At 35.9% G+C, this 288,358-nt stretch overlaps 1 protein-coding gene and 1 pseudogene across 4 annotated transcripts; both read right to left on the bottom strand.

The window, feature by feature from the left end:
- Positions 1–63,998: 63,998 nt before the first annotated feature.
- GABRA2 (gamma-aminobutyric acid type A receptor subunit alpha2) lies at positions 63,999–174,625 on the bottom strand. 4 transcript variants are annotated; one of them, XM_064486960.1, is made up of 11 exons: positions 174,188–174,625; positions 173,120–173,208; positions 171,028–171,197; positions 170,385–170,500; positions 128,400–128,467; positions 108,525–108,745; positions 106,579–106,661; positions 101,374–101,517; positions 100,145–100,297; positions 77,404–77,606; positions 63,999–66,224 (listed from the first exon to the last, which is right to left on the bottom strand). In XM_064486960.1, the coding sequence occupies exons 5-11, from the start codon at positions 128,400–128,402 to the stop codon at positions 65,928–65,930; spliced, it is 1,104 nt and encodes a 367-aa protein (XP_064343030.1). In that variant the 5' UTR covers positions 128,403–128,467; positions 170,385–170,500; positions 171,028–171,197; positions 173,120–173,208; positions 174,188–174,625; the 3' UTR covers positions 63,999–65,927. The 4 variants fall into 4 exon arrangements, with proteins under 4 accessions (XP_064343030.1, XP_064343025.1, XP_010978637.2 ...); XM_064486955.1 differs by lacking the exon at positions 174,188–174,625 and adding an exon at positions 173,745–174,171; XM_010980335.3 differs by lacking the exon at positions 171,028–171,197 and having other exon boundaries at positions 174,188–174,245.
- Positions 152,311–152,426, bottom strand: LOC116149141 (U6 spliceosomal RNA; annotated as a pseudogene).
- Positions 174,626–288,358: the final 113,733 nt, after the last annotated feature.

Below are 288,358 nucleotides of genomic sequence, written 5' to 3'. Positions count from 1 at the left end.
TTCATTCTCTTGGTTAGATGCTCAGGGTGAGGATTGCTGGGTTGTATCTTTTACTATATTATATTATATACACAGAAGCTTCTTATGTATTATACATGAACTGCTAAACTGTTCTCCAAAGTGACTTCACCATTTGTTTTCCTGGAAGTAGTGTGCAACAGTTGCTGTGCATTCTTGTCAACATTAGGCATTGCCATTTTTCAGCCATGCTGATTAACATGTGTGTAATGAAATCTCATTTTGGTCTTTAACGATGTTGAACCTTTTGGATATGCTTGTTTGCCATCCATCTCTCTCTTAAAGAGTCTATTCAAAATTGTTTTCCATTTCTAATGTATTATTGTTATTATCATTATTACTGTTGTTGAATTATAAGGATTTATATTAGTTTTTTAATGGATATATGGTTTGTAAATATTTTCTCCAAGTCTGTAGTTTGTCTTTTTATTTTCTTTAGTGTCTTTTAAAAATCAAATATTTTTAATTTTGAGAAGTACAAGTATCAATGTGGTTTTCTTTTATGGTCTGTGATTTTATGATCTATCTAAGAGCTCTTTTCTTAATCCAAGCTCAGAAAGATCTTCTCTTATGACTGTTTCTAAAAGTTTAAGTCTACAATCCAATTTGTGTTGATTTTTGAGTATTGAGCAAAGTATGCATTGGTCTCCTTTTTTTAATGTAGATATCCAGCTGGTGCATTGCCATTTGTTGAAAAGACTATTCTTTCTCCGTTTTATTACCTTGTCAACTTTTGTTGAAAACTAATTGCTAGTATATATGTAAGCCTATTTCTGGACTCTCTATTCAGAGCCAATGATCCTTATGCTAATACCATACTGTCTGGAATACAGTACATTTGTTATAAGTCTTGAAATCAGATATTAGGAGTTCTACTTCATTCTTTGTTTTCAAAATGGTTTTGACTATTTTAGATTCTTTACATGTCCATAAATATTTTAAAATAAACTTATTAATCTATAAAAAAGAAGTACACTGCTAGGATTGTGTTTGAAATTACTTTGGATCCACAAATCTATTTGGGAATCACTGACATTTTAATATTGAGTCTTCCAAATAATTTTTCATTTATTTAGGTCTTCTTTGATTTCTCTCATTGATGTTTTAGTTTTCATTATATTCATTTTATTCATACTTTATTAGATTTTTCCCTAAGTGCTTCCCCTTTTTTATCCTATTGTAAATCATATTTTTTTTTATTTTCAGCTGTTTACTGTAAGTATATAGAAATACAAAATTTGATTTTTATTTCCCATCTATTTAGATTTTATATTTTTAAATCTTGAATATATTATGTTAAATTTTTTCTGTAGATGTCATTTTCATCCTATTTTAAATAGTAATTTTAAAATTTAAATTTAATTTTTTGATGACTGATATAAATTGAAATGGTTTTAGTAAATCAGCTTCTATCCTGCAATTCTACTGAATACATTAATTGATACTAGAGAAATTTTGTAAATTCTTTTGGGTTTCCTATGTAGATAATTATATCAAAGTATGAATTAGTTTTAATTATTCTTTCCCATTTCTATACCTTTAATTTTTTCTTGCTTCATTTCACTGGTTAGGACATTCATTATGACATTGACTCATAATGGTAAGAGAGGACATCACTGTCTTTCTCTCGATCTTAGCAGAAATGTGTCAACATTATATGTGATATTAGCTGCACTGGGGAATGGGACGTAGTAAATGCCTTTAACCAGGTTGAGAAAGTTCCTTTTTATTCCTCCTTTGCTGACAATTTTTAGCATAAATGCCAAATTATTTTTGGGAAAGGAAAGGAATGGAGTGTTCCTAAAAGCCTCTGGAACACTCCATTCCTTCCTAAAAGCCTCTGGAGAGAGTGCAGCCTTGCCAACTCCATGATTTACACCCACTTGTACTGAGTTCAAACTTTTAGCCTCCAGAAGTGTGAGAGAATAAATTTCTGTTATTTTAATCCACCAAATTTGTAGTAATTTGTTGTAGCAGCCAGAGGAAACTAATACAGTGTTCTTGAGGGTTATTATTTCGTAGTGTTTTCCTTCCTCATAAAATGAGTTGGAAATTCTCAACCTTGTCCTATAGCCTAGAAGAATATGTATAACTGGTACCATTTCTTCCTTTAATGTTTGTTAGTAATTTGCCAGTGAAGTTATCTAGGCTGGAGTTCTCTTTGTTGGGAAGTTTTTAACTACAAACTCAATTATTTTAATAAATATGTAGTCAACTCTGTTATTTATTTCTTTTTGAGTGAATATTGTAAGTTTTTATATTTTAAGAAAATTGTACTAATTTACTGGCTTAAAATTGTTCATAATTTTGACTTATTATCCTTTTAATCTAGGTTTTCAAACTGTAGTCTGAGGGCCAGCTCTGGCCCACTGACTGTTTCTCTATGCCCCACAAGGTAAAAAATGTTTTTTACATTTTTAAATGGTTGCAGAAACAAACAAACAAACAAACAAACAAACAAACAGTACTAGGCTACAGAGGCTGTATTGTGGCATGGAAATTCCAATATTTACTAGTGGTAATTTTAAAGAAAAAAATTGCCAAAATTTAGCCTGTAGAATCTAGAGATGCCACTTTTTTCATTCCTGATTTTGATAATTTGTGTTTTTTTTTTTCTCTTGATTTTCTGATCACTCAGGCTGAAGATTGTCCGTTGTATTGATATGTTCAAAGAACCACCTTTTTGCTTCATTGGTGTTCTTTGGTGTTTTTCTGTTTTTAATTTAAATTATTCCTGTTTTTATTTTTATTATTTTATTTCTTTTCCTTCTTTTTTTACTTTTAATCTATGTACACCTTTATACATAGTTTCTTTATAGGTCATATGTAGTTCAGTCTTATTTTTTATCCAATCTGATAAACCCTTCATTTTATTTGAGATATTTAGACCATTTTAGTTTAATCAAATCTTGGATTTGATGAGTTTTAAATCTATCATATTGGTAGTTGTCTTCTGTTTGTTCCATCTGTTCTTTTCTCTCTTTTCATCCTTTTTTATGTCTTTTTGTATTAATTGAGTATTTTTATGATTTCATTTATTTTCACTACTACTTATACCTCTTTTTGAAGTTATTTAGTCAATTTTTAGCTTGAAATAATTTCAGACTTACAGAAAAGAATAATTAAAAAAAGAGCACCCTCCTGTGATAGTCCCAAAGGTAAAGATTTTTCCACACCTTTGATCATTTTGTTTCCATATATACATATTCTGCTTCGTAATATTGTTATCAATCATCATCATTATTATTAAACCATTTAAGGGTAAGTTTAGACAAGATACCTCTCAGCTCTAAATAATTTTGTGTGTGTTTCCTAGGATCAATGATCCAAATCAGGAATTAAAACTTGTTACAATACTATTATCTAATTTATAGACGTTAATCAAACTTTGACATTTGAATAATATTGTTTATAGCCCATCTGTCTTTGTGTATTTTACCCTTGATATTTTTTAAGAGAGTAGACAAGTTATTTTGTAGAATGTTTCTCTGGAGTTTTCTGACATTTCCTCACGTTAGATTTCGGTTATACAATTTTAGCAAGAACACAAACAAAAAAATATATCCTTCTCCATGCATCATACCAGGAGGCACAAGTCATATTTTTTTTCACCCTTTTTTCCCACAAGCCCATTCCCCACCTTTGGCGACCACCAGTGTGTTCCCTGTATCTATGAACTTGGTTTTGCTTTCTGTTTTTTTAGATTCCACATTAAAGTGAGATCATAGAGTATTTATCTTTCTCTGTCTCACTTATTTAACTTAGTATAATACCATCTAGGTCCATCCATGTTGTCAGAATGGAAAGATTTTATTCTTTTTTTGTTGCTGAGTAATATACTCACAACATACCACAATTTCTTTATTCATTCATCTATCAGTGAATACTTAGGTCATTTTCATATCTTGGCTACTGCAAATAATGCTGCAATGAATATGGGGTGCAGATGTCTTTTTGAGTTACTGTTTGCATTCCTTTGTATAAGTTGAACTGCTGGATAGTTCTGTTTTAAACTTTTTTTAGAAACCTCCGTTCTCTTTTCCAGAGTGGCTTCACCAGTTCATATTCTCATCAAAATTATATGAGGGTTCCCTTTTTGCACATCTTCACTGACACTTGCTATTTGTTTGTTTGTAATAGCCATTCTAACAAGTGTGAGGTGATTTCTCACTGAGATTTTGATTTGCACTTCCTTGAAGATGAATGGTGTAGAGCATCTTTTCATGCATCTGTTGGCCATCTGCATGTCTTCTTTGGAAAAATGTCTGTTTAGATTTTCTGCCTATTTTTTAACCCAATTGTTTGTTTGTTTTTTGTTGTTGTTGCTATTGAGTTATATGTGTTATTTATATATTTAGGATATTAGCTCCTTCTCAGATACATGATCTGCAAATTTCTCTCCTATTCACTGGGTTGCCTTTTCATTTTGTTGATGGTTCTCTTTGCTGTAAAGAAGCTTTATAGTTTGATGTAGTTCCTCTTGCTTATTTTTGCTCTTGGTGTCAGATTATAAAAATCATTGCCAAGACCTATACAGAGAAGCTTACTGTTTATGTTTTATTCTAGGAGTTTTTATGCTTTCAGGTTTTACATTTAAGTCTTTAATCCAATTTGAATGTATGTTACTTATATTTCTTTTTCTTGTAGTTGCCATAGGGCTTACAATATGCATCTTTAACATCAGATTTTATATTCAAATAATATTATACCAATTCACAAAGAGTTTAAGAAAATTATAACAGTATAAATCAATTATGTATTCCCACCCATTGCACTATTATTCTCATAATTTTACTTTCATATATGTTGTAAGTCTTATATTATATTAATACATTTTTGCTTTGGAGAATGAAATATGTTCTAGATATTAAGAATAAGAAAATATGTAGTTTCTAGTTGCGTCTCTTTTTGTGTGTATGTTATTTCCCATATTACTTTTTCTTTGCCTAGATTCAAATTTCTATCTGGTATCATATTTCTTAACATGGTTTGAAAAATTTCTTAAAATAGTCTGCTGGCAATAAAAAATGTTCTTTATTTCATCTTAGTTTTTTGCAAGATATATTCTTTGGGCATACAATTCTGCCTTGAGTGTTTTTACTTTTCTCCATTATTTAAAGATGTAATCCTTTTATATTCTGGCTTGCATAATTTCTGATCAATAAGATTTTTTTTTCTTTGTATGTAATGTTCTCTTTTTTTTCCTGATTGTGCTAAAATTTTTTGAAATATTTTTTCACCAACATTTTGACTATGATGTATCTAAGTGGGTAATTTTTGTTAGTTTGTTTCTCTTTGTGTGTGTGTATATATATATATATATATGTATATATATACTGATTAAGAGTCTGTGGACATCTTGGCAATTACCTCTTCAAATATTACTTCTGTACCCCGATTTTCTTTTCTCCTTCTGGGACTCCAATTATCCATATACTTGACTGTTCCATATTGTTTCTTTGTTCTTGAATTCCCTCTTTTTTCTTCTTTCTTTCTTCTTTTATGTCCAACCTACTAATAAATCCATCAAAGGAATTATTTATCTCATGACATTTTTTAAAATTCTAGTATTCTTATTTTGCTTTCTTATGCTGTCCATCTTTTTGCTAAAATTGCCTCACATGTGTATGTTACCTACCTTTTCCAGTAGATCCTGTAACATACTAATTTTATGTAAATGTCTCTATCTCATAATCCAAGACCAGGACCATCCCCAAGTCTGATTTTGTCGATTGCTTTATCTCTTGACAATAATTTTAATTTTTTTGTCTTACATTTTTAGATGTCATAATTTTCTTGAGTAAGTGTCAGGAATAATAAAGACTAAAGTAAATAGTATTTTTGCTGGAAAATGGTCATGCCTCTTTTGCCATGCTGTCAGTGTAGGGGGGTAAGCTAATTTAGTTTGCAGTTGAACTCTATTTGGGTTTTGTTATTGTTATTATTACCTTCAGAGATATTATGATTGTTAATTTTCTCTGTCAGTTTGCCTGGGCTAAGGGATACCAAGACAGCTTGTAAAACATTTTTTCTGGGTGTGTCCATGAGAATATTTTCAGAAGATATTAGCATGTGAATAGGGAGACTGAGTAAAGAAGATTGCCCTCACAAATGCATCATTCAATCTGTTAAAGCTCTGATTAGAACAAAGAGACAGAGGAAGGGAGAATCTGCTTGTTGTGCTTAAGCAGGGATATCTAACTTCTCCTGCCCTAGAACATCGATGCTTCTGGTTCTTGGGCTTTTGGACTCAGGCTGGAACTCATACCACTGGCCTCATGGTTCTCAGTTGTTTCCTGGGCCTCCAGCTTAGTGATGGCTGATCATGGGACTTTTTAGCCTCCATAATAATGTGAGAAAATCCCTTACAGTAAATCCTTTTCTATGCATCTGTTTGTATACACCCTTTTAGTTCTAATTCTCTAAAGAACCCTGACTGATACAGATGCATATTCTTCAAATTATTTTAGTAATGGGCTGTCCTTACCTTGTGTGTAAAGTGGGGAATAGAGTACCAGCTTTTTTTAGTGGCCTTGCTTCTCTTTCAATGTTAGTAATTTCTGCATACCTGCACCACAGATAAGATCTTTCTACATGCCCTTGCCCTTCCTTAAGTGCCAGACAATTGCTGCTTCTTACTTGGTGCTTGAATCTTGTGAAATGCAGGGATAATAGTTGCTATTGCCATGGTCCATCTTCAGTCATAGACTAATCTTGTGTTACCAGACTTTCTCTGCATTTATTCTGTTCCTCCTCATGTCAGCCAAGCCTTTCCTTATGTCTTTGGTTGGTCTTGGGTAAAAGCCTCTAGAATATTCTAAATAAAAAGTAGTTCAAATTAGGTATAATATTATTCTAAGATATTTGTATATGCAAAATAAAAAATAAAATTGAGAAATATTTCAGTATGTAACATTAATAATAACTGACATTAAGTGAATAGTTACTTTTTAGTAGGGTCTATGTTAGGTTTTGTTGAATATATTTAGTATTTCATTTAATACCTAGAAGAAATCTTCCACTCTAATATGATTATATTTATTTTATAGATAGAGTAATGAAAACTCAGAGAAGTTAAATAAGTTGCCCAGGGTTACAGAGCTACTAAATGGCAGAGCTGGTGTTTAAATCCCAGATCTTCCTAAGTCTAAAACCCTGCTGCTTTCCACTATACTTCAAAAGAATTTAAGTAGCTGCTTAAAGCTAACTTCATATTTGCTTCGTTTAAGTAACACGATGCTAGCAGAACATCAAAGAAGGAAATTGCAAATTGGATACCATTGGTAAAAAAAATTGATTCCTTTAATCATAAAAGAAACTTGGGACTTGAATACCTGAAATAACTAAGATGACTTTTTCTACCTAAATTTAAAGATATCCTCTCCATGTTTTTCTTGTCGTTCTAATTTATTAGACACATGGGTTTATTGACAGTACTTTATGATTATAAACTAAACTCATGGCATCAGAATCTATTAATGAAGAAGTCATTCTCACAAACATCAGCTCAAGTGGCTTTGTTATAGCCTCTCACTAAAGAGATCATAGGCTTCCTCAAAGACAAGACTAAATAATCATGATGTAATAGAAACACAAATGAGAGAACTTTAACGCTGTTTCATCTTGATATGTGAAACATGTGGATATTTTCTGAATATTAGAATTAAGATTCTGGTACCCAGAATGAACAAAATCAGGAATAAAGGCCCTTTCTCAAATACCCCTGCCTTAACAGGCCTTAATTCTATTTGGGTGTACCTCATAGTAGTATTTACTTCCGTATTCTGAAATCTATGTTTTCTGTTGTCTGTTAAGTACGCTGAGATTTTGGAGGGAAAGCATTCACATATTATCCATCTTCATGGCTCTAGTGCTTAATATATGCATGGGATACAGGAGGGGCATAATGTTTATTGAAATAAACTGAATTAAATAGAACGGATAAAGACTAACATAAAGCGAAGCAATGTGTCACGGCATAAAAAGGACTGGCACATGTATTAGGAAATGGTCTAAAATGGTGACTTAGGCATTAATCAAAGGATATTTTAAGGACTGTGTTCCTTCATCTAACAATGCAGAGCTTGAAGTATATCCAATTGTTTTTAAACATTTGGGTTTTGTTTTGCTTTGGTATTGGTTTGATTTATAGAGTCCTGTTCTCAGATAAAAACTTACCACAAATCCCAATATACAAAAAAGCTAAAAGTAGACCTGAACTGGATAATCATGGGCACAGGTCATGGATCCCTGCCTACTTCTTCCACTGTTGTTTATTCTATTTCTATACCATCCAACAAGAGCAATCCTTAATCAGTTCCCTAAATAAGAGTTGCAAAAAGGTCAGTTTGAAAACCAGCATTCTACTATATGATCTTTAAGCAAGGATGTGTGTATATGTAAATAATAAAATATATAAGTATATATAATATATAATTAAAAAATAACATATAATAAACTATATAAATAAATGAATAGAAATATATAAATATAAATAAATAAAAATATAAAAATAAAATAAAATAGATAACAACAATAAAACAGGATACAAGATTAACATACAGAAATCAGTTGCATTTCTCTACACTAACAATGAAATATCAGAAAAGGATAGTAAAAAAAAAAAATCCCTTCTAAAATCACATCATAAACGTAAAATACCTATCCTTCCCTTTCTAGATATCATCAATATGGCAGACCTGTAAGAATAACAGAAGTAAAAATTAGCCTAAAACTAAAAGGGAGAATCTAAAGCTAAAGATGAGCAAGTCTGAAAGACAAGGAGCGAGAACATGATAATGGTAATGTAGAGACTGGGAGCCACTGGGGTGAGACCCGTGCCTGAGAAAGATCTATGAAAGGTAATTCATAGAAGTTGTGAATGTTTAGGCTGAGAAACAAGAAACATTTGAAAACATATAAAATATTAATGTTTTTATATTATAAAAGCTAGATACAAATATGTAGTATATTATATACACATTATATATAATATACATTCTATATATAAATTCTCTACATTTTTGTATACATATACATTATATATATATATGACTGAACACTTACCCTGTATTGAAAAAGAGAGAAAGTCTTCCCATTAAGAATCTGTTTTAAAAAGAGAGAGAGAGCAAGAAAGGGGGAGAGAGAGAAAGAAATAAAAGCAAGAATGAAAAATTTCAGAGAATAAGATCCAAATATAATACAAATATTTATATCACAAAAGCAACAACTTTGTGGGTCAGGGTTTTGGCAGTCAGTCTTCCCCATACCACGTGGCATTAATTTAGCACACATTGTTAAGTAATGATTCTACCATTTGTATATGTGGGAACGTCAATAAACTTTTCCCAGGTGGTATTTACACCCCCGTAGTGACCAGTAGTCTCTGTGGATCAGATTATTTCTGTGTTTTAAGGGCAAGTGGAAGAATTTAAAGCTACATTTCCTTTGAAAATTTTGCACATTATCAGCATACACTTGTTGCTGAAGCTACCCATATATTTTAATATTTTTTAATCAAAGATGAGTTGTGACAATAGCAAACCTGGAGCTCTTTTATAGTAAAATATTGTTCTTTCCATCTTTAAAAGAAGTCAGAGTTGTCATCAAGCACAGTGAGCAGTGTTTTTTGAGCAATCAGCTTGCTGCCTGTTTCTTTAGTCTTCTATGACAAGACTTGATGCCTGATTGGGCACCTGCCATTGTTTGGTACACAAGTCACCGTCTCTAGATTGGAGGTATGGCATGAAAAACCATTTACAGTTGAACAAAAAGATATGGCAGTCTAACCTTAGGAGTTTTGTGGACTGAATGAGACTGAAGGAAGTGTGAGTAGAGGAGGTCTGCTGTACAGTATAGAAATTTAATCTGGTGTGGTGAGGTAAAGCAAGGGGAAAAGTTAGGTTTTCAAATACTAGGAAGAGCAGAGATTCGATCTAGGAACTCTAAAGATGTAACAGCCCCATGAATGAAGACTGTTTCTAGGATGGATGAAATTTGTTTTCTCTGTGTACTGGGCAAGGGAGAATCTGACCCTTTAGCTGATCATCACCAAGATTCACCAGAGGTGAATTGCCTTATCATCTCTCTCTGAAAGCATTTACTATTGTGTTGGATTTAATTGTAAGCTCTTATTTATTTATTTATTTTTTTAGAAATTAATTTGTTTTTGTTATTTCTCTAAAAGTCTCAAAATCAGATATATCTTTCTGGTTCCAAGTATTTTACAAATATTAATCTGGAATTATAACTTCTTAAAGGTGATCTGGAAGAAAAGAGTATGAGCCCATTTGTAGGATTTACCTTTTAATCTCAAGTATTTAAGCAATTGGATAGTTAGTCTTTGTAAACTGACATAACTATCTTCTTTCCACTGGCCTCTGAGATTCTTAGAGAAGTAGATAGAGTGACTATCTGCTCATAAAACATCTGGGATTTTATAATCCTTTACTCTGCTGTTTTTCTGCTCCCAACTGTGTGCCAGAGAATGAGAAAGGCATGATCCCCCTCAGTGTGTGATTTTAACTCCACAACACTGGCAAAAGTTTGGCTTGAAATTCTGTGCATTTTCCTTGAATTTTATGAATTCTCCTTGTCTTTTTCAATATTTGTTTTTGTATCTAATTTTACAACTCATCTCCTATTGTTTCATTAACATATAGGCTCTGCTTACTCACTGACAAACACAATTTTTCACCACTTTATCTTTTGTTTGCTCTGACAGAGCAAACATTCTTCTTTTTTAACCACATTTCTCTTCTAAAAGATACTTTTGATATCTTTTTTATTTCCATCCTTCTTGAGATAATGTTATCATACTAAAATAAAAGTCACCCTGCTTGGATAATGATTTATAAATGCCAAAACCTGAAGGCTAGGCATTGGAAAGGAAAGATGAATTATCTTATTTAAGTAGTTTTCTCAAAAAGGGATCTTGAAGACTGCTAAAAGTTTCTGCAGATTAGGGAATATAATTTTTTTTAATTCTCAGAAGATTTGTATTTAGTAAGCTTGTTTCTCATGTTTGAGGGTAATTCTCGTATTCTCATATAAATTCTTGCCAATGTGCCAATTTTCAATGATTTTTTTTCAAAAATTTAGTAAAGTATCAGTTTTTAGAATCACATTGATAAACGTACCCTTTAAATGTCATAGATATTTTGGAAGGAAATACAACATGCTTACTTTCCCTAAGTTTAAAATTTAGTTTCAGAAATAACATGTGGACACAGTACAAAGGAATTCATAATACTATGCAATAAATAATAAGTACCAAATGAGGTTTATGGGATAAAAGTGATTCAGGAGTTTAGTGATGGAACAAATTCTTCAAGATGGAATTTAATCAGTATTTGGAAAGACAAGCCCTTGCTGAAATACTGGTCAACAACTGCCTGCTCTAGTAAGGTAGGGATATGTGGTTCATCTTACTTGGATATAGAAGATGAAAGAGATTTGAAGATAGTCTTAGGATTGCTGACTCTGGTATTACTATGCTTGCTTTGTTTTATTTGTACAAAGTAGAGACAGGAGGTTTACTCTAGTGACTTAATGCAGAATTAATGGAAGGAAGGAGGACTGGATGTAGTTAAGTCAGGGAAAAGTTCCTGTGGTCATTTCTGTGAAATGATAAAGATGAAATTTAAAGTGGTGGCAGGAGGAATAGCGGCAGAAATTTGTCAGACTTTGGATATTACCTGGATATAAATGGTCATTTTCATCATGAGAAAGTGTATACTATGGAAATACATTAAACCCAATCAGGTTTAGTTGCTTCTTTCTATCATTTTTATGTCACATACTATTCTGAACATTAAAATATATAAAATTGTTAGCAAAGCCTCTTTTACAAATCCAGAAAGTCAGACCTCAGAGAATAAATGGGCATTTCCAGAAGAGTAACAGCTCTCTCTGATCATAGTGTATGGCACTTTATTAGGCACTCAGTGAATGTGTGTTAAACATCATATGTATAAGCATGTAGATATGAGGAAACATGGCCTATAGGATATATCAGCACTGACAAATCAATCATTTAATGGCACATATAAACATATGATTCAGGATTTATATTAACTTGTAAGTGATCAATACACACAAACCCTTTAGTATGGCTATTTTATACTAGAGAAAGTAATCACTGATAATTTGGGGCTTTAAGCTTTGATTAAAAACTCTGAAAGAAAGAGCTGAGTGAGTTTTTATTAATGCAATAACCTGGGAACTCAGTATTATAAGTTTGCATGACTAATACTGATTTTAGTCAAATTCTAAACTCCTGTTTAAGATAAAGTCGTTAATGGCCTTGCTAGTTAAAAGACAAAGGAAAAAAAAATTGTCTATGGAGTGCCTACTGGGCCCCTATACTGTACTAGACATACAATTATTGTCAGATTTCTTCTCTCACTGACCATGAACGAGATTTTAATTAGCATAGTCATATATCACAATGATTGATTATTTATTCCTAGCCACCATAGCACCTGTAGCATATGTGTTTAGTATTTTTGGATAAAACTATTAATTATTTTAATGTGTGACTTTCTCTATACTTTCAAATATGCCTAAATACTATTTGTATATAGAAACAATGTTTTTCCAAATTATAGTGTACCAGTCATAAGAGACTAAATTATATTTCAGAAACAAACAAAAACAGAATTAACAGGTACATTTCTCAGGTGTGTTCCAGGTGCAGTAAAGGTCAGCAGAGGAGCTCTACTCAGTGTAGTCAGAGACCTGGACTGACAAGGACTCCACCTTGTCTCGTCCTGAAGGTTACTGTAGCAGGAGGAACAAAATATGATTAATCATGCAGTGGATTTTAAAGCTTCCAGTCAGAAAAAACACACACCCATTAGTCAAATCAAGTCACACAGCCACCTCAAACTTGCAAGGAGATTTACATTAATTTATCCACATCTATTTACACAAAAACTAAAATTTTTATATTTTCTGGCTAGAAATGTAATAGTACAGAGTCTGTAATCAGGCTAAGCAGCACTCTTTATCTAATGGACTTGTCTCTCTGAACAATTTGTAATATTTTCATTACTGGAAAATAAAATGAATTGGATTCCACTTTTTGGCCCAGTATTTAGCAAAAAAGGACCTGAAGTCTTTTTCAGATGAACACAAATCACAATGAAGTAGTTGAATTATTTATAAAGAATGAGTTCTGAAAATGATATATTAAGATATTTTCAAATGCCTTACTAAATAATCCCCAAATGGTCAATGTCAAGAAGCCTAAGTTTTAGGGGAACATCTTTTATATGACTTGATAAATACTTCCTCCAAGTACACTTGAATTTCAAGTCATCATTTTTATGGATTTGTTTAACTACCATTTATGTACTGACCTCATTTTCTCAACAACCTAAAGCCTCTGAACACTCATTCTTTTCCAAAAGTAATTTTATTCAAAGTCAGTTGGGAAAGGTTAGCACAATCAAAACGAATATACTACTTTAAATTTTGTATCTCCTTAGCTCTCTGATTCACTGTGTCTATCTTTTAAGCTCTTGTCCCTTTGACATCCCTAGACACAAATTCAAATAACTTGGAAAATATATTACGCTGTAATTTGTGTGAAGTCTAAAGAAATGCCAGGGTTTTCATGGAAATGAATAAAAGTTCTGAATTAGTGAAGTAGCTAAAATTTGGAAACACAAATGTCTTTTTCTAAGTCATTGAGAAGAAAGCTAGACAAATCAATTATTATATACAGAAATCCATTATTATATATGAGAGGGAAGGAGAGGGAAAGAGAGAGCAGAGAAAGTTTTGCTTTTTAAATCACCTTATGACCTTGTAGTATTATACAAAGCTAAATATTAATTCATTCTAAGATTTTATTTAATCTGCATGTTAAATATAAGACCCTTAATAAGAGGAAAAGAAGGTGGATCTATGGTGCTTCTATGATCTTTTAGACGTGCTGATAGGCATATGGACAAGTGGGTAAGGGGTAAAATAGGTGATAGATACGTGCATATATACACACATTAGTTTTATAGTATGAATATGTCTATATAAATCCATACATACATACTTTGGGTGAGGTACATTCTAACTTTGCTTTTATTTTCTCATTCATAAAACTAAGATAATAATACCCACCTTCCTGACTTATTCTGAGGGTTAAATAAGGTAATTACTAAAAGCATATAAGTACTCCCCTCCTTCCTTGTCATTAAATGTCTCATTTTACCGTCATTCTTCATTCATTCATTTAACATTGTATTTTATTTTTTATCACATGCCAGTTTCCAGGTACTGTGGAGGCTCAGGGGAGTCCTTGCAGAATAAACCACATACAAGGTAGCTCCTTGTGGAATTTATATTCTACTGACTCCATTATACCTAAAGAGAAAAAAAAATGCTTGGAAGACTTTTGATTTTATGGTTTTCACCTCATCCTTCTGATAACTAATTTTTTGAAGGTAATGTCTGAATAAATGACCCTTTCTCTGTTAGTCAATGAAATAAGTACCATATTTACCCTCTGCCTCTCAGACTTTTATAGGTATAACCCTATTTCAATATTGAGTAATGACCAAAGATCCAATGGAGTTGTGATTTAAAAAAATTTAGACAAGGAAAGTCTCTTTTTTGTCCATGGGTTTGTCTTCATATTGTTCAATGCAACCAGTTTTCTGTTGATTATTATTGCTCTCATGTGGACATGGTTTCCTGCTTACTTTGGTTCTTTACGTCCTAAAAGCCAACGTGATGCATAGAAGTCAAATAGCAGAACACAATTCATTGTTGTATTTACAGGAAGAAATTAAGTTTCCAAATATTCCAGAAAAAGATAATTTATATTTTCAATGCACAATTTGAACTAAGGAACCAGAATAGATGTCTGAGAACAGAAGCTACAATAGGGACCAGTTTGCAGCTCTATTTGTCATTTCTTTCCTCTGCTTTAACTCAATGTCTCGTCATCAATATTGTGAAAATAGTTGTATTTTTTTTTTGGTTTGATTTTTTCCAGTTTTATTGAGAAATAATTGACACTGTACAAGTTTAAAGTCTGTAAGCTAATGATTTGACTTACATACATCATGAAATGATTACTACAGTAAGTTTAGTGAACATTCATCATTTCATATAAAAAAAGAAATAGAAAAAAATCTACTTTTCCTTGTGACAACTATTATGATTTACTCTTTTAACAATTTTCTAATGTAACATATAGCAGTGTTTATTATATTTATCATACTGTACATTACTACGTCCCTAGTACTTATTTTCTTTTATCTGGAAATTTTTACCTTTTGACCCACCTTCATCCAATCCCCCCTCCTCCCACCCCTGCCCTTGATAACCATAAATCTGGGTTTGTTTGTTTTTTTTGAGTTTCTTTGTTTTTGAAGTATAATTGACCCCCAACACTATGTTAGTTCCTGGTGCACCATGTAGCTGTATTTTAAATAGGATAAGGTTGAACACTGTATACAAGGTTTGTAAAAGCCAACAACATGAAGGATTTCTCTAGAGATCTGATGATGTTCTCCTCTTCTTATTGCAATAAAGGTCACTAGTCCAGCTGTTCATATTGAAGATTATCTAGTAAATCCTAATCTTAACCTTCCTTAGGGCAGTAATTTGAATTTTTTTAATATTCTTTCAAAATATTACTAACAAAATTATTTCAAAGCAGGATGTTCTAATCTTCAGTCATCTTGATAATAACTTAGACATTTATTGTATCCTGGATTTTTTATAGTCACCTATTCAGACAAAGATAATTTTGTACTTCCTCTCTTGTCATCTTCGCAAGAGGCAGAAATCAAGCAGTATAATTTTCAGACAAGAAAACCAATGTTTATAGAACCCAATCATTAAATAACTATGGTTAGTTAAAGGTTAAATTTAAAGAAAATCTCAGGTTAGGGGACCCTCCCTTGGAAGAGTCAGTCAATTAGTATAGATGAAGAGTTTATTCTTCTCATGCACAGTTATCACTTGCTGTCTGGAGCTCTCATTTACAAATGAAAAACAATGATTGTTAATCTCCAGGAGGGATATCAGTTGACTCTGGCTCTTGTTAATTTCCTCTCCTACTCGTCCTCGTTGCCAGGAGATCATTATGCTTCTGATTCCTCATGCTCATCTGGCAGTTCCATGCTTTCACGCCTTTGCTCATAGCCTTAGCTATGTCTTCTCAGAGTACTCTCTCTTCGTGGAATTAACAGCATTTCCTCCTTCAACTCTCAGCTCAAATGTCTTTTTTTTCTAGGAAATATTTCCAGAATTCCAAAGGTGCTTCTTCAAAGTACCCATAGCACCTTGTGGATTTCACTATCAGAGTATGAATCTTTTTAAAAGTGAATCGCATGTCAATATTCTTGTTTTAACCACTATGTTATAATTGACTCAGAGGCAGATTCTGTGTCTCATTCATTGTTGCATCAATGAATTTATGCAATAAATTTATTGCTCAGCAAGGCACTAAATAAGTGTTAATATGACTGTCTGTTTTGGTGTAAGGATGTTCTACCCAATACATTTATTCAGATAGTCTGCAATACATAATTGCTGAATACTACTAGTTGCCAGGTACTATGTTGAATAAAAAAGCACACACTTTATAGACAAATAAAATAGTTCAAAAACGCTATGATAGGATAAATTTAAGGCACAATTACAGCACATAAGAGATATTTTGGAATTCAGGAAAGGCTTTCACAAGAGGGTAATACTGAAGCTAAGGTCTAAACTGTAGTACAATTCACTATCCTTTTTCTGAAATCCTGGAGCCAGATGCATTTCTGACTTCAGAATTTTTCACATTTTAGAAAGATAAGATGGTACATATTTAGTATATTATGTAACATCTCTAATGAGATTTGGGGCAGTACTCCAGTATTCAAAACATTTCTATTTCTGTGTAGAAATGTAAATATACACTGTAATTTATAAATAACATTATAGTGTCACTTTAGTTCAAATCAGGTCTTGTATCCAAGTAAGTCCACGTCAGGCTAGGGTTGATTTTCTTGCCAAATAAATTCTAAAATCCTTTTTGTTTCTCAAGCTTTTTGATTTTTGTAATGGGAAAGAGATAATTTTGGACCTAAAATAAGAGCAAACATTTCCTGGGTTCTAATTTTTTGCCAGGCACCACTGCTTTATATGTTCATTATTAAATCATTGTTACAGCCCTGTAATGGTTGTACTATTTTATGAGGCAGAGAGGTTAAGTTCACAGAGAGACTCAAAGTCACACTGATTGAATCAGATTTGAAAGAAGGCAGTCTGGTGCCAGAGTCCATGCCTTTAACCATACACTGAAATGTAAGTTATGTAAATGAAGGGATTTGACAATGGAGAAGCAGGAAGGGGGACATTAATGCAGAGAGAAACTAGGGCAGAGCACACTCCAAACCAACATGCCCAAGATACAGCACAACAGGCTTTCTTTCTAAGGCAGGTAACAGTATCTTGTAATTTACTTGGCTTTGAATAAGCAAAAAGGCATATAGGGGTGTTAAGGGATAAGGTGCAAAAGTCAATGGACTCTGTTCTGAACATTTTACATTTAGGTGCTTATGCATTGTTATTCCAAGGGAGATGTTCCTCCGCCATTCGATAAGTCTGTAGCTTGGCAAGCAGTATATGGTGGATATGTAGGTATGAAACTTAATAAAGGAGTGGTAATTAAGCTTTGTGGTTGAGTAATACCCAGGTAAAAATATGGTCAGAGAGAGGCAGAGAGAGAGGGAGAGAGAGGGAGAAACAAGAAGAGAAAGAGAAAGAGAGAAAGAGGAAATAGGAAAAATAATAAAGTCTTCAGGAAACAGTTGTGTAAAAGGAGACCAGAGGACTTAAGAATAATACAAAAAAGGGAAGATGAGGAACCAGAAGGTTATGATATTCTAGAAGCCTGAGAACTACAACATGGTACAATAAAAATAAGAGTTAATTTAGTAAATATTAAATAAAATCCCAAGTACATAATATGGAGGTGTAGATATATCTTCTTTCTTAATTTAAAAAAAATTGGTCAAAAACACTAAAATTGCAGAATGACTAGAAAGTACTAACAATTAAGACATTAAGAAGTAAAACTATATGATAAGGCTAAAGAATACAGTAAAAATCTGTAGAAAAACATTCCTAGTTTTTATCAAAAAGTAATATTATATTGGGATTGTGAAATATCCTAAAGCTGATTTTATGGTGATGGATGCACAATATGGTAAAATCAATAATTGTTAACTTTTTATACTTGAAATGTGTGAATTTTATAAAGTATAGCTTAATAAAATTATTAAAGATTATTACTATGATGAAGTAATAATACAGTTATTATCAATTAACATTATATGAGTTAAACATCTAACTCAAGAAATTGAAAATTAAATCCCAGTCTATCTCTTCCCACTCCCCACCCACTTGGCAACCACAAGTCTGTATTCTATGTCTATGAGTCTATTTCTGTTCTGTATTTATGCTTTGTTTGTTTGTTTGTTTTTGATTTTTTTTTAGATTCCATATCTGAGCGATCTCATATGGTATTTTTCTTTCTCTTTCTGGCTTACTTCACTTAGAATGACATTCTCCAGGAGCATCCATGTTGCTGCAAATGGCGTTATGTTGTCAGTTTTTATGGCTGAGTAGTATTCCATTGTATAAATATACCACCTCTTCTTTATCCAGTCACCTGTTGATGGACATTTAGGCTGTTTCCATGTCTTGGCAATTGTAAATAATGCTGCTATGAACATTGAGGTGCAGGTGTCATCCTGAAGTAGGATTCCTTCTGGATATAAGCCCAGGAGCAGGATTCCTGGGTCATATGGTAAGTCTATTCCTAGTCTTTTGAGGAATCTCCATACTGTTTTCCACGGTGGCTGCACCAAACTGCATTCCCACCAGCAGTGTAGGAGGGTTCCCCTTTCTCCACAGCCTCTCCAGCATTTGCCATTTGTGGACTTTTGAATGATGGCCATTCTGACTGGTGTGAGGTGATACCTCATTGTAGTTTTGATCTGCATTTCTCTGATAATTAGTGATACTGAGCATTTTTTCATGTGTCTATTGATCATTTGTATGTCTTCCTGGAATTTCAAAATTGTAGAATAGATAAACAGGATTATACTGTATAGCACAGGGAAATATATACAAGATCTTATGGTAGCTCACAGAGAAAGGAATGTGACAATGAGTGTATATATGTTCATGTATAATTGAAAAGTTGTGCTCTACACTGGAATTTGACACAACATTGTAAAATGATTATAAATCAATAAAAAATGTTAAAAAAATTGAAATTAAAAAATAACACAAAACCAGAAAAAAGTTAAATATAAGCATAAGTTAAGCAATTAAATACATAAAATCAGTAAACATAAGTTAATATCAAGAGATATTCCTTTTAAAAGAATAAAATAAATAAATATAAAATAGAATTTAAATTCATAATATTATAAAAGTAAACAAGTCTGTAAGGATGGAGAATCTTTTTTTAGAATTATGAATCTGGTCAGCTTTTTTCTTATAGATTTTAAAACCTGATATGAAAGAAAAAAAATTAGAAAAATGTAACTTCCAAATTTACCCCTATAAATTAAAAAAAAAAAAAAACCTGAGAGACCCATTGTCATGAAAGTAACAGAGAAAATTTAACCTTGAAAAAACTCTAGACCTTGCTACTCAAAGTGTGTCCTCAGGACCAGCATTACTTGGGAGCTCATTAGAGGTGGAGAATCTTGCATCCAAGTCTACATTTTTTAAATCAGTCTGCATTCCGACAAAATCCTCAATGATTCATATTCACCATGAAGTTCAATACACATTGTTCTAGAGTTGAGAAAAGTTCAGAGGTGAACTTTTTCAAACATTCCAGAAACAGATCGTTCTAGAGTCATTAAAGCGTTTTAAAGTATAAAGAGATAAAGAAAGCTTCTAAATCATGGAGTTCTACGGAAAGTTATTTTAAAAACAGCATAACATTTAGTTGAAAATAGGTAAAAAGTTGACCAAAAGATTCTAATCTCTCTGATATATTCTGATGTAAAAATGCAATATATTATTATTAGGCTATAGCAGCAGTTTAAAATTAATACACCACAAGCAAGAGAAGTTTAATAACATTAGAAAATATTCACTATAATAATATGATGGAATAAACATATAATCAACTTTATGGAATTTTAAAATATAGTTGATAAAGTACAATATCAAATTCCGCTTTAAGTGCTTCTTAAAATAGTTTAGATGGTTATTTATTTGGTATCGTAATATACAAATTTCAATCTAATTTCTAGCTTAATGCTTTATTTCTGACAAATAGCACCCATGGTAAAATAACAAAGAATATTCACTATTATTATCATTATTTACTCTTTTTGGTTGCACTTTTCAGTGTCATTTGTCAAAAGCAAAATGTAGGAGGAATAAAACTGAAAAAGAAAGAGGAAAAAAATCAACATTTCCACTTGGTTGGTTATATACTTGGAAAATTCAAAATAATTAATTAAAAACTATTAAAATGAAATAAGGTATTTAAATAATGATTCTTGACACCAAGTTATTTTGCAAAAAACAATGAAAGTAAACAACTAAAAAGTATAAGGAAAGAAAGTATACATACCTCTTATAAAATCGCACATGAAAATAAAGTTCAAGACATCTGCTGAACCAAATGTATAAATAGCCCTAAAATCAAAACTACTAAAGGACATAAGAGTTAGCTAAAGCAAATCCATTTTCATCAATAAAATATGTAATATTATTATAGTGTAAAGTATTCCTAATTAATATGTCATATTATGGTCCTATTAAAATTACCAATATTATTTGTATTTAGGAAAGCTGTTTCTGAAATATATATATATGTAATAAACATTTGGAAATATCCAAGAAAAGTTTGAATAAAATAAACAAATTGACAGTATTTCTCCAAGGAGTAGACACATGTAAAAGAACACAGAAATAAAAAGTATTTTGTTTTGGATCAGGAAAAAAAAAATAGATAGATCCATTCAATAGAATGAAAGTTTTAGCAAGAGAATGAACTGTTCACAGTATTTATTATGTGATAAAGGTAGCATTTATAGTCAGTAGGTCAAAAACGGATTACTCCATAAATAGCACTAGGACAGCTAGCAAGATCTCTAAATAACATAAAACAAACAAAAAAAGCAACAACAAAAATTTAGATGTATCAAAGAATTCATATACAAAATGAAGAAAGAAAAAAATAAAGAAGGAAATAAAACTGTAAAAGCACTTGGAAAAACACACTAACAATAGATGTTGTTCTCATAGTATTAGGATGGGGAAAGCTCTGTTAAACAAGGCACACATCCAAAAGATAGAAAGAAGCAGACTGATAAAATTGAGTTTACTGGACAATACATCTATAGAAAAGCCATCCTAAACAGACTCAAATGTGAATATTACACTGAGGAATCTGCAGCAAACAGAATTATAGATGGTCCCCAAGATTTCCAGGCTCTGATAACCACACAGTTTTATAATGCCTCCCCCTTAAGTGTGTGTAGAATTTATGACTTGCTTCTAACCAATAGAACGTAGCAAAGGAGAATGAATTTTACTTGTGTAATTAAGATCCTAGATGATTGACTTTGAGTTAATTGAAAGGGAGATAAGCCTGTCCTGATCTAAAAGGTGAACCTCTTTTAAAAAGATACAGACTCTCCCTGGAAAATGAGACACAAAGCAGCAGAAATTCTCATTCTCAACTTGAAGAACTAAACTCTCAGGTTGTGAGAGGACCTGTAAAAGGGCCGTGTGGCAGGGGACAATGGGTTTCCTCCAGGACCTGAGACTGACTGTGAAAACTTTACTTTGGGAAACAGGATGGAGACTCTGGGCTATAATTATAAACTCTTTCAACCTGTTTAAAGTGTTAATCATTATGTACATTACTTTCATAACGGATTCTAAGAAAGCATATTTGAAGAGGGAAGTAACTAGAGTCAGTGCATATGGACAACAGTGTGAGGAGACTATTTGTGAAAACAAGACATTAGATAAGGCAGGAACAAGATAGATATGAGAAGTTGAGGATTTCCTTTGTAATGAGATATGTAAATGCTGTTAGAAAAAATACAGAAGTAAAGAAAGAGAATTTGAAAATAAAAGAAAGTAAGTAATGGTAGAATGAGAGTCCCAAGAATGAAGAAAGTAGTAGATATGATACAGTTGACCCTTCAACAACTTGAGGATGAGGTATGCCAACCCTCCTCACAGTCAAAACTCCACTTATAACTCTTGGCTCTGCCAAAATTTGGCTACTAATAAGCCTACCATTGACCAGAAGCCTTACCAGTAACAAATAGCTGATTAACACGTATTTTGTATGTTATATTATATACTGTATTCTTATAATAAAGTAAACTAGAGAAAATATTATTAAGAAATCATAAGAAAGAGAAAATACATTTACAATCCTGTACTATCTTTATCAACACTGTAAGTTTACATCATCTGTTTACAAGATGAATGATCTGTCACTACCTGTATCAATATTGTCTTATATGATACAAGACACTGTAGATGTTATACATACTGCCAACACCAGACGTCAAAAATGAAAAGATAATGTGAAAAAGAAAATTGTATTTATTTACAGGTATAACAATTCATGCGTTAATAATGAAGAAGCAGCAATATGATTACTTTGTGGTTGCCTAGTGTAATGAATACGATGGCTTCACAGTAGCCTAGCCCATCCACGAATAGATTTGTGTATGTTTTATGGTAGTAAATAGTAAACTAGACTAGTATCTATGTATATTCTGTGCATTCATAACACAACTAACTTTTTCTTAATTTTTTCAATATTACTAGGCTACTTGGTTCATCTGTAAGGTTTTTCAAATTGTTGCAAATCTCCAAAAAAGTTTCCAATATAGTTATTGAACAAAATCCACGCAGTTCAAAGGTCAACTGTAATTCAATGCTTCATTATTTGACAATCAGTCTTACTAATAAGGAGAAATTCACAAGACCTGGACAGCTTAGACCAATGGCACACTAAACCATCAGAAGACAACATTTTTAAGCTATTTTTCAACATTTTTCTGCATGCCTTTTTCCTCCTAGCAATTTGGAATTAATTTCTTCCCAGAAATCACAGCACGGAGCCAGAAAGTAGCCTGGAGAGTATGCAGTCCTGTGATTTTCTATGCTGTGTTGAGGAAGGAGGCAAAGAGAGCCCCAGCTTAGACACTGATTCTCAAGTGAGAAGAAAGGTTAGAGGGCAGACTAACAGAGTATAGTTGTGGGGAAGTGCTCAGCAAGAGAGAAAATATTTCAGAGCTGTCACATTTTTAATCTAATTTTATCCTTAAACATCCCTGAGGCAAGTAAGCTAGGGCCTATTGTATTTATATTTCAAAGAAGACCTGAGATGCCAGAAGGTTAAGTGACCTTGCTGTATGGCATTTTCTGTACATATTTTGGTGATTTCTATTTATAACACCACGTGAAAATGAGGAGGCTTCAATGGTTTTCCTAATGATCAAAACACCTTTTGATTGTTCTTGAGAGCTTAAAGTGTTTTATACTCTCTAAACTTCCTTCTCCCTTACCTTTAGGTACCATTTTGGTTTCTGATTCAAAGATTTCTTGACAGTAGTTATCTCTAAAGGAAGGGATTATAAATGATTTTTTAAAATTTTTCTCTTCTTAATTTTACTACAATAAGCGTGTATGAGAACTATAACACCCAAATTATAATTGTTGTACATTTTCAAAATTTATCTTAATTCATTTTAAGAGAGTCCCTGACTAGACAACCGTGTTTAATTTATCCTTAAAAATATAAAACGCAGCGTGAAATAACATTTTAAGAGAAAAGTATATTTCTACTGAAGACCAGAGTAACATTTAAAACCAGAGAGGAAGTTGCTTAGAGCACTTGTTACAAACATGGGCTTTGAAACCAGACTGTTTGGGTTTATATTCAAGCTCTGTGAGCCATTAAAAAAAAAAAACTCAATAAAAATTTGCTGCTGATAACAATTAGGCAAAATGTTTAAAGTGCACAAATTTTTTTAAACTTTTTTTTATTGAGTTATAGTCATTTTACAATGTTGTGTCAAATTCCAGTGTAGAGCACAATTTTTCGGTTATACATGAACATACATATATTCATTGTCACATTTTTTTTTCACTGTGAGCTAAAGTGCACAAATTTTAGCATCAGTACAACTTGTAATGAAAAACTGGCCTTGTCATTATTGAATTTGTGATTTTTTTAGAGTACTGAACCTCAGTGTTATTACGTGTAAGGAGGAATAGAGCACTTTTGTTTACAACATTTATTGAACCGATAATGATTGCTATTCATTATTAATTAGGTTGTCAATAACTATAAAATTTTATTATTGCTATCTTTAATAATTGCAAAGCCTAATTATTTTATGTAACACAATGATGATCATATAGAATTAATTATTTTGCACATTATACTGACTGGGTGACTCTCTGAACCAGCATTATCAAAATCATTTAGAGCTGTCTGAGATATAAACACAGTTCTACCAGGATCAATTAGATATTAGAGAGAGGGCAGTTCCCATTGTGAGCCACCATAGAAAGATGGTAAGTGGCTTAGAAGTTTATTTAGCTTTAATGAGAAGATCTTTCATCCAAAGGGTATTCCAGGGGAAATGTGGCGTTCATTGATCAATTTCAAAACTACTCTACATATGAAGATGGACAAATATCAGCTTCTCTAACCCAGTTATCTACCTACCTTCTTTTGCTTTCAACATATATTGACTGTATACTTACCATATGCCAATCATCGTTCTTGGGTCTGGAAACACATCAATAAATGAGCAAGACAGACAAGTTGTCAAACTTAGAATACAAGGAGGAGATAAAAAACAAATAAGTAAATAAGATCATTTCAGGTAGTTTAAATACCATGAGGGGAAAACAAAACAAAAATAAATAAACAATCAAATAATCAAAAAACATAAAGTGATTTGATAGAGAGTGACTCAGGGGCAGGGATGAAAAGCAAAACATTACATAGGAAGGTCAGGAAAGACCTCTTTAACACAATGACACTGGAGATGAGATCTATATAACAAAAAGGAAAATGCTTGGGGGGGTCTCACTATAAACGTAGAAACCCTCTGATTAGAAATAAGTGCTATTATATTTGGCATATGTCTTATTAGCATTTGTTTGGATCAGATTGCTGACAATGATTTTTAACATACCCTTTGCATTAATTTCCTAGGCTGCCAAAACAAAGTACCACAAACTGGGTGTCTTATGTCAATAGAAAAATTTTCCCTCAGATTTTGGAGGGTAGAAGTCTGAAATCAAGGTGTTGGTGGGGCCATGCTCCCTTGAAGTGTCTTGAGGGTGGGGGATCCTCTCTTGCCTCTTCTGGCTCCTTGTAGCCCTAGACATCCATTGCCTGATAGCACCATAACTCCGAGCTGCCTCAGACTTTACATGGCTGTCTTCATCCTGTGCCCGCTTCTTCATATGCCTCTCTCCTCTTCTTATAAGGATGTTAGTCTATTGGATTAAGGGCCCACCTCATTTCCTTATGACCTCATCTTAACTGATTACATCTGCAAGGACTCTTCTCCAAATAAGGTCGCTCTCTGAAAACCTGAGGGTTAGCACTTCAGATATCTTTTTGAGGAACACAGTTCAACGCATAACACTTTTATAATATCTTAAAGTAGATTATATTCCTATTTACATACTTCTAAAGTATAATTCAGGTACTCATTAGGATAGTGAAGGGGACAATTATAATATTTAGGGGTTTTATTTTTAGATCAAAAATATATTTTGTACTAAAATAGACCAGAAAACTCTAGACTATATTAGTGTATGGATATTTTGATTTTCTATTTTCCTGAATTACATAGATATAGAGTTTGTTTTCTTTTGGACTCTCCAGACTACAGACTTTTGTTAATAGAATGGATGGACTCAAACAAAACCAAAATAAGGCTAACTTCTGTCACTGATAGTATAAAATTAGATATTGATCAGATTAAGGAATAAAAAGCCTAGACAACTTTCTTCAGCCAAATCAAAGGATGTCAAGGCAAGTGAAAATAATTTGAGAGTATTTTTAGATCTGTGGAAGTAAGAGAAGCAAGTGATAAGGCTGTTCATTTAGCATAAACTGGTGAGTCAGCGTCTTCAGGTCAGGCACAATTTCTGTTCTGTATTTCCTTTGTAACTTCGTTGAGACGCTTCCATCTAACTGCTATAGAATATGAATATCACAATAAACATGCCACTTTGTTTTTATCAGGATATGCATGTGCAAACAAAATGGAGGATCAAGGGCATTCATACATTCACTCTCAATTATTCATTAAAACCCATTAAGCATAGAGTATTATACTAGGTTTAGGAGGTGATTCCAAAATGAAGGAACTTTTCTAGACCTTAAAGATCTCAGAAACAAATTGAGCACAATTTTAAGCTTGTAACTATATAATTTCAGAACTCTATAAATTTGTTTATTTTATCCCATTTTATACCCCCCAAAAGGGTGTATGGAAATCTTAAAATACATATTGTGTAGCAACATTTTTGAAAATTGTCTTTGGAAAAATAATCTAAAATGTTAGCATTCAGCAACATTTTAATGTATCACTAATATTCACGTATTAAATATTTCATAGATATTTTTTGTTACGGACTCTAAAGGCATAAATTATCAAATGTCCCTTCCACTAAAAGTATATCCATGTGTATTTTTTCATTTCTAGAACAAATAGTAGACCTGGAAGTTATCATATTTTAAAATTAATTAGTACTTAGTATTAGAATATTTATTAAAATAAAACAACTTAACAGTAATTTTAGCTTTGGCAAACATTCATTACTGACTAATTGACAAGCCTGTTTCTCAAAACTCATCAATATTATTATTTTTACCTATTTTTCAAATAATATCCATACATCTAGAATGTAGAATATCTATGCATATGAATATGTGTGTATATGCATTTCTTTAATGTAAGCTTTTTATGAAGTAGAATATACAACCAGGAAAGCACAAATCATAAGTATACAGCTCAGTAAATTTTTACAACTATACACACCTATATAATCAGTAGCCAAGCCAAGGAGATTATCAGAATCCAAGAAAACTTCCTCATATCCTTTTAATTTATAACCTCACAGGTGTAAATACTCTTAAAATAATGGGTTAGTTTAATCAGTTTCTTTTAACTAATGTAACCCTATGTATTTATTTATAGTAGTGGGTGTAATTTTGCTTGTTCTCAATCTATATATACTGCTATGGATATATTTTGTATATATTTTGTATATATTTACTAGATATATACTATATATATAAAAAACGATACTATACTACAATTATTTTATACACTCCACTTGATGCGTATTTGAGTATTGAACATATGAGACTTAGCTCTCACAGCTCTTATTTTAAAGTGTTTTTTTAAAAAGTTAAAAACATATATTTAATGAATACTCTTAAAAACTATGAAAACCTCATGTATGACTTAAAATATATGCAGTGAAATCAAATTTATTGCAATTAGTGGAATGAATCTTGACAAATCAATATTTTGACATGTGGAGATCAGAGCTCTGTTTTTCAATCTTCTATTTCAGACTTTTAACAAATAATTGTAAAACTTCTCCAAGGAATTCAATTTAGAAATTGTTCGACAGTTAAAGGGCTTATTCTGACATCTTATTCAGAGAAGCTATATTATTCACGATATGTGAGGAATTAGCTTTCTTTGCCCTGAGGGATTGTAAAGAATCATGCATCATGATTAAAGAGAAATTGAACAGTTAAATCCTTAAATACATGTGTCAAGGAATAAGACTACTCCTCTGCATTAGCCAGACTATTTGGCTTGCTGCCAATGATCCTCAATCAGATGGAGACTTCTGACAAGACGCGCTGCCTCTGAATTAGAAGGTCTATATTATAGCTCATGATGAAAACATAAATGTCAGTTGAAATGGCCCAAGTCTTTCAGACTGCTGGTATTACTTTTCCTTTATAATTCAAATAAAATTAGTATCTCTTCATCCACTCATTTGGACACCCAAGACACTTCTTTTATCTTCAAGATGCCTGGCTGCCTGCTGCAGACTAAGTGGAGGAATTGTTTTTCTTCTCATCACCTGTGGCCCCACTTGTCTCTCCTTTTAGGCCAAGTTGGGCCCATCAAAGTATTTTGCTTAAACCCAAGTTTATTTAACTTAAAATAACACTTTCCGTTAGTCCTGCAAACCGGTTGGATCAGTCATAATTTTAAGTTGTCATTTTTCTTTTTTGCTTTCTTTCTCCATTGCATTGCTTTTTTGTAATCTGCTATATTAAGCAAATGAAAAATCTGTAATACAGTTTAAATTCTGTCATCAATATATTTATTGCTTTCTTTAAGGTTTGTTTAAGACCTATCTTTCAGCCCCAGGATTGAGTAATTTCTGTGGAGATTTAACTCTGGGCAAATTTCAAAGAGCCACAAACTCCTAGAATTGTTTGCAAAATATTGTAGTAAATGTATTATTAAAGAGACCCGTGATCCGGACATAACTTACTGGGATTGAATCTCAGTTTTGCTGCTCATTAGCTGATGACCTTTGGCAGATTACTTAAACTTTCTTCCTTACCTGTGAAATGGAAATAATAATGAGATCTGTTTGATGGAGTTGTTGTAACTTGATTGATGTAAGGTACTCCTGCATGGCACAAAATTAGTGCCACATATGTATTGATAATTAATATTATAAATATTATCAAATGGTTCTGAAATACCATTATCTGTGAAATACCAAAGTAAAAGAAAATCAGAGTAATGTGGTCTTGGAACCAGGAAAGTTTTGACTCCTACCGCCTTTACATCTATCAGACTTTAGTCTACTATGTAAGGCTTTGGGGCTTCAATTCCTAATCTGTAAAATGTGCACATTATTCCTACTTTGAACTGTTGTTCCATGGATCCAATGATGTAATTAGAGGCATGTTCCAGCAAATACACACAAACGTCCCCCAAAATACATTTCCCCCAAAATACATTTCCCTCACTTATTCTATTTGTTTTGATATCTGAGTAGGACTTGTTTTTTATAGCCTACAGTCACTTGGCAAGGGTAAAATAACCAATGTTCAAGGTGTTAGTAGATTAGAGGTAGAGAGACAAAATGAATCATCCCACCTAAACATGTCACATTTTATTTTATACTCCTGCTCAGCAAAGCAACAGAAAAGCACACAGTGTGGGATCTTTCAAAGAATGAAAACTATTGCACAAATAAAACATGACACATTTTATTCCTGACATTTTCTCTACCACAGCAAGATTTATCTTTATATTCAACCAAAAAGATGGCTGTAACTCAGGCTGGTAAGACTTACAAACATTGTGAGATGAGTTTAAAAGAGAAGTCAAGCAATAACTTATAATCACAAGGATTAAATTTATTTTATTTTAGAAAAATACAGTTGAAAATATTATTTAATCTTCCAAATGTTTTCTTTGCTGATGGTAGCAATGATTGTAAAAGTATTATTTAGAGAGAGCCAAAGAATGATCAAAATTCAAAGAAGCATAGTATTTACCTGTTTCACAATAAGATTTTTTGATTAAAAGTACATTGCTAAATATTTCAAAGAATTTGTATATCTAATCATTTGTTAACTACTTATGCTAATGGAAAAGAGGAAAATTTATACCAAATTTTATATAAAACCTCATTTGAATATTCATTTTTTGCAAGAGAAGAGACAACCAAGTATTCACAAATACACATTTTTAATGTATATCAGAGAAATACAACTGAAAAATCAGTCTCTGTTCTTTTTTAAAATACAAATAAATGAATGAGTAGATATAGCTGAGAACCACAGCACTATTTTTCCCTTTTAATTTCCAAAATTATAGCTAGTGCCATTTCTGAATGAGAAACAAGAGCAGGAATAAATTTTAGACTCTCAAGTTTCTAAAGATTTTGAATAATGAGAAATCTTTATGTCTATTTAACGTCTATACAATACATCGTTTTTTCTTGAAGTGTTTACCTTCAAATGTAATTGTTTAGATATTTTGAGATTGAAACTCATCTGAGATTAAAATGCAGGAATCTGCATGTCTTGATTCTAATGTTACACGGCTCCAAACCAATTTATAATTTCAGGCTAATGGGATGTTTGTGTTCTAAAATTGTTCTAGATCTAGGTTCTTTGGGGTTGAACCCAACATATAAATTCCATTTTCTGTCTGTCTTCCTGAGACTAGCAAAATTAGCATATTTGAATAATATAGTTCTAGAAACAGTCCATCCATGTAGGGGAAAAGGTCACTGAAACACTGGGAATGTGGAATAACTTTACTCTCCTAAGATTTTTTCTATTGACCATACGTCCACTTAGTGACCACTCTTGGTCTGTTGTGGGTTTTGGGGATTTTTTTGCATGTTTATGTCCCTTTTATAAATGACAACGTTCTTCCATGTTAGGGCTTAAGAATTCAATTCTCTCACTAATATATTTTCTCCTGATGTCATCCACATTCATTGCTTCAGGGAACACCAATTTCCTGATTATTTCCAAATCTCTATCTACAACGAAGATCATTGTAAATTCCTTTGGACCTACATGCCTCAAACTCAGTAAGATCAAACTCATTATCTTTCCCTTCCCACCTATACCCCACTCCAGTGTCCTTGCCTCTCAAAGCCCCTTTTTAAAATTTTAATTTACTCTTACTGAAGTATAGTCAGTTTACTATGTTGTGTCAATTTCTGGTGTACAGCACAACACTTTAGTCATATATGAACATACACATATTTGTTTTGATATTCTTTTTCAACATAAGTTACTACAAGATACTGAATGTAGTTCCCTGTGCTATACAGTATGAACTTGTTGTTTATCTATTTTATATATAGTAGTCAGTATCTGCAAATCTCAACCAGGTTCTCCACCATCCTCCCCAAAGTCAGTGGGATGAAGGCAGAGTCAGGCAGTTCCATACACAATCTGCCTTATAGGACTATTCTGGTGACAACGTGATTAAAGTGACTGCTTATATTTATTGTAAGTTGAATATAGCTAAAGAACAAACATCTTTCTGCAAACTGAATTATGTTTTATCATAAAGGAAGATTTTAATAAACAAGAGTCATCATTTTTTCAACACCCCAAGTAATACCACTCATATGATTATTTAAAGTGAATCGACTATCATTAAGGCTGAATTAATTGAGGAGAAAAATTACATATATATAAATATATGCAGAGATATTAAGTTCTACCTATTATTTGCCAAGTTGCCTGGGTTTATAGTCCATCCTCAATATTTACTAGCTCTATGAATGTAGAAAGTAACTTAATGCATTTGAATTTGTGTTCTTGCTTGAAAAAAAGTGATAAAAACAGTATCTATCTCAAAAGGCTATTAAGATAATTAAAAAGGTTAATACACAAGAACTGTTGTTGTAATGGTATCTGGTACAAAGCAGTCATTTAATAAATGTTGTTATTATTGGTAGTAGTATTGGTAGTTGTTTTAAGATAAGTAAAATCCTGGGAAAAAAAGCAATTTAGAACATTCAGTATCTCTTATAAATTAAGAAAAAACAGCATCCTTGGACAAAAGATTTCTTGATCAAAAATAATTATACAAGTGGTCCCTTTCACAAAATGCCTTTAATATTATAAATGAGGATAATTCTCACTGTTAAGTAGTTTTTATTTCTAGGAATAGTAGAATTTCATCCAGCTTTATATCTTGATCACAATCATTCATCATCTCCAATACTTACACTTTTTTTTATTGTACAAAGTGTGTGGTATTAGATTTGAAAGACACTTTCTCCCACCATGACAATAATAGTGGTACCTCTGAGAAATATTAGCTTCAAATAGAATGGTTATAAAATCAGAAGTCCACTCTTATTTAATATAAAAATGATTTCTGACAAGCCAGCTAAGCTTCAAGAGCAATTCATAAAAACCTGTTCATTTATACAATACAAATTCCAAGCCCTCGATTTTAAATTCTAACTTTTCATTGATTTATGAACTATTTATTATGAAACATAATTATGATTATTCTTACCACCCCCTGACAGTAACCTCATCTCCTACCAACTCACCCTTTTCTTTACATGAGTAACCTCAACTGCTTCCTCACTTTTCCACTGCTGTTTATTCTGTGAGGAGTGCTGTTAACCCTGCAAAGTTTCTTCTTATTCTTTTTGTCTTCTGTTCAGTACCACTTTATAGAATATAGATTTTTTTTGGTGGGTTGTAGCTCAGTGGTAGAGTGCATGCTTAGCATGCACAAGGTCCTGGGTACAATCCCTAATACCTCCGTTAAAAAATAAAAAAAGAGGAAAAAAGTAGTTTTGACCAAATTTTAGGAAGTAGTTTCATCCTCCCATCTTTAATATATTTTCCTATTCTTTATCTCTGTCTTCTGTTTCTTTCATTCCATTTAAATCACAATGTAAACAGTTTTTTTTTGTGAGTTTTAGCTTTTCTTTTTGTAAAGAAGTTAAACTTCACAAAAGAAAGCATAATTTCTGTCTCATTCATCCCTTTATCTCTGGAACCTAACATTTGAGCAAATGTCTAGTATGTGTTCAATAAAACCTTGGAAAATGGACAATATAACACATATTCTAATGTGATTTCTCATGAATACAAGAAAAGGAGGCATGGCTGTACATAAAAAGCTGAAGGTGGATGGCTTTTCCCCTGTTATGATGTCCCTGAAAGACATCATAAATGTTTGTCAACATGAAATTAGTCCCAAATTAATTCAATGGTTATATAGAGATAAGCCAGCCATGACACAGATATACATTTGTGAACATTAATTTGATTCTTCAATAAGACAATTGTCTCTAAGTATAAAAGCAGTAAATGGGCATGCAATTAAGATTAGTAGATTTAACCACATGTAAATGAAAATGAAAACTTTTGTGTATGTAAAGTAATGTGAAAGAAAAAATTTTAAAGCAATATAAACCAGGGAAAAATATTTACAATGCAAGTGGCAGCAAAAGGTCAATTTTTGTTATAAATTATAATTATAAACATATAATTATATTATAATTTATATTACATATAATAGAAATCATATTAAAAATTTCTAAATTATAAGTTTAATTTCAAATTAGTAAGAACAATGTAATTATGTCTAAGATGAGTAAGTAATGGGCCAGAATTATATTTAATATATAAAATAGCCAGCAATAATTGAGTTTTTGCCACGTACGGTGTTAGAGAACTGTGCTCTATGCTTTACACATTGCCTCATTTAATTCTTCCAATAATCCCATGAGGATGGATATTATTAACCCTATCTTGTAGGGGCGGAATCTGAGGCACAGAGAGGCTAATTAATTTACTCAACATTAGACACTTAAGCAGTAGAACACAGATTCAAACCAAGAACTGTCTGAATCTGAGTTACCCCGGTTGACTGACAATTCTAAAATAGGGAATTTTATAAAGGAAAAAATATAACTTAACAAATACTTACAGAATGCCCCACTTGTTCCCCTATTACTTTGGCATACTCACTTGTAAATCCACAGCCTAGTTAAATTCGGCCCTCCACCTACTCTACTCCTGATCTTGTGCAGCTGAACACATTTCTGTCAGAATACAAACATGGTGAAATTTCTCCCATCATTAAAAAAAAGCACCTTTCTTCTTCTGTTAGTAGTTGTCCCACTTATTGGTGCTTTTTTCCAAAACAAAACTCTGAAGATAGTCCTTATGTCCAACTTCTTCTTTAATGTATTTCCTTCCTAAATTTACTCATCTGGTTCTGACTTTTCCACTCTTCAGAAACTACTCTTATTCAAGTTGACCATGACCTTCACGTGGCTAAGTTCACTGGTAAACTTCCAGTTATCATTTTAGACCAATCTGTAGCATTTAACAGAGACAAATACGCCTCTTCTAGATACACTTGGCTTTCAGGATACACCACACTCTTGATTTTCCTACTGCCCCAACATTGTTTCTTCTAATAATCTTTTGTTGTGTGTTTTTCTTCTCTTCAATCACTTAATGGTTGAATGCCCCAAGGTTTAGTTGGACCTTTATCTTTTCTGTATAAATTTAGTGCCTTGGGTATCCCATCTAGTCTCATCATTACATGCTAGATATTTCCAGTCTAGACTGCTCACCTGGACACCAGATTATATATAATCTCATTACCTTTACTGAGACATCTCATGGCTTTCCAAACTCAACATATCTACAACTCAGAAAAACAGTGATTCTCTCTTTAATTTTCGTATCAGGTGAAAGAAACTACATCCTTCAGTTACTCAGATAAAAAAAAATCTTGAGGTCATATTAATTCCATTCTTCTAAAATTTTTAAAATTCTATTTATTATGGTAAGAATACTTAACATAAGAATTACTCTGAGTGAATTTGTTCAGTGTATTTATTGTTGACTTATAGGTAAAATGTTGTGCAGCCAATGTCTAGAGCTTGCACATCGTTCTTAACTGAAAATGTATGCCCAGTTACTAGTGACTTCCCATTTCCCTCTTCTCTCAGCCCCTAGAAACCATCGTTCCACTCTTTGATTCTATTTTTGATACTTCATCTAACTGAAATCATGCAGTATTTATTTTCTGTGACTAGCTTATTTCACTTGTCTTGACATCTACAGGTTTATCCAGATTGTTACATACTGCACAATGCCCTTCTTTTTTAAGGATGAATAATATTCTATTGTATGTATATACCACATTTTCTTCATTCATCTGTTGATGGACATCTACATCTTGGCTATTGTAAATAGTGCTGCAAAGGCCAAAGAAATGTTAATATACTTTTTGAAAACTTGATTTTGATTCTTTTGGATAAACATTCAGAAAGAAGTGGGATTGCTGGATCATATGGTACTTAACTGTATTTCTCTTAAACTTCCCATTCAACCTATCATGAAATCTACTTTGGCTACTACTTCAAATATATCCTGAGATTTGAGACCTGTGAATGTATAATTTTCATTAAATTTGGAAACTTGTCAGTCGTTATGTCTTTACATTTTTTTCAGACCCTCTCTGCTTGAATTTATCCCACTTCTGCTCTTTCAGTTTTTAAATTCTTTTTCCTTTGTGTGATTTATTTTGCATAGCTTCTACTGCTGTGTCTTTAATTTCACTAAGCTTTTCTTCTTCCATGCCTAATTAAACCCTATTATATATTAATGCCATAAATCCCATCCAGTGTATCTTTGATTGGAGTTTTTACATCTAGAAGTTTGATTTGGATCTTATTTGTATCATCTGTGTCCCTGCCTAACTATTTGACAGTATGTAACATGGTTATAATGTCCCGTTCTGCTGATCTAAAATTCATGTCAGTTTTCACTGGTTGATTATTCTCTCCATTGTAGGCTGTGTTCTATTGCCTTGAGTAATATTTGATTGAATACAAAACATTATGCATTTGTTAACCAAAATTTCAGAATCAAAGACCTGATCAAAATAAAGAGGCATTTATTAGAGGTTTGTTAGGACTACAGCCTGGGAGCCACAGATTCAGGAAGTACTTGAATTGTGTTCTGCTGGACTACAAAATGAAGAAAGCTTATGAAGGCAAAAACCACAAGGCCACAGTTAGGTACATGAGATGTTTATAAAGAATTCTAATTGGAGCTGGCAGGAAGTAAGAATTCTTGTTAAGCAAGAATTGATAGGGGTTCCAAATGTTTGCATAGTTATAATGGGGAACAATCTTGAGACCACAAGGTCACAGCTAGCCGATGTTTTAAAAATGATTGTTAGTGTCCTTGCATATGGTACAGTTCACAGAAAGTTCAAATTCTCAGTGGTATAGGGACATGTCTGAGACCAGGTCTTCCATGGCCACCCAACTCCATTTTGTATGCCTGAACCATGATTACTCCATTATGATTTCAAACTGTCTCAAATTTTACCTTGAGAGTGCTGGATATTTTTGCATCCCTATAAATCTTAAGCTTTGTTCTGGGATGTAGTTAATTTACTTGAAAACAGTTTGATTATTTCAGGTCTCACTTCTATGATTTTTTAGGTGGGTTCTAAGCAAGGATCAGTCTATGGCTAATTATCTGTGAGTACTGAGGCAAGACCTTTTTGACTTCTCTATTCAATGCTCTGTGAATTATGAGTTTCTCTAGTCCAGCTCTTGAGAAAAGGCATCGAGAACATCCCTGTGTGAGAGCTGGGAAGTGTTCCCTCTGTCTGGATAGTTCTTTCCCTAAACTTGAGTAGATTCGTCATATATTTGCTCTGATGGGTAACTTTCAGAACACTCCAGATTACCTTTTGCTGATTTGCAGAGTTATCTCCCTCTGTGTACCCTAGGAACCATAGCTGACTTGGCTTCTCTGGAATCTCAGTTCTTTCTCCTCAATTCACAGAATCCTCCAGGCTCACCTTTAGTTGTCACTCCTACACTATGGCCTCTAAACTTTCTCAAAGCTATAGGGCTCACCTCATTTATTTCCTGTCTCTCAGAAATTACTGTCCTCCATTGTCTGTCTAATGTATTAAAAAATGTTGCTTTATGTATTTTGTCTATTTGTTTTAGACCTTTCGGATGTGGGAGCAAATCAACATCCCAGTTATTCCAGTTTCAGCAGAAGTGGAAGTTACTCTGTGACTTCTGTAAAAAGAGAAAATGAAAAGAGGAGTATAATATTTTAAAATATAGCCACATAGCACGTATATGTGTTTCTTAATACAATATTAACTTGCACATTTTTTGAACTAAGTACTTCATATAACTTTGTTTTCATATTTACTCTTACAATGTTTATATTATTTAAATTTTGCTGAACTGTATCAAAAAAATTACATTCCTTTGAATAAGTTATAATAAATTAGAAAAATAGTTTCATTTCTCTTACTTTTATTGGCTAGACCAATTACATTTATTTCTTAGGGGTAGAAAGAAAATATATTATCTTTTACAATCTGAGATATTTATGTAGAAATAGTTTTTGAGATAATTAAAATTAACTTTTCATCAAGAAATGGTTCTTGTCACCAAATCCTTATATCTAATATTGAATGACACTTGGGCAATTTATCAAAATCATGCCCAATTTAAATTAGTTTGTAAAACCCCAGTTGACAGAGATATGGACAAATATGAACAAGGATGATTAATTTTCAATCAGCAACAATACTCCAGTGTCTTGCTTCATTTGTCAGACTACTAACTCAGAAAAAATTAAAAATGACTTAAGGTAATTTTCTTATTCTTATGTAAGACTGTCTGAAAAATTATAAAAGGATTAAACCATACATGAAATACAGACACTACAAGAAAATGAAAGTTAATAGATACATTTTGATTGGTGTTGTAAAGACAAATCAGTATTTTATGAATGAAAAATAAAGTGCTTTCTGAAGATTCAATGGGAGGTCCACTCAACTTGGAAGTGGAAAATCTGTTTGGGCTCAGCATGTGTTTGAGCTTTGCTGAATTACCTAAACACTGAGCTGAAATATCCTCATCTACAAAATCCACAACATTGTTTCTACAAATTTGCTGTGAAGATTAAATGAGGCGATGTATTTTGCAGAGCTTTATACATGCACACTGGTATAATCATTTTGTATTATTAAATCATTTAATATCTACATTGTAATATATAAGATTAATTAAATAAACCATGAGTCAGAGCAGCCTGGAAGTCTAACTTCTTAGTGAAAGATTCACTTTATATTGTTTCCCCAGTTAAAAACAATTCTTTATAATATGGAAATTCAAATGTCATTTCATTCTCATTGTCAACGAGTATTAAACAACACATGTTGTTCCAGTTTTAAACTGTCATTTACAGTTTAATAAATAACCAACCAATTTTCACTATTCAGCATTGTACATGGAGGTTATTTATGCTATATATATATAATATGTACCCTATAAACTCTCATATATTTAAGTTACTGAATATTTCTAGATGTTAAAACTATAAACTTTGCTCAAATAGAAATAAGACCTTAAAAAAGAAATCATTTACACACAAAAGAAATCATTTACAAACAAAAGACAACCAAAACAATATGAGACGAAGTTCCCTGGGGAATGATAGGCTAGGAAATGTGAAGGGAATCTTAATATAACTAGATCCTACTCAAAACATTATTTTAATGAATGTCTGGACTCCTACAAAAGAAAAAAACAAACAAAAAAATCCCTGTGGAATAGCTCTCCTACTTGAAAAGCAAATGCAGATAAACAAAAACCAGTAAGCTAAAAGGTGAATGAAGCAGCTGGGAAGAAATACTAGTATCAACTCAGAGACTGAACCTTGAATCTTAGTTAAAGTGCTGTGTATCCTATATTTAGCCTCTTTAAAAGGGCCAAAGTTATCTCAGGAAAGTAGTACACTTGGAGGCCTGCAGGAGCAAATGCAGATTTTTTCTGGAAAAAAAGAAACCCAATGTGGGTTCTCTGGATTCCCACAGATTGAAGTGCAAATTATTTTACTCATAAACGAAGATCATCAAACATATAAGACAACATGGAACTATTCGAGTCAGAGAAACTAATTGAAGAAACATTCTTAATTAATTTAGATCTCCTATAACACTTCATATAATAGAACATAAAAAAATAATAAAAGTAATTATATAGAAAACATTTTTAAAGTAAAAGATAAAAATACAGAAAAAAGTAGGGAACTGTTAAGTATAAAAAATTCCCAGAGGAATATAAAATTAAAAGAAGGAAATTAAAAAAATATAACCCATAAATATTGATACAAAAATGTTAATAGAGGAGTTAAACATATTAGATATAGTTGGAAAAAAAATATAGTGAACAGAAAGATCTAAGGAAATAATCCAGAATGCAGCACAGAAAGGCAAAAGAGGAAATTATGAGGGAAAAAAATGAATCAATATAAAGAATAGAGTGTGGTATTTTAAGTATATCTAATCAAACTATTAGAAAGGAGATTAGAGAAAATAGGAGAAATCTAATACTTGAAGAGATGATAACTGAGTATACCCTAGTGACAAACCCACAGACATAGAAAGCATAAGATATTCTAAACAGGGTGAAAAAAAAAAACTGTATAAACCAGAGAACATTAAATACGAAGATATGATCCTAAAAGAAGTAAGAAGTATTGAAATCAAACTTCTTACCAGAAACAGTGTAAGCCAGAGAACATAGCAAAGGTTATAAAATATTTGAGAAAAATATACCTTAAGAGTAAAGGTGATATATTTTGGAGAGAGTTCCTACTGACAGAAATATATGAAAAGACTTTCTACAAAATGTAGAAAAAGAGGAAATGAATTTGGAGAAGATGTGAGAGCACAGAAAGGATAGGGATCCACTAAAAGAATAAAAATATGAATGAAAAAGTAAGAATAGAAAAAGAATGCATAAGAAAATAGAAAGTATAACCTCTAAATGTATAAAAAGGAAAAAGTAGAATTTAAAAGAAGAAAACTTCAGGTATTAAAAAAAAGGGTAGAAAAGAAAAATGTTACAGGAAGAGAGGGATAAATAGGAGTCAAAAGAATACAAAAATAGAAATAAATCCAAATATATTTTTTAGAACTGTCAATAAGCAAAAATGGAATACGTTTAATATTTAAGAAGAATTTTCAAAACTGATTAAAAATATCCAGCTACATGTTTGTAAAAAACAGCTTATTTAAAACATAAGGATAATTTAAAGACATAAAGTAAAAAAACAAAGAAAAAAAATTGATTCAGGAAAAATATTTACCAAATGAAAATTATATTAAATTCAGGCAACATATTTTAAGATAATCTTCATTAGGAGTAAATAAGATCACTACCAAGCTTAAGATGCTTATTTCACCAAGAAGATAATTGTGAATCCATATGCCTCTAATAAAACAGCCTCAATTATAGAGAGCAAAAATTGATAAAACTAAAGGAAAAAATTATAAACACACAGTCATAATTTTCTCAGATGAAGTAGAGAAAATTTTTTATAAATATTTATACATTTTGAACAACACAATTTTGTTTGAAAAGTTTGAAATCCCCTCCCAGTATTTAAACAATAAACATTCTCCATACACTCATAAAGCAAGTATCAATAGTCAGAAAGAAATCTGTAATCAACATAATACACTTTAACTCAACTTGTTAGAAATCAACAGTAAAAGATAAATAAAAATTCCCGATTATTTTGTAAACTTTTTAAAAGTACACTTCTTAGTAACTATGAGTAAAGAAAGAAATCACCCTAAAGGAAATTTAAAATTAGTTATAGTGGAATAATGAAACTATTACACAGGAAATTTGTAAAATGAAGTAAAAATAATATTTTGAAGGTAATATATGACCACCAGTATTTATATTAGAAGAACAGAAAACTTCAAAATTAAAAAGTCCAATGTTTAAATGAAGAAGGTAGCAAAAGAATAAAACATAAGAATTGCTGGGGGAAAAAAAATAAAGGTAATAACAGAAATAAACAAAAAAAAGAAACTTAGTGGTCCCTCCCTGCCAGTAGTTGTGGAACCTGTGGATATAGACGTATGCATATGAAGAGAGATCATCTCCAAAGCCAAAAGCTTTGTTCGTTCTTATAAAATATTAATAAAATTAGAAAACTTCCAGTTAGATTTCTATCGTATTAGAATCCTTACTATTGGCTAGGCACTTGGTGGCCTAGAATAATTATTACACTTTTCAGCATCTCTGGTAGCTAGTTTTGCCCATGTGATTAAGTTTTGAGCAATTAGATGAAAGCAGCATCCTCCTTATAAGACAGTTGGCACATGCCACATTCCCTTTTCCTTTCTCCGTATTGCCTTCCTTCTGGCTGGATGGAAACATGATGGGTGGGGTTAAAGGAGCCATCTTAGTCCATGAAGTGCTTTTGGGAGTGGAGGCAGAGAAACGGTGAAAAGGCTAGGGGACAAATCCCTGGAGACTTTAGGAGCAAAGCCCTTAATTCAGTCCTGATCTGCCTGCCTTCAGACCTAAACAGAAGTAAATTAATGTATTTTTGTCTTGTCACTGTTGTTTTTAGTCACCACTTACTTGCTGACAAAGAATTTTGCAGGAGGAAAAGACTCTCCAATAGATACCTTCTATTTTTCAATTAAAAATGAGGTGAATCATCAAATGGGAATGAATTCGGTTGAGGGGATGAAGTTGAAGATCTGATCAGAGAGGAGAAATAAAATAATCATTTCATAAAGGAAGCATGTCAGAGAACAAGCTGGTATTGACAGAGAATTATCAGTGACCTTTGGTGGTGACACTGATTTAAATTGTACCAATTTGCCAAGTAGTGTAGCTTTTCTCCAGCATGTTTCAAATGTTTGTGTTGAAGTACAGAGAAGGCTGATATTTCAAAACAACCAAATATGGATTTTGCCAGGAAAGTATTAAGGAGAGAAAATGTGGCAAAACATTGAGGGTCTTTGCCAAGTATTTATTATAATAAAAGGAGCATAGGACCTAGATCAGCACAAAAGGAAAAATAAGTAAGGAAATTGTGAGGTCAGTAGACTGTGGATCTTAATGAAGGTCAAGAATTTTGTAGATACACAGGCAGGGATATGGACATTTTGAAGTTCATTATCTGAGAGTGAAACGATTTCATTCAAGATATTCTAACTTCTCTCCAACTGCTCAGTTCAAAGATCTTTTTTTCCCCCCTTGGAATTGCTAAAAACAAAAGATAGGACAAACTGTCTTATGCAGTTAAAAATAAAAGCAGTATTGTTTAATGAGAAAAATTTAAAACTTTCCCAAAAAAAAAGAAATAAAATGATCTCCAGAGAAACCCACTCCCAATGGCTGTATCTATCTATCTATCTATCTATCTATCTATCTATCTATCTATCTAGTCTTCTTGAGGTATAGAACCACTTTTGCCTAAAGAATCATCTGAGAAATTAATACAGACATGCATGATGCTAATAAAAATATAAGCATTCCCATTATCCAAACTTTCATTAAGTGAACTCACAAACCTAACAGAACTGAGTATATTTTTTTCATAGATTCTTGTGAAGGAAACTATATCCTTTACTATCTAAACACTTACTACCTGAACTCTCCTTGATATTTGAAATGGGGAGTCACATATGTCTTCATAGTAGGGGAATCCATTTAGGTATATATGTTACATTTTTCTTTTGATCTTCAATCTAATTTTTCATTCCAAGTGTTTTGTACTATGTTATTAATAAACTTTGTAAAATATTTTAATATTATCCTCCAGAGCTTTTCTTTACCTCTCCATTTACTGTATCTGATATATTCAGTGATATCCTGCTGGCTTCAGTCTTAAGCTTTCTGCCTCCTCAAACGTTTTTAAGCCATTTCTCTTTGGTTCTTCGTTTGGCTATTTTTTTAAAAGGTAGTCTTAAAAAAATTAAAAATACATAGAAAATCTATTTTTCTGAAGTGTTTTCATGAAAAATGGCTTGTAAGATTTCAAACAGTTGCGTATGTCAGAAGTCATTTTCAAAGAGTGATCTTTAATGTGCAGAGGTGGTCAGGCTTGGCTGATATTGCTACTATTAATGGATATCTATGGCTCTTTTGTATTTCCCAGGTGGGGTTCATTAGCATTGCCAAGTGATTTAAATTATTATGAACATAATTTCAGATGGTTGAAAGTCTACAGACAAAGGAAGATCATAAATTGTAATACATGATTATAGGAGTTAATTTCATTCCAAGTGGAATTAGGATTCTTGAAACAGACATAAGCTTTAACCTCCTTGTTATTTGCATTAAAAAGAGAAGCAAAAAAAAAAAAAAAGCCACATCAGTATAATGTATAGAGCATGAAGAATTATGGACTTTGAGAATTTATTAAAGGCATGATTTAAAATGAGCTACAGAAATCACAGGCATCCATAGGCTATTAGTCTCAGACACAATGGACAGAACCTAAAAGATAAACTGTAGCCAGACACCAAATGAATATACTTCATATCAATAGGCATTGTTCTATGCTTTTTAAACATAATGACATTTAATTTAAAGTTCTAATATAACACAAAGACAAAACTAACTCTGGGAAGGATAAAAATAATTCACAGAAGAAGCTACAGGCAAAGCTGTGTCTTTTTAAAATTTATTTATTTATTTATTTATTTTTAGATGAAGTCCTGGGTTCAGTCCCCATGCATACTAAGCATGTGCTCTAGCACTTGAGCTATGTCTCCCCTATCCCTCCCCAGGCTGTGTCTTGAGTTCTGAAAGTGTTTTCAACAGGCAGAGATGAGTGGAAGATGGAACACATGGCAAGGAGATGGGGAATCACATAAAAAGTCACAAAGAAGGAACATACAACCCATTTGGGGGTCAAGAAATCCTCCACTGCAGATAGAGGATAAAGTGCTTTAAGGAAAGAGAAAATAAAATAGCAAAAAAAAAAAAAAAAAAATAGGGTCTGTAATTCAGGATGTGTTCATATTATTATAAAGGACCTTCTATGCTTAGTTTGGATTTTTCTCATTGTGGAATGGTTAGCTATTAAGCAGTACCTTGAAGTGATCAGATTTGGATTTTAGAAAGAAACCTCTGCTGGTGAGATGGAGGCTGAGTCGGAATAGAGAGAGACAAGGCAAGGGATTTGTTCAAGAGGCAAAGTAAAGGAGACAGAGGCCCAAGTGAGGGGAGTGGCATTAGGGGTGAAGGAAAGGGAAAGGGTCCAAGGGACACTTCAAAGAAAGAAGAGACAAGAACTGATGAAGGACTGAACATGAGAGTGGGGTAGGGGGAATAGAAACAACAGTGAGTATAAGCATTCTCTTTTGACCAGTAGTGTGGGCATGGCCTCCCAGATGGGCAGAACCTTAGATAGCTTTCTGAGCAGGCGGCTCTGCACTGAGGCATTTGTGTAGTGGTGAGTATCGGAACTTTCATGCATGTGAAGGTGTTAATGCATATGTTTTTGCAGAGGCTTCCAGATGCCATTTTCTTAGAAATGACTTCTTATCAGGAAACAAAATGAAACAGAATAAAATTAATTGGCAGAGAGGGTGAGTTTCTCTTTACATTCACTAGCAAATCTTGGCAGTCAATCATATATTGCTTGGACAAGTGTCTTCTGTTAAATGGAGACACTGACTACAAATATGGAGCTCTTCAATATATATGAAAAAATATATATGACTTTCCCCTAAATTCTACCACTATTACTAACAAATTTCTTTTTCTAAAACACTTACCTAGATATAAAATGTTGGGGAGTGGTGGCATAAATTATACAGACCACATCTTCCAGAGACTACCAAGGTACAAAACTTTATGAAAGAACAATGACCTTCTCAAATGTTTCTTCTCAGTGAGTTCAGCATCATTACCCGGCATTTATTAGAGACCATACTATATATGGATGTTTTGGGGTTGATTTGTAATGCAAGGAGCCTCATGCATTCCATATCAAAGTTTATTGATCTAATATAAGGTTGCCCGAGCAATTATTGCCACCTTCTTCACAGAATCCCAGGTGAGTTCATTATTTTATGATCTTCATCCATCACAAGAACTCTGGAAGTTACCAAAGTGATAGTGTTACAGAGTTATGCAAATATTCTTTGAGAAAGATGTTTAATGGGTGAATCATGTACCTCAAGGGAACCACAAATGCTCTTAGCTTATTAGTCATTTCTTTATGAGCAACTGTGTCTCTGTAACTTAAAAAAATGATTTTTATTGTGTATCAGAAATTTTTTCTCTTTATCCTGCAAGATGATATTAATGAATGTAAAACACAAAATTAGATCATCATATTTGCATTTGCTCCCAGGTTTCCTTAACCTCCCTATATCTATGCAAATAAATCTTGAGAGTCTACTAAAAAAATTCTCTAAGAATAAAAATGTTTTGATGACATCATTATATTTTAAAACAGCTTCCAAGGTGCAGCTAAATGAGTGAGTCCTATTATACGTGAGCACTTTGTTAAACTTTTATTAAAGAGGAAGTTGCAGCAAAGATTGTATCTTAATCAGGATCTTGAGCAAACCAGTAAAAACTTGGATATTTTATATATTGAAACTATTCAATAAAGAATCTAGTACAATGTGTGGTTGTAAGAGCCTAATATACTATGATGTGACTGAGTTTTAACTTGAAGTATTTATCCTGATGTTTTCTGTATATCTCTTCTCAAAGGTATTTTCCCTCATCCCCTTTATATAGGTTTTAGATATTCACTTCATAAGCAATCACACAGACTATAACTGGACAGAAGTACATGTGTCCAAGCAAAATGGCCCAACTTCAGGAAATAATCAGTATTGCATAATAACAGAGCTGGTGCTGAGGTCCCTTTCTTTACCCCTTCCTGGTTGTGTGACACTGGAAAGTTACTTAACTCCAGTGTGCTCCAGGCATCCTGCTGGTTAATGGGCACAATATTAGTACCTGCCTTATATATTTTATGATAATTAAATGAGTGGATTTATGGAAACGTCTTTGCATAGTGGCTGCCAAAGTAAATCTGGAGCAGTACATGTTAACTGTCATTGATAAGAACTGTACGATGGAGAAAGGAAGAGAAAACGGGATAGCTTAAAAAGCAAATGAAGAAATGGATACATCTGGATCCTCGCAGACCACATGAGGAGGATAATGAAAGGGAAGACTCTCTCCATCAAGGCTACCTGAGAGCAGAATGAGAAGGAGACTCAGGGCCAGTTGCTTGAGGAATTTATTACCAAACCAGAGCCTGGACATTTGTGGATTGCCAAACATGTGATGATGAAGGCACCCCGAAACACTTCTGGCCATGTGTATGGTAACCTGGTAGAGGATCAAGGCATACTGGGTCAGCTTCACCCTGTGATCAAGGTCGGACTGGAAGTGAGCAGATAGAGATTTCTCTATGAGCATATGCTAGGTCAGCATTAGACACTTCACCTGTTACACATGGTTCTGATTTGCAGGGTCTGACACAGATCTCCACTTTTTCATTGAATATCAACACATTTATACACAATAATAAATAAATAAGTAAATAAATAAATTTTATCACAGTAGAAAGGGTCTAAAACCTATTACTAGTCTTTACAAAGCATTTTCACTAATTACAAGGATGATGATACTTTATTTTAATATAAAACATTGACCATTTATGCAGTTCTGTCACTTGAGAGTAGAAGCAAGACCTGTCTTTTACTACTGATGTCTCCTCTGCATTCAAAATAGAAAACCCATACTTACATTATCAGTCTGTTTAGCAACTCTCCAGAAAGTTGATTGGAAACTGAGAAAGCTTGGAAGCTCCATGCCCTTTCCTCATACCTTGCCCTACAAATCTCTTCCATCTGGCTGTTCCTGAGTTATATTCTTTCATAATAAACTAATTATCTAGTAAGTAAAATGTTTCTCTGAGTCCTATGAGCTGTCCTAGCAAATTAATCAAACCTGAGGACAGAGTTTTGGGAATCTCTGATTTATAGCCCGTTGGTCAGAGCATATGTAAAGCCTAGACTCGTGAATGACTTCTGAAGTCCCAGGTGGGGGTCATTGGAAATGCCTATCTATAGCTGGTCTGTCAAAAGTATAGGTGACAACCAGAGCTTATGGTTGGTACTTGAAGTGGGGGGTGGGCGCTGTAAGGAGGGGAGGTCTTATAAGACTGAACCCTTAACCTGTGGAATCTAAAACTATCTCTGGGTAGTGTCAGAATTGAGTTGAATTGCAGGACAGCTGGCTAGTGTACCAAGCATTGTTTAGGATGTGTGTGGGGAAACCCCCCACTGCCTAACACACACTTTGGAACTGGTGCCAAAGCACCCAATTTAGTAAGAAATCAGAACAACAGAATATGCTAAATTGAATATTAAACTAAATTAAGCTTACTTTGCCTGACGCAACCATCTGACAATAGACATGATTTTGCCCATACTCAGGGACAAGGATATTCTTCAGTGTTTGCTAAGTCTCTCTCTTTTGGGGTAGAGTTAGGATGGGTACTGCAGATGTTTCCTTCTAAGGATCTACTTTGGTTAGACTTTCGTGAATAACCAACAACACTTCTATTTAAATTTACTATTTAGAAATGTTAAAACTTGTAATCAATTTCTATCCATATGACCTGGAAGATATCTTGCCCTTTAAATATGACATTGAAACTTCTTGTTTGACTCTAGGGTTTAGTTCTCAGAAAATGTAATTCTTTGATTTCCAGTATCAAAGAGGTGGGGGTGCATATCTATTGAGCCTCTAAAGTTTTTATTTCATGCAAAAAAATCTGGACCTAAAATATAATATTAAGTCAGAAAGTCATCTGATTAGTAAAATGTCTTTCAGGATGCCAGATGTGAGTTTACCATGGAGTTCTCAGAATAGCCAAAGAGTAGTAATTGCAGTCGCATAAAAAGTGAAAACACATGCAGCTGTGATCGGCTTGCTCAGAAGCTCAACAAGACAAATCTCATTTTTCTTGACTTTCAGTCTGTCATTGTTACACCACAAATAACTTCTCTGTCTCTGTATGATAGCTTTAAATATGCATACCCATTCATCCCATTATTCTTAACCTACGTGAACAGCTGGATTCATTACATACACAGAACATTCTTTTTTCTCTACTGAGAATGAGATGAGAGAATAATTTAAAACGCTTACAATCATATTTGAATGAAACGGCAAATAAGCAAGATGCGGGTGCCTTTCTGGGCCTTCTGTTCCGGCAGCTACTTGTCTCCTGGTAGACAGAATGCTGTGGGCTTCTTAATGAAGCCCAAGAGTTCTGTATTCCTTGCCCTATAATTTTCTGGACAGAGTGAGCTGTTGTCCCTGCCAAGAAAGAACTACACACTTCATTATCTTTTCAATAGACCTGAAAATTATTTGTTTAAAAATCTTTCCCACTGTCACATTTAAAGGTGTTTGCAAAGGTGATTGTTATAGATTTCCCTATAATTAGAATTTCAGAATCGCCTCACGTTCATTCTCTCCTATATTTCAATAAGAAACTGAAGTTTAAAAATCACCTGCCTCCCATGGCTTGGTTTCTTTCCTAAGAGTTGTCCCTTCTTAGTTCATCAATATTTTGCTTCACAAACTGCTCCCTTCTCATGCATTCATTATTCCCTTTTATTCTCTTGAGAGCACTTCACAATGAATCTTCTCAGGGACAGATTGCACCATGCCCTTAATTTCTCTCTTCACTACCCACAAAATCATCACATAACAGCAATGGAAATTTATCTAGTATGTACAGCATTTCATTTCTGATGTCTTTTTTAGCTTGAAGAATGCTATCATTCTGGGACCCTTTTTTGGCCACTTTTGCCCAATGTACATTTCTAAGGCATTTCATAACTCAATTCTCCAAACATTTCTACATTTTCAATAGTTTTATAGAGCGTCAGTTGTGGTCTGTATGCAGGCTGTTTTGCATTTTTTAAAGAACTCTAGCTGAGAGTTCTCAATCCCCTCTTTATTTTAGATCTACTTAATTGCTAATGAGCAAAACCAATGTGAAATACTGTTGATTTCTGACATTATCATATTTTAATATCCAGTCCATTAGTTTCTTCTCACCAAATAGATTGCATTGCCCATGTTTATCATCCTTTCCTAGTCTTTCCAAAATGTGGCAGATAAAATTTCTTGTCCCTGCCTTAAAGAATTGACATACATCATCTCAAATCACTTTCTTTTTCATAACAGTTTACGTGGAAGAGCTCAGAAGGTAGTGCCAAACCCACCTACCTGCACTGGGAGTAGCAGGAAGGCATCAGGAACTAAGTAGAGATCTAAGTAGCAGATCTTTTTCTGCTGCTTACTAGCTATTTAATTAAAAAAAAAAAAAGACCTGTTTGCATGTAATTGTGATTTTTTAACACTGCGGTTTATTTTCAGATGATTGTATGTATACCCTATGAGAAATCAGTGCTTTGTTGAGAGTTTGGTGGAATAGTTCTCAACATTCACTCCACCGTACTCTGAGGGAGCCAGGTTGGCATCTTTGTTTTTCAGACTCTTACGCAGCTAATCTAGATTTGATTTAGATTCAACCAAACAGATAAACTTACAGAAGAATTGAAAAGTGAAAACCAAAACATCAAGGGCACCTCTTGCTTCTGCTGTTTATTCTAGTGAAGCACAGTCTAGGAGATTTGGGGGTTTTTTAATAGTAATACTAGCAGTAGTCCCACTCTTCTGTCTCCATAGACCCTGAAAGGAGGCATCAGATATTTTCCTGATAATGATAAAGATAATGGTAATTACTAATAATGACAGTTACATAGCTGATTGTGGCAGTGGTGTTAGTTTTGGCATCTGTGGCTCCCTGATTCTAGGGGAGGTAACACCTCCCTTGGTAGCTGTTTTGCAGCACATCTTTGAGAGACTTTCCTAACCTAGAGCTTCCTTCTGCAGTCTTCCAATGAGTCTCTGTGCAATTCATATGCTACAAGAAATACATTCTTGGCTTTTTTTGGTATACATCTTAACAATGATTGATGAAATAACTGGTGACAAGAGTGCTTGAAAGTAATAGATTCTTAAGGAAATGAGAATTTGGAGTTGATTAGGTGCCTTGGCTCAGTTTTAAGTTGCCAATTTTCCTACTAACATGAGCTGGGCTATGGGTAGTCTATGACATGCAATGTTAAATGGGTTACTTGAATTATGAGAGATAGTGAATGAGATTGGTTGAAATCATAGACTTTAGAGATTTATGACTTATGTTTGAATTCAGGTTCTACCATATAATATCTGTGTGGTCTTTGGCAGGTTATTATTTATCTGTCTCACTTTCCTCATCTGTATTATAGTCCTAACTTATAGCTTTGTTATGAAGATAAATATATATATTTAAAGTGCCTAGAAAGATGTCTGGCAGGGAGTGCATTTTTATTATTTGTAAGTTTCATCATTACTATTATTATTGTAATAATTGTTATTAGTCAAAAACTATGAAGTCTAGGATTTTACCCTACAAGCTAATAAGTTAGCCAGCCACAGTTTTCTGAATACTGGCAGGAGACATGAAATTCCGGGGTCAGAGACAAAAGACAGTTTTTTACTCAAAATTGTAGTAATAGCCAGCATATCATCATGTTTGGATACATTTCCTGAGCCCCAATTCCTACAGAGCAACAAAAAGAGATTCAAGAGACACCTGCACACACAATAGGTTTCATTTTAAGAGAGGAACTTCAAGTTTAGGGAATGTCAATCTTTTGTAATGGGCAATAAACCTGCATGATTTTGCCCCAAAGAAAGACATTATTTATCATATCAGACTGTAAACAACTTGACTTTGCAACTGTCTTTATCTGCCAAGGTGGTTTGTTATGTAAACATATTTGTAAAGATAGTCTGTGACAAAGGCAGCCATTGCCTTTGCTGACAAAAGGTGCAGAAATGAAATGTAAGGGACTCATGGAGAATTGTTTCACAAAGATATGCCTCTTGAGCTACAAATTCTTGGCTTCTGTTGATTTTTCCTGTGAGTCTGTGCCACTTTATTTATTCTCCTAATAAATCTGGCTGATAAAGGATTGGATTATATCTGATCAGTTTGTCTCACACAGCTTTTGACTAGGGCTATCATCAACCCTACTCCAAGAAGCAGGGCAAAGCAAACCTGCAGTCCTGAAAACAACCGTGGTCTCCCAGGTCCTCAAACCCAACCAGCTGAACAAATCCCATAAACCATTGAGGCCTACCTTTAAGAAGCCTAGGAAATTTTCTCTAAGTTTTTGTGCAAACCTTTCCCTTTGTCCTGAGCCATTAATCTATGTAGAATGGAATGTATTAACAATTGCACAGAGTCTGGCCTGGCCCTCAAGGAGGAAAATATAGGACTGTTACATCATCCTTAACAGCCCAGGCCAGTGAGTTGAGGATGACCTGAATGTCTTTATTGGTCAAGGTAATGTCATTGATCATTTCAGGTAAAGTCAGGAAACACACTTCCTACCACCATTTCTAATTAAATGACTCCCATTATAAGGATAAACTGCCCTCAGGACAGATATAAATAATGAGTCAGTTATCTCTCCAAGAAGCCCCTCTGAACAATCAAGGATAACCTCATTTTGGAAAAAGCTTTATAATCTGAGGGCTAAATGATCTACTGACAATGTTTCCTTAAATACTTGAAGGCCTCTAAAGTACAATTCACCATGTTTTTTGGAGGAAAGCAAGTTAGTGCCTGGTATCCATAGAAGAATTATAGTCCTGGAGCATACTTGGTTCTCTTGGAAAGAAAGTGTTATTTGTAATTGTCAGGGCCCTCCAACTGGGACCTATATAAGTTGAGAGGCATGACTTGATAGTGCTTCCAATATGGCTGAGAACAACAACAACAACAACAAAAAAGTGAAACGGTTAGAAAAGGAGGAAGGTTATAATCATCTTGAAGCATAGTTTCATCATTAGTTGGAAAACAATAGAAGTATTTACTCATGATTTTTTTCTTACCCTGTTGTATATAGATTTTTTTCTTCTTTTCTCTCTTCCTTTTGCCCATATCTCACATAGCCTATGGTTGTAGAGCTAGGCTTTATATCATTATAGAATGTCAACACAGAAGTGACTGTACTAATGAATACTGAGACTGAATGCTTCCCAGAGACTGAATGCTTTTTTTCTTTTTTCCTTTAGGAGAGCTGTTGAAAATATTTCTGCTGTTCAGTGATGGTTTCATTATGTATGATATTAGCTTATTGTTTTCTCTATTGTGTTTTATTTTTTTTTAAATAAATTTAAGTGTGGAAAGAAGGCTATTTATGGAAACAGAGCAGTCAAATGGTAAACTGACAGTAGGATGACTTCTTATATTTTGGACGTTTGAAAGATAAATGTTATATAGCTCAAGTTATGGCGATTCATGTTTGACCAATCAGGTGCAATTCTGTGAGATCTGAAAGACAGGTGCAATCTGAAGACTGTGCTTCTATTGTTTCAGCTGTTTCTGCTGGTAAGCAGAGTGCTAACGTGGTTGATTTTACTGTGGCAGCAATAGCAGACATCCCAGTCAGTCACTAACCTCATAGATGCTAAGAGGCAGGACTCAGCATGAATTTTCTGGTAAAGACCATATGTAGCACAATGTGTTTCTGGACCAAGCAACATCATACTAGTTTCCTGCCTGGGGGTCTTCTTGATTGTAGTTATGGTCTTAACAGATTTTGGGCCAGTGATTTTTCATCATAGGAGAGGTAATAGCCTTGCTGGCCTGGTCCTACAGTGAAGATATTGAGAATTTTCCTGTAAATTCATCCCATATTCTATTTTATTAACCTTACCACAATTCTGTAAGCTGTTTTTTAAAACTCTGTAACAAACAGTTTCCTGCTTAAAATAGTGGGGCTGTTTTCTTCAACTGAAATCTGATTAATATAGTATATTTACTCCATAAAATAATTATGTATATTTTTATTTATGAATAAGACACCTTTAATGCCCTGTAAACTATTAGCACAGCTCATACAAGATGAATACCCTTCATGTTCCTGTATATTTTCTTCTAAAATTATCTGCAGTAATTCTAATTCCTTTTAAAATCAAAATCAATCCATTTAAATTTTATTACTTTGAGTAATCATCCATTTCAGGCACTGGATTTTTTAAATAGTTTCATGCTTCAGAAATGGGCACAATGTTTATAGAGATACTTGCAGTTTTTCCATGAGTAGTTAATTACAATTTTTTTTTAATAACAAATACTATCACAATGACCACAACTGCATCCTGATGTGTGCAATCTTAAGATGCTTTCTAGGCACTTATCTCTGTAATTAGTTGATTCTTTTTTGTTATTCAATTGAGTAATAGAAGGCACAACTATCACAGACAATGATAGAAGATTGAATGTTGCTGCATCATCAAGATGAAGTCCTTGCCCTTTAAGCTTTAAGTAGAATCTGGCTGAAGTCAACTTCCAGAATTTCTTTTGAAAGACTTATTCAGTCAAGAAATCTGTTAATATTTATTGAACATTTATTACATTCAGATAACTGAAGTCTGCAATAGAGAGCATAGGAAAAGCAATGCCAAAACGTCGTTTTTAAACAGTGACATTCACTTGCCCATGCTGTTTTATATAACTGAGGCTACATGCAAAAAATTAATCAAACAAAATCCTCAGGGAAAAGATCTGAGGGCATCCACTTGACTGTTGCTATGGGTTCCTTCCCTAGTTCTCTGCTTCAGATCCTGGAGTTTGATCCTGGAGGTTCCTGGTGGGCTAACACATGATTTTTGTAAAATCTTAGTAAACATGTAAATAATTTACATTCATTCTTTTCAAGGCAAGAGAATTATAGAATCATTGTGTATTTTTCTTTATTGACATATAGTTGATTTACAATATTGTCTTAGTTTCAGGTGTGTGGCAAAGTAATTCAGATACATGTATATATATAAGAATAGATATGTATTTTTTCTTATTCTTTTCCATTATAGGTTGTTACTGGATATTGAATATACTTCCCTGTGCTATACAGTAGGTCCTTGTTGTTTATCTGTTTTATATATAATAGTGAGTATCTGTTAATCTCATACTCCCAGTTTAACCTTCCCCCAGCTTTGGGAACCATATGCTTGTTTTCTATGTCTGTAACTTTGTTTCTGTTTTGTAAATAAGTTCACTTGTACGATTTTTTAAATTCCACATTTTAGTAATATCACATTTGCCTTTCTCTGTCTGACTTCACTTAGTATGATAATCTCCAGGTCCAGCCATGTTGCTGCAAATGTCATTATTTCATTCTTTTAATGGCTGAGTAATATTCGATTGTATACATATACCACATTCTCTTTGTCCATTCATCTGTCAATGGACACTTAGGTTGCTTCTATCATCTTGGCTATTGTAAATAGTGCTGCTATTAACATTGGGGTACATGTATCTTTTCAAATTAGAGTTTTCATCTTTTCTGGATAGATGCTCAGGGATGGGATTACTGGATCATATAGTAACCCTATTTTTGTTTTTTTTCCATACTGTTTTCCATAGTGGATGCATCAATTTACATTCCCATTAACAGTGCAAGGTATTCGCTTTTCTCCACACCCTCTCCAGCATTTATTATTTATATACTTTTTGATGGTGGCCACTCTGATCAGTGTGAGATGATAACTCATTGTAGTTTTGATTTGCATTTCCCTAATAATTAGCCATGTTGAGGACTTTTTCATGTGCCTGTTGACCATCTGTATGTCTTCTTTGGAGAATAGTACCACTGTGTAATTTAATGGAAAGACCATGACATTTGAAAAATTACAAATGTGATTTTAGGCAAATTATTTAGCCTTAGCCCCCCAAAAATTATCTAGAAAGCAACATAGAGAATTAAAGACATGGAAAACATAAAAGAGAGGGTAAGGAACATGGAGGATAGAGTGGAAATATCTAACATATATATAATGGGCACTCCAGAGAGAGGGGAAATTAAATAGAGGAGAAAGAATGTCATTTAAAGCAATAATAACTGAAAAACTAATAAAAGAAACAACACACAGGTTCAACAATTCTCACTGAAATCCAATCAAAAGCTTTGAAAAAGATGAGTATAATCTCTGCCAGTAAAAATATTATGGACTAATGGAGAAAACAAATATTGAGTAATTGTGGGCAACATAGGAGCCCAGTGATGAGCACAGGGGCATGCAGTCAGACACAGGTTTTTCACAAAGGTTATTTGGAGCTTCATGCAGTGTCCAGGTCAGTGGAAAGGGTGTGCAAATAGTACTAGCTTCCCTATAGAAAGAAACAGACATCCAATAGGACTTCTCTCCTCCAATATAATTAATGCCTTTTGTGGGATAGCTGAGAGAGGCAAACAAGAAATGGTGTGGAGACTAACTTTGCCCAATATAGGTTATCAAGTGTTATCAAAGTTTGTCTATGCTTTGCTCAAATCAAATAATAAATTATAAATTGTTGTTTAATGTTTCAGTTCTATTGTTACTGTAATATTATCTATAATTCCAAATTTAAAGTAGTGAGGTTCAATATTATAGAAATTACAATAATGAAGCTCTAATAACACATCATTAATAGCGACATCCTATATAAATAGAACATTCTTTTGAGCAGAAAGTGAAATTATGAAATCATTCTTTCAGAAATTAGTATTGTACTATCTTGAAATATGCTAATCAAATCAAGTTAAACTTATATTAAATAAGTAGAATATGATCACTATTCCTGCATTAAACTTTCTTATATGGTATAAAAAGTACCCTAATTATAACATTTGAAGAAAGAAGCAGTAATATATCAAACCCATATTTAGCTATAAAATTTATATTGAGTGTAAATGACAAGTCCTAATTTTTGAAAACAGAAGTTTTCAAATCTTGATTGCTACTTCTCTTTACTCAAATTCCAAAACTAATTATTTAATCACTGTCTTCTGCTAATCTCTAAAATAAAAAATATGTTCTCCTTTCATAACTTTATTTCATGTTATCTATTTTACCCAATATTACTGTTACCCATACTCATTATGAGCATAATGGTAATGAAGACAGGAAGATACTCTACTTCTATTCTGGTCATCAATAGGAACTTCATTCCCATCATTTACAACAAATGTTCCAGTTCCACTCCAGTTCTGCCCATCTCTTCACCCTCTTGTTTTGGTCTTGTTCTTGCAGTTTGAATCTGTTGATTGTAATTGTCCTGGAATATTATTTGCTGGAATAATTTCTGTTTGACATTAATCTTCAGTCTCTTCCCAGTCATGGATCACTTTGGTTAGGAAACAGAGAAAGTAAAACCTCTAACTCCATAGGAAGTTCTTTGAAACGTCAGTTCCTCCTTTACTGAATCTGTTACAACAAAGGTGACATGAAAATTTTGTCTTACATATGGAATCTTAAAAAAATAAAATGCAGTTTATAAGGCTGAACTCATAGTAATAGAGAATAGGATTGGTGTTACCAAAGATTGGGGCATGGTGGAAAAGGGGAGATAAAACAAATAGAGTGATGGTTGCCAGAGGCTGGGAGGAGGGGGTCATGGGGAGTTATTGTTTAATGGGGGCAGAATTTCAGTTTTGCAAGAGGAAAGGAGTTTTGGAGACGGATGGTGGTGATAATTGCACAACAATATGAATATACTTAATACCACTCAACTGTATACTTAAAAATGGTTAAGATAATAAATTTTGTCATGTATATTTTATTGCAATAAAAAATGGGGAAGAGGGACACTTCTGGAATATTCCTCTCTTACCTTTTATGATGGAAACATAACTTGTTTTCACTTTTCTATATAAAAAGCACTTTTTCTATCAGAATATAAATTATAATAAATTCCTAGGTGGTAAAATGAAATTGTCCCCTAGGAGGACCCCACTTATCAATCATGACCCATTTACCTGAGCCACCAGGCAAATCACCTCCATACTTACTGAAACATTGTGCTAATGGGGCAATTGCAAATGTATTAAAGTAGATGGCCTATCACCCCAATGTAATCTAGGCTTGAGTACCTTTGGTAATAGAGCTGTATATAACAAAATATATGAAATACATGTTTTCTCTCTCCTGCATATTAGTCTGTATTTTTATGTTATGTACACTATGCAGACCATTAAACATTAACAGTTTAGTTACGAATTATATCATCCTTAAGTAGTTGACTTCCATCAATTAGAAAACCCAATGATTTATGTGAGTATGGAGAATGATAGTCCTTTTCCACTTTCTTCCATTATTTTTAAATTTTTTTTTCATTTTTGGATTTTTTCAAAGTAAAAAAAATCTTATTTAAGCATAATAGCCGATGTTTTGAGGTATATGCTGGGCTTTTCCCCCTTCAATGGGCACTGCCTTTCTCCCTGCAGAGAGCTACACCCAGAAGTTGTGCTTATCTTTTTCACACTAGGTTTTATAGCTGATTAGGCCAAACTGCTCCTATCAAATGATTTTACTCAAGAGTTTAAACTGAGCTACGCAGGCAGTGAATCTAGTTATTACAGAGCATTGGTAAAGTCCACAGCCCAGCTCTACCTCCCCTGAGTTCAGGGGCTTTGTGGCTCACTATGAGACATCTTATATCCCTTCCCTGAGTTCCTTTTGTGCTCAGACTAGTTGGAAGTTGCCTTTGTGCTTAGTCAAAGAAATTGTGACCTTCAGTAAACAAGATATGACTTTCAGTAAAATAGTTCCTTAACAGCACTACCTAAAGCTCCCTAAAGTAGTGAAAAAGTTCAATATAATTACTGGATAGGATACCAGCTTATAGAAAAGAGGAATGCAATGATCAGTATGAGGTAAAGTTTTTAAAAAATTAGAGAATTATAAATATTTTTCTCCTCTGGTATAAATACAGTTGTCTGGAATGGATTGGACTTTGAGATAAGCCTTAGGGTGACCCCTTCTACACACTCGTGAAATCTCCTTTAAGCTGGTTAAGAGGACAGGCGTAATGACTTTTAAGTAGTGATACACTCTTTGATATTTCCATTTATCTGGCATTCCATATGTATTTTAGTTAGAAAGTAAAACAACTTTCAGTGAGTGCAAGAACAATTCAAAACTGATCTGCTTCAATCATTGGTTTACAATTGTTTTCATTATTCTACATCTTAAGACATGATTTAGAAATTCTCCATTAATAGAAGAGATGTTATACTATTTCAAGCCATTAGTGGTGCAAATTTTCTAGGTAAATGAATCCTAAATAATTAAGCCCCAAAATGTTCACTGCAGTTATTGATGGAGAAAGTTCATAATTTTTTAAAGTTTCCCTGATTTCTTAAACCAAGAACATTGGACATAATTCAACATTTTTTCACAGAGCAGCTGAGGGACTTAGTGCTATTTTTACTACTTGAATCTGGTTTTTCATTTTTCTAGTTCTCTCTCTGTACCTGAGAATCTCTGATACAGATAATATTGATAATTAGAGAGTTAATTAATATTGACTACAGACCTGAAAATATAAAGCCTTCTCCATTTGGCAGTGCAACAGTCTTCAAGGACTACCATTATTTGAGTCTTACTGCTTTCTCAGCAGTTGCCTTGGCTTTGCAATTTAAAGGTAAGGCAAAACTTTTAACTCCATAGAAAATCCCTTGAAGCCACAGTTCCTCCCATTCTGAATTCTTTAGAGCAAAATGACATAAATGCTTCAATTTATACCACACTTTCATTTACATGAATTCGACAAAGCCTGGACTATAAATTGACACTGGAGAAACTAGCTGAGTAGAGTTGAAGAATGTAGTTCTGTGCTGGCTGTAATTGAACTGATATGAGAATTTGAAACTGTAAACAACTCACCTCATTATTTAAATTGAATATACTTTACTTCAGGGAAATAGCAAAAAAAGTTATAATAAGTATTTTTTAAAATATTTTATTAAAAAGCATAGGCTGAAAATGACAATGAGAATATAACTTTATATGTATATATATATGTGTGTATATATATATATATACTCACATTGTTCATAATTAACTACAGGTCTGTGGGTACAAATTGAGAGTAAGAGTAATTTTAATTAATTGATTAGATAGTGAAATTTCAAGAATGAATACTTGGCTATATAAGTTTTGATGCAACTTAAATTCACTATATTATGTACAAAACTAACTTGTTCATTTAAATTTTTATTTAATTTTTTTTCTTTTTTTCTTTACTAATATAGACTAAACTAAAAGCTATAGACAAGCAAGCAGAAGTCTCTAAAAAAGAAACAGGTTAGAAGGAGTCCATGAACATGATAGGTTTATAAAATGAAAACATGACACATGGCTGGAGGGTAGACCCATGGCTTAGGCAGATTAAAAACTTTCTCATAACCCCTCATTCACATAAGATTCCAACGAGGGTAGGACCAATGATTTTTAAAAGTCCTCAGGTAATTTTGTAGTGTGGCAAGCGTTGAGAAATACTGTATGAGAACTTGCCATGTTGTTAAAAATTGCTTTGCTATTATACCTTTTTGACATTTAAAAGCATTTAATTTCAGTGATATTAGCAATAATAGCAATAATCAAGAGGAACTCATTTAAACAATATTGCCTTAAATTAAAAGAATAGATCCAACAAGAAAACTGCAAGATTTCTGGTTTACAAATAGAATGATGAACTTGAGTCTAGCTAAAGAAAAGAAAATCTTATTTATTGTATTTGACAGTTTCATGTAAACGTGACACTTTGTACCATAGAGGGTAGCTAATTTTCTGGGTAAGCCACTATACTTTCCCTAGCACCACTTTCTTAAAGTGTTAAAGAGATCAACATCAGCAATTCATGGTACCCTCCCTAAAATTTCTAGGTGGGTTTGTACTTTTCCTATTATGCTGTAACTTTTTTACTTTAAAAAAATTCAAAAAACTAATAACATTTAAAATCACTATTACAAAATATTTGTGTTATATCCCAATATAAAAAAGCCATATTTGCAGTGAATTCAGTTCTTGTAAGCAAACATGTAGTGAATGGTTAGAGTACAAAAAACACAATTTTCAGATCAAATATATTTAAATTAATTTTAATAAGTACAAAAAGATAATGTTTAGCATTAATTTGCATGTGATTATTTAAGGAATTTTTAAACAGCAAGCACACTGACACGTTCAATAAAGGTCAAATTATCTTACATAAAAAATAATGACTTTTCTCAGTTACAACAAGGTCACAAATTACAAATATTATTAGCTCTCGAATGATTTTCTCAAACCAGAAAACCTACCATACAAGCACACTGTCACCCAGAAAATTTCAAATTAATGACTATTCAAAATTGAGTGTTGGAACTTTATCATACATTCTCTCTGCATGTACTTTTATTATTAATGTGTAGCAAGGGAAAATGATTTCATTGCTTTTTGTTTTTTAGTTTTCTAATTTAGCAACAAATATGAAGCTTTCTTAAGTTTCCATGCACATCACCTCTAAATATTTCGTGAAAGGTCACATTCTTCAGTTTGGCCCACCTCAAAACCTGAATTTATATCTGCACAGAAGAACTTTAAAAAATTAGGATACCAATAAACTTGAAATCAATTACAGTGCAGGCACCCCAAATCAATAATTGAGGATTTATCTATGGATGGTAAAATTTCATTCATGAAAACTGTAGCTCAAGTTCAATTTCATTTAGACCTTTCTAATCATATATTAAATTTCTTCACATAGCATGCTGGATTTAAAATACAGCCAACTGCTTCAAATAGTGTTTTGAATATTTAAAAATATATAATTGAGAACAAATCTCTAAGCCATTATCTCTAAAGTAATTCTGGGTCTAAGGCCTTTGTTTTGCTTTCTTAATCAGATCAATTTTGTTGGAAGCACTCTAATTTATCCAATAATACAGGCTTTCATTTGGCAACATGTTGTGGTAAACTAAGTCTTCTAAAACAAAACATGAAAAACTGAAAGCTTTTTACACCAACTAAGCTAATTTAACACTTACAGTCCCAACACTGGCATTTATATAGTATCAGTTTACATTTCTTTCTATAGACAATAATTTGCAAAAAACTGATGAAATCAGTACATGATCTTTGAAGTCCAATAGTCTTAAATGTTATGAAAACAACAGTATGGCAAAGAAAAACAAAACCTCTCTAATCCCTAACACAGCTGTCAAAATTTAAGAAAAAGAAAAGAAGAAAAATAAAGAAGGAAGTGCTCATTATTCTGTGTCCTTAATCAACTTTAAGCCTTTTAAATATATTATTATACCTATGGACCAAAAAAGAAAAATATAGTGTATTCCCAGAAACTAAATTAATTCCCAGTAACCAATGTTAATGAGTAGCTAGTTTCACAAAAATGATTGTTGTTTGCTATATAATTCAGAAAAATACTAAACTAACTGGTGGTGAATATAAAATGACTTGGTATTTGCAAAGGATCAATGGGATATTAAATCTAGTGGAGGCTTTAACAAATCTCCATTGAGAAAGTTGGAGTTCAAAGACTTTCCTATCTTACCTTATAAGCAGAACTGTGATATCATTTTGAATTTAATGGCTCAAAAGAGCCAACTAGAAGTACAACAGAAAAATGGGTACACCTTTTTAAGAAGGATATCTCTAACCATATAGAGCTCAAGACTAAACTCCAACAGATAACTTCGTTATGGACCTATTGGGAAAAAAAAAAAGCTATTCTACTAAGTTAATAACTACTTTAATAAGAGCTACGTTTGGAATTGAAATCATTAATAAAATTAACTGTTTGGATTTCATAAATTTGTCAAAATTTCTCATACCTGGGAAATAAACACACAGACATACACATACCCCTCCTTCTAATCAAAGCTAAGACCTCATTAAAGGTTCTTCGAGAATATTACCATAAACATAAATCTGGTCATTCTTCCCTACTGGCAATATTGACTGATGTTACGCATTAACTTCAACATACAGTGATTTGAAGTGGGGTATATAATTATATATGTTAAAAATATTCTTTATACAAACAGGACAAAGTAGGTCATTTCACCTAAATAAGGTTGAAAACAGTGGTCTAAATATGTTGGATCATTAAGAATTTTCAAGAAAATGATTCAAAATTCTTATCAGAAATAGATTTTGATTATTACCTTTCCCAAATGCCTGTTACATGAACTTAATCTATCTTAATATTTTAATCATGATGCTTACCTTGATAGAATCATGACTGTTAAATATCTCTGAATATACCTATGCATATGCAATTGCTCACCTTTCTTAGGAGTTAAAAAGGGAAAATGCTTCATTAGGTTTAATTAGCAACAAACTCATTTTTCAAGTGGGTTTTACTCTTTGATCTTTCCCCTGTTTTCGAGGTCTTAAATTTGTCTTTGAATTTGATGAAAATATGAGCACATAAACTAGTGGAAAAAATATGCATCTTGCACATAAATGTTGATAATACAAGATGTGGATATTAAGAATTTTATTAAACACTGAATTTCATTTTTTAACGCATGAATTCAATAGAGAAAAATATCATAATTTGTCTTGACCACACTGTCATGAGAAATTTTGATACACTGTCTCTGGTTCCCAAGCATGCAAGTGTTAAAATAACCACACCCTTCCTCAGTTTTAATTTTATACTTCTGGATACTTTGGACTGAAAAAAGATAAGCCCAAGGTGCCTTTAAGCCCTAAATTAAAAGGAAAATAAGTACACTACACGGTAGCCATGGGTCAGCTCAAGATTCCCTTGAACTTTCAATCTTTTTATATGAAAAAAAAATCTGGGAATTGCTTCAAAAATATGCAGATGGGCATAGGAATGCCAGAAGACTAATAACAGGAACAGCCTGTGTAATAACCAATGAATACGGCCCCAGATTTCAAAATACGTAATAAACATTCTGACAATTCATAAGGTCTGAAGATACCCAGTATGGAGCCATTTGAAAAAAAAAATTCTTAATAGATGTTGAAGAACCATGACTTTGCAGGAGGTGACCTGAGCTACTTCCCTTGTCCTCCCATTGGAGTGATGACAGGCCACACCGAAGTTCAACATCCTTAGAATCCTTGGAGCTTTGGTGCCTTTCCAGAATCTATGATATCATGGCAGAGCTCAGCGACTTCAACCAACAATATGAAAAGAGCCACATCATAAAACATTACATATATACATACCAAAATTATGAGTGAAATAATAGCTTTTGTGTTCTTTTAAAATTAACTATGAACTATTCAAGAACAAAAATTGGAAACGTGGCTCAAGGGGATCACTTATCCAAACCTGAGATAAATTCGAAATAGAGAGATCCCTGAAAAGATTGCTAAACATTAAGTTTGGCACTTAAAAACTCACTGAAGTTTAAAAAATTATTAAATGATTATATTACTACAGTTTTTATACTCAAACCAATGAGGACATAAATAGGTGAAAAGAGCAAAACAGCCAGCATCTTAGCACACTTGTAGTCTCATAACTCATTAAACAGCTCTCAGCGCTAAATTAATTCATATATTACATTTGGTCTTTGATTTTCAGTCTTTGTAAGAATGAGGTGCACTTGGATTTTCAACTAAATTCTGCCGGTGTGATGTGAGTGATATTAACACCATCCCTATGGCCTGGTGAATACTAGGAAATAAAAAATATTTGTGGAGTAAGCATTAGCTTAGCCGGAGCAGTAGCTATACAATGATGAGATTATATCTTCATATATGTACATGTATTTATCTACATTTTGTACATACCATAACTCTTTATGTCAACGTACAGCTGCATACAATTGGCATACATATTATGGGCCAAAGAGACCATTGCTAGTTGATTAAAAATGTTTCCTGAAAAATTAACCTTATTTTAATAAGTCCATGTCACTTTTATTTTGTGTTTTTAAAATGATTTATGAAAGGGAGAAAAATGTAAAGACTCTGGTTCTGTAGTATTAATCCTATCCCATGAAGCATCTTCCCTCCCTCCAGCAAGATCAAAGGCTCCTTTTGATTTATCCAAACGTTAAAAGATTAAGAAGTGTGTAAAAAAAATACACCAAAGTTAGAGAAACAATAGCAAATCCTGATCTACATGATAGGCAAATCTCAGCTATCAGCATGTCCTTAGGCTCAATAAGATTTAAACAACCGAAACTAAAAATAAACATAACTAAGTTTTCTGGTCAATCTACCTTAAATTTGAATAAAACTGGTACCACCAATGTAGGTGCAGCTTTCTGCCAAAGGGATGGATGAGTCTTTTCTGTGGTCCTACAGAAACTTCTATTTACAACTATTTTTACATATGTACATATTTATAAATTTATAATGTATAGTCACATATTAAGAGGGCAATGCAGAACTTATAAGAACAATATTTTTAAACCGTTTAATAATACTAACCATACATTTTTATTGCTTGACTTCAAGCATTGTGTACTGTTTGGACTACTGCACCCTTCTGTAAACCACCCAGAAGAGCTATGTTGTATTTAAATGTGTAAGAAAATAAGATATCTCCCATTCTAGTATATGAATCAAATGCACTTTTAAAAACTATTTAGATGTCCAAGAAGGTGTTATTGAAAGGGAAGTAAATAAATACATTTATTGGCTCATGTTGCAAGTTTATTTTATTAAGGGTTATGGATTTCCTTTTGTGAGGGAATTTTTAATATCAAAGCTGTCTTCATGGCAAATTCTGCTCATAAGATGCATTTGTGACCTTGGTATTAATACAATCATGCAAAGCACATAATAGAATCACACTGAAACAAGGAAAATGAAAAAAAAATTTAAATGAGGCAAAGGAATAGCAGTTTTTGTTGTGATTTTGCTTATTTCCATAGGATAATCCTTTTACTGATTTTATGAACATACCTATTTATGCACTATACTGAAATACTGTACAAAACTGCAAGAAATGCCACTATTTGACTACTTATGTTTCTACAAAAACACCATCAGAAAGGTGTATCTATTAGTAAAAGTCAACTAATAACTGCTAATGTATATGTGAGTCGAAGGATTTTAAGTTTGCCAAAAATGTTGCATCTAGGCATAAGACACAATTGTTAACTTCTATTAACATATTTCAGGGAGATAGAGAGTATTTTTTAAATGTTAAAAGAAAAATGAATTTTATCCATTAATAATTAGTAATTATATAAAATTGAAAATTTTGGTTTCTAATTTAGCTACGTTTGTGTATGTGTCCTAATTTAGCTAATTGTGTGTGTGTGTGTGTTCTTGTGAGTGTGTGTGTGTTTGTGTGTGAGAGAGAGAGAAGTGTTTGTGCATGTGAACTAATCCTCAATCTGTTAGTGATGCTTTAAAGTTTCAGGTTAAAAATGTTCAACTCTTACCAAAACCTCTTCTGGTATACAAAGCTGTAAATTTGAGTCAGCGGAATTTAAAGTTGCAATTTACAAAAGCAGATTTACATTAATTCTTATCTGAAAGAGCTGCTTTCAAGACAGAAAAATGTGCCAATTAACTGCCCTTTCCTTTATAATGAGTGGCTTCTGAGTCCTGATGAAAAGAAGCCTTAAGGCAGAATTTGCAGTAAACAGGAAAGGAGAGAATCGTATAAGTGCTCGTCTATATTCTGTGACACCTATGAATTCTCATCAGTGGGAGTTCTTGGCACACTTTTCTAATCCAATATGAATTTTGCTCCACAGCAGCCAAACTGGATACTTGTTCCAGTCTCCAGCACCAAGAAAATTTAGCTGATCAATTTCAATGCAACACATACCTGGAAAGAGTAAGACATATTTATTGTCCTTTTTTTTTTAATTTAAGGTAGTTTCCAATGATTAAAATAATCTGTAGGATTTCAATTATTACTTTCAAATAAATTCTGATGCTAAAAACGTGATGACCATGACATTCCGATAGTTATTAAAGTCTAGACATAATGAACATCCTGTTAGGGTGACTGATAATTATTTGAATTTGTCATGCTGTAATATGTACATGGTTATAGATACTATACAGAGTAATTAGAAGCTGATTTCAAATCTCTAGTTTTTCTTCTGATGTGTGCTAAGCTTCCAATTATACTAGCAGGGCTTCTGAGCACTCAGGAAGGGAACTGATGTTGCAGATATGAGGTTCTGTTATTTAGAGGGCTTTGTCTTGGAAAGACAATGTTATCTTACATTATAGTTAAGCAACAGTAGAAAATACTCCTATTTAAGACCTAAATCAAAAGGGTCCAGAAATTGTGGTATAGGATCTCCATTCTCATTGCTATTAGAAGAAGAGGAAATAAATCAGGTCATCTGAAATGCACTTTAAACCAATTGCTAGGGTTAAATCTTTAAAAAAAAGGCAATGGCTCTTTGGGCGTGGGGTGCTTTCTGCCTGCAGTTCCACGAGTTTCGCAAATGCATGTCTCCATTAGAGGTCTATGAGCTAGATAGCTATATACATACTGTACATGTTGGTTCACAAATTAGCAGTTATTAGTCAGACTGTACATGGCAAAACAAACCAGGTTTAATGTTGCTGTACATCCCAAAGTCAACCTGTGTCTAAATTCAAGGACTGACCCCTAATACAGGTTCTCTGTTTAAATACGTAGCCCAGTAAACTAAATTAAATGTACCAAACAAAACTGGGAAAACTATTCTAGACATTCTGTCAATTTTGCTAACGCTGTTGAAGGTTTTCTTGGCTTCCGCTGGCTTGTTTTCCGGCTTCTTGCTGGGTTCAGGCGTGGTTGCACTCTTGGAGATGGTGGAGAGAACTGGGTCTTTTGAAAGGTTCGGGGCATAATTGGCAACAGCCACCGCATAAGCATTGTTTTGTATCATGACAGAGGCTTTTTCTTTTTTCTATTGAAAAATACAAGAATTAAGAGAATGTGGGTTCAGACTGCTTCTTAACATGTTCCAAACTCCAGTTCAAATTCTGAAGAAAAGTATCTTGATAAACATCATTATCCATTAGAAGGCAGGAATTTAGGGAAATAAATAAAAGTTTATTGAGTCCTAAAACCACGAGGGTGAGGAAATGCCCAGAGTAAAATAAATGACACCATTTTCCTGGAGAACTATTTGTTGTTTACATGGAAATCTGATAGCAAAATACCTGAATAAATGATATGACATTTTTGACTCTTACAATAGGCACTCAAGTATTTGTTGAATGAACAAATGAAAGGTAGAAATAGTTTAGCAAGAAGAATGATCATCTATAATGAATGACCTCAAATTTCAAATAAAAAATAATGTCTTTAACTTGATAACAAGATTTCTCCCCTTCATGGCAAAGCCATACAGTCATGCTTTACTCAGATGGTGGGAATTTGTACCCATATATAGAGGACAGTGTAATAGATAGTAAAAACATAGAAGAAAGATGAAACACAAACTTTTAGCTTTTTGCCTAGCTCACGCACAACCTGTTTCTCCTTATGATCCCCAGCTGAGTTCTCACTCACTCTCGTCTGGGTCAGTTTTCTCCCGCCTGGACCAAGCAGGCTTCCTTTGTGCCCTCCAACTCGGCTTGACCTCACCAATCATTAGACAAACTATAGCCACAGGGATTATTTTAAGACATAAATTGGATCACATCACTCCTCTGCTTAAATCTCTTAAATACTATCTCATGAAACCTAGAATAAAATCAACACTTCTTGCCATGGTGTCTTTTTTTTTGTTCATTATGTACGAGTCCCACTGAAATAACTTGTATTCAGAGTACTTCTTTGTTTGGCGACTGTGGTCATGCTACTTCCTCATCTGGAATGCCTTCTGTCCATCCCGTTTTCCATGTGAGCAATCTCCTCTCAAATTTTAGTCTTGGTTAAAATGTCATTTCCTCTGAAAGGCCTTCTTAAACACTCTATCCAATGTTGTACTGGCTCCCCATCTACACTTGTTCGTAGCACCCAGTTTAATCTCATCACAGCATTTTTCAAAATGAGGAAATTCTTTAATTGTGTGATTATCAGTCAGATAATCGTCCTTTCTTATTGGAATGGAAGTTCAGTGAAGGCTGGTGCTATTTCTGTCTTGTTCACCATCAAAACTCTCATGATTCCTTCTATGAGGGAGGCATGTAATATGTGGCCAATTAATGAAACCTGAAAATATTTATTCAATAATAGTATTTAATAAAAACTGAAAAGGCATTTACCTGCAGTTCTGTACTAATATAAATACACTGCTAGCTATCTAAATGCAAACAAAATTGAGCCTGCAATGAATTATCCAAAATAGTGAACTGTGTAAATCAGTATTAGAGAACCAATTGGCCTAGAACAGAATTTCGAGGATCAGTATTTTGATTAAGAATTCCCAAAATATTCAAGTAAAATGAGATACGAAAGCCCAGGAGGCCCTGAGGACAGGCCAGGGTTTCCTGTCCTTCATGGGCATTGGGTTTCTCCCTCACCGAGGAGGCAAACTTCCAGACCTGGCTGGAGCATAAAAGGAAAAGGGGTGAGGGATTACCAGTTGTAACTTTATGAAATCGATGAAACAGCTTTCATTCAGGAATGACGCATGGAGTCTCCAGTTATAAACAAGGGTAATCCTCGAGGGTCCAACTGGTAGCAGATGACAGCTAACACTTTTTGAGCACTAGGATGTGTCAGGTGGAGTGTTAGGCCTAACGGTGTCACTGATGACAAGCTTCACTGCTGGATAAGAAGTAAGTTCTGTTATTAACCCCATGTTACAGAATCAGAAGTGGAAGCTAAAGAGCTTTTGTGACATGACCAGGTCTCTTGTCTACTAAGTGGCTGAAAAAACATCAAACTCAAAATGTGTGTGACCTCCAAACCTCTGTTTTTAACAGCACGGTATGGGACTTTATCTCTGAGGAAGCTGTATGAAACCTGGGAGTGCTTTTTCTTAAAATATTCCAATTAAAGTTTTAATCACTAGGTTAACCTTCTAGAAGGACTCTAACCCATAAAGTCCTAAAATATAGTATTTATATTATTCTTATTTCAATTATACCTAAACATCATTTAAAATGATAACAAATTGCCCTTATACAGAATTTGGACCCTGGGATATTCCTTAACCTCTCCCTGCTTCAGCTTCTAGCTTTAAAAAGGGAGATAATTATACCTAAGCCATAAACTAATGCCTAAAATAATTATACCTAAGCCATAAACATAATACTTAAACTGCTGTGAGAATCAAATGAACTAATGTATATTTGAGCTACCTTGAAAAACATAGCCCCATAGTGAAGAGTAGTAGGTTTTAACTTTTTTAGAAGCTAGACAATGACTACTGGCTTATAAAATGCATAGATAATATACTTTATATCTTTGGAAGAAGACATAGACATTGCATGAAGCAGCTTAAGGACGATTTTGTGGAAGAAGAACATATAAGTTGGGGCAGGCATTATGGAGTAAGGTTTAGACATTTATGCAAAGAAACATAAAATGTAAAATATCCTTTAGGAGGAGGAGTCTACAGATAAAAACTCTGTATTAACTCTTACCAACATCCTTCCCACCTCCCCCCTGAATACCCTTCAATTGTACATACATACTGAGGTGATATTAAAAATATTTAACAAACTCTAGAGCAGAGGCACTAACAAATGAGAACAGATACTCTGACCAGTCTGAACGGACATCAGCTATAAATACCCAAAAGGGCTGTGCCAGTGTAGCAGCCAAACATCAGTCCTGTGTAATTGTACTTATTTTTGTTTGTTTTGTTTTGTTTTGTTTTGTTTTGTTTTGTTTTGTTTTGTTTTGTGTTACCCAATCAGTATTGGAAACCATAATAAGTAGTGATAAAAGTATTCTACTAAATGTTTGTAACTTTATTGACTTAGCTACAGCGAACAAAATTTCACCTTACTTTTTCTTTGCTGTTCAAATTATGGCTTCAATTTCTGAATATCAGAGGCAGACTTAGTACTTGATAAGATGATGGCTTTGGCTTCAAGATGTTCCCTTGGAGCTTGGAAACTTGAGTATTTTCAAAATCAGTAGTAAGGAAAGTGTAACAGCCATGACTACTATCTTTAGTCAAAACCCAGTGGTGGGCACCTATAATTTCTTCCCAATGTATTGAATGAAGGGAGGGCACCTCCATGGGGCTAAACCTTCTCAATTCCTAGCCATAGCCCAGCAAAGCCTTTCTGGCTCAGAATCTTACAAAATCTCATTTTAAAAGATAAAATAACTCCCCCTTCATCCACTTGAAAATAATTACCACAAATCTACAGTAAAGCAAATTGTTCCTATCTATTTAAAATTAAAATCATGTGTATAGAGAAAAAATACTGTTAAATTCATAGTTGACTTCTAAGAATTTGTAGCTTAATTCTAAGATCTTCTAAATCAGAGTATATACAGGCAACATATTCTATTACTGTTCTTTGTAAGACATAGATCTGCTAGTAATACTACCAAAAATTTCCATACTCTAGGCCATTACTAGAAGATATTACTTTGCCCTATTCATTACTTACTTCTATCAAAAAGAATGAAGTTGATAGTGACTTACTTCTATCAAAAAGAATAAAGTCTTCTTTGAATACCATGAAAACCTCTGATCAAGCCAGCAGGCTGCATACTTGGACCACATGATTTTTATCCCACTTGACCAATTTTACTTTATTTAATGTAACCCCTGGCTTACACTCAGTTCCTCAGAACCTTGAAGAGGAATAGTGTAAGGAAGTTTATTGCTGTGTTAACTGTTCAAACCATTACTCGTTTATATTGCTAGATATTTCAGTCATCCATGTATTGGTAGCAAAAGTCGTAAGAGTCACTTAAAATGAACAGAAACTAGCAATGCCAGCCTAAATCTGTCTACCCTCCTGTCTTCCTTAACCTGTGAATGATACCACAGTTGATCCAGGAACTAACTGATAACCAACCCACATCGGTCACCTAGTTGGATCCATTTTATACAAAATCACATCTACTGAGACATCAGTTCCCACTGCAGTAAGCACCCCTTCCATATGCTTCCATTACCCCCTTGTGCTTGTCTCTACAGTGTCATGTAGACTTTTTTCCACTTCTTTTTTTCCTTCTACTTTACTGTAAGCTCCTAGCATAGTTCCTGGCATGGCACAGGCTCAAAAAATGTTTACTTCATCACAGATGAGTGACATCTACTAGAATGATTGCTAAGATAATATGTATTAATGTATATAGCACATATAAGCATACAGTCTATTTTATAGAATAACAATAAGTATTCATTTGATTAATAGAAACGAATCCCAACAGTGTGTTCCAAAATTCTATTATGGACTTATCCTGAAAATCCTCAATTTTACCATCTATAGATGGAGGAAACTGGGAAATCATGAAATAAGCTCAACTGAAAAATAGTGCTGTGGAACTTCCACACGTTCGTGGGAGCTGTTTTACTTGTGATTGGGACTCATATAAGTGGGAAGCAGGAAAACATGACTATACAATAAAACAGTAAGAGATTTATTTTTATAAATGATCTGGGGAGAAAAACTAAATTGTGCTGCTATAGGATCTATTAATTCTGTTAATTATGCGGAATGAAAAGGAAATAGAACTCATATGAATTAAACTTTCTATCTTTAAATGACTTTTACAAGATCCAGAATAGTCTGAGTTTGTTATTTTATTAGAGTGTCCAAATATATATTTAAAATTTCAAGTCTGGAAAATTCTTGATTAAGAAATCAAAATGTCTTACACCATCGTGGCAAGGCAATCCTGGCTTCCTTAGAACATTAGATAAAATAATGTGTTAACAAACTGAGCAAATGCTCTAGCTAAAATAGAGACAGACACCTAGTAGTGAAGTGACTTGTATATAAAAAAAAATAATAATCACATGTTTTCAGAGTTGGAAAGAATCTCAAGAGATTGTCTCTTTGAAGAAGGAAATGGAGCTCTCATAAATATAACAGACTTTGGGAAAACCCCAGGTTTCCAAAGTGGCAAATCTATGCTTTTTCTACATATCATGTTGCTTTTTTACAGTTATTGTGGTTATTAGAAAAACCATTACTTGTAAAACAGCAACATGCCCCCTGGTCAGATAATGTTACTGTTAACTGTCTGCTAACCATCCTGACTGAGAAAAGTGATACTTACAGAAGATTGTTTGAAGGTTATACAGTCCATCCACTTCTCTAAGTACTCTAAAGTCTTTCCTTGGATTAAATTGGGCCATGAGAAAGCTATATACTTGGACCATATTAGCTTAGCTCCTTGAAGAATTGCCTTCACTGAGTTGTATATTAATGTAATGCCTTCAGCATTTATTGAAGGGGACTACAAGAAACATCAATATAAAATTCATTACTGCGTTCATTGGGAAAATGTTGACATTACTTGCAACAGTACCCAGCTTTCTCTAATATAAAACCTGTATGATATAGTTTAAAAATAAGAATTTAATGTAGGAAAAAATTTATTTTTTCCTGAAGAAATGTATACTTCCATTTTTTGGTTAAAGAAAAATGTGCCCCCCGCCCCTGCCATGAATTACACTCATAGCCAAGAAGCTCAGAATTTGAGTCTCAGATCCACTAGCTGTGGACTTCAGTTAATGTTCTGGCCCAAATGGTGAACATATTTGCAGTCTATTTTCCTTCATCCTGATTCTCTACTTCTATTTCTATTTTATTTTATAATAATTTAAGTACATGCATGCATTCTTTTGGTAAACTGCCTGAAATGCTTTGGGAACAAGGCAAGATGTTTAAAGATGCAAATAAATGAATAAAAACACTTGAAATGTGATGTTTTCTATGAATTGCATGGAGTGAATCACAAAACAATGGTACATTTCATGTTAGTTTAGATATTATGTTGCTATGTCTGTGTTTTAAGAAATTTAATATATAGTGTATTTCCAGAGAATATGCTTGTCTTGGCCAGTGTAGAACCACTGACTCAGATTTAGAAATAAAAACAATCTTGAGATGAAAGTTTTTTTTTTAATTCAAATAAACTATGTGCTAAATGTTATGATAGGGATTGGCAGAGAAATAATGAATAGGACAAAACTATTATCTTCTTAGCTCATGTTTCAAACAGATTTGTTTACAATAAAAGTATAATTTCATGAGGTTGCATAAAAGGAATTTATGCCAGGTACTGTAGAAACATAATGGGGTGGGGGTGGCAATTAGATTCAATTGGATAGATCTTAAGGAATAAGTAGTTAGGGAAGGAAGGAGAGGGCAATTTAGCAGGAGAAATCAGCACATCTAATGTCATGGAGATGTGTAGAGGCATAGATATTTTGGGATGTTTGTAACGGCTCAAGGAAGAATATGAGCATGGACTTCAGATCTGTGTTCAATCTTGGATTCACCATTTGTTAAATGTGTGATCCTGAGCAAGTAACTTTCCTTGACCAATCTTCTATTTCCTCATTCTAACATAGAGATGCTCCTAGGCACATAGTAGTAAGTGTATAATAGATAATATTTTTCTTATTATTCATCATGTAAACAAACATATGATAAAGATATATATTTAGACCATATTAGCTGAGCTGCTTGAAGAATTGCTTTCAACAATTCATTCAAGAGCTAAAAAAATTAAATGATCAGATTTCTGTTTTAGAAAGATGACTGCATTACTGTAGAAGATGGATTAAAGGGAGACATAATTAGAGATAATGAGGAATAAAAAGTCTCAATGAGAAATGGCAAGGGCATGGTCTACGACATAAGTAGGAGAATGGACACCACTGGATGACTAGTGAGATCTTAAGGGACACTTCCAAGTTGGTATGTGAGATTAGGTTTTGCCATGAACTGAGATATAGATTTTAAAAAACAGGCATGGATAGGGAGGAAATATTAAATCAGTTTAGGATATTTTATGTTTGTTTATTTTTTTGTTTCACCTTTTGTAAAAGCTATGTAAAGCTTGTAATGTTATATTCATGTAGAAATGCCCAGGGAATAGGTTGGATCTATTAATCTAGAAGTTAAAAGACAGGTATGGGGTATAGTTGTAGATAATAACTGTGGAAGGTAAGATAAAGGCATGGGCTGTAGATTTGGTTATACTTCATTAATTCATACCATATTTATTGATCAATTACTATATGCAAGGCCCTGTGCAAAGGACAAAGGATTTATTAAAATAAACATGGTCATTATTATTATATCAATGAAGGAGTTGAGACATAAAAAGGCAATTACAAACTGTGATAAAGGATCAAATGCAGAGGGTATTATACACAGCTACAGAGTGACCAAATCATTCCAGGTTGAGGGGAGCAAGTGTTCAGAAATTTCCTGAGGGTTGCTATGTGTGTTGAGGATGAGTAGGGCTTGTCTAGTTGGAGACAATAAATGATGGACAGCGTGCTAGTGTTGCTGACATTACTAGAAATATCATCAGTAAAATTGTAAAAGTGAGATTCACGTAGTGAAGAGTAAAATAAAATAAGATAAAATATGATAAATTTGAATGCCTGTCTCTTTGGGGATAAACAAGAGTGGATGCTAGGGAGACCAGATCTACTCTGAACTCAGGTAAAGAATTTCAAAGAATAGAATGAATAGTAGCAGCTGTCACGATTTGAGGAAGGAAGTTGATACTCTAAGGCCTGTTTTAAGGTCTGAAAGAAGAAAAAAAAAATTGGAGACTTGGGCCTGAAATGGAGTTCTGGAGCATAACCACAGTCAATGGTTATGTGGGGATCCTTTACAAAAAATGGAAAATTATTATCTGATCTGAAAATGTGGAGGTTACTGGTGTCCTTCAGACTCAGGACAATAAATGGAAAGGGAATCTGATTACAGTGGATTGAGAATTAAATTGAAAGTGAGAACAAAGACGTTGTAAGCAATGCTTTCAAAAAGCTTAAATGCAGAAAAAGAGGGCTGGATCTGATGATGGCACAGTAGGTGATACAGTATCTGGAGAGGGTCTGGTTTTGCTTTTATGGTAAAATAAGTATATTAAGCATCTTCAGAAACTTGAAGGAGGTGTTTGAAAAGGAGAAGATGGCTTAAAAGACATAAGAAGAAAACAATAACTGATGGCTCAAGGTTGAAAAAGGAACAAAGGGATCAAGAGCTGGATTGGAAGAATTAGTCTTGAGCAAGTGGAAGAACACTGGGTAAGAGAGAAGGTTCCAGAAGAACTTGGGAAGTTGTATAAACAGATTCTCTCATATATGAAAGGGAATAAAAATTTGAACTTGGATTATTTGACTCAGCACTACATTTTTAGAATGATAAAGCTGTAAGTGGAGTAAGCCAGGGAGAGAATATGATGTTGCTTAAATGTGGAGTCTAAAAAAAGGACACAGTGAACTTATCTACAAAACAGAGGCAGACTCACAGACATCGGAACAGACTTTCGGTTGCCAGCGGTAAAGAGGGAGGGAAGGGATAAATTGGGAATTTAAAAATTGTTTTAACTTAAAAAAAATGATAAAATTTTGTTGTCTAATTTCACACCTGAGGCTAAAAGTAGTGTGCAAACTTGTGCAAGATCTCAGAGCAAGGTAGGCTTTGTTTTCTAATAAAGGGCTCAAATGTGGCTTGAGTATGATGTGAGTGGATTTATTTGTTTATCTGCGAAACTTAACTCTAAAGGTCATCACAGCACGATCTACACGTAAACTGTATGTTAAATACACATATCTTTTTTTCAAACATACAATAATAATATAAATCTCTGAGTGATTATTTTTATGAGACAGACTAATACTTGCCAGTTAATAAACCTTTAGGAACTTTTTATATGCTCTTTGGATTGCCAGATAATTTAAGTGCATTTAATCAAATTTAGTAACTTCAAAAAAGAGGACTTCTATCAGTCTGGTTAAACTGAAAGGATGCTAGTTTGGCCTATCAATAAAAACTTTGTATTTCAGGAAAATTACTGTTTTCCCCTTAAAATTTAAATGTAAGGAAAACTAAAGCAGAAGTAAATAGCATTGAAATACTTTCAGGCAGATGCACTAGCTTGGGGCACCCTACTAGATTTTCTTTTAGTCTAAGGACCTGATTCTTTCCAAGGAAATTTTAGGAGACACCTCCCAAAATTCATTTGAATTATGAAAATGTATTGAATACCCACTGATAAATTTACCATTGCAAAGTTTACCAAGTTGCAATTTACCATTGCAAAGTTTTAAAACAACTTTCCACGAAGACAAAAAGTCTTCTCATTGGTATTGCATTGCCAGATTTAATATCAGAAACTCTTTTATTATTTTATTCAATAAAACTGTCTGCAGTGTCTACTAAGGACCTGGCACTGTGCTTGGTACTCTAGCTATGGACAAGTGATTAACAACAAGCAATGTGCCTGATGTAATGTCTCCTTTGATTTAACCACTGAACTTGAACCACTTAGAACTGAAATAATAGAAACTTTGTTAGTTGTTTTACTTCAAATTAGGTTGGAGCATAAAGAATTTCGACCTGGATTTATTTTCACTGTGTGGGATCGGATATGTGGGTAGACTTAAATCCAGCATTAGTTGGGAGTAGGCTATTAGCTGATTTTCAAATGAATTATCAAGCATGTGTTTTTTGCATTGATAGGTACTTCTGTTTTCCAAGTTCAGGTATAATATTTGATATGCCAAATCACAATGTTGACTTAAATGGCAGCCTCATAGAATTAAAAATAACATATCAATATATTTCTATATGGGACATTTACACCACAAACCACTATTTATCTTTTATGACATATTTACAAAGCATTTTATCTTCAAAAAATGTTAGTATGAAAGTACATGTGTAACTGACATAAGTAAAGGAAGTAATTGCTTATATAGAAATGAAAAAGCAGTATACTATATGGGGAATGAAAACATAAGTCAACAGTAAAATGTAATGGAGATGGTGAAATAACCTAGAAAACTAACTATAGAAAATTAATCAGATTTCCTTTAATATTTACTCATTGGTTATTAGTATGCAAAACATAGCCTACAAAATGAAATAAACCAGCACTCTTATTAAAACTTCTACAGTTTACAAAATTAAGGAAAAAGAGCAAGACTTTTAAATTATAGCATCAATTGTTTGTATACTTAAACTGCAATATGGTCATAGAAATGAGGAAAAATATTTATATTCAAATAATTGAAAAAGAAAGAAAATCAGCAAGTATGTTATTCCAAATATAACGGAAGAAATATTTAGGTAGATACGCTATTAAAAAGAAGCCCTCCAAGTAGAACATTTTACTACTATTAAGAATACTTTCTATCTCATTGTGATACAGCCAAAGCCTCCACTTAAGGCAGATGAATAATAATCTATAGAATAAGAAAGGAAACAGCTGTTGTATCAAAGCACAAAACTCCTACTTCCTTCAGTACCTGAAACCTAAAAAAGGACACCAATAATTCCCAAAATGTTAATCTTACAAACAAAAGGTTTTCCCCTATAGACTACACAAGCAACTTAAAACATCTAGCATTCCAGTATCTATGTTCTTATTCCATACAACATGGGAGAGATTGCAGTGCTGCCTGATGTTTTGTATCAGGCAACAAAGAAAAGAGTAGGAGGAACGTAACTTAGCCCACTGATAGGGCCTGAAATTCTGTAACAAGTAAAGTTAATACCTTCTTTCTTTTGCAAATCCTTTTTACTATAAAGCAATGTGATGCTTCAGAGCATGAACTTCATGGTCAGGCAGATCTGGGTTCATATATACTGATTGACTAGTTGTGTGAGCTTGAGCAAGTAAATAAATTCACTTAGCCACAGCTTCTTCATCAGAAACAAATGAGAATTAAAAAGAGACCCTAGTTAGAAAGTTGTAACAATTACATGAGAGAGCATATGTAAAAATCTCAGTACAGTGCTGACACACAGTCAGAGCTCAGAAGGTGCTAGCAAGTGGTTTTAACGGAAGTAATACTGCTTCAAGCACTCCTAAAGGATTTCATGCAAGAGCACACTTTAAGAGAAGTCTGTATGATTCATTTTACATATATAACTTATGGTTGAATTTTTTGGAACTTTATCTGTAACAGGCCAAATCTGTTGGGGGATTCTCTTAATCACAGGGAGAAGGAAGTTCTCACTTACCTTGTCATTTACTACACTCTTCCCATCCCAAGCCCATCCTCTTTTGGTGAAGTAATTAACAGTTGCAAATTCAATTAGGGCAGAGAACACAAATGCATAACACACAGCAATAAACCAGTCCATGGCAGTTGCATAAGCCACTTTGGGGAGAGAATTCCGAGCACTGATGCTTAGTGTTGTCATCGTTAGAACAGTTGTTACTCCTGCAGAAAGATGGGAACCACAAACATCAACAAATACCAGCAGGACAGCATTGGAAATACTCTTTTTTCCCAAAGCTACTTTCACTGCCACCTCTAGCCACTAAAATAAACAAACAAACAAACAAAAATGTTCTGGAAGAAAATAGTGCAAAATTAACTATAATAAATGGTTATTATAATTCTTGAAGGGATGACTCTGAAATGCTTTTTTTTTTTTTTGTATAAATTCCTTTTTTTCTCAAGTATTGTTGAGGTTAGAAAGCCTGGTGAAACTCAAGTTGAATTTACAGTGAGGGAAGCTGGTCCTTGATATTGACCCATCGTCTATTAACATTAATTTTTTAAAAATCCTACATAAAGCTTCGCATTAATCTGTTTACCATTTATTGAATCATGCTAAGCAGTGGATCAATTATCCACAGTAATGATCACAATGGAACTACAATTAAGAAAGTCTTCATTCTAAGTATAGTTACCTAAGTATGAAATTAATTCTGAATTGCCTAGTATTAGTATTAAGACAGTGTCTTTCACAATGTAGCTTAGAATCTATAGAAAATAAAGCAAACAACTAAACCTCAAACCGTAAAAAAACATGAATCACTGTTTTTAAGGAATATTTTATACCTCTGTTGGTTTAAAAAATAATCTCGTTCCTTTCATTATAAAGCTTTTCTGCCTATGGTCAGGGAATCACAACGGTTAAGTGACAAGAACCAACAATTCAGGAGGTATTTACAACATCAGCAGTCAAAACGTCTACAATTACCTGTTTTACCAGAGATCCAATAGAGGATTAATTATGTACATAGGGGATACATTAAATTGAAAGAGAATTAAATGTTGAAGAAATGTTCATTCATATATCGAAATTTTTATGTTTTATTTTTTACTTTCCCTTAGGATAAATAAAACAGCTTTTTTCTCATCCACAGTAGAGTTAGCAATTCAAAATACCAATAATTCTGTTTAATCATGAGTGAATGCATCTGGGAATATGATGGTAGTAATAAGAATGAAAGGTAGAAAAATAAATTTAACTCACCTGCTGCTGAGTCGAATTTAAAAAACACATTTACAGAAATACTGTGTTTGCATGCATCAAGCTGTGAAAGGTTTTAGATTGCGAAGATGTTTTCTTTTGAGAATTTGGTACAGGAGAATAATTAAATAGAATACAAGACAGATACACCCACATACATACCCACAAACCACAACCATATCCTCCTGTAAACACACACACACATATATGTATCAATGCAAGTGACATATCAATATATGAAAATATATTTAACTTCATCAGCATTCAAGGAAAAAAAGCAATAGTAAGATGCATTTTTAAAACAATATTACCAGCAAAATGTTAGCAAAACTTCAAAAGATTGATACTATTCCGGTGTTGAGGTGAATATGGAGCGATGGACATCCTCTTTGATAGGAATTACGAATCGGTGCACATCTAAGAAACTATTGCCTAATCCAAGGTCATAAAGATTTAGAGTTATATTTTCTTGAATTTCATAATTTTAGTTCTTACATTTAGGCTTTTGGTCCATTTTGAGGTGACTTTTGTGCAAGGTAGATGTCCAAATTCATTCTTTTGCATGTGGATAGCCAGTAGTCCCAGCACCATTTGTTGAAAAGACTTTTCTTTCCCCATTAAATGATCTTAGCATTGTTGATGAAATCATTTGACCACACAAATATGAGTTTATTTCTGGACTTTCCATTCCATTCCATGAATCTACATGCCTGTCCTTATGCAAATTTCACACTGTTTTGATGACTTACAGATTTAGAATAAGTGTTGAAATCGGAAAGTGTGACCCCTTCAACTATGTTATTCTTTTTCAAGACTGTTTTGGCCATTCAGGGTCCCTTACACTTCCCTATGATTTTATGGCTAGTCTGCTCATTTTTTCAAGAAAAGTTATTGCAATTTTCATAGATATTGGCTTGTTTGGGGTAGTTTTGCCATCTTAACTATACTAAGTCTTCCAATCCCCAAACATGGGCTACCTATCTATTTCAATTATGTATACATATATAATCACCATTTATTTAGTGTTTCTTTAATTTCTTTCAACAATATTTTGTAGTTTTCAACGTACAAGTCTTTCATCTTTAAACATATTATTTATAGGCATTTTATTCATTTGGATGTTATATAAACAGAAATATCTTCTTAATTTCCTTTTCAGATTGTTCATTGCTAGTGTATAGAAACAAAACCGATTTTTTACGTTGATCTTGTACCCTGAGACTTTGTTGAACACATTAGCTCAAATAGTTTGCGTGTAGTTTACTCAGAATTTCCTGTATATAAGAAAGTGATCTGCAAATAGTGTTTTACTTCTTTCTTTCCAAATTGAATGCCTTTTATTTATTTTTCTTGCCTAACTGCTCTGTCTAAAGTTTGCAGTATGATGTTGAATAGAACTGGTGAAATCAGACATCCTTATCTTGTTCCTGATGGTAGGGCAAAAGCTTTTAATCTTTCATCTCTAAGTATGATGTTAGCTGTGGGCTTTTCTTAAATCTGCTTTATTGAGCTGAAAAAGCCCTTTTCTGGTGTTAGTTTGCTGACTATTTTTATCATGAAAGATGTTTTATTTTGTTTTTCAGAGTCTATTGAGATAATTGTGTTTTTTCATGTTCCATAAATATGTTGGAATTACATTGACTGCTTTTTGTATGTTGAACCAATCTTGCATTCCTCAGGTAAATGTCACTTGGTCATGTTTTGTAATCCTTTTCATATGTTTGTGGCTAGCTTCAGTTCGTTAGTATCTTGTTGAGAATATTTGCATCTATACTCTTAAGGGATATTGATCTGCAGGTTTGTTTTTTTTTCCCTTGTGATTTCTTTGGTTTTGTTATCTTGGCAAAGCTCCACAGGATGAATCAAGAAGTTCCCTCATCTATTTTTTCAAAGAGTTTGAGAAAGAATTTTGTTAATTCTTCTGTCAGTATTTGGTAGAATTTGCCAGAAAAGCCATCTAGCCTTAGGCTTTTATTGATTTTTTTTTTTTTTTTTTTTTTTTTTGCTTGCTCACTTCAGGGCTTATTATAGATTTATTCACACTCAAATCAGTTTTGGTAACTTTTCGAGGAATTAGTCCCAGTTATCTAATTTTTTGGCATACAATTGTTCATAGATTCCCTTATAATCTTTCTTATGTCTAAATGTCAGTAATTATGTCCCTTCTCATTTCATGATTTTAAAATTTTGAGTCTTCTCTCTTTTTTTCTTGATCAGTCTAGCTAAAATCTTGACAATTTTGTTGACATTTTCAAAAACCAACTTATGGTTGGTTTTCTCTATTATTTCTATTCTTTGTACCATTTATCTCTGTTCTAATTTTTATTAATCCCCTTCTTCTTGCTCTAGGTTGTTATTCATTTATTTGTTTGTTTGTTTGTTTTTAAAGTAGAAGGTGAGGTTGCTAATCTGAGACCTGTATAAGGTATCCTATAAGGATACAATATAAGATAATAGTTACTTATGGAAATTAACATTGAAGGAATTTCTTTTCTTTTTTTCCTTTGCAGTGAACCTGCTTTGCATTTGCAATAAGAAAAAATAAAAAATTTTAATTTAAACAAAAGATTGTTAATGACATTTAATCATTTCCAATTCAAGTGTGAATTCTTGGGAATGACTAATAGACACCTTAATGCCAACTTAAAGAAAATCAACAAAAAATGCATATTCAAATTCTGGCAAACTATAAATTTAACTATGATTCTAAGTCTATTCTACTAACTGAAAACTAGACTTGGGTCTAATCATTCAAGTCAATAAAATGTGATAGTAATTTCAATCGGAATCTACTATGAGGCTCTCTTTCACCATATTCAAATCTTCCGTATAACTGAATTTTATTTTCTTTCATCTGATTGTGGAAACTTGACAATAATATTGTTAACACTAACTGTAAGTTCCTTCCTCCATCCCTCCTTTCCTTCCTTTCTTGTTTTTACTGGAAGGATAAGATGCTTATACGCCAGCTGTTCCACCTGCTAGTACAGCCTAGCCTGGTCCCACAACACAGTAGACAGAAGAGTGAGGCATTAAGTAAAGAACTGCACTTACATAGAAAACTCACAAACCTTCCACGTGCCCGTCTTCCAGCACCAGGCATTTTCCTATACCTAGTAGGGCCTCCATAATGAATGTTCCCACAGCATTTCTATAACAGACTGTATCTTTCCTCATCACCTCTGTTACCACCAAAACTCAATGCTTCTTTGGGAGGCTTAAGTTCCTTTTTCAGTAAAATAAAATGCAAATATTTTAAAGTGCTTTCAGCACTAAAATTCTGCTCATAGATGTGAAAAATATGTGAGCATTCCCCATACACAGACAATAGCTAACATGTAGCTATTTTATTTTCTGATTTTATTCTATGTAATATTTCTCATTTCTGGGTGTAGGTGCCAAAAACCTCAACACAGAGTAGCTGAGAAAACGCTGTCAAAGTAAAGAAATGCTATGTGTTGAGTGAAAATGTGCACTGAAGGAGAAAATCAGATCAGGGGAAGTGATTTCAGCACAGAGACTCAGACTGTGGGCTCCACAGCCAGATGCCTGGATTCTAATTTTGTGACCTTGGGGAAATTCCCTAGTCTCTTTGTTCCACAGTTTACTCATTTGTAAAGTGGGGACTAGGAATAGTGTTTTTCCATAGTGTTGTTATAGCAACCAAGTGAGTTACAGCATATAAAGCAGTACCTCTATTATAAAAAGATACCTCAGTGCATGTGCAAAAATAGTGTCACGTGAAAGCAAAGTCAGGACATATTTAAATCAGAAAAATAAAATAAAACCCTTCTTTAGACCTTTATCCCCATCAAATGCTCGAGTGTGAGTGTTTGTGGTTGAAGTGTGAAGTGGAAGTTAGGAAGGAGAGTTCTCCGAAGCTAAACTGGCGCAAATACTGCAATAAACAGAAATGTAAAATTGTTTGACACCACCTGCTGGTTACTGATAGAAATGGCAGAAACAGCAGACATTCTGGTAACAAAATGTTGGATTCCCACCTCCCCTCTTCAGCCCAATGGACAAAGCAATGATCCCCTTTCCAAAAAAAAAAAAAAAAAAAAGACAATAATAACATTTACAAGACAGTATAAGTGCCCTATGAAAGGTTGCAATTTTATTTTATTTTACAGTATTTTAAAGACTGAAATTTTAACTCATAACAGTACTACATTTGAATGATAAAAACATTGAAACTTATATGTGTTAGAAGCAGAAATTAGGACTTGGATAACATTATCTTTGCCATAAAACCTAATTATCCCCAACCTCACTAATTTAAACTTTGTAAATTTAGAAAGTATTGATTAGGATCTAGACAAAAAAAAAGTTTGAAAGCTTCTTCATAGTGTAGACAACACTGTGAAGGATTACAAAAGTTTCTTCTTGCTTACCTGAATGTATCACGGATTTAACAAATTCAAAATGCATATCCCTTTCCCCAAACCCTTTTCATCCTGATGCCCCTCTCTCAGTGAAAAGCCTTTGCAATCTAAATGAAGCCATTTCAAATTTCAGGTGGAAGTTGCAGTTAGCATGAGTATTTTCAGTCTGGGTGACATATTGTTTCCTCTGCCTAGAATTTTTTCCTCGTCACTTATCCCTCATTTTAATTTAGCGAATTCCTATTCCTCCTCTTAATAAATCACTGAGTACCCACTAAGTGCCAGGTACATTTTGTAGGCATGAGGAACACACTGATAACAAAACAGCAAAGATTCCCGCCCCCAAAGAGTGCACATTGGACTAATGCTGCAGTACCCACAGCTCAGCTTCTTCTTGCTGCAGGATTTCGTCTCTAAAGGCACCTGTGACATGGTCCTCTGCATGCCTTTATTAAATCACATTCTTGTGATTTGAACTGTCTGTGGGTTTACACGCCTGTATGCCCCCAATAAACTACATGGATTAGAGTCTGTCTTCTTCTCCCCAAAATGTAAAAGGTTACATAACAGAGAAGAGGAGGTCATTAAATAGGTTATTTTTAAATGAATCAATAAATATTAATTGAAACTACTCTTCCGATGATCTGTCACTGATAAGCATTAATTTATTAGGATAATTGCAAGAAATCTATCCCTTCTTTTATAAAGCAAGCAGGCATTTTGTTCCCTTTTGTGCTGGGCACTGTGGGAAGGTGAGCCAAACCAAATCATTCTCTAGGAGATACGGTTTTCAAAAGAGTACAAAGTCCCCTAAGGTCACAACTGGGCAAGGTCCATGATGAACTGTCATCGGGTGACCTACATGGACTGGGAAGTTGGGTTAGGCTTCCCCAAGGAAATATGGGGAAATTTAAAAGGGTCGCCAGACAAGGGAAGCTAACACTAGACTGAGGAAAGAACATCCACAGAAGCCCAGGGGGTTGGGGAAACACGGCACTGCGAGGGGGGTGGGGGGGCGGCGGAAAGAAGCCCGCAAAGTAGGGGAGGGCAGAAGTGGAGGGTTTCATAAAGATGAGGCCAGGGGGAAGGTGAGAGCCAGACCATCCAGGGCCTATTTGATGGTGTTAAGATGATAAACGTATTTTCAAGTGCAATGGGAAAGCTTTGCAGGTTCGTCTCCAGCAGGTTAGTGGCATGGTCAGTATCTCTTGTTTGAAAGATGACCCTGGCTGTTGTTCCTCTGTAGTTAAAGTGGTTGTTTTTAACTTCTCTAGTTTTTTCCAATGTTTTCTCTCTGCCTTTGGTTTACTGCAGTTTGAATATAAGACTGGGTGCATTTTTTTTGTTTGTTCGTCTTGTTTGTGTTTAGCCTTGGGATTCTCTGAGCTTTCTGGACCTGCAGTTTGGTCATTAATATTTGGAAAGTTTCAGCCATGATTATGTCAAATATATTTTTCTGCTCTGTTCCTACTTTCTTATGCTAATATTCCAATTATGAGTTGTTATACCTATTGAAATTGTAGCCCAGTTCCTGGATGTTTTATTCTGCTTTGTTGTTGTTTATTCAGTTTTCTCCCCCTACTTGAATTTCAGTTTGGGAAGTTTCTAATGATCTACGTACAAGCTAACTGAATCATGAGCCCGCTTAAAGGCAGTCTCAATTTCTATTATTGTGGCTTTTAATTTCTGTCATTCCTTTTGATTCTTAGAGTTTCCATCTCTCTGATTATATAAATAATCTCTTCTTGCATGTGGTTTACTTTTTCGTTTAGATCCATTAACACATTAATCATTTTATTTTATTTTATTTTATTCTATTTTATTTTATTTTTTGAAGGGATAATTGTTGGGAATTTTCTTCTTTATTTTATTGAAGGATAGTCAGTTACAGTGTGACACTTTCTGGTGTACAGCATAATGTCCCAGTCCTGCATACCTATATATATATATTCATTTTTATATTCTTTTTCATTAAAGGTTATTAAAAGATATTAAATATAGTTCCCTGTGCTATACAGAAGAAATTTGTTTTTTAATCTATTTTTATATATAATGGTTAATATTTGCAAATCTCAAACTCCAAATTTAACCCTTCCCACCCCCTTTCCCCTGGTAACCCTAAGACTGTTTACTATCTCTGCGAGTCTGTTTCTGTTTTGTAGATGAGTTCATTAGTGCCCTGTTTTTTTTTTTTTTTTTTTAGATTCCACATATGAGTGATATCATATGGCATTTTTGTCTCTTTCTGGCTTACTTTGCTTAGAATGATGATCTCCAGGTCTATCCATGTTGCTGCAAATGGCATTATTTTATTCTTTTTTTTATCACTCAGTAGTATTTCATTGTATACATATACCACAAGTTCTTTCTCCAGGCATCTGTTATTTTAAATTCCTTGTCTAGTAATTCTGACATCCCTGTCATGTCTGAGTCTGATTCTGTTGGCTTTTTCTCTTCTGACTGTGTTTTCTTTGTTTTCTGTTTTTCCTTTTGGCATGCCTTCTGATTTTTTTCTGTAAGTTTTATTAGGATATAATTGACATGCATCACTGATAATTTTTTGGTGAAAGCTGACCATATTGATTTGGATAATAGGAACTGAGATAAATATACTGTTACGGTAGGATTTATGTTAATCTGGTTAAAGGTTGGCTGTGTTTAATGTTTGCTGTCATTGTAGGTGCCACAGGGTTCAAGGTATTTTTTTGCGTGTTCTTGCTCTGGCTTCCCCGACTTTCCTAGCTATTCCTCCTGGGGAGTCTGTGTCTTCAGCTCTTTGTGCTGTAAGATGCTGCTATTCTACCAGAGTCCTACTGGTGTGATAGTAAGGTATGTAGTAAGGAGACTGCTCTGTAATCTTCTGATTAAATCAATCTTTTAGGCAGCCTGTGTCTTAACTGTAACTTTGTAAGTATTTCTCCACTGGTACGGCTTTATTCCCCACTCTCCCTACTCCTTTCAGTGGCTGTAGCATATCTAGTCTACTTCCTTGATGCTCAGATCTCAGTTGATAATTTTTCATTTCCTGAGCCCCTGTTAGGTGAGAGAGTAAGACTTAGAGGGGTTGCAGCAGGAGAAAGGCCCTTCCATCAGCTGGGGTGAGGCTCTGGCTGAGTCCCTTCCCCTGGACATGGGCCTTGGTTATGGAGAAGGCTCTGAGTATCTTTCAAAAAGTTCTTCTTCCTTGCTCCTTCCTCTGCCATTGGCAGGAAGGGATATTTCTCAGAGCTTTATCTTGAGAACCTGGCAGGATTCCCAGAGGAGAAGCCCCTGAGTATGTGGGTCTCCCCCAGCAGACTGTTTCTCACTCGCACCCAGGTATACACTCAATCTCCAGAAGTTCATCAAAATGACCACGTAAGTGCCTCTGCCAGTGTGTGATGCTTCAGCGGCAACTCTCCCAGGTCAAAACTAAACAAAAACCCTTAGCTGTGTCTCTCTGCATGTGCCTGCCTCTTCACAATTTGGAATGACAGTTTGCTTGTCACCTCAATTCTCATACGAATGCCATAAAAGCCCTTAATTTTCATTTGTTCAGCTTTTTCTTATTGTAAGCATGGGAGTGACAGCTTGCAAGCTCTTCACATGTCAGTGCTGAAACCTGAAGCTCAGTGCCTTGATTTTAACCATGATTTTTTGTAACTTCCCATGTTATTAGTCATATGTCTATTTTTTTAAATTATTCTGGGTTTCTGGTTGTGTTCTGGGTAGTTGAGTTTGACAGATAATCAAACAAGCTAGGTAATATTTAGCAAGGGAATGAATCAATATAATATAGGCAACCTTCTGGAAGTAGACAATGAACTAGCAGCAGATGACTGATAGTCAACAAGGCAAATTCATAAATCTCTGAATTTGGCCAGCACAATTAAATTTGAAACACAGATGCTCTAACAGTTCACTCTGTTCTGCTAGCTAAATCTTAAAACAAGAATTTTGAAAACATATTTTAAAATTGAAAATGCATTATAACATCAGAGTATTGTTATATCACTGTATCTACATCATTTAAAAAAACTTACAAAAAATAGGAAAATTCAAGAAATCAACCAAATCATATGTACCTGATTTATTCAGTGCTTGCTTAATATTTTCCCCCAGTAACTGGCTTCATTATACTTTTGGCAAAAAATATTACTTGTAAAATCTGGCCAATTATTTAATACTTTCATTGCAAGCATAAGCAAAATCATATTGTAAGACTGAAAATAAGAAGAAAATTCATACAGTAATGATACTGACCCTAATTTAATATACACACTAGTTGTTAAATTGGTAAGATATTAAAAACCTTCATGGATATCGACTGAAATTTATTTGCAATCAGTGTAAATATGAAAGTACATATACATATATGTGTATGAATATTCATGAACTCTGGGGAATCCGTGCTGGAGCCTCCAGCTATGAAGATCAGTTAATGCTCTAAATCAGTGTTGAGTGCCCCTTCTATGTTCTCAGAGAGCACCTGAGTATTCCTAGAACATAGCATATCATAATATATGCAATTGTTTACCTTCCCATCTCCTCAAACAGCGTGTAACCTCCTGAGGGTGGGGATCACATCTTTCTTGTTCACTTTGTATCACTTTGTATCTCTAAGGTCTAGCAGAGTGCCTGGCACATGTTTTCTAACTGAATGAATGAATAAATATAGTTTTGAGGCAAATACACCTATTTGTGTAGATACAGACACAGAAATGAGTGAGTATGTTTGTGTGTGTTTGGGGTTAAATACATAAATACACAAAAATAGTCTGATGCTAGCTATTTTTTTTTTTTCCAGAATTCAATGACTAGGGAGATGGGTAAGTTGGAAGATTTGGAATTAGAGAGATGCATGATCATTGAAACAGTTTTAAGTAAATAGTCCATGTCCACAATAAGTCTTCAAAATATTATATGTGTAACATTTCATTTGTGTATGTATATTATAGTATGTAGGATAGGATATGGTATGTATAGTGCATATATAATGTATATGCAGTATACAGTGTGTATATAATGTGTATATATAGTGTATATATATTTAGTGCATTGTGTATATGTTTAGTATATAATGTATATATAGTATATATGTCTCTGTATAACATATATTGTTGCATGTTCACTATATAAGTACATAAAATTACATACATATAACAATGCTATAGTTAAGTCTTAGGAAAGATATTTAGCTAAGCACCAACTAAAGACTATTCTCTGGAGTGAGCAGGTAGGAAAGCAGACAAGGTACAGTGAAAGTCGCCCCCCATCCTCTTTCTCGTTTAACAGTTGTAGTGTAAGACGTCCAAGGGTATGACTGCTGTGGTATTAGACACCTAGACTTCCTCTTTCTTACTTCTCTGCTGTTTCAGAGGTAATGTCCACATCTTTGAGGTTGAGGAGGACTTGCCACTGTTTGGCCTGCATTCCAGCAGACAAGAGGGGAGAGAGGAGGAGAGGCATGTCCACTCGCCTTGAGGGCACAACCTGAGGACTGTATGCCTAACCTTTACTCCTACGTCTTTGAGAACTTAGTCACATGACCACATCTGGCAGTAAAGGAGGCAGGGGAGTGTAGTCTGGACATGTGCACAGCTACAATCAAGACTTGTAATGTTCTCTAAGTTATCAGGAAATAACTAGTCATCTCTGACGGAGGCCTGGGATGGTCCAGGCACAGGCTACGGGCATTGTTTGAAAACTTGGGAAAGGAAGAAAGGAGTGTTTCACATTCACCCTCTAATAGGCCAAACTACCTAATATAACAAAACAACACACATACATGCATTGGCCTCCCGCAGGTCATTCCAATGTGCTTACCACGCACACGCAGCTTCCAGATAGTCCCAAGCCGCACTTCCCGAGTATGGTCCCACCTAAATAGAGGCTCTGGAGCTACTGCTATTCATTACATTCTGTCTTCTGACCACTCTTTAGCTCTCTTTGTAGGCCGTTCTTTATCGCTCTTTATCACTCATCCCTTAATTGTTTGGGATCCACAAGGTAACACGTCACTCTTGTCCTCTTCTTACTTTACTGTTCTCTCTGGACAATATAATTTACTCTGGTTTCCTAACCTGCTGCCATATGATAAAACTCTTTAAGGATGTGTCTTATGAGCTCCAGTGCCAAATAACTCACCCTGACCATCTTCTGGATATCTCTCATGGACTCACTACAAATTTATTTGAGCCTCCTATATGACATTAATTTTTAATTAAAAAAATCTACCCAGTGTACTGAGTGCCTGACACTTTGTGAGACATGAGTATACAAAAAAACCCAGCAATTACGTGCTCAGGGAGAATATAACCTGCTGGAAGATGCAGATAATGGACAGGCAAATCAAACAGACGGCAGAATAAGTGCTGGAGAATGTAGGGGGTGCTCTGACACTACCTAAAAGCACCTATCCAAGATCTGGGGGTCAGAGAAGGCTTCCTAAGAGGAAATTTGAAGAATCTGAGGAATATATTCAATAAACTAAAAAACACATTCCCAGTGTAGCAAAAGATAGACTCACAATGGGTTGGGCTGGGGAGGCCTCCTGAAGGCCTCATAGTCATGGGAAGGGTTTCAGTCAATGGCTACAATGTAAAGTCAGGGAAAGCTTCATGCAGGAGGGGGTTCTATAACTAGGTCTGAGTTTTAGAAAGGTTACTTTGCCGCACTGTGTAGGATGGAATGAAGAAAGCAAGACGAAGGACAGAGAGACGGGAGGAAGTTTTTATAGTAATCCCACAGAAGATGAGTCCCACGGAAATCTCAGATCTCTATTCACAATAGAACAGAATTTAATTCACAATTGAATTTCTGGTTTAAACCAAAACCTGTCTCGCATAATTCTCTATTGTAGGGAATGACATTAGATTCATCTAGTCCCTCAGTTAGAAATCTAGGCATACGCGGCAGTGGCTCCATGTCTCTCCCCTTCCGTTCACCACGTCCTGCATATTCTCCCTCCTCTGCAGCTCTCACGTCTATGAGCCCCTTCTCCACCAGCAGTCATTGTCCTATTCAGGCTTCCATTATTTCTCACCCGGATGATGTCAGTTGTCTCTTAACTAGTCACCCTCCATCGCTCGTACCATTTCAGTCTATACAATATTCCCCATAACAGTCTTCCCCGAACTCAAATGCATCCATTTTACTCCCTCACTAAAATACCCTTTAAGCAGTTTCCATGGCTTCAGCACGGGATGTAAGGCTGTTCATGAACTGGTCTCTGTCTAACCATCTTTACAAACATGAGTCCCCTACCTGAGATACCCAATCTGTAATCTATTGTTCTTCAGATGCTCCATGTTGCTTTTGATAATTGTGTGCTCTCTGCTAAGAATGTGGCCTTTTTATTATGCTAATTTGCAAGGCTTGACTTGATTCTTCTTCCCTTGGGGCTTCTCTGACTTCCTCAGATTTCACTGCTCCCTTCTTTTTGCCCTTACCTAATTTTGGAATATTTTTCTCCCAGAACCTATGATCCTTTATTTCATATTTATTTACATGTCCCTCTCACTTCTCAACACTCTGAGCAGCTTGTAGGTACGTGGCTCATCATGTTTTTTTAAAAATGCTGCCCCCTAACTCCAATTCTGGCAAGAGTAAATGCTTATTTTCTGTTGGTTCACCGAATGAGATAATTAATTTTAAAAACTGTGAATGGTAACACCGGGGGACTATATTTACAAATTCTTTAAGGAGGAACATACAGGTTAAGAAGCATGTAAGCTTCAGAACGAAACAGAGATTTAATCACAACATCGTAATATAAATGGGCCATAGAAGAGTATACACTGCAGCCTTTCGCACATAAATCGCATATTCTTACATTACTCCAGAGAGGATTAAAAAGTATCACTTTGGAGCATCTACTATATGCCACATCTCATTATAAGAACTTTTCATGAATTAAATTTGTTTGATTCTCATAATGGCCTTATGAGTTAGGCATTATTATCATCCTCATTTACAGTTGAGGAAACGGAGGTGAAGTGAGGCTGAGAACCTTAGTGAAGATCATTCTGTTAGCAAGTCGTAGAGGTGGGATACAAACCCAGGCAGTCTGCCTCAGAAGTCCACACTGTTCATTAAAATTGCACTGCCTGATCTATAAATGGGTTCCCCTTTCAAAGCCAGTGGTACGTCTACATTGTGTATTTGTCAGTATCATGAATCTAATCATTGCATTTTGCTAGGTCGACCCCTGAGATCTTTATAAACTTTAAAGTTATATCGTGCATTAAAAGTGCATGAAGTGTTTAGATTGCTCAGCAGTGGCCATCCGTAGAGACAAGGTGCACTAAACTCAGGCACAGATTTGGATTCTGCTCTTGTCACAGTAGCTATGTGAACTCGCTAAGCTTCAGCACTTCCCCACATCTGCAAAATGAAAATGATGTTTGTAGGGGAGGTCATGGGGAGTACAGGCCTACTTGCCTGGTACACAGAATTCCCCAACAAATGTTAAATCATCCTCCTGTGTCTCTCTTTCCCTCCCCCGCCCTCTCCCTCCCTCCTCCTCTCTTTCTCAGCCTCACTGACCTTACCTCTAAAATGGGAATTATAATACACATTTTATATACTTGAACATTAAATGATATACGCAAATGTCCCATTTGGAACCTGTCAAATAAAGAGTGCTAAGGCTTCCCTCCTGTTTCGGAGTTCATTAGGCCCCCACTGTGTAGATAAAGCAGCTAAGAATCAAGGATGCAAGAGCCCCATCTAGTGGTGATTTAAGAAAAAAAAAATCAAAAGGTACCTAGGGATTATACTGCTTAAATGGTTGCCTAGAAAGCCTTGGGCTATTTTATTTTAGTTATTCATTTCCTTCCTTGAGAAATAATTTAATGTAGCTCACAAGGAACGTGAAAGGAAAGCGTTGAACTGGATTCTCTGTTCTTCCCACTTTTCCAAGAATGTCCAAAATCTTCCCAGAATGGATCCACAGATTTCTGTTCTTGTTAAATTCATTATCTTCATTGCTGAACTACTCTGTTCCTAGATTTCTAAAAGGATATGATTCAGCTCCTTAATTAGGCATAATTTGGTAGCCTAATGCTATCAAATGGATTCAGCAGTGTCATTACGACTTAAGACCAGTCTCCCAAGAACTACCCATCCATCGTAATCTACCACAGTTGAGAGGTGACGTCCAAGAAACCTAGCATGGTTCACAACTAATCTCAAATGATATCAAGAATGAGGTGGAAGTTCTGGTTAAGGAAAGGTTCGATCTAAAAACGAGCGAAGACGGCCTTCCAAGGATATCACCCTGGGATCCCTGCATCTCTGCTCCATTACCCAAGAGAGTTCAACCTACTGTAACTGCCAGACGTCACAGTAACTGTTACGGACTGCACAGCGGTGTTCCCCCCAGATTCATTTGTTGAAATCTACTTCCTGATGTGATGGGGGTGAGGCCTTTCAGAGATAATCTGGTCATGACGCCGAAGCCCTCAGTAACGGGATAGAAGAGACCAGAGAGTTAGCTCACTCTCCTGCCGCGTGACGATATGAGGAAGTCAGCAACCTGCAATGAAGAGGGTTCTCACCAGAACCTACCATGCTGGCATCCTAACTCCAAACCTTCAGCCTCTAAAACTGTGAGAAATAAATTCCTGTTGTCTGTTAGACCCCCAGTCTATAGTACTTTGTTAAAATAGTTTAAACTAAAATAGTAATATTCTTATTTTGTAAGTTTAGAAGAAAATAATATAATCAGTATGACAAGGAATATATTCAGATGACAATAAGGCAATAAAGAACAGGAGACCACAGAAAACACTGTCTTATGTAAACTCCCCACTGTTATCAAATCCTTTTGCTATTTCAGTCTTATAATTGTATTGTCATAAAATGCAGGGTGACTGTGCAAATGTTAATAGTTTTGGTGATTTCGTATAGCTCCCTGAGGTGATTTAACTGGGGAGATATTATGTTATTTGTGATAAATAATGCCTTATTAAATTATTCTTATCAGATAAGTCATCCGAGTAGAAATCATTTCCTTGAAAGACTATGACATATTTGAAAATAAATACCTTTAATTTTTGTGAGTTTAAAAACTAAAGATAAATACGCACTCACACTTTTGCTATAGTGAAGCTAAATATTTAATGACCTAGACCTGTCTAAATAGTAAAATAGAGTAGCAAAGGCCATTATTTTCCATTTTATTTCAAAGCTTAAGTGAAGAAAGTGAAAACTAAAAAAAAAAAAAAAAAAAATCAAAACAAAACAACAGTAACAAGAAAAAATCCTTTTGAAACACCTAAAACCTTCTTTATATATTCTATAAGATTATGAAGACTTCACAGGTGAGTTCCAAGACAAAATGTATAATAGAGAGATGGTTTTACAGAATGCAGTCAAAAGCAGTAATAAATTCTCTACCTCGGATTAAAAAGAAGTTTCAAATGACTAAGGTGAACCTACTATAAATAACTATACTTTTAAAAACTTGGATTAACTAGGTTAATTTTATTTATAAGTGCAGAACATAATACTGGACAGGAGTGACCTTTGAAAGGTCATTTGATGCATAGGTCACTATACCACAATCTGATAGTGTCAACTTCTGGGCAGGAAACAGGGCAAGAAATCTGAAAGACTTCAGTAAGTAGCTGCTGGCCAACAGGTAACTATTGTTCAAACCTGAACATTCACCTCAGGTTCTGATCTATGTTTAGTAAGCCTGACTCTCACACAGAAATTACCCATGTTTGAAGAAGTCACCCAGTATATTTCTGACTGCAGGCTCGAAAAGGAAAAAAAAAAAGGTCAAAGCAGTTTGATGGCATTAATGGTGCAGTAGAAAAAGTGAAAGCATTAGAGTCAGAGAGCTGTAAGGTCAAATTCTTTCTTTGTTACTGACCTGCTGTCTGGCAACGGAGTAGTCTCTTACCACTGCCGGGTTTCAAAGTTCTTATTTGAAAAGGGGGGATAATTACTTTCCTAACCAGGGATTTTTTTTCCCAGAATTAAATGATTAAATAATGATTATTTGATTAAAATGATAAATGGATCTAACAAGTATATGACCCATTGAGGTGCTCAAAAATGCCATTTTAAGCCTATAATGAAAAAGAATATGAAAAGGAATATATAATATAGCTGAATCACTATGCTGTACACCGGAAATTAACACATTATAAACCAACTCTACTTCAATTTAAAAAAAGCTATTTTCAGATATTTTCTCATCACTGCAATCACATAGATTTCAGTATAGGAAATGGCATTGGTTGGATAATCTGCTCTCATAACTTAAATGGTCATAACTATATTGAAAGGATATTTGCATGTCCTGAAAAAAGTCTAAAACAAAAATTCACTGACAAAATAACAGCATAATTTGTAATTCTCTTCCTATGCCTTTGCTAATAATCCAGTCTCATCAATCAAGCTTAAGCAGACCACCTGTATTCCTGAAGCAACTTCTAAACCTGCCCCTAGACTAGAACCAGCGAGGCTTCCTAATCTTCTTGCCGTGGCTTATTAATGTATTTTGCCTCAGTCACTCTCCTAACTGGCAGTGGCTGGCAGGGCTGAGGCTCTGAGGGCGGGCGGGAGGGCGGCTGGTGGGCTGGCAGCCTGCTGACTAGCACGTGCTGCCTTGTGCCAGAGTCAGTTCCGGGATGCCAGGTATGCCGCCCGTCAGCACTCCGCAGCCATGCCTTGTGGAAGACGGATTTGGAACGAGTTTGGCAGAGGCTGTTTTTGCCCTGCACGGGCTTTCTGTTCGTTCGTTTCATATCCCACTACTGCCCAGGCATTCGACTCCTGCGGCCGCTTTCTCCCTACTTTCCAATTAAAGCCATCCATATCCCCTTCTGAGGCTGTACCAATTCTTCAGCCTAGACAAGCTGAAGCTATATCCAGCTGACTTTCTTTCTCTTTTTTAAAACTTCTTTTAGCTTTATTGGGGTATAATTGGCAAAGAAAATTGTAATATATTTAAAGTGTACAGTGTGATGAATTGATACACATTATGAAAGGATCCCCACCATAGAGTTACTTAGCGCACGCATCATCTCACATATTTGTGTGTTTTTTTTTTCTGAGGGGGGGTGAAAAGGCAAGTTCTGTTCTCTTAGTAAATTTCAATTACACAATACAATGTTATCAACTATAGTCACCATGTTATTAGATCATCAGACCTTATTTGTCTATTAACTGAGAGTTTATAGCTTTTACCAGCCTCTCCCTATTTCCCCTACCCCAGCGCCTGGCAACCACCATTCTGTCCTCTGTTTTCTATGAGCTCCACTTTCTCTTAGCTTTGATTTTTCGCCCTGTTCTTATGGAATGCCCTTTCCTACCTTGGCATGCCTTGACTCATAGACCACTTGAATTCGTGGAACATTCTACAGTATTCTTGGTTATCAGAAAATACCTAAACTTGCTATTTGTTGAATATATAAAACAATAAAAGCATACATTTACTTTAGGATTTAAGAAAACCTGCACACATATTGTTTTAGGAATCCCTATGAAGTAGATAGCATAAGTTTTATATCAAATTACAGCAGAAAAAAAAATCTAGAGTTTAGAGAGATTACACACGCACTTAATGCAGAAGTAAAATCAGGACCTGATACATGCTGTCTTCATCCTGGTGCATTATTCTTTCAAATATGTAGCTAAGCACTCAAAAGTGTTAGCTGCTTTAAAGGAAAAAATATATATATATTCATTATATCAGATCATGATTATCTCTTTACTAACTACAATAACCTCCTTATGAAGGGACTTTCTGCCCAGTAGATGACTGTTTTGTCAAAAGTTAATGTGGAATGTTCTTATCTGCCAGTTTTCCAATCACCAGTAGTATGTGTTTCATAAATGCAGCAAAGTCTCTAATATCAAAGGGGTGCACATTCTAATTTCAACTCCTCTGCCAATGTCTTGTTTGCTCTGTTTTCTTATTCTATTCACGGCATGAAGCCAGATCTCAAAGGTTGGGAAATTTGACATCTGTCTTCCAGGGCGTATTAATTTCATAACTGTAATAGTTTTTTTGTTTTGTTTTACTTGTGGGGGAGGTTACCCACCACAGAAAGCCTCAGAAGCAGGAGGAGGGCAGATGATTTAATAATCTCTAATCAGTTTATAGACCATCTCCTTGTGGTGGATTCAGGGAGAAAAGCTTGGAGAGGGTAGACACTATTTTGGTAACTGCTATTTATCAGTTAGATGAAGTCCAAACTCAGAAGGAGGCAGAAAACAGTGAAGGATGGAGTGAGAATAAGGAGGCTGGGCAGGTTTCAAGTCTTACTCCAGACAGGACATAGGATTTTTATCTTTTACTTGCACAAGGATATACATACACACTCACAAGGAATTACGTTCACTACAAGTCTGACACAGAATAACTTGTAGAGATAGTAGTAAAATGCTTTTACCAACTAACAGCTCATATGCATGAAATTATGACTTCTGGATCCTTAAACCTGTATTATAAATCATGTGCATAAAATTTACAGGTTCGAATATAGCCTGAATTTTTAACTTATAGATGTTATTTTTGTAATCAATCTTTAAAAACGTGTACATTTGTTATAGTTGAAACTAGTAACCTTGCTACTAAGATATTCTGTAGATTTAAAGTTAAATATTCATCTGTTTCTCTCTCCTCTATACTGAGGTAGTTTTCTATTGGCTTCTTTTAACATATGCATCCATGGGATTTATGCTATGAATCTCTATTTTTATTTGCCACAATGCAGTATTTTATTTTCCTTACATTTGTTAAACAAATACTGCATTATTTAATTTATCTGATTTGCTCTATATTTATATATAAATTTAGATCTTTCTGGAAGATCCATTCTGCCCAATCATTTCCTTTCTGTTTTTAGTTATGATGTAATTTTCCCTAAAACCTTTGTTTTCTGCATTATTTGTGCTCTGAAAAATGTATAACTCTATTTTTCAAGCCATTTGAATGGAAATTTTCTCTTATTTTTGGTCACATCAAAATTTTTTTTTGTCTTTGATTTAATTATTTGCAAATTTTGAAAGAGACATCTGAGAAGATTCCTAAATCCTGGGAAATCCTTGACGTGCTCATTCAATGCTATTATTTTTTCAACTCTTGACTTTTAAAAGTTATTATAAAGGAGATGAAATTCACATAATATACATTTAATCATTTTAAAATGTGCAATTCAGTGGCATTTATGCATTCACAAAGTTCTGCAATCACCTCTCCCTAGTTTCAAGACGTTTTCATCACTTTAGAAGAACACCCTGTTCTTACATAGTCACTCCCCAGTTCCCTCTGCCTCCACCCCCTGGCAATCACTAAACTGCTTACTGTCTTTATGGATTTGTCTATTCTGGATAACGCATATGAAAGAAATCATAAAATATGTGACCTTCGCATCTGCCTTCTTTCACTTAGCATGATGTTTTCGAGATTCATCCCTGTTGTACCATGTTAACAGTACCTAATCCTTCCTGTGGATGAATGATGCTGTACTGTAAGTATATACCATATTTTGGTTATCCATTCATCTACAGAAGGGAGTCTGGGTTGTTTCCATTCTTTTGACTACTAGGAATGATGCTACTATAAACCCCTGTGTACAACCTTCCCTGTGAACTTACGTTTTTATTAATCTTAGGTAATGCCTGGACATAGAATTGGTGGACCTCATTGTAATCCTGTATATAACTTTTTGTGGAGTAGCTGAACTGCATTCCTACCAGCAGTATAGGAGGGTTTCTACTTCTCCACAACCTCACCAACACTCACGTCCTTTTGTTTTGTTTTTTTGTTTTATTATCATAGCCATCCTAATGTGTGTAAAATGGATTTAAATGTGGTTTTGATTCGCATTTCCTTAATGTCCAATGATGTACATCATTTCTTGTGCTTGTTTGACATTTGTATATTTCTTTAGAAAAAACAAAAAGTCCATTCAAGTTCTTTACCCATTTTTAAATCAGTTTTATTTTTTGGTGTTTTTGTTTTTTAGTTGTAAGAGTTCATTCATTATTCAGGATATTAAACTGTTATCAGATAAGTGATTATCAAATATTTTCTCCCACGTGTAAGTCGTCTTTTCACATTCTTGATGATGTACTTTGAGACACAAAAGGTTTTAACTTTAATGAAATTCAGTTTATCTATTTTTTTCTTTGTTACTCATGCTCTTGATGTTAAATCTAAGAATCTACTGCTAGATATGAAATCATAAATATTTACCCTATGTTTTCTTCTAATAGTTTTATAGTTTTAGATTTTAGACTAAATTTGTGTATCTGTTTAGTTAATTGTTTAATCTGGAGTGAGGTAGGGGTCCAACGTCATTCCTTTGCATGTGGTGGTGGTCATCCAGCTGTCCCAGCACCATCTGGTGAAGAGACTAATATTTCCCAGCAGAATAGTCTTAGCACCCTTGTTGAAAATCCACAGGCCATAGGTGTTTGTGCTTGCTTATGGACTCTCAGTTCTATTCCATTGGTCTATATGTCTATCCCTGTGGCACTGTCACACTATTTTGATTAACGTAGCTTTGTACTAGATTTTGAAGCTAGGAAACGTGAGTCCAGCAACTTTTTTAAAAAAATATGGTTTCAGTCATTTGGAGCCCCTTGCAATTTTATGTGAATTTGAGGATCAACTTTGTCATTTCTGAAAAAAAAAGTCACTGGACTTTTGAAAGGTATTGAATTGAATCTATAGATTTCTCGGGGGATTATTCTCATCTTAACAGCACTGTCTTCCAATACATAAATATGAGATGTCTTTCCATTTTAATTAGGTCATAGTTTCTTTCAGCAATGCTTTGTGATTCTCAGTAGACAAGTCTTTCACATACTAGGTTAAATTTGTGCCTAGGTATTTTATTCTTTTGGATGTTATTATAATGGAATAATTTTCTTAATTTCTTTCTGAATTATTCATTGAGAATCAAACTGATTTTTTCTCCACTGTTAATAAGAATAGCTAACAGTTATATAGTGCATATTAAATGCCAGGCACTGTTCTCAGAGCTTCACACATGTCTATGGCCTCAAAACACTATGGTCTATGTGTTGTGTTAACATGGCCTACAAGGCCCGTCTCATTTAGGCCTCAAACTAAACTTCAATTGTATGTACACCCACTGACACTGAAACAGCTCACTGTCACCGAATACATTATGTTTTTTCATCCCTTCATATCATTGCAAAATTAATCCCATTTGGCTTGGATTCTTGTTCCATCTCATCTGCCTGGGACACTACTACTCATCCTTCAAGACTTAAGTCAAATGTTAGCTCAGTTTTTTAATCAGTTCTCTACATGAGGATCCATGCTGTTGTCTTTTTTAACGACTTGTATATGCCTCTTTTATAATGCCTTCATTTTGTGTTGACACTATCTTTCCTGCTTCTTCTGGTACCTTCCACCATACAGAGCTAGTTGAATGCAGGGACTATATTTTATATGTTTTTGCAGATTTAGGGCCTGATATAGTAACCGACAGAGTAGATTCTCAATAAAACTTTCCTAAATGAATGAGTGGATGAAATACACGAAGGTCATCTACTTTGTCACAAATGTGCTCAGCCTAGTTCATTATCCAAAAAGCAGTAACCAAATTTCCCTGCATGGTCTAAATCAAGAAAATTAACTTTGTTATTAAACACACTACTGTTAGCAAATGAGGAGTCTCTTTTTTTCTCTCTTTCCCTTCCTCTCTTTCTTTCTTTCACTTAAAGTACTAAGATCTTTGTTCATCTAAAAACCAAACAAAAAATAAAATAAAAAACATAGAAAGGCTAGAAATGTGGTACTATTATACTCTACATTAAAAAAAATATGAGAATACTAAAAATGTTCTTCTTTCACTAACATGGAAACAAATGTTGACAAGCAAAATGATTTAACAGAAAGAAGACAATGCATTTCAGAGTATCTGAGTATTGTTTTTATCCCTTGTTCAGAGTCTGACACTGACTATGTATTTTACCTCCCTGAGCCTCAGTTTCCTCACCTACGAGGTGAAGCCAGTACTCCCGGCCCCACACACCACAAACTATTGGGATGAGGGTCAAGAAAGATAACGCGTTTGAAAGTGCGCAATGGAACAAAACGTGCTGTATAGCAAAGGGCGTAGTTACTCACTCACCAAACACAGTTCTTGCAGGCACAGATTCTCTGTTAAGCCAGAATGACACTTGGGAGAGAATGACAGTCATGATGCAAGGCAGATATGTCTGAATCACAAAATACCCAATTTTTCTTTTCAAGTGGAAATGAGCTGTCATTACAGTATATTCACCTAGAAGAAAAATTTAAGAAGCTTAGGAAACTGCAGCAGTCAATAGTTGGAACGTTTTGGAAATGGAAAGGATTAGAGAAAGAACAGTCCCTGATTTTAAAAAGGAAAGAGTTTATCCTATATGTGACACGGAAAGTATATAACATTTAAATGCCCCCCTTAGTGTAGCAAGAATATTTAAAAGAAAAATTTAATATGACCAAGAAGCTTGAACTGTGTGTGTGCACGGTATGGCCTTCGTTTTTCTCTCCAGGTCATGCTTACTGGCCAAGGGCGTAGAGGATTCATGAATGCTCTCTGCTCTCTGACGGTAGATTATTTTACTTGCTCGGGTCCCTCGGACCTTCTGGTACCAACCTCAAGCCTCTGTTTTGATTGTTTTCAGTCCACTCCTCTCCCACACTTTAAAGTGCTGATTTCTGCCCACATCTCCAAGACTGATCTTCTGGCCGAGATTTTACACTTTTGATCCTGTCACCAATTCTGAACGTCTCAGTGCTATATGTCTGTTCTAATTCACCATGGTCAGTTCTATCTGAGCCTCCTAGCTACTTTCCTTTCTGCTCTCTGGGTTTACATCTGGCAGATGTGAGGTCATTAGTTCATTCATATGGCTGCTTCTCCTTAAATGAGTGTGCCCATGGGAAAGGACTTTAGCTTTCCCACACAGGCCAGGAGTAATTATCCATAAATCAAGAGTTGAATAGTCGTGACTTATCCAGAATAAGGGAGAAAGAATTAGAAGGTGAGGGAAATTGTAACACTGTTTCAAAGTAAAATTGGCTTCTCTGGAAAGACACATTTTTTGAGTTGGTTGCATATTTTAGACCGGTGTTTTTTGAAACTTGAATGCACACCTTGGAATCTCCTTGAAATCTTGTTAAAATGCAGGTCTTGACTTAGTAAGGGGTCAGGCCTGAGATTCTGAATTTCTAAAAAGCTCCCAAGCACAATCTGTACTGCTAGCTCTTAGACATCAAGAGGAAAAGGTTTTAAGCTAACCGACACATTTCCAATGACTTTAACCCATTTAATATTCTTAGGAACTAGCTTTTCTTTAGACTCATTTTACTTACCTGTACTAGATTTAATTGTCTCCTTCCCAATTGATTGGCCCAGCAGATCATATTGATTTAACCTGGAGCCATCAGGAGCAACTTGTACTGAATCAGATGCATTGTATGTCCAAATATAAGTGACCTCTGAGGTTGTATATGCATCTGTAGGAAATGAGGGGGAAAAAAAACTATTACAGTAATTTTAATAAGAACCACCAATAACATAAAACATCAAAGATGTTTTCATAGGGTTGTATTTCATAGAATTACTGTTTACTATAAAAAATTGGTATTTACAGATCATATTTTGGGAGGTAAAAAAGTGTCTTTGAAATTTACAACTTCAGTACAAAGGCTGTGAAGCAGACCAAGAGAGACAATCATAACCATAAGAGTATTTTCATTGCAATCCTGAGAGATGAAGAATGAATTTCTCTTTGGAGTCTGCAAAAATCACTGGGTCCTGGGATGCACAGTCCCAAGGTAGTAGATGAAGGCGTTGTAATAAACAGATTGTGAACGCCCAAAGCCCATTTAACTATTTCATTTAGAACAGCAATCACTGATGAAATAACAGTCATAATCCAAAATGTCACTACTCTCTGGACATAAAAGTAACTTTTGTCCACGTGGGAAAATAATAATGGCCTATATTGTATTTATTATTTCTGTAGTTAATTTTGTAGATTTTTCTTCAACACCTTCACCCAGTTAAGAATTAAATGACTTAGCTGTCATGACACAATGCATTTCATTAGAAGAATGAAAACTAATTTTGCAGAATCTGTAAAATAACTGAGAATGCTATAGTTTCATAAACACTTTTTGAAACCTGTTCATTATAAAATTAATTAATGCACACAGATCTCACTGGACTATACTTTCATAGCACCCTAATTAAGCTATGGATTGGAAGGAGGAGACGAAACACGTACAGACCAGGTATAACGTTCTGATTTATTTGGCCAAGGATGCAGAACTTAGCAGAATCGAGATGACTCTGGAGCTGGAGAGTGGGCAGCATGTCCGTCTCAGCACTTCTCTGGCCCTGGCATTTCCCTTGCGCCTGTGTGTCCTGAGGGGGAACAGCTGACCTCTCCACACAGGCAGAGTCTCTCCACAGTTGAATAAATAGACAATTGCTGCTATACTACTGACCTTTTGAAGACCTTCTGTGCACTTTTGCTCATGGGAATGCTTAGAAATACGAGTTACTCCTGGTCCTGGAGCAAAACTCAGCATCACAGTCACATTTTCAACTGAGGGAAAGAACCAGCTGTTTCTGGCAATATCTCTACCTCTAGCTCTATAGGATGTTGGGAAGCTCATTCACCTGCTTTCTGTAAATTTTCTAGATTAATATGATTGTTCTGGGATGGTCCTGGTACTTTCCTTGATCCAAAGTCTGTGATCACAAATCCATTTGCACTTAAGCGTTAATAACAATAAAGTGAACTTCTATGTGCTTGTGTCTTATTCACTGTGTGGTCTTTTAATGGCATACTACAATGTTGCCTGGTTTTCTGGATATCACTACTAAATGTTAATATCAGTGAAATACATGTATTCACCTACATCCAAAAGTAAACTATATTACATGAAATAACTTTTGAAATAGGATGCTAGATATATATATATATGTACATATGTCATTATAGGTATGAATATGTGTATATATATATATTTTAATAGTAGATATATTCATATAACTTGCATATGAATGAATTTCAGTTGCCCTAAGGTCTAAGTTTTTATGAATTAATTTAAATGAGTTAACCACTGATGATTCTGCTGTTATGAATAAATAACATTAGTCATGTGTGTGACAAGCAATCCATTTGCAGATCATCAAGTGACTTGTTTTGTTTTCCCCATAAGTACGTATCATGGCTTCACTAAAATTTCAAATGACACAGAATTGAATACATCACAAAGACGTCACATGCACCACTTTGTATCAGAAGGCCTCATGATACTCAGTAATGAGTAATAAATCTTAATAAATTATTACGTTTTATTTAAAAGTAAACATAATGATTCCACTTTTGAATTTTGATGTTTACCTTTAAACCTAAAAAGGGAAAATGATACTCCACAAATGTGGCTTTTTTAAGAAACTCGTAAGAGATTGATGGGCAGGGACTCATGTCGATACTTCTCACACCCGGCACAATGCCGGCCACAAAGAAAACTTTCTCAGATCACTCTTGCTAAATCAATAAACTCACATTTTAATATATTTTAATTCTACCATTTACTGCTATGGAAGATGGAAATTAGGATAGGACCCCAAGAATATGTTAAAGAAAGTGATTGCTCCTTCCCATGTTTTTCATAAAAAAACAATTATTTCATTTGTTAGACAGGAATATTTTTCTTAGATTTGGAGTCTGATGAGAGAAGAGATAGTAGAACGTTATACAGTGCAGATCAAAGGCACTTCCTGGTCCATCAACACACAGATAAATTAGGAGACCACTGCAATGTTTTCAGTAAAGAATAAAAGGGGAGAAAAATAAATTTCATTATAAATTCCGTATCTGTATTAGATTTTCATTAAATAATTTAATTTTGCTAAATAACCCATTTTGAGTCCTAATCTGCATTAAACAAATGCATATTGTTTCTTCATATTTGATAACCCCCCCAAAATCCCCAAATCATTTTTAATTATTAATTTTTATCCAAAAAGAAAATTTACAATTTCTTTTGGGATAATGCCCAGAATACTCTTAGATTTCCATTCAGGAAGTTTAAAATCAAATTGAACAGTGAAGAATTATATAAAGACATGAGGCAACAAGAATAAAGCAATACAAAACTGAATTCAAACTTGTAAATTAGTAGAAAAGATGCTTTTTTTATTTGAGAAAAATGATAATGTTCCAGAAATCCCATTATTTGTGGGGAGACAAGGGAGTTTTTTGAACAAGAGAGGAATAAATGACTAGAAGGAAAAGTCATGGCTGCTTTTGCCAAAATTTGTTTTGCCAACATTTTAAGTTTTGGGTTGGCTTGTTGTCCATACTTTCAACCTTTATAGATCAAATACCTATTATTGGCAAGGAAAAAGAAAAGCATAAATAAATGATTTATTCAATGTGTCAGAAAGTAAACATGGAGAAAACTAAATAAAACCAATTACTTCAACAAAAAATGCCTAATAAACTTTGTTGCCTGTATCACTTCTAGATACAGAAGACAGTATTTTCAGGGGTACAATATTACACTGCTCTGAAGATGCACTTTAGTAAGGGATTTTAAATTGTATTTAAGTATTTTAGGTGTATTTATTTCATATTTAGAATTGAGACATCACATCGTTTATATTTGGTTTCTTAATGGCACTAACTTGTGCACCGAAAAATGCCTTTCCTTCTTAGACCATTACTGCATCTTGAATAAATCCTTCCTTTGGTACCAAGGCTTTCCAGTTTCTATTTAATACCATTTATGCAATGCAAATGAGTTTTTTCTCTGCTGCATCTGCTGGAGTTTTTCCAGCCTCATGTTTACTTTTTATAACATGATTGACTATCTTAAATAATTTTTGAAGAAATGCCAGTATTGAAGTGATAGTTTCCATGACAATAAAAGACGGCTTTGTAGTTAAACAAAGGGAAGAGTCTCAAAGAAAACTGAGAGCTGATACCTTTTGTAAGAATAAACAGAACAAACAAGACTGAACTTCTCATTCCACAAAACTATGATCATCAAAATAATTAGAGAGCTCTGCATTCAAATTAGCCATCATTCCTCCCTCTTCTTTCACATGATGCAGAAGGCACACATCCAGTTATACATATTTTTAATCAGGTGAGAGAACTGCATTTCTATTCAAGAGAATGAAAAGTGAAAAGCTGCCCAGAATGGACAAAGATAGGGGTGCTAAAAAGAGCTGGGTTTCTGAAATGTCAGGCTATTGGACACGCTCACAAAGAGAGAGGCTGCTTAGCTGTGCCCGTGAATTTATCCTGAACCTGCCCTGAATGCCGTGTGGGCCTAGGGAGATGCTTTGACCTTCCCTCTTCTCAATTATTCTGGGAGAGCGAATGCTTCTGCTTGACATATAAGGTCCAATCTCAGTGACCTACAGAGGTTGCCAAATGCACAGAGCCTTTTCTGAAATACTTTATTGTACACAGAAAGTGCCCACGTGTAGCAATCCACCTACGTCATCTCCTTCAAATTTATTTTAGAAAAAAAATTCCTTCCATTTAGTTAGAAAGTAGAAAGAAAACAGAGACCCAGTTTCTGTGCCTGACATTTGCAACAGGATGATCGCTACTTTAGTAAACAATGGAATCTATCCTTTACATTTCATTCTTCTTTTGTTTGCTTGTTTAAAACAGATTTTATTTCAGATAAGCAGCGGCAGAGATAGTCTAATTTAGTTTGATAGCTGTCCATAGGCTCTTCAATCGTTCTTTTTAAATCTAGCTTTATTAAGATATAATTGACATATAACATTGTGTAAGTTTAAGGTGTACTATATGTGGATTTGATGCACTCATATATTGCAAAATGATTACGACCATAGTGTTAGCCAATACCTCCAGCACATCAAATAATTATTCTTTGCATATTTCTCACCATGCTTAATTTTTTTAGATTTTTTTATTGAAGGATAATCGATTTATAATGTGTTAATTTCCAGTGTACAGCATAGTGATTCATTTATAAATACATATAATATATTCCTTTTCATATTCTCTTTCACTATAGGCCATTATAAGGGATTGAATATAGTTCCCTGTGCTATACAGTAGGACCTTGTTGCTCATCTATTTTATTTATAGTAGTTTGCATCTGCTAATCCCAAACTCCCAGTTGATCCCTCCCCACCCCCTACATTTCATTCTTAGTTGGAAAAAAATTTATTTATTTTGCATTTTTAATGTGCTAGTACTTGAAAAGAAAAAAGGTAAATGACATAGTCCTGACCTTCAAGGAGCTCCCAGTCTACTTTTTCAATGTATAAAAACAGGTTGTTCTTTATTAGCAGTAACTAAAAACAATAATTAAAATATAATTATATTTGAGAGTAAAACAGGGCTAGCCAGTGGATTACTTGAGGGAAATCAGTATTTCTTTTATTTCTGCATCTTATTGGACAAGTATTAAGCATCCCATCATATAAGAAGAAACTATACAATTAAGTAGTGCTGCTGACTAGCCCTGATTTTATTGACCCAAAACATGTACCTTCATCCCCATACTTACAGCTGCCAAATTTCAGAGGACATGAGTGAGCATCCATTGGAAAATCCTCCAAGTGCATTGGACATTCAGCTTGAACCGTAAGCCTAGAAGTCAAAATTCCACTCTTTGTTTAGGTAAATTGGCAAGTCAAGATAAATCACTCCTTATTGTTGTCAACAGAATTAATGATGAGATAGGACCTTCATTGTAGCATTGTATTAGGCTAATTCACATTTAAATATGCTTTTGTTCTTTCACATTTAGGTGATCCTTCAGAAGGCATTAGCTCAAGTAACAATGCTTATTTAAAAATATACTTTACTTAAGCATTTTGTACTCTGTGGTTAGTCAAGAAGTTATATACGTGCTTTTGAAGGTTATTTTCCTATTAACTTCAATATTAACATTTCATAGAAATCTCAATGAAAAAAATCTATATCATAAAAAGAATTTTATTTCCCCCCAGCATCCCATCAACAACCATATAGCAAAACTGATACAAGAATTCAATACTGGCTCAGAGGAGGCCCCTTCAAAAATACATAAATTTTGAATGAGTATCATATACTGTATAGAGATACATATATATAAATATAAATACAGACATAGATATGTATATAAATTTATCTCTTATAAATAGCTTGTTGAGACTAGACTACTGGTCAAATTATAGACACAAGTTATGAATATTAAGAGTAATCAGCAAATTTTTTATAAAGTTATTAATTATTCCATTTTTACACAGAGGTAAAGTAGATAAAGTAGGTATTAAATTGAATTTACAGAAGAGTCTTATGGTGAGGAAAACAAATGTGACAAACCATTTAATTACAGCTTATGTACTTCTAAGAGAGTATTTTAAGAAGAATCCGATGCAATATTTTTCCAAACTCTGTGTGTTCTCAGCCTACATTTTGTTTCAACCCCAAATTTCCAATCATTGTCAATCCACAGGAATGATCAACACGTAAAATCAATGAGGGTGCTGCATCTGGATTGCAATATTCAGAGAGAGTGAGGCAGAAGGAATAGCTAACACTCCCATTTTGGGCAATGGTCACTTAGCAATGAGTCTTCAAGACTGTTTTCTTTAAAGATCAGGACTGTATTATTACCCTTTCTTAAATAACTTTCACAGCTGGAACCCACAATTTAATATTGCATATGAAATAATAACACATTAAATGCCTGGAATACAAATCTGTCTACGTATAATGCTGACAAACGTTACCTATGCTTTAAAACCTTTATCAAACACTTACATTTTAGATTATATATTATTTTATTAGATTTGTGATTGTTTTCTTTGTAACATACTATAAGTAATTTATTTTAAAAGATTAATTCATGAGAAAAGTTAAAATGGACTAGCTGTTAGAGTCAGCAACTGTGTATTTCTTTGGATGAGTTTTTTAGGGTTGAATCATATGAACTTGATGTTACATGGCACTTTTTGACTTACAAAATGGCAATTTCATATGGTTCAATCTAATACGTATGCTTATGGTACCAATTTACTTGCAACCAATATTAAACAAAAACTACATCCCTGCGTTTTAAAAGTTTTTTTTTCCACTAGAGTAAATATTAAATTAAATAAAACTTGCTTAAAATTATTTAAATTTGATGGGATATTTGATGAGATATTAAAAATAAAGTTATATACTGGTATAAAGAAAATTTTGTCATATTAAAATTATACTTAACTAAAATGTAGCATGAAAAGTAAATTGCCAAAAAAATCAATTCTTAATAGTTAAGGCAATTTTTAGGTTTTAACACACTAAGATGAGACTCAAACTCCTCGTAAGTACTATTTTCTATTTTTATTTTTTTGATACACAAGCATTTAGAAAGCATACTATGTGTACCTCAATAATTCATTATGAAAATGTTGACAAGTAGGAGGGCTGGTTGGTTACAACATAGATTCCTCAGTATTTAACATATCAAACCTAAAAACATACCTCATTGTGTACAGCAGAGTCCCATCATCCTGGATTCGAAGAAGCTTATTTGGCATTGTCATATTATGAGCTACCGATTTTTTCCCATTGTGGAAGAAGGTATCTGGAGTCCAGATTTTGCTGGCCATTAAATTGTTAAGTCGAAGGATGTTCATAGGACCTTTAAATTTTAACCGTTCATCTTTCCATTTTTGTCGAAAGAAAACATCTATTGTATATTCCTGAAATATAAAATAGAATTCTTTTGAAAATAATAAATGCTTAAAATTATGATATAGTTTAAAATTATAATTTAAATAGTATAATATAGTTTAAAATTGTAATATAATTTTCAATTATAATGTAAGTAGTTTAAAATAGTTTAAAATATTTAATATAAATAGCTTGAGAAAGCCATTTCAAGAGGAGTGAATTTTGAAAGATTATTCCTTCATCTTACAAATAAACATTGCCACTTACAATGGGGTAAAGCATACGTACTTATAGAATTAGTCACATATTAATATGAAAAGAAAATAATAAAGTTACTTAATCTGGACTCATTCAGTGGCACAAGGTCTTAGTCAAAGTGCTTTACTGCATCCTATAGATCCTATAGTTTAGAACTACTTGGAGAGGGGGCATGCTTGGTCAGTGTCTGGGTGGATTGTCCTAAGGCATTCATCTCAAGAAAGAATAAGCAAGGAACCTGATTCTCAGCAAAAAGAAAAAAAAAAGAAAGAAAGAAAGGAAAAGAAAAGAAAAGAAAACAGAAAAAAAGAAAGAAAGACAACTATTAATTAAACACACTATCAGATCTATATGAGTCATCATTCATTGCCAAAGAAGTTGTAAAATACCTTATTTCTTTTTAAATCTGAAAACAATGGTGAGATATCATATTGTTAAAAAGTATGTATTAGGGAATGCTGATTTCAATAAAGCTTTTTTATAAAATGTGTTGTAATAAAATACTTTGACAAGGTATTAGAATACTTAAAATATGAGTATTTTGCAAATAAACTCTCTCAGGTTAAGGGCACTTTTAAATAGTCATATAGACCAGCTAGTGATCAATTTCCCTATTATCATCCTCCAATACTTGAAGTTAGTTTCATCAATATCTCTCTTTCTCATCCTCTTTTACTCATCCCCCCCTTCCCCTCTCTTTTCTTTCCCCCTCTATCTTAAGATAAGAGAATGTATACATTTTAGATGAAATACATGATTCACAATTTTGATGAATACTGACAGCCTACTGAATGTTAATTTTTTTGTCAGTGTATGTTTGTGCAAACACTTCCATGATAAATAACTAAAATCAGTGACACACCTGAGATTGAAAATTCAGAAATTGTCCTTTGAGCACAAAGTCCCAGTCATTACGTTTGAAAATAAACACTTCAGCAATTGACAATTTCACTCAACTAAAATTGTGTGTGTATAAAAGGACATTATAAAGCCCACGTAGTTATGAAAATATCAGGTCATGTGTACAAACCTTACTCAGGTAAATGATTCCCAGTAATCCCTCAAAAATTGAATGGATGAGGACAATAAACATTAGTCACGGGTGATGGCTTAAGTCAGGAAGTGGATAGTAAGAGAAAATTTCATAATCTAACCCACTGTGGTTTAGTCATTTTTTAAGTTTAATTCTATATAAATGCAACTCAATTTTTTAAAAAACTAGATTAAGAGATGAGTTTTTGCTATCTGATAAGTTTTTATGCTAGTGTTTCTTTCCAACCGGTGGTTCCCTCAAATCCAGGTCTGATGTGAACACATAGGACATTTACCTGTCTAGGCAAATTAAATACATTTTACAACTTTTCATAGAACTTCAAATTTGATTTTTTCATTTCTGCAAAATTATGGGATCTTTTATCTGTTTCCGAATCTATTGCTGTAACAAGCATTTGCTACAGACCCACCACATAGGAGATACTCAAGGTTTATAAACCTTAAGTTTTAGGTGAGCTCTTTTTAAAAAGCGTTTTCAGGAACACTGTTTTTAAGCATCCACAGTGTCCCTAGAGAGGGCTTGGCCAACCTATCCAAGGCAACCTGTGCCTTTCCGCCCACTCCCTGCAACCAGGCACATTCATGTTATGCCCTGAACAATTCCAACAGTCCCCATCCGTTGCATTCCTCAGATAAAGCAAGTTCCCCACCTGCCTGAGTCAAGAACTCTACTGATAAGCATGCTTCTGGTCCCCTCAACAGTTGGGAGATATGCAGTCAGCTGTCTGTGTATCTTTGTTACTCGTAAAGCTTTCCATTACTACAAAGTCATATACTGAAATTACACTTTTCTTCTTCTGCCTCCCAACTAGCCAACAGGTCTTCAGAAAAGGCACCATGGCTTTCATCTGTGCATTGTCTTATTTTTGTCTTCAGACACATAAGAGAGTAAAAAGAACACTGCAAATACATGGTAGCCATCACCAACAAGAAGCGTAAACATAATTCACGTGTTTTCTCTCCTGTGTGTCCCTCCTCAAGCACATTTTCCTGCTCTGTGAGGAAACAGTCATCTTGAATTCAGTGTTTCTCATTCCCACATAAAGGCTTACATATTTACTATATAAATATATGTGTTCTGTGTCACATTTTTAACATTTATATAAATGAGATCATACTGTGTATACTTTTCTGAAACCACTTTTTTCAGTTACGTTGTTGAGATTTATTCATAGCAATACATCTAGTCCTTTGCTTCATTTTCATTGATACCTAGCATTACCTCCTAAGAATATTTTACAGTATGCCTCCTTTTTCCATGCTTTTAAATATTTTTTTTCCTTGTCACTATTGCTAGCAATACTGCTATGAACACTATTACACAATGCTTTTAGGACAAAAGTATAAGAGTTACCCTAGACCAGAGGTCAGCAAACATTTTCCATCAGGGGCCACTTAGTGTTTTAGACTTTGAGGGCCGTGTGGTCAGTATCACAACTACTCAACTCTGCTGTTGTAGTGTGCAAGCCCCCACAGGCAACATTTAAATGAGTCAGAGTGGCTATATTCCAATAAATCTTTGTTTACAAGAAAAGGCAGCCAACAGGATTTGGCCCATGGATCGTGGTATACCCACCACTGCTTCAGAGTGCTGACAAGTGGGGTTACTAAAATTTATTATATGTGCAATCAATAACAACATATTGCCAAACTGAAATTGTAAGAGGAGTGTACATTACAATGATAAGGAGATACTGTCAAATTGAAATCCTAAGAGGTGTGCACATTTATATCTCCACTAGTAGAGTATGAACTTTCTCTTTCTCTACAACTTGGTGTAGACAGACTGTTTCATTTTAGCCATTGTGATTGGTTTGAAATGGTTATAGTGCTGCCACTTGGATTTTTCTATTAAACCAGTGAAATTTAACATATTTTCATATGTTGGTTTATTAAATACTCTAGTTTTCTCTTGTATGGATTGTCTATTCATGTGATTTGCTCAATTTCCTTTTAGATTGTCTTTTTCTTATTGAATTATAGAAATTTTTTATATTTTCTATTTACGAATAGTTTAGAAAATACAGAACTCAAAAAGAGTTATAATAAATAGCACAAAGGTATACAAAATATCATAAATATATCCCTCTATGTTTCTTTTAAAGATGTCAAAGTTCTGCTTTTAACGTTTAGGTCCTGGAATTATTGTGTATCATATGAAATACAGATCAATTGAACCATTTTTTTTCAAATGGAAAAACAACTTTCTGGTACCATTTATTGATTGGTCCATCTTTCCCCACAGTTCAGCAATGACATTTCTCTCATGTATTTAGTGTCCACATCAGCATAGATCTGTTTGTGACGTCTCTTTTCTATTGTCTACACCTGCATCAATTCCAAAGCCATGATTTCTACAGCTATATAATAATTATAATTAATAGTGTTTTTATTATTGTTCAGTTGAAGATGTTTCATACTTTCTACTATGACTTTTCTTTTTCTCTATGTGGGAGACATTGTTTTTATTTTCCAAATACATTGGTTTCTTTAATTAATATTTTCATCATTGGTGTTTAATTTTACTCCATTTGTAATAAGAGACTGTGCTCTGAAGATGCTAATAATTTCCAATTTATTGAAAATATCTTAAGAAAATTTTTTGTTGAATCTGATCATTTCCTTATTTTAATGGGAAGGTAATTCAGTCCATGTACATTTAATGTGATTACAAATATACTGGACATGTCCCAGGTTATAGTGTTTTTAGCAGTGATAATTAAAAGGATGAGGCTAGCAGGGTAACTTGTATAGATGTTCCATAATTAACTGATTAAAATGAATAAGAAAATAACTCTAGAAAATTAAGGAAGAAGAATCATAAAAGAGCAAACACACACACACACACACACACAATGAGTAGAGGGAGAGAAAAAAATCAAACTAAGAGAAAAGAAAAATTAGAAGCATATAGAGATTAACAGTGTCAAATAGCACTGAAAGATCTTGAAAGTTTAGTAGAAAGGAAGCCAAAATGCGATGGGTTGAGGAGTACACAGAGTATGCAAACAGAAGGAAAATAAAGTACTCTTTCCCACTCCTAAATTTGTAAGTGTCTTTAAGGGAAATCAGAGTTAAACCAGTAAAATCTAGATACTAGCTTATATCATTAAGCTATTGCCATGTAAAAAAAAAAAAAAATCACCTAAAATGCACTAGCTTAAAAAAGCAGACAATTATTATTAGCTCATGAGACTGGAGATCAGCTGATCTCACCTGGGCTCAGTTGATCTCAGCTGTTCTTGCTTTTGTATCTGTGGGTTAGCTGGCCATTAGCTAATCTGAGCTAATATAGTGTACGGGCCACTGGGGCAACTCAGCTCTGTTCCAAGTGTCTCTCAGCCTCCTACTCCAGGAACCACTGGTCTACCATGGGCTTATCTTTCTCATGCTGGCAGAAGTATACACAATAACAAGCCCTAATGCACAAGCCCATTTAAGTCATTGCTTGTGTAATGTCTGTTAACATCCCATTGGCCAAAGCAAGTCACACCATTGAGTTGAGTGACAAGTACTACTGTAGGTCACCTCACTGTCAGTGGGAGGGCATTACAAAGTTAAGTGAGAAAAGAAGATGTGGATATAGAAAGGGGTGAAGATTGGGTGCCATCATTGCAGCTTACCACACTAGCCCTCTGTGAGAGGAAAAAAAGATTCTTGTGAATGAACAAAGAGTTTGAGAACATCTGAAACTTCTCTTCATCATATGACTCCAATGAAAGTTATATGAGTCTGATATCAAGGTGTAATCAACTGTATTGTACCTAAATTAAATGAAAGCTTGTGCACAGAAGCAGGATACTCAGCTTAGAGCAGTGACTTACAAAGTGAAATATGTACATCCATTTGGATGTAGGAACAAGATACTAGAATCTATTTTATATAAAATTATTATCTAAATATAAGAAGTAAATGAGGCTTTGTGAGTAAATAACATATGGATCGCTGTATGTATATATGGCGCTCTCACTGTGTCCTATGGGAAGAGAAGCAGCCACCCAGAGACGGTCAAGGGACACTGAGTTTACGCACTTGCAGCACACTGCGATTTGTACTCGGGTGACTTTTTAAGTCATAATATCTAGTTTTGATTAAACTAACTCAAGTGAAAATAGACAACTGACTTAAAAATTGCTAAATAACACCATGGATTGAAGAAACCACCAATAATTCCACAAACGCAAGTGAACAATAAGAAAAGAGGATATCACTTCTATGCCTCATATGAGTTCTTCATTAGCCCACATAAAGAATGATGAACTTAACTCTAAAATTAAGTGTACAAAAGCAAATTCGTAATTTTCAATAAGGATATTAAAATATGAGTTTACACCCACTGCATTTCATGGTGAGCTTCACCTTAAATACTGGCTATTGATGGCATAAGGACATTGCAAAAAGTAAGTTGTTTTAACAACCAGACATCCAGAACATGAAGGCGAACATCTAAAATTGGTGGATGTTTTTTTTAAAAATTGGCATAATGGTTCAGTAACTCACAGCCAATGATGCACTTCTCAAATTTGAACTTACATGTCTTTTACATCTATAGCAGTCATTAAGACAAGTGTTAGAATAATATGAATTTAGAATCAGACTGTTGATTGCTATATTATAAAATATTTAAGAAAGATATTTAAAAATAATAAAGTGCATTTAAACATATTAATTGCTAAAATAATCTCATGAATAGAAATCTTAAGTGGGAGTGAAAATAAATCTATTTTGTTAATGATGTAAAAATTATACCTGAAAATAATGTTTTTTAACTTATTCAAATTTCTGCTTTTGTGCTTCTCCTAGAATACTTCAATATATTAGTACAAAAGCATGTAGATATAGACATAGAAATACATAAGTAAATACAGTTAATTTAGTTAATTCACAAGTTTTGTGGTTTTGCTTTTGAGATTAAAACAGAGGAAAAGGAGACATTTCAATCAAATATTTATTGTACATCCAGTAAATTACAATAGAATTTCCAAATAGATTATTTGCATTTGATTCCTTTAAATGCATATATAATGCACATTCTCAGTCTTTGAAAAAAATATCCTTGAAAGGTTTCTTAAACCTCAAGTTTGACATGAGTATATACTGATATAGTAATCATTTGATTTGTGTGTTGCAAGAAACTTGCCAGAGAAGCACAGAATAATGCAACATCTTCACACAAACAAGATTTAGACCCATTAACTGAGGTTTTAGAAGAAATAAATGATACCAACATCAACTACAAAATTGCTCAGAGGACACACAAACAACTAAAAAGAAACAAAAAAAATTCATAAGGACATCAGCACATAGCTATCCTCAGGCCTGTGTACAGGACACCTGAGAATGCTGGGTGACCCAAGAGTTGAAGAATCCAGAAACTTCAAGTTTAAAAAAGTATTTACAGGAAATTTGATCTAACTTCTCCTTTTTGTAGATGGGATTATAAATAATTTTAGTGACTGCCCAGTTTCCAAGCTTGTGAGGGGCAGAACCCATACAAGCATGCAGTTCCCAGCCCAGTGTCTTTACTATTGAGTACTATTACTGTCTTTACACTGAGTACTATGTCCAAAAAATGTATTGTGAAGAAGGAAATCGTTCTCTATTGCCCAGTTTATAGTAAAACATACTTTCAAGGACACAGTAACTTAGTGAAGGCAGCATATTTTTTAGTACCTGGCTACATTAATTATAAGTCAATGCTTGTAGCCCATTTCTGAAGAATTCTATCTACTCACTAAAACATAACCAAACTGCAGGACTGCTCTTGAAGTGACTCCTCATTTGCGTTGATTTACTGGGTATATTTTAAAGTACCAAAATTTATTTCATTATACCCTTTTACTGTTAAAGGCTAGTCTCCTCTGAGTAAGTTCCAATTAGTGTGCTTCTTCTATAATGAAGAAAAATGTGGTTTATGAAGCAGGTGTATAGCAATGAAAGAAATAACACCCTTAGACTATACAAGACTGGTTAAGCTCCAATACCTTCAGTTGGTTTTCAAAGGGGTGTAACCATGAATTTAGCCCAGTATTAGCATTGCAAAAATTGCAAAAAAGTGAGACGCTTAAGAACAGATTGGCAGTGTCAATAAACCCAATTAGTACAGATCATAAAACCTCATTATGCAAAGAAGCTCACACAGACTGCAGACCACCATGGCTACTGCATGTTCAGACCATTGTGCAGGCAAGATGTCTGGGCTTTCTCTTTGGAACTAGATTCCTAACAAGTTTAAAAAAAAATTAAAAACTGATACTAAAGATTCAGATTCTAACAGTAGATTATTAAAATATATCTAATCAAAGTACCAAAATGATTAATAGTTATATGTTAATTGCAATTCACTTTGATATAACTTACTACTTGAAATTCATAATAACCTTATTAAATATGAGAAGTATTCCCATTTCACAGGTGAATACTTTAAAAGCCATATTCATTTAAAAAAAGAGAGAGAAAGCCAAAATTTGAACTGTAACCTTATGCTTCCTAACACCATGTTCTTTTCATTGTACCATACATAAAAACAATTCTTGGAGGTAGGACATCAGAGTGAAATTTCCTTCTTTTATAGATTAAAAATAGGTACTAGTCATGTATTATGGAAAGTCACAGGGAGAATTTAGTCGCAGGCTGAGCCTGGAGTTTTGGAATCTCTGTTCAAGTCTTCTTTCCACATTTAAACAGACTCAACAACAAGACTGAAGGATAACAACAATATTAATAAGTTGAGTAATATGAAACAGATGTTAAGAGCATGAGCTTTCAAGTTAGGTAGACCGGGGTACTTGGCCTTGAACAGGTTCTTTAGTCTCTCTTTATTTCAGTTGACTTATCTGTAAAATGGTGATAATAATACAACTTATTTCTTAAAAGAATGAAGCAGAAGGGATAACACTTGTAAAGTTCTTAGAAACAGTTTGGACATCAAAGAAGGCAGCCTGTATAAATCATCTTCCAAGTATCCTTCTCGCCCATTCCCTATACTCAGGAAAAGGGGGGCCTGGCAAAGGAGTGACACCCAGCAGCAAAAATTCACCAAGTGCCAGGGACAGGGGTTAGTAGGATGCCGCAAGCGGTCCATGAAAGAGTATGCCACCTGTGCTGTTGGTGTTTCAGACAATAAGGAGGTCATTGAGAAGAAATCACAAGAGTGCCCATGATTGGTCCTGTGTTTATCCCCCAGGCATACAAATGTCATTGATTGTGCAGAGGGAACCACTAACAGATAAAACTAAGTAAGACGATATCCCCCCCTTTTCTAATCTCCCCTTCCCTTGTCTCTACTCCAGAAGACCCAGAGAGAAGAGAGGAAGAGTAGATCACTGCCCATCACCTACTGTGCACCCCTTACCTGTGACCATAGCTGAGAAAAGGAGAGAAGATCTAAATGGCATAAGAGATTGATGTTTAAATTGCACTGGACTGGGTTCTTGGATATTTAAAATTGAACAGAAAGCCAGAAGATGCACCCCAGATATTGTCAGGATGTGGGGAAAGAAGATCCAAAGAATGAGTTTGATCAGTTGAATTTCTAAAGCCCTTGGGATGAAGTTCAGATGCTTTCTCACAGCCTCCAAAGCCCTGCAGTGACCTCTCCCTCCATTACCTCTCTAGTCTCAGGTTCAGCAATTCTTTGTATACTCTGTCTACAGCAATACAGATCCTGTGGGGCGTCCGCTGTGTCACACTCCGTCTTACTAGCCCAACTCATTGATCTCTGCTGCAGTCTCACTTTCCTGCATTTGGCCAACTTTTATTCCACACTGAGAACAGGGACAACGACCTCCTTCCTCAATGCATCACCAGTATCTAACTGGCTGGAACATAGGAAATGAACGATAATTAGTCCATGAATAAGTGAGTGTGAGGAGTCACTGGAAGTTAAATGTAGTGACAAAGATTCTGGACAATAACAGCTCAAATGGTACACGAGGCAAAAGGCACCAGCAGAGGCAGGTGGTAGAAAAGCTCTCATATACCTTACGTCAGTCCCCTGCGTGCAATACCCTAATCCTTAAATTCACAAGTGTGGAGGGCGTACATTTGTGTGTGTGTACTTCTGTATAAATGCATTAAACTAATCACAGTAGGCGTTTCTTGCCTATAATAGTTATGTTTTAAAATATATTGACACATACAAAAAAAAAAAGCGGTTTTCTACACTATGACCTGTGACAACCGAGATCGACCACGTTTTGAGTTTCACTAGGGATGCTTTCATGGCGCTGTTGGGCAGTTGGCTATAAGGCTTTCATGATCTGGTTCTAAGTTTTCTCTAGCCTCTTCTCCCCCCCAGTATCTAAAAGTACTCTAGGCTCCAGTCATGTTGAACTTTTACATTTTTTCTAAATTCAACAAATTCTTTCAGTTTGTGCTGTTTGGGTTTTTTTTTTTAACTTTGTTTTATTGATTTATAATCATTTTACAATGTTGTGTCAAATTCCAATGTAGAGCACAATTTTTCAATTATACATGAACATATATATATGTTCATTGTCACAGTCCTTTCTCTGTGAGCTACCATAAGATCTTGTATATATTTCCCTGTGCTATACAGTATAATCTTGTTTATCTATTCTACAATTTTGAAATCCCGGTCTATCTCTTCCCACTCCCCACCCCCTTATTCTTCGTGTTTTACTCTTTCCGTTACGTCGCTGGCCAATCCTTGTTTGTCCTCCTCCACCATCTTCTTTTCCTAGAAACCTTCTCAGATAGATATGTTCTACCCACATCCCCCTGCTACCATATTAATCCACAAATACTTCAATAAAAACGTGATCACACTGTTTTAAAATGGATGCTTTTTTCCCTTAGCTGTCCCCCATTACACTGTGAGCACCACGCAAGCAGCCCTGGTTATACTTAAGTATTTACAGAGTATGCGCTTAGCAAATCTTGTGAAAAAAGAACAAACACAACTCATGCCTCCTAGTAGCTCAGACTGCAGTAAAGAAGAAAGACATGTGAAGATTTCCCTAGTGCGCGAAGTCATAGAAACGTGTGAACGCCATGTGGTGGGGCACGGGAACAAGGAACACTGACTCTACTTAGAGCAGCCGAGAAAAACATCAGGGGAGATGAAATTTGAGTTTGGCTTTGAATAAATGAAAGATCTCCAGTTGGCAAAGTAGGAGGGAAGCATAACAAGAACAGGGAAAAACATTTGCAAGGCCAGAGACTTGTAAAAGATAAAGGCATGTTCGGAGAACAGTGAGAAGTTCAATGCAATCTTTAAAAATAAAAGCCTCTCTGATAGCTATGATGCCTACAGCTACTGCCCTCTGTCGTGTCTCCACTCCACAACCCCGCTGCCTAAACAGGTTGCCTCCACCCTTTCTCCATTTCCTCACCTCCCACATGCCTCAGCCCACTGCAATCTGGTTGCTTTTACCACAATCAACAAATATCTCCTTGTTCTTAATCTAATGACACATTCAAATTCTTTTCTTGGCTTTACCACAGTATATGACGCTATTGTTCTCTCCCTACTTTTGCAATGCTCTCCTGCATTGGCATGAAAACCACATTCTCCTGGTGTTGTTAATCTTGGGAAAATGCTCATCATGGGACCTGAGACCTTCTGTGTCTGACAATAATCTACATGTAATGGTATCTCCTGGAGAACGTGTGGGAGTAACACCAGTGGACAGTGTCTATTATTCCTCATCAAGGCACACACGTTCTGTGTCGTTCTCCCAAGAAGACATGTCTCACCCTTGTAACCTAGGGAAAGAACATGCAACTTCTGCAATTTTTTATTTTAAAAATCACTTCATGTTCAGCATGGTGGTTTGTTATTTAGTTTATACAAAAGAATGGAGGAATGATAAGGAATGCTTCTCTCCCAAGGCAGCCAAGTGAGCTATGACTGGATGTACCTTAGTTCCTACAACCCTCCCTCTTGCATAAAGGTTAAGAAGTGGAGTCAAATTGGTCAAACTACACTTACCTGCACTCTTCTGGAATGATTACCCAACTCCCTAAGTGAGGTTTTACTGTGAGCAAAACCTATGGGTTCATCCCATTACCAAATGAACCATACTCCTTCAGTATACAGAATCCTACCTGGATAGAGGGCCATTACTGATACAGATACCTGACTGTTGGACATCACTGCATCTGATAAGGAAAGAAAGGCAGTGGTCTCTGATGTTTGTTGTTAAGGTTCGGGGAAGGGAATGCCTTTCATTTTGACAGACACCCATGGTTGCTCCTTCTCAGTCTCCTCTGCAATCTTTTTTTCATCTTCTTCTATTCTAGAGTTTCTAGAAAAGCATAATTACCATTTCACTTTAGTTTCCTCCCTTGAACGAATTCATGTACGCCCATAGTTTCAACTACCAAAGGATGCACTCTAAGCCCTTCTCTTGAGCTCCAGATCTATGACTGATACCTCGCATCTCCAACTAAATCTCTCTCAAAGCCCCCAACTCAATACATCCAAAGCATAAATTCTCATCCCCTAGACACCAAATCAAAAGCAAACAAAACTTTTCTTTCTGTGTTCCATATCCCAGTGACTAGCACCACCATCCACCCAATGCCCCCAAGCATTCATCCTATACTTCTCTTTCAGCCCCTTCCTCCAACAGATCACCACATCTTGTCAATTCCACCACACAGAGATCTTTTAAATCTTTTCAGTTCTTTCCAACTTCAGTCCCATCACCCTGGCCATCATTTCTTGCCTGGCATACAGCAGCTTTCAAACCAGCTTTTCCTTCCCTCAGTCTCTAATGCAAATGATTGGATTGCAGAAAATCTGACTCTTCACATATCTTTTATATTACCCCCAACCCACCCCACCAATCATATGATGGCTTTTGGCTGCCCTCAGAAAAAGTCAAATGCTTTAATTAGTAAAAGACAGACTGTCACACCCCTCAATTAGGATTAGGATTCCACAGATCTTAGAAGAAACCTAGGAAATAACTTTTTAAATAAATAATACTGATTCCAACACAAGTGTCTGTGAATCTCATTTTGAGGAACATTTTTAAAAACTCTAGGAGGGTGCTGAAAAATATTGGCTGAATGTTCCCTAAACCTAGTTCCTATCCTTCCAAAATATCAATAACCTTCCAGTAGTCAGCTTCTGCATTCTGGCCTTAAAGTGAGGAAACATTATTACTCTACCTTTGATATACAGTATTCGCCATGTTTGTATGACTATTTACAAATGGCAACTTGTGATAAAGGTAAACAACTTAAACACAGTGTCAATTTTCAACCAAATATCAATATCTAATAATTTTCTGAACTTCCCTATGATGTTCACTATTGAACTACATAATATCCCAATAGCTTCTGGGGTGTCTAAGAGATAATGTACTCTGCATAAGATAGACAAGTATTAACCAAGGAGATTGGTATGAACAACAAACCAAGGTCACCACTTTCCTGACTGACTGCTTTTTAATAGCTTAACTGTAAACTCTAGGTCACAAATCTTGAGATGACTTCAGCATTTCCATTGTTCAAGTTCTAACCCTAATACTTAGCAGTGCAAGAGATAACCATTTGGGCTGAGGTTCGTAGTCTAGGTTTCAGTGCAATAATTGGTGGCTATACCACGTATGCCCGAAGAATATGCACACACAGTGAAAATATTTACTGCTATTGGAAAAGACCCTCTATAAACCAAAGAGAAGAGGAAAAAAATGCAGAAGAGTTAGAAATTGCTTAAATGCTACTACCAGCCTTGTCAATCGTCAGCTACCAGTACATTTCCAAATTTACCTTCTTACTTATGAACTTTTTCAAAGTTGAAATTAAAAAAATTCAACTTAATTGCAAACACTGTAATTAGAATCTTTAATTATAATTTAGATCTGCAACTTTCTTTGGACAATTATTCTGGTTAATGATTCTGAGACAGTAGTTTGTGTGTGTGTTTGTGTGTTTGTTCTTTTGGTTCTTAATTCTTTTTGCTATGCTGCTTTTTCCTCTCAGGCTAATGTCACAACAAATCTACATCACTGACCTGAACAGGAGGACTTCGGAGTTTAGATCTTGCTACTGAGTATGCACATTGCATAGAAATAGGACTGTATCAGCTAAGCTACCAACAGTAAAATTAAATTTATTCTTTACTGTTTTCCCATTAACAAATAACTTCCATAAGACATGAATTAGATATCTTCATATCCACTTTATGTACAGGTAGAAATAATATGGGTATATTTTCCCTTCGCATCATAATAAATTCTTTCTCTTTAAAGTAACACATATAAGTTTCATTTCTTGACCTGGCCATTGATACTAACATCATTCAAACTTTCCTCATTATTTTTCTTGCTTTACAACAAAAGTAATATCAAGGTTGAAAATCACTCCATCTGAGCATCGTGAAGACCAACTCATTTCTCTTCACAAAATGTACCCGTTTTGAAATTGAGCTCTGTCTCCCCTAATAGATTTACAATGAGAAAGTGTGTGTGTCTGTGTTACAGTGTATTTAGGTTAGTCAGCTTACACTTTCTTCTCTAGATTTGGACAAATATCAAACACTACCTGTTGAGTGATCAAACTGTCTCTTGACTCTCCCTCAGAATCGTCCCCACATCACACATTATTATGTATACCTATTTCTAGTGCATTGACTTTCAGCTCCAAGTCCATCCCCTTTCCCCTTCTTTGTGATACAGGAGAAGGGCTCTGTAAACATGGCTCCTTCACCAGCTCACACAAGGTTAGGGTTTGTCTTTAGAGGGTGCTGGAGGTATACTCCCATGTCACAGCCAGCGAAGGGGGCTTTTCTCTCTGGTTCACTGCCACGTCCGGTGCACTGTCATTCTTCAGTGCAGCTTCAAGGACTGCTGTGCTGTGAGTTTTCAGCCACCAGGAAGGATATGCCTCTGGACCAGTTTCAGCACATACCCTCACAGCAGCATGTTCCTATAGCAACAGCATCCACTCTAGTGAGCTCTAAATCGTGGTCTTGAGGGGAAGGACTTCCTTCCAAGTTCTAAGTTCCTTCCTTGTTCATGATGCTTCACCCCAGAAGCAGATGCTGCCTTTCGCATTTACTAAATCTATACTGCTTAGAGTTTTCTTTTACTTTTTTATTTAACCATCTTGTACCAGCTAATAATTCATATTAGATTTTCCCTCTTTTACTTAACTGTTACGGATCCTTTCCTCTGACCAGACTTTGATGACAAAGTAAGTATGTGTCCGGTTGGTGGTATTGCAATTAACTAGACTCTCCCAAACCAAGTATTGGTAAGACTGGGTAAATAAGGTGCATAAAGATGGAAATAAAGTAGCAAATCTGACATGACATGACCAAAGAGAACTCTATAAGACTGTGTTGCATTGGGTGATTCAAGGAAAATGTGTATTAGGAGAAATATCTAGGGCCATCAAACATTTCAAGAGCCCATGGAGATATTAAATGTACATTGCATTTTAGGGACTATCTCAATGTGCAAATGCATGTGCCCACACACATACATACACATAATCCAAAATACATAAAGAAAGCTAAAAGTTCAAAATAATTGATTTTTAAAAATTTAAACATTGCCAAATTCCATTCCATTCAATTCAATTCAACCTATATAGTTTGGAATGTAAGTGCATTTTAAGGTTTACTATAATGTGTGGTAGTGTCCCCTAAAATAAGAAAGCCTATCTTGAGCCTGTTAAAAATTTTAAAGTAGTTGGGCTAAATTCACTAAAGAGACCAAAGATCCGAATTTAATTCAGAGACAAGAGAATTTAAATTTGTTCTGTTGCTAATGACTGCACACCTAACATCAGCTACCAGCTTTTTATTTTTATTTATGTATTTTTGCACATATCTTATAAATATTGTTTATTCTTAAGAATGACAGCAGCAGACAGGACCACAAGCACACAACTGCTAGGCGCCTGAATGCCTAATTGTGACTTCACTCAGACATGGTACTGCCCCAGTTCTGGAACACACTGTCCTTAACCTTGAGTGTTCAACTTCACCCGTCAGCATCCCCTGCTCTGAGTTTCATCTTGACATCAGTGGATTCCTTATGTTGACTACTAAGCTTTAATTCTTGCAGGAGAATTATAATGCTTTTCCCCGTTTTTTCCTTACTTGATTTCCCCCAGAATTTAGGTTTTTTTAAAATATATAAACCCCAACAAATGCCTGGAAAAAACTTCCTACATGGAAATACTAACTAAATGATCACACTTGGGATTCCCCCATCTAGTTAATTAACATATCCATCTCCTCATATTTATATATTTATTTTGTTTGTTTTTGGCAAGAACATTTAAGTTCTACTTGCTTAGTGAGTTTCAGTTATACAGTAGTGCTGCCAGCTACAGTCACTATGCTTGACATTAGATCCTCAGACTTCATTCTTCTTGTAGCTGAGAGTTTAGACCCTTTCACCAATCTCTCCCTGATTTTCCCACCCTCCAGCTGCTGGCAACCATTTAGCTACTCTCTGTTTATGTGAGCTTCACTTTTTTTTCTTCCATATGTAAATGATACAATGCAGTATTTGTCTTTCTCTGTCCGGTTTAGTCACTTAACATAATGCCCTCAAGGTCCATCCATGTTGTCAAAAATTGCCAGGATTTTGCTCTTTCTCATGTGATATATATATCACACCATTTTTCCATACCTTGGCTATTGTAAATAATGGTGCAATAAACATATGAGTGCAGATATCTCTTGGAGATCTTCTTTTCATTACAGAAGTGGATTATTGAATAATATGGTAGTTTTTAATTTTTTTTTAATTTTTCATTTTTTGAGAAACTTCCATACTGTTCTTGGTAGTGATTATACCAATTTACATGCCCACTAACAGTGCACAAAGGTCTCCTTTTCTCTACATCATTGACAACATTTATCTCTAATCTTTTAAAAATTATTTTATTGAAGTACAGTTGATGTACAATATTATATAAGTTTCAGTTGTACAACATAGTTAGTCACCGTTTCATAGTTATTACAAAATGTTGTCTATAGTCCCTGTGATGTGTTGTACAATATATTCTTATAGCTTATGTATTTTACACATAGTAGTTGGTTTTTCTTAATCCTGTACCCCTATATTGTCCCCCTACTTTCCCTCTCCCCATTGGTAATCACTAATTTGTTCTCTATATCTGTGAGTTTGCTTCTTTTTTGTTATATTCTCTAATTTGTTTTATTTTTTTGGATTTCACATATAAGTGGATAAGTGATATCAAACAGTATATCTCATCCTTCTGATGATGGCTGTTCCAGCAGGTGGGAGGTGCTATCTCATTGTGGTTTCCATTTCCATTTCCTTGATGATTATTGATGCTGAATACATTTTCATGTACCTGTTGGCCATTTGTATGTTTTCTCTGAAGAAATGTCTATTTAGTTTTTCTTCCTTTTTGAAATTGGATGGTGGCATTTGGTTTAGTTTTGTTTTGTTTTTTTACTTTTGCATTATGCCAGTTCTTTATATATGTTGGATATTAACCCTTTATCAGATATATAATTTGCAAATATTTTCCCTCATTCTGTAGTTTGCTTTTTCATTTTGTTGATAGCTTCTTTTGCTGTGCTGAAGTTTTCAGTTTGATATAGTCAGTCCTACTTATTTATTTTTGCTTTTGGTGTCAAATTTTTAAAAATCATCACCAAGACCAATGTCAGAGAGTTTATCCACTATGTTTCCATCTATGAGTTTCATGGTTTTAGGTGTTACACTCAAGTCTTCAATCCATTTTGAGTTGAAGCTACCAGCTTTCTACATGTGTCCATAATCCCAAAGTACGGTCAGAACAAAGAGGGGAGGATTAGTCCAATCCATCACCACCACTGGAAAAAAAGTCCCTTCATACATTTCACCAAAAATATATGACTGTCTAGAACCCCCTAAATAACAAACATTTGTATGTCTAGAAAAAGTATCTATGTATATATGTTTACTTTTGATGTTTTGAGGTAAAATAATTCACTTTGCAAAACAGACAAACTTTAACATAGTACCTGTTAACACTAATAGTTACAACGTAAAATCTACAACATTGCAAACTTTGATGATTTGAGGTCCTATATCATTTACTTTTATGTTTTGGCTGGTAATAAAACACCAAAGTTAACCATATAAGAACCAAATGTTATGTGATATTCTGCTAATCTTCAAATGTAGTGCCAGACAAAATTTTGACTCTCTGCACTTGATTCCGCATCGAGGTGATGTGTCTCACTGTGTCTCTCCAATATACGGGAGCATTTACTAAGACAAGCTGCACAGAAATCTTACCTTTACCGCCAACCAATAATGTTTTGGGTACACACTCTTACTACAAATATGTCTCTGTCATATTTTCAAGTTTCTGTACACTACAATTAACCTCTTGAAAGAGGATGATTAATATTTCAGGTCACAATGTAACATAATGCAAGGGGGAGGGTTATGTTGAAAAGTGGAATTTTCCTGTCATTGCAGAATTGTGACTAAGGCCTGAGGTTGAGGGGGAAAAAACAGCACTTAAGTTTTCACATTCTAATTAGAAAGAACTTTAAAGACCTGTAGACTTTGCTATCAACCACTTCCCTAAAGTTGGGGGTCATCACCCCTCTTCCACTTTACATCTTCAACCATCCAAGTTAATATACAAAAGAACTGTGAGGTCAGAGAAGTGGCTCTGGTGGAAGAAAAACAGACTTTTTTAATGATGAAACCGGCATATCTTCTCCCAATGTAAAGAGCTCCTAATAAATTGGATAATTATGGGAAAGTAAATTGGTGCAGCCACTATGGAAAATAATATAGAGATTCCTTTAAAAACTAAAAATAGAACTATCATATGATCCAACAATCCCACTCTTCGGTATATATGTGGAAAAAAGTGAAAACCTTAGTTTGAAAAGATACACACACCTCAGTGTTCATAGCAGCACTATTTACAATAGCCAAGACATGGAAAGGATACAAGTGCCCATAAATAGAAAATTGGTTTAAGAAGATGTGAGATACACACACACACACACACACACACACATAATGGAATAGTACTTAGCCATAAAAAGAATGAAATAATGCCATTTGCATCAATATAGATGAACTTGAAAAATTTTATACTTAGTGAAGTCAGACAGAGAAAGGCAAATACCATATGATATCACTCATATGTGGAATTTAAGAAATAATGCAAATATACAAAATAAAAACAGGCTCACAGACATAGAAAACAAACTTTTGGTTACCAGGGGGAAGCAGGGGGATAGAAGGATAAATTAGGAGTATGGGATTAACAGATACAGACTACTATACATAAAATTGATAAACAACAAGTATTACGATATAGCACAGAGAACTATATTCAATATACTTTAATAACCTATAATGGAAAATAATCTGAAGACAAAATAACTGAATCGCTATGCTGTATACTTGAAACAAACACAATATTGTAAATCAACTATACTTCAGTAAAAAAAAAAAAGAAATTGGCTAACGTTGCTTATGAGCATCTGAAAAAAAGGAAAACCTTTAGTTTTTGTGTGTTTCTCCAGGCAGAAAACCTCCACACCTGTCACCCTTCCCCTTGAGGTATCAGAGAAAGGGAAGACACTGGAGAGAGATGACACTGATGGAGGACAACCAGGCAAGAAAGGGACAGGGCATCTCCTCTAATTCTCACTCCCTGACCATAAGGAAGGTGGATGAAAAATAATTTCTACAAAAAAGTGTCTAACAGATCACTATAGGGACAGGAGAAGTGGAAGACTGATTATTACAATTCCTATGCTTAATCAAGAATTTATCTATGTTGTATCTAGTCCACCAATTTTGAACCCAACAGACCAATTTCCCTCTTCCATTGATCTCATTTTAAAGAAAAATAAAGACCAGTTCCATAGAATTCAAGAACATTAAGATTCTAGTTTTCTTTAGATTCATTTATACATCCCTACTATGTGTAAGGATTGTCTGTACTGTATTTGTGTACCTAGTATGAACAAAAAAAACCTTACTCAGTGCCAATAGAAGGTTTCCATTTATAACACTGACCATGACCACAATCTGTAGGAAGCAGTTATCTATAAAACTGTACAGACATATGGAAGTCAAGAAGGTGCCTTAATCTTTGAAAATGGCTCTCAACAATATCATTATTTTTACTTGAACAATTGTTTGTCACACTGTGATAGAATGTTTTGAAAATGATATAAAATATAAAAGGTTAATCTGAACACTCAGGTTAGAATGGCACACCACAGATAAAAGCAGATTAAGATCCTTACATCTCCATGTATGGGGGTAGACTAAACAGGCAGGAGACAGACACATAATCTATAACACTAAAAATACTTGTTTATTCTAAATTAGTTCCCCCCCCCCCGCCCACACACACTTCCCATAATATTAATGAAAAACTCACCATATCTGTATCTGAGACAGGGCCAAAACTGGTCACGTAGATGTTAGTGAAGACTTCAGTAATACTGTCTGATGTGAGAAAGAGAGATTGAACATAGATATTATATAGTGAGAACCACAGTCGGGAGAAGGGGTCAAGTACATGGCATGTTTGGGAAGTTCTGTGATATATGGAAATATTGCTTTCACTGTCTTTTCAATGCTCACAACCAACAAAAATAGCTTTATTGCTTAATTTCTTCCTAGGTTCTCACAATCCTAAATGTTAAATGCCTAGAAGGATTATGACATTCTTATTTGGAAACTACACCTGACCAGAGCATTTTGTTTTGCACACACTGCTCAGAAGAAATAGTTCCCCAGAAGCTATCTTAAGTGAGCTGGATTACAATAAATTGACCCCAGTACATAATATAAAGTATGATTAGTATGATTACTGTTTGATACAGTCCTAAATTTGACTTTTAAAACAAATATTTCAGATGGTATTTCATAATGGTAGGGATTTAGTTTGTAGATTGTAAATAAGCGTATCTTCTCAATAAAGCCCAAAACATTATTAATTATCATAAATAAACATAATTCACATTAAATATAAAAAGCTTTATCATTCAGTGACATGAAAATAAAAGCAAGTAGCATTCAATAATCACAAGGATTATTTCCATACAAGCTTGCCTTTAAATGTAATCAAGAAAGCTCGAAATTCTGAGATTAAACTGAATTACATTAGAAAGTTATGTAATTTATAAACTGTAACACAATTAACTGGATTGCTCTATTAACCAGGTGATTTAGATCTTTGATTTTCAATAAGCCAAATGACAATAGGAGAAAAGTTCAAAGAAAAGAAAAATTTAAATACAGCCCTTTCCATACTCTTACAAGGGAAAAAATACAGCATTAATTTCTATCATCATGAACTAACTGAATGCTTCAATGACTAAGTGTCAAATGTATAATTCTACACAAACAACATCATGAACTATTTTTAATATTATGCTGTACATGAATTTGCAACCATGAAAGAGAACATAAACTAAACCTGGGACATCGTATCCACTAAGGCAAAAATAAAAAGTAAAAGAATTTTGAAATAACAGAGTAGACTTGTTTGAAATAACAGAGTCACAGAGCTTACTCTTCAAAGGACTTGAAATATAATAATCTGTGTCACAAACCTATGAGATAGGCTCTCTGTCATCATCCCCATATCTGTGTGCACTGATGTAGGGAAAGGTGAGAAAATGTGCTTCATGACCCACACTCTACAGACTAGATAGAGCCAGGTTTTAGGACCCAAGCAACCTGACTCCAGAGTCCTCAGGATAAACAAAACATTATATCTCAGTCCAGAATAAATGTGAAATGAAAGTGTTTTCTTATTAACTACATATTTCTATTCACCACAATACTCTGTGTCAAAAGCATAGTTACAGTGTCCTAAATAAATATACTCACTTAACTTTGTTATTTTATACACTATTTTATTCCAAAGTTGGTATTCATGAAATTTTGTTATAAAACTTATTTGAAACTCATTTATAAAGTTAGTTCTCAGCTGCCACCTGCCCTCGAACACCTGCACCAGGTCTGCTTGATGGCTGTACAACTGGTCCCATCACATAGGTCCCTGTGCTCAGAAAAACCCCGTGCCTGGTCTACTGATCTGTTTTTACTTTCTCAAAATTATTAATTGTGTTTGAATAAAGGATACTGTATCTTCATCTTGGGCTGGACCTCACAAATTATGTAGCTGGTCCTGGATTGGAATTACCTGTGTTTTTCTCTCGCACCAAATTAATCATGCTACCACATTAATTCAGTAAACACCTGAATAAAACTTAGTCATCATAGATATGGATTTAAAATTTTGCCAGAGAAGAGAAATTAAAATGGTAAAGTAGTCTTCACCCAAAAGGAGGCAAATGAAATTATTCTCCTTAGTCTGGAGTTATAACAGAGAAGAGAGATGATGAAAACACGTGAATATATTCCTGGTAAGGATCTGAAGACTATCCTCTTACACACCAAATGGCAAGCAAAGAGCAATAGGGAATATCATCATTACCTAGTGGCTGCAGGGACGTGCCAAGTAAGAATCTAAAGAGAGAAAAATAAGATTACCCTAGTAGCTGTAAGTGGTAAGAGCAACACCTGAAGATGCAGAACACAGACATGCACAGTTAAAGAACTGGTTTCATGGTTTATTGGCTGCATAAACATACTTAAAGAACGTATGCATTGAGAGGGATATTCTCCTGCTGTGCATATACAGGAAAAGAAAAATGACCCCCGCCCCAACACTGAATGAACTCCTAAAAAGGAAATTAGGCAGGAAGGAGAACCCAGAGAGGTAGTGGAATCAAAAGGAGAGGAAAATGGAGTGTCCCCAAAACTAGAGTGTTACAAAAGCAGTTTACACCCCTCTGAAGAAGTGAGTCACGGACTGTCACTGAGGCTGAGAGGGCAAGCCATCTGAGAGGTCTGGAATAGTTGCTGAATTCAGAGATCTGGGAGCCATCAGTGAAACAAAAAATGTGTTCAGAAGCCAGCGTGGAGGAAGAGAAGGAGAGAAGAGGAAAAGGCCAGAGTGATTTTAAACAAGACTTGAGGAGTTTGACTGAAAAGGGGAAGAGGGCTCCAGCCACAGGGGAAGGTAGGGAAAAAGAGACAATTTTTTGGTTGCTTGTTTAAGGGGGAAGATAGTTAAGGATCGCAACGCCGATGGGAGGGGTGAAGGGAGAGAGGCAGAAGCTGAATATTCAGGTGAGAGAAGATCGATGACAGAGGAATATTCCTGAGTCAGCAGGTAGTGCAGTCAGTAAAGGAGACTGAAGATACTTACACGGAGGAGAGCAGAAGGAGGGGATAGCTTTAAATACGTCAGGGTGACAAGACAGAGTGTTGAAACAATGGAAGTAGGTGTTCAGGTTTATTGGCAAGAAAGTTAAGAAGGTTCTCAGAGAGGAGAGAAATGCTGAGTTACGTGTAGAATATCTATGCATCTTTCTTATTATAATCGATGACGATTCCAAATGAAAACTTTGACCATTTAAATCATTATATCGACGACATATAAAATAGTGCATATCCATAGACCACCATGGCATCTGCTGCTAGTTCTCTGTCTGTATTCCCTGGGCAATCGTGATTCCTCTACACATTGTGGCATTCTGCGGCATGCACCTATGATTCTCTGCCCGGGGGCTTTTCCTGGCTGTGCAGGGAAGACCTGAAGTGCAGAGAAGCCTGTGCACAGACTATGGGAATTGGGGAAAATACAACTCAGCTTTCTCTCCCTCTCACTGGAGACAACTCTAAGGCATGTTCTACACCCTTTCCCAGATGACCTCAGTGGGACTGAACCCCAGCTGTCCTCAGCAGTACACTGCTCATTGTGGTACCCTGCTTTGGCTGTCCATCCTCCCCTCCCTGTATCACTTTGCCCCTCACCTCCGCCAGGGCCTCCTGATATCACATCCCAAGTGACTGCGTATCTTAGAGTCTGCTTCTGAGAGAAAGCAAATCAACTACAAACATCCTTACTTACCCTAAGAAAAGGAAATGATAATAAATAAGGACTCAGGAAAGGTTCAATTATATTCAAAGATATTAATTAATTGGAGCTAACCATCCAAGCAAGAAGCTAGACTGTCTTTACCCCTGTAATTTACACATTAGTAGTAATGCTAATAAGAGCGTGAACTCACAATATGGAGAGTAAAATCAAACCGTCGATGATATCCCTGCAAGAAGATAAGGATGCTAATAATTTTGCTCACCATGTATCATAAGTAGAGTGTCATGCACACATTTTAAAACAAGTTAGTCATTGCTGTGTTTTGCTTTACTCTCTCAGCGATAACAAAGACATTTTGTTTCCTGGGATGATTCCCATAAAACCTACATGTGCCATTTGTCATCAGTCAGTTTCATTAAAGTCAACAAATACTTAAGTGACTTGTGTGGATATGACAGTGTTTCCTACTAAGAGTTGAAAACTTTGAATTTGATAATTTGTCACCATTCTACCACAAAGAAGTTGCTGCTCCTCAGTCTGTATCTTTCACCCACTAGACACTCAAACACATGTTTGATAAATATAGTTCCCCCAAAATCAGGAAGAATTAAGAAAAATAATAAAACCAGTGTGAACTGTGTTTTCCTACCATCATTTTTCATTATAGTTCTAATCTTTTGGTCTTTGATGACATGAAACATATACTGAATATATGAAATTTCCTCTCAAGGTAAGATTCCTTGATGTATTTTTTTTTTATTTTGAATCTTTATATATTGTTTGTTCTTGTAGTTGTATTTATTTACTTTGATTTTTCCTACTAATTAAAATACATTGACTTAAGAAGTATAGCCCATTTTGGGAATCCCAAACAAGGGTCATGAAACTTGTACTTTTATGGATAGGATACAAAGTCCTCAAAGGATAAACTAAATATATCTCATCATGTCAGTCACTGATTATGGGCTACAAATGAATAGGACTTTGAAATCACTGCAGAGTCTGTTCCCAAAAGGGTTTCAGATTGTTCTGGCCTTAGAACCATCATCAGGTAGAAGATTTGTCATGCCTTCTCTCTCTCTGAAATGTCTTTCTTCAATATCTAATGATCAGCCTTCTCTGGTGAGGAAGCTGAAGACACACCTCTCTCCCCAAAGCACTGGTAAAGGCAATCAAATAGGAAAAAGAAGAGGAGACTGAATGCACATTGATTCCCCTGGATTTAGTGAAATCATTTGGTTCAATTAACAAATAGCTACTAAGGGTTTACTAAGTACAGTCCAGAGACATCCCCTGCCTGACAGACAAGGGAGAGAATGTTTCCAAAGGGAAGCTGTGTGGTACCAGGAGCGATTTATGTTCCTCAAGGTAATGTTTCATCAAGCGACTGCGCCATGCTCAGTTTAGGACTCTGGCAAGGGAAGGAGTGAAGATGTTCTCAAAGATCTCACTTCTACTATTACAAGTAAGATTCTCTTGTGAGGAGATTCCAGTGACCCCATCCTGTTTCAAGTTGTTAAAGATAGCACCCAGAGCACATGGGACATGCTAGAACACTGAGAGTTCAAAGTTCAGTCTGGGCACAGGCTATTACAAATTTAGTATTACTGGGTCCCTTAAAAACTTGGAACTTATTACATCACCAGCCTGAAATCCTATGTTGTTCTCTGAGTTCTGTTAGAAACCAGCCTAACAACTAAGTTATGAGAATTTAAAACTAAATCTATGCTGCTGATAAAAATTTACATTTTGCTCCCCAAATATATATTAATTTAAAAAAAGGATTCTCATGTTCAATATATAATAAGGACAAGCTTTTCCCTTTTTAAGATAACGAATTATTCTATAAATCAACATAATTTGAGGATTTTAGAACACTGAGAAATACAATTCATATGTATCACTAATACTGAGGGATTGAAAAATCCCACTGTTCATTTAATCATAAGAAAAAGTGCATAAGTTAAAAAGTATGCTAATTAACTTTTCTTTTATGACCTTTTTGCCATCCCCACAGAACACTGCTGTCAACAGTGATGTTTCTGTTTAATTTGCAAAGTAAGTTTTCAATTCTTTCCTTACTATTTTATAGAAGGAAAGCATTTAAATGTAAGAGAAGTAAAGACTTTAAAAATACAATTTCAAAAGCTTGTATAGGCCATGGCTTCAAACATTCAAAATTCTGCCTCCTCTATTTCTAGTCTTAGTAAGAGACACCATCATTTTGTCAGTTGTCAAGCTTTTAATAGACTCAGTCTGAACGTCTTACTCATACCCTGCATTTTAATTGATCAGGGGGTTCTGTTGATTGTATTTCCTTCATTTCTCAACTTTTCCTTTCTTCTCCATCCTCACTGGTAATGCCCCCTGAAGTGGTCTCTTTTAGTTTTCCTGCCTCTGTGTGATACCCTCTATGACACTGCTAACTGTAAATCAGGTTATGTCTTTTCTCTGATCATTTTTTTTTCTTCAATGACTATCCTCTGCCTAAAGATCGAGTTTGAAGATCACAGCATGGCACATCAGACCCTTCATGATCTTTGTCTCGTTTCCATCCCGATCCAATGCTGTTCGACACTGTTATAGCCATAACATACTCCATATAAAATGTCCTCTCCTGTAATCCTTGTTCTTGAAAAAATAAGCTCGGATGACAATTCCTCTTTGAAGTTGTCCTTGCCACCTGGGGTGTTTGATTAGACTTCCTGTTGGTTCCAGAAATTTTTACTTCTCCAAATGAAATAAATTATGCTGTAACTTCTAATGCATGAGGAGCTGTTAAACGGCTGTGTGTTGCCTCACTCTCCTCATCACTCAACAGCCCCCCAGCACGTTTTTCTATGGGAGTAACGGAGAATCACAAATTACCACAGAATGATAATCATAGTGGATGATGATCAAAGATAAATACGAAATAAACTATTATCTTTATACCTATAGATAATCTGAAATAAATTACATGTAGGAAAAGTATTATGACAGCAAACTGCCGAATGACATTCATCACATATGGAAAACATTTTAAGGTAAAGTTTTAGATTTAGATGCTAAAAGCCTAAGATCATTTCCCTTTTGTTTCAAACAGAGTTCTGTTCTCCCATTCAACAATTCAACGTTTCTTATCTACAACATTCTGAAGTTAAATGTGTGAAAAGCCTTGTTGGCACCATTACAGACCCTTGCTATCTTTCCCTGAATCTCCTGGATCAGCTTCAAAAAGAAACTCTGTACTTATAAAATGGAGCTTATTGATATTCTAATTTGATGACAGTATCCATTTCTTCTTAAAAATAAATTTGACCTAAAGTATTATAAAAGGAAAAAAGAAATCACCTAAAGTAATTAACTTTATCACCCATCACTGGTTACTGTTTCCTGACAGTCTGTGCATTGGAGAATGTTATGATTACTCTACACCTAACATGTAATTAGGGACTTTTAGAAACTTATGCATCAACCCTTAAATGCTTGTCCTAGCTGTTGAATTCCCATTGTGTGATAATAAAAGAAACTTATCCCCTACTAAGCATTTAGTACTTGCATGGACTAGGTTAACTTTCTATATATTTTCAAGATCATCTTGTGAACTGTGCATAATTATATTCATTTTATCTCATCCAAATTCAGCAGTTACTAATAAGAGAGCTGTACTGAAACATTTTTCTCATGTAAAAATCCCATGCTTATTACTATCCCAATAATAAAATGTCATTCAAAAACAACCAATGAAATGGATTTTTCACTTAGTTTAAGACTGTTTGGTATCTTGAGTAGTGCCAGTATAATCAAACCAGATATAGAGATATATATACACATATACATACATACATATATATATATATATATATATATATATATATTTATTACACACTTGTCATTTAATAACTTAACCAATCTCAAGTTATATATTCGAGATATAATAATATAGAAATAATGATAAAGGAAACGACAGTACATTTAAATATTAGTGCTAGTTTTGCAAAACATGTTATTTAAACTTTAAGATGAAAAGTTTATATGCACATGTATGTGACACACATACATATCATACATATACATACAAACTTTCCATTATATCATATATATGATGTATTATGTATATGACACATATTAATATGTATACACATCTACATATATATACATGGTATGTGTGTATATATGTGTTATATACCGGTGTGTCTATATTATAATATGTGATATATATATATGTATATATTTGTGTGTGTATACACATACCAATAAATAAATTTTGGTGTTGAACTGCCCCATATGTAAGTCAAAAGCCTGTATCACTCTGTCTTAAGTCTGGAACTTCTTAAGAAGGCTACATGAAAAAAGATACTGCAAAATGGATAAATAAATTTTCTTCCTTTCCTTCTTTTTTCTTCCTGTTTTTCTTCCTTCAAAAAAAACATAATTGAGTGACTGATTGTTACACTATGTAATACACTCAGGTAAAAGCATAGTATGTAGCCATCATGGTCTTTGAGGAAAGAGAAACAAGTAATTATTGTCCATGAAGTGTGTGTAAATGATAAAAATAATCAAACATGCTAAGTTGTGGTGTGAGAGGCTAGGAGGTGGCTGATGGTCAGAAGAGAGGTGACCCTGAACTCAAACCGAGGAGTAAGAGAAGGCTTCTCAAGCCATCCTTTTATTTATAAAATGTGCTTCTTTTTAAAATTGTTTCCTTTTGCTCTCAGAACCTTTCCCTTCTACCATTTCAACTCATTTTGTGAGAACAGGCAGATAGCTAGATATGAACAGAGAAAGGGGACACAGGCCAAATGGCAGGAACTGGGCAAAAAGGAGGGGCACGGGGCCAAATGCAGGAAACCATACATCATGTAAATAACAGGGGTCCTTGGGCAGACAAAGCAGGAACCTCTGGACTGATAAGCAATCACACATTTTGGTGTGACAAGTGGCCTGGAAGCTGACAAAGAAATGTGGGAAAGGACAGGAATTTCCACTGTCCAAATGTAACCTTTTGCTCATTATGCCCTCATTTCAATAAAATTAGCCTTGCAGATTAGAAGTACCCATCATGCATTGATGCCATGACACTTCCAATAAGACTAAATAAGGACAAAAATCTCTCCTCCCTTCGGGAAGGTGGAGCTGGGATGAAAATCAGGGAATATGACCTCAAACCCCTCCCTCCCCAGTGAATATTCTGCCCGTTCATTTTACACCCTATGTAACCAACTTGCCAAAGAAACTCGGGGCCGCCGCTCCCCTGAGCCTGCCCGCTCTCCCCTTGAGACTGTGCTATCCATCCCTTAATAAGTCCTCACTTTACTTTCTTAACCTCCATGTCTCATCTCTGAATTCTTTCTGTGATGAGACAAGAACTTAATCACCAGCAACAATTTTATTACATGGTCCCATAGGTGAGAGCTAAAAAAAAAAAAAGAGAGCTATTAACTGTAATGAATATAAATTCTTATGATAGGCCCTTTTGATGCAATTTTAGGAAACCTAGACTTTTAATTAGGGAGGAAAAACTTAAGAAAGTAGATTACAATATAGGGTTTGGACCTCAAAGTAAGTGCAGAAACATAGCAGAAGAACTTAACGGAAAAAAGTCACTAGACACAAGAGACAAATGAAAGGTTGGGGAAAAACAAAGACAACTATGAAACTAAAGGGATGATAGAATCTGCTGGTGGCATTTCAAAATAGTTTGGGATGCTACACCTCAGTCTGAATACTCATTTTAATTTAATTCAAGTTCCCAAACTCAGCATTCTTTATGATTCATTACATTATTTTACTTTGTTCTAGATGTATCCCTGAACCCTAAATATGTCTATATATTTTTCAAAACAATAAAATATTTTATTTTAGACATTTGCTACTAAAGGAAAAATAGAAATATAAGAAATATTTTTTACAAACACAATTTTTAGAGTCAGAATATTTGAAAAGATATATATATATGGGTAATAACACAAGACTTATGCATGAAAAACTGACCTTTCAAGGAGAGTGATTACAGACCATATTTGAAGTAAAAAGTTAAATTTACTCTTTACTAGTCTGTAGCATACCTTTAATTTCTCAGCTCTGATCATATGTCTTATGTATTTCCATGTAAATATTCATGTTGCTTTATTCATTTTATGATTTGCATTTAAATTTTATACTTTTTCCTTCTAGGCTCTAATACACTGTTATAAACAGTTGATCTTTCCCCTGTCCTAAATTCAGTTTCTAGCGCCACTTCCTATAAAGGTATTTGTTATATAAACTTGTCTGTTGATACATTTGGGGTTTTACCAGAAAATGATTCCCACTTTGTCCATCCTTACTTGTTCCTGCCGTTCCTGGGAGACTGTTAAACTGCTGTTTCAGCTCGCCAGGCAGTTTTAAAAGGCAGCTGTGGTACAACTCTAGCTAACAGATCAAAGAGATTCACACCATGTTTGCCATCATTGAGCTCAGAATATGGGACTCTAAGCCTCTTGCTCTAAGGGCAGAGAATCATTGACAAATGAGCCTTTATACCTCATGCAAGAAAAACATATCCAGTTTATAGTCACAGGGACAGTTAGAGCTAAATCAAGGTATCCCATTTGTGCCCTGATCCTCCTCACCCACAGCTCTCCTGTTTGAAAGGAACTGACTCCACATTTCTGAAATATAATTACAACTGTTGGGTCTCGGTAGTTTGTTTATATTGTGACTCACCGATTATGATGGAAAAACAGAAATAGTAAGTAAGCTATATAATTTATTTTTCCATTAGTCCTCCCAGAAATAACGTTTGCTTCTTTTCTCAGTGTGAAGTTTTTATGAATCCCATCTGTAAATGTTCACAAGAATGTAAACCTAATGCAGAAATGAAATACATCATTTCCAGAAAGAACTGTGGCAGTTCTTTTAGTTCCTAAGAATCTTATCACTACATAAACGTAAAGAGGATAACAGGGATCCCTTTCAGCCCATGGGAAAAAAAAATTAAACAGACTTCTTAAGACTTACTGAGTCCTGTAATTTCATCCATTGTCCCTTTCCATTGACTGCACGGTACTTGTCTCTATGTGGCCAGAGGACAATGAAGCCAGATCACTGTTAAGACTCATAACAAGGGAGACCACTTTCTGCAGTCAAGAAGGCTGTGGGCCTCCATATTGATTTTGGAGAATGGCCGAGGGAAAAGTGCCTGGATTAGAAATTTAATGGGGGATGAATGGGCAGGGCCAGACCTGGATCGAGCTGTAAAGTGAAGAGTTTTTCTCTGAAAGGTCATATTATCTTTTCATGCTTCACTGTCTTCCCTGACCAGCAGAGCTGTCCCCATACCCCTCAAAGGCTCAACAGTCGCTCACTCAGCATCAACTGGGCACGTATTGTTTTCACAGTGCCATAGAGGATATACAGAAGCACAAATGAGTTCATTGTTCTTTTTTAACTGTGTAAAACAAGAAACTGCAAATTGTAAAATAACAATAATGGTTACATTTACTGCATTTCTTGCTGATGCTTAAGCCCAAACCTTGTAATTATCTTTGACTTTTCTTTTTCACACCCATATCCAATCACTCAGGAAACCTGTTGGTTCTATCCAAAATCCAGCCACCTGTCAAGATTGCTACTGCTACCACCTTGGTCCCGGCTGCCCCCATCTTTCCTCTGGATAACCACAGTGCCCTCGTAACTGGTCTCCCAGCTTCCATCTCTGCCCTCAGACAGTCTACTTTCATTACATCACACAGCGTGGGTCTTATAAAACATGAGAAAATGGAATCATGCCATGCCTCCTCTTGGAACTCAAACTGAACTCCCCCTCTCACACAGAGTAAAAGCCAAAGCTCATATAACGGCCAACAAAGCTCTAAGTGATGTAAGCCAACCTCTCCATTACATACCTAGCTTTATCTCCCTCCATCAGTTTGGCCTCTTTGCCCTAGGCAGACTCCTACCTTAAAACTTTGGAATTGACTGCAGCCCTCCACATCCTAGAATACTCTTTTCCCAGCCATCCATTTAGGTGACACCTTCAACCTTTTTTTAAATCTGCATGGAAATGTCAACATCTCAATGAGGCCAATATTGACAACCTTATATAATTGGAAATGCTCATCTTGCCTTCAGTTTTCCTGCTACTCATCTCCCTGCTGTATTTATATTTATTTTTATTTTCTCCACAGCATTCATCACTCATACTACATAATGGACTTTACTGTGTGTATTTATTTCTGCTCCATTCACAAAGATGTAAACTGAGGGGCAGGAATCTGTTTCATTCACTCATATAATCCAATGAATTAGAACAATTGCTCACACATACTTGACACTCAACAGACACCTGTAAAATAAATGAACACATTCATGAAAGAATGAATAGAAATAACTTTTATGTAGCATGTACCACATGCCAGTGCTTTGCTAAGTACTTTGCATATATTATCTTATCTCCTCTCATGAAACTCTGAGCTAGCTATTACTCCAAATGCAGAAGCTGACATTTAGGAAATGTTATTACTTGTCCAAGGTTACACAACCGTAAGTGGCAGAGTCAGAACTGAAGCTCATCTCCAACTCTAAAACGTGGTATGCTGACCACTGTGACATGTTGAAGTAGGCTATTGTTTCACGGCAAGGTTCTGCAAAATCCTAAGTTCTGTTATGTAGGAAAAGATTTAGGACTGGGGAGCAGAAAGTAATTGTCAAGAGCTATGCTACTTCAGAGTTTAACCCTAATTTAGAAAGATAATTATACCCAGGCCTCCCTACAAGGAAGGTTGGAATCTAAGATACAAGTGGTCCCAGGTCTGACATAGATGGGGCCAGACCAGATGACAGATCAAATCTGAGAGAAGATAACCTGCCAAAGAGCACCCACTGGCACCAAGAGTGAGGGACGTGAAAAGGTCCTGGTGCTTCTTCAAGATGGGACCGATGGGATCTTCTTTTCAAAATAAGATACTGGCTCATAATTTCTCTAGAAAAAGGCAAGGAAAACAGAGGGAACATGTGTGAATTTTAATTTTTTTTTCCTTTCACTTTATTTCATCATATCCTGATTCTCAATTCTTCCCTGAGAATTACTCCTGAATTTCTTTAACACTTGACCTTCAGTTAGTACAACACCCGAACCATATGGTAAATTCAGCATTTTAAACTAAAGTAGGTGACTTTTTAAAAATCATTCAAACTGCTTGTTTGGAATAATGCAAAGCAAACAACCGGCTGCTCCTCGGCCGGTCTCAGTGCTTCCTCTCGAACTCAGCTCCATGTGGTCTCAGGAAGAACAATGCCAGGTCCCATCTAGTGGGTCCTTTTTGGAACATTATCTTGTTTCGAATTTGATCTGTCATCTGGTCTGGCCCCATCTATGTCAGACCTGCGGCCACTTGTATCTTGGATTCCAAAATTCCTTGGGGGGAGGCCTGGTTATAATGATACACTAAATTCATGTTATATACACCTTACAGGCAGCCATGAACTGAGCAGACTCTCAATATGCACATTCTGATAAAAATATCCTAGGCTACTCCCTTCCCAGGCACCCTGCGCCCACACCAACCCTTTGCTTTCTTTCTCATTTGCCTGGTGAGTCATATCAGTGCTGGCAATTTATATTAACGGCTTCAATCTCAGTGTCTTGCTTTATTTTTTGCCAGTATTCTCTTAACCTGAATAGTCCTTCTAACTGCAACTGCTCACTTCTCACGGTATAAACATGGAGGAACGTACAGCCGTCAACAGAGTTCTGGCATTTCAGTGCGCTAAACAGTATTTTTTTAGACCTAAACATCCATCATGCTTTAAAAATACACCACCAGACTGTCTTCCTAAATGGGCCCTTAAACAGTGGTGGTCCCTCCCTTTGCAAGCTCAGTGAAGAGATAATATATCCTTTGGGGTCAGGCTATGCTCCGTTTTTCCCCCCAGTAGCTCTTTTAACTGCAAATAACTTCTTAAATGGATTCTCAAATTTATTTTTTAAATCAGAGTTATTATTTAATTAAAACAAAAGAAGAATGTTTACGGATACAAAGCATTCACTTTAGCATTTCCTGCAGGATAGCTCATTTAAATATGTAGGATTCCTACACCCCCATTGCCAAAGATGCCTCCTGGGCACAAGAGCTTTCAAATAATCAAGACTACACTAGGCACTGCACTCCCAGAGCATCACTGGAAGAAAATACAGTATGATCTAATATGCTGTATGTTTTCCTGCCTTGTTTTTTAATTATTTATATTTTTTCTGCATTCCTTTAAAATGACTGGGTCAGTGAGAATGGCACTTCAGTTCTAAGACACCTTTAGGCTCTTTCTAAAGACACATTTCATCAGCTCATTAGGTCACTGGAATTAAATGTGGTTACAACATTTCTATTTACATTCCTCATCCGTCGTTCTCATAAGGGCGATGTATGTGTTACCTATTCCAAGAGTCAAGAGCGTTCATCTCCATCTTCACTGAACCTGCTGAAATGTGACATCTCTTGCTTCACATCAGGTGCCACGGTCCCATCCTTGTTAATTGTTAGTTGGATCACAGGCACCGTGTACCCGCCCACATCACTCCTCAGAAAAGAACACCACTTCTTTAGCTGTTCATCCTTTCAACTCCTAAAACTGATTTCTTCAACCAGTGCTCTGCTGTGCTCTTTAGGAAACCTTAATAATTCTGGAGTTCTCTGAACATCAAAATCAGCCTTCTTTGGCTCTACTTGGAATCTCATCTCCTAAGACTTCTGATTGTATCCTCCCATTCAGTTCCTGTCTGTGGATTTGCTAAAGTCAATCTACTTGTCAGTTTTCAGATTTTCTTGAAATCTCCCTTTCAATAAACAACCTGCCTGCCTCTGCCTCCCCACACCCTTGCCCGGGCATGAAACAGCCTGGCAATTATCTGGGCGGGTAAGACAAAGTTGCTGAGCAGGAAGTGGCCACTGCTTTTCAGCTTCCCAGATGCAGGGTATCTAAAAGCTTTTCTCCTTGGTGCTTCCCAAGCAATCACAGCATTCTATCTGAGTAAGTGTGCCTTTGAGAAATCTCGAGTCTGCATACCAAAATCACTTCTGAGACTCACATAAGCCCTGGTCTGCAGAAATTGTCACAGGACAATCAGGAACAAATTTAATGGTTTCAGAACGAGCACATTCCTTTTTCCTAGGGAGGCAAAAGGAACTGTGACCCCGAGGTGGTTTGATCTAGTATTTAGGGGAACCCCTATTCCCCAACCCTCACATTTTCACAGCCCTTTCTCTTTCCTGAGGGAACAATATTGATATAACACTTCCATCCCCATTTACTACTCATGTACCACTGCCCCCTCAAAAGAGAAATAACTTTTGTGACAACTGAGGTTGAGAGAAGGAACTGAATTTGTTCAGCTCTGCCACACTCTTTGGTTTAAGACCCACCTGCCCCAGGAGGTCTGTGTCCTGTGTTCTTCTTGTTTCCTGTGATGAGCACACAGCGTCTGGCGTAAGCTTGTCATCTAGAGACAGAGCTAAAATGTCTGTTGGGGTCCCATACACGTGAAACAGTGACCAGGAACACGGATGTCTATCTGCCAGCCCAAATACTCCCCGGGGCGAAATATTAGAATGCCTGGCCATGACCACACATCTAAGCCACAGTCCCCAATACTAGTCTGGTCAGAAATAAAACTGATATTCTGACGTCCATATGTCTGCTTCCCAGGTCTAGATTTTATTTGAGTTGGGATTTTAGGAGAGGAATAAAGAAGTCTTATGACTGGCCTCATAGACCCTCAACGACTAAAGAAAAGCAATTGCACATGCTTGTCACCCAAAATGTTGAGTTTCAGTTGATTAAGGCTGTGTGAAGTTTAAAGACCTCAGTTTGAATCTGAATTCTGTAATTTCCTATTTGTAAATATCGGGCAAGTTATTTAATCTCTCAGTGCCTAGGTTTCCTCAACTATGCATTCAACTAATATTTAATGAGCACATACTCTGTGCCAGGTTCCAATCTAGGATCTGAGGACACGCAGTGTGCTTACACACAAACAGCATAAAACGTCTACATGTATGGAGCTTTTATTCTGTAAAATTGAAAGAGTTCTACAAGATAAGGTCAGTATAAGGGTTACATGGGTTAATATATAAGATGCACTGACTGTGGTACCTGGAGCAGAGTAAGCACTCCGTCGGGATGATGATGATGATGATGGTGATGATGCTGCTGCTGCTGCTGCTGCTCTTTGCATCATTTAGGGAAACAATGCCATCTCTGAGTAAATCGTGCTATTGATGCATTTCTTCCTTCTCTGTGATTGTTGCTGAGCTTCATTCAAGATGTGCCATGATGCAATGATGATTCTTACATGAAAAGATTTCATAAATTCTGATTTCTAAGCTCCGCCCTCAAACTCTACACTCAGCTCCTTACAGGATACTGCTAATTAATATGCTATGCTGTATCAGGAGGGATTTTTTTCTGACATTGAAAGTACAGGGCTTTCATTTTCTGCGTGTGTTTGGTTTTGCAGCATTCAAGCAAAATGTGCTCGGCATGTCATGCTTTAACTGGATTGTGGTAGGCAATACTAAAAAAATTATTTTCTTATGGTCTTCTTTGTCGCAGTAGGACACTGCTAAACAAATACATCTAAGACGTTAATGAGGATGCTGAGAAAACAGAATTGGCATTTCTTTAAGAATATTCTAATCACTTTTCAGCTACACACATTGACTAGTTAGGGATTCCAAGCTCACATGTTTGCTGGGTTATTTCTAGTACAGCAGTGGTTCCCCCAGCACCCTCCTGCCCTCAGGTCCATGCACAGCCACTGTCTCCAGGGCAACTGACGTAGATCCATTCTCAGATAGAACTCCCCTCGCACACTTCTAACAGAATCCTTCAATCTCCACGTCACACCAGTTATGAGGACCTTATGTACTAGCTTGGTTACTTGTTAGACTTTGCCCATCTGAATCCCTATCTACCCATCTGTAACAGGTCCATTCATCTCAGCCACATTAATGTTCTCCACGTAAGGACTGATGAATTGTTTTCACAGCTAATGGATAACTGTCAAACACACCTTTTCTTCCATTCCTTCCATTCCTTCCATTCCTCCTTTTCATCCATTCATTCAACCATCAAAACACATGTCTGTTATTTACAAATGTTATCATCTGCAATAGCATCTTCATTTTGAAATGAAATGAAAACCTGGAGAACTTAAATATTATAGTGTACATGGGGTCATAAAGATAACACGTAATAGAAGCATGAACTAAAATACTTTCCTCCTGACCCAAAGTCTATCAATCTACAGACACTGGTCTGGAGAAGTTTACCAAAAATTATCTATTTATGTTGTAAAGTCCACCAAAAGTCACTCACTGCAAATTTAACAAGATATTCTGAAACAAATCCTTATGGGACCTGACATTCTCCAACACATTCTCTCCACTTACATTGTAAAATTGAATGCAAATCACTCACTCCAAATTTAAGGAGATATTGTTCAACTAAATCTTTTTGGGCCTTAACATTCTCTGACAATTTAGGGCCCATCTTCAATTGTAGTGTCATGATATCCCTGACATTCACTCTGTGGGACCCTAGAAAAGGCCCTGACAGCCCCGTCAAAGATCAGATAATTGACAAGTGTCATATCTTTCTTTACACAGTAATGCGTTACTGAAACAACACATCTACAATTGCCTGTTTCTAATATATATATAATTTCTTAAAACTTTGAGTCATACTGAAGTTGTGTTTTTAATATACTTTTTAAATTATTTTTATTGACGTGTACATATATATAAATACATCAAGAAATATTTTAAAAACTTTTGGTGAGCTCTAATTGTTCAGAACTTTTTTTTTTCCAAAAATAATTGCTTTCAACATGGACAGACTCCTCAGTGATTTCTATTTTTGTTTACAATACAATGATAAATGACAGCATGAAAGATCTTGGGGAGCAATGGGAGCTCCACTCACATCCCTGAAAGGAAGGGGCAGAAAGAAGAAAGTTGACAGGTGACTAGAAGATTCCCCTCTCCCACCCTGCTGGTTCTGGGAGCAACAAAACTAGATAAGATGCCTTCAGGTTCCTTGGGAATCTGATTTGTTCAGGAAATCCAAAAATGATAAAGACAACATTCCTTAAAGCTTTCAAGCTTCAAGAAACTTAATTTAAAAAAAAAAAAAAAACTGCTCTGCATGATACAGGTAAACTTATACTCTACCCAATGAGAAAAGCACTATTTGGAAACAGAACTAGATTCAAAAATAAGTAGATGAAATCATTATAACAAAACCATTAAAAGCTGCCAAGTAAAAGATTCAGGATGGTCTCTAAACTTTTAATGATTGGTTGTAAGCATCTGCCACATGGTTGCTGGTCATGTTTAAGCCAAGAGAAATTCAAGTCTTAGCAGACTTACAGGCAGTAAAGCAATGCTTTGCAAAAGGACAACAGATGATAAAGTTAAACTGATTTTTTCCAACTATTAAACATTTATTGAGTGATAATCTGTGCAAGATGTTGTGCTAAGTGCTGTGTGGATTAAGCAATCAAAATGATTTAGTTCCTATATTTAAGAAATTCATAATCTCCTCAGGAAGAGGCATGTACAAAAGTAACAGTAATTCAGATCTTCCCTATGGAAGTAAAACTGAGCAGTTTGTGCCCATCTGCCTAAGTCAAAAACCTTTGAGACAGCTTTGATCTTACTTCTTCTCTCACCAGTCTAACATGCTGTTTTTCCACTACCTGCAAGACATACCAAAAACAGATGTTTTTGAAAAATGAGTAAAGCTGCAATAGGTAAGACAGATGAAAGGGGATGGATAATGAATGCAGGGAGTGAAAGGATAAAGTATTTCAACAAGACAGAGGAGGGAGTGAAGGGGGAGTTTTAAACATTAGTGGTGACGGCTAACCAGGAAGCATTATTGGACAGAGCTAAAAGACATTTCCACCCGCGGAGGCAGAGTTGGTATGAGGTCTCCAAGCTCAGAAGACTTTAGAAATACACACACACACAATGGCAGCTGAATCCCTGAGGACAAATGAGAACACCGTCAAGAATGAAAACGGAGGCAAAAAATATCTCCATGCATTAAAGAAGAGAGAGGTCATCAGAGAGAAAACAGGCAAAAACACTAATACCAACTAAGAAATATGACAAGATAATGGCCTATTTGAGACTATATAAGGACTTATAACTAATTTAAGGAACAATTTAGCAAAGGAAGGCTTAAAGAAAAAAATTAACTGTATTTTATAGAATTTAGTCTAATGTGTAATAGTCAAGCCTTTCAGCAATAAAGTTAATATTCTGAGACAATTTCATAAGACATTTAATAAAGATGCAAGAACATTAACAACACTAAAAATGGTTTTTAAAGACATTTATTCAATATAGGCAAGGGTGATAAAAAAATAAAATAAAATGTTATGAATGTATCAATAATGCACTTTAAAAGTCAGTCATTTTAGAATATATAATTTTATTTATATTAATGGCAACTTTGAGCCATAACTGACATCTAAAGTGCATTGTTGGATATAATTCAACTTTTCCATAACAATTTTAAGGGGAAAGTACATTCTCACATAATGGTTTGAAAGTATAACACCCACAGCTGGTAATCATGTCACATAAAAACTGAAACCAAATTTCTTTATCTCTTGCTAAGGGTTCATAAATAAGACTTTTTTTGACCAAGTGTCACATTCATGTTATATCTCATCCTGTAGATGGCCTGTTAATCACCTCTATAAAATGTTTATTGCTGCACAATTAAGAGCAAGTTAGATGCCAAAACTTGGAATCAGAGAAATCTAAGTTCAAATCTGAGTTGCACAGTAGTAATTTTGTGATCCTGTGCACATCACTTAAATTGTATGTGCTGCAATATTCTCACAGATGGGGCTCATAATGCCGATCTGACAGTGTGCTTGTAAGAATTAAATGACACCAGACAGAATGGCTACCATCAAAAAGTCCACAAACAATAAATGCTGGAGAAGGTGTGGAGAAGAGGAAGCCCTCCTACACTGTTGGTGGGAATGTAGTTCGGTGCCACCACTATGGAAAACAGCATGGAGATTCATTAAAAACTAAAAATAGACTTGCCATGTGATCCAGCGATCCCACTCCTGGGCATATATCTGGAGGGAACTTTAATTCGAAAGGATACATGCACACCAATGTTCATAGCAGCACTATTTACAATAACCAAGACATGGAAACAATGAAAATGTCCATCAACAGATGACTGGAAAAAGAAGTATAATGGAATACTACTCAGCCATAAGAAAAATTAAATAACGCCATTTGCTGCAACCTGGATGGAACTGGAGATCGCCATTCTAAGTGAAGTAAGCCAGAAAGAGAAAGAAAAATACCATATGCTATCACTTATATGTTAATCTAAACAAAGACATAAATGAACTTATTTACAAAACTGAAACAGACTGACAGCCATAGAAGACAAACTTATGGTTACCAGTGGGGAAAGGGGTGGGAAGGATGAAATGGAGAGTTCAAGATTTCCAGATATTAACTGCTATATATAAAATAGATAAACAGTAAGTTTATACTGTACAGCACAGGGAACTATAGTCAATATTTTGTAGTAACCTACAATGAAAAAGAATATGAAAATGAATATATATATGTATATGTGTGACTGAAACTTTATGCTACATACCAGAACCTGACACAACATTGTAAACAGACTATATACTTCAGTAAAAAAAAAAAAAAAGTATTAAATGAAATTATGCCTGTAGAGTACAGTGCGCTTGGCATAGACAAAACACTAAAAAAAAGATATGTTTAGTTAGTAGCAGCAATTGTATTAGTTTTATAATGTGCAACAAATTATTACAAACTTAAGCACTTGAAACAACATCCCTTTAGGAAGCACAGCTTGGCACAACTGGGTCCTCTGCTCAGGGTCTGAGGCTGAAATCAAGGTGTCTGCTGGGCTGGGTTCCCTTCTGGAGACTCTGGGTAAGGCTGAGCTTCCAAGCTCATTCAAATCGTTGACCAAATTCAGCTTCTCACACTGTATAATATAGCACACTGTATAGGGTCCCGATTTCCTTGCTGGCTGCCACAGCTCATCTCCTAGAGGCTGTCAACACTCCCTGCTACATGGTCCTCTCCAGCAACGGAGAATCTCCTTCACATCAAGTGCCTTTCATGTTTCAAATCTCGCTGACTACTCCATCTCAGATCCTTAGAACCAGATTTAAAGGGTTCATCTGATTATGTCAGGCCCTCCTGAGTAACTTAAAGGCAAAGTGCCGCAAAGCAAAACCTAACCACGGGACTGATGCATTCACAGTCCCAGGGATTACACAGGACTTAAAAAAGCACGCAGCAGGAATCTTGAGGGATATCTTAGAATTCTACCTACCACAGTAACAGCCCTAATAATTGTCTACTGCCTAACACTTTCAATCATTTAAAACATTTATCTTTTTTTAACTTTTTTTTTTTTTTAAACTGAAGTACAGTCAGTTACCATGAGTCAATTTCTGGTGTACAGCATAATGTTTCATTATTATTAAACATACATATAATTGTTAAATATAAATATAATTGTTTTCATATTCTTTTTCATCATAGGTTACTACAAGATATTGAATATAGTTCCCTGTGCTATACAGAATAAATTTGTTTTTTATCTATTTTATATATAGTAGTTAGTATTTGCACATCTCAAACTCCCAATTTATCTTTTTTAAGGTTTGAAGAAATCATAAGTAATTATGATCAGAAGCCTAATAAAATCCCTTAAGTTGTTATACCATTAATGTTTAATTATATTTATACACAGGAGATACGACATATTTATGGGAGTTTGAATTTCTAAAGAAAAGCCAAAAGAAAATAGACTACCGTTTACTTGCCTACTCATCCTTTCTCAGAAGCACCTTATTCCCCTGTTTCGTTCTGTACACTTCCAGAGACATAATCTTGAAAGCCAGAAATTTCCTTTCATTAAATTCTAATGGTGATAAGAAAAATCATGCAGTTCACAGATTCTGACAAACTAAAAGTTTGATTCTGCTACAAGCTTCCACTGGAAAGGCAGCCCCAAAAGGAGTTGAATCATGCTAGCCCCAGGGTAAGGAGTTAAAGATCATCCGATTTTATCAATTCCCTTACAAAAACAACCACCTATCTGCTGTTTTTAAAGAACCTCTCATTTGAACTCATTGTTTCTTAAATTGTGAACAAATTTCCATGTTATGACATATTAGCAAGAATCAAAGGGCCATTGGGAAGTTGACTACCAAACACCTACCACATGCCAGGTACTTTTATGGGACTATTACACACAACATTTCATGTAATCTTTTTTAACATTCTAAGGAATTTTCATTGTTTTATATCTATTTTACCTATGAAAAAACTGAGGCTCAAAGAAGATAACTAATGTGTTAAAAAAAAAACAAAACATACAATTGGAACGTGCGAACACCAGAATGCAAACCTAGGTTTATCAGGCTCCAAAGCCTGGTATGGTTCCTGGGTATACCATACTACCTCGTAAGGTTAGCATGGGTCACATGGGGACAAAGGAAATGCATCTAGAGGAAAGAATGTTTGCATTTAATATTCCTTCATTTCTTTGGTTTTCATAGACATATCCCTCTTTCATGCACCATATTCTTTAAATGTGACTCACAACAAGTCAGTCAGGGCTGAAATGTGTATGACTAATCTCATCACTGCATTATTAATTCCGCAAATAATCTAAGTACTCATTGATCGCATATCAAGCAATGTTGGAATTATTTACATAAAACACATGATCTTCTTGTGTCCTTATTAGCTATTCTTGGACATAATAACAGCAAAAGCTTTGATTCAGATCAAGTAAGGGGTAAAATCAGCAGAATGACAGTCAAAGATTCTGGCCTTACTTCACCAATGCCCTAACAGATTTTCTACTAATCAATGTCCTTTCTGTTGCTTCATATCTGAACCCAGATCCAAACCCAGGACATACATCCAAGTCAAGGCTGACCAAGAAATGTGATAAAGAGACCCCCCCCCCAAACAAATAAATAAGTGGGATTGCAAACCAGTCTTCATTTTCCAGAGGGACTTATCCAGAGGCTCCCAGAGCAGAGGTTTTCTCATTGCTATTGACCACCTCTGTTGGATTTGGGGGTTCTTAATTCCTGATTTATCAGATAAAGGCTCTAAAGAAACATGCATGGGTTGGAATGCTCATTCTATCACAGAATAATTATGTGACAAAGGGAAAATACTTGGTCTCCAGCTCTCATTTTCTTAATGAGAAGAAAAAGTGGGGCTCATCAAACTACCTGTCTCCCTTGTGGGACTAATAGTGAATATTAAATCCTAGGTGAGGTGCTTAGCATATTACCTGGCACTCAAAACATGGTAGGTACTATTATTATGGATTTATTATGACTCACATCATTTTATAATGTTATTAGATAACCTCTGCAAGACAACTGAAAAATTCCAATAGTCTGTATGAAACTAATAATGGTTTTGCATAATCTCAACATAGAAAAACATATAGACTTAACGCTTCTCGGGCTTTTGAAATACATTTTTGCCGTCTTGTTTTTGTTTCTATCACGTGCAACTAGTGGCTCTTACAGTGCTTTCATTTCGGTGTTAGAATGCAGTCCTGAATGCCCTACAGACAACAGGACCCATGGGGCCTCTGGTTCACAAGCGTCGCTCATGTGGTCACCCCAATTCAGCAACAGCGAAGGCCACTGAATAAGTCCATTTCACTATAGTAAATCCAAGCTCATCCTAATGGTTCTAATAATATGTGCTGCTGAATTTAAGGTTCAGCACAGCAACTGAATCCACTTATCAATCAACATTGTTTCTGAGAAGAGTGCCTCACTGTTAAGAAATGCTGGAGGTCCAAATCACCAACATTTAAAGATAAAACTCACTTTTTTTTTAAACAGGGCTATTAAAGATGTTTAATATATAATAAGATCACTAATCACTGCAGAAAAGAAATAATACACAATAAACAATTCTGTGATAAATTTATATCTGTATCTCATTAATAAATTTCAGATGGATAACAAGGTTATATGTACAAATTGAACTTTATAATGCCTAGAGGAAAATATAAACAATATATGTAAAAAATGTACATCGGAGAAAAGTCATGGAAGTCATCTTAAAAATCATGAAAGAGTTTTTAAAGTAATAGATTTTTAACTTTTTTTTGTATTGAAGTATAGTTGGTTTACAATGTTGTGTTCATTTCTGGTGTAGTGATTTCTGCATAGTGATTCAGTTATACATACATATATATTCCTTTTCATATTCTTTTTCATTATAGGCTATTACAAGATACTGAATATAGTTCCCTGTGCTATACAGTAAGACCTTGCTGTTTATCTACTTAAAAAAATATAGAACACTTCATGAATGTTCATGACACTTCATGTGTCATCCTTGCACAAGGGCCATGCTAATCTTCTCTGTATCATTCAAATTTTAGTATATGTGCTGCAGTGAGCACTAAAACTTACTGTTAAATGCCTAAACTGTATATGAGAACCCCAAATAAGGAGCTATCCAAAGTATAAATGCGTCTCTGTATTTTTATGTCTGAGCATTGGATTCACGTACAGAGTCAACTGACAAATAGTGAATTCTAGGTATTCTGCCAGGCACTGAGGACATAGTAGCAAACTAGAAAGATGTGGCCTCTGCTCCTCATTCATTTAATTCCACTTTCCCTGGCAATTACTGTCATGGAGGTTTGAGATTTCAGGCTAACATTTCAAAGACCATCTCCTCTTAAATACCTGAAATTCAGGCTCTGGTTTCACAGCCCAAACAGCAAAGCTCTTTATGCTTAGGCATCGGGGAAGAAGGCTTTGAAGGCATAGCAAATCAAGTTGTCAAAAAAGCATAATAATCAAGTCATAAACACACTAAGCGTGTTGGCCACAAAACATAGTTTCTGAATTATATCTTGAAACAAGATATGACTTGTATCACCAAGCAGTGCACATTAACTGTCACTATCGAAGATGAGTTACACCCTGAGAAATGGGTACTTCTTGCTATGAATGGTAATCTTTAAGCTGCCAAATGTCTTCAGTTCTACTTCTGAGTACATAGTAGAGTCGTACTGCTCTGCTCCCTGGAAGTTAAGCATGTCAATGTGCCTCCCTTTGAGCGAAGAATCTGAGAAGTGACATTGTCTTGGCCGAAGCTCTAAGTGACAGTATGTTCCTGATCCCAGGTCTTTTCCCTGACACTGTGACCAGCAATATTTTAGATGGTGAAAGTCCATCACCTTGAGACCCTCAGGGAGGATGATGTGTCGGAGAGCCCAAACCCTGCACACCCAACCAACCTCAGTGAACAGTGTCGGGTCATAAGCAATAAGAGAGAATAAAACATGTTTCAAGCTGAGACTTGTTACTGCAGCATAATTCAGTTAATTCAGACTAATACACTTAGTAAACAAAAGTAAGTCTCTGACCCTATAAAATTGAGAGCCAGCTTACAACAGTGGTGCACAAAAGTCCCTCTTCAAAGATATTGAGGAAAATCCTAGCCAGACTCACCTGGTGACAGAGTGATCTTACTATACACATTTCTTTTTCATTTTTAACTAAAAGATCACTAATAAAGTACTGTTGGAGAATAGAGGAAGATACCATTGTTTTTAACCAGAAACTTAGATGATTCAGTCCAGTGTTTGGGCCACCTGCATCAGAATGAAGACCATTTGATGAAATGCAGATTTCTGGGCAAAACTTGTGAATTACTGAATATTTGTTAAATGTGCATTTGACAAATTCTCCAACTGATTCCTTCATACCCTTCATGAGAAATCTTGGTTTAGGGCCAGGGGCTGCAAACTAATAGTTCTTTGTTATGTTTTGTTTGAGTTGCACAAGATTTTGTTTTGATTAGAATTAGAAGTGATTGGCATTTAAATTAAAAAAAAAAAACTTTCCGTAAAAACTGATATTTCCAACAACTTTCAAAAAATAATTGGAGTATCTAGCAACTCTGATCTCAGACACATATGGCAAGAATCAGAAGAAGCGGAACTCCCTTTAAACAAGAAATGTATGTGCTCCAGTTCTTCAGTCTTCATGATGTCAACTCATTCTTCTACTTGACCTGCCCAAGAGAAGCACTAGTTTGGGTCCCCATATTCTTGTTTCTGAGTTTTTTGTTATATGGACTGGATATTACGGAAAGTGGGAAAAAAGAAAGCCACTGAAGAGTGTTGGGCAAAAGAATTACATAATTAAATCTAATTTAAAAATAACCTGGCAATGTAGAAAGTAGGGTAGGGCTGGGTTTATATATTCAGGTGTTTTGGGACACTTTTTACTGGCCAGGCAGGCAGCATGACTGAGGGGCATGAACTGAATGAGATCGCTTATTAAATGTGGAAGATCTACCTTCTCTAGTGGGGAAAGCTGTTACTTAGTTTCAATTGCTGTCATCAGTTCAATTTCAGTTTCAATTTCTGTCATCAGGAATTTCAGCCTAGGATGACCAAATCTGCCATTTTTAAAAGAGGAGACAGAAATCCACAATTTTATTGCAAGGGTCCTGATTTCTAAATGCTTTAGGCTGATTATTTATTTAAAAACAGAAACACACCAATCATGTTGATATCTGTGTATTGAGGATACAGAATTAAAGTCAGGAAACTAGGAACAAGTAAAGAAAACTTGAAAAACCATTCTCAGATGGATTTTTAGCTCTTGTAGTTTGACAAATGTGGATACCATTAACCACTGCAAAGAGAACCACAGGAAGAAAAGCAATTTCAGGTGGCAAATTCATGAATTTAGTTTCTAGAAGTTTGAGAAATGTGTGCACGAAAGGACACGGCTCATCAGGAGTCTATTCACTTATTCAACAAATATTATGATTATCTACCTTCTAGAAGCAGTACACATACACTTGGGGCTAGAACAACAGACAAGGAGGCATAAATCTTTGACTTTAAAGCTCTTAGATTCCAATAGGTGAAAGATAGAGTCACCAAAAGAGTACGTTAATATTATGGCAAATACAGTAATGGGTAATTTTTTCAACAGAGATGTGTGTGTGTGTAGGGATGATAGTCATGTAAGATTACTATAAAGTATGATTTTCAAGCCGGAACCTGAAGAAAGGAAAATGTGTTCCCAGTAGACTCGACAGCTTGTAAAAAGGCCCACAGGCTAGAGAAAGTCAAATGCATTAAAGAATAAAAACTGAAACAAGGTCAGGTAATCTACACCACTTCATGCAAGATAGTGATAAATTGTCAGAGATGAGGCCGGAAGAGTGAACAGAGGCCAGGGGCTGTAGAAACTACCACCTTAAGTGCTCTGGGCTTGATCCTGGAAGTAGTGTATGGTCATAAAGAGAGTTCATCTGGGCAGTAGCAAGCAAATTTACACCAGAAAACAGCAGCAGGAGGAGAGAGAATCTACAGATAGGTTACTATTTGAGGCTATGGAACTGAATGAAATTCTTCTGGGAAAATCATGAAAGTGAAAAGCAAAAATAGTTCAAAGGACGGAATCTTGGAGAGCGCCTACATTCGGGAAGGGAGAAAATAAACAAAAACCAAAGAATGAAGACGGAAGGCGGAGAGACCAAGGATCAGGAAAGAGGAGTGAGTTTCAAAAGGAGGTAGATCTATAATATCAGAAAGAGCAGAGAAGTCAAACAGGGAGAGTTCTGAAGAGATGTGGCCAATTACATCCTATAGAGAGAGACAATGTCCAGCGATGTGTAGAATGCTGGCAAATACACCTTGGCACATTTATCGCTACCTCACTTGTACCTATGACTTCCTAATGAACCATGCTCAGCTTTAAGAAAAGTTCTTTACTGGCATTTTCATGCAATAGAAGTACCTAGTTTTGTACGAATTCCTAACTGCTCGGAGTTGGAAGACCAAACAGCCTTTGTACCCTTCTCAGATGGCCACACTTCGGAGGGTGAGCAGCCTTATTCTGCTAACTTGTATTCAGCCCATGCTTGTCTGTTTCTCTACAATGAAGGAAAAATTGGTTTTAGATTTCTGTTCCAAGAAACTTATTTTCTACTCTATTTGCCTTGAAACAAGACACAAAAAGATGGCAGAAATTTTAGATGGAAGAGGCATTGCAGATCATTAGCTAGAGTTGCCTCAACTTCATGTTTTGGAAACTGAGGCATGGAGATAATCATTGGCCTTTTATAGACGGAAAGGGGATTTCCATATAGAAACTAGTGTATTTACGCCCTTGTAGACTGCTTTGCCAAAACAGCCTCTTCTGATCGAAGCAAAGTCCCTTTTGTCTTCTAGTGTGTTTAAAATTAAAATACAATCAATTCTTTAAGAACTTGGATCCTCCGGGTTTATAATCTGGTCTCTATCAAGTATTCTAATACAAACCATGTATAATATTTTTTAAAGGAAATCACACATTTCATCTGTCCAAAAATAAAATTTTGGAGCAACTTAAACAGAATATAAAATAATTTAAAGAGAGAGCTCTATTATTTTTTTACCTTCAAGATTACACATTTGGTAAAATTTTATTTACCACAGTAATATACTCAGAATTAAATTAGTTTTTTATAATGAATTATTTATACTAGATTAGTTCACAAGCTTGATGTCACCCACCCAAGTACTAACCAGGCCCGATCCTGCTTAGTTTCCGAGATCAGACAAGATCGGGAGTGTTCAGGGTAGTATGGCCATAGATACAAGCTTCATGTCAGTATTTTCCCCAAGACTAGCTAATTGCAATGTCCAATGCATTTTTTGAAGCAGAGTTCAAATGCCACCATGCATTTCCACAAATTAGTTTTAATTTGTTAACTATAGCTATAGATAGGGATATGACCTTATTTACATAGAATGTGACAGAATTAGAGTGTACTGATAACTGAGTAGAGAAATTGAATTTAACATTACAAATCATATCCACAGACTTTAATGGTCAACCTAATATTTACTTGCAGTTTTATAAAAGCATTATCATAAGGAATGACTTTATCTGTGATTGTACTCTGAAAAATATAAGGTTTATCACTGCAACCTTTAGAAACATAAATTATGAATTCCTAATTGTCAGAGTAAAACATGACAGTAATAATAGTAATAGTAATAATAATAATGAGTACTTAAAGGGCCTCTTCTCTTCATTGCACTGTATGCTTCATGAATGCCCCCTGAGGTTGTATAATGCGGCAGTCTTAGCTGAGAACTTCCTTGCTACTCAAACTGAGGCCCAAGGACCAGCAGCATTGGCATCACCCAGGTCCTATTAGAAATTCAGCATCTTGAGCTTCATGGAGATACACTGAATCAAAATCTACATTTTGACAATCACCATCCAGGTTATTCATACACAAATTAAAGTTTTAAATGCCTTAACTATATCAACTCATTATTGGAATTAATATTTTCCATTTTACAGAGTAGGAAATTGAGGCACAAAATGATTAAGCAACTTTTTAAAAATATTTTTTTAATTTTTAATTTTATTTATTTAATTTTTAGGGGGAGAGGTAGTTAGGTTTACTTACTTATTTATTTTTAGAGGAGGTACTGGGGATTGAACACAGGACCTTGTGTATGCTAAGCATGAGCTCTACCACTTAAGCTATACCCTACCCCTCAATGATTAAGCAACTTTTATTAGCATTAGTAAATGTGGTAGGCATTGCCAGTGGCTTACTGAATATCCAATACATCTTCCTTCTCTGTAATAAATCTCCAATTTTATTCAGAGCAGAATTGTGCCCACCCCCAGGTAGAGTACTCATTTTTCCAGATGCTCTCCTGGCTTGAAATAGCTATGATATAAATATGGACACTGGCTGCAAGTGGTGGGAAGGTTTAATTTTCTGATGAAGGGAACTCCAGGAGCTGGCACAGTCCCTGCCAATTTATTCCAACCTTAACGATGGATATGATAGCTGGAGCTGCAGCAGCCATCTTGGGATCACAAGCTAACAGCATAAGGACTGAAGTCAACGTTTAGGAAGAAGTGGAAGAATAAAACAGAGTCTGGGTTCTTGATGATGTTCTTGATGTCATCAAGTACTAGGAGCCACCTCCCTTTAGACTTCTAGTTTGTGAGAAAAACTGATATCCATTGGAGCCACTGCCGATAGACATTTCAGTTACTTTCAAACACATCCTTAACTGATAAAGGCTCCCATGATATTCTTCTTTCACTTATGTCTTATTCTTTTATTCCAACATTACAGAGCTAGGTTTCCTTTGTTCTGAGTGGCATTAAATTTACACTATAAAAAGCCCCTTGGGGTATTATATCTTCTGCTAATGTCTTCAGACGGAAGTATGTGAAGTGTCACACCACCCTCTCTGAGTGGATGGGGGAAAATTAGAGCAATGGCAGGCCACAAAACTTCCCCAAAGCGAAAGGATCTGATGAAGAGTCACTTTCCACTGACTTTCACATCCACTCACTTCAACATGCTCCTGAACACTTGCCGCATCTGTGAGAGGTTTTGCTTAACCTCTCGGCTGGTCCGAAGCAGCAGCAACGGCAGCAGAAACTGCAGCTGCGCCCACAACTGGTAGCAGTCCGCTGTGTGAGGGTGACATGCCTGTATGAGAATCCGTCACCAAAAATAACAAAGACTAAATTGGCTGACAAAGGCAGGCGACATCAGTGTAACAACTAGAACTGCATCTCCACCTAAACATCTCCATCCTGAGTCAGCAGCTCGGCCCCATGGGACTTCTCATCAGCCCCAAATTTCACAGATGATAACGTAAACCCTCAGTGACCATCCCTGAGCTAATACTATGAGTCAGACCATCAGTTTGGTGGCAGACAAAAACACCCCCAAGAGTGTGCAGATTATCTGGGAAGCTTGAAAGAATGAAAGTTGAAAGGAATTCTTCTGCTACAGCAACATTCTCCTCACTGCTTCATCCATCTGGTGTTCTCCTGTAAGAATTCAGGCCCTATGATTCTGATTGATATGTTTTAAGAATAGCAAATCGATTTTTGATATTTAACCTACTTTAAATGCCAACATACTATAATATAAGCACCACTGATCATGTGTCTCTACGTGTAGTTTTCTTTCTTTTTAAAGAGAAAAGTGCTTTATTTTTTAATGTTTTTCTTTTCTAATATTCCTATTTTTATTGAAGTGTAGTTGATTTACAATGTTAGTTTCAGGTGTACAGCAGAGCAATTCAGTTATGCATACACATATATACATATATATTTTTTCAGTTTCTTTTCCATTATGGCTCATTACAAGAAATTGATATAGTTCCTTGTGCTGTACAGTAGGTCTTGTTATTTATCTCTTTTATATGTAGTAGTGCATATCTGTTAATCCCAAACTCCTAATCTTATCCTTCCTCCCCTCATTCCCCTCTGGTAACCATAGTTCTTGACAGTCTTCATTGATCCTATAATTCTGTGATCATTACTAAGGCAAAAGCTACTCAAAATGATAAAAGGATGCTCTCAGTTTTAGTTTGGAGGGACTAAAGGGACTTTGCTCTCTTACTAATGCTCTACTGACAACTTCCATTAAAATGGCTCTACATTTACCCCCATTCCATTATAACATTTTCACCACCTAAACCCACTCCATTTACTCTTAAGATTCTAGAGTTTCTCTTCCTCTAGTAGCTGTTGGATGAGTCCTCTGCTATTCTTCAAAGCACAGTCATCAGCTTCACATTTTTTGCTTCAATGATTATCCTTTCACATGCCCTAAATAACTGATTAAATCTACCCCCTGCCCCCAGTCGCCTCTACTCGACCTGAACACCAGCCTTGCAATCCCATTTTCTTTTAATTAAGACTTCCTCTCTTGGTATTTAAAATTCTAATCTTTCTTGTAAACCTGGCTGGCATTTTAGCCCACTATTTCTTTTCTTGAAAATTGGAGAGTTTCTCTATGTAATCATTATAACAAAAATGAATTTGTCCCATTTACCCTAATTCTCTGACTATGGTTGATTTGCTTAATTCTCTGGTAAAGGCTTCTAAAAAATTCATATAATGGAAAAAATGTGGACCCTCCAACCCAAATATCTGAGCAGTAACTCAGTATTTTTGCTTCAAAATCTAACATCATCTCAGGAGTAAACTGGAAGCCTCTCATTTCTTTCTAAAACATCCCATGATGTTTGTCTTCCTCCTCCAAACTACCCCTCTGATTTAAGTCTGGAGCTCTCTTCTGTCCTGAAAAATTTTTCACACACACACACACACACACAATTCTAAAAGCACCCAATACTTTTACATTCTTAATGGAAGTCAAATGCCTTTCCAATACTTACTAAGACACTTAGGTATCACTACAAAACATAATCTAGACAATAGTTTTGGGAATGCTCTTGGGAGGAATTAATAATTTTTTATCCTTTCTTCAACCTTCCTTCAATTTGTGACCTAACTCTACTCCTCTACTCAAGAGACAAAAATCCAATTGTACTACTTACAATATCACATGCCTAAAATAGTCATAAAATTTATTAGACTTTACTGACCATCTCCGCAAAATAGTTGAAAATGGCAGTATCTGCTTCTGGACACATATTTTCTGTGGATACTATTCAAGAAGAAGGGAAACCTTCCTTTTCCTTTTATTACGTTTTAAGTCAACTTAGTAATATCCTAACCGAACCTACCCTCTAAGAATACTGAAATACTTTTATACAGAAAGAATAATGCCACACATGCTACTGGAACAATCTTTGTGCTACGTTTTGCATTTAATCCCCTAATAAGGAACTAACAACCTGAATGTCAACAAAGATATTCATAAAAGGAATGTTCTTATAACAGAGTACTATGTTTTTGAACTTTACGTGAAACTATTTCTGTTTCTAATCATGCGTATTTTAAATATTTAAATAAACAAGAAATGTAAGAAGATTAAACAAAAATTGGTAGTACTTGATTCATATTAAATTAAGATGGAGATGGAATCATACTTCCCTACATGCTAGTTTTTCAGCTTGTAATTTGATGTATAAAGGCATCAAAACTACCACCTAATGTAAGTTACTTAAAATGCAAAAACCCATGGAGACTTTGAAGGGATCTCTATGCATCTTACAAGTTGATATCCCTAATTTGGTAAACTACTATATAAAAGCTCTTTAAATTTCAACATTAATTTCATTGTTATGATACCTTATTCATAAGTGATAAGATCTGTACCTTGAGGAATGATGGTATTTCAAGAGAAAAACAAGTTTTCAGAATTCTGTGTTGGGTCAGGAACATCCAAAATTCACAAGAAATAAACTAAATACTCATAATACTACAACTCATATGTCTTTTTCTTTTTATTTCACAGGGCCTGTCTAGTTACTTTTTAACTCATCTGTAGCTCAAAAAAAATTAAGATAAGGCAGAAAATAAGTCTTCCTTAGAAAGAGAACTGAGGAGCATCCAGAAGTTTCCACTGGAATTAACACGTACCCTACTACCTCTAGGACTGCCACCCTTACCATAAACCCCCTCACAATCCTGCGACAGACACAGAATGGCGTGCTTGCTGGATGTTACACTCTTCTGTAGATATTACAACTCTCAGCCTGACAGTAAATATATAAGAACCAACCCTTCCCCTTATGGGAAAAGACTCACAGTTCAAAAAAGAAAAGCACAGTATAATTATACAATATTTTTAATTAAGGAAAGAGTAAAGAAACAGATGTTAGGATACTCAAAAAGCGGAAAGAGCCAAAATATGGTGCAATATGAATTTCTAAAGACCTGGTCCTGTTCATTATTCCAGCATTTCCAGGACCCAGCAAATCCTTGGCCCTTGGTAAGAAACACCTGAATGAATGAGCTACGCTTATAGATACAGAACTTGGCTAACTCCAGTTGTATGGTACAAGTAAAGGTGGTTTCTTATTCCTCTAAACTTCAATAGCATGTTCTTGGAATGGAACATGTGTTGTACTGTTTCAAGTTACTGTGAGAATCACACTGTACCTCTCTTATCTGCCTTCCAAGGAACTTCAGCCCCTGGAGAACAACACTACCCCGTGTACATCTTTATATCCTGCAAAGTGTCTGGCACATCATAAGCCTTCAACATATGTGTGTTAGGGAACAGATACTAGAATAATTTCATTTGACTCTTTTCATGTTAACATATTGAAAAGTAATGACTTGCAGAGGCAATGAGGGGCCATGGCCACTACCAGTATAGATTTCTGCAATATGACTGGGCTGCAGCAATCAAAAAAATAATACTAACACAAATGGATGCCTATGGTCCAATTTATCCACTGCTTATTAAGGGATGAAAGAAAGAAAAAGAAAAAAAGAGAAAGAGAAAGAGAAAACGAAAAAGAAAAAGAAAAAGAAAATGAAAATGAAAATGAAAAAGAAAAAGAAAAAGGAAAAGGAAAAGGAAAAGAAAAAGAAAAAGAAAAACCCTTGCTTGCACCTGAGCTTAAAAGCTAGAGAGGAAACAACACGGTGAGTGAGGAATGCTTGTGCTTAAAAGAGCAAAAATAATAATTCCTCAAAATTAGGACTGTGAACAATGCCTTTCTAGCAGCAATGGTTGAGAGAAGCAGCAGCTATTAATCCAAAATGTTTTAAGGTGAAAACAAAGCCTTAGCGTCAGTTGATTAAAACATGGGTAATATTCTCTGGATCACGCACTTTGGTGATGCCCCCTTGAAATTTGAGAGAGATGCTGTTTGGGAAGAAAGCGCCACCACCCAATCTAGTGTATACCATTACTGCCATGTACGCATTGAGTCTGTATTTCCTATAAAATTACCACAAGATATATATGTGTGTGTGTATGTATATATATACACATATGTATAATTAAAACAACAAACTGAGAAAGAATTCTACAACACTTCACTCTAACCATTTCTGAAGAAGCCCATCTTAGCACATTCCCTGACAAGGAGGGGGCAAGCAACACAGATTTGTAGTGAGGATGTACAGAAAGTGTTTCTTCATCTGCTTCAAAATATCAAAAAGAATCCAAAAGTCTGCACCTAACATTAGCGCGTTTCTAGTTTAAGCCAGAATGCACCGTGAAAGTGCAAACTAGTTCCATGTCACGGGGAGGATACCAAGTCAGGCCCCAGACACTTTTGAAGGAACTGATTTTGAAAGTCATGCCCAGAGTTCCCAGCCTCCCAAAGAGCATTCTGCTTCAGGCACCTAGTACCTTTCTGCTTTCTCTGTTCTGTGCCTCTCACAAAATCATTTTAAATAAAGAGGAAATGAAAAATAACTTGATATTGATCATTTACACCTTTACCAAAAGCTATTTACACACTCATGTGAGATCACCCCAGCTTATCTTCATTTTCTCACTCATGAAAAATCAAATGCAGTGTTTCCTGTGACCTTTTGGCAAACTCAAGTGGGTGGAGAAGATGTGGTGCAGAGTGAAAAAGGCTCTGAAATCTTCTCATGCCTAAAGTTTATCCTGAAGGTTAGGGATAACTGAGGGCACTTGAGGGGACCTCAGAAGGCTGAGTCAAAAGGGAATGGAGACTGCATTGTCCACGGCTCATGCCTCTTCCAGGAGAAGCACCAGCCCCAGTCACAGCTGCTGAACAAGGGGGAGAAGGCTGAACATCACCATGTCTAAGCGGAGGCTCAACACCTGAAGTTTACCCTGCCTGCATCTGAGACTAGAACTTCTTAAGGGCTCAGTCGCTTCCTTTCTGCTCAGCTTGTAAATCACCTGTCCTTTCCCCACCCTTCAGTTCTATAAAGAGATTTCAGATCACTCTCAGTGTGAGCTCCTTGCCGATGCCTCTGCCGCCCCCTCACCACATAGGATGCAGTCGAGCACCAGGCGTGCACTCTGTAACTACAAGACCCATAGCTTTTGCCTTTCAAGTTCCTGGCACATCCCAGGTTAGGACAGTGGACAAGCGTTCAGTCTTATGTCCCTGAAATCATCCTCTACACCATATGGTGAGGTTTTCATTCTGTAAATATAACTTTGCTCTTATAGGCAAATTCATGATCATGAATTGATGATGCCAAATTGTTATATGTCTCAATGATAATTATAAAGAACAATAAATACAACTTATTTCTTTTGTGATTGGCTTTGTTTTCACACATTCAGCACATACACAAAGGTGTGTTACAAAATGAAATCAATAGCATAAGAAACACACAAATATATCCTTTCTTTAAAAATAGATGATTTGTGCCACAATTTATCCTTTTTTTAGAAGTCACAGCTTTTATAAATGAAGGGAAACACAGAGATGGCCTCTATTGCTTTCATAGTAGGATAATATCTACAAGTATTGCGTTCCTACTCTGTCTGCCAGTCACTCCAAAGGATTTAGATGCTAAAAAAATAAATAAATTAAATTAAATCCTTAACAAACCAATAGGTCACATACTTTTACTTCCCCCATTTTACAAATGAAGAAACCAAAGCAAGAAGAGGTTGAGTAACATGCTAAAAGTTTTTGAGTCAATGTATTGCAGCAACAGAATTCAAATCCAAAGATGTTGGTGTTCCAAGGCACTGATCTTAACCATTCATTACTTTCTAAAATAATGCAATGCTATCCTGAGGTCAGATGTACTCAGGTTCTGGGAGAGGTCAGATTTTTTTGTATTGATTTTTACCCACTGAATAGCCTATATTTTGTTGTTTATAAATTTGAGACTAGGAAAATTCATACAAGCATGTTATCATCTATCTCTTTATAGCCTGAGGGGAAATATCTAAGAGTGAATTTGGAAACTGACCTTCAGACCCTAAGTCTATAATCTAACATCATGTTTTTCATGGGCTTTAAGAAGAAAGCTTCTTCAAGTTTTCAGAGTACAAAACAAGAGCACTGGGGGGAAAATTCTATCTAGACAAGCTCATTGAAACAGCTTTTCAAAATGCAGTTAAGCATGGTACTCAATCTAGATTTTCCAGACTGAATCTATAATTTAGATACCAAGCCTTGTCATTTCTAATAGTTGTCACTGTTGAGCATCGTGGATGTTAGCTGTCATAAATATATGAGGCCTGTCTCCACACTCATTTTTTTCAATGACCCCATAAAACTGGTCCAGAAAACAAAGGTTGCTCCTTTTATTCAGTTAACAATTTGAAAGCCTCTTATGGAATGTGAAAATCCATAGGTGGGACCCAAGCTGTTAGCTCCAATGACTAAAATGAAAACAAAAGGGAAAAACTGATTCAGTTATTAGTTCTAACTAATCTGCATGTATGGTCTTGGTAGATAAGATATCAAAGTAAATTCATCTCAGGTTTCCAGACTTACAAAGAAATAAACCAACCAAATGCACAAGACCTACCAATGTTTTCTTTGCATGTTTTCAAGGATACTACCTTCTAAGAGGATGTTCTCCTTAAAGAACTCTCCTCTGCTGTTTCTAACAATACTAACATCTATCCATTATATGTCACGTTATGCTTTCTTAAAAATTTTAATTTACTTGAGCCACACGATATCCTTGAGAGATAAACAGAGTAAGTAGAATCTCTCCTCCGATTTCACAGATGAGTAAATTAAGTCGCAGGCAGGATTAATGAATCACCCAAAATCACAGTTAGTTCAGGGCAGAATCACAGCTGACGTAAGTCAAGAGTTTGAATAATTGGTGTAATAGTTGTTTTCCATTCAGTGAAAAGTCAGCTTAAAATATGCTGATGCTAAGAGTGAAAGGCCAGTATGATAATTAAATGATAATTGCTTTGATGATTTTAAGGATAAGGTAAGTTCTCTAGTTGAGTCTTTTCATCATGGTAGCATATTAAGAAAACAAAATGATGTATAATCTTTTATATGTGTTGTATAGCACAGGGAACTATATTCAATATCTTGTAGTAACTTATATGAAAATGAATATCTGTATGTTCGTGTATGACTGAAGCATTATGCTGTACACCAGAATGGCACGGCATTGTAAACTGACTATATTTCATTAAAAATATATATACAAAAAAATTAAGAAACAACAAAATAAAAAGCAATATTTAAAAAAAATTAAACATAAAATAAAAACCCAAAACACATGCACACATGCACACACATAAGCAAAATATGCTTCGAGAAAGGAAAGCAGGAGCTGGATGACAGACATGGTTAGGGGATGTTCACACAGTTGTGCTTTCTTACTGAGACAAACACATATTTGTTTCCAAAAATAAAATATATTTTATTTTGCAAAAAAAATGAAATAAATGAATAAAGTTAAAATTCATTCAAGAAACATTTAATTGCACGCTTACTATGTGCCAGGCACGGTTCTAGATGCTTGGGAATCAAACAACAAAACATGCAAAAATCCCTGACCTCAATGAGCCTATGTTCTACCAAAGAGACAAAAATAAGCAATTGATGTACTGATAATAAAACACTATTATCTTGTATACTAAAATATTAAGTGCTAAGAAACAGAAGAAAAACTGGTCATGGGTGTAAGGGGAGAATCAGAAGTGGGGGTGAGGGAGGGATGAGACTTGCTAACGAGCAGACACCTGCAGTGTTTATTTGACTGGTCAGGGTAGGCCTCACTGAGAAGGTGCAATCAACGAATATCCAGGGAAGGGGGAACAGTCAGGGAAAAAGCTCCAAGGAATATCCTGGTGTGTTAGGAAGGAAGCCAGTGTGACTGCAGCAGGCTTAGCAAGGAGAGTTGTATGATGTGAAGCCAAAGAAAGGACAGGAAGACAGATCATGCAGGGTCTTGGAAGCCACAGAAAGAAATATATTTTGTCTTTTGATTGAAGTAGAAACCATCGCAGGATTTTGCTCTGTTGAGTAATGTGATCAGACCCATAGTTAAAAGAGGACCCATTGTTCTGTACACCATAAATATATAGACTGCTAAATGTCAATTATATCTCAATAAAACTGGAAGAAAAAAAGAGAACCCACAATCATTAAACACCTAAATCCTATCACTCAATGTAGTGTATAATCTTTGCTGTGTATATGAATCCCAATTTTCCCTCCTCCTCTCAGAATAAAATACTAGCGAGCCTATTTTCCCCAAGAAAACTCCAAGGCTCAGCATGTCTAAGTAGTTTGTCTAGGATGAGATCTAGTAAGTTGTAGAGCTAGGTGAAAAGAACAATTTTTCTCACTCAATCTAAAACTGATTGCTCTTCCTTATGCACTCATTTATATTAAAGTTACAAAGGGAAAAAAAGTAATAATTGAGATTAATTATCCAGATTACCCATCAATAGAGATGTTCAGTTTGATATATTAAAATTGAATCAAACTCAATTTTTCCCTTATTATTAATTTCTGGGACATAATGATACAAATAATTTCCTTGAACTTTCTATTTGAAATGACATATGAACATCCAGGCTAAGAATTTTGGACATGGAAATAATCATAATAATTACAGAAATGTACAAGAGTATATTTATGAAAATTTTCAAGGGCTTCTAGTTATTGTTCTGTATTAATTCTCTACTATATGTCACTTTGCTAAATCCTTTGCATATATCAGTTTTTAATACTCATCAAAAACCCTAAGAATAGTAATAGTAATCCCACTTCATAGATGACAAATGTGGCCCCAGAGAGGCTAAGTATTGTTAAGGTCACAGGACTGCTCAGTACCAAAGCAGGGATTTAAGCTAAATCTCTGCAGTCTAAAGTTAGGTTCTCTCCACTAAGCCACGGTGTCTTTCTGCTGCACGATGCTCAACATATCACCTCAACATCCACATCTAAAAGATCAGCCAGATCTGAGTAGCCCATTTTCCAGATGATTAACTGGTCGTAGAAAAGTTAATCAAGCAATCAACCTTTATTTTATGGCCGCCATATGCAAATCAATATTTAGTTACTGAGAGCACAGAAGATTCATGATACAATATCTTGCCTCAGTAAGCTCACAATCTTGTTAAGGTAACAAGAGACACATAAAAAGGTAATAAATAATCCAAGGTAGCAAATAATAAGTACCACATGCAATCCAGAGCCAACAACCGCTAAAGAAATTCAACAGAGAGAAAATTGAATCTGGGCATTTCAATTTAGTTAAGAAAGATTGTTACTAAAAGGACCCATGCTGAGGTGGTCTTCACAGGAAAACTGGGGTTTAGATCAGCAGAGAGGATGAGGAAAAATAATTCTAGTGAGTGTGGATAACATGATCAAAGGCCAACGGAGCAGATGGATTCTCATGAGAAAATGAAGAGACGACTTTGAAATGCAGGATGGATGGATGGCAAAGGGAAAATGAAGCAGAGAAGTAAACTGTAAAAACTTTTGATTGTCAAATTAGGAATTTACAGGAGGAGGAAAGGAATTGATTTTGTTTAACTGACAGTATGTGGGACCTGCTTTGTGTACACTTTTGTTTCCATGATCCTTTCAACAACCCTGTAAGGTAGGACGTTAAATACATCATGGCCATTTTAAATGAAAGTAAACAGATCCCCTGGCCAAGGTACAGTTTTGGGTATGTAGATGGAGCAGAATTTCTCATCTAGATCTATCTGCACCCAAGGCCTATATTCCTTCCACTGCCCCCTCATTGCTGTCTACCAACAGCAGTGGGGAACCACTGAGGGTATTTGATCAAGAGAAGAGAATGACACATGAAAAGCATCAACCAAAAGAAGGCTAATCTGACTGTGAGATACTAGCATATGTCCAATGTCAGGGAAGGATGGAGGAAGGAACACACCAAGCAAGAAGAGCCACTGAGTCAAATGCATTAAACTAAATAACACAGTGGCAAGAATCTATATGCGAATGCTGACAAGGGAGGTGAAGAGAATAGAAGAGATTTTACAAAAGAAATATGAAGCAGTAAATGGTGATACCCAGGACCAGCAACAAGTAGTTTTTACTTCCCGACTAGACGCCCATGGTGTAAATATTGCTCCTGAAAACTCAGAGACAAAAATCCAAGACCTAGCTCAAATATTTTAAGGTTTTGACAGCATATGATTTATTTAAAAGTGATAAAATCTATGCCTTGGGAAAAAATCTGCTTTAGTGCAGCCTACCTCTCAAACCACCATCATGAACTATAACAGCCTTATGCTGGGCATTTGTCTACTGCATGAGTTTGACATGAGCTCCTTGCTGTACAGGCTGATGTGGACAGTAATTCCTTATATTCATGGTCATTCGACATGTTTCCATGACTAAGGAAACATTCTTTTCTTTTCCTTTTACTAGACGAACTGTACGTGAAACAACTGAGCTCTCCCTGAGAGATACCATGTGTCATATTGCTGAACATCATTCCTCCCCAGCACTTCTCTCTTCCAATACGACGTACCACTCAGGATTCAAGACAAAAACTAACAGCAATTAAATGGCATATTATTTAAAAACAAGTTGGGTCTTTTCTGAACTTTTCCAGCTCCTGAGCAATGCAAACCACAGAACTGCCAAATTTATGTATAGAATTAACAACAACCTATATTTTTCAAAGACAGTATTTACATAAACATCCAGGCATTTAGTCAATACATATCTTTTCAAGCAACTTAATATTGCAAAGTTGCCAACCTGGTGATAATCAGAATAATTATACAAATCTTTTATCAGTATCAAGTGTTCAAATAATTTATCTTAATTTTGAATTATTAATTAATCTGAACATCCTAATAAATATAATATATATGATAAATGTCATATAAATGATAATATATATATATCTGCATATACACATGTCAGAATTGTCGAATAACAATATTTTGACTAGAATCATTTTAAGAATTACACACCTACCCTACTTTTACCTAATTCCCTTAGCATCAGCCAACTATGCTGAAGGATAATTAAAATTTAACATGTTAGCCAAGCTTAATTTCTTTCACCTCTATGGATAAAAACAGATTTGTTTCTCTGAGCTGAAAATAGATGTTTAAGTTCGAAATCAAACTGTGCCACAGCCCAACAAAATTAGGCCTACAGCTAAAGGATATCTAAAACGCCTTTGGAAGTTTCAAGAATGTCAAACCTGTGCTGTATTTTAGAAAAGTCACATGCATGCGTCAAGAAATATCATCACAGAATAATAAGTGTATTTCCTGAAATACAACCCAGATAGTCTTTCATTTTTTTTTTATGTTCTTCATATCTCCATATCTGTACCAATATGAAAGTAGGCATCTGTAAAATTCAGTGAGGGAAACCGGAGATACTGCACAAACGCATCTGCCCAATAACGTTACACTTTCACATACTCTAAGTTTGAAAAACTTAGCCATTATGAATAAAACTAATTTAAAAACTCTTCATGCACAAAGTCTGGGCTCTATATGACTTCTATAAAAGGTATGTTAAATACATTGTGTATGTATAAAAGAAATCAGAAATAATGTTTATTTCATATACCTTATTTTTTATTATCTATGTTTGTTTAATATGGGGCAATACATTCATATATTAAAAATGTATTAAAATATAAATATTACCCTTAACTTTTAAAGGCATTATTTTGTGAGCGTTCAAAAAAAAGAAAACTATTTTTACCTCCCAGTCCTGGTCTAAGCCGATTATCGTAACCATCCAGAAGTCTGTCTAGAATTCTTGTAAAGATGGTAATGTTATTTTTAGCCTCATCTTCTTGGATGTTAGCCAGCACCAACCTAAACAGATAATTTTACAAGCTGATATATATACATATGTGTGTTTTGCAAGCGCTAACATGCTCTTCTTCCTTGATTTGAATTTTAAGTCTCCCTAAGCTATCAGTGCCACCCGTTTTCCTCCTTTTTTTTTTTTTCCACTTCTATAAATACCAGTCTGCCTGTGGGAAAGGTAAACATGCTGTTGGAAATGGATAGTAAATACTAGATTATCAGAAAGTTTGATGTCAAAATTATTTCAGATTTCTAACACAGAGCATTCTGTGTGAACTAGTCATTTTTTCTAAAATCCACTCCCTAGAATATATTATGATTGTAGAGTATCACATGCAGACAGTATTAGTGATGTTACACTGCATTTAGAAAGGTACAAAAACCAAAGGGACCCCTGACATAATTCTTCAGTGATTTGAATATTAATTGGAAAATGAACTGCCTCCTTGGAGGCACAAAATTTCTCTTCCTTCCTCATAAATGTCTTTTCTTTTTATGTCTTTTTCTCTTTTAAAGCAAGATGATTTCCTTACTTTGGGTATACCTCCACCCAATGGCCAAGTGCAATATAGACATCAGGGAAACTCCGCTGGCTGTGTGCCAGGCTCCAATGTAGCCAGGAGGTGGAGGTGGGCTCTGGGAGGATCAGCAGCACACACACAGCTGCAGAAAGCCTTGGAGGAGGACCCCTCCTGACTGGTCTCTGAGGAAAGTGACAGAGGTCATCCAAAGATTAAAATGCTTAGCTATTTTGTATGTGCGTGTGTGGGTGTGTGTGCGTGAGATAAATTTGCGGAAAGAATAAATGGTCTTAAAATATCACCGGAAAAGGGTTAGCAACAGTGATTTTCTCCATTATTTCTCCATCAGAAAGCCAGAGACCTGATTTTGTGACATTCAGCAATTTGGTGCAGAAGCAACTGGATGTATAAAACAGAATGTCCCTTTTCACTGCCATTTTTTTTTTTTTTTTTTACCCAGAATGATTCAGAGATTTAAATTACTGGCCCCAAAAAAGAATCGTTTATATAATAGAATAAAATACTGGCATGAACATTACAGGTCAAATATAGAACAGAAAACTAGTAGATGGAAATATGGATAAGGACTGAGGACTTTCAGTGATTATTAACTAGCCACAGTTTACTTACTCCTTTAAAATCAAAGATTACATGTAATTGCATTCTGATCAAGGTGTATTGTGTGAAATATCAGTGACAGAATTTATTTGCATTTAAATGATTACACAGCTAGTAGCTAAAAATAGCAGTAATACATAAAAAAATTGGTAACCAACTTCAAATACTCTCTTGATAGAAAAGAAAATATTAAAATACTGATATAAACATTTTTAAATTATGTAAGCAAATTATTTCATAACTTCAAGCCTCAAAAGTTTTTATATTGCCTTAAGCTAATTTTAAAAACAGTCCCTAAGATAGTCATAAACTTCCACTTAGGGATTTTTCATGGGAAAGTGTTTTTTAATCACATACCACATTTGCTTTCTAAAGTCAATACTAAGATTTTAAATGAAGAGATACTTTCCAATTAAAAACAAGGCTTTATAAAGAGATCCCTCAATTCTAGAAAGTATTTTCATACTTTGACAATTACTCAGACAGGAAAATAAAAATTTCAAATGGAAATAAAGGCATTACAAAATCATAGAGACTAACTGTTCTTTTTTTTAAAGGAATGGTTACATGGACATTCTTATGAATTTTACATTTTAAGTCTTCTGGTATTTTGAAAACCATAGCCTAAATTTAGGTAGTAAATAAAAGATGGCCACTTTTCTGATTTTTATGATCAGACTACAATTAAGATGAAGTTATTGAAAGCAATAGAACTTTAATTTCATGTTTGTAGAATATAAGCAAAATAAAATTGGTTACATTTTCAAAATAAGTACTTTTTATGACAGGACAATTTTAGGAATAAAAAAATCTCTAAATCAATAATATGAAAAGTTGATTAATAAATCAAGCTTTTGTTTTATTGTTTGTGATTGTGAAGTTGTATACTACCTCCACCTAGAGGTTTGAGACTCACACATCATTTGGTTTTTCTATATTGACTGAAAGAGCCAAAACCACTTAAGAAAAAAAAAAAGGAAGGAAGCAAGAAAACCAAAAAGAAAGAAAAAAGAAAAGAAGTTAACACTTAAATCATTTTAGTTTGTGTTTTTCTCTTTGGCTGAAAGGAAAACAGTTGGCTTCTTTACTGAATTTTAGTGTTAGTACAGTGGCTCATAACTTAACCACTTCAATTCCTTGCAAGAATATGTCATTCAAAGGATATTCTTTTCTTTGGTGATCTCTTTTCCTTTCTCTTTCTTTCTTTCTTTCTTTCTTTCTTTCTTTCTTTTCTTTCTTTTCTTTCTTTTCTTTCTTTCTTAAATGTTTCTATTCGTTTTTGTCTTTAATAACTAAAAACAAGAAGCAGTGAACTTTTACTTGTCTGCCCTTTATAGTTCAGTTTTCTGGCACAACCTTTTTTCAAGAGAAATGATCCTTCAGAATACTTCAGATTCGCAAAAAGCCACCTCTGTTTTGATGGCATTCAAGAAATACACCTTTACCCTGAATTTAAAATGTCAAAAACAGTAAATAAGTGTCTCACCTGGCTGGGTCCCACACCAAGAAAACAAGAAGCAGCAACTGCATGCTGTGGACGTTCAGTTTCGTCTTCATCGCCACTCTTTGTAAAGTCTTGGAAGAAAAACAAAACAGACTTAAAATTACATTCAGTCTCACCAACCAAATGGCCCCAAAGAATAACATTTCCACTGGGAATTAGAGTTAAAGCATATGGAGATTATTCCAGCGGAGTGAGTGTAGGCTGTGATGACCCAAGGATTTTTTCTTTTCTTTTCTTTTCTTTTCTTTCTTTTCTTCTCTGGGAAGAAAGACGACCAAATAATCAGACTTTGCTCTGCCAGGAACTTCCCCCAGCCCCATCGTAAGCAAACACTGTTTTGTGCACACACACGTAATAATAACACACGGGACCCTGAGCTAGAGAATAGAATGGTTTGGAGGGGAGAGCGAAAAAGGGGAGGAGAGATGGGTACTTGGTGCCACAGTCCCCTCCACCAAGACCACCCCCGCATTCACAGCGAGAAAAGCAAAGGGCAGCCAGCCCACTTTTTTCGATTATTATTCTTTCATTACAATGAACTGCAGTCCTCACGTCTTCACTACTTCACTCTCTTTAAAATAAATTAAAATAAAATAAATAAAATAACCTCCCTCACTGCCCATCCACAGTTGCCCAAGACCACGTCTTGGAGGCAGACGGGTTCGGATTAACTGCTGCGAAACGACGCGTTTGACAGCTGTTCCGGAGCCGAGGATCACAATCCGAGCAGGAGCGCGAGGCTCCGGGATCCAGCAGAGGCAGGCAGGCAGCGGCGATCACCGAGTGCAAAGTTGGAGACTATAAAAGAGACAGGCTAACGTGCTGCCCGGCCGGGCGGGCGTCTCGGGTTTTATTGTAGTTGCAAATACGCTTCTGGTGAAGAGTATCGAAATTGTTTTTTAAATGTTCTGGGGAGGAGGGGGCGACCCGAGCCTCCTCGGTTGCCAGCGAGCATCTGAGAGTCGGGTGGGGGGAGATGAGGCATGCACGGGAGGCAAAGGTAAATGGGGAAGTCATGGTCCCAGCTGGGACCAACGCGTGCGACCTTACCAGAAACAGCAAGCAGAACTGGGTGTTTTCCTCCCTTTGCCCTGATCTCGAATAGATAGGAAACTTGAGAGAGAGAGAGAGAGAGAGAGAGAGAGAGAGAGAGAGAGAGAGAGAGAGAGAGAGATTGAGGGAGAGAGATTGAGGGAGAGAGGGAGAGAGGGAGAGAGAGAGAGAGATTGCAGCAGCCGGGCGAGCGGGGAGCGATGAGCTGATGGAAGCCGAAGGAGAGCGTGAGGAGCGGTGGCAGCGGCGGCGCGAGGAGTAGAAGGAGGCGAAGGCGTCCGTAGTGGCGGTGATGGGCGGAGGAGGAGGAAGAGGAGGAGGGGGAAGCGTTGGCAGGAGCGGGAGGGGTGGGGGGGATGCGAGCAGCGGCGCGGTGCGCGCAGGCAGCAGCGGGCACGAGCCCCACGCCTGGAGTAGGAGGAGCCAGGCCTGGGAGGAGGGCTAACGAGGTTCCCCCGAACGCAGGGACCCCGTACCCCCGCCCGGATCCCGGGTAACCTCCCGCCGCCCGCCGCGCACCTGCAGCGGCACAGCCCCGGGCGGCGGCGAGCGCGCGGGTGCGCCCGGAGCACCGCTCCCCGCGCCCACGCCGCGCCAGAGGAGCTGAGCCCACGCGCCGCCTGGGACTGCTCCCCGCCGCCGCCCGCCGGGGCTCCCCGGAGGCCCCGAGGTTCCTGGGGGGCTGCGGGTGGGTGCTGGTGTGGAGTCGGGAATGCAGTGTGTCTGTGCAGCCCTAGATCCCCGGGGCGTCGCCCTGCCGCCTGCCCCCTAACATGCCCTAGCTCTGGAGAGACGTGGCTGCCGAGAAGAGGTGAAGAGGTACCGCTCCCGAGGGAGCGCGAGGGGACTAATCACGCCTGTACTTGGTCATCGGCGCAACCACGGAGCGCCAAGTTCCAGGCATGTTGCGTGGAATCAAACAGCAGGAAGTTTCTTTGATTTTCTGAGCCCTCTTGCTGTACCACACTCATTCCTTCACACTCCTGCCATCAGCACCAATTTTCCCTCAAAGCTCTGTGGGCTGGAGACTTCCCAGGAGCCGGTCAGTAAAGTCCATTATACACCTTGGGAAACCCGCTCCCTCTCAGCAATTCTTCCCCCCAATCTCTTTTCACAGGCAACCTCCCGAGCTGGTCATCAAACTCAATCGACCACTCTAAAAAAGTTTACATCCTCCCCCAACCCCCCCACCCCCACCCCCACCCAAACCCCCACCCCCACTGCCAGCAGGAGGGGACCTGATTTTTCTATTACCGCCACAAGTTCTTTCCCCACAGAGGACAATGTGGTAGGTGTTGAGGTCTTCTCTTTTCAGGGCTTTTTTGCTGGCTTGGAGACCTGTTGTAATTTCAGCCCCAGCAGTACACTTGCAGCACCGTGTTTGATCTGTGTCATTTCTCTTTATCTGAGATGATAAAATCCAAACGTGCAACTTGAGCAACAACAGAAAGAACATTTTCCTTTTTTGTACTGCACATAAGACAGAATGCTATGTACACCTTACTAAGACAAAGCAGAGTGGGTGTTTCTCATCAAGAAGTTGTTATAAATGTGAGACATTTTAAAAGAAAAAAAGAGAAAGGTCTGCTGATACATTTCCGTCGTTTAACATTCAGTCAATATACGCCAAATACTTCAATTTCCTAAGTTATGAACCCCAAATTCAGATGTTTTTCCTGGATGGTGCAGTTTTCATAACAGGCACTGCTAATCTACAGTAAATTTTAGCTTTGCTTTGAAGATTATGTGAGGAGAGTAAAACCTTTACATTGTAAATATTTCAAGCTGTTCTTTTTAACCTATTAATCACCACTTTCTGAATGAGCATTTAATAAGCTACAACCTAAACAAACATTTGCTCTATTTAGCTGCCTCTGTGAAGAACACCAACCAGCCTTCTCCTCCATCATTAATATTCTCTTCCTGACTTGCCCACTGCAGAGTCTAATTGAAATTCAAAAAGATAAAAAGCATGCCATTTAAAACCTTGCAACTAGGGAATCTAAACATCTCCTACTTGGTGTGAACACTTCACTTCCTACTGTATTTTCCTATTTTCCATTTCCATGACTCAACCTTCATTTAGCTCTCTATCGCTTCACTATTTATATTATTACTAAATTGTTTATATTATTATAATGGTGGTCGAACAGCTCATGGTTTCTTTCCAACCTTAGTTGCTATGCTACAAAATCTCCCTTTCATGAATGTAACACTTTTTTTGTAAATATCTTTGTACATTATTTTCATACTTATCACGATAGTCCCTTGGATTCTAATGATGAATGATGGAATTTAGTTTTAATTGCTTTATCTCAAAATTTGTATTTATTGAAATTTGTTCTAAAAAATTAGCTTTTCCCACTAGCATCCTTAATAAATTTCTAATCTCATTGCTATATGACCCATTTATATGGAACTTCACAAAGTTCAAACTATTTTTGATGATTTCACCACTTACTTTTTGAAAAACTGTATGCTAGAACAGTCTGTGGATTTGGATATGCACTTACTTGAGAGAGACTTAGTAAAAGCTAGATTCAAAAAATTCACTACAAAAACCGTGATTTTTAGTTCTTCCCCACAAAATGCTTTACAATGTTATTGAAGCTGGATAGCTGTGATTTAAACTTCAAAGCACACATTAAAGGAAATGGAAATCAGAAAACTGATTGCAAGCAGTGGACCTCTACCTTTATAGAAATATCTATACTGATATTTCACTGTGTTACTAATCCAGCCAAATTTTTTTCTAGGATTGTCCAGCTCCCATAAATATCTGATAAATCCAGTCTGATTTCCTTCTTTCCTCTCTGTAATGGAGTGCATCGAACTGCCTGTGATTTGAGAGCTGGCCTGTGTAGGTCATGACTAAGCTCTTCCTACCCACTCCTTTTGGAGCAGGTCCTAAGGCAACCAATGCCGTAGAAGATCTGACAACTAATTGGTGGCCAGTAAACCCATTCCCACCCCAGCTCAGGCAGCACAAAACCTTCTGCTTGACCATGTTTCAGTTACTTTCCCGTGATTTGGATGGGACGGGGGCGGGGGTCACTTCTTACATATTCCCATCCCTGACACCCAAGTCCCTAAGGAGATTTCCACATGAGGACCAAAAATAAAAGAAGATGAAGAATTTAAGGATCGTGGTTTTGTCTGATTTTGTTTCCTGATAGCTCACAATATTGTACCATTTTAAAATTCATTTAAAATTTAAAATTCACAAAACTGTTCATGTTTTTTAGCAGCTATTTTGTAGAGCTTCCATTTTTAGGGCTCAGCTATATAAAGACTTGGCACTACTGCTCCAGGGAACTACTACTCTGTAATCTATATATAGGGAACCTCACGAATCTTTGGGTTTTACAAGATAATATGTCTATATAAGGATATAGAATAGATGTACGTATATATTATATATGCATACGTGCACACAGATGTACAGATAGTTCTCGGTAGAAAGGTGTCTGGACTAATACAGATAGGCAGAAGGATTTAATGAGACTAGCATTTATATAACACATTTCTACGAAATGCTTTTAGCCTGACTGCCACATAATTTGGGCTTAGTGATTTTTACATACTTTGAAGAGAAGTACCAGAATTGGTTCAACAAGAATAGCATCTCACCATATTTACAAATTTTAAAATACCAGCATGTATTTCATATAATAAATATATATACACTTTACAGACTTTCCTATGTGAGTCATTCATTCAAATGAGAATATATATTTGTGCAAAAATAGGGACTAAAGCAGAGATTATCCTGTTTTCACAGAATTAAATACTAGTCGGTACTCTTCGCCAGGATGCTTTACTAGTTTCAGCAGGTTTGGAGTGCAAGTCTATTCTCACATATTGACCACACTGTAATTGAGGAAAAAAAAAAAAAAACTGGAGCAAATACAAATTTGGTAATTCTCAAGTCAAAACTATGACCGTCAAGCTCCATTTTTTCCTGTAAGTTGCATTTAGATCAATGGTTCTAATATGTCCACTAGGCTCTAAGATTTTGCAAGAAGTAACAGCTGGAAAGTGGGAGGAACTAGCCTTATAAACAAATAATTCCAAAATTCCTCTGCTAAATAAATGTATCTAGGGCACATTTCATTAGAGCTAAATATATCACATATACTAGCTTGGATAAACTATGCACATTACCTTCTTAAAACAGATTAACTCTCTGTTTATAAAATAATTTTACAAACCTTACCCAACTTGCAAATCAAATATATCACACATTCAGGATACCCTAGTGGTTTCTAAGATTTAAAAAAACCAACTACTTACATCAAATACATATACAGAGTAATTTGTGAGGAAATCCTTTTGCTTTCCTTTTGTGAAATTATAGACAGAATTTGTTTCCAGGCTCTTCAGCTGCTTTCTAAAACAAAGAGAACATTCCAGTAATACAGACCAAAAGCTCCCTCATTGGAAAATACACTGTTCATTTCATTGAAGAATAAGCTACTACATGATGGACAGCTTTTGCCTATGAGGCATGTTCCCTAAATAATAATAATTGTAATGAAAATAATAAACATAAACGTATAATATCTTCATTAGTATAAAAACTTGGATCCCATTCTAAGTACTTCAGATTTATTTAATTACTCTTCAAAGCAAAAGTTACATTATTGTTACTCCCATTTCACTGATACAAAACTTAAGGCACAAAAAGGTCAAGTTAACTTATGACCTTCCAGTGGAGGAGCCAGGTGTAGAGCCCAAGCAGTCTGGGTCCATGCTTAATGTCTATACTGCACTGCCTCTGTTGTTCCTTGACAGCCTAAATTCAGCTTCCCATGTGTAGTCTCACCCTTTAAACTTTGGACAAAATGTTTAACTGATGACATGTTGGTGTTATCTGAGTAGTATAAGTCTGTTAGTGACAGCCATATATTCATTTAACGAGTCTAATTGAGTGTCTGTTATGTACAAGACACCATTAGACACCACTCTGGATACAATGATGATAAGGCATGGTCCCTACTCTCATGGGAGATTATATCAAATTGAAAAGGCATGAAATAATATATGTTGTTAATTGCGAACAAATTAACGACCAAGGCCTATACATGTTCTCTAAAAACTGTATGTTTCTAAATCAATACCTTTACTAAGTAATAACGTGCAGCTTGAGAAAAAGAATGCAACATAGGGCGTGTTTCTTTGAATAATTCACAAATCTAGTTGTTACCATGTAACAATTAATAAGTTGATTCTTATTATTAAGAAGACTATTAAGTACTTTCCATGATGCAAAAAGCCACTTAAGAAGAAGCCCCTAGGACCAGGAAATGATCACATCCAGAGTGAGAAAAAAGATCTATTTTATATGCATATTTTCTGAATAATAACAACTCATCAAACAAAATGTTGCAGAGGAAGCCAGTAATAATAACAACAAAATCAGAGGAGGGAGGACGTCCAAGACCTAGTTTGGGCCTATTTGTATACATCTCAGGTGAGAGAAGATTGGTTTCACCTGAAGGATTATTCCCATATCATTTTTTTTTTTAGCATCCAAAACTCTTTCATCATGAGAGGAAGAGAGGATATACTTAGTGTGAAGAAATAAGTGAAACCATAAACAGGCCATGAGTATTTCATGGTCAGTCAGAGAGACATGAAAGAGAAAATAGAAACCAATTATTTCTAAGAAAAAGTGAAAAATACCATGGCAAATTCATTATGGATATCAAATTATTTTAAATAATGATATGTAGACCATTTCCCTTTCTAGAGAACTCTTTGTATTTGCCAGAGTATCTTGCTCATAGATGCCCGATAAATAATTGCTGATTTCTTTGTAGAGTTAAGCACTTTGGAATACAAATTGGGAGCCTTAGTGCCAGAGTTTAAAATGCCATGACCTTGGGCAATCACAGCTACAACATACTGGTAACTCTCAAAGCTTTCTCCACCTCTCACAGCTCACTGTACATCACTGGTAGACAACATCTTTCCTCGAAAGGCATCTCCTCTGATGTTCTCTATTGTATCATACCACCATCCTCCCACCAAAATCTCCCAAACTGGGAGTCATTCTCAACTGTTTTTCCTCAGCACCCTCCTATACACACACACACACACACACACACACACACTTACTGTTGCTGAGAAAATACCTCCTATCTATCCATTATTCTGATCCACTCTGCCCCTTACCGATTCCATCGCCTTGGCCTTGCCCTCATTTGGTCCACTGCAGTACCAATAAGAAATTGCTTACTAACTGGTTTCTCTACCTCCAATCTCAGTTTTCTTCAGTTTATTCCCTACAGGTCCAGCGAAGAGTTTTCCAAAACCAATTTGATAGAGTCTCTCAACCATTTAAAATTCTTTGTTGATAAACATATAAGGTGCAAACTCTTTTGCACATCGTATCTGATCCATTTATATCTCTAGCCTCAACTATGATCTTTCCATCAACACGTTGTCTCTCTCACACACACATGTGCACACTCACACATACACATCAATCACCATAATCAGCATTCATTTCTCAACATCATCCTGTTCTCTATGCTCCCTACAAGTGAAAATGTTTGTTTCTCTCAATGGCCAGTAGCTTCATTGTCTCTATGCTTTGGCTTTCCATTGCCCCCTTCAACTGGAATGCCATTTTCACATCATCTACTTGGTGAGTGCTTTAAACTTCAGCCCTGTTGAGGTGGGGAGCCCCATGAAAAAGATCAACAGGACCCCCAGGCAGGGCCACTACTCTCCTGCTGGCACCATCATGTTCCCTGGCCCAGTGGCATTATCTCACTTTTTAAACTCTGAAACAGCTTACTTTCAGGAACTTACCCCTAAGATTCTATTGGTTCCCTGAGCTAACTCCTGATTGGTCCATTTGTAGTGCTTTATTTGCATGGCGCTCACTCCTGATTGGTCCATTTCCCTCACTCCTGATTGGTCCATTTCTACAAAGCTTTTTCTCAATTAGTCACCTTTGTCTATGTGACTTATTTGCATATGATGTTATAAAGTGTTGCAAAGTCTAGATTGGTAGCCTATAAAAGTCTATGTAAACATACAGATGGGGTCCAGAGCTTGGAATGTTAACTCCTCTGGGCCCGCTGGCATAATAAACCTGAGTTCTCCAACCCTCCAAGTGCTGCTTGGTCTCTCCCCCAATCCAGGTTGCTGTCACAACTGAGCTATAACACTGAGCTGTAACACACTTTGCTGCAACACTATAAACTATTTTTTATCTGTCCAGATAAAATTGTTCACATCATCCTTTTGAGCTCCTGCTGAACTTAGCACAGGCATTTAACCTGAAACCTAGAATATCATGTTAAACTTATTTATTAACTTTCTATCTCATGCCTGTGAGCCTCACCTTAATCATCTTTACCTTCCAAGTGTCTAGCACAGACCAGGTGTATATAATCTTTCAGGAACTTCTTGAGGAATAAATGAAAGAATGAATGAATCAATGAATGAGTAAACAACCTAATGAATAAGTGAGAGAATACGTGAGCATCTGCACCATTATTTGCAAGTGAGAAACGCCATGCTTTCTTTAGAGGAAATGAGATTCAAGAAAGAGTAGTGGTGAAGCGCTCAGACTCCAATGCTAAACACTTAGGTTCAAATCCTAGTTCTGCTGCCTACTCACTGTGCAACCTTGGGTAAATTGCTTAGCCTCCCTAGGCTTCAGTTGTCTTACCCACAGAATAAGGGTAATTGTAGAACCAGCTTCACGTGGTTAATGTGAGCGTTCTACGAGTTGATGCAAGTGCACTGAATGTCACCTGGGTCAGAGACAACACCGTGCAGTGTGTCAAGTGTCTGAAAGCCACTGGCTTACTGCCTTGACATTTAGTAGGTGAGATTCAGTTGCACTCCTCACTCTTGAATTTATTGAATTTTTCGACTCTTTCCCTATATGCTCCCATCCACTCTTTCCCACTAGCATTCAGGTTCCCACCTTCACAGAATGATCGGTTGGAGCCCTCCTCGTACACCCACATTCTCTTATGTTGCCTTATTTTTTTTCTCATGAATACATGGTTTTCCTCATTCTCTCGCTCTCTTTTTTTCTGCCCTTTTTTTCTTGTCCTCTTTTTAGTATACCATGCCCTCCTTTTCATTCCAGCTCGGCCTGCATTTCCATCTTTTGTTAGTTCTCTAATGTCCCCCTTTCCTCCCTCTTTCTTGATATTTATATATAGCATGTCTGCTTCTGTGCACACACTTGTCTTTAGCATATGGAAAAAGATGTGTTTATAAGAGGACATACAGGCAGGAAATTGTCCATTTCATCCAATGGGAATGTGAGTGCTTCTGCTGCCAATACACGGGCATCCCTGTCTGTGTTTCTGTGCATAGGTCTCTCTATAAACCATGCTATTAAATCCACTCAAGTGTATTTTGTGGCTTATTATACGAACTGAATAGAAAAATCAAGTGACTTTCACTTTTGAACTGGCCACTGATTTTCCTTCAATAAAGAAATTGCCAAGTGTTTGATCGGTTGTTTCAAAAAGACCCATATCGGTAACATCTACAGAACCAAAGACACTAATTAACGTAGAAGCTTCCAGCCACTCTCTGGATCATCCACTGGATTATAATAGGGTTTCAAGTCATTATTCCTTTTTTGTGACTTCTGGGTCTTTTCTCATGCTATTCAGTTGGAAGATAAAAGCAAGAGTACTTTTTGAATTATGAGTTAAGAGTTAACAAAGTATCCTTAAAGAATATTTTTTGAGGCGGGCTATTTTAAGAGGCTTCTGGCAGACATTAGTAATACCCAGCAAATATTGCTAGTTTCCAGCCTAGATGATGAGCAGATTGAATTTGCCTACTCTCCTTGAAATTAGAGGTGGCAATGGAATTTGCTCTGGCCAATGATCATTGGGCAAAAGAGACACGGGCCATTTCCACGTGGAGGCTGAGTGTGCCTGTGTCTATTTACCATGTGGCCTCCTCCGCTGTCTGGTTGCAGCCAGCGATACTCCAAATGGTCCTTGAGTGAGGACAACAAAGGTCAGAGCTCCTTGCTGACCTGCGGTGGACATACAGAATGAATGAAAAATAAATATTTGTTGTTTTAAGCCGCTAACATTTGGGGGGTGGGGGGGTGTTTAACCATGAAATGACTTGGTCTAACCTGACCACTGGGGATAAAGAGAAAAGGAAGTTTTGTTGTGTGTGGGTTTTTTTTTTTTTTTTTGATATGAAACATTGAATGATGGAGTGGCATGCAAAATGTTTTCCTGCACAGAAACTTTATGAACCACCCTGAAATCATAGCATATAAATATTTTCTTATCTAAGTCTGAAGAAATTGATTTCTTTGGTTTTTGGTAACACTTTGGTTTTATTTCCATTTCTTAATTGTTCTTCGCTTTCTTTCTCCACCTAAACACCCAGAGGGATTGAGACAAAGTCTGCAGGTGTTCTTGACAAATAGTCCATCTGAACCTCTGCTTCATCCTGCCCCACAGAAACACAGACCCTGGATGTGGTGCTGAGGAGGAAGGTGTACGGTATTTACTAAGTTCCAGCAAGAGCTCTGATAACCGAAACATCTGCCAGGTCCCAGAAATGGGCTGGAAAAAAATGACAAAAAGAGAAGGGGTGAGACAAAGAGGCTGACTGGGACAGCTACTGCTAGATGTTAAAGTGATGGGAGGTGGATAAGAACACTGGTTCTGATGAAGAATTCACATTAGGAATATACCTCCATATCTCAACTACATAAAGAAAAACAAAAGAAATTGACTCTGACCTGAATATAGTGAAAAAATTTTAAAGGCATGTCCAGAGATTTCCAACAAGTTAGAAAAGGCAAGTTAGTCACAAATTTTAATACCAATTCTGTTGTTGTTATTATACAATTCACTGGAGCAGAAATATTCAGGTTCAAATGCTTTTAGGTAGTCAATCAACATAATGCAAGTACCAATGATTGCAAAAATTTAACATGCAAATTGCAAGAAGAAAAATAGACTCATCTTTAACAAGTTCTTAAGGGACCAGAAACTATGATATCTCTCTTTTCATCCCTCATCGTACTTCTCATGGTGTAGACACTCAATAAGTCTTAATATAAGAAAGTCAGGCTGTGTCAAGGAGTGTATGTATATTGTTCACTGCAGTTCATTTGTCCTGCCTTTATCCATTTTGACCCTCAGCCTGGTCTTCATGCAGTGCTCTGGGTTATCTGTCCAAAATAGCCATTTGTTCATCACACTCATAACTTAAAATCCTTCCCATAGTTCCTGTTTCTCATAAGATCAAGACCAAAATCCTTACCATAGCCATAGTTGGTCCTGCACTCCTTGACTCCTGCCTGGCCTTGAACCATTATTCCCTTTGCTCTCATCAATCTTCACCTTCTTCAGTTCCTGGAATGTGCCAAGCTTCCTACTGCCAGTTCTCCTCCTGCCACAGGTCACTGTAGCACACGTTTCCTCTGCTGGAAATCTCTTACCCCTTCCACTCACTTATGCATCCTTCATACAAAAAATAGGAAGCACTTCCTCAAGAAGCCTTCCTTGACATAGCACCACCCCCCTACTTATCTCTGTTAGTTTTTTTTTTGTTATATGTGCTTCCTCTTAGAGAATTTGTCTCTGTTTTTATATTATTATGTGTGATTACTTGATTAAAATCTAGGGGGAGGGAAATAGCTCAGTGATAGAGCACATGCTTAGCATGCATAAGGTCCTGGGTTCACTCTCAGTACCCTCATTAAAAACAAAAATCTATTGACAGAGCTGTACGTTCCATTGTTCAGGGACCATGTTTATTTTTACTTAACGTTGCAACCCTTGCAATTAGTGCCCTGCATGACATAGAGTAAGCACTCAATACATAGGTGTTGAAAAAAATGAATAAATAAACCAATGTGTAACATAGGATTAGATGTATAACATTACCTTCAAAACTAGCCACTCATATCCCTAAAAAGAAATCTGCAGTCCAGTAACTTGGATCGTTGCCACATTCGTAGTCTATGGAGAACTCATAGCTCAAGACCATGCCATTGTCCCTCTGCATTTATGAGAAATAAGAAGAGGGGATACTCAGTGTTAGAACTCGGTGGGGAAGGGGGGTGGCTGAGGGAGACAATATTTCAATCAAGGTAGGCCAGTAAGAGGAAATGATAAGAAAGATAATCATGTTTTGGTTCATGATGAGGAAAGCTGTTTCTACTCATCCAGTAGCATTTGGTAATAGTGGAAGCCAATGAATTCTTGACTTCAAAGGATAAGACCACATATAGATATTTTCCAGTCTTGGAGGATTCATCATCCCAACATATCTCGCCTTAGTACATTCTGCCTAGAATGGGTGTGATTTATCCTTATTTCCCTAGAAGGCAGGACTAATTAGCAGCCCCCTATGAACCATATATGGATGTAGGATCTGTAAGTATTCTAAAAGGCTCTTTGCCATATAGGAGTTGTAGTGAATGGAATAGAAGATGACTTTTATTTCTTTTATAGTCTTATAGTGTGAAAACTCACCTTATCTACTAAGGGACTAATTTCCCAAAGAATTTTATTACAAATGGGAATTTGCTTTTTACATCAGTCCTTCCTAAGTCCTAAGCTCTTAAGTCAAATGAACTGTTTATCTGTCCCATTCATATTCCTATCAATCCAAATGTATTCTCAGAGAAATATATTTTACATAATTCAAATATATAACTACATGAATATTGACATACACACACACACACACACACACACACACATATATGTATATATATATATATATATTTTTTTTTTTTTAGCATGATCTGAACTAATCAATTAAGACTCCAGAGTTAGTGAGTTAGTTGCTGAACAAATCTGGCCTGCCACCTGTTTTCATGTATAAAAATTTACTGGGTCATAGCCATGCCCATTTGTCTAGGTATTGTCTTTAGCTGCTTTTGTGCTAGAATGGCAGAACTGAGTGGTCACAACAGAACCTACATTGCCCACAAAGCTTGACATCTCTATTTGACCTTTTAAGACAGAAAGTTTGCCAACCTTTGAACTAACTCAAAAAGTCACACGTGCCATCTGAATGGCAATTCAGAAATGTTGAACAGAGTGGTTCCTAGACACCTTCTTCCTTTAATTTCTATTTGGAAGGTTCCTTTCTAGCTCCTGGGGGAAGAGTCTTCCATTAGTGTCAAAAACAAAACAAAAAATGCCTTGGTAAATTAAATAATTATTTTTCAAAAATAAGAATTAAAAAATATTTTATATACAATTTATAGAATGTAAAGCCCTACACAGGCCTTATTTGAAATTAAAAAGAGAAAGAAATAAAACAAAACAAGGTCACCATCCTCAAGAAAGCGTTTGATTAAAGAAAGCATAATCCGCACCAAAAATCTGAAATAAGAGGACTTGTGAGCATTTAACACATCAATGAATGACTTTCCTCTGTGTTCCATATCATCTTCTACTTGTGTTATCACACTATATTGCAAAACAAAATGTTCATTTATCTCCCCAAGTGGAAAGTGAACTCCTTGAGGACAGGAGCTAATGATTTATGACTGTGGACCCTTCTGTGTAGCACAGTGATGAGTTCTCAATAAAAAATTTGTTGAAAGAAAGGATGAATGGTTGTATGGATAGATGACTAGGTCAAGTGAATGCTGCTGCTCTGTGTGATTATACCAGCTCTTGGTCATCAGATCCTGAAACAGGTTGGCCTGGAGAGGTAAAAATGTGTTTTGTGGAAATAAATTCTTTCCTACTTGGTAATTCTATGAATACTGATGTTGTTGTTAGCTGTTCATTGTTACTCATACTTAGCAGAGGAATTTCCTGGTGTTTCAGCATAGTTTATGTCTTTTGCCTCAGGATTGTTCTAAAACATTTCTACTACTTAACTGAACTAAACAACTATAACAATAGCAATTCACATCAGTTAAAGTTTTATCAGTGTATCTGAAAGCAGAGATAAAAATGAAACTGAATCGAGTCAAGAGCCAATTGGATTCTTTATTCAGATATTGTCGTCTGCCAATTATCAAGCAATTGTCTACAAAATGAAATTCTAATGTATTGGTCTCTCTGTAGGTGAATATGAATATGATCTATTATGTGTTGACTTGTCTATTATTTGGTAGAAATTATGGGTATCTGAACAAAATATGGAGGTGGCTATGGAAAGAGGGAGATCTCCTTAAAATATAGAGTAGAAACACTGATTTACTGCTTGAAAATATTAGTGCGACAACTTAAGTATTCTTAGCACTAGTTAAGAATAAACAAAACTTTGGGGGAAAATAAAGCAAGGGGGTGGCTTTTGTTCCTGTAATATTTTTCTTTGGTCATTTAACTGCTCCCCAGGATGGATTCCACCCTAGGCTCTGAAAATAACTAGAACAAAAGAATATAGAGACACCTGGAACCAGTTTGATTATCAGTCCTCAAGTCAGTCATGCTGGGGTTCCATTCTGATCTGTCTTTATAGTTGCTGTAACAGAGTTCTTTGGTTGAGCTTAAGTTCCAACCAATATTTGGTTTTGATAAGTGGGATCACACTTCATTCTTCTACACTTGACTCTCGCTTTGGTTCCCTCTTTAATGTTCTCACTCTGTAAATAATCAGCTACTGTTTTCTTCTTCCTAGTCTTCCTGGGACCTCAAATCACAATCCTGAACTCTGCATCCCTCTAGCTCTGTTCTCATTTCCTTGTTTTCTCTCTTCCTTTACATTCTCTTAGGGTTTTCCCTAACAGTGGAAGAGGGTCTGGCCCCTTAAATAGCACAGGCTGACAAAGTTTAATGGATAAAGAAGTATTCTGACTTTAGAGGATCACAGGCCCAAGTGTTAACAAGGGAACTTCCATGCCCGCTAAACCTATCCCACCATCTGTGGGACTGTGTCTGATCTATAAAGCTGAATAATTTCAAGATCCCATTGACTTTACTTATTAAGTCATCCAGGAAATTACTGAAGAATCCTCTCACTACCACCACCCCACAAGCTGGTTTATTCATTATATTTTCTGGTTTTAATTCATTTTAAATATTTCAGTATCGGTAGTATGACATGTGTGTGTGGACAAGTTAAATTTAACTAACACTCTGGAGGGAGTTAGTTAGCCTAAGAAATGTCTCAATATGAATCAACCCTTTTGGGTTAATTAATTTGCATAATCCCTAGGAGAAATAAATTTTGTTGGTCATAGCAAAGGGATTCAAGATATGTGAACAGTTAAGAGGAGTTTAAGAGAACTCAGTGTCCTTGCATGAATAAGATATGAGGGGACCATGCTCGGCAACAATCTATGCCCAAAATATTGCCCTCCGTGTCTAAGGCCCTTGACCTGGAGACGTCTTGCCCCTGGATCCAATTACAAAGACTGTAGATGTTGCCATTAGGACTTCTTATGTCCCCTTAAGAGTGAGTGTTTTTCTGTGAACCTGAGGGCAAAAGAGCAAAACTCTCTTCACTGAGCTGAAAAAGTTCTGTGACTGTGCTGCTTATTAATGAATATCCTCTGGTTTGGGCAGATTTTGGTTTAAGATTTACTTTCATTGTGGCTTAACATTTGATTGAGAGGTTGCAAAAGGTCTAACCTGGGGTGGGGACTGATGTTTACCAAAAGAACCTGACTTTACTAAAGGACCAAATTGGTTTGGGCACACTCGGGTAATCTGGAACTGTTCACAGGAACTGTAGAGTTTAAAAATGAGAAAACAAGGAGTGAGCAGCTAGTATTTAAGAAAGAGTTGCCAGGGCTTTATACGTGGCACAGGGCCAAAGGTAACAGCAGTGAACAAGTGGTTAGAGTGGGTACAGAAAGGGAAGGGTTACTCACACCTGAGTCTAGGCTCTTGGACCTGGACAAGGTCTCCCTGGGAAAAGAAGCTTATAGTCTAAGTAGGAAAGCTTGTGGCAGAAAAGGTACTTTATTTCTAGAACAGTTACAGATAATACAGAAACTAATTCTTGAACGTGATTATTGGTATACAAGTGAGCCAGAGATATTTGAAGTCTTAGCATGCTTCCCCAAAGAAAGCCCACCATGGCACATGCTAGCACGGACAAGACTGGTATTGAAAGATTACAGATTTATAGCCGTGGGTCAGTGCTCAGGAGAAAGATGAAAGGTTTGCCAGTCTAAGCTACTGGCTAAAAAAGTCATTAAATTCTATTAGACTCTCTTCTTGGGGGAGGGAATGATTAATGAGTTAATAACCAGAGTTGGGAAAACTAGAACATTGTAGGAACAGGAAACTGAGCACAGCTTTGTACCATTCCACCTTGGGAAGGTCTGCATTGTCCCCACGCACAGATTAACATTTACATCACAGTCTGTTTGGAGAAAATTAGTATCCCCTTTCTCCTCATTCTCCATATTCTCTTTCTCTAAAAGCAGCAGATAAAAAAAGAAATGCTTCTGGTTCTTTCTATTTGGCTGAAACACTGGCTGCAACTACCGGGTGCCAGGAAAGGAGAGATACTATAAATAACTTTATTTTCTTTAGTAAATTACATTTCATACAAATTCTATCATATTTAATACAGTAGAAGTAAAGAGTTTATAAACAGTCTTTTTTTTTCAATTGAAACAGTCTATAGTCACATTTTAAGAATTTGGTAAAAAAAAAATAATTTTTCACTTATCTATTAATCATCCAAATTAAAAAAAATGTAAATGTACACCAAGTCCATATAGTGCACGGGATCTGCATAAGTTAAGGAATTTGGCTGTATAGCCCAAGATATTTCTGTTTAATGACTGAGTAATTAAAATGAACCATTAATTTATGAGCGTTATCAATTATCTTTACAAACAACTGTTCTTACCGAATTTGCCAAACCTCTCGAACATCTTCATCCTGTAGCGAAGTAGCAAGCAGTGTTAAAAGAAAGTGGAGAGAGAGAGACAGTTCATTTTGGCTGCAGTAACGGAGCCAACGTCTCCATTTTTAGTAAAACTTAATAATAACTCACATTTATCAAGCCTCTAGACTCTACATGACACTATACAGAGCAGTTCAGACACAGCATCTCACCAGTTTTTTCCTAACAGCCCTCTCAGATATTAGCTCTGCTTTAAAGATGAGGAGAATCAGATTCAATCTGGTTAAGTTATTCATTCAAGATCACAGGGCCACTCAGAGCTGCGTTCTGACTTTCATAAGCCCTTAGGCACTTATGCCTTTGTGGACCCCTTCCTCCATAAACAAACAAACAAACAAACAAGCAAACAAATAATATTTTGTTGACTATGTAACTATGAAGACAATTATTATCTTGGCTAGATTCACTATTATATGTTCATTGCTCTTATGGTCAGTTGTCTCTTTCTGATTTTAAGAGAATTTAAAATTAAAATAGACACCATGCCTACTGTGCCTAAAAGTTAAGCTGGCCCTGCAGGTACAGGATTAAACTCAGACCTATGAAGTGAGCTAAAAACCTATGCCCTTCAGTTTCCTCCCCTCATCTCTGTCACCATTAAATCACCAACCTCACCTTCTTTTCCACTGCACTCAAACTTAAAACAAAAAAAAAGTGTATTAATATATCAGTGTTACCCTGAATTCTATGAGTTTGCAGAATTCCAGTTCCTTTGCTTCCAAGATATAACATTCCAGAATTAATTGAGAAATGTACAAAAATTGTCACAGCATTTGCAATGCTGCAAAGTGAAAGGATGTGTTTTGTTCATAATCATTTGAACTCTTAAAGCTGTAAAGAACAAAGATGCCTAACCTATCTTTACCGTTCATTTCTGTGTTATTGAACCAAAACTGCCTGCAGGTGCATGGGGCTATTTAAAGGGAATTGTAAATCGCTTTCATATCTTACTAACGTAGTGAGGATGTATAAATAGTGGCGCATGGCAGATAATTAGTTTATGCCACACATTATTGTGCTTACGAGCATCTGGATATCAACCACTTGGCAAGGCAGACAAAGGAAGTTATTGTGAACAAAATACTACAAGTCATTTGCAAAACGCTGAGTGGTGAATATTCAAGGGACAAAAGAATATGTTACACTTGCGCTAACGTTTAAGATTGTAGCTAAGTAAGGCAATTTAGAGAAATAGTAACTAAGCTTTGCAATCAGGTAATAGTGTACGTAATATTTCAGGCAATGGTGTGCGTAATTTTTCCTTTTATTACTTTCTTATAAAAATGATAAGAGAACAAAAGTATACGTAAAAACACAGGTATTATATAAATTGTACTTTCCTACTTTACAGAAAACTAGTAGAAAAAATTAGAAATGTTTATTCCTAGAAAAGAATAGATATATAATATGTGTGTGGATGTGTGTGTATACAGTATACCATACTCTGTAAATTCCAAAAGAAATTCTAGGCTACATTGGCATTCTCTCTCTTGTCACAGTTGGAAATCTGTCCAGTCACAGAGAAGGCGTGCCTAGAGCCCTTGCAAACTATGGGCAGTTTCTCTCTCATATCCCAGGTACCATACAGCTTGGCAGTGGATAGGCCTTGTGCTTGGTACTCACTGCAACATCCAGAGCTTTGTCTTCCCTACTGTCCAAACAGCTCAGCTTCTCTGTAGGTAACGTCTTCAGTATGTGGCCTCTTACCCATTTTTGCTGCTAGTATTTCCTGCTTTTCACTACTTTTTACTAGTACCTCAAGTCCCATAATTTTGTCTGTATGGCTCTGCAACCCCTTCCTTGACCATGCTCTTGTCCTTGCTCACCTAACTCAGATTCCGTGATGCATTGCCCTGTCCATTACCCTACATAGACCCCTTCACTTTCTCCTCTCTTACTTTATTGAACTAATTTGAGAAAAGCCCAACCCAGTGTGAACCCAACTCTTGACATACTCTGTGCCGGCACCTGGGCAGCTGCACGTGCCCAGAAAGACATGTCATGACCAAAACCCTCCAGTGAACATGTAGTGCCCCAGGGCCATCCTACTGTATTTCTTTAGACAGTTTTCTGTCTCTTACTCAGTTGCATGATTATTTCATTCCTTCTTGTCTCTCCTCAAAGCATCCACAACTCCTCCCTGTCTTACTCTCTGCTGATTATTTTGCTTCTCAGAGAAAACAGAAGCAAAATGTAAGAGAGAGAGCTTCTCTATGCCCAAGCCACCTAGTCTAAAATCCTACGTGTACCCACATCTTCTACCTGTACACTGGCCCCCGTTCCATCTTGTCCATCAAAGACATAACTCCACTAATTTTCCCCATTCACTTCACAGCACGAGTTTTTCCCTGACTACAGGTTCATTCCCATCCACAGACCAACATACTATAAAATATTAAAAATAAACAAGGACCTAAAACCCTTCTCTCCAACCTATGTTCTCCTAAAGCTACTGTCTAATCCATTTGCTTCTCTTTTAGCAATCTTCCTCAGAAAAAGATCTATACTTGAAGTTTCCACTGCTTTCCCATTTTTCTCTTGGAGTCATTATCACCCCAATCCCATCACTGAAAGAACTCATGTCAGTGACACCAATGGCCTGCATGCTGCCATTTGTAAGGATCACTTACTTCTCAGAGCTCACTTAATTAACAGCATTTGAAACAGTTGCTCACACCTGTCTCCTTGAAATACTCTCCTTACTGGACGTCTCAGGTCCCACTTTATCTGGTCACCCTCATAGCCATTCCTTCTTTGTCTCCTTTGCTGAGTGCTCATCTCCCCTACCTTCAGAGTGGCCAATGCTCCACTCTCAGTCTGTATTTCTTTACTCTCTGTGCTCACCCTCTAGGTAACTTTATCCCTTCCTGGCTTTGAATACCATCTATACGCTGACCCTCCAGTCTAATCTCTGCTTTAGAACTGCTCCTGAATTCCAGACTCACATGTCTATGTGCTCACTTGGCATTTCCATTTGGATGTTTAATAGGCACAGCAAGCTGATCATGTCCAGTACTGAACTCAGGGTAATCATCCCCCAAATATGCCCTCCACATGGTCCTCTCCAGCCTCATAAATGGCAGTTTCACTCTTTACGTTGTTCAGATCCCAAATACTAAGTCCTCATGGACGTCCAGTCTTCCCTCCCAATCCATCTGCAGGAGTTTTGTTTCTACTTTCAAAATGTCTAGAATTCTTCTCATGCTCACTGAATCTACTGTTTTGTCCAAACTGAAGTCTGTTACTTTGACTGAAAACTGCTGTTGAAGGTTCTCTGCAACTCTCCTGGCCTCCCTATATCCTCTACCCTACACACCTGCATCGCTGTGTAAGAGAGGCTTGGGTTTCCACTCCAGCCATGTGGGAGCTCAGCTCACTGCACAAGCTGCCCTCAGGGGGTTGGGAGTGGACAGCAGATACATATATATATATAAAATTCTGACCAGTTTTGAGCATTTTTCATTTTTTAAAGTCACTTAAAATAAGTGATATTTCCAATCAGAGTAATATATACATGATTAAAACCCCCAATATTATATACATATATCCTGAAAATCTAAACTCTGCTTTTCACCCCTAAGTTGCTCCATCTCAGAGGCAAAAACGTCTTTTAACCTTTTAACATTTTTTCTCTTAACAGTTATTTCCTCTATATTCAAGCAAAATACACAGATTTATATTTTCTGGTTATTTGATTTCAAGTATTATCTCCAGAGGTCCTGCTCTGAGGATTTAGTCCCCTTACCTCCCCACCTCTCTATCTCATTGGCCCTATTTAGTTTTATCACTATTTCTAGTTGAATGAATAAATAGTGCATACATGATTATGGTTAGGTAAATATTTTGGCCTAGAGGACCAAGTAGGGAAATTCTTGTTCCATTTTATTTCTTTTACAGTATTTCCTTTTTCCCTGAAGTTTTAATTATCTTGCAGTTTTTTGACTATATCGTGGAGTGTTTTTTCAAACGTTCATGAAGTCAGGAATTCTACTGAGGTCGTCTCTCTCTTTACTTCTTTTTAAGAATCTTTTAAGTGTTTCCAGTTTTATTGTGAAATAATTAAAATATATCATTATATAAGTTTAAAGTATATAGCATGATGGTTTGATTTACATTCATTGTGGACTGATTACTGCATTAGGTTTAGTTAACATCCATCATTTCATATAGATAAAATAAGAAGAAAAGCAAACAATTTCTCATTGTATTGAGAACTCTTAAGATCACTCTCTTAACAACTTTCTTTTTTGTAGTTTTCTTTTTAAAAATTTTTTATTGAAGTATAGCTGATTTGCAATATTGTGTTAGTTTTAGTTATACACAGAGTGATTCAGTTATCCATATATACATATTTTTAGATTATTTTCCATTATAGGTTATTACCAGATATTGAATACAGTTCCCTGTGTTATATAGTAAATCTTTGTTGCAAATACATTTGAATTTATTCAAATATATGTGTATCTGTTAATCCTATACTCATAATTTATCCCTCCCCGGCTTTCCCCTTTGGTAACCATAAGTTTGTTTCCTATGTCTGTGAGTCTGTTTCTATTATGTAAATAGATTCATTTGTATTATTTTTTAGATTCTATATATAAGTGACATGTAATATTTGTCTTCTCTGACTTATTTCACTTAGTATGATAATTTCTAGGTCTATCCATGTTGCTGTTGCAAATTGCAACACTTCATTCTTTTTTATGACTAATATTCTAGTATATGTGTGTGTATTTTATATATATATATATATATATATATAATATATATATATATGTATTATATATCTCACATCTTCTTTATCCATTTGCTGATGGACTCTTAGGTTGCTTCCGTGTCTTGGTTATTGTAAATAGTGCTGCTATGAACATTGGAGTGTATGTGTCTTTACGAATTTGAGTTTTCTCTGGATATATGCCTAGGAGTGGGATTGGCGGATCATATTATAGCTCTATTTTTAGCTTTTTAAGGAACCACCATACTGTTTTCCATAGTGGCTGCACCAATTTACATTCCCACCAGCAGTGTAGGAGGGTTTCTTCTTCTCCACATCTTCTCCAGCATATATTATTTGTAGACTTTTTGATGGTAATCATTCTGACCAGTGTGAGGTGATACGTTGTTATGGTTTTGATTTGCATTTCTTTAATAATTGGTGATGTTGAGCATCTTTTCATGTGTCTTTTGGCCTTTTGTATGTCTTCTTTGAAGAAATGTCTATTTAGGTCTTCTGCTCATTTTTTGACTGGACAACTTTCTTACATATCATATAGCAGTGTAAGCTGCAGTTGTCATGTTGTACATGACATCCCTACTACTTATTTATCTTATAACTTTTTTCCCTTCTGATGACCTGCCTATTAGAGTCTTCATTCTGTTTTAAACTGAATGACAGGATTTTTGACAAAAGTATTTATTCAAGTTTCATTTTATCACTTATAATAAGGCGATAGGACAATCTTCTATGTACAATGCAGGGTTATTATGAGCATTAAATGAACCATGTAAGAAAACACTTTATCTACAGAAAGCTGAAAATGCATGGTGGTATTATTACTGTTATTTTTTAAATTGCCATTCTCATGTTGTGTTATTATGTCAATTTCACAAATGCAAGATGCTAAATTCAAGAGTTCAGAAAGGAAGTTCTTCCATCAGTAACTGCCTGAGCAATCCAGATTAGTATTTGGCTGGTAGGCAGCAGAGTATCTGAAGGAACACAGGCTTTGTAATGAAAAGATCTGGATTTGAAACTTGGATTTTTCACTAACTGACTCTAGTTCAGTCATACACTAGCTGTTGTATTGAACCCAAGAACATAACAAAAATTCACCTCGAAATATTGCTTTCATTTTCTTTTGTGATTTGACTTGAATTTTACATTGAAAGGCTCTGATTTTATTTTCAGCTTAGTATCTTGAAAAACTTTCTCATTTAGGACACTGTGGGAAACCAGAAGAAACACCATCTGTTGACACTGTGAAATCAGCACCCTAAGAAGGGAATTTGAACATTTCCTTTTTTATTATTTATTTAATATATTTATCCCTCCCCTCCCTTCCTGTAGCCCCTCTGTTTACTGAGATATCAAGTCAAAGCTAGCACATTGTTTGACAATAAAAATAGTTATGAAGAGTGAGTTTCCAAAAGGATATGCTCCTGACAATTGTCTTAAGTTCCTTCTCAGGAGTCACTTACATGCTATTGCTGTTCACACTGGCTGCCCTAAAACTCACTCCGAGGATGCATCATCTTTAATCCTGTTCAGTAAAATGTTGATTATAATTACCCCTAAGCCACTTGTCTCCTTCTCTCCAGCCATCCATTTTAACTTCTAATCCCTGGATTTTTTTTTTTTTTTTTTTTTTTTTTTTTTTGCTGCTGATATAATTCAGAACTATTGAGTTCATTGACAAATTTTAGAAACTGATTGATTAAACCCTATTGAATAAGACACTAAATTTTTGTTAGCTTTCACCCAGGATTTTTCTATGTATATATATATATATATATATATATATATATATATAAATCTAGCTTTTGCTTTGGTTTTTGCTCTTTGTTTGCAGGAATGTTATGCATGTCTCAACAGAGAGGCCATACTTTAACAAAACCAGGCACGCGTTCAAATGTATTTTCAAAATAATAGCCCTACCTTTTACCTAATGGACAGTCAAATGACTCACTGTGGTGTCCCTTTTATCATTTCTTTTCATCAGGAATGTCTCTCAAGTTTGGGAGATAATATGAAACAACCACGCTTGCCTGTAGCTGGTCACTGGCCCCTGTCAAAATCAGAATTGGGACTTAATGCAGCTCTAGTCCTTCCTTTTTACCAAAGGAAGTCTTTTGAAAAGTTAATCTGATGATTCTCTGACCCACTGATGAGCAGCAGAAAAATGCAGGCCACCATGTCCAGCCTGGTGGAGCCCTTACTGGGAGAACGCAGGACGACAAGACAGGGTAAGTTGGAGTCGGGAATGAGGGCTGAACGTGCTTCCGTTTCTCTAAAATAAGCTGCTCTGCTCAGGTTTTCTCCATTCTCCAACCTTCTTTGAGAAGTGATGGTAGCAATAAACACTACCTGACATTTGCAAAGCACCAGGATTTTTTTTTTCATTTTGCATTTCTTTTGACCCACTCTGAGGAAGACAGATGACTTTACCCCCAATTTACAGAAGAAGAAATCGAGACATGAACAGATGAGGTGAGACAGTACGGGACATGGTTGAATATCCAGCCTTAGTCCTCAGACAGAGGTTAGTTCACATTCCTATTCAGCCATTGATTGTGTATTTCACCTCCTTCTAAGCCTCCATTTCTCATGTAGAAAGTGAGGGTAACAATATTTATGCAGACGGATCGATAGGAGGATTAGATGGGATACGTATGGTGCCTGGTTTAGAGTAAATACTCACAAATGCTAACTATCTCACTGGGGACTCACGATAAAGCTAAGCTTAGAACCAGGATACTCTCTTTCCACTAAATCACATAAAAATTGGCTAACACAGATTTTCAAGTTTAAGAAAAATTCTCTACATGACTGGACACAAATCCGTTTTATTCTGAGAATTTGAAACTGAATTGGGAGCTCTTTATTTTTCTTTGTAGTTCTTTCTGCTATTTCTCTCTTCTTATGAAGTGATTTTCTCTCTCTCTCACTCTTTGTTTTTTTAGAAGACTCATCTGTTTCATTTTGTGTTTTCCAAATAAGCACTTTAAATTATTTGTATTATGTTTTTCAAAATTAACAAATAAGAAACTGATAAATATTGTTGATGTAGTGTTAAGGCTGAATTTGTAAAGTGAGCCATATATGTGTTTAATTTAACTTTAAACCTTATTTAAATAAATATGTAATGATAAGAATAAATAAATGTATAATGACAAGAATAGGTTGAAAGCTTCAGAAAGATACCAGTCAACTGATTCTTAAATTTTTTCATCGTAAGAAGCTATTTTTGCCTGGATTGTTCTGCAGCAACATTGCCCTTTCAAAATAAAAGTCACCAGTTATTCTAAGCCACAGATATATACATACTCATAAATACCAGTATCATAAGAAAATCAATAGTAGGTATAAAATTCACTTTCACAGTGAATCTAATAAAATAATACATACAATTCTTAAGCATTTTAGCTTGACAAAAGCATACATATGCATTTACTTGCTAATATTTTGATATAGAGAGGCAGACATGTGGCATTTTCTTTGAATTCAAAGTTTTATATTGTCCCTCTTATATGAATCGCATCTATTTACAGTTCCAAATTATTTCTCTTTTCATTTATTTCTTCTTTTTTCTTCCTTTATGGATTTCATTTTGTATCCCTCCCTCCTTCCCTCTTTTCCTTTTTCCTAGTATAACGAGAGTCTGAAGAGGCAGGGGAAGCAATCAGACTCAAATCTTGATTATAATTCAGGACTTGGTTACGATCATTCATTAACCTTTATCATTTCACCCTGGTTCTTAGTTATTTTGTTACCAAACTGAACTTGGGTTTGCTGGCCTGCGCACAGAAAAGCCAATCCACTGATGCTCAGTTGTGGTGAAGGAAAGGACAATCTTTATTGCAGGGTGCCGCGCAAGGCAGCTAGTGATCTAAAGACGGGGACTCCTGATGGTTTTCAAGGAAGGGTTTTTAAAGGCAACATTTGGGTGAGGGTCGCAGCTCCTGGACTCCCTTCTGAAAGGTTGGTGATGAGGTAGCAGGGTGATGTTTGGAGGATCTGCTGGTTCCAGCTGGTTGGCATCTACCTGCTTGTGCTCAGGTCACCATCCTCCACCTGGGGTTAGGGGGGTCTTAGTTTCTACGAAACTCAAAGATACGTATCAGGTTATTATGCCTATCCCTTGAGGAGGAACTCGGATCCTGTTTTCTCCCTGATACCATTTAAGCTGTCATTACTTTTCTTGCTTAACTGCTTTTCCTCTGTTTCTGCATTCCCTCACTTCCCTAATTAGTAACTGCCTGTGCCTGCTCTTTGGAATTCAGGGAAGGCCTAGGAAACTAAAGCTTTTTTCTATAAACAAGAAATATGGAACATGGGCAGGGAGTTTTTGTATCCAGGAGGGCCCCCTCAGTTTCAATGCCCCCTTTTCTTTGATACTCCTCAATCCTGAGGGGAACAGGGATGAGACAAGAAAGGGAATAAAGTTTTGGACAGAGAAGTTCATCGTAAACTCAGCAGCGGAATTCTGTTTGGGGTACTTGGTTTCAATCTCTCCAAAACCAAATCATCAGAATTATTTTAGCAATCCACATTCAACACTTAGCAACGCAGTGTATTCTGTTTCCAAATGGTATCAAGTTACAAATGTTTCAAGTTAAGTGTTGCCCTGATAAATACAACTGGCATATGCAAGTTGGGAACAAAGTCCATCTTGAGAAGCATCTTAATCCAAGGAGGGAGGAGGTCACAGGCATTGTAGAGAGAAAACCATGGCTGGGAGCAATTGCTGACTAGGGAATCAGTCAGCGCATTTGAAGGAGAGAATGGGAAACATTCGAGCCAATTGCTAAAAGGCCAGATAAGAAGGCATTTACTGTAATTATTTTCAAAGCATTTATACATTTTTTAGCAAAATTGATCTTAATAGATAAAATATTCTTCAGAGGTTGAGTCTGAATAAATCCAATGCACACAATCCAAACATCTGGGCCACCCATGGAACAGCTCCTTACCTCTGCTGTAAGGTTAGCTAAGTGTAGGGTAAGTAAGCTAACAACTGATGGAAGCTGGAAAAGCATTTCCCACAATGGGCCATTTAGACGTTGCTTTACAAGTTGGGGAGATTGAACGTGTGAGTTTCAGGCTGAAAATTTCTAATACATAAATTAGATCACAAGATCAATCTCACTTTTTGAGGTTTACAGAAAATGGGAAGAATATATTCAAAGCAGAATAAATAGGCATGGGAAGAATATATTCAAAGCAAAATAAATAGGCTATTACTAGCTATTTCTTTTTTTTTTTTTAACTTCTCTGACAGCATCTACTCCTGGTTTTCCTCATTAGCTGCTCCCTGTTAGTCTTTTGCTAAATTTCCTTCCTCTTCTTTGACCTGACATGAGGGAGCCCCTCATGTCTCAGCTCCCTTCCCCAGACATCAACTGTCTTTGATCAAATATAACCACCTTGGGAAAATGTCCTGACCATGTTAGCTAAAACTGGCTTCTCTTGGAACTTTCTGTCCCTTTATCTTCTTTTCTTCATGACACTTTCACTACCTAGCATTATAATTTATATCTATTTGATTATTTCCACGTCTCTACAAATTGAATGTAAACTCCGTGAGAGATGGATTGTGTCTATTTCACTCACAGATGAATCCCAGAGCCTGAAGCAGTGACTGACAGAATAGACATCCAGTATTTTTTTTAACATTTTTTTTTATTGAGTTATAGTCATTTCACAATGTTGTGTCAAATTCCAGTATAGAGCACAATTTTTCCGTTATACATGAACATACATACATTCATTGTCACGTTTTCTTTCGCTGTGAATCCAGTATTTTTTTTAATGAATGAATTTAGAGATAAGAGCAGAATGTAAGAGCACTCAAGGAGGAGCTAATTTAGACTACAAAGAGGAAAAATCCTAAACAAGGTGACCTTGACTTCCTACTGTTATCCCCTTTCCTGGAAGGTCCAGCATAACTCCAATCCTAACCAAGTACCAAGGTGGTCCAAATTCAGGAACCAAAAATAAATAAGGCACTTCTAATGGGCATTGAGCACTTAGTGTGAGCTGGACACTTGGCTGAATATTGAGCACCCAGAGATTATTTAGAAAAGCTCCTTAAGTTCCAAATGCTTGCTGTTGAGGAAACTATACAAATAAATACAATGCACTGATAAGTTTTTAAAAAAAACAAAAAAGAAGTATTGCTATATAAATACTTTATAGGGACCCAAATTGGGAAGGGCTTATAGTGAGCTCGATAAAGCTGAGTTGGAGAGTCTTGTGCTAATTTAGTCTTTTAGCTAAAACTCTGTATATAAAGTATGTCTTTTAACTTCTCGTAAAGTGACTTGATGAAGAGGTCATAATTTATTCTTAGATATTATAAATTATGTTGAAAACTTTATTCTAATTAGCATTCCTTTTCCTTGACAGATTTGATACAGATACTTTTCATATTGGTCTACCAAAGGAAATACAGAAAAAAATAATGTAATTAGTGAGGCATAATACATGTTAGAAACCTGACATCATCTGAGTTAAATATTTTTTTTAATATTTACACAAAATTCATCAGGCATCTGAACAGTTCAATGACTTTAGATGTTGTGTGTGTAGCAATCAGCTCAATTAAGCAGATAATGTAGGTTGAAAGATATTTTAAGAAAGAAAAAAATGAAAACTGAAAATATTTTGATATTTCATTTTCATAATCTTTGAGAAAATATTTTTGAGAGGCAGTCAATCAGAAACAAAATTATTTCCAAGTGGTATTAGAACACCATCCTATATTTCCGTCATTATGTACTCAGTTAATTACTTTGTCTATGCATTTGAAGAAAAACTTCAACTGAACTGAAATAGTATAAACTGATGGATGAAGACAGTATATATAAACCTAATTAGGATCACAAAATAAAACATGCATTTCAAACTGTCTCCTCCATTCCACCTCTGACACAAACACACCACACACACACACACACACTTTACCTGGTTAAAGAAAATGTCTCACAGCTGTAATCTTATGTTGAGTAGTGTAGGGAGCCAGAAAACTCCTAAAATCTCTTTAGTTATTGTACATACTCTCTTAGCTGATAACTACAACTTTGACAAGCAAAACCAGAAACCCTTCTTTCTACCATTAGAAGTTAATTGTTCATTCACATATTCCAATAGGGGAACATATGTCCAAACTCACCCTCCAGCATAACTGACTGGCATTAGAACACTTCTAAGAGCAGGTTTTGACATAGCTTGGGGCCTCTGGAAGAAGGTTTGAAGGCACTGGGTAAGTGAAAGAAAGGAACAAAAGGAAGAGGTGAAGAGAACTGAGCATAAGGTCTCTCTTATAAGTTGGCTAAGGAAGGCAGCTAGTCTAAAATTTATTACTTTAAAAAGGTGCCCTAGAGAAACCTCAGGGCTTAGTCGTAGCCAATATTTTAATGCAAACAATATATATAATGTATGGTCATTAAGACTATTAAAATATTCTGGCAGAGGACTCCAACCATTGATGAGCTGGATTGCATCCCCCAGAGTCAGAAAGTGCATTAGCCTATTCAATCCTTTGAAAACAAACAAGAGAGGGAGGAGGTTTGCTTACCTTTTGGAGAGGGGTCATTGGCCAGTACTGTGTTGGGATCTAAGGCCGACCACTGGGTGTTTTGCTAGCAGACATTTCCACTTCAAACATACCGAAAAGCCTCAGGTTTACTCCGATAGCCATCCATTTACCACCTGTGACCAGAATTCTTCTGGGACCAAGACAAACGTAGTAGTCTCATCCTTCCTTCCACTTATTTCTTTAGGAGCAGGCATGTAATCCAGTTTCAACTAATAAGAGATGAGAAAAAAATATGCTATATGCTAGGGACTTCTGGGAAAGTCTTCACTCCCAAATAGAGTCACCAAAGAAGATATGATTTTGTTTCTCCCACTGAACACCTGTGGTACCATCAACAAGGAGAAGAATCTGTAACAGCCATTTTGCAATTAAAAAGAAACTCAGCCTGAGGGAATTACACTAGTAGGAAGCTTGAGAACGGAAAGATAGAAGAAATTTTGCCCCAGATTACATTATTGACTTACAGCATTAATCAAATCTGAAACCATTCTATCTCTGAACTTTTCCTTTGTTTTTTTTTTATCTTTTGCTATAATCATTTCCTTATTATTGAAGCCATTTCTGTTACTTGCAGCCAAAATCGTGTTATCTATGTAGAATCAAAGGAAAGAATCATGCACAACTATAGTTCTAAAAATGCATTATTAAATTGCAAGAAGGCACAAAACCCAAGCTTATTCCCTACACACCAAACTGAGATTTCTTTATTCCTAATCCTCACACTCTGATAAGAAAACATGTCACAAACATGATGCAGCTGCTGAATGACTCAGCCTGGCAAGCTTCCTGTCTGGAATTATGTGCTGCTCTGAGTACCTCCTGTCAGACATTCACCCCAGGAGCATAACTATATGCATTCAACAGATATTTATTAGAAAATCATTATTGAAAATAGGGATCATATGGAGTACAGCAGAAGTCTAAGACCTGGTGTCTGTTCTCAAGATGCTAAGCGCCGAGTTAAGAGAAGAAGGCATGAATCAACTGGAAAAAAAAGAAAAAAAAAAAAAGAAAAGAAAAGGATGTCATGGTTGGGCCAAGATGGTGGAGTAGCAGAATGCCTAGCTCACCCTCTCCCACAAACACAGAAAAATCTACACCTATATATGGAACAAATCACAAAGAATACCTATTGAACTTTAGCAGAATAGCTATTACATCAGAAATACAAGGAAATCCTCACAAAACCGGTAGGGAAAAAAGGAAAAGAAAAAGGAAATCAGTGTGAGACCTGTCCTGCAGGGAGGGAATGTGGTGTAGGCTGAGGCTGGGAATGTGCAGAACTGAACAGCCTGGGACCCCCATAAAAAGCACCACTGCTGGGTCTGTGGGGAGCAGTCGTGTAATGGAGCCTAGCCATAGCAGCCGTCTCCACAAGCATGGAGGGCATTGCTCGGCACCATTGCTGGTGTGCATTCTTGCAACAACAGAGGCAGGGTTCACACACAGCCATCTTTTCTGCTTGCTCTGGAAGGGCATAATCATTGGTGCATGGCTCCAAGGTGAAGGCAGAGCTGAAACCTAAATACATATCCAAGGTTCTGGCAACTTTGCAGGCAGGACTGAGATTTGATTCTAGCCCCAGGCAGCAATGGCAGATTTGCTCCATCGGTGCTTTTATGCACCCACACCACTGAGACAAATGAGCAGAGTTCTGGTGTACAGCAGGGGTGCATTGGGCATTAACAGTGGGTCTGCGTACCATTTGTGGACTTGGGGCTGGGGTCTGGACTGACCCTGTGGCCCGTGGTGTATCCAGGTGTATGACTGCATGTGCACTCTGGCGGGTCCTAGTGCCTGATGTCAGCGGATCTGCACTGGTGGCTCTGAGGGTGCAGAATCTGGAGGATACTAGAGGGGGTTGCCAAAATTCCTGTGATTGAGGCAGGAACAAGGGCACTATCAACAAGCGTATTTTGTAAGCCCACATACCAAATGACAGACAACACTTCCTGATGGACATCTGCAGAGGAATACTCAGTGGCTCCCCTACCAGCCAAAGTGCTCTAATCCCACCTACCATACATTGTAGCTCAGAAACAGATCTGGAAGCCTCTATTTCAACAACAGAGGAGCAGACCTGGCAAGGCTGTGACTACCACAGAGCAAACAGGAGGCCCTGCTCAATAATCAGGGCAGGCTCTAGTCACCACAACACCAACCACACCCCCAATCAAAGGGATAGTATCATTACATTTGGAGGAAAGACTTGGCAACCATCCATACTGAAAATAGCCCTCGCAACAAAATCATTAGACATGCAGTCTCACAGAGATGGCTCCCAGTTTAAAACAACAACAACAAACAGCCCTTTGAGACCACAAGTAGATAACTATTACTCTTAAATTTATAGAGTCAGAGAAATATAAGTAAAATAACGAAGCAGAGGAACCATTCCCAATTAGAAAAACAAGAGAAGTCCCCTGAAAAAATGAACATTGAAACAGACCTTGACAGTCTACTCGATCCTGACTTCAAAAAGGAGGTAATAAGAGGACTGAATGAAATAAGACAGACTATCAATAGAAGTGCAGAATACTATAAAAAGGAAATAGAAACTATAAAGATGAGCCAATTAAAAGAAAATTCAATTGCTGAGGAAAAAAGCTGAGGTAAAGGCAGTCAAAAGCAGACTAGATATTGCAGAACAAATAAGTGATTTAACAAAAAGGATAACAGAAATCACCCAAATCAGAACAGCAGGCAGAAAAACAAATGAAAAACAATGAAAGCAATGTAAGAGACCGATGGAATAATATAAAGCATGCCCATCAATCTATGCAGAATAAGGGTCACAGAAGGAGAAGAAAGATAAAAGGGAATGCAAGAGGTATTTGAAGAAATCATGACTGAAAAATTCTCAAACCTAGAGAAGGAAAAAGATATCCAAGTACAGGAAGCAGAGAGGGCCCCAAACAAGATGAATCTAAACAGACCTACACCAAAATATTGTAATTAAGATGGTCAAAGTTAGTGATAAAGAAAAGATTATAAAAGCAGCAAAGAAAAACAAAGTGTTAGTTACAAGGGAGCCCCCATAAGGCTTTCAGCTGATTTCTCTACACAAACACTGCTGGCCAGAAGGGGGTGGCAAGACATAATCAAAGTTCTGAATGAGAAAAGGCTGCAACCTAGGCTACTGTACCCAGTAAGACTATCCTTTAGAATAGAAGGAGAAATAAAGAATTTCACAGACAAGCAAAAACTAATAGAATTAACAATACTAAACCTATCCTAAAAGAAATATTGAAAGGTCTTCTCTAAATAAAAAAGAAACAGAAAGCTATATAAAAGAGAAAACCATACTTGGAAATGTGGTAACTACAATGAGCTGCAAGAGAATAAACATAAAGATGTAAAAGAGGACATCAAAATCATAAAGTGTGGGAGAGGGGAGAAAGAATCTGTAGATTTTCTTTTTGTTCTTACAATGTGTTTGAGCCTATATGACTACCAATCTAAAGCAAACAGATATAGTTGAAAAACAGAATAACCACAAATCAAAAGCATAAAATAAAATCACAAAAACCAAAAAGAAGCCACACTAACACAAAAGAAAATGATCAAACCACAAACAGAAAAGCAAAAAGAAAAAGAAAGGAACAGAGAAGAAATACCAAATCAACTGGAAAACAAAGTTTAAAATGTTAGTAAACACACATCTTTCAATAATTGCCATAAAAGTCAATAAACTAAATGCTCCAATCAAAAGACAGAGAATGGCAGACTGGATAATAAAACAAGAGGCTACAATATGCTACCCACAAAAGACGAACTTTAGGGTAAAGGATACACATAGATTAAAAGTGAGAGGATGGAAAAAATATATTTCATGCAAACGGAAAGGACAAGAAAGCAAGGGTAGCGATACTCGTATCAGACAAAAAAGACTTTAAAACAAACACTATAAGGAAAGATAAAGAAGGACACTATATAATGATAAAGGAGCAATACATGAAGAGGATATTACACTTGTTAACATATATGCACACAATATAGGAGTGCCTAAATATATAAAACAGATACTATTAGACGTAAAGGGAGGAATTGTTTGTAATATATTAATAGTAAGAGACTTTAACACCTCATTAACATCATCGGACAGATCTTCCAGGCAGAAAATCAGTAAGGTGAAAGATACTAAATGACATAATGGAATAGTTGGATTTACTTGATATTTTTAGATAATATACCCCCCAAAACCAAAATACACATTCTTTTCAAGTATGCAAGGAACATTCTCTAGGACAGACTACATATTTGGACACAAAAGAAGCCTCAACAAATTTATGAGGATAGAAATTATTTCAAGCATCTTTTCTGACCACTATGGCATGAAACTAGAGATCAATCACAGAAAAAAAAAAGAGAAAGAGAAAAAAATGATGTCACAGATAGTATAAAATCAAATGCTGTATAGTATAAATAAATGTTGTTAAAAATAAATACCACAAACTGAAAAGAGAAAAGATTATCATGATTTGGAGCACTCAGCAGAAATGATGGCATTTCATTAGGCCTGTTAGATGAGTAGAATAGGGAGATTCCGGAGGGAAGAGGAAGGATTTTTCAGTGTTGCTCTTTGTGCATGGTACCTCATTAGACCGAGCACGATGTGTCCAGAGAGCACAAAACAGAAAGTTAATGTAAGAGAAGAGTCAGAAATAGAGAAGCACAAAAGATTGGGCTGACTCTGGATGCCTGGAACATCAGGCTAAGAAATCTGATCTTGATCCCTGTAGGTGAGAAATTCTTGAAGGTTTTGAGCAGGGAAGTACAATGGTGAAAACATTCTTCTTGAAAGAGAAATCTGGTGTCTATGTGAAGGGTTGGATGGGACATATTGAAAGCAGAATGTCAGTGAACAGACCATTGCAAAAATTTGTTCTTATGAGGAAAAGCTATACTCATAATTCACATCATTAGGCAAGGTTGTCACTTAGAACTAAATTGACTTGAATGAGACTGACAAGTCAATCTCAAGAAAACCTGCTGCAAGACTTTTGATACTACATGGATTAATAAACAAGATACTGCAGGATTTTTTTCTTTCGAAAACTATCATTATTTTGATAGAGCTTCATGTTCAGTGTAGGTGTTTCCAGGTGAAACCAAGAGAGAAATGGAGATCAGTAGCATATGGTCCCTCATTCCATTGTTGCTGTTAATTCGTGATTGTACGATCTGCCCAGAGTTGTCAAGGAAATTGCTCCTCTGTTATTCAATAAACAACAGAAATATTCTTTATCAGTCAAGTTGGAAAACAAGGATGTCACTTTTCCTAACAAGATTTTTGTTATCATTTACAGTCTCTAGTTTTGAGATCCATTGGTTCATCCAAGCATTTATTCATTCATTTGTACTTGTATTCAACAAATACGTATTGAGTGCCTCTCCTGTACTAGCTGTTTGGAGCTCACTAACAGAGCTACCTAAAACATAAACAAGATACTCTCTTTCTTCTTTGAAGTTCATGGACTAGTTGGAGAAGACTCCTGTGAACTATAAGCTACCATAACCTACAGTTGTGATAAGCTTTATGATATGATTAACACTGATTGCTTTGAGAACACACAGGAAAGGAAATGATCCTATCTTAGGAATCACAGCAAAGGTGATATCTCTGCTCTACTTCTACCACTTAACAGCCATGTTACCTTGGGCAAATTAATTAACCTCTCTGCATCACTTTCTTCATCTGTAAAATGGTACCTCTTTTATGTGGCCTTTGAAAGAGTAAGTTTCATTCATATATGTGTGCATGTGTGTGTGTGTGTTTATAAAGACTGCCACCTAATAAACCAATGAACGTTAGCAATTATCACCATTATTTATGTTATTATCATCATAATTATCATCATTATTATGCTGAATCATAAAAAATGAGTAAGGCTCACCTACGAAAATGAGGCAGTATGGAAGGGAGGGTACTGCATGCAGATGTAAGAGAGGGTCTAACTGATGGGTGGGGATGGGAGAAATTAAGAGTAGAGGCTATGGAGGGGGGACAGTTCTTTCCAAGGTATCTGTTAATAATGAATTTTTGTTGCAGTAGCATTTTCTCTCAGTTTGCAAGGGCTTCTTGCTTTCTTTCCACTTATCTTTGTGTTTCCTGTTCCCCAAGTACCAACCTCTGGGTCTCACCAAACCCCGGGAACCAAAAGGATGTTTCATGGTGTTCACTTTATGATGAGAAAGTGATTATGGTTCAAGATTAAGGCAAACTCTCACTGGGTAGAAATATGAAGGCCAAAAGCCTTCTTGTATATTACTTTTTAAAACTGAAATGTAATTAACATGTACCTTTATATGAGTTTCAGATGTACAACATGAGGCTTCACCACTTGTGTCTATCATGAAATGATCACCACAATAAATCTAATTAACATACATTGCTGCACATATTTATATATTTTTTCTTGTGATGAGAATTTTTAAGATCCACTCTCTTACTGTATATTACTTTTAATCAGACTACCTCCAACTCAAACCACAAACATCCCCAAATTAAATGCATATGTTTGTCTATATCCACCTTTAAAACTTTTTTCTCAGGAAGAATAAGTATTTTGTTTCATCAGATTCTCAAAGGAGTCTTTGACTCCCCTCCAAAATAAAAAAAAATTTGCTCTAAAAGTAAATAACTCTTGGCCATCTTTTACTGCAACTATGGATAAAGTACAATTTTTCAGCAAGATTAAAATGATTTACATGTCTTTTATACCTATTTGGGTTTTCAGCTTATGGTATCTTCTGGGGCATTGAATTCCACAAGGATGCTTTCCATTATAGAAAGTAATTATTTCCATTTTCTTGTACTAAAAATCCTTCAAATATCAAGCTATATCCACAAGTTCTAGCATTACAGGATCTTAAGAACAAGTCCCCAGTGAGAAGCACTGCAGGGCAATGCTTCTCAAATTATCTGTGAGAAAAGACCTTTTATTTCCCCTTTCTTTTTCCCTCTGATCTGTTGCAGAAACATCCTGTTGTAAAATAAAATTTTTAAATGTGGCAATGTCATATTTCTGTAAAAACATCTAAGTGCGTACTCTCAACCTTTTATACTTATTCCAGAAGCATAAAAATAGTTCAGAGGCCAGCAGCTGTCCTCGGACCACACTTTGAGCAGCGTTATTATAGCATCCAGAAGCTAGAATGCATTCTCTTCTATGGACAATTGCTTTTTATGAGGGAATTGGTAAAGTCTGAAAGGCCCACATGTTTCAGAGAAGTTATTCTTTTTTACTGTGGTAAAAAAGCACATAACATGAGACCTACCCTCTTAACACATTTTTCAGTACAAGGAACAGTACCGTTACCTGTAAGCACAGTGTGATCTCTAGGACTTTTCCATCTTGTGTGGCTGAAACTCTATACTCGTTGAACAGCAATTTCTTCCTCTCCCCTCTCCTCAGAGAGAAATTATTTTAATGGTAAAAGTTCAACCTATGAAGGATATAGGAACAAGGGGCAAATTCCCAGCCCCATCTGAATGTGCTTAGGGAATGATTAAATCAGATGGCATATATAATCAGATGACAGGACTCAACAAAAATAATGAACGTAATAAAGTGATTACTCTATCCCTGGCACTCCTGAAAATACCTTGCTGATGGGAGTTGCTGTGTTTTTTGTTCACATAAAAGATCAGCTATTACCTTGTGTAAAGCCTTCATTTTTATAAGCTTTCTTTTTAAAAGAGGGGTCTTAATACAACAAGTCTTCAAATATACTTCAGCCAATCCTTATCTTACGATCAATACTTATACAAGAATGTATGAAACAGGAAGTCAGATTTCAAGGTGATTGCTATGTAGCAAGACAGAAAACATAAAAATAAATCGAACACAATGCATTGTAAGACCAGAAGCTTATGGGGCATATAGAAAATAAAAAAGTAAAGATGTTAAGGAGAAGAAGAAACACTTTTTTTTTCCTAAGGATAAAGATGAAGGCTAATGTGAATAACTTTTCATTTGTGTGGCTTCATTATTGAGTTATCTTGTGCATTTTAATCTTTGGGGGAAAATAATTTACTACTGTTTATTATGAGACATACAACATTTCATTGTGTAATGATTCAGAAACTACAGAGCAGACATGTTTAAGAGCAGAAGCAATGAGATCAACGGTGTTAAAATGAAAAGCTTAACGAGGGGACCAGATCTTGGAGCTGTTCTAGAAGCATGTACCTTATCAATGGGCAGAGGTGAAAATCCTAAAGTGAGTGATCGTAAAGCAAGGTAGAAATTGAAGAAGATGAGAGTGATCACGCAAATTATTCTACATAAAATAGGCAGAACTGAGAAATCAAACTTAATTTCCAAAGGAAAAGGAAATGTGATCATCTGAGAGAGACAGGTAAATGAAATGGAATGGGGAGGTGGAGGAAAAGAGGACACTTTAGAAAAACTGTTACAGTCAATGTGTTGGCAAATCACCAAGATACGAATGATGTTATCTCCACTGAGAACCCAGCTAAAGCCAAATAGCAGGGTTCAATTCTTGGAGTCATCAACATTGGGAAAATTCCCTGAATTGATTATAGGGAGATTCCCTGAGTCATCTTTAGTGTTCCTAAGATAACAAAAACATTTTCCTACAAATGAAAATGCACGAAATTATGTCTGCATTCCTCTTCTGAATAAACATACGATATGATTATATAAGTGTAGGAAATGACTCAGAGTCTGTAGCCATGAGACTAAAAGTCTTGGTTGTGAAATGGTTTATCTCTTTGATTAGATTTTATTAAAGACACACTTAGATTCCTGTGTGAGCATGATGATCAGTTTAGTGAAAACTATCCACTGGATAAAAAAGCAAAACTAAAAATGCAATGATCTGATCAGATCTTATTATAGTCTAACTATATACAACATAGTGAGTTGACAGCTTATTCCTAAACACTAGGGCCACACCTCTAACTGACTACTGAGAAAGTTCCACCTGGGCATCTTGTCAACCCTTAAAATTAACACTATAACAAAATATTAGTTTAATATCTTCCTCTCTACAGCTTTTTTGCCTTTTGCATTCTCAAATTCAGTTGATATCATTCTTATTCCAGGAATTCAACTCTCTTTTGTCTTGACGTTCATAGCTAACCTGCTGTCAAACTCATTTGATTTTGCAATAACAATAGTGAAATGGGCAATATTTCTTGAGCACTGACTATGAGCTAGGCTCTATGCTAAAACTTTGTATGTATCCTTTCATTAAATTCTCATCCTCATATAAATCTATAAGTAGTAGCTCTGTTATCCTCATTTGTAAAATAAGGTAACGCTTAGATCAATTGAATAACTTGTCCAAATCCATACTGCTGGTAAGCAGGGGAGCCAGGATATGAATTTCTGCTCTTATTAATATATTGTACTCCTCCTCCTCCTTTCCACTCAAATACATTCTCCTCATGCAGTCTTTCATCACTTTTTTATTCCATCTGAGCTTTCTCATATACTGCTGCCTAACTGATCTTTCTACAGCACATCCTGACTAAAACATCATAAATATATTCCTGTTGCTTAATAAAAAGCAACTCAAATTTGACAGCCAAAGGGTCAAACCTTTCATACTTTGGGCTCAATTTATCTTTCCAGCCCCATCTTTCCTCGTTCCAGTCGCACATCCCAACTCCAGCTGAATTAACATCTCTTTTCCTCAGAGGACTGTGCATGTGCAAAAGCTGAGAAGGGGTGAGTATTGAGGAAAGGAAGAGTCTTCCCTGTGGGAGATTTAGGGACTAGGCTAGAAAGGTGGTAGCAGCTGGCCGGAATGCAAAGGAATCTGAATCTCATGCAAATAAGTTTGGCTTTTGGCCTGGAGTCAAATGAGCTTGATTGTGGTAGAGATGAGGGTTGGTGGCGGGTGTAAACTTGGGGGCACAGTGCCTATTCTTACAATTCTTTGATGATATTCTGTCTGAAGAAACAATCTATCTTTATTTTTGGTTTTTATCAGCATGATTAAGGAATTAGAATGTATAGCAAGATCAGTCAGATTAGTTTGCTTCAAATATCTCTACGGTTAATGTGGACTGTGAGACAGTCTTGAACCAAACAAAGTATTTGATTTTCTCAAGATATGAAGAGATCTCAGGGTGAAGGAAATGTCAAAAGAACTTTAAATAAAAGACAGTAATATATAATTATTTACAAAAGGTAAAAGTGATAAAGTCTGGCCTAGAAGTAGTTGCTTTGATGAAATATGACAGCCAAACCAACTTATCACAGGGCACACAATAGGATAGTGGATAATTAGCAGATATTTTCCTTAAACAATTTGGAAATGTATCTCAAAATTTTTCTTATTCAAAAATATTTTTGATCAGTCTGATCAAAATCTTCACTCTACTCTCTTAGAAAAATCCAAACATAAGCTATCTGTAAAATAATAACATGTATGTGAAATCAAACAAAAATATCAAAAGATCTCTATTGATTAATACGCAGCTTCACATTTTGTATTCTAAATAATAAGCTGTGTTTATTTTTCTTTTAGGTTTTATAAAAATAATTTATCAAAAAAATTGTAAATACAGCGGTAAATTTAGTTGACCTTAGAAAAACAAAAGAGCCAGTTATCTTACCAGCAAAATGAATTTTTTTCAGGAATAGCAGAGAACTTGCAGTTTGGGATAAGGAAACTATGGGGAGCCATAAACAAGTCCAGAGAACCAAGGCAAGGGTCTGGCTTTTATAGAGGGAGGGAGCAAACTGTAGAGCGCTGTGACGGTTCTTCATTGGTTGCAGACAGTAGGCAGCTTGTCAGCCCTGGGTCAGAAGGCAGTCTCTCTCCCTGCGGGGTCTGTTAGCTGTGGTCAGGGACACAATCATGAGAGCTCCCCCTTCAGGGCTTCCAGACTCCATTTTAAATGAGAGTTCCTTGATTCATTTTCACAGTTTCATTAAAAGAACATTTTCAAAGCACCAAATAGTTTCTATTGGGCAATTAAAATATCACTTACATACATTACAGAATAGCAGTCCCTATCTTGCACTCCATGTGTGTTAGAAAGAAATCTGAAGCCCAGAAGTGCATGTATTTGGAAGACCGAGAATTCGATGGGCATGACATTTTCTAGCCAGATAAAAATACACATGCATATGTCTGTATGACTCATTCCACACGACTCAAAATTGCTGGAGAGTGGGTGTAGCTATGAATATTACTGCACAATGTAGTTTTCAAAGGAAAAAAAAAAACAAATTTGGCAGCTTCCAATCTTCCTGAGGAACTTTAGATTAATTGAAATTTTAATTAATAAAATATCCAACTAAAAATGCATTGAAGGTATGTCATGTGGTAGAGAACAAATGAGGGAGAATGAATAATACAGAACCAAGGTGATAACTGTTCTATAAATGCGCAGTTTTCATCTGTCTAACTACATTCTAACTAAGGTAGGCCATGTCTCAGCCAGTAAATTGAAACAGCAATTGACTTTTTTGGGGGCAGTACTTCAGTTTCATTGTATTTCATATCCAACTTGTGAGATCTGAGTTGTCCAAATTGTTTTTTCAATTTCAAACATCTCTTTGTAAATTGTGACTTGATTATTAGTTGTGAGTAAGCCCGGTTTTAATAGATGAGAAAAATAATACAGAGGTCCTTAATAAGTATCATTTTTCCTTATGTGTTTCCATAAGTGTTTCCTTATGCCAGGTACTTTGGGGAGTGACTTTACATGCATTATCCCTTTTAAACCTAAAAGAAAAACATATAAACTTCTTATTATGATTATCCTTTTTTTTTTTTTTTGCAGGTGAAAAAAACAAATAGTATGGTGTATGCTACACAGCTAGTAAATGACTGTGTCCCAGGTTTGTCTGATGCCAGGTTCCTTCTCTAAACTAGTATGATACTCAGCACCTCTGTAAAAAGGATTATTTTAATTTAACAAAGATCATGGGGCCATTAAAATTAAAACATGGATGAGAGGGATGGTATAAAAGCATGTCCACAGGGGTTTAAACATGTATGTGAAGGTTAATATATGAACAATCATATATTTATACAAATGTATATTCTCATTTTATAAAAATTGTCCCAGTGATTCACTCAACTCTAAAGCAAAGCCGATATTATTATTTTTTTTCACAAAGGCTTATACAAACACAGTAATGTACAGAAGTTGTGTAGGAAGCTTGTTGTCGGAAAGTTTATAAATGGACTAAATTTTATCTATAACAGAGCCCAGTGCACAGATTTTTGTCTTTGTAAATCACCATATAGAAATTTTTAAAAACTAGATGGTTATTAAAGCTTAAGTCCAGACAGACCGATAGTGAATGAACCCACTTCATGAGGCCATGGCTATGTGAGGGAGAGAAAAAAGGATAAAGATACAGAAAACAACCTCCATGGTTCATTTCAGTGCATCTTAATAGTCAAGGCCAGTCACTGCAGCTTTCGCTATAGGTATTGATTACGAAACTGGCATTGTGAACCGGAAAGGCTTCGCTGGCTGCCCTGCCATCCATTTTATTGACTTAGGCATAAGTGAGCTTCAATCAGCAGGTATTTGCTTTGCTCAACATGAGCAACATGCTTTGCTCATGTTGAGCAAAGCAAAAAGCAAAGAAGAAAGCAGAACTACTTCTCGCTAATATTTTTTGTGCTCTTCGAAGATTTCATAGGTTTCATTGACAAATTTACGGCTGTCTGTACATTTGCGCTCTGCAAAATGCTTCACATTGCTCTCACCTCTCCCGACTTCATATAGCTCAATTAATCTGCATAAGATGTTTAGCTTTTACTATTAGTCAGAGTTGAATTTTCCAGTTGTTCACAACTGTTCTTCTTTCCTCAAATAGTAAACACTCCCCAATAGTAAATATAAGCTTATCAAGGACAGGGTGTGTCATATTAATTCATTTACTATTGCATTAAAGGTGCTATTTTTTCATACAAAAAGGGTTTATTATCATAAAATGATTCAGTGTTAGCACATCCTTTTACTATTTTAAATTAGAAAAAGTTACTCAACCGTTGTGAACTTCAGTTTTTTTCATCTTTAAAATGTGGATAGTCAAAGTGAATTGTAATGATAGTGAAAATTAAATGAAAGAATTTCTGGAAAGTGCCTAAAACACGGTCTGGAAGATTCTCAGCCCACAGTGGTCCTTGCATTTCCTTGAGGAAGGTCCTGGTAAATGCTGAATCGGATGTTAACAACTGGTTAGTTTCATCAGAGTGGTCAAATAAATGATCTTTTGAAACATAGCTGTTCACTGCTCTAACTCCTCGATAAACTTGGACTCAAACTGAAAATAAGCTTTGCTCACTTGATATAGTTAGGAAAATATGTCAGACGTGTTGTAGAAAGTACTTTTGGAAAAGGGAGAAGGAAGTGAGAGAGGACTAAAGGTGGAAGGGGTATAGAAGGTGAGGGACTGTGCACTGACCAGTGATGACAGCACACCACAGCCTGAGAGTTATGATGAACTCAACTCCATTTCAGAGAAATCAGGAGGGGAGAGGGAAAAAACCAACAACAACAGCAAGGACAAAAGTACATTCATCTTGTTTGCAGGCACCAAGAAAAATAAATAAATACAGCATATCCATATGTGAGTAAAGATAGTAAATACAGTTGACCCTCGAACAAAATGGGTTTGAACTGCAGGGGTCCATTTACATGTGGATTATTTTCAATAGAAAAACTATAAATTATACAGAAATCTTTGACTGCTTAGAGGGTTACCTCCCAACCCCCACACTGTTCAAGGGCAACTGTACATGTTTTTATAGGGTATATATAGTATCTCCCTCTCTCTCTCTTTCTGGCTATTCATGTTACTGCCAAGGGTGAGTAATACAGGACATTCAAACTATGTTCTTCTTTAATTTGCACAGCTATTTCAGTCTCTTACCTTCGACCTTTCCCCACAGACTGTGTATATAGAAGACAGACTCACAACTTTTACTTGTCTCCTCTAAACAGTGACGTACATCAATTTCATTGAGAAAAAAAGTGATGCCTTCTAAACGTGGACTTAAAGTAGAGAGTGAAACGTTTAGATTCCACCACAAAGGGTAATTTATACTTACATAAAATATTTTAAAATCCCACCATGACTTTAAGAAGGAAATATTTTCCTTTAAGGACTGAAGTCAGAAGTTTTAGTGGCATTCAATTATTTATAATAAGGAACGCAAAACAACATGGAAATCAGAGTGGCGTGGGCACTGAGCTAAGATTATTTTGAACAAAAAGAGAATGCACTTGATGTAAACTATAATAATGATGCTATTTTATATCTCTATGAAAAGATTTTTTACAGTCAAACATCCATGATCTATATTCTATTATTAATAAAATTACCTCATTTATTACTCTTATAGAAATAAATCTCCTAGATCTCCACTCTACTTAAAATTATTTAAGGTCTGTTCTTCAGCAAAAAAGGACTATGTATACAAGCACAGTAGCAGAATATTTCTGAGAAGAGCTTCCATCATGGTTTTTATCTATGCTGCCCTTTCAGCACAAAACATCGAGGAGACAAGACACTGAGAACAAAGAGCGATGCTGACTGTTTCTCACGTATTAGTCAAAATGAAACCTTAAATATCCTCTTTCAGAGTGTAGAGCGATCACTCATCCTCCACAGAACATACCTGGAATAATATTCCTTTAAAAATATTTTTTTTAATTTACAGTTTTACATTGTGCTAACTCATTTTCAGCGAAGAGATAAATTTAAACCAATGTCTTGATAAATATATAAAATCCAAACTATGGAGGCAAAGTTGTATGTGTTTTAAACCTTAGGTTATTAATCTTCATTTTATTGTCTCCCCTCTTAAAAAAAAACCAGAAATGTTAATGGATCCTCTGCATATCTTCTGTGAAATTATTCACTGAATAAAGAGAATAGAGTTGTACAGTGAATATATTGACTTGCATGGATTTTAGATTTAGATTTAGATTTGCTTAAGCATAAAAAATATAAATTAATAAGGAATGAAGTATTCCCTATAAAATTGTGATTTATAATTATAGAATTATGCTCTTAATGGAAGAGCTTTCTATTTTTAATATTTGATAATAAATTGTAGAGGAAATTTTCCACCAATTTGTCCATAGATTAGTAAGTTTTAATGTAGTTGCAATGAAAAGGAATTTGCTAAGATTGAGGTGTTACCAAGAGAAGCCTGACACCTATGGTAAGACAACTTAGAAGGCTGCATTAACTCAGTGGTCTAGGGACAATGTTCCTTCACATAAATATGGGGTACAGATGCTTAGGATTCATGCGTGAAGATCCTTGGTCACCAGACCTAAATGCAGGACCCTCACCCAAATGATTCTGCTGCAGGTTGTCCTTTGACCACACTTTGAGAAATTGCTTTAGATTCTGACCCCCACCCTTACAGACTCAGAAAGATGAAAAAAAATTAAGTACATCAAGTATGGATCTGTCTGGATCAGATGCATACCACCCAAGTGCACGGGAAGCAATGTGCATAACAAAATGCTAACATATTAGTTAAAATGGAAACTAGAACTCATGCAAAGCAGCACACTAAGGTCACTCAGGCAGGCAATTATAATCAGAAAGCTGCTTAGAAAATATAGATTCAAAGCAAGATGATCTATGAGATTCAAATAAAATGGCATCAAGGTATAAACTGTTATTGATCTCACAAACAATCCTGTAAATTATGCAGAATTGTTATTGCCATCTCCATTTTTGTGAAAAATATGAATCTATACAAATGTACAAAGGACAAAACAATCCTCTGTATTTCCATCACTCAGAATTACCAAATGTTAAAATTTTAGTATGTTTCATTCTTAAATACTTGAATTCCTTGATACTTAAATTTACGTAGTTTATGTTATACATATGATAAATGCATATACTGTCCCATAGCTTATTCAACATTACAAAGTCCCTAGTGAAAGCCCTTTAGTCCCTTCTCTCATTTGTAGTACATTGCAAGTTGTTTTCTTGAGTCATGCATAAGCTGTCAGGAGTAATGTTCATTTGTACGAAAGTACTGAGGTGTCTGTTGCCATACTGTCACTGTCAGCTGTTGACTCACTCGGCTGCTACTGTCCATTTCGAATGTATCCACGAATATTGACAGCATGCTTACTCACTGTAGCAGCCAGAAGGATATCTTATATTTGTAGATACAAACGAATAATATATGAGCAAAGTTTCACATAAAGATATTACAACTAGTAACTCATTCCAAAGACATGAACATAAACAGCAAGAGTTTAGCAAGTAAAAGAATCAGAAATGCCACACCTGAAAAAGAAGCTTACATTTTAATCAGAAAAACAAGTTTGATATATAAAAGGATATAATCTTTAGATGAAAGAATAAAAAATTTGCATATCTACTATGGTTCTAAAATAAGAACATCACAGCCTAAAATGGAGGTGGTTAAGAAAGGTTTTTTGGGAGAGGGGGATTCTGACCTAAATCATGGTGGTCATGGGCAAAAATCAGTGAAGAGGAAATGGGAGATGTTCTTTGCTGAGAGCGCAGCGCACAAAGTCACTAAGGTGGAGACGAACCGGCTTTGTGTGGGCCTTGTCACGACACCACCTGGACTATGGCTCGTAACAATTCCTGAGGAGATTTAAAAAATGGGTGAGCTGTTTAATAGACTTTAACAGTAGACATTTTAAAAATGATTTTCGCAGGTTAGCTTTTCTTCAATGGTGTTTTGTAAAACATTGATGTTACTGCTATCTGTTAGATATGAATGCTAACCCCCTCCTTCTGCAAAATAAGAAAATACTCTGCTTGGGAACTGCCACCTACCATATGCCTTTATGACAATTTACAGTATTACCATAGTGTAGTTTCTGTGGGTTGTGTGACAAGGAAACGTCTTCACATTTGTTCCCTTAAGACACTGAATTCTTTTTTCGAATGATTAGTAATTTTTTTGGTTTGGTTAAATTTGCAGAAGATGGTGGGAATGAGTATAGATTCTTGAACCAGTGTGCATCACGGTAAAAAAAATCATGCTCCAGAGGCTGGAGCCTGCTGGAGGAAATGTGTGCAGGTGGAGAGGGGAAAGCAGGATTGTGTCAGGAAGTTAGTAGAGTGGCTAGTGCCCTAGTGAGGTGTGAGTTAATGAGGATGAGACCTGCACGGTGCAGAGGAGATGACAAGGAAAGGTGCAATCTGAGAGACTAGGAGGCAAAGGAAAAGAACATACTGATTACTTGGATATACAGGAATGAACGAAAGGGAGGGTCAAAACCAGCCCTGTGTTAGTAAACACCTACCAGCCTTTTCTCTTCGTTGTCTTCAAAAGGCAGAAAGGGATTAAAGAACTCAGTGGGGGCAAAAATATAGTTCTATGAATGGATATGTAGATGCTATGCAGAATAAAAGTAGAGTTAATGAATTTGACAACAAGGACCTACTGTATAGCACAGGAAACTGTATTCAATTTCTTATAATAATATATAATGGGAAAGAATCTGAAAAAAAAAATATATATATATGTGTATGTATGTGTGTAACTGAATTGCTTTGCTGTACACCTGAAACTAACATTGTAAATTCACTACACTGCAATAAAAAGCAAAATTTTAAAAATACTAATGAATTCAAATAGAGTGGAATATAAATAGTAAATTAATCAGGGTGATGATCCAATGTTGGGTCATTCATTATATATGTGTGTGTGTGTGTATATGTATCTGTTCTATATACAAATAAATATTACTATTTATAAATAAATTCACCTTATTATATAAATAATACCACCTTATCATCATACATATATACATACTTGTATGCACAGATACATATATGTATGTGTGTGTGTGTGTGTGTGTATATATATGTGTGTATATATATATATATACACACACACACACACACACACAATCAGCTCTTTGTATCCAAGGGTCCTGTACCAGTGGATTCAACCAACCACAAATCAAAAATATTCAGGAAAAAAAAATTCAGGAAAAATTTCCAGAAAGTTCCTAAAAGCAAAACTTGAATTTGCCACATGCCCTACAACTATTTACATATCATTTGCATTGCATTAGGTATTGTAAGTAATCTAGAGATGATTCAAAGTATATGGGAGCCTCTGTGTAGATTATATGCAAATATGATGCCATTTTATATAAGGGACTTGAGCATCCACAAATTTTAGTATCCTTAGGGTGATCCTGGAACTAATGGCCATGGATACCAAAGGATGATATATTAATAGTATGTTAAATAATATTTTTATGTTTTTGAACTGTAAGGATTGGAACTCAAAGAAAGGAGATTTTAATATTGAGGTAGAAGACATATAAACAGGAAAATATACATAAAATAAATATAGAAAACATATACTAAAATTTATAATTCATGGCTTAGTGTTCATAGGAAAAAATGATGCTACAATTAATTTTTCTTGAGGCATGTGATGCCACAAAATGTAAGAGGGAAAAAACATAAGATTCTCTATCCACTGCCAGTCCTGGTGTCCTGTGGAATGACACAGTGAGAGAAGTCAGGCAATAGTAATTTCAATCACTTCAAGATTGATCTATTTTCAATTGCAAGCTCAGTCTGGTAAAAGGTGTTATAATGGCAGCTTGAGATTCTGGACGTAAAGTAGACCACGAGAAGCAGTAATTTAAAGTTGTCTACACATAATCCTCTACCTTGATGGAGACAGAATCACTATGGGCATTCAATTATTGGACTCCTTTTTTTGTTTACACTAATGCTACTTAATTTGAATTTTGCCTGTAGAGTGAAGGGTCCTTTGTGTAATTTTTATCTATGCCTTCAGTAGGTAAGATATACAGGGTGTTATCCTTCAGTTACATAATGTGACACTAAGCCATTGTCACTATGGCACTAGGAAATGTACAGTATTTATGTAGATGATATTATCAACAATGTGTAGAGCACTTTACCACTTTATAAAGTTCTCTACATCATTACTATCTCATTTGGTATTTGACAATAGCATTATGTTTTAAATTATAGACAACTGATTGAGTGCTTCCTCATGACTGTGGCAAGCGCTATGTAGCTCTCGCTTTATAGCAGGAATTTTTCAGTCTTGGATCAAGCATATCATCCTGAGTGTTAAGTTCACACGGTACTGTTTTCAAAATGTTCTGTTTCCTTTTGTTAATAAACAATATGAGCTCATTCTGCATTACCTGAATGATCATCTTACAACTGAATACTGATACATTTCAGGTCCTGCTTTGGAATTTAAGTTTGCAATCACACATTTTCTACCAAGTGAGACCCTAAAATAATAACATTTAACATTAAATGCAACACTTCTCAAACTGAAGTCCAAAACCCAGATAGCTGTAGATATATTCTTGAAATGCTGAATACTTGGGGTACAGATTTCAGTTTCAGAGAACAGAATCCCCTGAAGTTAGTTTAAGTAGAAAAAGATTTAGTGTAGAAAATCATTAAGTGATTTTCAGAATCCCAAGGAAGTCAAAAGAAATGCGGTCTTTTGGAATGATTCCCAAAGATGCAACAGAAATAGGCTGCCAAGGGAAATGCTGCTGCTTCACCATGAAGGTGCTGCCTGCAGAGATGGCAAACTGATGCCACAGCTCCTGGCTGGAGACGCACATACCCTTTGCTACGATACACACCAGCACTCAAGTGTATTGGATCAGTGTATTGACAGTATCTTTGTGTGTCCTCCAGACACAGAGTTTAGCATGAAGGAGATGATCAACTAATATTTGTTAGAGATGAATGGGTATTCTTTTTCCTCTATTTATATTAATGAAAGTCCTTCTGGGCAAATGCCTACAGGAATTCAGAGAGTTAATCATGGCCATGGAGAAAAGCGGAATAGCAATACAGTTAGACATATTGGGTTGTAAACTTTTGTTATTGTTTAATGTAATCAGCCCCAGTGGTACAACATAATCCCTGAAACTTCAGTGACTTAAGAGAGTGGTAGTTTATGTTTTACACGTGCGTGAACATTACAGGCAGCAGGAGGATTGAGGGTTGCCCTGCTTCTTAGCTCATTCAGGGACCAGAGACGTCAGGAGAAAGGCACTGACGATAGTTAAAACTGCAGCCCAGATCAACCAGTTGACGCCTGGGGAGGTGAAGGTGTCAAAGGTCCAGGCCTTGAAGTGATGCAATAGCTTCCATTCACCGCCCCCCATTGACAAGCATGATCCTGCATCTCCACGTGACTACAGCGAAGCCAGCGAGTACAGCAGAGCTGTTTATTTTATCTTCAGGAGGAATAGGAAATAGATTTAGATGAAAATAGCTGACTTTGTGACAGTGTTGGAAAAGAAACCATAGCATTTGGTTTATAAAAACCATTACGTTAAATTGTATCATGAATGCTCTTTTTGAGAGACAGTCATGAATAATATAGACAAAAACATGATCTGTAAAAGCAGGAACAGTAGGACTTTAAATATCCCTCTGTGACCACAGTGTTGAGGCTTAATATATCTTTGGACAGTCAATAAACAGCTTGTTGAGATTTCTTTTCCACATCACACACCAAGGTCATTCCCACTGCACTAAGTATCAAAGCATTTTCCAAGGGAAGCAGGTTGTAGTTGCCGCCTCCCCCAAATTAGCTATTTTCTGCTTCTTGACAAAGTGTACTCCTCCTCCATCAATTAGCTGTGTTTCATGGGAGTGTTATTTAACTGACACTGATATAAATTTTCAGTCTCTAAGTTGGAAACTTAAAAGAGATTAATGTTGAATCTAAGTGAAGGTATGCAAAACCCCAAAATAATAAATGAGAATTGTGAAGAGCTGAAAGAAATCCAAGGGCATGTGATGGGTAAAGACTTGTAGAAAGGAAGCAAAATTCTATAGATGACGTATGTGTTCACTTTTATACATTTTGTCCTTCTAGCCTTAGCATGTTTTCAAGAAAACAGACCATTTTAAGTGGGCCCACAAATACGATTTTTCAAAGAAATTCTTAATTATTTTCACTATATTTGCTTAGTGTGGCATGTTTACCTTCCATCAGCAATAAATCACGTCAGATGTAAGAACCACTAACTTTTTTATTGTCACTGGCGTAGTTAAATCCGAAATTCAAGTGTCCATAGATGAGTAACGCAAAGTTAGAAATTTTGCTGGGCTAGAGAGGCTTTCCCAGCAGAAAGATCTGGCTTTTCATTGGGATTCCGTAAGACGTCAATGTGTATAGACCATTACACGTTAAGGTGATAATTGAAACAATTTTTATTCATCTTTCACCATTCACTATCCAATATTCTGGGATATAGCAGTGATAAAAAGACTGGTAAGGAGTCTGCATTCATGGATTTTCAGTTCCAGTGCAGTAACAGACAGTAGGAATATAAATAGACAAATGAAATAAAGCAGATAGTAATATGTGCTTAGAGAAAATAAGACAGAGAAATGTGACAGAGACTGACGGTAGTGGTGTACGACATTACACAGAGGAGTTAGGAAAGCTCTCTCGTGAGGTGACATCCATGCTAAGATCTGAACGACAGAGTTGTCAGCCATGTGAAAATCTGGAGGAAAGGCTCTCCAGGGAGAAGCAAGTCTGGAGGCCGTGATGACAGAATCAGCTTGGTTTATTTGCAGAATCGAGAGACAGGGAATGTGGCTAGAGACTAGAATGAGGGGGAAAGGGCTGGGGAAGAGACTGAAAAGGAAGCCTGGGTACCATCTTTAGCAATGATTCCCTGGTCCCTCTGCTTGACGGGAGGCCTCCAGAGAAAGGCAGCTATCTGGAACTAATGATATAAGAATATTCTTAGGTATGCTACATGTGAATTATTTTTCTTTATGTTAATTTTTCTCAAATATGGCTATATCTATTCGTTTTAGAACTTTTAGAAAATACAGCAAAGTATAAAAACTCAAAATTATCTTAAATCCCAAACCTGCAAGTAACCACTATGAGGCTTTTCTTTTTATGCTTACTTTTCCTAGGTATTTAGGGTAGAGGCCAACAAACTCTTTTTGCAAAGACCTAAATAGTAAATATTTTAGGCTTTGCAGGTTATATGACTTCTGTCACCACTACTCAGCTCCACTGTTGTACCTGAAATCAGCCAAAAACAAATGTAAATAAAAGGATCATGACTGTATTTCCGATAAAATTTTATTTATGGACACTTAAATTTGTATTTCATACAATTTTCATGTGTGACCAAATATTATTCAACCCTGTAAATATTCTGAAGAGCGTTCTTAGCTGGCTGATTGTACAAAAACAGGCAGCCAGCCAAATTTAATGAGGGCCATATCAAGCCTACCCTTAGTTTAGACACATAGATGTATATATTGCTTTGTCCATCTATCTGCATATATATATGCATGATATAAACAATTAATTAAAAAAAATCAAGACCAAATGATATATACTTGTTTTAGAAACTTTTAGTCTCATTAATTTCTGTCTCATTCTATGGCTGGTGAAAAGAACATATGTCCCCTCTCTTTTGCTGCTACCCAGACCCATATGGCTAGTTGAGTTTACTGGATGAGGTATGGAAGACTGAGGGTGAAGCCTGAAGTCTCTGATGGAGTGGGCAGGGCCACCACAGCAAAGCAGACTGAGGCCCTGAGTCTCCTCTTGCACAGCAGTAGTTGAATGAAGGAAAAATGAATCTGTATGCTTTAAGCCTCTGACCTTTTGATATGTTATTGCAGCAGATCCTAATCTAATACAGTGTTGCTTGTATCTGACGTTTAGCCTTTAATAATGTATTCTGAAAAATCATCTTTCAAAACAGTATGTTGAGGGCAGTAAATTGTTTCATTATTAGCATCCACTATAATGTGTATAGCCAATCATTTAATTACTTTTTCAGACTTGAGTTATTTTCTGATTTTTGCCCAGTATTAACTCAGCCATAGTAAAAAGATCTGTGGATAAATATCAACATTTTATTCTTATGTATTTATGAATTCTGGAAATATAATCATTCAGATAAAGTGCTGAATATTTTAAGGACCACTGATAAATATTCGCACATTATTCATCATACAGTTTGTGACATTTAAAACTCTTGTTGGCCATATATGTTCTTTAACCACTTCATTATCATTAGTCAGTATGTCAGTATGGTTTTTAAAATATTGTTTGAGGTACTTCTTTGTACCAGTTTGCATTTCTTAGCTAGTAAGGTTGAACTCTTTTCACATATTTATTGGTCTCTTGAGTTTCCTTTTTTATACATAGTTCATTCCGGTCCTTTGCTCCTTCCTCTACTGAGGTATTCATCTGTTTCTTAGTGATTGATAATATTATCTTTTCATCAGTAATGGTACTTTATCTACCCTTTGCCATATCTGCTACAACTACTATTCTAGGTTTTCATTTGCCTGTTATTTTACTTAATGTGGTATATTGTCCTCATGTATGTAGGTTTTTTTTTTTAGTTGGTTTTTTAAGTCTGTCAGTTTCTTTTTTATGATTTTTTTCATTCATTTTTATGCTTATGATGTTCTTTTCCATCTCAAGACTGATTCCTATCTGCTAGTGCATTCTTCTTGTTCTTCTGTAGTTTTATTTTTACCTTTAGTAGGTAGTCAAAGGAGGCCCTCCCAAAGGTGTCCATGTCTTAATCCACAATCCTGTGAATATGTTATCTAGGATGGCAAAAGGGACTTCACAGATGTGAGTAAGTTAAGAATATTGAGATGGGGAGATTATCTTGGATTATCCATGTAGGACCAATGTACTCACAAGGGTCCTCATAAGAGGGAGGCAGGAGTTTCCGGTCAGAGAAAGAGATATGATAATGGAATCAAAGGTCATACTGATGTGACCACTAGTCAAGGAATGTAGGCAGCCTCCAGCAGCTGGAAAAGGCAAGGAACAGATTCTCCTCAAGCGTCTCCACAGGGATGTGGCTCCAATGACACCTTGATTTTCTCCTCCTAAGGCTCGTTTCAGACTTCTAACCTCCAGAACTGCAAGAGAATAGGTCTGTGCTGTTTTCAGACCCTCAGTTTGTGGTAACTGGTTAAAGCAGCAACAGGAAACTCAGCATTTAGTCTACTTGGAAATTATTTTTTATAGATGCAAAAATGAGATTTATTTTCATAAGAGTAAGAAAACAAGAAGGGTCTCCGAAACAGCTTATGTACATCTGAGAAACAAAGGATTCTCTAAGAAGTTATGAGGAGCTGTTAAGGGTATGCTTTTAATAAAAAAACCGATAAGAATTTTGAGGTTCTGGTGTGTCTGAACCTGTAACTCAGTTAGACTGGTTCAGGGACTTTAAACTTGGTGATATGTAATAAAGAAAGAGAGAGGTGCCTAGGGAACCCTGCCAGGTAAATTCAGTCCCAACTTGTTCACAACATATGTTCTACTTCAGGATAAAGTGTTCTCAACTGGGGCCATTCTGGGACCTGCTGACTCCTGGCTTTTGCAATCCTTCTCCATCTTTCAGACTACCAGTGATATATTTCTACTGAAGGTCACCTACAAAAGGATCTAGAAACACTAGCTAAAACAAACAGTTCTATAAATATGTTTCAAAGCTCAATTTTATTATTTTATGGTATCTGATAACAACATTGGAAATCATAGAGGTTACTGCTATCAGTTTGGTGTCTGTAAATTTCAAGTCTCTTGACTATTTGAACATAGTATTTCTCCCTTCAGTTTTGGAATGTGTGTGTGTGTGTGTGTGTGTGTGTGGATTTTGTGTCCATTCTTTTCTTATCCACGGTCCCCAATTAATTGAAATATTCTTCCTCAGCAAGAGAGCTGTTTGCAGGGGTTGAGTTGAGTTCTAAAGTCAGACTGCCTGGTTTGAATCTTCCTCTACCATTTAGCCTGTCACCTTAGCAATATACTGACTCTCTCTGAACCTGAATTTCCTCTTCTATGAAATGGAGACCATCATAGGAACTACCTCATGAAAATAATTTGAGCCTTACATTGGATACTAAAGGTACAATATTTGGGCAGGGTCAAATGCAAAGTTTACACTTGGTGAATTTTGGTTATTTATTCTTTCTCCCTCCTCATAACCATTTTGAACCTTATCTACCCCTCAGTGTCCAAACTAACCATCATTCAAAACTTACCTCTAGTCATCATATATTGTAACACTCCTCGGTTCCTTGGAACGTTCATAAACCAGTATATTGAAATCAGATATTTTTACCTCATTGGATTCGTAATAAGATACTACTTAATTTTTAATTTTTATTTTTTACATTTTTTTATTTAACAAGTGTCTGTTCAATAACAAGTAATTGTTGGGATCTCTGTCACCCAGTTTCCTAATATGTAATGTGGGGATGATAACAGTATTTACAGGCTTATTGTGAAAACTGAATGAGTTTATGAGTGTACAATGCTTGGCACAATGTCTGCCACATAGGAAAGGCTAAATAAACGTTATTTTTACTAGAATTATTATATGCTAACACTGTAAATTATTTTACATTATGAAAAGACCACACATGTCTTAAAAAGGCCTCCTGCCTATGCCTTCTTTGTACCACATTGTAAGTTTCCAACAGATATCAAGTCAATGAATGTGAGATGCACAGATGGATTGTGGAAAATTAATATTCGGATATGGAGTCATTTCAGGGAAAATTTGATGTGTGACATGTGAATATATATATATTTCAAAAGAAAATAGAAAAAAATGAGGAAAGTATAAACATCCTGTTTGTCTCTGCATGCAACCGGTTGAGAGGATTTTGGCTGCCTGCCCATAAAGGTGACAGGAATGAAAGCCATGGGAGCCACAACGAGTGATCCTTACAAGAAACAGCCAGGAATGGTCTGAAAGCACGCAGGCTGCAGGGTGTTTATGTGCATGCCCGTGCTAACACTGCAACAAAGTCAGTAAGAAGGGAGATGTGACAGGGCTGATAGGATTTGTGTGTAAGAAGGAACTTAGCTTGTGAAATATGAAAGAAATTCCCTTTTCTTATAATGCCATGGGAAAAGCAGAACTTACTCGTAAGCTGGGAAATTTGGCAGAAGTATAATTTGAGAAGAAGCCAAAAAGTAAATTTCCCGTGATAACAAAGGACATCTCTAACGCGCATCCTAATTATCAGTGCCCAGCTATCTTTAGGGGAAGTCTCCTCTGGAAGGTCTGCTCCTTTCTAGCTGTATCTGTCAATCAGGAGAGAAAAAGAGAGCAATCCAGCCTCCAGGAAGTGCTCATTCTTACATATTCCAGGATGTACATGTTCTCTTGTCTTGAGAGTCTGTTCATCTGAGTGTATTATTTTCAATACCATTCATTCTCTCATTAGTTCAACAAACATTTATTTAACAAGCATTGATTGAGCACTATTCTATGACAATGTACTGTCAGATATCCTGAGAATGTATTTGTTTCTAAAATAATGACCATAATAATAATAATAATAATAATAATAATATAGTACATTTTATAGAAAATTTTATACACTATTTACCATGAGTCAGGATGGTGATAGTTCTAAGCATTTGATTCTCACAAACAAAAAGCTACAAAACAAGTAGTAATAAGACCTCCGATTACAGATGAATAAATGAAGCACAGAGAGGTAATCACCTCTCCCAAGTACACAAGCTAGTAAATGCTACAGCTGGCATCATTCTAGGCTGTACCTTTAGCCACCATGCCAAAGGTGCTTCTGAGATGATCTTGTGCTCTGAGAACACTTACAGACTGGAACAAGGAGCTATTTCTAATTATAAATAGTTATAAGGGTGACAAATACTGGGATATTTATAAGGTTGTAAGAGCACGTAGAAGTAACCAACCCAGGGACTCAGACCAGGAAAGAGATCATCTAAAGTGAAGACTGATGCATAAAGTGGAGTAACTGGACATTGGGATGGGAGGTCAAAATGTTCCAGGAAAAGGAAACAGTATGAAGTTCCCCAACTGAGGGAGGATGAGGCTGGTCCATTTGAGAAATGAAGTAAAGTTCACAGGACCGGGAGGAAGAGATGATGAGGACGAACCTAATAGTTTAAGAAAATGGCCAAGATGCTAGAGCTGCAGATCCCAAATCATGTCCTTTTCCTATAAGTCTTGGCAAAGAAGTAACATCTGATTCACATTCCAAAGCCCTGCTTGTATATAAAAACGCATGTGTATTTGAATGGGCCCTTACTTAGCCAGGCAGAACCATTTCGGATTTAATGGGAAATTTGCTTCTTGGCCTCAGCGTTTTGCCTTCTACTGAATTTGCCTTCTACTGAATTCTCCAGCCTGCCTTCTCTCAGAATCAAGCAGACAATCTTTTCTTTGGAAAGAGTCTATAAATGTTTTTGTGGGATGATTTTAGAGCTAAAGGAATTAACTTGTAATGGTAAATAGAGGAGATGTTAGAGCAGGAAGAATTTATAAGAAGATTGGTTAAGGGAGTGAAGCTTGGATGCTCTTTCAAGATGTCAGAGAGCGACTGGAAAGTGAAAGGTGACATGAAGGGGACCGAGTAAAGACAAGGCTTTCAAGAAGGAAGTCAGTATTCCATAAGGCTGCAGAAACATTTGGTGGAGACAGCAAGAGTAGGAAAACAAAGAAGAGTAAATTAAAGCCAAAATAGCAACATTCAAGGTACAGGTGAGAGAATCTATCTATACCATCAAGGTAGAAAGCATAAATAAAATGTCAGACAAGAATAAAATATCAGAGAAAACAGAAATTTGCAAAGAAGGGAAGGTTGGAATTAGTTTTAAGATATTAAAAATAAACAATAAGATGACACAGAAAGAGAAATCAAAAATTAAGGAAATGTCCTTTAAGAAAAAAAAAGTCACATAAAAGAGTAGTAATATGTGCCAATGTCAAAGAATTCATCAAGACTTTAAAAATTATTCTACAGCTAACATATCAACTCAAACATTGTGCAGTGTGATTAGGTAGAATTTGATGTTTCTCTTGGGTTTGATATTTGATGGTTTTCTACTGTCTTTTAGCTCTTTAAAAAAAAAGAACTCTAAGAAAACCTTTGTAGTGAAGGTATATGAATAGAGAAAAGTATTCTTTTCAAGGAAAATCCCCAATAATAATTATTATGGAAAGAGGAAAAGCACTAGAATCTAGAGACCACTAACCTTACTGAACACTGATCACAAGACTTACGTAGACGTCTTGCTGCAAAGGTTGGTAAGCTTAGCAGAAGGCATGACACACAGGGCAAATGATCTGCCAGACATCCAAAAATAGCTGATTGTGAATTTCAGAGAAGATCTGAAATAGGCCAAAATAGAGAGGTGGGAAAATTATTAATTAGTTTATTTTAAAATATGACTTGTTGATTAACTGTAATTCTTTCTTTAAATCTGGATCCAAAATCGTGTTTGCCACATAAGCTGCTGAAATAAGTGAGGATGTTATATATCAAAGTGACCCACATGCTAATGCTCAGTGGGTGGGGGAAGAAATAAATTAACGTGACAAGGAGAGTGAGGCAAGTCTATCCACATTGTCCTTTATTTCCATGTGGGCTCTGTAGACCCTCTCAAAAGAAAACAAATAACAAACTGGAGAGAAAAACAAATAACAAACCGGAGAGAAGACAAATGAAAATGATTAAAAAAAGGGAGAGATGCTATCATAGATTAATAAACCTAGGTACCTTATGTGGATAACATCGTCTTGACAGGGGCAGACAAACCAAAGCTGAGAATACTTAAAATCTATAAAGGGTACTCCAGGAAAGCTGCAGCAGGAGGCACAGTGCTATAAAATGAGACAAAGGGAGCTCTGATAATATTGACGCTATCAAAGTGCAGGCTGGGCCACTGGCGACGTGTGATTTGCTTTGGAGAGGTAGATGATGCAAATGACATCAGGGCAATGAAAATAACAGAATAGAAGATAAAAATAAACACAGGGGATTTGGAAAGTATTAGGATGCAAGACACGTATAATTAAGCTTTGCCAAGTGCCAAATCTTCTTTGTGCATTACAGCTTCCACCAACTGCATGCAGCTCCTTCTTTAATGAGTCATTGTAACATGAGGGCAAAAAAAAAACTAGACAGGAGGCTCCCTGTTTCTCACGAGAGGATGAAATGATCGAGTGCCAAGGTATTTAATCAGTCGACGCTTTTGTCTTTCAAATACGTGAAGGCAGAAGGTGGGAAAAACCGGGAGAGGTGATGTAGCAAACGCGCCCAGCAGGAAAGCAACAGCTAAGGCAGGCACAGAGCTCCTCCATCATTAGATGTGAGGCTGGACCAGTCACCCAAAGGGAGTCTCTGTTTGCTTTTCATATGTAGAAAACATAAAACAGCTGTCTGTCAGTATCCTGAGGTTATAATGGAAATTAAACGGGGTAATTATGTAAGGTGCTTAGCACAGAAGTGCTCAAAGACTGTGGTAGATTTTAGAAGAGGTAGCACTTTTAAATCTAAAGGCTCAGACAAGGGAGAAAAAAGACATCATGGGAATACGGTAGGCCCTCCAACCATGGATCCGCAGTGTGTTGAATCCGCAGCTATGGAACCTGGGAAATGAAACACTGACTGTGCTAGGTCATTTTACATAAGGGACTTGAGCATCCTCAGATTTTGGTGTCCATGGGGGTCCTGGAACCCTGGTGTGGATACCCAGGAAGACCAATAAAATTGAAGAGTTTGAAACTGAGAGTCTTGGATATGCCTCTGTGTGGCTACTGGAAATCACTGATACGGAGTGTTTTCCAAAAAACAAAAACATAAAAAGCACTTCCCATACACAAGAAATGGGAGACAAAGCAACACGACTGAAGGCATTTGGAGCCACTCGGCTATGGAGGAGGAGGGGGACGGGATGACACCTAGTCAGATCTGTGGAGCGTGGAGCAGGCTGGCACTCTCTGGAGTCATAAAACCCCACCCCGGTGCTCTCCAAGTGCCTGGAGCCATTGTCACCTTAACCCCCACTCCCCATTGTAGGACCACTCTGCATACCTGCATTTCTGCAGGATAAAGCAAACAAACAAACAAATAAACAAAGAATATCTCTTGATGTATGTTTACCCTAACAAAACCCATTTGCCGCAGGAAATAGCCCGTCTCACAATACCCTGAGGGGGCGAGTCTCACACCCTGCCCTTATCAAAGTCCAAAACCCTATTATTCAGAGTAGACCCCGACAGACCTTATAGCCAATCAGGCACCTGTACACGAATTGACCATGCAGCCCCTACTCCTTGTGTGCACCTCCCCCACCCCCCAATAAAAGACCCTGCACTCCCACCCTCGGGGCTCACACAGGCACCTCTCCTCTGTGTGGCCCGCTGCTGTCTGTAGCTCCGTAACTATTAAATTTTTCCTTGTTCTTATTCTTTCCTTGGCCTCTGGTGAGTTATTTTACCAACCAGCATCACCGGCCCACCGTATCATGTCCCATAACAAGAATGAAAGTGTTCATGGGTCATTATTAAAAAAGATGAGCAAAGAGAGCAAACAAGGGTGTGAAATGCTCTCGAGGGGATAGCGGAAAGAGTGACAGATTGTTCATTCATTCTACTAATTTATTTATAGATTTAATGACTATTGACTGTGCTAGGCATTAAGAAATAGTTAAAAGAAGTTGGGAAAAGAAATTTCATAGAGAAAATAAATGACATAGAAAAAGAGATTAATGAGCGCCACACACATTTGTTTGTGTTATATTAAATTATGACTACCTTGATGGTGACTGCAGTGGGATAACAGTCTACAGCAAGAAAATCAGGGCACTACAGATTTGTCACAGCCTCATGTGAACATGCCTGGTCTGGTTTTTCACAAATTTGAGAGGTTTTCGAGAGTCTGACTCAACCCAGAAGTTGCACTTGGGGAATAGGGCCGGAGGCAGGCTTCACAGAGGATTTGGATTTGCCTTGAGCCGCTTTGAACAACCTCAATTCATCACCCTGAGGTGAAGGAGGAGGAGCAGAAATGCATGAATTTAACAAAGGTTAGTGTTCCTTCTGAAAAGTGTCAGAGAGGCCAGCTAGTTGTGAATTGTATGTAAATAAACTTTAAGCTATTCATTTTATGGTGCATTTAAAAGATCTTTGAAAGATGCAAATCATGAAAATTATGAGAGATTATTTGCTAGTGGTCAGTGAACCACACAAAGGCTAGGCTTTTCCGTACTGACGTAAGCATACATAGCCAGCACCCAGCACAGTGCCCGGCCCAGAAATAGCATTTAACTCGTGGAACTTACCTTTTCTGTGTTCCCTTGTGTATTAGTAACCCTGTTTACTTATGCCTTGGTACCATCCTAAGTGTATTTCACGGATATCAGACCAATATATTAATAAATTAATAATGATGAGTTAAATAAATTAAATCCCAGGGTATTCTTTTAAAGATGTTTCTAGCTGATGAGGGGAGACTGAAGTCATCTTTTCTCAAATCTTTGCCTAATAGAAACATTAAAAGAATTTTCTCAAAATTACCAGAAAAATGATTGGACAAAATATAGTGACTTGTCAGCTAGACGACAGAGTTGAGCTGATCATGTTAAGTATTGCTTTAGGGAATTCTTCCTACCAAAGCAAAACTAAATAAGAAAAAAAAAATTATTATTATATTTAAGAAATCCAATGTCAAGATGACATACAGTTTCTGTAGTTATAATGTTGCTATCACTCAGCAATGGCTGAATAAATTAGAAACAGAGCACAATATTATCCATTTTAAAAAAAAAAAACCCCAACACAAAAGGTTGCCAAGATACTGAGCTTTTATGATCTCTAAAGCTTGTTCTCCTGGTTACTTTTGTTCTGTCTACGCTATGTGACAATGTTTGTTGCTATAGTTAAATTCAATTTTCATTTTCAGTGCTGTTGCATGCTGCTGAGATGCACAAAAGGCTAACGACACTGTCTTTAGGCAAAATTTCCCTGTTGGGGTGCAGTTGAAGTTTATTTCCCACAGTAATTTTTAAAAATCTAAATGGCATCAGGATTGCTTAGCTTGTACTAAGATTTTTTTCCAGACAAAATATCTTCTCACTTATCTGGTAATTATATTTTGGGGTAGAAGTCTGTTTTTTCACCCTCATGTATTATTTTTATATCATATGTAATACTGACTGCATACTGACTACATACCTGGTAGGACTGAAAACTTAGAGGATCTTAGTTTTATACAGACTTCATCCTTTATCTCAGGGTTTACAACCCTGAATATAACTCACTTTACATATATTCAAGGAACTTACAGCCTAAAGGGGGAAGGACCCAGACAGGTACATCGTGATGATTATGTCCCGGAAGTGGAATTGGCAGGGAAAAAGTTTAATTATTTACATCTATTTATTTATAATGCATTATGAGATAAATATACACATGTAATCCTGTGACAGATATATATATGTATTCATATGTATATCTCCACAGATAATTCAGATCAAATGAGCTTTTCTATGCTTCCAAAATTTTCTCTAAGGAATTGCTTTTTTTGTTCCAGAAAAATAACACATGACACATGTCCAAAAAATGCAGTTTGAAATTGGTATCTAAGCTGCTCTGGAGAAGCCACCAATATTGGAGGAGAGCGTGCAATGGATATTTCTCAAAGAAAGTAATACCTCAGCTAAAGGCTGATTTTTCATTACTCACCACACTGCATCCTTCTTACGCACATGCCACTTGCTAATTCCTATCTCTATGCCTTTCATTCTTCCATCCTACCATTAGAAAATATTCACTTTTTATCATTATAGTGTCCATCATCTTTCAAGTTTCAGTTCATAAGATGCAGGTCCATCATTGTTTCATGAGACAAATAGAAATGCCATTTTTTGGGGAAGTCTATCCTAAATGATCACATCCTGTTATTAAATCCTGCACTTAATTTTAACAAGAATCAACTGCAAAAATTTCAGGTTAGAGAAAACACAGATTCCTATCAGTATTTGTGTATCAAAGTTGTAACGCAGCTGTCAAAAATTAATGCATCTGTGGGCTACTTCTTAGGTCAACTTCAGAGAATTGTAGGACTTAGACCAACCAAGATAATAGTGTCACTGGGCCCTAAGATGTTATGATTACTTCTGAAGTGTTATAACTAGGTGTCACAGTGATATATTCAAACATTTATATAAGAGGGACTAAAGTAATAATAATAATCTGGAACTCAGAAGAAAATAGGGATGTTTACCTTGAAAAAAGACTTGAGACATATGATCACTTTTTTTCATGTATTAGAAAGATTTTTGCATTCAAGAGGAAATAGAAATGTTACTTATGTCTCCAGAAGGGAAGTGATAGCACGAGTGGGAGGAAGTGATAAAACACAGGCTCTCAGCTCAATATGAAAGAGAACTTTCTAATAATTAGAGAATAATGTGAAAGGAAAATTATTCTGACCATTGTTAAAATGGTAAGGAAGACTTTCTTCAAGACTATTACAACAAGGGAGTTTGAGGTCATCTCCAGATACAACAAAGACAGCTGAGGATTTACAGCCAATGAGCAGACAGGTGGGGCAGGGGGTCAATAAATAAAAAATTACTAAGAGGAGACTTCAGGAACAGGAGGATTCTTACTAAACTTACTTAACAGGATTTTTACTGAAGACAGACCAGATTATTTATCAAGGGTAGGGGATTCTCACTAAACTGACTAAGCAGGATTCTTGCTAAGACTGAGCTTGGCAAGGAGGGAAACAGAGAGAGAGTTGAAAAGAGAGCTTAAAGGAGCCTAACAAAAATTTAGTCACAGGAGACAGTCACTCAGTAATAGCAACACAAATAGTAGTAATGATATTTATAAAATAAATGATATAATTAAGTAATTTTCCAAAGGTCACTCAGCTAGTGAACAGGAATTCAGACTCAGGTGGGTATAACTCCAGAGCTCCAACTATAAATCATGGAGCTCTCCCACCTATTTATTAGAAGAAGCTGCTTGACACCATTATTTTAGAAATGATAAACCTGAAACTAAGAAGCAGACAAACTGGTCATGATCACCTAGTAGGTTTGTGACAGAGCAGAGAATAGGGAAAGTCCACTGACTCATGGGTCTGGGATCATGCCCATCTATCATTTTGTAATGGTCTAAGCCACACCCCAAACGTCTTACTAACCAATTTTCTTTACGCAGTATTTTTCATTCTTGCATCAGAAAGTATGGTGGTTGCCTAACACATCCAGCACAAAGGCTGCGAGACTTTCAAGATCCTCAGAAGTCTGGTCTTTAATTGTCTTCAGAGAGAATGAATTTTGTTCAATGTTAGGGAAAAAAGTAACCTGATTGAAAGATATTTTTCCCCCTAAGGTATTAATCCCTTAACTGGTCTGGGATATTTGCATTTTAAAAGATGAGCTAATCCAAATGAAGCCAGAAGAGGAGTTTCAGTTGGTAAGGCTTTACTATTTCAGGGGAAGGAGCTATTTGGGATAGAGACTTCTCTTGCCTTGCAGAAGAAATGAAATGGCTCATCTTCCTGCATACTCCCAAGCTATATGAATCCAGAGGCTTAAGGACCACATGCACCAGGTTTTCTCTTGACAACTGGCTCTGTATATAATGAGATAATTCCAGATTTGACAAGCTTTTCTCAAATCAGCTCTACCTAGTTTATTTTATTCTCCCGGGAATTATATGCTTGGATGGACAGTTTGGGGCTCCAATCAACTGTTTCAATAGGATGCTGCTGAAGTTTCATATGCCGTCTCTTGGAAAGTAGCTAGATTCTGGAGAACAGGACCTTGGACATACCAGACCTCCATACAAGATACTAAGCATCATTATGTTCACTTTTATATATTGTTAATCAAGAAATCCAGACATCTAGGCTCAAACAACAAACTAAGTTTACATTTTCCAAAATGAATTATGCTAGTTCATGAAGCTAAATTATTCAGTTAAACTTAGGGAAAAGAACACAGCTAGTAACAATGGCAATGAATTTCATTTTTTAAAAATTTTTTACCTAATTAATACTTTATTTTGTTTTGACCAAAATCCAAACATTTGCTGGTAATATCACAGTATTCGACTGAAGTAAACAAAAATAATTTGTAAAATGCCTACTTGAAGAATAGGAGCTAAAATGTTATTTTTAATTATAGCTTAAATTATTCCTAATAACTTAAGCAAGAACAGGAATAATACTGAAGAAAAGCTTTTACAGCATTGTAACAAAAGATCACAAGTTGGGCTTTGTTAAAATATGTGACTCATAGGAACATGGGATAAATTATGCCGTTCCAGCCCCAGTGATGCTCAGTTTCAAAGGTAAAATAATACTTTAGGTTTTGGATGGAATGATGAAAGGGCTACACAGGAGCATCTTTACTGCCTCAGGGAAATGGCTCTTAAAATAAGAGGAAAAGAAGTCTGAAGCATTCCTTCTGAACAAACTATCAATACTTCTGTGATAAAGACAGTAAGTGGACTGTACAGCACAGGGAAATATATACAAGATCTTATGGTAGCTCACAGAGAAAACAACGTGGCAATGAATATATGTATGTTCGTGTATAACTGAAAAATTGTGCTCTATACTGGAATTTGACACAACATTGTAAAATGACTATAACTCAATAAAAATATGTTAAAAAAAAAAAAAAAGACAATAAGTGGGATTTGTGCAGGAATGAGGAAGTCAGGAAGCCAGTCCAGATGGGAGCCGTATCTCTTGGAGAGTTATATTTCTCTGGTTCTTATATTATGCTTTCTTCAGGAATAATTAGAGAAACTCAGAGGACTTTATCAAATGCTATGCATGTATCTATGCTGTTATTTGCAAAAAAATGAGTATTTGGCAGATCAGTTAGCTAAGTGTCAAGAACACTTCGTTTGGAGTAAAAGCATGGACCTGGTTTTGAACTTCAACTTTGTCACATTCTAGTGGGTAACTTTAATAAACTTAAACTCTTCCTCCTCTACTCCTTTGTTTTTCTTATCTGTAAGAGAGAAGGAAAGAAAGGGAAGGGAAGAAGGGAAGGAAGGGGAAAAAGGAAGGAAAAGAAAGAAAGAAAAAGCAAGCAAGCAAGCAAGCAGAAGGGAAGGAATAAAACAGTCTTACTTATTACATAGTTTCCTGTAAGAATCAAATGAGATAATATAAATGACTCATTAACCATGAAGAGTTATGCTAAATCACTTACTGGATTTTTTTAGGTATTTATTTTATTGTGAAATGTCCTAGTATTTGAAATGGTAGTTACTAGAAAAAAAAAAAATATATATATATAGTGACTAAAAGAAATGCTGCTAGTCCCCTCAATTTGCTCGTTACAATGGCCACACCTAGTTTTCCTTGTTTCAAATTGAACACCTCATTTTCATCCCAAACATAGTGGTTTAGGGTCCTGATTCTGAATCTAAACTTATGAGTTTGACTCTCAATTCTACCACTGACTAATGACTTATGTTGATTCATTTTACTTTTCACTGCCTTAGAAGGTTTTTTTCCCCTATAAATGCTGATAATAATAACACTTCTTAATCAGTAAGTTTGTTTGAAGGATTAAGTGACATAACATATGTCAAGTTCTCATTACAATGCCTCACACATAACCAGAACTCAATCTATGTTTATTTTTATTATTTTCACCCCAGCCCAAAGTCAAATAAAATGGAAACACTTGTCTCACCAAGAACTAACTTAATCCCTCCACCCGCATCTCTCAAGGCATCCGTTTCTGGTGTGTAAATAACCTTCCTTCTTTCTACACTCATCCCCTTTCTTTTTTTCTTAAGAATCTTTGATGTTCCAATTGTAGGCCATCTCTAAACATTACTAATCTCAATTATCTCTATCACTAAATGACTTTTCAGACAGACCCTAAGAATTGATACACCCAATGAATTTTTTTTCCATCTTCTCTATTCTTGCTCTCTCTCATGCCTCAGATAATTCTAAACATCTTTGGAAAAAAAATCAATGTTGTGATAATACGTATGTCTTGTATATATACACATCTAACTTCTTGATTCTACAATTATCTGCCTCCGTCTGACCCCTTATCCATGGCTTCTTTCTTAAATTTCTTTCATTTTCACTGCATGTCTTTTGTCTCGGAAGACTCACTCATTTTTTGGCTTTAGTAATAATCCATGTGTAGATGACTCACAAATTTCTATCTTGGGACTTGATCTCTGATCCAGGCACAAGAGCTCTCTAACATTTCACTGAATGGCTCATGTCAAGTATAAAAAACTAACATATCTAATCCAAACACAAAGTTTTCCCTCAAAACTAGCCCTCCCTTCCAGGTTACCTGTCTTTGTCCATGGTGTTTCCATTGCCCCAGCTCCTTAGATTTGGAACCACAAAGTCATCTTTGACTCATTCCTCTCCTTTATTCTCTATATTCTGTAAATGTTGAAGATCTCTGTATTTTTACTTGTAAAGAATTATTTTGTTCTTTACCTTCTTCCCGTCTCCACTGTCATAGGCCACAGTTCACTCACAATCATCAAATGACTATTAACAGTTCTTAAATTAACTTTTCCAGAATTTCTGTTCCTCTCTCACCCAATTACATTTTCAAACTTATGACAGCCAAGTTAGTTGCCATCAGATGGATGTTCATCTTGTGACCTCCTACCTAAAAACCTAAATGTTCACCAGTGTTACTACTGCAAGTCTAAACCCTACAACTAGTTTTCAGATTTCCCATCACCAAAAAAAAAGAACTACATACAAATGTTCACACCTCACTTCCTTGTAACACTTCTGTTCTATCCAGACTTACCTCTTCATTGTTACTCCTCTAGCATCTTTTCTTTACTCATGCCTACTATTGTTATATAAGAACGTGTCTCTCCTTCCACCAGTACAGATCCTCCCACTCTGTATCAGTCAGCTTGTCTAAGATATGCTGTAGTAAGAAACAACTCCCAGTTCTTTGCAGTTGACAAAAAGAAAAAAAGTTAATTTCCCACTCATACTGTGTTAATCTTAGTTTCTCTGGGGTTCTCTTCATACAAACTTTATTCTAGAACTCAAGCTGATACAGTAGTCTCCCTAGGACTTTGGCTTTCTTATTGTAGAGGGAAAAAGAAATTCAACGTGATAGAGGCTCTTAAGGCTCTTGCTCAGAATTGTAACGTTTCACACCTGTTCACATTTCACTAGGCAAAACAAGTCACTTGGTGAAGCCTGATGTTAGAAAGGTGGGGCTGTACTTCTTCCTCACATGAAGCGGGACAGAAAATCCCGCAGCTAAGCCTGATGTCAACAGAACTGGGATGTATCTTCTGTAAAGAGGAGCACATAATATTTTGAAAATTTATGAAGTCTACTACAGTCTACTTTCTTCGTCACAATATTTACTTTCCTCCCTCCTGCTTGCAAAATACACTCACTCTCTCTCCAGGGGAGACAACTCAGCACACAACACACAGGATCAAACACTGATCTGATCTTATGACATTCTATGTCTTTATCAGGTCAGGATACGACTCGTCTTGATTTATATCTTTGTGAAATAAAAAGACAAATTATACGCCCACCATATACCCAAAGGTAATGGTGGCACACAGTGGTGGTACAGAAACATGATAATCCTAGCAAATATTCACACTCAAAACGGGTAAAAATAGGTGGCACATGGCGGTGCTGGGTTGCCAGCGACGCTCAAGAGTTGCCGGAGGGAAGTTCTGAGGCGCGCGACCTTGGAGGGGAAGTGTGTTCTTACTCAGACCCTGGGTCTGCTCCTTCAAACCAGTTTCCTAGTCCGCTGTTCTCTCATTCTCTCCAGAGCACACTGACTTTCCTCCTTTATGAAAGAATTATTTCAAACTACCATTTTATGAATTCATGGAGTACTAATACGTTTTATCTGTTTATTTTATTTCTGCTATTATTTTATGTATATTAATATTAGCTCACCAAACAACTTGCAAACTCCTTAATTTAGGGAGACAATCTTATCGGTATTTTCAATAAAGACATTAACATGCATGTAACAGCAGTAAGGACATCAGTCAAGGTACACTAATAGGGACAATCTGATTCAGGCTGACTTTTCACAAGGATAAGCTAGTCCACCAAAGGAGTTTCAGTAACAATTTCAAAAGAATTTTGTATTTAACAACGAGTACAAAGGTTTATCTAATAGGTCGACATTCACAGTTTCTTAAATGCAGCCATGGCTATCTGAGTATTACTCTTGATTTCGTGCATTTTTATAAGCCTGGATTTTGTTTGTGTATTTACTATGGAGGCATCATTGGCACAGGGAAGTCCTTGGAGAATTCAGTACACCACCAACAGACAGTGGTCCTAGTACCTGTCTGGCCCTCACCGTGTAATGGGACTTTGAAACCTGTAATAACTTTATCCAGGGCTCAAGTTGTAGATGAGGGAAAAAATACACTCTGCCCTTCACTGTTTCCAGGTTGTCATGACAATACTTGAGGTGGCATGATCAACTGTTTTGAGTTCGTAGTAAAGAAAGCTTCATTGCAATTATTCAAGTCAGGCATAGATAAAGCTGTGAAGTAAGCAAGTGTGCCTTGAAGTTCTTTTGTCTCTCTATGCACTTACATGAGGCTAAAAAAGAGGGAACACTGTAGAAGTAATGTCTTTCTTTGGTTGTGTAGGTGAGACAGATGCTTTTAGACAAGGGGCCATTAATGGCGTCCTCAAGAATACCACCAAAGATGATTCTTGCCATTTATATAGCACAGAAAAGTATCTCCCCACACAGTCCTGTGAGATAGATGTTAAGAATTATTACTAGTGCAAAGACCTAATATTAACAACTGGCACCATACTATTCAATAGAATTTAAAGTGAACTGTACTGAAAAAACAGATGGATTGAGAATTTAAATTTTTTCCCCCTCTTCTTCATTCTAACTTGGAGTCTTCATAAAGCTCATATTTCCTACAGTTTTTTTGTTTTTGTTTTTTATCTCTTAGTGAAATTTTAGTTGTATTCTGCCCTCTACCATGTATAAATAACCTGGTTACACCACATTTTAAGAGATGGTCTGGGGACTTTCTCGTTTAGTATCTTATGTGGGCAAGGCATATAAGAAATAAGGAAGTTCTCATGCTGGTCTAAAACTTAGAGAGTTTTGATATATGTAGATTACATATTGGGAAAACACCTATGGACTTAAATATTATGAGATGTCAAAAAGGCTGGGAAAATTGCAGGCTGTAAATTAATTGCTAGTACTTTAGATTCTGAAATGCTAATAAAAAATAACACTTCCCAAGGGTTCAACACAAAAAGTCAGCACTTCGGTTAAGGACTCCAGCTCCTTCTTATAAAGGTGATGCTAGGAAGAACTAACAGTTGCTGAAGGTTTACTGTGTGTCAGACACAGTTCTCAGCACACTGCATGCATTTAACCCTTGTGGTAGCACCATGAGGGAAGTACTGTTATTATTCTTTTGAGATGAGAAACCGAAGCACAGAAGATTAAGTAATCTGCTCAGGGTTATTCAGCCAGGATCCAATCCAAGCAGTTTGGTTTTATAGCCTGTGAGTTGACCACTCACTATGCAAAATGGCTTTCCAAGGGGTAACAGTTGTTTTAAAAATAGGAGCAGAATGATTGCTGGGGGCCTGGATACAGTATTGTAATGGTGGCCTGAAGCTCCTTGTTATCTTACTGAAAATCTCATTCTCCATATCAGACCTGAATCTATGGCCAGCCTGTTTCCAGGACTCGTGGGATATATACAATTTCCCAGAGGTCTGTAAGCAGGGCTGTCTTCTCCGTGCGTCTCTGGAAGCCAGGATATAATAAGGAGGCCTGAACTGATATGGAAAAAGTAGCTTGTTATTAGATGCATTAACATGTCATTTGTTGAGACATCATCATCTGAAACATGTAACACTAAGAAGTCTGTGGTTTTCTATTGTATACCTATGTGGTAACACCTCTGCAAGGCAAGCTAATAGAGCAAATCAGGTTCTAATGTGGACACTGAACACTTAGAAGAGTAATATACACATGGGATCTAGGGATCCTGATGTTACTTGCAGGTTGGCGAAAATCTTATTCCTGCCCTTCCAGATTTTATAACTATTACCAGGTCCCTTAGCAAATGTTCATCCCAGACTTTTCACTTCATTCTAGACTCGTCTAGCTAACTTCTCACTGTGCTCTGCTCACTCAGTTTATATTTGTTGCTCTCTGGTAACTTGACATCCATTGTCTTTGTTATCTCTGGAATGTATACCTGCTCTCATTATGCTCTCTCCACAACCCTCTCTTCTCTTGTTATCTATTCATATATATTTGCAGCCACATTTTGCTTCTCCAGCTCCTTCTCTTAAAAAAAAAAAAAGTTGGAACTGCAGAATGATGTGATGCCTCTCAGCCATTTTCATACCAAGATACACAGAGAAAAGGATCACCTTTGTATATTCTGGGATTGTTTGACGAGACTGCTTGTGTCAGAGGCAATAAGCCAGGGATTCCAGATGCCCCAGGCCATGTCAGCTGACTGCATCAGTATAACATTTCAGCTATAATCTCTTCTTGCACTTACTGGGAAGCCCTGATGTAGAGGAAAGAGTATGTTTTTTGTGACCAGATAAGCTGGGGTTTCCATTTTGGCTTTGTTAATTCATAGCTCTATGATCTTGATAAAATAACAATATCCTATCTTCTGACTTCTAAGCTATCAAATAAGAGTTATAATAATGAAAGGGGAGAGGACATTTCTGAACCTTCTCCCATTAGTCCTAGTCTGCCTGTTTCTTTTCCATTTCTTTTCTGAGAGAGAAGTTCACAATTTGGTTGGTGAGATATTAAGACATTCATTGGACTATATTAACAGTAGTTGAGGTCAAAGAGCATGAACACATCCTCTCTTTCTTGCCTTCTAGTCTATCTCCACCATGAAGTCAGGCTGGAGCCTCAAAAAGTCTTCATGGGAGGAAGAAGAAGCCAAGTCAGAGGTCCCTTCCCCTTAAAAGCTTACCTGCAAATTGCACTCAACTTTTTAAGAGATTACTTACTTGAATGTCTTCTATGCTGTAGAAGTAATTTAAATCACTGTGGATCAAATAATGAATGGAATTCAGCTCTGTGTTCAAAGAGTTTGGGGTACAGCAAGCAAGAACAATCATTGAAATAAAAATTTAAGTCCTATGGTCAAAGTGTGGGCAGGAAACCAGACTGGTAATGTTCCAGAGAGCATTCTAGGAAAGGATGGCTACAACACCATTAAGATGGTCTAGCATGTGTTTCTAATCTTTCTTTCCCCCATTTATGTCTGTACCATATTTCACGGTGGGAGATATTTCTGCTGCTCCCTTTAAAAATTTGAAGAGAATAGAATTCTGTGTGGCTTTCCTGGTACAGTGTCCTATTTGGCTTAGGACTTTACCCCAAGTTTACCTTTATCCTCAGCTACACCTTGGACAGTGAGGAACACATTTCCTTCACTCGCAGATTCTTCCACCTTAATTAGAGTTTTTATGTTCTCCCGCAGGAGGGAGAAAGGACCCCATCTGAGAGTCATATACCAGTGACTCCCCGCCTCGCTCCTGTCTCTGCTTCCCCCCTCAGGCAGCCTGGCCAGCGGCATGTTCACTGTCACTGTTCACGGCATGCGCTTTGGACTCTGATTCCTAAAGACTTCTCGAACAACAAACAAAAGTCAAATATTAGAATAGGAGTCACTTTCCATTCTAAAAGCCTAATTCTCACAATTTAAAAACCTGTGCTTTGCAAATGTCATTTTTGAAACTCAAAAGCATTCCTGTTATACAAATATGAATTCTTCCTGGGATGTGGGGTTTGGGGAATAAGGGCTGGGAAAGCGATATCGTGCTCCAGGGAAATTTGGAATGTGAGTTTGGGAGAAAACTTTGATTGATATTCAAGTGTCTTCTCTCAGTCCCAACATACAAAAAATAGCAGAATTTACTCCTGATTCGCAGGAGGATAACTCGTGATGAGCTTGACAAGTAAATTTCTGAGAACTGAGGGGTGGGGGAGAATCAGTACAAGTGATTTTATGGAAAATAAAGCAGGAGTAAGTTTCAATGAGGTAGAGTTTAGCAGAAAGAAAAGAAAAAGGGCAAATGACTTGAACAATCTATTCACAAAAGAAGAAATGCAAAAGGCTAATAATCACATGAAAATATTCATCTTCAGTAATAATGAAAGACATTAGTAAAAACGATCATCAAGAATTACTTGTTCTCATCACATTAACATTTTTTTTTAAAGCATGACATTATTCAGAGCTGTGAAATAGGTTTTCCTATACATTGTTGATAAAAGAATACAGAAGTACAGCTAGTAACCTGGGTAAAATATTCCAGCCTTAAAATGTATATAACCTTTAATCTAATGTCTCTACTTCTAAATATTTGCAAGAATAAAATAACATGTTAAAAAAGAATATCTGCACTAATATATTTATGTGTGATTTTTATAACACAAAAAAAGCTATAATGTCAAATGTAAAAAATTAATCATTTATATGCACATATCAACTTCTATGTTTTATTCACAACTACTTACTGCATATTCTATATTGCATAATGCATATGAGTAAAATATGTAATATACATTGTATAAAGCATTGCATATATATTACATTAATCACACATACAGTGTGCATAATGCACACTATGTGTGCATGCAAAAAGTAATTAATTACTCCTATATGGTGTTTTCTTAACCAGTTCCTTGATTTTCCTCTTTTCAAAAAGTATTTGTGGATTTCTCACATTTTCTAAAATTACCAAATATGATTTCTATTATAGAAAAGTCATTGCAAAGAAAGAGAAAATGATAAGCAAAGGAGAAAGTTGAAATAAGGCAAAAGTTAAAAGAGTTGATTTGATTTGGTATTTAGAACATAATTGAGGACTTTTTCCAAAGCGATGTCAAGATTATGGCTTATTTTCATTGCTATTTCAGTAGAGGTGAGGTGAGCTCGTGTAAAGAGAGTGTCTGAATCTCATTTTCAGTTTGTCTTTTAGGGTACAATTTTAATAGGTACTTGAGTCCAACATTATGTGTGGTGATTTTTACTTTTTTCAATGTCAATAACTGATAGCCCCAGATTTTAGCCCCCAAATTGTAGCTCATTTCATTTCACAATGCAAGGAATGCAATTTAAATAGACGAGGCACAGCGAGGCAACAGTTTATGTGCAGACTGTCAGTAGAAGTAGGCAGGATACCACCCAGTGTCAAGTAGTAGATGAGCAAATTCATTCAGAAGAACAAAAGTCAGAGGAAAAAAGATCAATGTCGCTCCTCCAGGCAATCCATCTAAAGGGAAGTTGAGAAAACCATGGTGAGGAAAAGAAAACACATTGTTACTTTTTACTTTTTTTATTTTTTTTTGGCTAGGCAATTCATGTATAATGTAACAATGAAGAACAAAGTATCCAAGATTTTTTCCCCTTTTCTCTTAGATTTTTCTTATGGAATTCATGCATTCAGAGTAATCAAGAATGCAGGCCAGAAATTTCAGATATCAGTATCCACAGAGCTAGGATTTCAAGTGATCCACTTACGTTCCTGTTAGATTAAAAGAAAAGAAAAATAGAGAAGGTCACAAGAAGGAGGCTGACAAATTTTCACCCATAATGAGCAAAATGGAGAAAATTTAAAATGTTAGGAGGGGGAGGGGCAATATGGTGGCAGAGGTACAAGAAGTACAAACAATTATGTACAAAATAAGCTACAAGGACGTACTGCATAACACAGGGAATATGGACGATATTTTATAATAACTACAAATGCAGTATAACCTTTCAAAATTGTGAATCACTATACTGTATACCTGTAATTTATATCTTTTGTACATGAAATATACTCCAATTAAAAAAATATTTAAAAAGAAAATTTAAAATGTTGGAAATTACTTGTTTAGAAAAGGCACTCATTAGATTCATATGCCAGCTGATGGTTTAATACTGTTAAACATTTTTAAAATAAGGTTCTTAATGCTATGAATTTGAGTAAAAATTGTACATAATTTCATTCATTCAGCTAATACTTTTGAAGCCTCTGCTCAAAATATATTCTTCCAGCATCAGGGTACATGAATGTGCACAAGAAAATCCTTCTTTTAATTTAATTCTTGTGAATGTGACATAACTGTTATTCAAAATTATCATTAACATTGGTTTGTCCATTGTACATGTCAAGCCTGCTGCCCAAACCAGGGTCATGAGGCAGGTAGCAGACACCACGAATTGCCTCAGTGTCATGAAGCAGCTACTTTTGCCCAGTTCATTTCTGACTTTGATGCTTCCACTTACAACTGTTGGGTCCTTGTGTGTGTCTGACTGAGTTCCTGTAGCCAGAACAGCATTCTCCCATGGCTGGTCATGAACAAGTCGCTGTCAGCTGATGTAGAGGTGTCCTGATAAACTGAAGTCTGGCAGGATCCCAATGTTTGCAAATGCTTTCTTGACTCACACTATCTGCCAACACCAAGTCCAGTTGGGCAGTATCAGGACTGAAGGAAAGATGGCAGAAGGGTCAGATGCAAAGCTGAAAAGGATTGTAACATATTTCTTGGCTGGAGTTGAAATTTCAACACCCATGGATTCACATTAAATACCCATTTTTTTGGTCATTATTTCTTCTTGTAATCAAATCCCCCAAATTTATTTATACACTTCAATATAACTCTAAATAAAACCCAAGCAAGGGTTTTGTTTGTTTGTTCATTTTGGAGAAATCTATAAGCTGGTATTGAAATGTATGTGGAGAAGCAAAGAAACTAGAATAACCAGAATAAGACAGAGGAGGACAATAAGGGAGGGGAGGAGGAAGTAGGAGGAGAGAGAGAAGAAGAAAATCAAAGTTGAAGGAAGAATCACACTACTTAATGTTGGGACTGACTGTAAGTAAGGGAGTGTAGTACTGACCAGAGCATAGACTCATATATCAAGAGAACAGAAGTGTCCAAAAATAGATACACACATATGTGGTCAATTAATGTTTGATAAAGATGCCAAAGGCAATTAAATAGAGAAAAGATGGTATTTTCAACAAATGGTGCAGGAACAATTGGACATCCATAGCAAAACAAACAGAAAAAACTCACTTCAACCTTGTAACACATAGAAAAATTAACATAAAGTGGATAATAGACATAAAAGTAAAATGTAAAAATCTAAGATTTCTTGAAAAATAATGAGAAAAATGTTTACAACCTTGGATTAAGCAAAGATTTCCTAGATAGAATACTACAAGTATAAATCATCAAGAAAAAAATGATAAATTAGACTTCATCAGAGTTAACATTCCTACCCCTCAAAGACACTATTAAGAACATGAAAAGACAAGCTACAGACTGGAAGAAAATATTTGCATAACACATCTCTTATAAAGGATTTGCGTCCAAAAAGTTCAACAATAAGAAAAGAAGATCATGACTCAAAGTAGGCAAAAATTTGGACAGGTGCTTCATAAAAGTAAACATATGGATGATAAAAAAGCATGTGCAAAGATGCTCAACATGACTACCAATAGAGAAAGCAAGTTTAAACCATGATGAGGTACCACTATACATCTATAAGAATGGATAAAAGATTTTAATGGCAATATCAATTGCTGGTGAAGGTGAAGAAAAACTTCAATTCTCATGCAGTGCTGGTAGAATAAAGCACAGTATTGTCACTTTGGAAAACAAATCAGTAGTTTCTTGTCAAATCAAGTATACACTTACCATCCAACCCAATAATCCTGCTCCTAAGTCTCCGAGATAATGAAAACAATGTCCACTCAATGATCTGTATGCAAGAGTTATATTAGTTGTAAATTTTTATAAAAAGATGAGTGATGAAAACATTGTGTGGATGAAAAAAAGGAGTTATATTGGTTGTAATCATAATTACCCAAAATACAAATGTCCTTCAGTGGAATGCCACTTATCAAAAAGATCAATAAAAAGAAAACAAACTGCAGATCCATGCAATATCGACAAATCTCAAATGCAATATGCAAAGGGAAAGAAACCAGACTCAAAAAGTTGCAAACCATATAATTTCATTTATATGGCATTTTAGAAAACATGTAGCTAAGTAGTTGTCAGTTTCTGACTTTGGGCAGAGGAAAGTGACAACAAAAGGGCATAAAGAAACTTTGTGGATGATGGATATATTCTATATCTTGATGATGTTGTGGGAAAACTCAAACAACTGTAAACCTAAAAGGGTAAATTTTCCTGTATGTAAATTATACTTTCATAATCCTGATTTATAACAAAAACAACAACAACAAAAAAAAAAACAAAGCAAAGAAACTTATTGGAAAAAAGCAAAGAGAAACCCATAAGAGTCAAGCAAAGTATGATATCTTTAGAATATAGTTTTCATTTGTTAAAAGTGTGGAATAGTAAATCTGGGGCTTCATGTCACTAATCTCTAGAGAGTTGTGGTGATCATGAAAGTCAAGTTAAACTCCCCAAAATCCGAGTTCAATCATTTATTTGTCCTACTTCATCCCAATTTCTCTTGTCATTTTAAGTCTTGCCTTTCTTGAGACATCCCTATTTATACTTGGTTTAATTATTAATAGCATCCCGTTTTCCTCTCCAAAGTGTCCCTGTCTGGGCAATAAATCACATGGTCATCCTACTTAAATATGTAGCCTGTTAGGCACCCAGCAGATAGGTAGAAAGATGGCTTTCTCCGTATGGAGTTGCTGGGAAGAAGTGAGGTTCACATTGAGTGCTCTTGAAAGAGAATACTCTTGTCAGTCTAAAGTTTAATATTATCATTATAAAAAAAAAGAAATGGGGCACGGTTATATACTCAGCATCTTTAATATGCTACATCAATTAAAAGTCTGCTGAACATGCTACAAATCCTGGTCAGCACTTTTTTAAAGCAATTTAGATACATTTTTAAATAGGGAAATTAAGCCCTCAGTGAATGTGAAGTCTAAAACCATATTTAATGCTGGCATCTCTCTATTCCTTCTCCTATCCCACAGAGCATCAGCAGAAAGCCAAAAAAAAAAAAAAAAAAAAAAGATGAGGTCAAAGATGAGCTCTTTTCTCTTCTCCAGGGTTTAATGAGATTAAGTTACAGATTCTTTCCTGTTCTTAGGTCATTGCTCCAAGGGTAGAAATAAAACACAAATTAGTGTGATATTTAAACTATCCGTTAAAAATTCCATTGAGAGAGGCATGGCCCCATTTTATATTTTACTCTATGTATGCCTTAAAGACATAAAATTAACTTGGAGTCATTAGTGGATTCAAATGAAGCTGTTCTGAGCTTCACAGGGAAGATAACAGGGCTAGTGTTTTCTCTCCACCACTAAACTAATCCCAAAGACAAACTCCAATGGATTAGACATCACTTTTCTGGTGAGAGGAAGCAAAATAAGGCAAATTAAACTACTGAGGAAATTAAGGATCAAACTACATTTTCAATGCCTCTTATAAAGAAGTTTCTGTGTAAATATAAAGATACTCATTCCCTTTCCCTTTGAATTTTATTAAATCATACACCATAATTAACTTACTTCCTTTTCTAGGACATAGCAAATCTTATTAGGATGAAAAATTAATTCTCCGAATTCCTGTGAAACATCTGAATTTTTCTATCTGTAGATCTAACATAGCCAGAACTCAAACTGCAATTTAAAGAATTAAACAACCATGAGTAGAACAGTTAATACTCGGGGAGAGCTGGCATAATTCCAAAGCAGTGCTCAAGCTGAAAGTTCCATTTGGGAGATTTCACTCCTCGCTGTTCGGTCATTCTCAGCTGTGAAGTAAGAAAGGCGATATAATTTATCCCAAGAAATAGGTGAGTCATTTTTTAGCAGTTCTGATATAGTAGTAAATTGTTCCAGAAAATGTATTAAGGGAGCAGGATCTTGGAAGAAAAATGTAATAGACAGGAGATTGCTAAATATGTGCTACTCCCACAAAAAGCAGACCTTTTTTCATCACTTAGACTCTGATACCTACTTGGGATCCAGCCTTGTGGAAAAAAATTTGTAGTTTCTGTTCTATAAGAGAATGCAGGGTATAAACCAGTAACTTTTTACGTCAGTTAAGGGAAGTAACAGCATTGACAAGAGAATCACTATTTTTTTTTTTGGTTTGTTTGTTTTTTGGGGTTTTTTGTTTGTTTGTTTTAAAATTCATTTAATTTTTTTGTGGGGAGTGGCAGTTAGGTTTATTTATTTATTTTTAGAGGAGGTGCTGGGGATTCAATCCAGGACCTTGTGTGTGCTAAGCACGCATTCTACCACTTGAGCTACACCCTCCCTCATCACTATTCTTTCAATAAATAAACCTTGGCCTTAAATAAGTTCTCCAATACTAAATATTCCATTTTATCATAAAGCTCTTCCTAAAATGTCTGTAGGTTTCCATTAAAATATCCTTTTATCCTTTAAATAACAACACAATGTCAACTTGTTGGCTAGACTCTTTCACATACAATATCATTTGAATTTGCATATTATATATTGGATTGTATTATTTCACTTCGGATTTTATTATTCTATTTTATATGCATCATACATTTTACACTCTATTGAACTTGTCTTTATAAGGTATAGTTTATTATTATTATTTATTATTATTATTATTATTATTATTATTATTATTATGCCAAAAAGAAAAAAAATACAATTTTGAAAAATATTTTTTGGGGGTGGGAGTTAATTAGGTTTCTTTCTTTATTTATTTATCTATTTATTTTTAAAGGAGATACTGGGGATTGAACCCATGAACTTGTACATCCTAAGCACCTGCTCTACCACTGAGCTATACCCTCCCTGCTAAAAAAATTTTTGAATAAAGTAAAACATGATCAATATTGGTGATAATTTTGTAATCCATTTATTAACTAGGTCACCAAGTGAGTCTTCTTTCTCTCAGCTGATTAAATTACTTCTATACTATTTATTTGATCAATATGCAGCCATAATAAGGAGGTGTCAGATGGTGTGTCAATATATTTCAAGTGTATCAAAGCATTGAGTGGTTTAAAATCTTAGAATCCAAGATTTTGACATTTTGGCTTCAATTCAATGCTAGTCCTCTAACAAGTGACTGTGAGTATATGTGCGTATTTGTGTTGTGATTGAATGCTTTTCCAGGTCTTACAAATTTTCTGTATTGGATAAATGTTACCTTTTTAATCAGATCAAAATAAATAAACACAGAATGCCATGGGCCCTGCAAGTTGGAACCTAAGCTCAGTGATGAGAGGAGCAAAACTAACTTCCCTAGGTCTAGAAAAGGGTTCCAAGCAAGCTTTCAGTAGTGGATAAGGGCAGAAACATCGGACAGCACAGTGGAATAAAAAACAGCCTAGCAGGAGTGCCTAAAATGTCCAGCTGGAATCAAGGACACAATACTAAGAATGGGTCTCAGGGATGATTCCATTTCTCAGAGAGAATGAGGACAAGGTAAGCAGGTCTCTTGTCTCAGGAATTGTCTCAGGACATCGTACCCTGATCAAGATGGAAAAAATAAATACAATCAGACAGTTATAGGAGCTGGGTATGGAGAAGAAGAACTTTTATAAATTTCAAGTTGTTATAGATAGACAAATCCTAAAGCACTAAACTACAGAATCATGCTCTAGCCGAGCACTTGGGATCCCTGTAGAAAAGACAAGTAACCATCAGTTCCGTAAACCTATGTAGAAAACCCCTGGAAGTGATGAGAAAGCTGGGACTTACAAGGAAGGTTATTATTCTCTCCGCTTAAACAACTTCCACTAGACCTATTCACTAATCTTAGTCTTAGAACTCATTTTTCTGACATAAGAAGAGGTTATCCTAAAGCTTAGAGCAGTGGACCTTGAAAAACACTGAATGCCCCCATCCTAGTACCACAGAAATTTCAAGGTCTGTCTCTCACACTGCACAGACTGTGTGAAGTTACGAGAGAGAACTTCATAAATCAACCAAAAGGAGTCCCTAAAGTTGCATAATGTCAAGAAAAGGAGGACCTAAAGTGATAATATCTGTTAAGCATCCAAAGAAATAAATTGGTCCCGGATCTTCGAGCAGGAGTTAATTTCTAGGTAGGGAGTAAATTGCTCCAATGGTGATAATTGGAACTCATTCATTCTTTTAATTATTAAGTCATTAATTAAACACATATTTGTATAGAGGTAGACTAGTTAGAAGGACTATTGCTGCAGTTCAGCAGATACATGAGTAAGGTGGAAATGGGGAGAAATGGGGAGAAATGGGGACTTCCAGTGATAAGGGAGGTAAAACAGATAGGACATAATGCTGTATGGGGAGTCAGTACCAAGAAGGACTTCCATCATTCTGACTTGAGGACCTGTTTGGAGGTGACAGGAGAATGTGGAAAGTAAGCGGCATTGAGTTCAGTTTGGGCCACGTGAAAATTGAAATGTTTCTGAAAAATCCAAGTATAAATGCCAAGTAAGCAAATAATTGTATAGATCTATAATTCAGGAAAAAAGTCTTGGCTGGTTATATAAACATGAAAAATGTTCAGTTTGTGGATATTGAGTGAAGTCCTGGAAATAGACGTGATCTTACGAGGAGGTTAAGGCTGAAAAGAGAAGAAAATAAGGAAATACTTAGGCCTTGAAGAAAAAAGAGACAAGGCTGAGTAGTAAAGAAATGTAAGAAGAAAACCAAGAGGAGCGTATTATAAAACAAAGGATCATGCTTCTGAAAAATTAAGTAACGTAGTGAATTAAGATCCCATAGAATACTTAAGCAGCATAGCTTTGCAGAAGTGGCTCTGCCTCTTTCAATTCAATAAATTGGAATGGAGTGGGTTAAAGAGTCAGGAAATATAAAGAGTATGGGAGATCTAGGCAGCTCTTGAGAAAAAAATGTTTCCTCTATTTTAAACATGGGAAAAAGGAGGATGGCTGAGGATTCAGGGAGGTATTTATGTTTAGTGGTGGGAGGTTGAAGGAGTTCCAACATACTGACTTTTTATTTTCTATGGGAAGTAAGAGATTTCTGAAACTCTCCTGATTGTGGTGAAGTAGAAGAGGCTGGAGGTCTGGGTGGGATAGAAAGATCTGAAATTGTTACTGTGGAAAGTAAGACAATTAGCTGAACAGGAAACTGTCATTTGAAGTTTAAGTAGCGTTTATACTGGTGAACAAAAATCGATGGCAGTATCATTCCAATCTGGTTATGCAGATTCCTCCAGCAATGCTTTCTGGCCCAGGTGGAGATGCAGAGAATGGCTGGGATCATTATGATGCAGCAAAGAGTTTCAGATTTGAAAGAGAGTGACTGAGATAGAGGACCATGCAATCTAAGCTGAAAACAGAAGGAAGTGAGGAGAGGCGGTAATAACAGGTAATGAGAAAGATGAGAAATCAGAGGTGAAACTTCCAATGAGGCCAAAGAAAGAAAAGTTGTGGAAACGGTTAAACCAACAGCCTGGAAGGGCAGGAAGTTCGGGCTGCAGAATGGCAAGTTTCAATGACTAATTTTGGAAACGGGTGAGCTGGGGTTACTACAAGGCCCACAGTGTGACTGGATGAGGGTATGATTAGATGGATGAGTGATACTGGAGAAGTTGCTGCTTGCATTCAGATACCATGGGAATGGAGGGTCCTGTGGACCAGGCACCAAAGTGTGCACTGAATGTGGATTCCACAGGAAGAGTTGATACTATGCAAAAGGAGGCGTGCAGGGCAGTAGAGCTAGGAAAATAGAAAGAGATTTCACAAGCTCATAGGTGAGAATTAGTCTGAAGTAGAGTCTACGTTTTGTAAATTACTTGCTTAAGGGGACTGCAAAGGAAGCAGTGTCCACAGGAGAGCAAAATAGAGGAAACAGAGAATTGTGACAACTATTGACATCGATGCTGACATCAAAGTTAGAGGACTGTACTGTAGTCAGAGGAAGTAGAATGTTCAGCCTAAAGCATTTGGGTCTAATTTGCTATATTTAGCCTTTGTTTATTTATACATTCACAATATAGAATAACAGAGCCCAAATCTGTATAATTCACAGAGACAAAGTAATCATGCAAATTTATGGGATCCCCTAAGGAGTGAATAAAAAGGATTTAAGTTTCAGGCAAAAATAATAATGAAATAATAATAGTGAAAACCAAAACAACAAAAAGGCACTTGGAATTTAGAAGGAGAAAAAGAAGGAAAATGAAGCGCAGTTACCACCACTTCCTGTGACGTTTCGTTCACAATGAATAAGAATTCATTTAAAAAATTATGCACATGCATTGAGTCAACTTCTTTACCAGAATCATTTTTCTGTTTTACACACCATTTTTTATTTCCAAGGGTGTAAGTCCTTGTTTTGTTTTTCCAACACATTAAATGCTAATTGTAGAAGCAGGGTCTAATTGTTCTATTACCTCTGTTTAATCCAGTGCAAATTCTACTTGTTCAATTTCTTATTCTTTTATAAACTTGGATTTTCTTAAATGTATGATGATTAAGTTTATTGTAACACATTTTGCAGCATCTTCTACATTTTTTGAACTGCAGCTTTTTGTTTTGTTTTTTCCAATGGTAGTCATGATGTACAGATGCCACTTCCCTCCCACTTTACTTTTTTGTGTGGGATTCATTTCAGTTTCTTATTTATTAATAGTCCCCTTGTCTTATTTTCAGCATGATATACACTTAATTATTTGTATAATAGTTCATATTGTTTCTGAGTTTGACAGATACAGGGGATTGCACCGTGAATGCTACCTACTACAGAATTATAAATATTAAGAAAACTATACATGTACCTGGAAATGATTCACTAAATATGATGAGAATCAGACCTTTATACATACGACCTTTATTCATAATAAAATACTAATTAAGAAAATTATTATTGCCCAATTAAAAACTAATTTTATATTGTGTCATTTCCTATTTTCTATAATGAAAATCATGGTATGTACTTACTGATTCTAAACTTCTGCTACTTATTTGTAAAAGTTCTAAGATCTTATTAGTTTATCTTTAAAGATTTGTTTTCCCATTAAATTATACATTTGGTTTCTCTCCAAATCCATTTAATTTAATAGAATGTCTGGAATGACACTCTATTATAAAGTAAAATAAAAGCAACCTAAACTCTAGCAGAAAAACAACTTAATTAATTCATAAATATTAAAAAAGGAAATTGCATCTGAACTTACCAGTTTGTGTGCAGACCAAAGAACCAGGCAGGTGAGTTGCTGTATCTTAACACAAACAATATAAACCTAGACCATAAAGTGATAATCTATATTTGAAATTCTGAAGTGAAGATACCATTTCAGTTATATCAGATCTATAGCTTCAGGGCTTGTCTTTATCTTTTCATAATAATATTGTATTTATTTCGTTAAACATACCATTGTAGGAAGAATCACACACCAACATACCCTTCTTGAAAAATGCAAGACCACATAATGTTAGATGTTGAGGTCATCTGGGTTTTTTTATATTTCATATTTGAAATTTTGTTGCTATTGACAAAAGGGAAGCTTGAATGCTGAGTGTAGGTTATCTGTTACGGTTTCTTAAAAATAAAATTGTTAACATGTACTGAATTCTTCCCATATGCCAGGCATTTTGCTGACACTTACCATACATTGTCTTGGAAGTGGGTGTTAAATGGTCAAGTTCAAGGGACAAGCCCTAATCTGTTACAATGGTTTCAATAAAATCTTAGTGAGACACCCTGTCCACCTCATCCCACATAGGTTGATGCAGAGATGTAGCTAATGGTTGAAAGTCACATGTTCCAGGACAGCAGGTGTGAGGTGACTGCACCCAAGAAACTGGAAAGTAGCAAACTTATCTCACACAATGTGGAAGTTCTTAGTTATTGTCAAGAGGGTGTTCTGTTCATTTTGGTTTTTTTGCGTGTATTATAACATTCCACTAGGTTCTGAGGGATACCAAAGAAGTTTAAGATCACATTCATTTCCTTAAAGAGCTTAGATACATGGTCTTGTTGGGAAACAAGACACAAAAAAATACCAGCTCTAAAGCCCACCAGAATACCCTAGAGAACTGTATAAAACCAGGTAGAGAAACAAATGCTGAGAGCATCAAAGAAAGAAGTTTTGATCATGTAGAGTTGAAATAACTTTTGAATGGATCCTGAAAAAGTGGAGAATTTAGCTTCGCAGGAATGAGCGTATCTACTTTTGTGGTGGTTAGAAAGGCATAAATGATGTCTCCAGAATAAAAATAAACAGGAAATATTCATAGAGTGTTAACATAATTCAGGGTAGAGATGATATTAAGCAGTATTTAGAGATTTGTGGGAAGGATAAAATGAGTTAGTCATTTGAAGAACTTGATCACCAAACTGATGTATTTAGATGTAATAGATCATACTGAATAGTTTTCTTACATGATGGAAGGGGTGGGGGGAGAAAAAAAAAGGAAAATGCTGTTTTTTGTTTACTTTTCTATATCAGACGCTGTGCTAGGCTTATCTGCTGCATTCATCTCAACAAATCTGAAAAAGTAGGCATTAATGTGAGCTGACAGACAACAACTGGGACTTGGATAAAATCGCCCAAGGTTAAAGATTGGATAATGGCAGAACCAGGATTCATAGCCAAGTGTGTTTGCTTGTAAAGTCTGTTCTTCCCCTGCAGCACAGAACGCACGATGGCCAAGGATTTAGACTATTTCTGACTCAGGCTCTATATTTTAATAACAGGCACACACCAGATGTATATATATATTTGTATCTGTCTATCTGTTTATCTATTTCTGTTACATAGATATATCTTCATGTGAGTATATGTGTGATTATAACTCTTCCTATGAAAATATGTACATATACATATATGTATATGTTATATACATATGCATATGTATACACATACATGCATATATCTATAGACAGAGGTACACTTATTCATTTAACAAATACATATTGAATAACTAATACATGTAGGCAAATTGAGTGACTTGCAAATGTGAATCCAACCCCATCCTTCTGTTAGCTCAAAATTTATCAAAAATCGGCACCAACAAAATTCAATGTTAATCTTACGTGTAAGGGAAATCTTCGTTAATGCAAAGGACACAAGCATTAATACAGTCCTAAATGTTTTAAGTTTCTGTTTTATATAGATCTTATTATAATTCTTGTTTTATCTTCCCTCCAGGTATTTTTGTTTAGAATTTAAAGCAATTTTTTAATTTAATTTTTTGTTTAGAATTTAAACACAACTTTTTTCCCCTCATAAACTTGTTTTACGGATAACCCTCAATTAAAACTTATAAAAGGGAATAAAAAGAAAATTAATGCCAGGGATCCTTCAGAAGTCCGTTCTTGTACAATATCCAGTTTTCCCCAATTATTACCATTTGCATTCTTGTACAGAACATCCTGCAATATTTGCCAAGTACCTTTTAGAATCACCATCAAAGAATAAAAGCGCACCTCAGTGATTTTGGCTCATGCAGATAGTGTGTGCAGTAGCAGCTTGTGGCATTGATTTGCCCCAGTGGAATGTTGTTTCCGGAAAGAGGGTGAATGAATCACTTTTGTGAGCATAGAATCTTTCTCTGCACGTCATCTTGCATTATTAATGGCTGATTCAATTTTGTTGGCTAGAAATCAGAGTTCTTTCTAGGGTAAGGTTAAATTCAAGTAGCTGTCTTGTGATTTCCTATATGACCAACCATTGATGGTGTTTAGACCCTGAATGCCTCATTTCCCTTTTCCACATATTTGAATATGTTCTTAATTTCTATGTGAACTTCTGCAAATACCTTTAGCATTTGTAATGCAAGACTTTAAGATGTGGGCTTTGGAGTCAGATATACCTGGTTTTGATTTCTGGATCTATCATTTAAGCTTTACAATCTTAACAATGTTACTATCTCTAAGGCACATTTTCTTTGCTTTGAAAAGAAGAGATGAAATAATTAGAGTTATTATAAGGAGGAGAGAAGATAATAGAAGTTTGTAGTATGGTTCTTGGCACGTAGGAAGCCCTTAATAAATGCTAGACAATAATTTGTCAGACACTGTTATGTTACGAAATCAACAATAAACATAGCAACTATTTGAGTTCAAAAATAGCAACACAGACCTAAATTATTATTACATAAGGATTTGTTATTTTTTTGCTCTTTCAAGTTCAGAGTTACACTTTCTTTTCATATTTAGTGAACAGTTATTAGCTGGACAATGGCTATATGTATGGCAATATGCTAACTATTTGGGTGCATTACGATTCCAATCATTAAGGGCTTTGCATCTCTCTGAAAGCAAAGATCAGGCAACATGAAGCTGTGAATAATGCAAATAATAGATACTCACATGTTGCATTGTGTGATAGAGAAAATGAATGTACAGGAATTAAATAAAGAAGAAGGAAATGGATGAAGATGAAAATTTAATATAGTCAGGAAAGGCTTGATAAACGACTTCGGAACTTGATTATGGTCTTGAAAGGTAGTTACAATTTCTATAAACAGCTGGGAAAAGGTAAATTTGTATAGTTTATGAAGGAATGAACATATTTGTGTCTTTCTCCCAGAAACCTGGAGTTAAGAACATACATACGTACACAGTCTCTCTCTCTCAGCCTCTCTCTATTACGGAGACTCAGAAAACGTTGCTAGTCAGCGGTAAAGCAAATTGCTGCCTAGGTCTCCTGCTCCTGTTCCAGGACTTTTTTACTGAAGTGTGTTGGGTGAGTAAGCCTTCAAAAGCTTCTTGAATTATTCATATGAAATATGGACAATCCTATCTTGTTGCATAAGGCCATTTCCATTTATAGATATTAAGACTTTTCTTATATTCATCTCAGTGACTAATTCCTGCACTGACAGTTGTGAGTACTGGGTTGGAGCTGGATCCTACAAGTTCATGAAAGTCAGTTGTGTGCACTGCTTTCCAAGTCCATGTTCAGTGATGTCATTCTGGTAGTTTGAAAACAGTCATGGTGGGAATATTTACACCATGAAAATGAGCAAATGCTACAAATTAAAGCTTTTTTTTTTCCCTCTGGAGAGTCAGTTGAAGAACATTTATCAGCACACTGCTGTGTGGATAGTAAATTCTATACAATTCCACTATTAATGTAGCTAAAATTATGAAATTATGTTTTAAACTTTATATGAATAAACTTCAGCTTAGAGTGAGATGTTGAAAAGTCAAAGAAATAAATGAAAAGTCATGAAAATAGGGGAATTATTAGGTTCTCTCATAATTAAAGAGGAACAGTGTTTTGACATAAAATGCATATAGAATTTGCAATTGTAAATTTTAAGCATCTATCTAAATTTACACAAATTAGATAGAAATAACCTACCAAGAATAAATTCTTTCCCAGAAACATAAGGCCATTATTATTTCAGAAAATCTCTAACTCTAATCTGGTATTAATCAATTGGTAGACTATGAAAATAATGATTATTTCAATAGATGAAAATAAAACATTTGATTGAAAAAAATCTTAGTAATTAGGTCTAATAATCAAACTACAAAAATTCATATTTTCTTTTCTATAAGTAAATTAAAATTATAAAATACATTCATTAAATATAATCAACAGATATATGCTATTTTATATGTGTGTGTGTGTGTTTATAAATATACACACACAGAGGTCTGGAAATTATGTTGAAAACATCAGTCAGATATCACATTGTGGGTAATTTTTCCTTCTTTTGAACTTTCTCTACTTTTAAAATTTCTCCACAGTGAAGCATTTAGATATGTAGATTATGAAAATTATGAAAATAAAATATAGACAGAAGACCTCACTCACAGCAGTGACAAAAACTTAAAATATCCAAGACTAGCTTAAATGAGAAAAAAAAAATCACATTAAAATTAGATAAATCCTAAATGTATAAAGAATAAAAAGGAGAAGGAGGAGAAAGATGAGGAGAGGAGAAACCAGAATAATAAATATTTTACTTAAGTGTTAACATGGGAGAAAACTAGAAATAAAAAATAACTCCAGCAATAGTATCTTAGTGGTATGATTATATGTGTTTGGTTTTTATTCTATATACTTAATTATATTTTCCAATTTTTTGCAGCATGCATGAATTATTTATCTTTATTTTTAATATTTAAAAGGAAAAGATGTTACATAGTTTTCTTTCTCAAATGTCTCAAGGCCTCTGGCAGGAATCCTCCCTCACCCACACTGCATCACCCAAACTCTTTGTACATGAGTCTTCTCCCACATTATTCAGGTCCTGGAAGTGATCCTTGAGCATCCTATCTACTATGAACCAATAATAGTAGATACTTCTGCATTTTGTTTGTCCTACCACAATGATAAGTACATATTCTTTTACTTACATGCATGTTAATTGTCTGTTTCCTCTCTACTTACCATCAACTCCACAAGGGCAGTGATCATTTCTGTTTAATTCACCAATATGTAGCTATTTCCAAGCGTAAGAGTTGGCACACTAGGTAGGCACTCAGTAAATATCTTTGAATACATCTGTGAACCAGGAAAATGAAATTGTAGCAGAGTTTGGGGGCACAGTTGAAAATATATAGATACAAAATAGAAAGTGATTTGCAGGGACAAAACACAAATATGATTGCAAGTTCTAGCATCCTAAAATCGGTTACTAGTGTTCAAAATTCTTTTTTTTTTTACTATCTTTGACTATTTTTTTTATTGAGATTTGCTATTTTCCAACCTGAAATATAGCCATATCACAGGAGAAAAAAATACCTAAACGTTTTTGAAACAATGGCAGTGCCTGAACCGGCACCTGGGTGACGTGAATGATGCACACAAGGCCCACGGTGCGAGGAGGCGCTCGGTCCTAGGTTTGTGCAAACCCCGAACCTGAAAGTGCAGGATCCTGGGAGTGAGTGCCTCCTTGATCCCTGGAACATTGTCACTTGTCTCACCCTAGTGCCTCTGCTGATGATCCACTATGCCTTCTTTCCATAGACCTTCGCTTGAAGGAGCACGGGGGGGGGGGGGGGGGGGAGGGGCCTGTCCAGGCTCTCTCAGCTTGTTAACCATGTTCTCTGTGAACGCCCCTCCCTCTGCATACAGATTCCTTTCCCTCTTCATCTCCTGCCAAACCCACAGAACAACACTTCTGTGTTACATAGTGTTACTTCCTTTCCTACAATATTTCCTCCAATATTGCCAAATATGACCAAGCCTTTTAGCTGTACTGTGGATTTCTGCTGTCTTCTGTAATGAGACTTGATTCCTCTTTTTATTTTCATCACTGTCTGACTGAGCAGGCTAGAGATTACAAATAAGAGGTCTTGGTCTTAATTCAACACATAGACATTTTTCTTTGCTTTTATAGTACTTAATTTTTAAGTACTTCCCAACATTCAAACATGGCAATTTCACAGAAATTCAGATGCATGAAATCTCAAAAACCAAAACCAAAACAAAAAAGGGACTCTGGCAAAAGTACACTCTCCCAGCTGCAATAAGCTGGGACTTTCTTACCAATCTACTGAAATGCCTTTCTTACTACTGACATGTATATTCACAGAATATATATTCATATGTGTATATATATGTGTGTGTATATACATACATACATTCTGTGAATAACTAAGTGAGACACTTAAATAAATTTAAGAAGATTTTAAACAAAAGTGAATAGATTTTTAAAAAAACTTACCAAAGTGTTTAACATACTACGGATTAAAGGAGATTTGCCGTTAAAGACTCAAACTCTAGAACTGGGATCACTAGGGTCAAATCCCAGTGCCACTATTTCCTATCTCTGTGGCCAAGAGTCAAACCCATAATCTTTTCACCAAATGATTTTTTTTCAGCCACATCCTTGACGTTCTCTCCAGAATATGCCTGCTTTCTAGTGTATTTAAACATGGACAGACTGAGAATTTTCTGAATATTCACATTCTGTTTCCTTTTTGCTTAATAATTCCTTCTTCAACTCTCTCCTCTCACATTTTACCATAAACAATAAGGCAAACCCAAGCTTGCAGGCTCAACACTTTGCTTAGAAATTTCCTGTTAAGTATCCCAGTTCATAAACAGGCTCTATTTTCCACAAAACACTAAAATGCAACTCAGCCATGTACTTTGCTACTTTATAACCAGGATCACCTTTTCTCCAGTTTCCAAAAACATATATTCTTTATTTCCATTTGAGACTTAACAAGAATCACCTTTAAATTTTGGCTTTTCTGCCGACATTCTCTTCAAGACAATTTAGGCTTTTTCTAACGTGCATCTCAAAACCTTGGCCAGTCTCCGACATTTTTAGGTATCTGTTATAGCACCGCCCATTTCTAGATACCAACATTTGTGTTAATTTGCTGCGGCTGCCATAACAAGGCACCACAGGGTTAAACAACAGAAATTTATCTTTTCATAGTTCTAGAGGCTGGAAGTCCAAGATCAAGGTGTCAGCAAGTTCGATTTCTCCTGACACCTTTCTCCCTGGCTTGCAGATGTCACCTCCTTGCTGTATCCTCCCATGGCCTCTCTCTCTGTATACACATCCTTGGTGTCTCTCCCCCTTTCAATAAGGAGGTCTGACTTATTGGATTAGGGCCCCACTCTTATGACCACATAACCTTATCTCCAAAGACAGACACATTCTGAGATGTACTAGGGGTTAGGTCTTCAACACACAAATTTTAGGGGACACAACTTAGCCCTTAACACCTGATATTCCTTCCATTTAATTTTGTGAGACCCCACAAAAATGAGACACCTGTTTATGAACAAATCTACTCACATTCTTGTGTCCCACATTGAGCACTACCATCGATGAGGACCTCGAGAGCCAGACCACCAGTGCCACTGACGCTGCTGTCGCCACACAGGGCTCTGCTTCCCAGGCCACAGTAGTGCCACCCCAATACCTCCACAACAGATAAAATAATATTCGCCCATGCACAAAACAGCCCTACGGTCCACCAGTCCCTACTGAAGACTGAATGCTGATGAATCCTGTGAGATTTGTGAAAATTGGGAATTTTTTTTTCCATAAGGTTCAGACCCGTCCACAAGGCTAGTCTTAGGTGTACATGTTCCCCCTTCATCCTGACTCTGTGATAGATTAACTATTATTGTCAGTTTTTTACCACCTTACATCTACATTCATCTCCCCTACTCTACATCGAGATCCACATCCTAGTCGACAGAGTGTACTTCCCTTCCTGGTGACTTTAAGGTTAGTCACCTGACTTGCCTTGGCCAATGTAATATTGACATAGATGGCAGAGGCAGAAGACTTAAATGACCTTACATGATTTGGCTTGTCTGTTGTGCTCTAGGAATCTGCCACCAGAAGAGTGTTTTGTAGTAACAGATGCGTCATCAACCTTGTCCATAGAACAAACCACATGGAGTAGATCTGAACCCAACTGTAACCTGGAACTGGACTCAGCTTATCCATAGCCTGAAGTTGACTGTCCAGTGGAGAACCTTAGATCAGTTCAGACTACATTCAACCTCCTGCCCCATGAGCAGGTGTATTGTTGAAAGTCACTGTGTTTTGGGATTTTGTTATATGGTGGTGGTATTGTTGATAATGGCCAACTGAGACAGGTGCACAAGATTCTCCTCCTTGAGGTCCCTTCCATTATTCATGTAATGTAGTTGAAGCCAGTAGAGAATTAGGGGCACCTGTCCATCAGTTCTTCAGACACACTCAGATTCAGGATTCCAGGGTGGTGGACTTCAAATCACAGTCTGAGCAAAGAATGCTACTTCATGTAACTTCACTATTAAAGGTGGATTTCTTGTTTTTCATAAATCCATAGGTCTTATTAGGGCTAGAAGTCACAGTTAAGCTCATGCTCATAACCCTTCCCAATGGATGAGATATCTGAGGCCCAGAGAGGAAAATTATTTACATGAGGCCACGTTATAAGACAAGGGCAGTACCAGGACTGGGTCTCTTGCCTCCTAACCCAGAACTCTTGTTATGACTCTTGTGATTTCCCAGCATTAGGAAAACTATCCTGTGAAACATTTTTGTTGAAAGCTTTCATAATGGCAACAAGCTTGCTTGGAAATTCCCTGATTAGATCATGTCAATTATCATCTTGTTTTTTATGGCTTTCTTCAAGGTTAATCTTAGATAATTTTTACCCTGATTTTGATATGACACTTAACTGAATAGGAGTATTTTAGTGAAAGAGAGTAAGATCCATTAAGTATAACGAACTAGATCAAATACTAAGATCTGGAAAGTGCCTGGGAACCTCTGAACAGTCATGTACTTAAATCTGTTCAGTCACTCTCCCTACTAAGGAGTCATTGAGAAAGAGGCAATAAAAGGAATCTTATTAATGATACGTGCTTCCTTTCCAGTGTTGAGATTTTCAGTTACTAAGGAAAAAATGTTAGAATTCTGGGGGGAAATATCACTCACGTTATTTGAGAAGAAAACCTAACCATACTTAAAAGCAAAGTAGGCATCCATGTGACAGAATTACTGGCTGTTATATTGCATTTTTCTACAAATTCTACAAGTGTGGGCTTAAGTTTGTAGAGAACTGATAATGGGCTAGAGAAGTGAAATTGTTAAATATTGTCTTTGTCTCTACAGGCAACATGAAAGTTTCAGTTTTGCATATCAGATTTTCTTTTTCTCAGTGTAGGCATGATTGCATTCAATCTCTTCCTTCTTTTCCTGTCTCTCCTTCACAGTGTCAGATTGGCATTGTGATCTGAAACCCCTCTCTTTCTTTTATTCTTCTTTATTCTTTGTGGGTACCCCTCCACCCCCAAATCTCACACCCTTTTCATTGTATTTTGGCATCAGCTTCCCAGAGAACTCAAAGTGACAATGCACATAGGGACGATTTTCCTTGTCTGGGACTTCAGCCTCCGGCTAGGCTGGAAAGGCAGTCTCACGCCCTGGGAAACGCATGAAGGGTCAGTACAGCTGCATTCAGCTGCAACTTTGCTGCTACCAATAATCCACGTTGACTCTGAGTGTGTCACTGCCTCCCTGGGGCTGCTTTCTTTTTTGTTAAGATGAAAGTGTTGACTTAGATGATCTTTAATATTTTCCTTTTTTCTTTCTAACCTCACCAAGTTGAAAAGGAGAGAAGACACCAAAAATGACTTAAGAATAAACAAAAAATAGTCAGGGATTTAGAAAACTGAGAGGCAAAGGAGAAAATAGAAGCAATGGAAAGGCCCAAGAGAAAAGAATTGTAATCACATATTGGCCATTGCAAATAGTTCTTGGTTTACAATCTGGTATGTTTCTTATTAAAATTTTTGGATCTAGTCTCGATTTAGCTGGCGTAGTTAACAGCATGTGTGCTATCACATTTCTAGGGATTTCAGACTGTAAAATCCCCAGGGCTACATCTAAGGTTAAGGCCAGTTTCGTATGTTTGTCTTTTCTCCCTGTGTGTTCCCCATGGACTTTGTCTGCTTTAGTTTTTCGTCTTTAACTGGTGATGCTACACATCCTTTCTCTTGGGGCTCCTTACTTTCCCACATTTGCCTCCTCAGTGGTTTATCCCTTCTCCAGCTCAACATTTTCTTGGTATGCTTAAAGACAAATACATGCTTTTTTGGTTTTAAAGTTCTTATCTCAAATCCCTCTGGGGAAACAGAAGAACATAATAACAAACAGAGAAATTCAAAGTTTTAAGAAGTTCATGGAGTTCATAGAGTCATTGCCCTTGGTCTATACTGCCTGTTGCTGTGATATTTATGATACCAGAATGCACATTAGTCTCCAGTTTTCGTCTTTGGTATTTCACCCAGAATCCATTTCCCTCAGATGCATCTTCTTTAAATTGGAAGACTCTGTTCTCCGCAAAGCACCTTCTTCTTGGTTAAGAAGCTGAGATCTTGGGCAGAAATACAGAGAGAAAACTTATCTATTCATATGTCCACTGAAATCAAGTATGTGCTTGTGTATAAACAGGAAAAGTTGGCAGATAATATCTTCCAAAAGTAACCACAACACCTCCCAACACCCACGATCTTCCACATTAATAGATAATGTTGCCACTCGACCTTTGAGAAATAGAATCTTTATCTTTTCCCCTTGAATCTGAATGAGCTTATGACTAACTCAATCAATAGAATGTGGCAAGGATGATATGACTTTTAAAACTAGGTCCCAAAAAGTAGTGAAACTTTGGCCTTGTCCCTTGGCGCATATTTTATGGCACCTGAGTGGCCATATATGTAATTTCCGACCACCCTTAAGCCATCAGACTGTGAAGAAGCCCAGGCCATACGGAGAGAACTTGTGCAAGTGCTTCAGGTGACAAGCCCAGCTGAGGTCCTGGCTTACAGCTGACAGCAACTGTCAGCTGAGAATAAAGATGCCTGCAGACAATTTCAGCACCGAGACATACAGCTTCAACCTATTGCTGAGAATTTCCTGCTCAGGCCTTGTCTGGATTCTTGACATGTAGATTCCAGAAGCATGATAAAATGGTTGTTTTTAGATGGTAAGCACTGGCATATTTTTTTAATGAAGGCATAATAACCAGAACATGGTTGGAACCCAATCCCTTCAAATGAGGTGCTCAGAAGTGATTGTCCCTACTCCCTGCCTAGACCCCTGGTGCTGCTCCCATTTTTTTTTCCTAAAGTCAAGTTGTTGGCTTTTTGTCATTTCTTGGACTCCTAATATATCATCTTTATATTTAATTTGCTGAAGGTTGTTTTCTCTTGCTCGCAACCAACTTGTACAAGTTGACTCTGTATTCCTTTACACTGATTCTATACCAGTGAGATACACCAGCCTGGAAGCATGCTTCTCGTAATGGAAACAAGAGATCTACCTCCCCCAAACGTCCATACCCTCCAGGTGTTCTGGCAAGATACATTTTTTTTTTAACTTTAGATTGCACAGATAGCAAAAGCAAACAAAATGCAGAAAAACTGCATTTAGATGGAGGAAAAGAAGAAAACTACCCCCCCCAAAAAAAAAAAACTAGATTAGATATCATTTCTTGCATTTTGAATTCAAGGGTCTTGTCCAAAGTTAATCATTGAAAAGTTCCTAGACATGACTCGGAACCACTGTGTCTGTTAGGAATTTCCTTTTCTAATACAATAAATCTGTAAATTTCTAAGTTACTTTCTGTATTAACTCCTTTCAGAAAAACCTCTTGTCCCAGTTAAGTTATTTGATGCATACAAATTTAAAACTATGTATATGCTCATTATGCTTATAGCTGCTGTAAAACTATAAAATAGAAACATTTTTACATTAAATGCAAAGAAAACTTTAGGCCCAGTTAAAATTATGCTGCAAATTATTAATTTAATGTGATAAACTCTGAGGATGGCACAATATGAAATGATCTATTGAAATGAGTTTGGTCTTGTTTCAGTGTGCCAGATGAAAATATAATTCTGCCAAAATACATTTTATACTATAAATCCTTTATGTGATGTAGCATGATGTCATTTTGTGTGAAGGTATAATTTGCACATTTTGTCTTTCTTTTTTCTCATGGTTATAAGACTTTATTAATCAATAAAAATTAAGCCAAATTCAAACACAAGCACCCCACTTCTAATTAATTTCTCCTCTATATTGTGGTTATCCACTTGAAAACAAATTATTTATCAAACTATGCAACATCAGTTGTCTATATGTCTATATATATATTACATGTGTGTAGATATATGAACTATATAGTATAGATGAGCATATGTGTGTGTGCATGTATATGCACATATATATATATGATATATTTTTGGACTTATCTATAAATATTCTTGAGATTTATTTCACAACACATTTAATTCAAAGAAGTTTGGTCATCTCAAATCTTGCTTTTAGTCTTTGTGTGGCAGGGCCAGAGAAGGATTTATTTTAAAGCTAATTTTGCCCCATTACTGAAGCAAAATTTGTCTGAGTTCACTACTCAATGATCCATAAATTATGAGGTTTTTCTACTCTAACTGCTAGGAAAATACACTTTTCCTGGCCCTCAGGAGTTCGGTAAAGTTCTCTTTTATTATTTTGAGTGTTTCCTTTTTTCCCAGCCTTAGGCAGTTTCTTCACATACATGTCCTGCTTAGTGCTCCAATGAAGACTCAAGAATCCCGGACCTTCAGCAGATCTCCAGGGCTCTCTCTGTGTGTGTCTCTCCTCACTACTACTCTGCCTTATGAATGCTACCTGCTCCCCATCAAATGAGTAAAACCAAACTTCCAGTCCCAAGTTCTCAATACAGGGAGCCCACTGGCCTCCTCCTGTTTTCCCCTTCCTCTACTGCAACTGGAAGACTCTCCAGGCATTAACCTGGGACAATTTTAGGTCTCACCATATTCAAGTATCGTTGTCCTTTGTTGCCTGATACATAATCAGGAAAATTATTATTTCATATATTTGGTCCAGCTTCTCAGTTGTTTCAAGTAAGAGGGTAAATCCAGTCCCCTGTTATTTTATCCCAGTGGATGGTAGAAGTCATGTAACATCAGTTTTTAGGTGAGATAGGCAGTGTAGCACTGGTGATGTAACATACACTGGTCATCTCCAATACTAAACCTTCGGTATTTGCCCCTCTTGAATTATTTAAACTCATCAAAGCCAGTAACTACAGTTAATTTTATACCAAGATTTTCCTTTAATGTTTTTTGATTATAATCTTTTGACTTCAATGTCTTTCATTTCACAATTTTTTAAATATTCGATTAAGTGAAGCTGAATTAAACTCTAGCCTAACCACAAAGATTTTGAATGGTGTCATCATTAGCATATGCTAAAATTGGTGAGAACCACATACGGATATAATAGTGTTTAGATACACAGCATACCCAATGTCAATAAATCACTCTGTCCTTAGAAGTAGACCAGAGTTCACCCACAAAGACAGAACAATCAACCATTTGGCAATGAATTATACTCGATCCCAGAAATGTTAATTCAGATTATTAGGTAGGACTCATAGCATAAATGTATGCATGACAAGTGATTTTGCTGAAAACACCATATTCTAACTACAGAAATGGTTCCACCTTTTCTAGAGAGAAAATCTAGCCAGTAAAATATTCAATGGCTCACTGAATGTATTAATAGTATTAACGAAATAAATGAGTATTAACAATAAAATGCCCGACGGCATTTTTACACTTCTTTAAAATGTGACTTTTATAGTGCAGTGATTCTATTAATTGAAGAAAAGCTTCATTTTTAAAGTTTAAATTCTTATAATACTGTTGCCAGAGATTAGGTTCTTGTCTCATTGCAGAAAGAATTCAGAGATGAGACATGGAGGTCAAAAAAGTAAAGTGAGCATTTCTGAGTGATAGACAGTACACTCTCAAGGGGAGAGTGGGCAGGCTCAGGTGAGTTTCTTTGGCAAGTTGGTTACATAGAGTGTAAAAATAAATGGGTGGAATGTTCACTGGGGAAGGTGGGGTTTGAGGTTGTATTCCCTGATTTTCATCCAGGTCCACCTTCCCAAGGGGAGGAGAGACTTCTGCCCTTATTCAGTCTGGACGGGAAGTGTCGTGGTGTCAGTGCATCATGGGTACTTCTAATCTGCAAGGCTAATTTTATTGCAATGAGGGCACAATGAGCAAAAGATTACATTTGGAGGCTGGAGATTCCTGCCTTTTCCCACCTTGCTTTGGACACCTGTCACCTCAAAATGTGTGATTTCTTATCCGTCCAAAGGTTCCTGCTTTTCTCTGTCTGCCCAAGGACCCCTGCTGTTCACAAGATGTATGGTTTCCTGCCATTTGGCCCATGTCCCCCTTTCCCTGTTCACAGCCAGCTCTCTTCCTGCTCTTAATGAAGACTTGTTCAAAGACAGTTGAAGTGACTCCATACAATAATATGTTTATACACCTATTACAATATGGGCACTAACTTGGTTGAGAACAGTGTGAAAATTAAAAATATATATTAAATATTAATAATCTGTTTCTAGATTTTCATATTATTGCTTTCATTTTCAAAGTGACAGAATCTTCCATTGCTTCCCTGGATACTTTTCCTTGATAGTGACGATTACCTTATAATTGTTCTTTTGGTTCAATGTCTAAAATTGGGGAAGGATAAAACATCTTCAATCCTAATGATTTTTTTTAACTAAGGAGCTTGTTTACTTTAGGAGAAGCTATCTTTTAAACATCTTCTGAGTTTTAATGGTATAATGTTGGCCATCTTATATTACCATAAAATGTGACTTACCTTTGACCTAGAAATTTTATTTCCAGGAGTAAATCCAAATAATAAGAGCTATCATTTTTTAACAATATATATCAGGTACTTTTGCAAGTGGTTTGTTCTATTTAGTATTCACCACAATCCCATGAGGTCAATTCTATTACTTGGACATTCAGGAGAAAACTGAGACATGGAAGGGCTAAATGACCAGACAAAACTCACGTACAGAGCAAGTGGTGGAGAAGAGATTCAGTTACAGGAAAACCGAGACCAAAACTCAAATACTTAACAATATACTATGTTCCCTTACAAAGGATATAATCAGACAGACAGGTAAATAAGAATATGGAGAAGATAGACACATAAATAGATGGAGAGATTGATTAAACTAGAAGTGTGTAGATGCTTACTGCTGTGTTGTTTATAGTAATCCAAAATTGGGAAAAACAGTCTCACTACAGAGGCTTAGTTAAATACATTATACTATTCTCATCAAAGACCCACTGTGCAATCAATAAAAATGATGATAAAACAAGATAGACTTGTTGATATATATCCTTCATATATTTCTATAAGAAAAATTAAAAATTACAAACAGTTTACATCGTGTTAATTTATTTTTGTAAATATGTGTCAAAAAAATTAAGGAGCCCTAGAGTCCCAGAAGCTGTTTGCCAAACAACTCACCAGAACTCTCGAGATTTCTAGTTGTCTAGGTGGAAAGATCATTTATTTTCTTAGTCCTTTGTTAAATTTCATTTTTCTGCAATAATGATGAATAACTCTGGAGAAAAAACTTCAAAAACTCAGTTACCAATTTTCTTAAAATAATACTGAATTTCAATATTTTTGAGATATGGTAAAATTTATTCAGAAGCTGATTCTATATCTTATACACTTTTTGAAGAAAATAAGTGAGAATTCAACACCAGATGTTAGAGGACAAAATAATTTTTCAGAAAAAAAGAGGGGAGAAAATTACAAACATGAAATGAGAAAACATTACATTTGAAAACAACATAAAAATAGCAAACAAAAAGTATTGAATGTAATAGTCTTAAAAGATAGACATAAACTTGGTTTAAAAAGGAAAATACCACAACAAAATATTAGGAATTTGAAGGAAAATGTAAAAAAAAGAGATATATGGTAGGGTGGTTAAGTGTAAGCATGGGTGCCAATTATGAAGGTTTGCATTTAGTTTCAATATATACGAAGAATGTGACTTGAGGTAATTTACTTAACCTATTTTTTCTTCATCTATATAATAATAATAATAATAATACCTCCCTGATGAGATTATTTTGAGGATAATATGAGAAAACATAAATAATGCTATCATGTATGCAAACAACTTGACAAACCTTGATGAAATAATTGATTTTCTGGAAGTAAAATTGATTCAAGAGGCAGAAGAAAATATTAAGAAGCAGATAATCGAGTTTTTAAAGATCAGTCTACTCCCCACCTTCTTGAAAACTCTTTCCTTAGCGTCTTGCCCACATGATCTCTCTCTTCCATCTCTGAATCTTAATTTAAGCTTTATTTTTAAACTACTCTTTTAATAGTTACGGTAGGTAGAATAATGGCCCTCAAATATGTCCACAAACTAATCCTTGAAAACTGTGACCATGTTACCATACATAGCAAACAGGACTTTGCAATGATAATACCGGTTAAGAACATTGAGATAGATTATCATGGATTATCCAAGTGAACCCCATCTTACCACATAAGTCCTTAAAAGTGAAGACCCTTTTTCTTCTGATGTCAGATGGAGATGCACTTATAGGGGGGAAGGGTCAGGGAGAAACGCAGCTAATTTTGAAGACAGAGTAATGGAGCTCCCAGCAGCTATTTGAATATAAACAGCTTTAGAAGCTGAAAACAAGTAAGGAAATGAATTCTACCCTACAGCTTCCTGAAAGGAATGCAGCCCTGGAGATATCTTTATTTTAGCCTGGCAAGACTTCAAAGCTGCAGGACTGTAAAATAATGAATTAGTGTTGTTTTAAGCCGTTGTTGGTGATAATTTGTCACAGCAGCAATAGAAAACAAATACAGTACTATACTGTGATGCTCAATTGAAGAGCATGTGCAAGAGTTTTGCCTCCTGGCTGATAAGGCTCTCGGAAGTCAGGCAGAGCATCCGATATCCAATGACCCAGAGCATCTAGCATGTTGCTTTGCACATAGTTGGAAGGTTCAGTATTTACCTGATTGATCCACTGCACCTCTTCCAGTAGCATACTCTACTTCCTTCTCTCTGTATCCAATGAGCCTCAAGTAGTCAGTGGGAAAAGTCATTCAGGTTCATATTGGATAAATATATTCAAGTTTTTAGTAATGGGACTTGAGATTAGCACATGCATCGGAAAGGCAGAGTCCCAGAGTCCTTCCCGAAATAGCTTCCCTTCAGACAGGCTCTGCCACCTGAAGTATTAATATAACAGCCATCTTTTTTCCTAATCGCAAGCATTTCCCCCTAATAACCCATGATTACTCTAGCTGCTTGCTTTAATTACCACATAGACACTACGCGCCACAAAGAGATAAGAGGCATTGCACATAAACTACATCATTTCCTTCAGAGAAAGGCAGGGCTGACTGTTGTCAGAGAGCCAGTATTAGATATCGTACTGGCTGGGCTCAAAAGATGGACTATTGATAGAAAAACAAATTACATATATTTTGAACAGGAAATGTAAGTGGCAAATAGAGACAATAGTCATAGAGCTTTATGGCGCCTTTATATTCATTTCAAAAAAAGGTTTGACATTAACATTATGTATATTTGAATAGAATGATCACTATTGTAAAATCTTTTAAACGTTTTAAAATTACTTTTCAAGCTGCTTTTAAATAAGAAAACAATTTGAAGGTAGTTATAATGTTACCTAGTATTGAATGTGAAAGGTAATTTTGAAGTTCCTTTGTCCAAACATTCAGTTCATTCAGGAATTCATTCTTTAATATCTTGATCCATTGACTTGTTACTTGTTATTTGCCTGTTTAGTTTCACAAAAATTCCAAAAACTTGGAAATATGAACACTCCATAGTAGTTCAGACTGGGAACATAGGAATTGAGGAAGTTCAGAAAACAATCACTGTTTTTTCACTTTCAAGAAATTGTATTAGAAAATGTAGGGAGGGGAGAGCGTAGTAACTAGACACAAACTTAAAGTTACAGAAGGACTGGGGAAGGTGTGAGACACCTGAGAATATTACAGTAGTCACGAGAGTTTGAGGTCCATCTCTGTCACTTGTTTGCTGTGTGACACAGGAAAGTCACTTATCCTCCCTTAGTTATGAGGTTAGAATAAAATTTAACAATGGAAGTGAGATAAATTTATAAATATAATTCATCTAAATAGGAGTAATTTCTCCACGCTCTTTTCTCAGTTGTCAGTGTATAAGATTTACCTTTCTTCAAGTCATATTGGTTTATAGTCAATACTTAATTTATTTTTGAATGATCAAAAATACTTTGCAGAAGTTATGCTGAGTCTGCATTTCTTATTAAAGGAACATAATTTTAAATTTGGCATTTAGAAATCCTATGTGTGATTTTTCGAGAGCTTTTCTGGAAAATAATCAGTGAAAATAAACCTTTATCCTTTTTTTCAGTTTTTAATTGTTTTATAGACCTACTACATTTGTGAAAGAAGAGATTTCCATTTTAAAATAATCTATACAATTTTAAATTGATGACAAGAGTTATAGTAAATTCAAGGCATTCAGAACATTAGCCACCTTAAAAATGACCAAAACTTTATCAAAATGTTGTGGTAAAGGTGAACCCACTAGGTCATTCACTAAGGAAAATGAACAAATTTGGAGCAAAAAATAATCTGTTTAGTAAACCAAAGAGCTCCCATGGTGGAGACGAACTGCAAGGCTAGGATCTAGGACAGGAGGAAAGGAGGGACCATGGAGATAAATCCAGACTGTGGGACCATGTACCCCCCCAGGGCAAGTGACAATTCTGGAGAGATTCCTGAGAGCCTGAGAAGCAAAGCAGAGCGTCTGACAGGTTCATGCACATTAAGGACAAAAATTGGAATCGAGAGCCCACAGGATGGGAGGCTGTGGTAAACACTCCAGGTTTTAGTTCAGGATCCAAAAGGACTACATTTTAGGAATGAGAGAGAAAAGGAAATAGACCTTCTGACATTAAAAAGGAAACTTGAAAGAATGTAGAAGAAAACCACTAATGATAAGATAAACTAATAAAATAGAAAATAAAGATGCATTGGAGATGGATTTACAGTGCCAAGATCCTGCAAACACAATATTGAGCAACGGCAGCCCCAGCCCAAATAGAACCTAAGGGATGATTCCATCTATACATTGTTTTAAAACAGACAGACCTAATCTATGATTTTGGAAGTCAGGACAATAGTCCTTTCGGAGGAGGGAAGGAGTATGGTTGGGAGAAGTGACAAATGGAGTTTCTGAAAGTAATGGAAATACTTTATTTCCTGACTTAGATAATAGCTAAGCAGCTTTATTCACCGTGTGATAATTCATTAAGCAATAAATTTATGACTTGTGTACTTTTCTGTATTTATGTTACAGCCAATAAAATTGAAAGAAAAACCTTTAACAACAGAGCAACTAACAATGATGTGTACATAATTCTCTTTAAAGATAACACTAGCGTCTTTCTAAAGGGCGAGTGATGAGTCTATTTGTTTTCTTTTCACTTCAGAATTGTAGAGGCCTGATTTATACAGAGTACGTTCTGCTCTACTCAAGAACAATGTTTTTTAAACACAAATCAGATCTTCCTATACCCGACTCAAAACTCCCAGGGACTTCTTGTCACTCTTAGAACAAAATCCACGGTGTGTAAGGCTGTTCATAATCTGGCCCCTGGTCATTACTCTGACTTCATTCCTATTTCTTGCTTCGCTCCAGCACTTTAGGTTCCTCACCGGAACTTAAATATACTTAGCAGGGCTTCTCTTCGGGGAGTTTGTGGTTTTCTGGTTATCCTGGAATGTTCTTACCCCAGAGATGTGCTGCTTTACTCTTTAGCTTTATTCATGATGTTACTGAAATGCTACATCCTCAGCAAGACCATCCCTGAACACCTTATTTTGATTCACACCCCCAGCCTTCTAGATATGCTCTCTTTCCTTTCCCAGGTTTAGTCATTCTCTCATCACTGATAACTGGTATGATATTTCATGTGTATTTGTTTACGCGTTTGCCAGAACAAGGAATTTTCCTGTTTGGACATCCCTTCCTTGCTAATGTGTAAAACATGCCTGGCATGGAGTAGGCAATCCACATGTTGTTCTGAAATGACTGAATGAATAGACGAATTCACGCCTGAATGCAACGTATTCAAAAAAGAGTTGGCAAGAAGATTTGAAGACTATAATACAACTCGCCAATGTCAAGGCACTTTTCTACCCTGGGACAACCAGCCTAAAGTTTAGTAACAGGAAGGAAATTTTTTTTTTCACAAGGGGGAATAAAAGATGTGAAATTTCTTTCTAATTGAATTGCTATGAATTACAAAATACAGCAGCTTTTGTTTACAGTGAGATTAGCTGACTGCTCACATGTGTGGATGCAGCTTATAGCACACCCCCCACCCCGGGGTTGGGGCAGTGGGGAGCCATTCTAGGGCAGGACTCTGCACAGGTTGTTTACTAAACTTTATCTTCTCTGGGCACCAAAATCTTTATCCCCTAACCTAAGTGTCTGTATTAGTCAAAGTTCTCCAGAGAAACAGAACCAAGAGAAGCTATATTTCTATATACTAACAGTATTTAAATAAGAGAGAGACAGAGACAGAGAGAGATGACAGATAGCTAGGTTTACTATGAGGAACTGGCTCACAGGATTACATCGGTCTATAAGTCCCATGATCTGCAGTCCACAGGCTGGAGCCCTAGGAAACCCAGAGCCCCAGGAAAGCCCGTGGTGTATTCCAGTTCAAGTCCAACAGCCTGAAAAACAGGGGCGTCAATAATGTAAATCCCAGTCTGAGAGCAGAAGATGAAATGAGATGCCTCACTCCGGCAGTGAGGCAGAATAATAAAAGGGTGAATTCTTTCTTCCTCTGCCTTTCGGTCTATTCAAGCCATCAAGGGATTGGATGATGCCCATACACTTTGGGAAGGGTGATCTACTTTACTGAATTCATTGATTCAAATGCTAATTTTACTGGAAACACTTTCACCAGAAAAAAATGTTTAATCTGGGCATCCCTTGACAAGTCAAGTTGACAATAAAATTAGCCATCACAATGCCCTTATATGATAATAACTGGTAGGTCTCTTTTAACTCAGGAATCTATAAGGAGATATATATATATATATTTCAGAGATTGGCAGGACCTAAAGTGAGACACACTATAACTGAGTATGTCTAATTGAGGCAAACTATGCTTACATACAATTAGTGCAGGAGGATATACAATAATTCCTGATTCCTGATAGAAGTCTCCAATGCCACATTATTAAGAAACAAATATTGTCCCATCTGAATTCTCTCTGTAGTGCACAGTCTTGCTGCAGACCATCAAGGGCCACACTAAAATATCTGCTTCTTGCTTCAGGGATCATCCAGGTTAATAATTATGAATGTGGGGTTTGGAGTTAGAACTGGCTTCAAGTCTGTCAACTGAAATAAAAAGCACAAGGTAAGAGCTGTGAGTTTAGGTTTTATCTGAGGACTTACTGAGGACGATAGCCCAAGAGACAGCCTCTCAGAGAGCTTTGAGGAACTGCTTCAAAGAGTGAAGAGGGGAGGACAGCATATATCTGATTTTGGAGAAGGGGGTCCATGCAACCAAGCACATATCTCTGTAGAAGGTTACTGCCAGTCACCAAAAAACAGATGTCTCAGTTAACGGTCTTAGTGCTTTTCTAAGGATGAGAATATGCAAGAAATTGAGTTCTTCAGATTTGCTCCTGAAAATGTCTAACTACTTGAAAGCCTGTTCTGCCTGTTTCCACAGAGCATCACGTGCCTCATCCCTGTGTTCTGCCCTGAACTCTTTCCAGGGTACTTTGAAGTTAGCAAGTGCAGCGGCTAATGACTCAAACCTTGTAGAGCCAATGGCCAATGACATTCTTTAGTTACCAATTCTCAGTCTTGAGATTAGTACTTGCATGATCTTCAGCCATTTATTTAACTTCTCTAAGCTCCAATTTGCTATTTTAAAAAATAGAATTAATCATTGTACATATTTCCTGTGATTTTCAATAAGATTTAAAAGCAATAATATTGTGAAATATTCAGTTCAGTACTTGGCATATAGTAATCACTGAATAACTATAAACTAGAATCAAAAAACAGAAAGAAACAACTATATACTTACAGAACAAAATGATTTAATGTATCAATTTATGTGCTTTCTCAGCATACAACTTAACTATTTGATCTTTATCTATTAATTCCTACGAGAGACTTTATTTTCTCTAGTATGGTCTGCAATCTTCTTTTACCAGATTGCTCTATGTGTATCTCCAGCCACTCTGTGGGAATAAAGTTCTTTATACAATCGATAATAAGCAAGAGTATTAATCCCCTTCAAGAAAGAAGAGTCCTTTGTTGTGTTTGGCAAAGAGCCTTCCCATGGTTCAGAGGCATTCCTGTGTGACACCACTAACCTTTCCCCCAGGGACCAGAAGTCAGGGGGCTCCCGTTCCATCCCTTCGTGCTCCTTGTCCAGGCTGCATGGGCTCCTATACACACCAAACATACTGTCTTCTGCTTGGGATTTGGTCCTGAATTGCCGCAGGCTGTCACTACTGCATCAGATTTTCCCAAAGTCTCATATATTTTGAGGCTTGGAAATGGAATGTCAGCTCTTCAGTGCTAAAGGCACCACCTGAGGCTGCTGTGTGATTCAAGCATTTTCATCTCCTCCTGCTCTTTTGCTTTGAAATCAGTAAGGTTATGTGTAATCAAAGAATAAATATGATCACTCAAAGGAATTAGTGGCTGGTAAATTTAGAACTAACCCCTCATATGCGACTTCACACAGAGATTGTTTTTCATCTTTCTCTGCATGTCACAGAGCTCATCTAAATGAGAAGCACAAATGTTTTCAAAGGCAACTCCACACACAGCTCAAAACTGTAAAAATAAGGAGGAAAAAAAATCCTTTGATGTATTATCAGTTCCACCCACCTGACTTTTCATTGCACTCAAGATATATTAAAGATGTGACTGAATTTTTAATGACTTTTTATTAATTGGACAGGGTTATCTCATTTAGGAAAGAATATTGAATATTCCTAACTTTAACTGGTAAACATGCAGAATTAAGAAGGACAAGTTAATCAGCAAAATATTAATTTACTCTCTACCATACAAAAAGTGTTGTGATGGGTTTGGGGGGAATGTAAGAATGATGTCTTAGTCTGCTTGGGCTGCTATAACAAAATACCATCAACTGGGGAGCTTATCAAAGATAGAAATACATGTCTGTAGTTCTGGAGGCTGTAAGTCAGAGCTCAGTGTGACAGCAGGATTCTGGTGAGAGCCCTCTTGCAGATGCCTAACTTCTCCTTGTGTCCTCACACAGTGGGAAGAGAGCCAGACAGCTCTCTGACTTCTTACTGTAAGTGCACTAATCCTGTTTACACGGGTTCCACCCTGATGACCTAATTACTTCCCACAGGCCCCAGCTTTAAATACCATTGCATTGGGATTCGGGTTGAACATATGAATTTTGGAGGGACACAACTATTCAGTCCATAGGAGATGACTAAAAATAGTTGTTCATCTCAAGGGTCTCACTACTGAATTGTAGACAAATAAAGCATAATTATGTAATTATAACCCTCAAGTTTCTTGAGGAAAATCCTACTCATTTTCCTGAACCTGGGCCTGCTGTATTCAGTGTGTCTGAGAAATATCCCATATTGACCTTTTTGCAAATGGTCACAACATAAGGTAGAAGAAAGGTTAGGAGGAAAAAAAAATCAGAAATCAACTCAAGAGGTTACACATGTAGACAGAAAGCGCTGCTCAGTCTCAGTGCTTTACATGACTATTCCCGACACTTGCAGTCTCGGGGGACAGAGACCCTTCCCACCGGCCCCACTTCCAGAGTCACTAGTGCACTTGTGACCCTGTTACGTTGTTAGATTCACACTGAGGCTCGTTCTTGCCTCTCTGGGAGCCATTACACAGACTCCCTTCCCTTTATACAGTCTCAGCTCCGCGTGCTGCTCATGTGAACGCTGCCTTTACACGAGGTTTGAGTCTTCTCTAGAGCATACTTTTATTCTTTGCCTCTGTCTCTTTTCCTGCATTATTAATATTTTCTTCTTCCCTTTCCCCTTTGCTGCCCTAGTGAAAAATGTAAAGCCCATCACCACACGAAGCCTTAGAAAATGCCTTTCTGGAGCTACTACTCATGGCATAACCGTTGGCCCATAGCCGCGGCTCTTATTCAAAGACTAATATACATAGGAAGAAACCAATAAGCCCCAGTTTATACAGATTCAAGTGAAATACAGCAGTATTTAAAACAGAGTTCTATCGGTATCATAAGAATGTGCCTGGGGCATTTGCAAATGATCGAGTTTGATGGTAACTAGGAATGGCATAAGTTTAGAAAAGAAAGACCTGTCTGTGTGGGGATGGGTCTAGCACCATCTCATGGGTTGTAAAGAACTTCAGTTAGTTTCTGAAAATGGATAGGATTTAAAAAGTGAAAATGATCAGGAAGTTTGTCCTAGCTGAGGGAAATCTGTGATTGATGGTTGTTGCATAAATGTAAGCTGAACTCCACTGGGAATTGTGGTGTGTATGCTGCTGAGGTCTAATTCCTTCAAAATTCTGTGTCTGGATCTAATTCCTTCTTCTTTGTTTGCCAGGTGAACCCCTTGGTATATGGAAAATGTACGTGTGTGTGTGTGTGTGTCTGAACACAAGTTTCTGCATAAGGTAGACAGAAGGTGTTTCCTTGTGTGCCTCTGTGCTGACTGTGGGGATTGGATTCAATTGCCAAGTAATAAAAGTGTAAAGAAAAGAATGTTACTATATTAAAGGATGGGCTTTCAAATATATTTCAAAGAACACTCTTAGGGGCTTAAGGGAAATCTCATTTCACTTGCTAACTTTTCTTATGCAGGTCAGGTACATAACCTGTCTCCTGAGAGGATACAGCAGGATATGCTGAATAAGGTTGAGTGAGAACAGCCAACAAGAAGGAGAAAATGATGACCCTTCTTTTACCTTTTCGCTTTTAGCAAGGATGCGAAGGCTAAATAGTCAGGTGTTTGTTGATATCATTGGCACTGCAGGTATAAATATTAAATGATGTGCTCACCTAGACTGTCATTTCTAGTTATTTTATGGATGTATGAGTGGCAGCTAAGGGCTACTGGTGCTGCATTTTGCTGGGGATTTTTCAGTACTTTGGATTGATCTAACTGATTTATAACTTTGCAGGGGACAGATTTCTCTTCTTTCTACTACCCAGGCATTCCAGCTCTGCTTTCCCTGATTAGCTAGTTTTCAGGTAACTTTTTTCCTCACTTGCTTTCTCTCCATTCCACCTTATAGTCGCAGATTTATTCACTGATTCATTTATTATTTAGTCCTTGAGAAAAAAATGAGAGAAGACTTCACAGAGAGAGGGAAGATAGTGGCGTCAGGAGAAAGAAGATGGGAAAGAAAGAAGCAATGTGTTAAATATCCCTCTCACCCCTTTCTCTGGGCTCTAGAAATCTTAAAGAGCGTATGCTTTCTGCCAGGCCTTCTAGAAAAGAAGTTTGATAGAAAACAAATGAGCTACTAATCACGTCAACAAAAACGTCGTGATTGTTTTCCTTACATAAATAAGAAACATGGAGAGGCCAAGCATCAAAGGTGGTGAGTAACAGAAGCAGAGTCAGTGCCATCAGAGATGAGACCCATGCAAGGCGGCTTTCCTCTCTCAGGAGCGCCGTCTTCCTGCCTCCATCGCTGTCGGTACGATGGGGGAGGGGAGGAAAGCTCGCCCCATCAGGACCTCTGTCTTTTCACATGAGTAAGTAATAGCCCACAGCATTCTTTCACCTCGTTTGCAGTGACCCTTGAGATCACAGGTGGCCGTTTTACATCTTTCTGCAGTAATCAGGCTAAGCCATAGCTGCAGCTCTGCCTGTAAATGACACACACAGAAGAGTCAGTAGTCATAGGTGAATGACATTCTCCTCTGTGATTCTGTGGAGTGCGAGTTAGGAATCCCAACCCGTGGCAGCCAGGGCTCACGTGTGAATCATGGAAGAGACATTCAAGTGCATCAGATGATTGTACTTCTAACCTCCTGTCATAAGCCAGCAAAACAGGACCCTAAGAGATGAAGTGCTATAATTTAATTTCACAGGTTTCTTCCTGATTGCTGAGCTGAGACTTGAACTCGTCTAATTTTAATTAAATCTCAAGTGCTAGGCATGTACAAGGTCCTGGGTTCAATCCCCAGTACCTGCATCAAAAATAAATAAATTAACCTAATGATCTCCCCCATCAAACAGACAAATAAAGACAAAAGGAATTCCCCAAATTTAAATAAATAAAAGTAAAATGGATGTGTATGAACACACTTTTTAAAGTCTTAGACATTATTATTATAAGATCAATATTTTAATCATATTTTTAAAAATTAAAGTTGATATACTTTGAATACTTTAAAAATCAGTGACTCCTAAAATAACTCTTGAATAAGGAATACTCTAATTGCAGATAATTTCAACCATTTTAAGACACTCACGTATGTTGCCCAAACCCCAGTGAACTGATTTTAATTATTAGTCCATGATATGAGCAAAAGCACATAATAAAAATTTAAATGGATAATTCTGCCTTTCAACTTAAAAGTTGCCAGTGGCCTCAGAGCAAAAAGCGTTAACAGGAAATGAAGTAAACTTAGCAAGTCATTTCTTGAGATATAAATAGATACAGAGAATTTCACACTTGAAATGTAATCTCATAACCACAATAATGACAACTAATAATTCCAATAAGGTTTATAAGTCTGAGTTGTCAATTTACCAGCAGACAAAGACAGCAGATTGTCCTAAAAGCGGTAGGAGTCTTAGACCCAGGCATCCGTGGCTTCCTTATGCGAGTTCTAGGATTAGGGCGTGTTACTGACTTTTCTGGCCAGGAGGGGAATGACGTTTCCACCCCAGGTTTCCAAGAACAGCTGTGTGTCCCTTAGGACACTTGGCCCTTCACCGCCTCTCCATTCTCTCCACCCAGTGGACACGACGTGGCACAGCTGGTCAATTTGGGAGAGAGAGTCGTAGACTTGGTTCAGTTTCACTCTTTTATGCTCGCAAGCCTGTCCTCAAAGCCCACAGTTTTTCCTCTATCCCTCTATGTTGTCCTTGATGGGAGAGTAAATCTTCTCATTTCTGAGATTTGAGATTAGGGGGAGTATTTGGCTGGCCAGTTGAGAGCCATACTTATCAACCTGGTCTCTGGTATTATGTTGGCCTCCATTTTTATTTTTTTCTCGTCCTTCGGACCATACCAGGGTGCGGGGGGCAACAGTAACTGTGTAGTTTTCTGTCAATACCATGACAGTAAATATATCAGCCTGAAATACTGAAAATTAAAACCCAGTACAGCAGAGATGAACACAACATTGTAAACTAATTACACTTCAACAAAAAAATTTAAACAAAGAAGTGAAAGAAGAGAAAATTAAGACCAAAATGATGGAATCTACAAGGACCCACTCTATGGCACACAAAAAAAAATAATATCCAATATCTTGGAATAACCTATGATAGAAAATAATCTGAAAATAATATATATATACACATATATATGCATGTCTATGTGTGTATGTGCGTGTATAACTGAATCACTTCTCTGTACACCTGAAGCTAACACAATATTGTAAATCAACTATACTTCAATTTAAAAAATGGTGGAATACATGGAGGAGCAAAGGGGTTTAAGGGTGTGTGGGTGGGCCTTGGTATTCTCACCCTGATGATTTGAAGAAGCCAATTTTAAGTCCAGATGAATTTTTACATTCCATCGTAGAGTAAATTGAAATATTTTAACCCAACCTCATAGTAGTTTTGGCTGTAGCAGATTATTGTAGCTGGTGTTTTTTGTTTTTTGTTTTTTGGGGTTTTTTTTTGTCCAAAAGCAAATGGCTATATTCCCAGAAGCAGAGATTTAACCAAAGGTCCCTGGACTTCAGGAAAGGTTCTCAAGGAGGGATGTCAATGAGAGGGGGGCTGTGAGTGATGATTTGAAATGAGGGGCAGAATGCAGGCACCTCAGCAAAGCGGGGTGGGGCCACTCTGCTCTCAGCAGAGGTGCAGCTTTTGGCAAAGAACCAAAGCGCTGGGGCCGAGAAAGGACAGGGATCCAGCTTCAGGACACTGCAGCCTCCCTGGCAGACACAGCTTTTTCTTAGGCGAGATGACTGAGGCAAATGCTCCATTGCAAGGAATAGAGTCCTGGCCTCTTAGATCTTTGTGGGCCAAACAGTATTGGCTGCTTCTCAATTGCCAGGTAGTAAAGTTCTGCTTATGCCTCTAAGCACAAGTGAGATTTAGGTTTAAATCACTGTCGCCAGACACCTCTGGACCAGATGTGCTAAATTCCATTCTAGGTGTTGGGCCAAGAAAATAAGTGTGGGAGAGCCAATCCTGAAGATTGTCTATAAACTCAAAACCATTTCCCATTTCCAACAGTTTCCAGGTGGTATTAGATTGGCTCACCCCAGGCTGAGGGAGAAAACCTCACTAGGGAGGCAGGTTTCTTGGCAAGAAGCGCTGGAAATATCCACAAGGGCTCAGGACTGAAAACGCGTATTTACAGGAGAATGTGCACCTGGAGCCTGAGCAGCCACCTTTGCAAACTTCTAAACTTCGTAAGCAGGCCAAGTGTCACTCTCAAGACAGGAGGCCAGGCGCGTAAATGGATTATCCCCTCAGAAATGTGATTGCTGAGAACCAGTTAACTTCTTGCTGGAAGAGGTCTCCCAATTGAGTTTTTGTTTGTTTTTGGTTTTGTTTTTGATGGAAGTACTAGGGATAAAACCCAGGATCTCAGGCATGCTGGGCATGCACTCTACCACTGAGTTTTTACCCTCCCCCTTAGTTGGGTTTAAATCCACAAATCATGGATTTAGAGCATCTAGAACAGACTGAGTGGTGTCCTGGCAAGGCTGCTGTCAAGAACATTTTCTCCTTCACTCAAAAGGATTTTCTTCTCTGGTCTTTGGCATCATTAAATATCAAGTTCTAGGAATAATCTTTTTTTCTGGAATAACTGTTTTTAGAAGTAAGGATTGGCTTGTTACCTTAATTTGAGGAATATGATCATTTTGGTATCTTATTAACTCTTTGAACTCTTTACAAAGTGAGGCATTACAAATTGTGGTTGAACTAACAGCTTCTCAGATCATTAAAAGGCTTTGACTTGTTCCAGAAAGTAACAGCACAAGCTGTAGCTGTTGATAGAACCCAGGTCCGCCAAAGCATGAAGAGTCATTGTAGCCAGAACTGAACTGAAGAAGTTGGAGACAATGAATTCTGCACTTGTATTCCTTTAATTTTTTATGAAAAGTGTAAGAGAACTGAATGTCTTGGGTATGAAAGTGGGCTGTATGTTGTGTTTTGATTTCTTTCTGAGAAGTTAATAGTTTGCATTCAAATGTTAGCATCTTGACATTGGCATCTTGGAATACCTTAACTCACTTAATCTCACTGAAGTCTCTCTAATATAGTATGTTATATAGCTGGGCATATTATTGGATAAGAAATCAAATACGAAGTGAATATGAGCTTTGGGAACTGAGTGGACTTGGAGTAAGTTTAATTAATGCATGATTTTAATCCATTTCAGAATTTTGGAGGCAAAATGCTTATGGTCCACACTGATCCTAACCAAATTCTTTAAAGAGAAGTAATTAGTATACAGGAGAGACATCTTGAAAATGGGAGACCGTCCAAATACAATGGGGATCACTTCTTTTGGGAGACGATAGACAGACAAACCCTCCTTTTGTTAAACACCACATGTTCATAGGAATAAAAAACAGGATGACTATTTTCCCCACTTCTGATTTCTATAAGGAGTAATTTCCCTTGATTTCTCCTCTCGTGCCCCCCATCCCTCCCCTGTTCTTCCTCAGAAGGAATGAGCCAAACTACCTGTGATCAAGTCCTGCCAGCTCCTCTTGGTAACTGTTTGACGGTGGGCAAATTGCTTAACTTCCTTGTGACTCCCCTTCCTTATTACAGAATGTGGACATAGTATCCAATACATGAAGCCAGTATGTGGATTAAACCAAATACCGTATATAAAGTTTTGAGAACAGTGCTTGTCCGTACAAAGTGTTGGGTTTAAGTGTTAGCTATTATTTGTCAAATCTGTCTTCAAAAATTTTTAATGATGCTTGTTTAAACCTTTGAAAGTCGCTCTGCTCGTTTGAAATTATGGAAAAAGAGAGACCATTTTTTCTTCTGTTTGTATGCATCACTTTTCCTTAAACCACATCCTAGTATAATGGCCCTTTGTTCATAATCTGAATATGAGAAAAAGCAACCCAGAAAGTATCCTAGAACATTTGTAAGCATGAAACTATGGGAATGTTGCGATCTCAATGTAACTACTCTTCCTTCAATTATCAAATATAAACCACTTAAGATCAGTATTTGGGAGCTGGTTCTAGATTTGGAAATACAGAACTGGATATGAAATAGATAACCAGTAGAGTGGTAAAATGTTGAATGGATTAAGAAACTCTAGTAGGATTTCCAGGTAGCCCTAAAGGCCTCCTTGAGATTAGTGTTCACAATAAAAAATGACAAAGAGGGTCAGAGGAGGTGCAGACCAGGTGAAGAGTTGTGTTTATCCAGGGCACGCATTTTGACAGGCAAGTGTAGTGGCCTCCACACCACCACAGGTGGGATGGAGAGTGGCCGCCAGAGCCTGGTGAGATTCTGGAAAACTCCCTGGTGTTCCTGGTTAATGCTGCTAGTAAGACTCCCACAGCTTCCTTCCAAATGTCGTAAATTAAATACCAGCAAATAGAAAACTATTAACATATCAAAATATTATTACACCATGACCAAGTAGGGTTAATCTCCAGAATGCTATCATAAAACCATCAACATAGTTCACTACATCAACATGGTTAGGGGTAAAATTAATATGACCATGTGACAAATACATATACATTCATTTTTAAGAAACTTCTAATAAAAATTATAACTACATGGAGCTAAAGAAAATTACATAAATAAAATAAAGACTTTACCAAAATCAACAATTATTGCCATAGATAAAGAACCAAAACCATTTCATTTAAATTTAGGAACTATCCACGGATGCTCACCATCACCATTATTAGTCAGTACTGCCTCAGATTTTGTAGCAAATACAACCATACAATAGAATAACTAATATTTCTAATATTCATAAAATGAAATATTAGAAATAAGACTTGTGCATGATTTGATTTTTTTAAATAGATAAAAACAAAGAACTCTTGTTAAGAAATAAACTGATAGAATAAACAAGATAATTAATGGCCTACACATTTGATAAACAAAAATTAGCAATTCAATATTGTGTCTAATTTAGCAACAAACACCTAGCAAAAAAGAAGAAAAACATTTTTCATTTATATTAGCAACAAAAATTGTAAAATGCATATGAATGAATTTAATAGTAAAGGCATAGCATCTACATGTGTAAAATCTTATTGTAGGACATAAAACACAATGAACCAATTAAAGCCCTATCACAGTCTTGAACAAAAGTCTTAATATCATGAATATGTTAGTGGTTCCAATATTAACAATAAATCTTAATATAATTATAATAGAACCCCAACAGAGCTGAACTTCTGGGGAAGGAAGGGTGGTGTTTTGAAGGAAATTGAAAAATAAAAATAAAAGACCTTATAGTTTGTATGGAAAAATAAATGTCTAAGAATCACCAAGAACATTTTGAAAAAGAATAGTGAACAGAAACTTTCATATCAGATATCACAACTCATTAAAAAGCCTATGTACTTAACATATCATTGGCCTTGATATGGAAAAATAAAGCATTAAAACAGACTAGAGAATCCAGGAACAAATTCTAGTTAGTATATATGAGAACAC

This window comes from Camelus dromedarius, chromosome 1, assembly GCF_036321535.1.
Source record: "Camelus dromedarius isolate mCamDro1 chromosome 1, mCamDro1.pat, whole genome shotgun sequence".
NCBI lineage: Eukaryota > Metazoa > Chordata > Mammalia > Artiodactyla > Camelidae > Camelus > Camelus dromedarius.
This window is presented reverse-complemented; position numbering and strand designations above follow the sequence as displayed.

Bases quoted from the DNA above. Each gene is read 5' to 3' on its own strand.
- GABRA2 (XM_064486955.1), bottom strand. The intron at 101,518-106,578 runs GTAAGTATGGGG...CATTTCCTACAG, and splicing joins TCCTCTGAAATTTGGCAGCT to ATGCATATACAACCTCAGAG. The intron at 100,298-101,373 runs GTAAGTAAAATG...TTTTTCTTCTAG, and splicing joins GACAATTAAATCTAGTACAG to GTGAATATACTGTAATGACA.